Source organism: Lepisma saccharinum, chromosome 4 (genome assembly GCF_977018435.1).
Source record: "Lepisma saccharinum chromosome 4, izLepSacc3.1, whole genome shotgun sequence".
In the NCBI taxonomy this organism is placed as follows: domain Eukaryota; kingdom Metazoa; phylum Arthropoda; class Insecta; order Zygentoma; family Lepismatidae; genus Lepisma; species Lepisma saccharinum.
Genome location: NC_139232.1, coordinates 18,459,667 through 18,748,024, shown reverse-complemented (window position 1 = coordinate 18,748,024; position 288,358 = coordinate 18,459,667). Strand labels below are relative to the sequence as shown.

At 37.2% G+C, this 288,358-nt stretch overlaps 2 protein-coding genes and 1 non-coding gene across 15 annotated transcripts; 1 reads left to right on the top strand and 2 right to left on the bottom strand.

Annotated features, from left to right (window-relative positions):
* Positions 1-92,911: 92,911 nt before the first annotated feature.
* Positions 92,912-141,688, top strand: LOC145986858 (uncharacterized). The gene is made up of 5 exons (XM_083121330.1): positions 92,912-92,990; positions 106,780-106,944; positions 110,681-111,003; positions 139,190-139,347; positions 140,926-141,688. Exons 2-5 carry the CDS (start codon positions 106,791-106,793, stop codon positions 141,050-141,052), a joined length of 762 nt encoding a protein of 253 aa, XP_082977456.1. The 5' UTR covers positions 92,912-92,990; positions 106,780-106,790; the 3' UTR covers positions 141,053-141,688.
* LOC145987367 (U4 spliceosomal RNA) lies at positions 99,753-99,893 on the bottom strand. The gene has a single exon (XR_014441664.1). It is a non-coding gene; the product is annotated as a U4 spliceosomal RNA (small nuclear RNA).
* Positions 141,689-153,162: 11,474 nt separating the features above from the next.
* On the bottom strand, positions 153,163-284,068 carry LOC145986393 (uncharacterized). 13 transcript variants are annotated; one of them, XM_083120358.1, is made up of 7 exons: positions 273,723-273,762; positions 272,117-272,328; positions 270,909-271,094; positions 256,542-257,109; positions 241,240-241,308; positions 182,989-183,273; positions 170,766-170,887 (listed from the first exon to the last, which is right to left on the bottom strand). In XM_083120358.1, exons 1-6 carry the CDS (start codon positions 273,745-273,747, stop codon positions 183,014-183,016), a joined length of 1,320 nt encoding a protein of 439 aa, XP_082976484.1. In that variant the 5' UTR covers positions 273,748-273,762; the 3' UTR covers positions 170,766-170,887; positions 182,989-183,013. The 13 variants fall into 13 exon arrangements, with proteins under 13 accessions (XP_082976477.1, XP_082976476.1, XP_082976484.1 ...); XM_083120351.1 differs by lacking the exons at positions 170,766-170,887; positions 182,989-183,273 and adding an exon at positions 153,163-153,808; XM_083120350.1 differs by lacking the exon at positions 182,989-183,273 and having other exon boundaries at positions 168,737-170,887.
* Positions 284,069-288,358: the final 4,290 nt, after the last annotated feature.

Genomic DNA, 288,358 nt, shown 5'->3' with positions numbered 1-288,358 from the left:
GGGCCTGTGCACATATGTAGGTGTCTTGTTTGACACCGCCTTGTTCTTTGTGTTCCAAATATTACTGTAGCCACGACTATGAATTAGGATGACCATAATATTTTGACTCAAAAACGGGACATCCTAAGAAGGTCAGTTTACCACCCACCCACCCCCTTGAAAAATCAGGTCTAATTATAAAATTAACGTATTATTATTTATAAAAGTATGGGTCACATAAATGATACATAATAAACAATAAATGAAATATGATTTCTCGTTTTCAAAAGGTATTAATTAACATAATCACCGGATGTTTACATTTCTGTGCTTCCTTGGCGCGGGCGGGAACTTCACTTCCGGTTTTGAATAGAATAACATGGAGTTCAAAGGTGTAAAGGCAGTGTCTTTAGAAAAGGCAAAAATCATTGTGTGGCTTTTGGTTACAACACAAGGTTGGGAACAAATATTTGTTCTCGGGTATCTATACATAGTTTTCAGACAGAACCGATACGGAAAAATCAGTGAATTCAGGCAGTAAAGCGAAAAGACTGGACACAAAGACGAAGGAATAGGCTCTATAGTCGACACTACATCACCGGAGTAATTCAAGTGAAAATGTTTTACGTGTTTCGAAAATCACAATCGTCTAACGCACATGTTGACTATATATTAAAAAATTGAAACTGTTTATAATCATCCAGAATTCCAAAAAATATAATTTTATACAAGGTGTACAACTTTGCTTTCGCCGTTTTTCCCAAGAATATGACGCTGTAATGTAAAACATTGCTTACCCAGGCATTATTCAAAGTATTGTCCATCGCTGGCCACTACTTTCTCCCATCTTTCGGGCAGCGTACGAATGCCGCGTCTAAAAAAATGTTCATCTTTGGAGGCGATCCACGAATCGATCCACTTTTTGACTTCTTCATAAGATCGGAAATGTTGGTCAGCCAGTTCATGAGCCATTGATCTAAACAGGTGATAATCAGAGGGAGCGATGTCTGGAGAATAAGGCGGGTGGGGTAGGACGTCCCATCTTAATGTTTTCAAGTACGTTTTCACCACTTTGGCAACGTGGGGTCGTGCGTTGTCATGCTGCAAAATCACTTTGTCGTGCCTCTCGCTGTATTGCGGCCGTTTGTCCTTCGATGCTCGGCTCAAACGCATTAATTGCGTTCGATAACGAGCACCTGTGATTGTTTCACTTGGTTTTAACAGCTCATAGTACACGACGCCGAGCTGGTCCCACCAAATGTAGAGCATGATCTTGGAGCCATGAATATTCGGTTTGGCCGTCGACGTGGAAGCATGACCGGGATATCCCCATGATTTTTTGCGTTTTGGAGAGCATTCGATGAGCCTCAGCCGCAGTTTTCTTCATATTGAAACAAAAAAGTAGATCCTCCCGCAAATGGCGAGAATTTGGCTCGTACACTGACATTTTCAATCGCGAACAACTTCACGATGCACACACCACTCGACTAATGTTTGAATGGGGTTATCTTGACAGAGGTCCAAGCTAACTGCGTGACGTCTGCGATCTGCTTCTTTCGACCACTACTTCCTGTTGTTGCCACCTGTCGGAAAACGGCGGAAGCAAAGTTGTACACCTTGTAATTTAATGTAATCAATGTAAACTTTATTAGAAAAATAAAGTCTTTTCTTGAACGACACTTGCAAAAGGTAATAATAAAATTATAATAATATAATAAAATAATAAAATAATAATAATAAAGTGCATTTCAGTACTGTAACTGTTGTGCTGGATATGCACTCGAATAGCATTCATAAATAAATAATAATAATAAATTTCGAATAAAATTTGTTTATTTCATTAGTTTAATAATTATTTATTTTAACATTTATAACAGTTGTAATTATTATTATTATTATTATTATTATTATTATTAATATTATTATTAATATTTCTACTATTCTACTTTTATTACTGGCCTTTACCCCCTTCAAAAATTTCTGACGACGCTCTCTCTAAGCCATATGATAAAATGAATCCAAAATTAAAAGGGCTGTGTTTGATTACACAATGTCGAAAATTATACATTTTACTGTTGTAAAATTAAAGTATTTCAATGTTTATAATTTATGTAAGCTTTATTTCAACCCGCAGAAGTCTTAACACGAAACTGTTGGTAGAGGATCAACATTGTCTTGGAAAGGACTACTATTTTTCCGTAAACCTTCATCTAAAGGAACTCGCGCTGCGACGCCAAGGGCCCCGGGTTCGAATCCCGCTCGGGCTTGGTTGTTTGTGAATGTCCATTCATCAATTTCATCATTTCATCACTCATCCCCATCTTCGCAAATTAGCCAAGAGGCACAAAACGCGAAGTAAAATAAACTAAATCAATCAATCAATCATACAAAGGATCAGGGAAATTGCCAATCTTTTCTAGGTACCTTTGTTTCTCTATATCACTCAAACATTTCAAGTGATTCATTTTGTGTCCGATCTTTTATAAGAAAACAAGCTCGGTGACGATCTGTATTCCACTTGTTTACATTGGAAAATTGACCAAACCGGAAGTTCTTTCCCCGCCATCTATAATCGAATTGTCTGATCGATTATTTTTTGTTTACTCAGGTATAACCCCCATACTACGTGTCTCTGGTCCTTCTGATCAACCGGTGTTGTTAGTCCTAAGCTAAAGTTGAGGAGTGCAGGAAGTATGTAACTTATATATTTATCAGAAATACCAAACTTCTTGAGACCAACTTTATTCTTCACCAACTGTTCATAAAACTCCCCACATATCTGACACACAATGTGAGATTTGCATTTTGAGTTTGTGTCAAGATGCAACAATTTAAGCAGGTCCATATTCAAACTACTCGTTTCTAGACTCGAACATGTTCGTTTACAATATAACATTTTGATCGTTATGAAGTGTTGGAAATGCAGTCCAGCTGTTTTGCCACGGTGTTGCCATAACAATAGTTAAAATATTCCATCAAGATTCTTTTATTAGAATGAAATGTCTCAAATTTATATTTGGTTTCCAAGATAACCCCTAGACTTCTATAAAACGGCCAAACAGCGTTTTTAATATTTATATATACAGGGTGAACAGAAACTATAGGGACAAACTTCAGGAGGTGATTCCTGACCGGTAAAGGAACAAAAAGTTCATATCAACATATGTCCGGAAATGGACGGTGAGCCTTCAATAAAGCAATTATTACCAGTACACATTACATGCCATGACTTTCATCCATGTTACAACGGGTGTTCAAAGTAACCTCCATGGGTTGCAATGCAAGCGTCCACACGTCGCATCATGGATTGCCTCACTCATTCGAATGTTCAACCTGTACCCGAATAGCGTCACAGGCCACACGGACACGCTCTTCAAGGGTCTGCACATCAGGAATTGGCTCAGCATACACAACACTTTTCAGATACCCCCACAAGTAAAAATCAAGGGGGTTTAAGTCCGGCGATCGAGCGGGCCATGCCACAGGGCCTCCTCGTTGGATGCATCTTCTGGGGAAGATGTTGTTGAGGTGTTGACGAAGAATAATGCATCATCATCATGCATCAGCCACATTACCTGTCGTATTGCCAAAGGCACATTCTAAAGCTAAAGAGGCAGAGTGTTCTGCAGGAATTCCAGATACGTCTGTCTGTTAAGGCGTTGTGGAAGAACAAATGGTCCAAGTAGGTGGTCGCCAATAATCCCTGCCCAAACATTGATGCTGAACCGTTGCTGATGAGACGATTCAACCATTCCCCGAGGAATGGCTGTAGCCCACAGATGACGATTGTGTAGGGTCAATCTCTACCAAAGGTCGCTTCATCGGTGAAGAGGGCTGACGACAGAAAACCCAATATGGTGGTGGCCTGTTGCAAAAACCAGCGACAAAACCGTTCCCTTGAATAAAATCAGCTGGTGATAATCCCTGCACACGTTACAGGTGATAGGGATTGTAGCGGTTTTCATGTAGGATACACAACACCATCACTCGGCTTACACCATGCTGGCGGGCCACTTGCCTGGAGCTTGTACTGGGGTTGTTCTCAATATCGTGTAGCACATGTTCGTCCAGATCTGGTGTACGCACATGCCACGGCCGCCCTCCATGTTCGCCTGTATGAAAGACCCCAGTGGTGCTGTCTGTCCGTGCGGCCTCTCGACCGTTTCCATCTACTTGACCGTATACGAAGACCATCTCGGCTTGTTCCTGGTACGAATAACGGACCATGGTGCTTCGACGTAGCTCTAATCACACAATCTACATCACAAAAAAACACACTGTGAGTGTTGTTATGAGAGGATGATGTCGTTCTTTGGCAAATATGCGTTTCCGGACATATGTTGATATGAACTTTTTTGTTCCTTTTCCTGTCAGGAATCACCTCCTGAAGTTTGAAGTTTGTCCCTATAGTCCTGTTTACTCTGTGTGTGTGTGTGCATATATATATATATATATAATGTCGACGGGACGACCGGGACACACTTCTGAAACAGGACTCAGGGTGAAAACGGGACATATGGTTACCCTACTATGAATTCGTGATTTATTACCGAGGAAGAGATACGTATTGAAGTGATAGGCAAGAAGAAGCAAGCGGTGATGATGGTGGTAGTTCAGGTGACTCAGGTAGTGAAACAGAGGACTTTCTTTTTTCAGATGAACACTACGAAGAGGGTCTCGCTGCCGATGTGGAGCTACCAACTTTTGATGACTCAGATGTCAATTGTAGAATTTATATGGAAGTTGAAGATGATCCAAATTTCACTTTGGGTAGAGATTCGGAAACTGTCTGGGCAGACAGACCAGTGAGTAGCCCAAAATCTAGAACTCCAAGCAGAAGCAGGAATCTAGTGATCTAGTGACCCACTTGCCTAGGCCGAAAGGAAGAGCCAGGGGACGATGATATATTTTGTTTGATCATACCTGACGATATTATTGACGTTTTTTCTTTGGACATTTTGGCATGTGATATTCTTTCTAAAGGTATTCTAACTATATTTGCTAAATTGGAAATAGTTATTGGCATAAAAACCAGAAATACGTTAGGTGTCGTCTGTGACAACTACTTTCTAAGTTTGTTCTATCATACAGCCTTGTTATTCAAAGGTCAAGAAAAGTTGTTTGCCTGATGACCTCTACGCGCTGTGAAAGTTTGTGCATTGGTAATCTGTAAACCTTCTTACACTTCTTGTATTTCGAGACTCGACACAAGATTTGTCGGTTCGGTGTTTGAGCGCGTTAAGTCGTTGGCTTTCGATCTCGCCACAGAGACCCAAGTCTTTGCATGGGTGTTCTTTGTGAGTGCTTCTTCATCAATTTAATGTAATCATCACTCATACTCAGAGGCGGCTCAAGAAAATAAATCGGGCAGGGTGGATTTTTGGCGCCCCTCCCCTACTTTCCATTTCCAATAATAACCTTGATCATGTTACATATTTACGATTTTAATTAAGGAAAAAGTAATAGAATTACCTTATTTTTAAATACTTTAAGTATTACTGTTAATCCATATGTTTATTGTAGGTATGTTTCTATTTAATACCGACATAAAAATATCAAAATAACAGTAATCTCTAGGCTTATATTGCTGCATAACGCAGCAGTAAATTAAAAAATTCCCTCCCTGAAGACATCATGGTAATAGAGACAAATTCTTTATTAAACTGCGCTTTTACTTTGTTGAATACTTCTTTATGCGTGCCTAACAATTGACTAGGCTTGAATGTGTTTAATGATAAAAACCACTTATATTATTTCCATCTATTATCTAATTTTTGTACATAGCTCTCATCTGTTTTACATTTTCTGTCGTATTTTTCTTTCATACTTAATTAATAGCAATTGATGCTATTATAAACTCAACTTATAAGTGTAGAAAAGAAGAGGTTATTTGATTGAACAATCCGATTTGCCTACACTTAAAACAATGCCAAGAGGGGCATATGCCCCAATTCTTCAAGTGTGATATGCTCTTAATTTCAAGAATTCTGAATTCTAGTGTAGAAAAGAAGAAGCCTCAACAGACAGATTTGCCTACACTTAAAACTATGCCAAGTTCCCATATGATCTTATTGTTTACAGTGTGTTTTTCTGTCAAAATCCCAGGAATCTTGAATTCTAGTGTAGAAATGATGAGCCCCCCCCCTCAGATTGATTCTAGAGGGGGCCGACTCAAACCCAGAAGCTTCTTGATTACTAAACCAAAAATGCTTATTTTCTCATGCAAGCAAAACTTCCCGATCAATACAATAGGACAAGGGCAGGCTGTTTCATGTTCTTCTAATCTTTTGATCAGTCCCATGTCTCGGCCAGCAATAAATCATGCACGCCTGGGAGATTATATCTGCTGGCATGCAAGAGATATAATCTACACTGTGCCCTTTCATCTTTCAGAGAAAATTGCCATGCCAGCAGATATAATCTCCAATTTACTGGAACAGCACAGAACTTCACTCTTGCATGCCCGAGCCAATTCAAGTTTTGCCTTCTTCTGATAATATATACCCGAGAGAGACTTACAAGAATATTCATTGCATATTTCAAAGTCCCACTTTGAATTGTATTTGAGCTTTCCTGCAATAAGCAGAAGTGCTGTGTTTGAGCTTTCCTGCAATGCAGAAGTGCTGTATTTGAGCTTTCCTGCAATAAGCAGAAGTGCTGTGTTTGAGCTTTCCTGAAATGCAGAAGTGCTGTATTTGAGCTTTCCTGCAATAAGCAGAAGTGCTGTATTTGAGCTTTCCTGCATTGCAGAAGTGCTGTATTTGAGCTTTCCTGCAATAGGCAGAAGTGCTGTTTTTTTTAGCTTTCCTGCATTAAGCAGAAGTGCTGTGTTTTTTTAGCTTTCCTGCATTAAGCAGAAGTGCTGTGTTTTTTTAGCTTTCCTGCATTAAGCAGAAGTGCTGTGTTTTTTTAGCTTTCCTGCATTAAGCAGAAGTGCTGTGTTTTTTTAGCTTTCCTGCAATAGGCAGAAGTGCTGTGTTTTTTTAGCTTTCCTGCAATAAGCAGAAGTGCTGTGTACATAGTTCCATGGCTTATACGTTTTATAATCAAGAGGCCCCCCCCAGGTTTCAAACCTGGTAGAGTGTGTGGACCTCCCTGACGGCAAAATGTTGGTATTATTGCCTTGTAATCAAGAAGCTTCTGTGTTTGAGTCGGCCCTCTAGAATTGCTCTGTGACTCTCTCATTTCTTACATCATAAACATATGATTTTTCACCTATGAGAATAACACTACATATGGTGTCATCGGGGAGTGTATCGTGGAATTCACAGATAATTTTAATGTTTGTCCTGTCATTAACCACAACTTGTTTCCTTTTTGAAGTGTTGATGACAAACATGGGCCTCTGTGCTTTGAATTCATCTGGTGTGTAATACATGTCAGTATTGCCAGCAGTGACCCTTTTGTATGCTGAAAATGCTTCATATAATTTGAGGAAATCATCCTTGGACATGTCTAAATTATAATTTTCTCTAGGAAATGCCTCATTTCTGCCATTTTTAAGATATATGTTCTTGATGTTGCAGTTATCAAATTTACTTGAATTTTTTTCCTGATTATTGTGTCTTCCAGTCTGAAACAGTACCACCACAAAATCTGGCATGTCATATTGTATACTGGAGAATGAATTTGTAGCATCAAACTCATAATAGGTACCAGATGCAGGCTTCTGTACACATTGATATGTATAAAATTGTAGAGGAATCTGTGGATTTTTTAGGATATCTGCTTTGTATTTAAGAGCATAACTGGCCTCATATTCAACAACTGGAATTCTTAGCTCCATAGTCTGAATAATGCACTTGCCTTCATCAGGTAGGGTATTAGGCATAGCTTCCCCTGTAGAGTTTAATGTACTGTACCTCATCAAAGCATTATTATCATTGGCAGCTCTTCTAAATGTAATTCTTAAACCACCCTTCCACATAATTTCTTTGTAATCTGAGAAGAATCCTGGCAACAGGCGCATGGGGAACAGCACTGTGTGGTTTTTAGATAATATTTTATCACCAGCCTCAAATCCACCTATTTTGTAGTAAGAAGCCTCGGTTTTGGATAATTTTAGTGTAGCCAAAGCTGTGGAGGTAATGCCGGGATAATCTACTCTGTTTATAACAACACCATGTTTTCTGATCTCAATTTCAGAGAATAGATGCGGCACAAAATTGTCTACCAATCTTATATTTGAATTTGTCGGATAATCTGTACCATCGAGCTTTACAACATCAAATTTGATGTATAGATCTGCTCTGTGGGGGTGTATAAAGCCATCCCCCACATCAAGATCAACCTCAATCTCTGTGTTGGGTTGATTTAAATTTGCAAATGTCCTCCTGTTTGGGGGGAATGATTGTAGCTCATAACTCTCAATATTTTCCATTTTTTTGTATGTATTTTTATTTAAATATTAATTTCTATGATTGCAGTTGTTGTGGCTCCAGCAAAATCAACTAATTCTTCTTTTTCATTAGTGACCATCAATTCAATATTATCTATTCTATTATGACACACAGGAAAATATAATGTTGGGGATGGAGTGTAGATGATGGGCTCCATAAATTCAGAATTAGGTTTGAATGTTGCAATGATGCCAGTTTGTTTGTGAGTGCCTATGCCATTTGATTTGGTGATCATACCCTCGGCCACATTACAGTGAATATTCAGAGTTTCTATGGCTAAGAATTTGGGTATATTAATAGCAGTGTGTTTGATGGCCGCTTCAAGTTTTGTGTTGTTCTCAAATCCTAACAGCTCTCCTATATTACCCAGATCCACTGTTTCTGTAGCAGATACAATCTCTACTCTGTGAGTGACAGAATTTTGAGTTAATACTATACCTCTGGGTAACTGAGCATTTAGAGTGGACAGATTATACTGCCCTGGAGTGATGCCAATTTTTTGATCCCCTACTGCAATTGTGTTGTTGTGGTGTAATATTAGGGATCAAGTACATACCATAAAATGCTCTGAGAGCTATTGTTTTGGGATACACTATGTCATCATGTAATTTGAGTTTCAATATTGAATTTTGGCTGGTGAGATGGAATACCCCCATGATGTTTCAGATACCACAGGGCTTTTTGATAATTTTCAATTGATGGTTTATTTATTTGAGACATATATCTAAGAACAGATAAACACAAATGTCCACAATTAACATCTTTGAAGTTTTGAACACGGGCATTATTGTAATAAAGACTAGCTGAATTTAGATATTTTATTAGATTTTCAGGTGGAACACCTCCAAATGAATCAAACACAAATGCCTCATCTTTTAAATATTTAAGATAACAGATCCAGTGAGTGCCCTGATTTTTGTACTTATCCAAATTAACAATGCCACACTCTTTGTTGAGTGGTTGTTCTGGCAAAGAATCAGACATGTACACACCTCTAAAATTTTTGATGCCCAGTGGCTTGATTATAGCTTCAATATCTTGGTTTGTAAGCGGCTCTTGTTTTTTTTAAACTTATTCATGGCTCTCTTAACACCTTTGCCTAGTTTCTCCATGGCCAGGTTATGGCGCCTCTGCTCATCTAATTCTGCCTTATTTTTCTTGGCATCTATTACTGTTTTTGCTATGGCAGCTGATCCCCCAGCCAAGCTCCCAACAGCCCCGAGAGCAGCTAAGATAGCAAGGATAGTAAATATAAATCCCCCTACATGCGATTTTTCCTGGATTGCTGTAATTTTTTTAATTGGGGGGTACTAAGTAACAATTTCATACCATGGCCCTTGGCAATACAAGAATTTTTTTCTTGCGCTGCTTTTTGGTTAAAAAGCTATCAATAGTTTTAAGAGATTTAAGACCTGCATAAGGTATCTGATACATAACACCCTTGGCCTTCATCCTAGGTTTATTATATATATATTCACAACCCCCACCCCAGTTTTTGTTTGGTGCTCATAGCTATGGTGGTTCCCAATGCTGCTATTTTTTCACTTAAAGAAGCATCTTTGCTTACAAATCTACCAAATGCAGCCTCTTCTAATTTCTTGTCTGCAACATGTCTCTTGTCAAGATCAGAATGTGTGTTGTATGCTATGTCATGGTCTTTACAAGCAGCATCTAGGGGATTAACACCAGGATCACCTCTGTTTAATCTATGATCCAATTTTGTGCCTGGACCACAATACTGATAGCCTGGAATGTGTAGTTCAAATGGCAGCTTGTTTATAATGTCATTAACCAGCCCCCGACCCTCAGAAATATTCCAAAATTTAGGTGGTAGAGTATTAATAATTTTTATAAGATATCCAATCCCCTTAGTGTCATTCACTATAAAATTAGACAATTTTGTGCTTATCATGTCCATAATTCCAACCTTTTCATTGTAAAAATTGTGGTTGCCAGCATTTTCCTCCCCAGCTATTACCAGCAACCTATCTACAAGTTTCCTGACATCATCAACCCACACAAATTCTTTAGGCAGGGTGTTGTATTGTTTGATTCCACTGCCAGTCTTGATCTGTGACCATATGGGCTTGATTAAGTTGTTGTATTTTGCTCCACTGCTAGACTTGACTCTTTTTTTGTGTGGGATCATTGTTCTGGTATAGAGCATCTGATTTTATTAATATTTCTTTGTAATACTCATAATCTTGATCTGTATAGCTGCCAGGTCTCTTCCTAGTCATCAGTTCCCACAATCCAGGTGTTCCGGGATACTTAACAAAAGCACCTTTTTCTCCAAGACGAGATTCTGAATATACAATCAGATCATCTCCCATAAATGTTACTCTGAAATTGCCAATTCTATGTATGATGCTACCATCACGCTCTGTGTCAGCATATAAGCCAAACACTTCATCTTTGTTGTCTTTAGGTGTGGTTAAATATTGTTGAGCAAGAAGACCCAATTCAATAGGATCCTGAGTAGCTTCAATTCTTCGAGGAGCAATAGGACTAGGTGTATGAATACTGGAAAGTGGGGTGAATGGATAATCTAATATGTTTCTTGCAGCTACAGGTACAAGCTCTGTGATCAAATTTTGATTTTGCTCTGTAACAGTTTTGATATTTTTACCTAATACACCAATAGCAGCAATAATAGGCTGTTCTGTGCGCTTGTGTTGCTCATAAAAACCTCGGTTCTCTGATTTCCATCCCTTAAATCTTTTTACAAGATAATCTCTTAATTTAAGATCATCAATGATTGGCCTTTTCATGGTTATTTATTTATGTTTCAATGTCTAGAAAATTGTTGATTTTATTTCTATATTTACCACTATTGGGTTTTCTTGTCATATCAATAGTGACAAACCCATAACTGTCCTGGTTCCAGCACCTGCTGCAAAACTTAGAAAAATCATTGTAGCTCAAGTCCCCACCTACATATTCATCATGTATGTGTTTGAGGTTGGTATGGTCTTGATGAAACACACATATAAAATTGCTGTTGTCTCGGATCAGCTGCTTCGGAATTTTAGAAAAAGTCTGTGCCAGGTAGAAGCAATCAATGTTTTTGTGCCGGCCCTGTGTAAAGAAATTTCTAACCTTGTTTTGATTATTCAGTATAATGTCATCAAACACAACAACAGAATTATCGAGACATTCATGGAGTGGCTTAACATCTGGTTCAAAAGTGGCTATATCCAATCCATCATATAGCTTCATCAGCTGTTGATATTTTAATTGTTCCAAGCTCTTAGAGAAGACATACAAGTGCCTGTTTTTCCAGTCTAACCAGTTGGGTGCCAATAAAAAATTATCAATCATTAGTGTAGTTTTACCACAAGCCGATGGCCCAACAATAAGACACCTAATATTATCAGGCAGCAATTTTCCATTTCTCTTATTCTGCTGTTCAGGTTCTGGCAACCTTTTTATAACATCCCAGGTGTTCATATTATCACTTTGTCTGCATCGATCCAGCTGTGTTCTGGAAGTCCTAGCCATTTGACAAATAACTTGTTGCCTTTTCTGCGAATGATTTTTTCTATGAGATATGTGTCAGGCTGTTTAGTTTTGCTGAGCTCTTCTTCATAAAACCTGCCTTTGAGAATTTCTCCTCGGTGATCTTTTATTATATATGTGTTAAGGGTCCCAGGTTTAACTTGAACCACTGTAAATAATTCAGTGCTCCAGTTTCTTGTAAAGTCTCTTTTGAATAAGTGCTTATATTTGCTGATTCTTACTTGATCACCCACCGTGTATTTGGCTTTTCTTGTTGTTGGCTGGTATCTAGGATAATAAACAGTGCTGATCAATTTTTGCTCATCAGATGAAGTTACTTCAGAGGGTTTCATGTTGATTGTGGAATGGACCGAGTTGTTATATTTTTGTAGAAGTTCTGGAAGAATATTAATCCATTTATAATTACCTTGAAGTGTAAATTGTTTATACATATGATTTTTTAGGGTTCTGTTGAATCTCTCTACAATTGAGGCCTTGAGATCACTATAACTCGAGTAATGTTGTATTAACTGGCTTTTAATAAATTGTTGGAACACAGAATTATAAAATACTTTGCCATTATCTGTTTGCAAATAGCGCGGTGATCTTCCACTCTGAGTGATGATTGTCCTGAAGGCTTCTGTAACACATGCTCCAGTCTTGGATTTGAGTGGCACAGCCCAGGCAAATTTTGAAAATGTATCTATGACAGTGAGTAGATACTTGTAGCCCTTGTTGATTTTTTCTAAGTTTTTCAGCTGTCCACTTGCCATCTCAATCAAGTCGCTCTGCCATAAATCATCTATGCCTTTTGTAACTACTGGCAGTCTCTTATAATTATGTCTGGCTTGTTTGTGTAATTCATCAACAATAATTTGTCTAGACATAATATGAAAACAAGAATATTGCAACTATGGGGTGTTCAGCAGCTGATACTACAGGATTTTCTAAATACAGTTTGTCTCCTATTTGTATATGAAATTCCAGAGAGCCATCATCTTCAACATAAGATGTTTCTAATGTATTGGGGTCTGTAAAATCCTCCAATTCTACACTGGTGATTTTTAATTTATTATCAGCATTTGTTATTGATAAGATAGGGTAGTGGTGTGCCTGTGGTTGTATCCAATATTTGATCTTGATTGGTCTAAGTGTGCCCCCAACAAAAAACTGGTAATAAAATTGTGCAGGGGACAGCATATATATTTTGCCTCCTGGTGTAAATGGTGAATCATATTCTTTGTTGGGGATGCTGTACAATTCAAGAATTACTGTATGTTTTGGATTCTCGATTATGCCGGTTATTTCTTTTTCTGCTGTAAGCAATCTACTTGTTACAGATTCAAGGTGCTCATTGATAGTCCTAACAACATCATCATGGCCTGGCTTGATCTTTATGTCCACAACAAGTTTCTTGTATTGTTGCACAATCTCTTGTAGCTGCGTGGCAAAAACAGACAAAGCATTTGCTTGCTTGGATTCCATGGTCCCTAGCTGTTGCTTGATATTAGCTACAATTTGCTGTAAATTTTCAACAACTGCCAATTTTGAATTTTGAGCAGTAAGATCATGGACCTGTCTTCTGATATCCTCAAACAGGGCATGCAGTTCATTAATATGTTGATTAGTTGGTAGAGTGGCCACTGTCTGAGTAAGTTGTTTGATCTCTGCCTGGATATTCTTGATATCTTCTGATTTCAATATGCGATTCACAGCTCTCTTAATATTTTTAAGTTCCTGTGATGTAGGCAGATTTGATACAGTATTTTGCAAAGATTCAAGTGCCAATTTCACATTGTTTAATTCAGAAGCATCAGCCACATTTTGCATAGCATCTTGGAGCAGGGCTATATCTGCCTGAGTGGGTGTTGATTGTTGTAAAATTTCAAGCTTTGTTTGGATATCATCGATCAAGTGATGAAAATGAGATAGCTCAGATTCAGTGTTGAGGTTTTCAAGTTTTGTGATCTGTTGCTGGACACTGACAAGGGTATCTACAATACCGGGCAGGCGGGATTCTAGAGTTTCTTGTACATTTGTCAAATCACTTTGCACTGCTGCTATTGTACCCTCAAGATGGGTTATGGTACTTTGAATTTTTCCAAAATCTTCATATGTTTCAAGTTGCAGCTTAATGTTGGCAAAACTGCGAGTTATTGCACTCAAAGCATCAGAAGATGGCAAGTTGTTCATAAAATTTTCAAGTGTCTCAATTTTTTCTTTAACCTCGGCTATGGCATTGTTCAGAGGGTCCAGATTAGGTATCTCCAGTGACTGAATCTGTTCCTTTATAGTGGAAATCACTAGATCAAAATCTTCTTGTGATTTTATGCTTTTGACAATTGTTTGGAGCTGTGTCTGGACATTATTAATCTGTTCTTCTAATTGTTGTTTCAATTGCTCAGAGTTGTTAGCCTGGGTCTTAAATTTGGCTTGAAGAGCTGCTACAGCTTCTTCTAAACTTTGAAAATTATCCAATGTGGCAAATCAGTATATTTCTCAAGCAGCAATTTGAGTTCAGAATCAATTTTAAGAAGAGGGTCCATGCATTGTGATTGTAAATTTGTAATTTCTAATTGAAGACTGGCATTGAGTGTGGTTTGTAAAGCTTGTAAATCACTTCTTAATTTCTTGACTCTGACATCAAGCATCAAAATCTCATCACTGTGATCTTCATGTCTTGTATGGCCAAATATATCATTAGGCATTTTTGTTTTAGTGGTTATTTATTATTGAATATCTAATTCTTAATTCTATAAAAAAAGGTATAAGCTTGTCATAGGATCCAGGGACCTCAATATATAAGCAGTCACCAGCAGAAACAGTATAAACAGTGCCAGAAATCATGTTTGAGTGCTTAATTCTATAAATATTTCTCCCTACTGAAATCTTGACATCACCCTCAGGGGTTGTAATAAATTGTAATTGACCACCTACAGGTAATTGGTAATGATTTAAATTATTGTTAAATATGTACAATGTTTTACCTGTTTTATCATCAACATCTGTAAGTATGCTGTTCAGATGAATAATTAACAAACCACTCAGTTTAGATATTATATCAGAAGAGGGTACTGGTGTTGGCAGGTCCATAATAGCCTGTTTTTTGAACCCAAATAAGTTCATAGGCATGTTTATTTATTTCAAATCATGCTCTGTAATTGGGCATTGATTCCCACTTTTCAAATCACAATGACCCCATGGTAGAGTATGTATGCCACATGATAAAATACATCTCTTATCATCATGTGGGTCCAGAGCCACTTTTCTTACAATATTTGTAGTCAACAAGTGATCCACACTCTGAATTCTGGATTCTGATGTTCTGATTGTGCTACATGATTTGAGACAATCTTCATAATCTTTAAATTCAAGCTCTTGGTCTACAGTTACTCTGCCAATGCCCTTGGCTTTTTTTGCAACAGCACCACTACATGTTTCAAAACTGTACATCTTGGCCCTTAACCCAGCAAATGCCACAATAACATCACCAAGTGTCTCATCTTTTACCTTGCCAGGCACCTTTTCGTTGTAGGGTTGAATCCTTGTATGTTCACTGGTATCAAAATATTCAAGCAATTCAGGCTGTGATATATCTTGATAAACATCTTCTGTTTGAATATCAAGAACAAAACTATCTGTGTCCATGTACATCAATTTTACACAATCACCATAAAAAGGCTTCAACACATCATAATACAATTTTAACATGTGTAATTTGGCCAATTCCAATATCACAGCCCCTACATAAATAGGCTTATCAAACTTAATTTTTGTTTTTTTCATGTTGAAGAGTGCCATATTTTCATCATAAATTCTTCTATAATTGAAATTAGGCTTTGCAATCAATTTTTTGCTCAGGCTGGGGTCAGTAATTATTTTAACATCGGTATGTTTTCTGACATTTTCTATGGTTTTGCCATACACAGAATTGACCATCAATTTAAACAAAGATTTATCAAATTGGCTCATTGCAGATGTTCGAAGCTCTGTGTTTGTATCAATATATGGCTTCAACCATCTTGAGTGCCTGAACCTCAAAACTTTGCCAATTTTGGTCACTTGAACACCATGATGCATCAGGAACTGGAGGTTTTTGTAATATATGACATAACCCTGTTTTGGCTCTAGAGTCATCATCAATTTCTTCTGTTTAGAGCCAGGTGAGCACTCAACCTCAGGAAATGGGGGCAGATCAGAAAATTTGTTGTGTAAATTATGTGGAATTGTCAGATCAACCTCTAAGAATAGGCCATAGTCACTGTCATCAAAATCCTTAAGATCTTCAATATTGAAATCTTCAACCCACTCAAGCCCTGCATATGGCAGTTTATCCATCATAGCATAACCATAGAGGCTGTTGGCATCTACATACAGTATATAATTTGATGGCAGTGCTGGATCATAATCAGGAATATTCTTGTTATTTGCTCTGGCATATCTCTGAGAGCATTGCACCATGCCTCCTCTTATACATTGCTCCATAAACAAGTACATATCCTGATCTTGGATCAGATCCAATTGCATTTTAGTGTTTAAAAACATTGCAGACCATGCTAGGCCTGGGGCACTGTAGAAATACATTGGATCCAGTTTATAATTTTGCATGGAAGATTTTCTGAATGCCTGAAGTATATCAGCTAAGAGGGTCACATCAAGTTTTAAATATGCCATGTGATAATCACCAAATGTCTGGCATTTTAAATTGTTCCACATCAACTGGGCATGGTGATAATCATCATCAGTGATTCCAGATCCTCTGATTTTGCTGTAAAACTCTTGTTGTGGTGGCAGAGCACACTCATCAAATTTAGAAAAATCTGCAACATAGTCATATGGATATACACCCTTCCGCCTAATTAATTTCAGGTCCTGATTTGGAAACAAAGCACATGTGATTTTGAATTGATCATCAGATAATTGAGTGGCCAGTGTAGCCAGGCTAGCCGATAAAATTCTGTATGAATCAAGAAATCTTAAGTGAATAGGAACACCATTAATTTTAATTATTTTCCTAATGGCAATATATTTCTCATTATTTTCAGCTAAAATATTTAAATTCTGCTTGTCAAACCCCTCGTACCTGATCAAATTACGAAAATCATAATTGGATGCACCATGGCAAAATATAGGGACAAATTTTGGTCTCTGGATCTTAATATTACAACTATTACACAGAGCCATTAAGAATTTACCATCTGTATGAGAATGGTGTTTCACCTTGATATTTGTATCTGAAAATTCAGAATCACATACCGGGCATTTTTCTGCATTGTTGAAATCTTCAATCTGTTTCTCTGTTAAAGGCAACAGGTTTTGATTTTAATAAGACATTAGATGCTATGTCACGGCACTCATTTTCTAATCTATGTGCAAATTTTTTGATGGCATCTGGTCCCATGTATAAGTGTGGTTCACTAGCTACACCATCCCTTATAATTATATAACAAAAGCTAGAAGGTTCATGTAACTGGTATGGTGTAATTGAAGATTCATCAGGATCTGGGCTGCAGAATGCAAGAGGTTTGAGATTTGATTCAAAATCACAGACTATATATGCTGGGTGTTCCAACAAGGCTTCAAACTTTTTGAAATTTGCATTTTCACTTGGCATTGGCATCACCATATGAACAAGTTTATAGTTGCCACAGTATTTCAGATGCTCAATTTACTTGTTTTTAGCAATTTCTGCATTTTTTTCACGAACCCCATTCACCATTTTTTGACCATCAAATACAGTTAAACATCTTCGGCACAACTTGAATATTCTATTGGATTTGCCTTGTTGTTTTCTGACTAAAGCTTCAAGACTATGTATCAGAGTGTAATGATATGTGCCATCCCCTTCAATTAAGAGCAGATCAATCGGAACAGCAGAATCATCATCAAGTGTACTGATTCTGAGAGGTGCTATCAAGCAATTGCCACGGCCAGTGGAACAAATAAATACATTAATAGATAATTGTTTACCATTAATATCCCTGGCCTTTTTTTCAAATTTATCAATATTCTGAACAGACATTGGATATTCTAAGCCCTTCATTGCTTCATCGAAATTGTGTTCATATTGTTTATAATAAGTTATTCTCTCAGGGTTCCTTAAAACTGGAAACAAAGCAGCTAAAATACACCACAAAAAGCATTTCTCATCATTATTTTCTATATTAACCACGGCTCTTTTGTTTTTAATATTGGCAGGTAATGGCAAATATGTAGATCCTTGTAATGGGCTGAATTCAGAAATATTAATATATAACTTGTGTGGAGATCCGCATAGGCTCCATCCTGATTCTTTTGCAGAAAATTCAGAGTGTTTAATATTCAATTGATCTATCAAACTGCTTATTATTTTGTCTGAATTTGCATTTGAATATACAGGTACAGTTTCTGTTATGTGGGGCTGTGTAAATTTTGTGCCATTTGGCTTCTTATATTGTGTAAACAATTTGAGGGACAACTTATAAGAGCCATTTTGTGTATTTAGAATTGCCTGCACATCAGGATTTACACTGTTCAAAAAATTCTTAATACCACATCTTGGCTCTGATACAAACCGATAATCCCTAAGTTGGCCATTAAAACTGCTATGGATAGGTAGTGCATAGCGTGGCTGCTTTGCTGCTCTAGCATTAACAGGTGCTTCATGCTTTCTTTTCAGACCAGATGTAGATGGTTGTGAGGGCAATATTGATGACTGTACATAAGAATTACACTTATGCCTTTTGTAATATGCCTTGCTTAATATTTTATGGCATCTTGGACACATTTTTGTGGCCTTTCTGCATTTCTTAGAGTCACAAATATGCCGGTGCCTAGACCAATTAAAACTAGATATATTTTTATTACAGTGATTGCAATATTTTTGTTTTGGCATTTTTATTGTTTATTTATATCAAATTTCTTGGTCCAAAAAAACAGAACTATGGACAATATGCCAAAACAATTAAAACAGCAGTTAGTGGCTGAGCTGATGCTTTTATACCCAGACAACAGCAATAACTAGGCTCTGGTGATCCCCAATATAAAATAATTTTGCTCTTTTATGCTGTTGTATAACACTCTTTACCAGGTTTCAGATCTGGAAGCTATCAGTTGTATATCAACTAGCAGTAATTATTTTCAAAATCTCACGTGTGGAGATATTATTTTGCCACATGTATTTCAATCTTACACATTTTATCAAGACTCAAACCCGAGCCTCTTGTTTACAAGGCAGCAATATTAACACTTTGCCATCAGGGGAGGCTTCACATTTTACCAGAACTCAAACCCAGAAGCCTCTTGATTGCAAGGCAATAAAAACCATGGGGCTATGCACCACACTCTACTGGGTCTCAGAACCCAGGAGCTATGAGCTTTATATCAATGTACACATGGCAGAATCAATCTGAGGGGGGGCTCATCATTTCTACACTAGAATTCAAGATTCCTGGGATTTTGACAGAAAAACACACTGTAAACAATAAGATCATATGGGAACTTGGCATAGTTTTAAGTGTAGGCAAATCTGTCTGTTGAGGCTTCTTCTTTTCTACACTAGAATTCAGAATTCTTAAAATTAAGAGCATATCACACTTGAAGAATTGGGGCATATGCCCCTCTTGGCATTGTTTTAAGTGTAGGCAAATCGGATTGTTCAATCAAATAACCTCTTCTTTTCTACACTTATAAGTTGAGTTTATAATAGCATCAATTATACTATCCAATAATTTATTTATATATTCTTTCCCCTTGTGTTATTGTTTTCAATATGAAATATCTCGTGCGTAACATTTCTTTTTTAAAACAAATGTCCAAGCTTACATAATAAATATTATGGTTTTGGGGTCACATGCTCATACTCATCGTCGCGATTAGTTAATAGTGCCAGAAGAGCGACGGTATATAACAAAAATACAATTACTTAAAGCGTGACCGAGACGACATCTCACACGAGCCGAACCGAGACGAGATGGCAATTACGCCTCGATTTCATCCCCGAAGTAAGCGCGCAGTGGAAGATTTCCGCCTTATAGGTCTACTTATTTGCTATGGTGCAGCTATGCTATTCGAATGTACAGATACAACACTGTTCCAGATTATGCGAGTTTATTTACATAATGTGCAAGCACAATTAGACTACATAAATAAATAAAGTTTGTTCGACGATAAACTCGCTGAAAGAAAAGCATTGTCTTCTCACTTAGGCCAGTTTGATGGATATTCGTTTAACTAATTAATAATGAACTAAATCTGTCTTTTGACTGTCAAGCCACTTCTTCACGTAATATAGAAGAGAAATATTATGAACAAAATATAATTGAGTGAGTGAGTGCAAGATCGGAACTTAAAACATTACGGCAAGTACTTCCTCTTCTTGGGTCAGAATCCAAAATGCGCTGCCTGAAGGCTTCAAGGTCGCGTCGAGGCTTCCTTATTACGTCATTGCGTAATCGATTATATTGACCTCTGGTGGCAAAATTAATAATGATTCCATCAATCTGGCACAAATGAAACTATAACAAAATGCCGGGTCCGCGCACACTACGGTCCATAGTCCCAAGACGAGGAGGAAGTATGCCTCCAAATGTTTGGGTGTATTATATTTGCAAGTTAAGGACAGGGTTGTTAAAGGTACAGGAATTTTACATAAATTTAATTCTGGTCCGAGAGAGGGACTCAGCAAGCGTAAATGGGTTGTGGACTGTAATGAAACTTTTTATCTGTAAAGTATCTCAATTCCGTCCGATAACCTTTTATGCCGAGTCAATTTTAAAACGGTCCAAGTTCGGTATTGAAATTAAACAATACGCAACTTGGACCGAATTTAAATTGTGAGCGAAAGAAGTTCCGGTCCTGTTGCAAAAACCAAAAGAACACATTAGAATTTATTGGTTCCTGAACCTTTAAAAACCCTGGCTTTTACTTTGTTCATCCTCTGGAACCTGAGGAGCAAAGAAATAAAGATAAAAATTTGTTATTTCGCTAATATATTTATTATCAGTTATTTAGCTAATAATCCTGGAGGCAATTTTTATTGGATGGAACACTTCTCTATTTTAACCCCCCACCCTTAAGTTAGAGCCAAGTTATGCCCATGCTTCTCTGGTGTTAAAGATTTATAGTGACAAGTTGATAAGGTTCAAACGAGCTTGGCAACGAGTTTGATAAGTTGTTTTTTTAATGTTCCGTTTGCGATTTTTCTTCCCAACGGCCCATTTTTATAAGCGAGCTCTCAGCGCTGCTTTCTAATATATAGGAAAACGATGGGGAATATTAAGGAGCAAGGAAAAACCGTGCACTGGAAGATCTGTCGTGCTTCGCCGTACTTTTAGCATTCGTCTCTTTATCATACCCTTTCCGTAATTCCATTGTCCTGTCTCTTTTTTCCTTTGCATTTTAATTTACGTGTCTCATAAAGAAGAGAGAGCAACGCGATAGCATGGCCGAACAAAGCCAGCAGACGACTTGGTTCATAAAAGAATTTAATGCTGGGAAAATGTGGAAATGTCTGTCTCTTTGTTTCGAGCAACGAAGGCGGAAATCGGATTTCGGATGCTCGGTCGCACGGAAGGGAGAGATAGCTTATTGCGGGCGAACGGGAAATATGGAATGCCGTACATGAACACTGGGAAACATTTACTAATACAATCACAAGTGGCAAAGGAGAGAGTCCCATTTTGTCTACTGCATCTAATGCAGCGGATATTATTGTACATTTACTTTCTATATCAAACGTTCTTCACGGGCTATTGCACGAAACAATGAGTACTGAAAGAGGGAAAGGTTCATGGGCGAAACTTGCGACTTAACTTGGGTGGGGGGGAGGCACGAACTTGAAGCTTAACTTTGGGGGGGGGCAGAGTTGAAAAGTTTTTCATCCCATAAAAGTAGTGTCCAGGATTATTTGCTAAATAACGGTTACATTTGCGAAATGATAAATATTATTATTTATTACTTAGCTCCTCAGGTCTTAGGATGTTAACAAAAGTATCATTTTCTTGTCAATTTTAATAAACCTGAAAAGTTTGGGGGCAAGTGACTCCCCTTGATCTCGCTAAGTTACGCTTATGGAAAGGTTCATAGTACAGTAATATCAAATCTGGCCGTGATATGTCCTGACATATCTTTTTTATAGAGTAGGTATTATCCAGTGGTATATTTCTCATCAGGGGTGTAAGGAGTGCCCCTTTCCGAAGATATCCTATTGTCAACCTCCCTTCCACGTAGTACAACCTGGACTGCATTTTGCGGACTAGCGAAGCTCTGGCGTCTGGATTGTGTTGTGTGCCGTCCATACATGTTTGTGATTTTCCCTTCACCCAACTCATCTTCGCGATTAGTCAAAAATGGCAGAAAAACGAAGTAAAATAAACTAAGTTAATCAATCACTATTTCCCATCATTCTGTCTATCAGTGTACTTTTCCTTTACATACGTAGGAAAGCTTCGTCAAAGGGCCATTACAACCCCCCCCCCCTTTCCACACTGAACACCCCTCTAAAAATCTGCAACTTACGGTTTATTCAATTCGCTACTCTCAAACTGGTTTATACATGTATTCAGTGTTACTTTAACGAGAGCTCTCGCTTCCCTGATGGCGTAGTGGTAACGTCATCATCTTGAAATCAAGGGGCTTGGCTTCAATACTCGGGGAAGGTAGATACTGGTTCGGATCTCACTTTAAACTGTAGGTACATCCCCGATTAACCGTCACGGCTAATCAAGAGGTACAAAATGACGTAAAATAGTCTGTAGCCCCGCGAAAATGTGAAATATTGTGGATGTTTTGTGAAGATTACGTTGTTTATGAAAGTTTTCCGTTGTTTCCAGCTCGCAGGGATGTGTTGTTGTGAAGTAAAGTTCATATGTTACCTTAACCTGAAGAAGCCCAGCCACGCAAGTGAATATAGCACCCAACAGCAGCACAGAGCAAGTTATCTACCGCTTTATAAACACAAAATATTAACGACGAAAGTAATTCAATTTACAATAAATATTAAGTATTTTACATTAAAATGTATGATAAAATAAAGTAAATCAAACATGAAGGTCTGAAAATTACTCCAGTTTGTCATAGGTCATCTGAAAAGGATCACGCCTCCCCGACGGTTTTTTACTTAGGCGAGCCATAGTTTTGGATCAAATATGTCTTACTTGTGGTTTCCATGTCCTGAAACACATTTTATGTTACATAAAACTTCGAAATCTAACAATTAAATTAGAATTCTACATAATTCTGGAAGGGGTGCAGTCGGTCAATGCTTAGCAATATCTAGGGGTGTGCGGGATCACGAAAAGTCGATACTGGGATCGGGGGGAAAAAATTCAGACCCGATCCCGACTTCGAAAATTACTTTCGGACTTTTCGGAATCCCAAACAGTCTGGAAATTGAAAATGGTCATTTTTAAAAATGGTTAATTCTTTATGTTTTCTACATTGTAAGCGTCTGGAACTTCTCGAAAATTATTAGTTTTTATTCCACAAAAGCAAAAACAATCACTTAAGGTGAAAATGACGTGTAGAATTCGAGATTTCCAAAGCGTTGGGAAATTGCGAACATTTCGCGTAACGAAAATTTCCCGACTCAGTCGGGAAGTTGCGAATTCTTCCCATCCCGACCAAAAATTGTCTGTCTCGTACACCCATTGCACTGTTCTTCCTTCTCGTGAGGTTCAGTGCGTCATTCGTGGCGTCAAATACAAGAGAAGCTGCAATGCAACGTATTACAAAAGTCACATCACGCGTTCAAATGGCAAACAATATCATCAAGGCTACCTTGCTGGTTTCTTCCGCAATTTCAACCTTCGAAATGGTCACACACACACACACGAAGAGAGAGAGAGAGAGAGAGAGAGAGAGAGAGAAAGAAAGATTCAGTTACTACCATAGGTATGAGGTAATGGCGAAAAGTTTTCCAAAGAAACTCCGATACTAAAACGATCGGTAAACAACCGTGAAAGTCGTAGTCGCGAAATTGATTTCCCCTGGGATCAGGAGTCGAAAGCCTTTCCCTCCCAGCAGAGATCATTATTTCGGTCCCCTGGTCTGGACACGCTGTTCATTTTCGAAATTCTTTCGTGTGCTTATTATAGTTTCAGAAGCAATGAATGTCTGCACTGCATTGAATGACATTTTCAATTACTTCCATCGGCGTGCCGCGAGGAGTTAAAGGGGTTATGAGCCCTGCCCTTTCCCCTGATAAAAGGCAGTAAAATCGGAATAGCGATGACTACGCTTTAAAAAAAAAGTAAAATTTCCACTTACGGCCATATTTATATTTACGAAGTGTCTAGGTAGGCCTTTGATTACTCTATTACTGATTACTGCTCTGTGGCGCCAGTGGCCCCGGGTTCGAATGGTTATGGTTGTTCATTGTGAGTGTCCGTTCATCAATTTCATCATATCACTCACCCTCATCTTCACGATCAGCCAAAGGTGTCAGAAAAGCGAAGTAAGATCAACTGTTCTGTTGCACCATAAGGTGTTTTTTAAATTAAACCTTCCGGAATCTAATAATTCCAAAAATGACCACAAATTAAGAAATTTGCTCTTTTGAAAGGGACTCAGTCATAATTACTTTTCTATCTCCCTTCCCTCCCCCCTCTCTCTCTCTCTCTCTCGCACGCACACACGCGTCTGGTGGTTACAAAGTGCAACACCGAGTCGTTTACTCTTGATTTGGTGCCACGTAGTGTATTTGCTGTCTGAACCATTTGCACTACGTTGGCCCCGTCTAGTTAGCTGCACTTTTTGACACTAGGCGTAGTGCAGGTGTATTCCGGTGTCAGGTTGGTGCAAGGAAATAACCTTCAACAAAGTAGACGGATAGCGGTGTTCAAGTTCAGAAGATTCAAGAAATGCATCTCTGCTGCTTTAAATGTACATGTTCATTTGATTAGTTAGCACGCGCCACGTGATCATACGCCACACACTACACATCTCCAGACGTAGTGTTAACGGTGCACACAACAAATATTTTACTTGACACCAAATCAACGACGTAGTGCATGAGTCGGTGTTGCAACGTTTAACCACCTAGACACGTGAGTGCAGAGAGAATCAAACAGTGTAGCGAACTAGACGTGGTGAAATGTTGTGTTTGATCACGTGGTACGTTCTAACCAATGAAATGAACGTTGAAAGCATGCATTTGTTGAATCTTCTGAACTTGAACACTGTAATTCTTTGTTACAGCGTACTTGCTTGGAAAGAAAATTCCTTGCATCATTCTGACAGGGGAGAATGTACCTTTGCACCTACACTCCACCAAGTGTTAAAAAGTTCAGCGAACCAGCCTGGGCTATAGTATCTTAGTTATAATTAGGTCTCGGAAGTTGAAGACCTATAAATTGAAAAAAAAAAGGCCTATAAAAAGACCTAAAAATATAAAAAATGACCTAAAAACGGAAAAAAGGACATATAAATGTGATCCAAAATTAATAACTTCAGTTTTAATTACATATTTAATTAATAAAACAAATACAAAATTCTGGTGGTATGGAACACAGGGCGAAAAAACTGGAAGCTTCAAAACAAGAGAAAGTTGCCACTTACAGGGCGACCTTCCAGGCAAGTTACGGTTAAAAAACCTTGTACCGTACCTGCTTCAGTCGTCCAAAAATGTTTTTCTAGTTTCAGGGATGGTTCAAATATTTTTTTTTATTTCTTTACTACAGAAAGGATGTTTAAGAGGTGATGAACTGATGATGATTCGAATTGAGAATGGGCAGTAAAAACGTAGTCGAAAGAAGGTGAAGTTGCAAAAAAAGCCGTTAAGACCTAAAAAAAAGGACCAATAAGACAAAAAAGCCGAAAAAGGCACAAATAAAACCCACTTTTTCTGGCCTACAATGACCCAAAATGAACATATATTATGTTGGGCCTCGTCTTCGGACACTAGGGAAAAAAAAGGATTTTTCCTCAACTTCCGAGACCTAGTTATAATTATTCATTTTCGAAGTAAGCTCAATACATTTGCTAATTTTGAAAAAGCAACTCAATCATGTTAAGAAAAACTTACTTACAATTAATCGTTTTGGAAAGTAACTGATACTGTGACATAGTTACTTATTTTCAAAAGTAACTCAGTTCAAAGTGTTAAGATTTCAAAGTGAAATGCACATGCACACACAATAAGAAATACAGCATTTTTCAATCGGGGGCTGGATTACGAACTACAATGATCTAGAACGAGCATTTTAGAGACGACTTGATGGAGAAAGCAGCGTGCAATAAAACTGCATTTAAGGCACCCCAGTAGAAATATTGAATCCATGTTACGTTAGAAGTTATCTTTATCACTATATACTACTCCCTACAGACCGTTTACCTGCAGCTGTTCATGTTCTCCTGAGAGTCGTTAGCTAAATGCAACGAACGGGATGGCATTGAGCTTCAGCAAAATCACACCATGCGGAGCCACCTTACTACCCTCGCTTTCACTTGTTTCGGCCGAATGTAGTACAGCTAACAGCAGCGACTGGAAGTGCAAAAAGTTGTGGAACGCATCAAAGTGCCGTTTACTAATATTACAAGTCCACGCTTATTAAAGCTCTGAAATTTTAAAAAAATATAATATTCAAGTCATTGTTCTCAAAATTCATGCAGAAGTCGAACACAAACGACTTCCTTATTCGACTGTTTCATTCCCTCAAAAAATAAAGCTTTAACCCAGAGAAGATCCTGAAGGAGTGAGGCAAAATGTAGGAATCGCCTAAGGTCCCGCGTTTTAGCAGTCTAGCAGCATATAGGAAAACTAGAGAACATTATTTACAGTGCAATTATCTTTTAGACTTGGAAATTAAATTCTGTGAAAATTGCAAATATAAAAAGAATTACTTTTTTAATTGAGTCCAATATGGTTACTGAGTTCAGTAAAAAACATACATTGACTAAAAATTTGATTCAACAGCAATGCTTGTAAAGTGCATGATCTTATTTTATACATTTTCCTCTTTTTAATGCACATCTTTGTTTTCAAATGGACATTTTTCATTTTCACAATACATTTATGGAAAACAAATGTATGCATTTGTTTAAGTAGGCTCTAAAGTAAAATAAGATTTCAATAGCAACTAAAACCATAAAAAGAAATATCTTGTACCCATCCCCCTTAAAACGTAAGGCACCTGAACCCAATATGGCATACTACCCAATATGGCCTATTTGCTGTTCCCAAGTAGTTACAAGGCTAATTCAACTAATGACGCTAGTATGTCATTTATACTGTCCAAATGACGTGATTGAACCTGTTGGCTGAACCTGCAGTACAGTAACTTGAAGACAAAGAAGCGAAATAACTGAACCTCGTGAATGTGTTCCACGTGATCTAACATTGCATAGTCAAGTTATTACTTACAACATCTTCCAAGTGATATGTGTTTATATCTCTAGTACATATTATGATAGCTTATAATTTGTATTTACTTTAGACTTTAATCTAAAGTACTGTTTATAAGGATGGAAAAAGGAATACTGTTAGGTGTACTCAATAAGGCCTATATATGAATATATCGTGAAAGACATGCGCAAATGTGACATTTGTTATTCCTATGTTCACGTAGAGTGTGTGGACTCTGATACTCCTCTAGTAACAAGTTGTGACATGCCACTCCCTTGTTTATTGGTTTGTAAACAATTCTATTTCTCGTATTTCTCATGTGTCATTATATAAATAAAATATAAGTGTATCAATATACTTATCTACAATGAAAACAACATATTTTCGTTACAATTTCTGATGTATATTTGGATGTAAAAGAATAAAATATGGCCTAAACGTATTTTTTTAATAAAATCTTCCCTTAACCCATGTTATTAATTGGAATTGGCTCCAATTTTCAGTAAACGTCCAGAAATGTTCGCTCTTTTGAATCTTGAAACTAGTTTTATCTTTGTAACTTTGTACACCACTAGACACAATCGCAAACCTTAGGTAGGCCATATTGGGTTCAGGTATTGAGACGTGGCCCTTTGCCTAATCCCAAATAACCTTTTAGTTAAGTTCACGAATTGCACAAATAAGGATGTAGATACATCATAATTTCGAATATATATCTATATTAACACACTTGTACAATCACAATGAAAGATAGTATTCACAGCCATTTCTTAGATGTTCAATTTTTATCAACAACTTTTTAAACAAATGAAATATGTATCAGTGTTGCAAACATCTTTATTTTTTTTTACAATAAGTTCATAATAATTGTGAATGTCAATATTGGACAGTCACAATAAATTCCCCCTCTTCCGGGGAAAATTTTAAAAATTGGAAACTTTAAATTTTTTCTTCATAATGTTCTTCCGTTGAATAATTACAAGTAGCAATTCACAAATAAAATTAAAGTATATCGCTTTTTGTGAAGCCGACAAAATACAAAGATTGAAATACTGCACCAACATTGCTTTCAGTTAAACGTTAACTTCTTCAAATCATAACACAACGTAACATTGTTCAGTCCTATCTTACAATGTGAACTAAATACATATGCTTAAAAAAATCATACAATTAATTCATTTCCATTAATTCATAACTAATTACATTTATCACTTCTACTCAAATAACATATCATTTTTACATTTAAAATAAATCAAGAACAATCTTGCATGGACACACTTCAATTTAAGCTCAACAGCTCCTTTCTTTTCTCAATACTGCCGTTGAACTTCTTAACGTTTCATAAATTTTGCCTGCTTAACATCTTGTTTCCATCAAATGATGTTAATTACACATAGTTATTTTTAACATTGTTAACAACATAAGGACCAAGCCATAGATCGAATAGATTACACTGGGGAACAGTGAAATTGCGGCACAGTGTTTGAGAGCTAATTTAGGGCGATTTCATGCTTCTGAATAATGATGTAATAATATATTTCCTGAATTGGCTCTAATTTATGAAATAAATGCAACTAAATCAAAATGGCGGAAACATAAGACATACATATAAATGAACTTCCAACAACAATTTAATATTTCTTTTTGTGATTACAATAATTATGATAAAAATAAATTTATATAGGCCTATGATCATAATAATTAAGAAAATATGTACACAATGAAGTAACAAACTATGTGAAACGTTTTCTATACGATTTCCTGCTGTATTGCTTTTTAGGACAATCCCTCTGTAAGCTCCATCAATAGTCGGCCATCATGTGGCGATCCCACCGTCCCTGGTACCTTTCTTCCATTATCCTTATATCCTGATGGAACCTTTCTCCTCATTCTTCACTAAAATCACCAAGGTTCTCAGGGAATCTGACAATGTGGCTATGTAGAAAATGTATCTTCACACTCATATTAGCTTCCAATTTCTCAAACTTTTTCAACATATTTCCAACTATATCGGGGTACTTTTCTGCTCTGTGATTCCCCAAAAAGTTTTTGACGACGGACACAAAGCTCAATCAGGCCTCAGAATCGATGTAAGACATGTAAGTTGTAAAATTGGCATCATTTATGAGTACAAATTTGTGGTGGTCCGTCAAAGAATCCTGCCTTCAATTTTTCAATACTTAGTCCTGGAAAAGTGTGGCATATATATATTTGAAACAATCACCACTTGTAGCTAAGGCCTTGATAAACTGTTTTATCAACCCAAGTTTAATATGCAGTGGCGGAAGGATGATTTTGTCCCTATCTATCAGCGGTTCATGAATGATATTAGCTTTTCCCACTAATATTTTCCTGTGGGGGCCGAACTTTTATCGTCCAATGCTTTTCTCTAGCACGACTATCCCACAAACATAGGAAACAGGGATACTTTGTGTACCCACTTTGCTGTCCTAGTAAAAAAATCACCATCTTCAAATCCACACACACGAGCCACTTATGTTCAGCATATTCAATTATTTTCTAAAACCATTTTTATGTTTTGGTATTCTTCCTTAAGGTTTGCTGAGTGTCCGATATATTGCCTAGCAATGCTTCATAAGTTGCCTAGCAACAATTTACAAATAAATAAATAAGTTTATTATGGGAATTTCAGCCCATTATTAAATTTTCATATTACCGAGAAAAGCGTAGAGTAATTTTACCTCCTATATTTTCCATGGTGTTTATTTTTATAACTGGGGTCAATTCAACTGAACCAATCATACAATTGGCAATAACAGCTGTTTTGTGTGCTGAAACTGTTATTAAACTTTATGCCGCAAAATAAAATCTTTTTTTTGTTCCCCAGTGTTATGGATCTGTTTATTTAAGGCACTACTTTGTTGACGGTTTTTAATTAAGACAAAATCACCAGGTATAATAGTAACTTGAATTCCATTTATTTCCTTCGATTTTGACTTATACATTTGCCGCATTCTATCTTTAGCCATTAAACATTTACTCTTCCACGTAACGTTCCGCAAACCTTTAGGCCAATTAATTTTATGTAAAATGGCATCCCTTACTTCGCTATGTAGAAATAATTCACTTGGTGTGTATCCTGTTACTTATGAAATTGAGTTATTTAAAAGTCCTATTACTTCAGATAAATATTTGCACCAATGTTGATGGTTACTGTTCACATACAGTCTTAATAATCTAATTATTTCTTTAGTGTACCTTTCTATTGGGTTTGCAAATGGTGAATAAACAGAAGTTGTTATATGTCTAATGTTATTTTCTTGTATATATAAATTCCACTCTTCAGATCTAAATTGTGATCCATTGTCAGATAGGATAATATAGCCTTGCAAATAGGATAGTGATAAAAAATACTGTAATTTTAACTTGTTGATGATTTCTTTAGCACTTGCTTTTCTGAGTGGATACGCCATTACATATTTTGACATGATGTCGACTATTGAAACTATGTATGTATAACCTTGAGATCTTGGTAATAGTTCAATAAGATCTATCGACAACATGTGGGTTCATGGAATAAACGTGCAATTCTTCTTTGTTTATCTTCATAACTGCTTGTTTATTTCTAGTACAAGTCACACAGTTGTTAAGGTATTGCCTTGTTGTTTGTTTCATTTTTGGCCAATAATATAATCATTTACATTTTCTGTAGACCTTGAAATATCTGAAATAACCTTCTTTATCGTGTAATTTATGCAATATCTTTGCTACTAATGAAAACGGAAGAATTAATTTCCAAGAATCGTCATGAGAATGTTTAAAAAATAAAATATCTTCATGTAAAGTATAAATCCTTTTAGTACATTTTACTGTTTTTCCTTTCTTCAACTTCCTAATAAAATTATTACAATAATTATCTAATCTTTGACTTCTCTTCCAAAATTCGACTGTATCCTCATCTTCCAAGTCTAAATTTATATTCTTAATACACAAATGAGGAACAAAAGAATGTCCTGGATATCTGCGTAAAGTATCAGCTGTTTGATTTAAAATTCCAGACACGTGATTAATATTGAAGTCGAAAATTTGAAGTTTTAACGACCATCTATTTAAACGACAGTTCAATATTTTTTTGGACCCCAACCACGATAACGATTAATGATCAGTGTATATATTTACCTTGGAGCCTGCTACATAAATAAAGCAATGAGGATTGCTAAAGATTCGATTTCATGAATGCTATACGATAGTTCATTACCTCTAAGTACTCTGCTAGCTTTTTGAATTACTTTTGGTTCATCACCACAACCTTCCTCTGGATCTTGCCACGGCACTGCTCCTATACCACGTTTCGAACCATCGGTATTAATATTAAAAGTCTTTGCAAATTAAGGTTGAGATAATGCTTTAGGTGAGACAATTAACTGTTGTAACCTTTTGAATGCATCATTATGAACTTCAATCCAATTCCAAACCTTCTCCTTTTTCAAAAGTTCATGTAACGGTTGAGCAATTTCTGCAAACTTCTCTATAAATTTGCGTCTCCAATTTGCCAAGCCTAAAAATATTCTCAACGCTCTTTTATTCGTAGGAGTAGGAAAATTAGATATAACTGAATTTTTACTAGGATCAGGCATGATATTTGTACCAGATACTATGTGACCAAGGAAAGAAATTTCCTTGCGTGCAAACTTACATTTGGAAATCTTTATAGACATGTTCACATTCTTAAGTTGTAAAACTAATTCTACATGATGAAGATGTTCTGTCCAAGTTTTACTAACTATCAGAACGTCGTCCAAATAATATATCACGAAGTTACTAAAATCCATGGAGAAACTTATGTTCATTCTATCTGGAAATACAGCAACAGCTGATCGAATGCCACGCGAAATATCGAAATAAATATTGCCTTCCCCGATAGGAAAACGCTGTATACTAATACGAATCCTCGGTTAAAGGTATTTGAAAATATCCACACGATAAATCAATAGATCAAAAATAATTTGCTCCCAAAATGCGTTGTAGCGTTTCATTTATGGGTTCGACTCTTACTTCAGGTGTAATTCCATGTTGATTTAATTTCCGAAAGTCTACTACTGGCCTCCATAAACCTCCTTGTTCTGGAACTATGTGTAATGGATTCAAGTACGGAGATGGTTCTTGATAAATAATCCCCCATTTCTGCCATTATTCTAATTCTTCCTCCAAAGCTTGTCTTTTAGACATAGGAATAGGATATGGAACACTAGTAACAGGCACCTGTGTATCTATCTGGATTCTATATGGTTCAGCATTTTTGTATGTCGTGGCTTATCTGAAAACTGAATGTGGTATTTGCTTAAAATTTCAAACATTTAGTCCTTCTGCGAAGCATTCAAAATTTCATTATCAGAAATACTTTCCTTAACCGCTTCCTTTGAGGGAATGTATTCCTTTTCATAATTTAACATAATATAGTTAAATTCACGATTATTTACATCACTGCTATTATTGTTATTCAACGTAATTTCCTTAGTAAAATCGGCACACAGTTCGTTTTCATTAGTGCTTACGAGTTTTAAATTTTGATTTCTAAGGTCCAGAATTGCCTTATATTTTCTCAAGAACGGAATTCCCAAAATTAAATCTGCATTCAGCTCCTTGAGAACAAACATTTCTACAGGAAAATATTTATCAGCAATTTTAAGAGCAATTACCTTCGATCGTACAACCTTACATCTCTTTGATCCAGTAAAACCACAAAGTTTTATGTCATCCACTTTGTCAAGTTTTATGTTCCCAATTAACGTGGATAGTTTACACCAAATATCAAAATTTAACACATTAGCCTGACTTCCTGTATCTATTGTACAAATAATAGGTATTTGAATAATACGACCATGTATAACTGGAACTTCTATAACTGGAATAGGTGTATCGCCTCCAGTAGAAAGCCAGTCTGGTTCTTCCTCAAACCACTCAAGCAAAAAATTAACTTGTAAAACATTTGTAAAATTAGATCTTGTAAAATTTGTGTCCGAACTATTATCATCACCAGAATTCTTCTGCACTTCTTGCCCCTGCGATAAAAAACAGAGACAACGAGGCACATCTGTCTGCCATTTCAATTTAAAGGAAAATTATTCACATTATTTTGAGAGTTTGACGATTGTTGTACCCTGGTTACAGGTATAGGTCCGTTAATAGCTGGTGTCAATCCTGTATTACTTGACATACTAGCTTGAGGTGTAGTCTGGATTTGAGATGTTTGATAACCTTCCCAAGTTGATGAAACTCTTCCAGCTTGAGTAGGATGTTGTGTATTAAAATTATTATTGTACTCAGGTCTATAATTACTCATTGTTCGTGTCACATAAAAATTAGCATTATAAGGCACACCTTGACCAGGTTGTATATAATTAGACTGATATCCATTACAATATCTGTTTCTGAGGAAATTTGTGCCTCTTACATTGGTTCCATTATGAAACCTATTTCCAAAGTTATTAGAATACATTGCAGCATTTTGTTTAAATCTCCTAAACGATTTGTTTCCACTTTCATTATCATTATTGCTAGGATTAAATTGACGATTACCATTATAATACGTTCGTCGACAATTTTGCTGTTCATGACTAGATTCAGATGTTTGAGTAGACGAAGTAGTCATAGATTTGTCCCTTTTAAGATTCACCTGTCGAACATTCAATTTCGTTTTGCTTTGTTCGCTCCTTTTATAAGATTTTGAGACTTTGTCACTGTCAAATTCCTCTTCTGGAAGACACATTTGTCCCCTTCGGCTAGTTTTCACAACGTCTAATTTTCTTAACATACTTGTAAGTTGCTCTACAGATGTTTTTTTCATGGCATGTTATATTATTAGCAACGTAATGTGGCAATTGACTAATAATAAGTTGGATAACAACAGTGTCTTGAGAATAATCTACAAGATTACAGTAACTTGAATATGTTTTCAGAGCAAAAGTTTCTAAATTTCCATGTTCTGACGCATCATACTTTCTATTTCTGAACACTGCTAATTGAGAATGAATAACCTCTGTTGACGCGAATTGGTTCATAAACTTTTGAACGAAATCGTCGTATGAAGAAAATTGCCGTTTATGTGCTCTAAACCAATATCCTGCACGATTTGTAAAGCACCTTTGCACACTTTGTAATCTTAAATGTTTAGGAATGCCAATCAAATCCAAAGTGCTAGTCACTTGTTCTATATATTCTCTAGCAGATTGAACTTGTATTTTGCCGGAAAACTTAGGAAGATGATCTAATTCATTAATTTTTAAACACGTAGTTCTATCACAATCAGATACAAAAGGTGTAGGCGTATTAGATTGATTTCATATACACTGGTGTGCAAAACCTAAGGACGAGATAGATAAAGTAACATAAAATCTTTCGTAGTCGGTGCAAATGAATGAAAGCCCGGCAGCATGTTGCCAGAGGTTGACTACACATGCACAGGGACCAAGAAGTTGCATGGCATGACGCCTGCGTGACCATTGCGCCGAATGGGTCAGCTCCAACAACACGAAGCAGTTGAATGAATGGGACGAGACAGTGTGTGTCAGTCAGAGGGCTGTTAAGGTGCATTGTGGTGGTGTTACTCACAACAACATGGCCCGGAGACAACATTTGGATGCGTTCACACGGGGAAGAATCATCGGGAAACTGGAAGAAGGACGAAGTGTGACGAGTGTGGCCCAGGAGTTTGGGATTGCCCACAGCATTGTTTCACGTGCATGGAGAGCGTTCCGAACCACAGGCACTGCTGTGCAAAGAAGAGGTGGTGGTCGACCACGGTCAACTACAGCAGCGGACGACCGCTACATTGTGCAACAGGCACGCAGGGACCAACGTCAAACAGCGGGTGGAATTGCAAACACATTTAACAGGACCGCGATTCGTCCAATCTCACGATCCACAGTGACACGTCGACTGCATGGGTGTGGTCTCTTTGCCCGACGGCCATTACGTTGTGTTCCGTTGACACCCGCGCATCGGCGACACCGTTTGCAGTGGTGCCAAGAACATCAGGACTGGACTGAGGAGGAGTGGGGTCGCGTTCTCTTCTCAGACGAGAGCAGATTCAGTTCGAGTAGTGATTCTGGACGTACACTCGTCTGGCGAGAGGTGGGAACACGCAATGAACCTAGGAACATTGTCGAGCATGATCGTTTTGGTGGTGCAGGTGTTCTTGTGTGGTGAGGCATAATGTTGCATGCGCGTACCGACCTCCAAATTTTTGAACGCGGTACAGTCACCGGTCAACGTTATTGTGACACTGTTCTCCTTCCCCACGTGCGTCTTTTAAGAGGTGCAGTCGGCCCCGAATTCATCTTTATGGATGATAATGCACGACCGCATAGAACAGCGCAAGTGGCGGAGCTCTTGGAACGAGAGGATATTCGGCGTATGGACTGGCCTGCCCGTTCCCCCGACTTGAATCCCATCGAGCACGTGTGGGATGCAATGGGGAGACGTCTTGCAGCACGTCCATATGCACCAACAACCATCCAACAGTTGACAACAGCGCTGGTGGAGGCATGGACTACTATACCACAAGAACTCATTACCAACCTTGTGAGCAGCATGGGAGCACGTTGCAGAGCATGCATCGCTGTCCGTGGTGATCACACACCCTTCTAAGGACCATTTCATTACTTCTGTAATGTCACGGGGCCATCATGAGTCGCAGTGCCTTCCGTGTAATTTCCGGTCTATGCGTAAAAATGTCATTTTCTGTTCTGATCATCACGTGTTTTTCTCTGTTCTTTCCTGTATCATACTGTAACATTACTTTGTATGTATGGTTCAAGTTTCACCGATCTATGCCGCTTGTAACTGACACAGCATGCGAAACTTACTTTCGTCCTTAGGTTTTGCACACCAGTGTATGACAATTTGCATTTGGATTGAAAATGTGATTTCCCAAGATCTTTCTTGAGGACAAGTGCTATGTGTACTATTACATGTGTTATGTTGATCAACATGACTAGAATGTTCTCCTATTTGTTTCCTAAAATCGTGTACTAACTACGATGATCCTGGTTAGGTTTACGGCAAAGCGGAACATTGATCGAATCAGCAAGCAAGATTACTCTGAACATGTTCGATGAACATTGAGTTTGTCGACGTAACAGATCCAAAATCAAACGGATTTGTATCAAGACCTGTACTTAGGTTGGAAGTACGCCTGTCTAAATCATGAATAAAGCTTTGAGCAACTTGTGAACCATTATTATCTTTACGTTTCCAAGTAACATGTTTACGAGAACGTGAACTTTTTATCAATCGTTTGACATGTGTTGTTTCTGACGAAGCTTCAGGATCGGTATCAGATGAACTCAATCCGGAATCCATACTTCAGTTAGGTTGGCGGGCCTCCACGATGGCGCAGTGGTATCTTTATCGCCTTGCAATCAAGGGGTCCCGGGTTCGATACCCCGTGGAAGTACAAGTGGTTCATATCCCATTTTAAACTGTAGGTCCAGTCCCGATTAGCCTTACTGTGCATAAAGTGGACTTAAAGCACCCAATCAATCAAATCGGTTAGGTTGGCGAGTTTCATTTACACTATTTCGTTGTATTTCACTGTCATTTCTGACATTATTCGTATTTGAATGTCGTTGCAGATTTTGTACCGTAGTTTCCAGGGTCGCCAACCTATCTTTAATGTTGACAAGCTTCGAGGAACATTTAAATTATTTTCAAAAGTGTCTAAACGTTGCTCTTGTGTTTTTCTGTTTTCTTCTAATACAATTAACTTTTCATCAACAGTCTTTAATTCTTCTTTCAATTTGTTCTCTGATCTGTTCGTTACACCTAACACATGCAACGGCAATAGAATCAACTTTTATTGTCACTTCTGAGACAATGTTGTCTAACCTACTATTGACATTCTTTAATCTTCATTAACAGTAGAAAACTTTGTGTCCAGCCCCAGATGGACAGCTTCTAGTTTTGTATTCACATCAGAATTTAATTGTTCCAATTTTGATCTTAGTTGTTCATTAGATTGTTTTAACTCCCCACTTATACGTTCATTGGATTCTTGAAGTTTTTGATTGCGCTGTTCATTGCATTCCTTCATCTCTTGACTGAATTAATAAAGTTTCCTATTTATCTGATCGTTAGATTCCTGCAATTTCGTGCTTAACTGATCATTGGATTCCTGCAGTTTCCTGTTTAGCTGCTCACTGGATTCCTTAACACGCAATATGGCGGTCACAGTTTCACTACCGTACTCGGCATGCAGTGTTTCCACCCCACTGCACCAAAAAATACCTACGTAGCCCCACAAACCATTAACGCATAGCCCCACGAACCATTCATACATAGCCCCACGCACCATTTCCGGTAAGGTTAGGTTAGGTAGGGTCACGTATAGGTTACAATAGTTAAAAATTTGTTTCGAAAAAAATATGCGTAGCCCCACACACCATTCTCGCATAGCCCCACGAACCATTGACACATAGCCCCACGAACCATTGACACATAGCTCCACAAACCATTTGCGGAAACTTACCTTCTTCAGTTACAAAAACACGTGTTTGGAAACACTGACCGGGATTACGTCATCACACACAGGCTACATCCACCTGGAAGTAAATGGATGCAAAAGCTTTCGTGCATCGGTCACACATTTATATAAAAGAATAGATGATTTAGCGGCAAAAATCAATGAACGATGCGAGAAAACACTTCCCCGAACTTCCACAAGTATAAAGAAACTGCATTCGGTAAGTAATTTCTCCTGTAAATTTGCAGAAATCCTTTTGTCCGATACGAGAAATTTACTGAGTAACAGTTTCCAAATAAGATGGCAATTTGAAAGGATCATATTCTGGATTTCATTTAGAAGAATAAAATTCTTCACTGGTGGTAGAGTAAATACGCCAGTGTGTTACCGTTAACCTTAAGCAATTAACATGATACCAACAAAGACAACTTACACACTGTATAGATATTGCATCACTATCAGGATCATTACAACAGACAATATTCACAGATGCACCAGTCTGCTCACATACTTCACTATCTTGCACTTGAGATGTTGAATTACTGTTGTCTTAATGAAAAGTTTCGTTCTGACGATTATGCCGTCTTACATCTTTCCCTGTTTTATCAGACATAATATACACAAGTTTCAAAATTGTACAAGGGCAATCAAATTTAAAAGTTGAGAACTAAATACATTCGTTCCTCACAATCTGAAACTTTTTAAACAATGAAATATGTATTAGTGTTGCAAACACCTTAATTTTTTTACAATAAGTTCATAATAATTGTGAATGTCAATATTGGACAGTCACAGTACCTTATTTTAATATAGCTCTTATATTCATTCATCAAATCATTTTTAGCTGTCAGTTGTTTACTTCTGTCCTAAAGTTGTAGATATGTACAACTTGTAGTTGTTTAATTGTAGTTTAGTTGTTCATTTGGTTATTTTCTTGTCTGTGTTATCTGTTTTAGGGGTTTTTAACTTTTGTTTTTACTATTTATTTATTATTCACGTTTTATCATACCGGTTGGACAACACAGGAAGAAAGCACATTCGTGTTTTTTTTTCAGAAGACACGTTTTCAAAAATGAAGGTTCAAACCACAGCATATAATTAGTAAATAATCTAAACTTTCAGAAGTGTACTAAAAAATCATCTCAGATGTTTGCATTTTATTTGTAATTTGCAAAAAGAAAAAAATATATAGCCTGCCCCATTTTGTTCAACTTTCTCCTAAATAATGGATTCAGTTCTGAACTTTACAACATCACCAAGATACTTTCAATTCATTTTCAATTTTATGATTTGTCTCTCCCCGATCTCTTTCTTCCGCTGTTTATGTTTTGTCTCTCTCTCTCTCTCTCTCTCTCTCTCTCTCTCTCTCTCTCTCTCTCTCTCTCTCTCTCTCTTACACTGTTTCAATCTCCTATCTTTTCTTATTTGTTCCTTCCTTTTCATATCTCTTCCTATTTGTTTTCCTATTTTTTGTGTTTCTTCCCCTCTGTTTCTCTATATCCTATTTCTTTCTTTCTTCTTTCCATCTATCCTACTTTTTCTTTCTTCTTCCCCTTTTTTCTCTATATCCTACTTTCTCTTTCTGCTTTCTTTCTGTTTCTCTAAACCCTACTTTTTCTTTTTCTTTCCATCTGTTTCCCTTTATCCTACTTTATCTTTCTTCTTCTCCTTTTTCTCTACATCTTACTTTGTTTTTCTGCTTTATTTCTGTTTCTCTAAACCCTACTTTTTCTTTCTTCTTCCCTCCATATCATACTTTTTCTTTCTTCTTCCCTCTATATCCTCTATTGTCTTTCTTCTTCCCTTCTGTTTCTCTGTATCCCTTCTTTGTTTCTATCCTTTCTTCCTGTTTCTCTTTATCTTTTCGTCCTTCTCTCTTCGTCTGTTACTTCCTTCCTTTCTGCCTTTCTTTCTCTATTTCTATATTCCTCTGTGTCAATTTCTATCTATAATTTTCGGCTCTTTCTCTCACTTTTAAAACTCTCTGTGTGTGATTCTTCCTATAAACCATTCTGAAGATGTTTGTGTAGGCCATTTACTATCGGATTAAAAATTACACTGGGGAACAGTGAAATTGCGGCACAGTGTTTGAGAGCTAATTTAGGGCGATTTCATGCTTCTGAATAATGATATAATAATATATTTCCTGAATTGGCTCTAATTTATGAAATAAATGCAACTAAATCAAAATGGCGGAAACATAAGACATACATATAAATGAACTTCCAACAACAATTTAATATTTCTTTTTGTGATTACAATAATTATGATAAAAATAAATTTATATAGGCCTATGATCATAATAATTAAGAAAATATGTACACAATGAAGTAACAAACTATGTGAAACGTTTTCTATACGATTTCCTGCTGTATTGCTTTTTAGGACAATCCCTCTGTAAGCTCCATCAATAGTCGGCCATCATGTGGCGATCCCACCGTCCCTGGTACCTTTCTTCCATTATCCTTATATCCTGATGGAACCTTTCTCCCTGTTCTTCACTAAAATCACCAAGGTTCTCAGAGAATCTGTCAATGTGGCTATGTAGAAAATGTTTCTTCACACTCATATTAGCTCCCAATTTCTAAAAAAAATTCAACATATTTCCAACTATATCGCGGTAGTTTTCTGCTCTGTGATTTCCCCAAAAGTTTTTTGACGACGGACACAAAGCTCAGCCAGGCCTCAGATTCGATGTAAGACATGTAAGTTGTAATATTGGCATCATTTATAAGTGTACGAATTTATGGTCCGTCAAAGATTCCTGCCTTCAATGTTTCTATACTTAGTCCTGGAAAAGTGTGGCATATATATTTGAAACAATCAACACTTGTATCTAAGGCCTTGACAAAGTGTTTTATCAACCAAAGTTTAATATGCAGTGGCGGAAGGATGATTTTGTCCCTATCTATCAGCGGTTCATGAACGATATTAGCTTCTCCCACTGTAATATTTTCCCTTGGGGGTCAAACTTTTATCGTCCAATGCTTTCTCTAGCACGACTATCCCACAAACATAGGAGATATGTTGCCTAACAATGCTTCATAAGTTGCCTAGCAACAATTTAAGAATATATTAATAAGTTTCTTAATGGGAATTTCAAATTTTGATATTACCGAGAAAAGCGTGGAGTAATTTTACCTCCTACATTTTCCGTGGTGTGTTTATTTTTTAAACTGGAGTTAATTCAACTGAACCAATCATACAATTGGCAATCACAGCTGTATTGTGTGCTGAAACTGTTTTTAAACTTTATGCCACAAAATAAAATCATTTTTTGTTCCCCAGTGTTACAGATACTCGAGTTTAGACTCCAATTAAAAATTGACCAGTAAACCTACAATCGGTTTCTTAAAGTGAATATAAGGCATACTCGGAAAAAAAAATTGGTTAGCATAGATACACTCAAACTTTAATAAGCTAAATTAATTTACTGGTTAATTTTAAATTGCAGAATAAATTCGAGTATCTCTAGACTACTATTCGAAAATGGTAATCTTAGTTTCAGACACTTCTCAAGACTAGACCAAGGTTTCTCCCGAGTTCCTTGTTTCGAGATCATATAAAGGGGAGAGGGTATCAGGTTCGATTCGTCATGTTGAATGCTTCTTCAGAACAGACTAGCCTTTGTGAATTTCCAGGACTTTAATATAAAATGTCCATATAAATTCTGAATTATCATCAGCTACATTTTCTTTTCATGTGAGCAACCTTACAAGGGTATTTTTTTCCTCACATGCATTGGACGTAGATAATGCACTATGCCTCTAAGCAATTAAGCGTGCTGTTCCATCGTTTAGAAATGAGTTAATCCAAGCCATATCCCACTTTCTGTAAACATCCCTTAATTATCTTCCCAGCTATGTAAAGAAACGTCGTGCTAACCAGTGGCGCAACCACAGGGGGCATTACACACACACCTAACCTTTAAAGGAAACCACAAAAGGGGGGGGGCAAACATTGAAGTAACGGAAAGCAAGGCTAGCGAAATCTAAGAGTAGGAGGACAAAATGATACTCAAGCTGGAATTACTTTTCATATATTTCCTGCATTTTTCTTCCAGACTGCCAAGAACACCTGCAAGGGACATTGCACCCCTCGATTTCAAATTTTATGCAAATAAAAATACGTTTCGTGAAATTTTCTTGCTCTCTTTGCTTGCAATTACTGCTTATCTTATTTTCTTAGTCTCATCAAATTCAGAGCCGTAGGGGCCTGCAGGAGTCGCACCTGAGGACCGAACGATCTAATTTAAAAAGTTGTAAGACAGAGAATGCCATGGCGTCCCATGAAATTATTTGCACCCTCTTAAATTAATATTGTTTTCAGTTTGCAAAAATTGGATATAAAAGTTTTCTTGCTGGCTTCATTCGCAATATGATTCTTCTCTGTAATGAATTGTAAATTGCTAAAGAGAGAAGTAAGACCAGATATGTTCTTCAGACGGTTGCTGTCTGCTTTAAATGTATGAACAATTGTTTTGCGGAAAAGAAGCACACACATGGAGGATACAATATATATCAGTTTTGTTCTTGGTTTGTTATGAGGTGGATGAATTGATTATGTAATGTATTTAATATACATATTAAAGAAACATTGAATACGTGCGCAATTTAGAGTTAACTTGTTGCATAATATTTTCTTATTTTACGTCGCTCCATGTTGTGTATGTGTAAAACGTATGTTCTACATGAAAGTTACACATGCCATATGTACAAAAGAAATAATATTCGTCATTTTTGTCTTTCAAAAATACAATTTATGTGCTTGATTTCCATTATTAGCTAATTTGAAATTGAACGTGTTGAAAATATACCAGGAAAAATGTCAATAATAATAATAATGCCATTATTATTATTATTATTATTATTATTTGCACGTTTATCCTCGCGGTACTTGACCCCAGACAAAAATTCGTGGTTGCGCCTCTGGTGCTAACCAGTGAATTCTCATTCATGTAAGATAAACACAGAGCAGAAGGTGCGTCACTTGGTAAAAATACTCAAATATGCATTCAAATGTTCGAAATTCACTGGAATGAGACCAGAAACATGTAGAAAGTTCTAAATTGCTGAAGCATATACGTTTCATGTTATTCAGTCAATATTGTAATGTAACTACCATATTAATATTTTTGTATTATTTACTCATATATTACTAATATAAAAAAATGATAGTCTAAATTTGTCGTTAGTATTCGCTAAGTAGAGCACTGGTACTAGTCACTATTCACTTCGAACCCAGCCTTAAGCAGGCTCTTGTATTATCACGTTTGCAAGGTAGCCTACATGATCTGTATAACTGGTGGAGGAACATTACACAGTGGTTCGGATGCCACTTTAACCAGTAAGTCCTGTCCCGATTAGCCTATATGTGCATAAAGTGAATTTTAAAAATCAAATATTCAATTCAAACATGAGCTATATTCGATAATACTATACTAAAATTCTCTTATATTTAGTAGTGCATTGCATGTAAACATTTTGCAGAATATGTCCTTCTAAATTGTTAAGTTTTAAGTCTACTTTATGCACAGGTTGGCTAATAGGGACTGAAACTACAGTTTAAAGTGAGATCGGAACCACTATGTTTCTCCACAGGGTATAGAACTCAAGATCCCTTGATTACACGGCGACGACGTGACCACTGCTTCCCATCGGGGAGGCCTCCTTCTAAATGTTGCAGAAACATGTGCTCAAATTCTTGTTATTATGTAGTAAGGTTAGACGGATGTCTGGTGCTTGTAATTGTTTCCTGTGGGAAACAAAACAACAGGTAAAGTGCAATTAACCACTGAACTGTCCTTCGAACTGATAGTTCGAACCTGAGACCTTTGGCATCGTAGCGTGTTACGCTCATCACTACGCGACAGGAACAGGTTTGCCTTGTCACATTTATCTATTGAGATGCAATTAGTTGCAATGTGATGAGATATGTTATATTGTTATGTGATGTGATGTAACGTTTTGAGTGGATATTTAAATGCTTAAAAAAAACGAAAATTAATTATTTCTTATATTCTAAAACACTGGAATTATGAGGCTAAAAGTAAGAAAAAACCATTCAAAATTCAGTCAAACAAACTAGATACTCACAGCAACTCACAGCAGGACTTCAGGACATGTTGTATTCTGTTGATTAAAATGAACAACAAAGCAGATTTCCAAATCGTACATTGAAAACGAACACCAATATATCTGAACAATAACTTTAGTTGTGATTTTTCTTGTGTGTGTGTGTGATTTGATTTGCTTTATTTTGCTTCGCTTTCTGTGCCACTTTTGGATAATTTGCGAAGATGGGGATGAGTGATTTTATGCTCAAATTGATGAATGGACACTCACAAATATCCATGTCCAGGCCAGGATTCGAACCCAGGACCCCTTGGCGATGTAGCGTGATGTGCTAACCACAGGGGCCGGCAACTTCTGTTGTGAAAACGACCTTCGCACATCACACGTAGTCAGACTTACATATTTGTTGAAGTACAGGATCTCATTCGATGTGACACCATCAATGTCACATACATGTTCGGGGCATTGTAATTAGTGGTCCCGTGTTCGATACCCGGTGGAGGCACATAGTGGTTCAAACCCACTTAAAACTGTAGGTCAGTAGGCGCTGTATCAGTAGTGATCGCTGTATTGTGGATTCCAGGATAGGATTTTACTTTACTGCTTTGCCAAGTACTTACTATTTTATGCATCAACTCCAAAATATGTTTTTACACAAAAACATTCGGTAGATTTAATTTTTGTTTGAAATGTCTAAAACATGTTCATTTTATGTTCTTTCCCTGGAAATATGTGTTTTATGTGTTCAAGGTGTGAAATAAGATCCCGCATGTTACATTGCAGCCATGTGGTCGTCACTCCTACCGAGTATGGCTGACTTCCACAGTAACAAAAAAATGTATGTTTTTACTTGGAAATCCTCTGCCTATTGATTAGGCAGACGAGAGAAGTAGCTTACAGTCCGCTTGCCTTAGTCGCGATCAACAGTTCAAGTGAGAGACGCCACCTGGAAGAGTCCTATGGCAAAGTCGGGGGTACGGTTGTAGGTGGAGCGCAGGAGAAGCGAACAGAGATGCAAGTTCCGTGAAAATCGTCTGCACATTGGAGTTTCAAATTTAGGACGTTGTCTTAGATCTTGTCCGAAATGTGCAAGACCGTACTTGAGACGAACATGCTTCAAGAATGGTCTCGCAGTTCAGTCTTGTTAGCATGGACTGGGAGCGTAAATCTTTCAAATTACACTTCGACTGCAGCGCCATAGAATAAAACTCGCGTACTATCGACGTGGCCTTTGGCCACGTCTCGTACGCTCGCCGACGTGCTTCAGTTATTTCGAAAGTTTTGAACGTAACTTTACATATGTACGGGCTCTAATATGGTACAAATATTCAGAATAGTATTGCCAATTTTCTTAATAATAAAGTGAGTAAGCAAGATAGTTTCAAGATAGTTATATTTCTTGTATGAACGAATTCAATAGCGACGTTAAATTGAAAAAGCAATATTTATGTCTTTTGTCATTTTCACATTTGTAAACATAATTGAAAAATAATTGCTTTCCGTCATTCCCATCAAATTTCTACCTCTCCTCTGTAATAAATTATGATGTTCATGTTTCGAAATTCGAAGAGTCTAGCATAATTCCCTTACAGTAGTTTTCGGGGTGAAAATAGCCCGACCCTGTGGCCGAGTGGTTAGCACATCGCGCTGCGACGCCAAGGGTCCCGGGTTCGAATCCCGGTCGGGCTTGGTTGTTTGTGAATGTCCATTCATCAATTTCATCATTTCATCACTCATCCCCATCTTCGCAAATTAGCCAAAAGGCACAAAACGCGAAGTAAAATAAAAGTAAATCAAAATCAAAAAATCAAAATCGGGGTGAAAATAAACATTCTTTAAGTTCCCTAGCAACGTCCGTTTCCATGGACAACAACAGGCACGGCAAGCTCTAAGGAATTGCATGTCATTACACCCCCTTCACATTTAGTTAAAACAAGCACGATGTAGATATTTACGCATTGAGTATAACAATATATACGTAATTGTATCTGGGCTGAAACTTCTTATTATGTAGATGTCACCCTTGTTTCAGGCACCTTTTCAAAGTCATGAGTTCATTCATCTGTGTGCTATTGATCTGTGAGAAATTAGCCAAAAGGCACAAAACGCGAAGTAAAATAAAAGTAAATCAAAATCAAAAAATCAAAATCGGGGTGAAAATAAACATTCTTTAAGTTCCCTAGCAACGTCCGTTTCCATGGACAACAACAGGCACGGCAAGCTCTAAGGAATTGCATGTCATTACACCCCCTTCACATTTAGTTAAAACAAGCACGATGTAGATATTTACGCATTGAGTATAACAATATATACGTAATTGTATCTGGGCTGAAACTTCTTATTATGTAGATGTCACCCTTGTTTCAGGCACCTTTTCAAAGTCATGAGTTCATTCATCTGTGTGCTATTGATCTGTGAGAAATTAGCCAAAAGGCACAAAACGCGAAGTAAAATAAAAGTAAATCAAAATCAAAAAATCAAAATCGGGGTGAAAATAAACATTCTTTAAGTTCCCTAGCAACGTCCGTTTCCATGGACAACAACAGGCACGGCAAGCTCTAAGGAATTGCATGTCATTACACCCCCTTCACATTTAGTTAAAACAAGCACGATGTAGATATTTACGCATTGAGTATAACAATATATACGTAATTGTATCTGGGCTGAAACTTCTTATTATGTAGATGTCACCCTTGTTTCAGGCACCTTTTCAAAGTCATGAGTTCAGTCATCTGTGTGCTATTGATCTGTGAGAAATTAGCCAAAAGGCACAAAACGCGAAGTAAAATAAAAGTAAATCAAAATCAAAAAATCAAAATCGGGGTGAAAATAAACATTCTTTAAGTTCCCTAGCAACGTCCGTTTCCATGGACAACAACAGGCACGGCAAGCTCTAAGGAATTGCATGTCATTACACCCCCTTCACATTTAGTTAAAACAAGCACGATGTAGATATTTACGCATTGAGTATAACAATATATACGTAATTGTATCTGGGCTGAAACTTCTTATTATGTAGATGTCACCCTTGTTTCAGGCACCTTTTCAAAGTCATGAGTTCAGTCATCTGTGTGCTATTGATCTGTGAGAAATTAGCCAAAAGGCACAAAACGCGAAGTAAAATAAAAGTAAATCAAAATCAAAAAATCAAAATCGGGGTGAAAATAAACATTCTTTAAGTTCCCTAGCAACGTCCGTTTCCATGGACAACAACAGGCACGGCAAGCTCTAAGGAATTGCATGTCATTACACCCCCTTCACATTTAGTTAAAACAAGCACGATGTAGATATTTACGCATTGAGTATAACAATATATACGTAATTGTATCTGGGCTGAAACTTCTTATTATGTAGATGTCACCCTTGTTTCAGGCACCTTTTCAAAGTCATGAGTTCATTCATCTGTGTGCTATTGATCTGTGAGAAATTAGCCAAAAGGCACAAAACGCGAAGTAAAATAAAAGTAAATCAAAATCAAAAAATCAAAATCGGGGTGAAAATAAACATTCTTTAAGTTCCCTAGCAACGTCCGTTTCCATGGACAACAACAGGCACGGCAAGCTCTAAGGAATTGCATGTCATTACACCCCCTTCACATTTAGTTAAAACAAGCACGATGTAGATATTTACGCATTGAGTATAACAATATATACGTAATTGTATCTGGGCTGAAACTTCTTATTATGTAGATGTCACCCTTGTTTCAGGCACCTTTTCAAAGTCATGAGTTCAGTCATCTGTGTGCTATTGATCTGTGAGAAATTAGCCAAAAGGCACAAAACGCGAAGTAAAATAAAAGTAAATCAAAATCAAAAAATCAAAATCGGGGTGAAAATAAACATTCTTTAAGTTCCCTAGCAACGTCCGTTTCCATGGACAACAACAGGCACGGCAAGCTCTAAGGAATTGCATGTCATTACACCCCCTTCACATTTAGTTAAAACAAGCACGATGTAGATATTTACGCATTGAGTATAACAATATATACGTAATTGTATCTGGGCTGAAACTTCTTATTATGTAGATGTCACCCTTGTTTCAGGCACCTTTTCAAAGTCATGAGTTCATTCATCTGTGTGCTATTGATCTGTGAGAAATTAGCCAAAAGGCACAAAACGCGAAGTAAAATAAAAGTAAATCAAAATCAAAAAATCAAAATCGGGGTGAAAATAAACATTCTTTAAGTTCCCTAGCAACGTCCGTTTCCATGGACAACAACAGGCACGGCAAGCTCTAAGGAATTGCATGTCATTACACCCCCTTCACATTTAGTTAAAACAAGCACGATGTAGATATTTACGCATTGAGTATAACAATATATACGTAATTGTATCTGGGCTGAAACTTCTTATTATGTAGATGTCACCCTTGTTTCAGGCACCTTTTCAAAGTCATGAGTTCATTCATCTGTGTGCTATTGATCTGTGAGAAATTAGCCAAAAGGCACAAAACGCGAAGTAAAATAAAAGTAAATCAAAATCAAAAAATCAAAATCGGGGTGAAAATAAACATTCTTTAAGTTCCCTAGCAACGTCCGTTTCCATGGACAACAACAGGCACGGCAAGCTCTAAGGAATTGCATGTCATTACACCCCCTTCACATTTAGTTAAAACAAGCACGATGTAGATATTTACGCATTGAGTATAACAATATATACGTAATTGTATCTGGGCTGAAACTTCTTATTATGTAGATGTCACCCTTGTTTCAGGCACCTTTTCAAAGTCATGAGTTCAGTCATCTGTGTGCTATTGATCTGTGAGAAATTAGCCAAAAGGCACAAAACGCGAAGTAAAATAAAAGTAAATCAAAATCAAAAAATCAAAATCGGGGTGAAAATAAACATTCTTTAAGTTCCCTAGCAACGTCCGTTTCCATGGACAACAACAGGCACGGCAAGCTCTAAGGAATTGCATGTCATTACACCCCCTTCACATTTAGTTAAAACAAGCACGATGTAGATATTTACGCATTGAGTATAACAATATATACGTAATTGTATCTGGGCTGAAACTTCTTATTATGTAGATGTCACCCTTGTTTCAGGCACCTTTTCAAAGTCATGAGTTCATTCATCTGTGTGCTATTGATCTGTGAGAAATTAGCCAAAAGGCACAAAACGCGAAGTAAAATAAAAGTAAATCAAAATCAAAAAATCAAAATCGGGGTGAAAATAAACATTCTTTAAGTTCCCTAGCAACGTCCGTTTCCATGGACAACAACAGGCACGGCAAGCTCTAAGGAATTGCATGTCATTACACCCCCTTCACATTTAGTTAAAACAAGCACGATGTAGATATTTACGCATTGAGTATAACAATATATACGTAATTGTATCTGGGCTGAAACTTCTTATTATGTAGATGTCACCCTTGTTTCAGGCACCTTTTCAAAGTCATGAGTTCATTCATCTGTGTGCTATTGATCTGTGAGAAATATAATGTAGCTAGACAATTAAGAATTGAAGGAAACAATGTGTGCTGCAAAAAATGCCCGTGGCAACGGTTGCTAAGGACGTGAAAAAAGGGCATTTTCACCCTTAAGGAAGGGCTGATTGAGCGATTTTTGAATTTTCTCGGTCATTTGGGACGATTTCATGGGGGGTCGTAATCGGGTGTTTTTCGCCTCCGGGGCTTCCTTCATGGAGAACATTTATGTCAGTGAGTGGTGGGATTGGGGCTATATATATATTGGACATACATATATATGAATCTAAAACTCTATGAGTTTTACAACTCTAAGTTGTAACACTTAGCATTTTAAAAAGTTATTATACTTACATTTCCACAAAATAGAAGAACTACAACCAGTAGCTGGACTTTTTCCATGTTTTCAAACAAGAGAACGAAACGCACGGCCATGAAATTAGGCGCGTGGCAAAAGTTCGCGCTGTTGCCAGGTCGAAGCACAACCCGTGTTTTCGGAGGTTTAAGAGAATGAAATATCTCGTCGTAGAATAGCAGAGTTGGTCTTTGTAATCCATGTGGCAGTATTTGCTCGAAAGGTAAAGGATGACAACTGTATGCTCCCGAAAGGAGGTCGGTCTGACGCTCGAACTAGGCAACGCAGCCTCGGTTGACGTTGCCACACAGAGCGCGGGAACCAGCGACTTTTGTCCCGCTCTCGCTTTGCTTTTCCCATATCTGGCACCAGCGCAATTCAGCTCAGCCGCCTATTTTCATGGCCGTAACAATAGCGACAGTAACAAGTGGGGGGGAAAACGCAACGTAGTTTTTACCCACTCTCCCCTTTGCGTTTGCACTCGTCCAGTCGATGCAGACGTGTCTTCCACAATCGTACAATATACAATAATGCGGCAACGTTGCTCTCTTTAATTATTTAAAAAAAGAACGTTCCCTTGTTTGTTTGATCAGACAGAAGGATGGGAGAACCAGTAGCCTACTGGAAATTGTAACCGTTGTGATTATACATATCAACAAAGCTAAACACAGTCTGTGTTCATGTTTGTTTTTCACGTGGACGCAGACAGTTACATTTTTCATTAATAGGTTTAATTATCGGCGACTTCTGCAGTTCAACCCCATCGAATCAAAGGCCTTTTTATAAACCGTGGAGAATACAAACAAGTGCTTCTCTCCGTCAACTGATCCGAGGTTAATAAGCAGGAAATTTGCTTGCCCGATTCAATGTTTTTAACTGTAAAGAAACTTTGATCCGGAAATAATATATAAACAAAACCAGTAATGAAATAATTGAACATTGTAGTATCAAGTTTAACTTCATGTCAATAACGGTGGAGGACATTTTTGTGTCTCTCGAAGTCATTTGCTGGAATTGAAAACAAAAGATTTCTTGCATGTAGGGATTGTTTGGATTCAATCATTGAAAGCGAACGAATTAGCTGAGTGGCTATAAGGTGATGGACAATCATCCGGGAGGTTGTCAGTTGAAGCCCCGTGGACGTTCGTCCTGGCTGAGGGGTTTCCTCTACTTCATTCAAATACTCTTTTGGTATTTTGTTTTCTCACTTCATCTTTTGCGTCGCAATTAGCCTACGATAGAAATTAGAGCGAGCGTAGAGAACCAACAATTAAAATATTACTCCCAGCTAGAATCAGACCCAATGTCTGTTTAAATTGCACCTTGTAAACCCAAAATTGTAAACGCTTATGAAGCACATCCCATACCTTAGACGGGGTATTATTTCCAAAACTCACGGAACCTCGCATTTCGAACCGAGTTCCTGGAACTGCGCTTGTAGGCTTGCCAAACTCTATCTACTACCTCCACCAAATTTGCATTTGCACAGGCAATCTTTCTCCAGAAATTGCGCACACGAATGTACAGGGTGGCTCAATAAGTCACTTAACACCCCCAGTACAAGGCCATTGCGGCATGGAATTTGAAATGGGCGATGACCAATCGTTATCTGGCCAAGGGGGAACCACATTGACGCCACCCACATGGTCGGCGGCCATCTTGATGTCCGCCATCTTGAATTCAACTTCAGAATTTTAAATGGGAAGGGGGTCGTGCGACATATCAAAATGGGTTAGAATTTCACGAGAAATGCAATGGTGAAGGCTTTTCGACGTATCTTTAACCAGTAAAAAGTTATGACTGAATTCTTGTACCAATTTGCTCCTTTTCGAGGTGTTAGAAAAATGCCTTAAAATTTGTTTAGCGCTTCGGTAGTGCATCGAGATCAAAGTGACGTCTATGGAGAGACGTTCGCATGCCATTGTACATTATTTTAATCGGATACATCCATGAAGAGCTGTGCATTATGAATGGTTGTCGTGAACAATTTACAGTGTGACGCTTCCATTGAATTAAAAGTCCTTCACAGTGACAAGGCTAATGTTTATGTTCATAAGGAAGTTTATAAACAGAATATGTGACCCTTGTCATCTGATAACTAACTTTGGATAAAAACTGGTTCATAACGTTCCCATAAGTGTTCTGGTGTTCTTCCCTATTGAAAAAACTCTGAAAAAAGTACCTTCTTCCATAAGCAAGGATGAAAAAACTATTTATTTAACAAATCCAAGTAGCCCTAAGCATTTAAGGTTCCGTTGATGGGAAATTGACTAACCAATCGTGTTCCACACAGCACGCCACACCATTAACTTATCAACACTAACCATTCAGCTTTGATCTGTCGAAAATGGGTTATCAGATAAAATCATCGAATATTATGTTTATGAACTTCCTTCTGAACATAAACATTAGCCTTGTCACTGTGAAGGACTTTTAATTCAATGGAAGCGTCACACTGTAAATTGTTCGCGACAACCATTCATAATGCACAGCTCTTCATGGATGTATCCGATTAAAATAATGTGCAATGGCATGCGAACGTCTCTCCATAGACGTCACTTTGATCTCGATGCATTACCGAAGCGCTAAACAAATTTTAAGGCATTTTTCTAACATCTCGAAAAGGAGCAAATTGGTACAAGAATTCAGTCATAACGTTTTACTGGTTAAAGATACGTCGAAAACACCTTCACCATTGCATTTCTCGTGAAATCCTAGCCCATTTTGATATGTCGCACGACCCCCTTCCCATTTAAAATTCTGAAGTTAAATTCAAGATGGCGGACATCAAGATGGCCGCTGACCGTGTGGGTGGCGTCAATGTGGTTCCCCCTTGGCGTGATAAAGATTGGTCATCACCATTTCCATGTTGCGCGCTGCAGTGGCCTTGTACTGGGGGTGTTAAGTGACTTATTGAGCCACCCTGTAGTTCGTATCAGGCGGATCAAACCAAAACTGGTGCCGAAGTCTGCGCTGAACTGTGATCACAGACTTCGTTTTCACATATTCTACAACACTAAACCCTTTCTGTTGTTTGAACACACCGTTTTGCATAAAGAGTTAGCATGTACACTGCAGGTACTTCAAGGGAAACCTCTTCAGTTTAGTTGTAATCAGAGCTTGTTACAAGTCACTCCAAACGCTGGTCATGTAGAACGAAAGAGAAAAAATGGCTACAATCTCTTTTGGACACCCCGTATTTTGTATGTTGTATTTATGAGACACTATCAGAAACATGAGGAGAAAAGCTTCCTCCTGGTTTTCGCTGTGACATGGTTTTGCTTGACACGCACCTACACTGGCCCTCTAGGGTCTTGGAATGGTCACAACTAAGTTACCCAAATCGGACTTCTCAGTTAACTAATAGGCTAAACAGATGACAGGATCTGACTGGTCGCCGGTGTCGGATTTATACCTTTCTTTTAGTTAGAAATGGAAGGTTATGAAACTTTCTTCCAATGAAGTTTGATTTATTATCTTTTTGTGCACAATTACAATAAAACTTATCCACTGGCAATCCTGGATCGAGTTGACAGATGTAGATTTGCGCGCAAATCTGTAACGGGCAACCCTTCCAAGAGTATTCACGGTTTGATGGTATCGCAAGAACCCAGAGCATAAGCAGCAGGTTATGAGAACTGACCCAAGCATAAGCAGAGCCCGACATAGGGCATAGACAGTTCTCCCTACAAGGTTGACTTGTGATACCAGCCTAACGGCAACCAGGTAAGAAAGCCCAATATACAGAAATCTGGTTCCCTATTATACCGAATGGATGTTGACAAAATACCAAGGAAACTTAGCCGATATTTACACGTATCCATGGATTTCAATAATTACATCATGCAATTTAGACTTTTACAATATTTACATAAAGTTATTAAAGTTGTTAATTACATATCTTCTTAAAATATTTTTTCAATGCCTAAAATATCACATAATAAGTAATTTTGTTATCATAATCTAGCACGCGCAGATGTTGAGCTCCTTCTTTACAAATAGAAGCATGACCAGATTCGACTTTTTTAAGCCAGTAGTGCTATGTTCGAGACAAAGGTAATGTTGTCTTCTCACCCGTTTAGTAAATTTCTCGTTCATCACCACCATTGTGCGAACTAACGAAGGGGGGTCCAGATGATTTCCCCCAATAAATATACGTATGTTTGCACGCAAAACTCGAAATGCATCAAATCAAGGATGATGCATTTTTAGTTCATCAATGAACATATTTTTTCTTTGAAATAGTCCGGTCTTTATCTGCTCAATTGATGAATTTTAGTACATTATACAGAACAGCAACTGATGTATTTCTATCTGCATTGTGATGCACCAAAAGTATGAATATATCATTAGTGGTTTATGCATTTTAATGTGTTACTCGAGTCAAGAAATTATGTGTACATAATTGTAAGTTCAGGAAATACTTGCAAAGATGAAATAGAACTGAACGGTTGGAGATAGGAAACCTAGGATCGGTCCTGCTTCCTTTTTTCACGCTTTAACTGAATCACCCTGTGTATGTGTCATTTGACACATTTTTGGTTCTGTGTGTGGCAATAAAGGTCAAATCCCAATCCTGCCATGACAGTGCTTTCTCCCCCACATAATAATGGAATTATCAAATTTATTTAATACTGTATCACAAAAACATGTATTTCCATTTTAAAAGCAAAGTTGTTCGTGATGTATGTATAATCCTTGTAATTCATGACTTCCTACACGACATTATCCCCAATAAGTACTTGACAATATTTTTAAATATGTGTATTTGATTGTTTTGTTTATAAAAAGCGATATATTCAGAAATTTAATAAAAAGTTCATAGCTATTGCTACAAACGTAATTTTTTTAAAAAAAATCTTCGATTGTTTCACTTACTTTCTTTACTTGGTCTGTTTCGTGTATGAATGTCAGACCTCTTTTCCCTTAATCGCTCCCAGTACTTGAAGGGGAAGGGGTGCGGGGGGTGGTATGCCTTAGCTAGGAAAATTTACACAAAACATCCTCACAACTGACTCATTGTATTCAAGTTAAAAAATAGGAGAATCCTCCAATTAACCCCAAAGCTCAAGCAAATACTCCCCCCCCCCAGCTAGGAAATTTCAATTCTAGCACTGACTTCTTCTGATTCAATACATACTAAAATAAATCATCACTGGAAATCAATAGTAGAGATCCACAATTTCCCGTGTATTAATGTTAATATTTTCTCCTGTTTCTACTTCCATTGCTGACACATTGGTCATTTCACTAAATGAACATCTAACTACTCTCATAATAATCAAACATCTACTTGCTTTTCTAAAATCCAACAACAACGTGACGTCATATCACATCAGCAAATACCCTGACCAATCAGCCACTATGTATTCACCATGATTATATTTACGCGTAAATCTGGCAACATGAACTCCGTTACTGCAATCTGTTATCGAATAGTCGCTGCAAAATTACCTCCAGTGTAGCCTTAATGAAGAAATTCATAGAATAATCATGGAATAATCTACATTATTGTTGCAATGACTGTTTCGTGCTTCTCACATTATATCCTTGCACAAAAGTGCCGCACTGATCAACTATAGTATTAAAAAAATATTTTTTTCTGTGTGAAAAAATTACTAATATATGAGTTCGAAATTGTGTAAGGAAATAAATGTATATAAAAACTTTTGGGGCATTGTAAGAACCAAACTGAGGTTAAACAAAGGCACACTCATCATGACTAGTCGAGAAAGGTAGGAAAAAGAGATACAAATAAAATACATTTGTAAAAATTTGTTTTAAGTCCATTTTGTGCACATAAATGTTAATCGGAAATGCTCCTACAATTTCAATTGGAATCCACAAGTTAAATTAAATAATACAACAACAAGAAACATCCACACTACTTGACTGAAACCTTGGTTGCTTCAAATCCCTAAAAAAAAAAAAACTCAACAAATTTGAGTTGGTGTGAAAGTTTTGTGTTCAATGAATCATGCAAATTTTCAAAATGGCCTCCCTGATTGCATAGAGGTAATATCGTCGCATTGAAATCAAGGGGTCTCAGGTTCGACACCCGGTGGAGACACATATTGGTTCGGATCCAACTTTGAAATATAAGTCCACTCCAGATTAGCCTTTCTGTGCATAAAGTGGGCATAAAACAAAAACTTAGGTTGCACTGTTCCACATTTTTTGCGAATTCAACCTGGCCATATCGACAACCATGGCCTTAAGTGAACTAGATCTTTCAGAGAACGTGTTTCAGAGAAGACAGAACAGACGGGTTCATGTTAAATGGTAAGAACAACGAACTTTCATAATGGTAATGTTTCTATCTTGTAATTTGTTTTACATTTTGTCTTCAGTGCAACACTCTGTAATTAGTGGTATTATTAGAGGAAGCGGTGCAAATGAGGACTACATTTTTTCTTACTTCCAAATCTCGTTCGTAATAACTCCCAAGACAAAGTCCGAAAGAAATCCAAATGGAAAATGAATGTGAGGGAATCGAGTTAGAAAATTTTTCGATTTATTTCATTATAAATTGGCAATAATATATTTTTAATAGTACGCCGATATTGTCACTGGGTTCCGGGACGTTTATTCTTTTCCAATTTTTCTCATTGTTCGTTCGATGCTTAGATGACTGCCTCATACAACCCTAACTATGAGCATAAAGTAGCCAATGCTATTATTCTATACTTGTGTGAGCTTTTAAAGAATTCACGACATTCGCTTAACTCTGTAGTGGAGTTGTTAATACAGCGCGCAGCGATGCCAGGGGCCCCGGGTTCGAATCCCTGCCTAGGCATGAATGTTCATCAAATTCACTCATCCTCATCGTCGCTACGGTAAATGACAAAAATCAAAATCAAACCAAAATCACATTTACATGCCTTAAAATAATTAAATAACAAATGTTTCATTTTTTGCAGGAGATCATTCAATACATAAAAATGATTTGCTTTCGTACGCCCTCATGCTCCAAGAAACGTTCTGTACTGAGTAACTGATTTAAATTCGGATGAGAAATTTTAAGTGCGCCTAATTTGATACTGTTGAAGTAATTTGAGGAAAAACTTTGAAATTGAAAATGTGACACAACTTTTATGGTACCCTATAGGGATAATACACTCTAAAGATAAAATAGCATCACTGTATTCTTATTACGATTACTGAAATGTTTTGGATTTGCTTCTATTCATCTTGCCTGCACAACTTGAAATCGATTGATTGAAACTTTTGTCTAGTATTAGAATGTCGTGGAGTGTTATTATTTTATTTGTCTAGTGATGGGAGTTTCCGCTAGGGATGTTTGTAATCAATTAACGCAGTCTTATTGGCGGGATTTCGAAATGCTCTTGGTACTAATGGAGCTCGTGATGTGTTCAAATTTGCAAACTTTGTTTATTGACAGTTTGGTTATGTTGTTACTATTTGGGAGTGTCCTGGTGGTTAGTAGTGCATCTAGAGCAGGTTTTCTAGAAAAGCATCGGTAGAAAGTGTGTAATTTCCCCACGTAAGCAAGTAATGTTCCTTGCATTACATATAGATGGTCATTCTCAGAGATAGGGCATAAATTGGGTGACAACTTCATGTGCATAAATGTACAGAGTTATCCGTTGCCTGACAACAAGAACAACATGCAAAATCATCACTGAGAAATCACTGTGGCAGAAAGACAAAAGCATATCAAGTGGATTGTAAGATAAAGAACATGGCACTAAAGAGCAGAGGAATTAGTTTACTCCAAATTACAATTAGACTTCAAAAGGAGGCAAGAGTTATCCTTAGCCATACTAGTGTGATGTCTGGACTAAAGGAACAGGGTGTTTCTCAAAAAGTTTCATATAAAAATCCCAGACTAATTGAAGCACATAAGAAAGCTAGGCAGATTTGTCAGATGTTACAGTTTATGGAATGATACAGACTCGGAACATGTGATATTTTCAGACTAAAATGATTTAAATTGCTGGGAAATGAGATCTCAATGAAGTTGTGGAGAAGAACTTAAAAATTCTTGCATTTCAGAGACTCAAAAGTGTTGTGGCAGTGCTATGATACGGGTGTGTTTCTCTTCGAAAAACACTGCCAGATTACATATCTGTGCAAGTACTGTTAACTCTGATGAATAACTGCAAATCCTGAACCGGAAAGTTCCACAAACTGTACAAGTATAGTACTGTACAAACTATCACTCTTCTGGACAGAATTTGCATTACTGTATTTTTTAGATGTCAATGCGACCTTTCACCGTGCACAGCTGCTGAATAATGGTTTGGAGATACTTGAATATTCAAAGACATTGGCAGCCGATTTATTCCCGTTCCATCGCTTCTCGAAAAGTGGGCGTGGTTTGTCTCGATCCATCGCTCCTGATAACGAAAGTTGTTTTTCCGGGTCAGGTGTTCCGATCCATCGCTCCAGAAGCGTCAGTTGTATGCAGGTGTTCACGCCAACCCTACCTTATGTGTGTATGCAGACTTTCTTGAGACCAAAATTTTAGTATCGCTGTGTGGTGTTCTGTTCTCGTTGGAAGCAATTAAGTAAGTAATCTTAATAGGCCATGGCCTATGTACATATATATTTTGCGCGCACGCGTGTGTATATGTTTGTGAGATTATCTCCGGTTTACTGGTTTAATAATAATAATGTTAATGATGATAACAATAATAATAACAATAGCAATATGACCACTATGAGTATGTTTTCTTTCCAGGTTCTCTGACTGGAAAATGGAGGAACTTCAGTTTATTGAAAGTAAGAGCGGGAAACGTTTATTGCTTCACCAAGGATACAGGTTCAATGTGAAAAAAAAAAAAAAAAACAGGAAAAATGGTTCTGGCTATTGGCAATGTGTTCATAAATATCGGAAGGCAAACCCCTGCTCGGGCAGCGTCACTATCAATTTGAAGAATCAGGTTATTAGTATGTAAACACATTCTCGTGCTCCCGATGTTGCAGCCACAGAAGTTGGTAAATAAAAACAAGTGCAGGAAAAGAGCGAGGGGAGAACTTTCATCAGTTACGCTGGTATTTGAGAAGGAATTTCGTAAAGCAAGAGATAGAGGTCTGGAGTATGTCACCAGCAAGTCGTCTCTATCAGGCTTGAAGTCGAGCATTTATAGAGCTCGTGCAACATCCTTAGGAGTTCCGTTGACAGTGAATTCAGTGAACGACATAAAGTTTCCGGGAAACATCTTGAACACATCAGATGGAGAGCAGTTTCTTCAGTTTCATGAGTATTCTGAAAGAGATGCCAGAATTTGGGTTTTGTAGCAAATTGGTCACGTCGGACTTGAATGAAAGTAATCTTATAGTGGGTGATGGAACATTTAAAACATGTCTGAAATACTTTGATCATTTGTACACACTACAGACTGAGGTTGAGGGTTTTTTCAGACCAGCACTATATTGCTTGATGCCAGAGTAAAAGACAGTTACATGAAACTTTTTCCACTAACTAAATCGGTTATGCCTGCGTGGGAACCTAAAGTTATGAAGATAGATTTTGAAAGTGCAATGATAACAGCTGTCCGAGAGATGTTCCCTGCGTGTAAGTTGCAAGGTTGCAACTTTCACTTTAATCAGTGTTTGTGGAGAAAAGTGCAGGATCTCTGAATGGTAACACTCTACAGAGATAATGAGGAGGTAAGGCAACATGTAAGGATGACGGCAGCTTTGGCTTTCTTGCCACCTTCGGATGTCCACGATGGTTGGTTAAAAATAATGGAAACCTCACCGGACATAGAATTACTGCAAAACTTTTATGACTACTTTGTGCAACAGTGGTTTGATAATGACACTGTTAATGACATGTGGAATTGTTATGGACAGAAGCACAGAACCACAAATATGGCAGAAGGGTGGCACAGTAGATTAAGCCGGAAACTTGCAAAATGTCATCCCAATGCTATCGAACTCACCACTGTTCTAAAAGAAGATGCTATATACATTACGATGCACTGAAATTACTAGCGGAATTACAAATGAATGACAAACAGAAGAAAAATAAATATATAGATCTTGATAGAGGACTTGCTGCTGCTGTAAGTGATTATGAACAACATAGAGATTTAGGCGAGTCCTTCGATACCTTGAATATATGGTTAAGCTGGAGCAGCGGCGTAGTGCCCACGTAAGGCTTGTAAGTCCACCTTACAAGTTGAAATTATTGAAGAAAACGTATTTCATTCCCGTATCTATCGCTTGAACACTCACAGAAGTATCAGACTGCAAGTAGAACTTTTAACGAAACAATTGAGGACTTGTTTTGATTCGAGATGTTTCTCTGTAAGGCTTCTTCAGAGGACTTACGTGTGGGTGAATGGAAGAAATGATTTGAACTCGCCCATGGCGGGTGTGTTTCCTTACGTAGTATCTTCTCAACCAATGACAGGGGACTCCTATTCTGAGCCAGATGTAAGGCGCCTTCCTTACCAGTGGGTGCTAACTGGCGAGAATTTCTGTCCCCAGGCAGGCGAAGCTTACGCTGGCATTGTTGCCGCTGCGTCTGACTCATATGCTTGCCACGGTCGGAAGAAAACAAAGAAATTCGACTCCCGCGTTGTTTCAACAATGGTTGACGGGAGGTGTAACAAACGGGTGTCATTTTTAATGTGTAAACTAACTATTAAGTTTAAAAAAAAGAGGTGGTTTAATGTTGTATATTACCTCCATTAGAAGCAGCGAAGTTAACGATAAAAGAGGAATTGAATGTCTGGAAATCCTAGATCCGGCAGGGCCCGCAAAGTTTGGCGCGTGCATCCCAGTTGCCCTAATGTTAAAAGCATACGCGTAATACTTAACGTTATGATTTACAGAAATTTTTTTGACCTTTTCCTTTCACTAAGTTGCTTGATATGTTTTTCAAACTGTGTGCAAATATCGTAACCATGATAATGAGTAATATTTTCGAATGCATTTGCGTTTGCAAATTGAATTCTACGCATTTCCCACAAATGCCTTTTTTAGTGAAAAAAAAAGAATAATAAGAATAAAAGTATAACATGACCTTTCCAGAAGAAGAGTTTGTGTCCTTAACTAAGATGTATGCAAAATATTTCAATTGCTACCAGTTGAAAGTTGAGCTACAGATAATTTATTCTGAAGCCGAATATCGAGTAAAGAGTGTGTTTGAACTTCATGAGTACTTGCGTACTACCCATTTGAATGAAGCTGTTGAACAAGTGTACAAACTAACAGAATTGTTCCTCACTGTTCCTACCTCAAGCTCGTCGGTGGAAAGGTCGTTTTCTGCACTAAAGAGGATTCTTACATTTCATCGCACCACACAGACTCAGGGAAGGAAATCTGACTGATATTCATTGAAAAGGAGCTGCTAAAGAAATTGACCAGAAACTCCCAATTCTACGAAGACGTGATTGAGGTTTTCAGACTAAAGGATCGTCGGATCAAGTTACAGTATAAATGAGAATTTTCATTAAGTAATACATATGCTATTATTCTTAACATAGAGTGCGTGCATTTGTGTTTGAAATTGAGTATGCCCATACATGATTTAGATTCAAATAGATTCTATTTAGTTAAAATGTTTTTGGGTTTTCTTTATCCAATATTCAGGTCAGGTTTATCTAAGAAAGCCTTAACACCTTTCAAGAGTCACGCTACGCCACTGAGCTGGAGTGATATGTGATTAATCCCTATTGCAAATTTGTTTCTATTCTCTAATGACGGTTTGCTAGTTGCAAAAGAAAAACGTGACAAAGTTCCTAATGGAGCCGCCTAGGGGTTTGTCTTGAATGGGATGTACAGTGTCTCTCAAAAGTTTTAGGACAACGACATTTTAAACTAGGCAACCCAATTTATACAAGCCGTTGGTAGGTTGCGTGCAGTGTTAGGCTCAATTTCATGGTTGCCACATGCACAATAGATATTTATAAAATACGCGAAAGAAATATAAACAAGTATTATTGTATAAAATTATTAAAAATATCACTATTATATCGCAAATGACAAAATTCTTTCTGAAAGAAAAAAATAGGTTTCCTAGTATTTCATCGCTGATGAGTCTACAGTAAGGAAAAGAGGTGAGAGGAAACGAAAGGTTACAAAGGAGAGGAGAAAGAGAAAGCGAAAGGAGAAGAGGAAAAGTAGAGGAGAGAAGAAAGATAGGATAGACGAGGAGAGGAGATGTAGTGAGGAGAATGGAAAAAGATTCGAGGAGAGATGAGGAAAAAAAGAACAAAGAAGAGAAAATAGGAGGAAAACGAGAGGAGAGGAGGAGACGAGCAGAGGGAAGTGGAGAGTAGAGTAAAGGAGAGAAAAAGAGAAGATCGAAAAAAGAGAGTGCAGTGGAGTCGGAAATCTAAGACAGGAAAGGAGATAAGAGGAGTGGAGAAGAGTGGGATGGAGATAAGATGCGAGAAAAGTAGGGAAGGCGATATGAGATAAAAGCAGAACAGAAAGAGGGGAGAGAAGAAGGAGAAGGAACTGGAGAGAAGAGATAGTTGCAGAAAATATCGTCTGAGCGTCAAGAATGGATGCATTGGTCAAATTATCGACATGAAACATTCAATAACATTTTGAAATGTATTGGAGAATATATTAGATCGGTGCGAAATGCCTTTTGGTTGAGTTCAGAGCAAATTAAAATCTTTCATGTAAGATCTTTGATTTTACCTGCGATTACACCACTAAAAAAATGAACGTAATTTTTAATATTTATATATAAGAATCATTCAATTTTTCTCCACTTCTCGGTTCGTTGAAATTGAGACTTTGTAATTCAATATTTCCCCTCCCCCCGTCGTTAATTCCAAACTGAATCATTCCGTTTCACACGGCGTGGACAATGAACACAATGGGATATGTCTAAAACTTTCGAAAATTTTCTTCCACCGGAAGGGTTTGAACCTACGACCATCAGATTGACAATCCTGAACGGTAGCCACTACCCTACAAGCTCTTGCTCCTTAAACAAGGTAGAAGAAGGACTACACCACGCCTTTACCTTCGAATGAAACAACAATTTTTTTTAAGCATTCTGTCCCTCCAATATTGTAAATGTCGTTTTGGTATACGTGTAGTTGAACTTTTACCTTAATTTTGATTTGCTTTCTTGTAGTATAACCCATATCTTCGAGAAATAATTTTCGATGTGATTAAAAACGAGAATATTGGTAGTTGTGAAAATGCGAGTTATTTCTTCTAACTTATTATTGTGATTAGACATTACTAATGGAAAATATCTAGAGGCTTGAACATTACAGGACGATGTTCTTTTCCTGTGATACTGTAACAGACAAAATGCTTGTTTACTGATGCAAGTCTTGTGTCCAGAACAGTCTTATGAAATGTATTTGCTGTTGCGTAAGGTAACACGAAATAATTACACCGTGTGCGAACTACCAAATCTGTGCAACGTTATACGTAAACAGGCGGAAAATTTTATTCATAAAATCATGTCACATTTGACAGTATTAGTCAAGAGAGACTCGTGGGACACTGTGTTAAGGTGCTGGACTAAATCCTTCTAATTTTTCTTCCTCGAAGAACAACAATTTCTAAGGAACAGCAACAGTGATGATCTTTCTTATTTCTTTTAAATGCTTACACTTTCCTTTAATTGGGTTAAAAATAAAAAAGAATATTGCTTGCATTTCTGTCACTGACGTAGACTAGAGAGAGAGACAGACAGACAGACAGATATTACAGAATAGTTCAAATAGTGCGAGCGCCATTAAAAAGTCATGATAATTCTATGTTGCGTACTTAGAATTATTCATACAATAAAGAACATGTCTAATTGTGAGTTAACAAAAAAAAACAATAATAAAGAGACATTTTCGCATCACGATTGCAGTTCGAAAAAGTCGGGACAGGGATTGAAAGTAACGCACTGTCCTGACTAAATCGGTGAATCGGACGTCTGGTAGCCTTGCATCAATGATTATAAAACTAAAACCACCCAATATTGCAGCTTGAAGACTTTTGCGCAAGAAAGATTCATTTATGCAAGAGCAAAATTGAAATTTTTACACATTTCAAAAATCGACGATGTTATTTTCGTATTTATTTATTTATAGGTTCACATTTAAATATTTTAGGGTTCGAGGGGGGAGCATGGCCCACATGGCCTCTCCCCTGGGTACTGACCTTACGTAGACAGTGGAAGAGAAATTTTGGAGAACCTTTCTATTAAATTTATTATTTACATTCACCTTATGCTCAGATAGGTTAAACCGTTTATTGACAATCGTAAACTTTTCGTTTAATAGATAATATTTGGTTTTAGACGACGGGAGAACATTGGTCGAATTTCCTTTCTTGCTCTTTTGAGAGAATATATACTTCTACAATAGCAATCGCGTTCGGAAACCGGAAAAAAATGACTTGGTTTTCAAAGGCAGACAAGCTTGGTAGTCTAGCTTGCTCGCGATCAAAGTGACTCACTCACGCTATTCAAGGCCGCTTCTTATCGCAAAACACTGTGCTTCGATGCACAGTGTCTGCACCGAGCACGTTACAAGTGACCGGAGTCGAATTTTAAAGAGAATCTGAACAATGGTAGATTTCATCAGAGGCGGCTAGGTAGGCACCAGCTCAACATGCAATAGTTTAAGTGATAATTCCTGACAAACAAAAAACCGTATTGAATAATTATTGGGATAGTAATACGTGAATCCGCTCCTTTTTAACAATGTAAGCTCGAAGACAATCTGTATTCCATTTATTTATATTGGCAACTTGGTCAACCGGAGGTTATTTTAACGCCTTCGATAATCGAATTGTCTGATCGATTACTTTTTGTTTACCCAGGAACACGCCCCATAGGAGATTTCCGAGACCGGGTTACGCTACTCACTCGTAGCTCCCCAATTTCTTCACGATGGTGGGTTGCTACCGTTCCCATACACAGGCCGAGAAACTAGAGAGTGAGCATAGGCGGACTCGAATCCATGCCGTCCTGCAGTCGGAGTCCAAAGCACAGCTCTTTTGACCGCACGGTCACGGACGAGGACTTTTCTTATTTTACCTTGGGCTAATCGCGACGATGAGGATGAATTATGAATAGAAAAATAAAGAAGATCACGCACAACGTAGAGGACGATCTTCAACCTCTTAGGTGACGAGTTCAAGCCCTAAATATGAGGATTTCAACCTTAGACGACCTCAATTTCAAAATTATAAACAAAATGCCTACTTACACTAAACTTCTCATCAAGGCTGAAATAGTGTGTAACTGTGAAACTACCCCTGAATACAAATTGACATTTTTTTTTCCATGTGAGTAAGAATTAAATGTGTGGCATACAGAGATAGATGATACCTTTTGAGAAACAATTAACTGTACCCTGTCCCAGCATCTCTGGAGCAAAGCCGCGCATAGCGGAAGAGAAGTGGAGAGAGGGGAGAGGGGATCGAGTGGACAGAGCGAGTCAGTGCACGCTGCTGGGAAGGCTGGTAGTGCAGTGGTTTTCCTCCCTCCACGCAATCCCATTCCTCTCACGTGTTCATCGCTGCTCAGATACTTGTTTTCGTTCACCTGCTCCAGAGATAAGTGGGACAGAGTGTAGTTCGCATACATGTAGCAAGTAAAGAAACATATCCCAGAATGAAAATTCTACATAGTTTTAAAACGTTTGTATAAGCAATGAATGACTGGAAATCTTGCCAAAATCTAGTGGTCGAAAATTAATTTCAAGACATTTCATATCTATTCACCATATTCCAAGTTATAAGGAACTATTTCGTAAGTGTTCATGAAACCGTTATAAAATTACAAATAAAATATATTCACAAGCTTAGATATACTAATACGAAGAAATAAATTCAGAGTTAAATTTCAAATGCATGTGTATAAAGTAATTCTAGAAGTACAGAGCTATATCTGAGTATTTAACTTTTTTTGCAGATAACGTTTACAATATTGAGGCGACAGAATAATTAGGAACTGTAGCTCCAAGAAAACAAAGGGCGTAGTGTATTGGTTAGAGTTCTTGAAAGCATTGTGGTCCCATGTTCGATCCTCCATACTAGATGTTCCTTAAAAAAGAATCCCTTCCATTAAACAAGAGCATGGTAACATTATTTGTAATAGCAGTATATAGTGGCTACATTGTTCTGCATATGGAATTTATAAGAAAAAAAGTAAACAAATAAATGAATTGACACACGTTCAACGGGATATTTTTATATATAAGATCGTGAATTATGACACTCTAACGATAATTGTGTACTGCTTCAAAGACATTGACAAATATTAATGAAATAACTATTTATATGTGTGGCAATTCAGGACATGCTAATTTTACCCCTTTTCCCACTTGAGTTCAATGCAAGGATACCTCCGTAAATATCGAATGAAAAGTTCTCACCATGTGCAATTCTCCATTAAATGTTCTCGCCGAGTCGTACTACCTTCGTTTTCTTTGTTACAAACAATACTTGTTTGCACGTTACATGCAGCAGAGTTACATCTACATTTCACATTGGTCAGCTCCTTCTACCTGCCTTATGGAGCGAAAGCTGTTAGGGTAGTGGCTACCGTTCAGGATTGTCAATCTGATGGTCGTAGGTTCAAACCCTTCCGGTGGAAGAAAATTTTCGTAAGTTTTAGTCATATCCCATTGTGTTCATTGTCCACGCCGTGTGAAACGGAATGATTCAGTTTGGAATTAACGACGGGGGGAGGGGAAATATTGAATTACAAAGTCTCAATTTCAACGAACCGAGAAGTGGAGAAAAATTGAATGATTCTTATATATAAATATTAAAAATTACGTTCATTTTTTTAGTGGTGTAATCGCAGGTAAAATCAAAGATCTTACATGAAAGATTTTAATTTGCTCTGAACTCAGCCAAAAGGCATTTCGCACCGATCTAATATATTCTCCAATACATTTCAAAATGTTATTGAATGTTTCATGTCGATAATTTGACCAATGCATCCATTCTTGACGCTCAGACGATATTTTCTGCAACTATCTCTTCTCTCCAGTTCCTTCTCCTTCTTCTCTCCCCTCTTTCTGTTCTGCTTTTATCTCATATCGCCTTCCCTACTTTTCTCGCATCTTATCTCCATCCCACTCTTCTCCACTCCTCTTATCTCCTTTCCTGTCTTAGATTTCCGACTCCACTGCACTCTCTTTTTTCGATCTTCTCTTTTTCTCTCCTTTACTCTACTCTCCACTTCCCTCTGCTCGTCTCCTCCTCTCCTCTCGTTTTCCTCCTATTTTCTCTTCTTTGTTCTTTTTTTCCTCATCTCTCCTCGAATCTTTTTCCATTCTCCTCACTACATCTCCTCTCCTCGTCTATCCTATCTTTCTTCTCTCCTCTACTTTTCCTCTTCTCCTTTCGCTTTCTCTTTCTCCTCTCCTTTGTAACCTTTCGTTTCCTCTCACCTCTTTTCCTTACTGTAGACTCATCAGCGATGAAATACTAGGAAACCTATTTTTTTCTTTCAGAAAGAATTTTGTCATTTGCGATATAATAGTGATATTTTTAATAATTTTATACAATAATACTTGTTTATATTTCTTTCGCGTATTTTATAAATATCTATTGTGCATGTGGCAACCATGAAATTGAGCCTAACACTGCACGCAACCCACCAACGGCTTGTATAAATTGGGTTGCCTAGTTTAAAATGTCGTTGTCCTAAAACTTTTGAGAGACACTGTACAACTATAACAATCTCGTCCATTGCAAACTTCCAGGCGTATTGCACGTCATCGTACAGTAGGGTCGAGATTACTTTCCTAATACTTATTATTTGTTTACTATTTGCATTTGTTATTGCGGAATTCTCAGTTGTTTATTTACATCTTTTTACATATTTATGTGTTTAACAATGTTTGTTTGTTTTGTTTGTGCGTGTGGCACAGATTTTATATACACTCCGCGAGTGTTCATTTCCTTATTTTCGGAAGCGATGCATCGGGAACACCTGACCCGAAAAAAGTACTTTCGTTATCAGGAGCGATGGATCTGGACAAACCACGCCCACTTTTCGAGAAGCGATGGAACGGGAAGACACCTGGCAGCCACCCAACTCTCCAGACATGAACCCCACAGAGAGCTTGTGGGCTATTATGTGCAAAATGCTAGGTAACCAGACATACAAGCCAAAACACTAACTCATGTCAGCAATTGTTTGTACTTGGTTACATGTAATTGGTGCCACATATTGCTAAAATCTCAGTCGTAGAATGCGTCGAAGGTTGGAACTACTTAGGAAGATCAGGGATGGCCACACTTGGTATTAGTCTGTGTAATTACATACTATAATTAGAAATTGCCATATCGTGATACATGTAGAACCTTTGATCAGTCTATATACGTACTTGCAAAATTGTTTTATGCATGTATACATTCCACAAGCATTATTTACTTTAATTAGTTATTAGTTTTGCGAAATGCTCCATACACTTAACCGTGGCTTAAATAATAAATATTTATTGAAAAGATATGGTATTTTATTTAACAGTTAGGAAAGTAAATCGTAAAGTTGAATGTAATCAATAAAATAACTGAAAATACAAAAGCGAAATGCCAGAAACTCTTTTTTCTTTAAAAGGTGTATTTGATACTTGGTCCACTCTGACATCCCACGTGTAACCATAATTTTTCTGTGGTAATGGGTTCTCAAATATGGATCGCGAAGTGAAAGATTGAGAGTTTGAGTTTCGTATTAAGTCCACTTTTATGCACAGATAGGCTAATTGGGACTGGGCCTATAGTTTAAAGTGGGATCCGATTGGGTCCCAAAACCGCGGGGGTAAGCTGCCAAAACTGGGGAGGGGGGGGCAAAGACAGTACATTTCCCTTCGTAGATAAGATTTAGCATAGTGAGGGGGCAAAAGTGGCGAAAACTGGGAGGGCAACTGCGCCCCCTCCCCACCTAATCGTCGACACTGCTCCACAGGGTATCGAATATGGGACCCCTTGATTACAAGATGACAGCGTTGACTCTAAGCCACCGGGAAGGCACTGAAACTTAAGTGAGCATAGTTTTAGTTCCTTTGTATTTCTATAGTTAATTTACTTTCAGTTGAGTGTACACCTTCTTTATTCTTCTCTGAAACTATGTCATCTTCATGTTTCAATCTGGTCAACCTATAAAAGCTTCAGCCAAGGAAGCCAAAAAGATGTACACTGAAATCCAATCTTCAATTCACTCATTCAACAATGAAAGGGGAAAATTCAATCTAGAGATTTTTGGAAACCCCCACCATACCGGAATTCTTAAGAGCTGTGACGTCATAGATACCCGAAAGTAAGGACAAGGCAGAAGCCTTCCCCACTTCTTACGTAATGATTGCTGACTATGGCATCTTTCAAAGCTGTCACACAATGGATATTATATTTAGGGCACCGTAAAATTTCTTGCGTGGAAATTGTCTTTTGTTGAGTCTCTCTCTTGCTTTGATGCCACTTTCTCCCACAAGACAAAGCTCTTCATTTGAGGCTTTGTTTGGCCTAGATGGTCACTTCCCCATCTTCATATTTTTTATCTTGGTGCTATCATCAGGGTATTTTGGAAGTCTTCTTGAAGAGTTCGAGTGTACTGGACGAAGAGGAAAATGTATTATTAGTATTACAATGTTCTCACTCGGTTAACAGTGCGGAATGATATGAGATACAGAGGGTCTAAAAGTTGTCCTGGCCATATTACGGTGATATTCCGACCAAAGCCATCTTTTCACCTTCGCTCATCATACCAGAGATGCATAGTGGAGACTATTTTCCTCTCTTCTGCCCTTTCTTCCTCATCTTCTCTCATTATTTCTCTTCCTTTTTCTTTCCTTTTCTCTCTTCCTATATGCTTCTTCTTCTTTCCTTTATTTTCTTCATTTTATTTTCTTTCCCATCCTCTCTCCTTTTTCTCTTCTCATTCCCCTTATCACTACATTCTCTGTATGTCTTGTTTTTCTTTCTCTTCCTCTCTTTCTTTTCTCGTCCTATTCCCCTTATTACTACATTCTCTGTATGTCTTGTTTTTCTTTCTCTTCCTCTCTTTCTCTTTTCGTCCTATTCCCCTTATTACTACATTCACTGTATGTCTTCTTTTTTCTCTTCCTCTCTTCCTTTTCTCGTCTTATTTCTCTTATTACTACATTCTCTGTAGTCTTGTTTTTCTTTCTCTTCCTCTCTTCCTTTTCTCGTCCTATTCCCCTTATTACTACATTCTCTGTATGTCTTGTCTTGTGGAAGACAGTCTGACATTGGGTTGGTAGATTAGAGTATATTGTTAAATTCATGAGACAATTATTGAAAATATTGATCAAAATCCGTTTTCCCTCCAAAATTCGCTTTCCCTCTGTAATCCACTATTCTTCCAGCACCTGCATTGCCTCCGTAATTCTTCTCGCTCCGAAATCCGGATAGTATATCTTCCGAATCCGGATTTCAAAATGTCCGGAATCCCGAAACCGGATTCCGGATTTTTTTGCCATCCCTAATTACTACATTATCTGTATGTCTTGTTTTTCTTTCTTTTTCTTTATCGTCTTATGTCCCTTATCACTACATTCTCAGCATCACTCCCCTCTACGTGTGTGTGTATGTGGGCGTGTGTGAGGTGTGTGTAGGGGTGTGTCTGTGTGCGAGGCGTGTGTCGGGGTGTGTCTGTGTGTGTCTGCGTGTGTGTGTGTGTGTGTGTGTCTCTTTGTGTGTGTGTGTGTGAATGTCACTCCCTTATCGCTCTTTACTCCCCTTCTCACAATCCCAGTGTTTCCATCTAACTACTACTTCTCTCCCCAAACCTCTCAGCCAGCCATACTAATTGATGGAGATTTCCCTCAGTCAATTCAGGTAAATGCTAGGCCATGAACTCTTTCTTCCATGAGATAATCCAGGCACATCCCACTACCTATAATTATCGTTTTGTTTCAATATCCTCTTTTCAACCTTCGTCTACTCATATGATCTGTGTTGCGGTTGATTTATTTCACAATACCCCTCCTCTCTCTCTCTCTCTCTCTCTCTCTCTCTCTCTCTCTCTCTCTCTCTCTCTCTCTCTCTCTCTCTCTCTCTTCCTCTGTCTATTCCTGTTCATTCGAAAATGGATTGACGAACTCTAATAACGCCAAGGAAAAGTAAATGAGCAGGCGGGGGGGAGCCGGGAACATTTTTACGAGGAGTATTATGGGGTTAAATAATACTGTCTAAGAGAAGTGCATGTTAGGGATAATAAGTCATTATTGTTTTTCTTCTCTTCTGTGGAGAGAGCAAAAAGGGGGACAGATTGTCCAATTTCGTGGGCATAATTCCCTCCTGACCTCACCCAGCCTCATCACTGTTGACTGATACCAAGGAAAATGCTCTCTTACCAATGGGAAACAGATTTCTTTGTTGTTGTAATATTTGAGAGAAGGAGAAGAGAATACTTATTTGCTCAATTTTCCGACAGAAACTGAAGGAAACATATCACATATGCCAATGCTATTCAAATCTCTCCCGTTACGTCGAAACGTTCAATTATTTTTGTCAGTCTGCAGACTAGGATGTCTACGTAAGTCTGAAGAAAAAAACATTAATTTTGTTCTGTAGTATTTTCAGTAATAATCGAGAAGTTTAAATAATTATGTCTGATTGATTTTTTTTTTTTGCTAATTTTAGTCCAATCAAATCCTCACTTTGTAAAATCCGAGAATTAATGTGTCTGATAAGTGTGGCAGTTTTATTGTTGCTAATATTAGTGCATTTAAATCCTCAATTTGTAAGATTCGAGGTGTCTAATTAATGTGGCAGTTTTATTTTTTGCTCATTGTAGTTTTATTTTTGTTAATTGTACGAGTAGTGCAGACAAATCGTCAATTTGTGAAACTCGACAGGTATAAATAATGTGTCTGTTTAGTGTGGCATTTTTTTTATTATTATTTTTATTTATTTGTAGTGAAACTAAATCCTCAAACTGTATGATCAACGATTTGTTTATGTTCTGGAAAGAGGTGCTGTTGAGTCCAGAAAGGTTTTGAAGAGCAACGGAAGAACTATGTCTTGGCTAAACTTGGAGGAAAATAATGCAAGTTACACTCGTCTCCTGCTGTGAGTTACAGTTTCTTGGAGAGGAAAATTTAGTACGAGGGTGTGGCTGGATGGCTGTAAATCCAGAGAAGACAGTCTCTGAAACCCACATTGTTTTCAAGTAAAATAATGATATCTCGGGGAGAGGGAACGTCAAACTTTGTTCTAGCATAGAGAATCGAACTTTGTACCCTCTCGGCCACTGAGATGGGTTCTTCAGAAGATCTAACGAGGGAGATAAAAGATATGGATTTCAATCCCGTTGTTTCTCAGTATCTCTCTCTCTCTCTCTCTCTCTCTCTCTCTCTCTCTCTCTCTCTCTCTCTCTATCTCTATCTCTCTCTCTCTCTATCTCTCTTCTCTCTTTATTCTCCCCTTGTTCTCTATCCTTTCCCTCTGCCTTTTACTCATTCTCCCTCTTTTTCTCTCTTCTCTACACTCACCTCCTTACCTATCTTCTATCCTACCCTCTTTTTGTCTTTGTATGGCTGTGTATGCATAGGCGGATCTAGAATCTTTCTCTTGGAGGGGCTCAGAATGTACTGTAAGCAAATTATAAGATGTAACATTGATTGATTGATTTGCTTTATTTGACTTCGCTTTTTGTGCCAACTTTAGCTAATTTGCGAAGTTGGGGATGAGTGATGATATGATGAAATTGATGAATGGATACTCACAAACATCCATTTTCAGGCCAGAATTCGATGTACCATGTAACATTGGAAATATAATGTGAAGATATCTTGATATATTCACCCCCTCCCTCCCTCCCCCTTCTCGCTCCCTCCTCTCTCTCTCTCTCTCTCTCTCCATTATATATACAGGATGATTCGATGAAAGCGTGCAAAAATTAAACCGGAAATAAATAATGCACCACTGAATAATTTGAGATAGAGAACCTATGGTAGGAGAAGCAACCTTACGAGACATAGGCTGAAACATGTCGAGCTCTAGCATTTACTATGGTTCATAGGAGTGACAAATCAGTGGCATGAATAAACATTACTGACGTGCAATGTGTAGGGACATTCATTGGCATTGATTTACGCATATGGGTTACATGCTTGACGTTTGGAAACTAGTTTCCTAGCTATGACAAGCAGTTGCTAATAACGTACAATTTTGTACCTCACTACAGTTGTTAAAAAATGACGACAACCAACCAGAATGCAAGCATGACAGCAGTGTACAAGACTCTGCCCACACTCCTTAAAATATTCTTGGGTTGCTACGAATCACTTCACAAGAAGGAACAATCCTAAAAATCTAATTCCAAGTTCGTGTCAACTGGGGTCTCATAAACAAGTGATTTGTGATATCCCAAGAAGAGAAATGGAGTAGGTTCAGGTCCTCACAGGCCAGGGAATAGAGCCTCCCAATATAATCCAGCCGACAGAAAGGTAAAATCCAGGTGGTTCCGGACATCCACACTGAAGTGAGGCGGTGCTCCGTTTCTCCGTACGCTGGCTTCTCTGACCATAGGTTCCCTATCTCAAATTGTGCATCGCCTATTTCCTGTTTCATTTTTGCACACTTTCACTGAATCGCCCTGTGTATAAGATATATTTACACCAATACAATTACAAGGATTTTTTTTAGATACAATTTGTTTTCATGTATTGCCTACAAATTGGGACTGGGCCTTCAAAGTGGAATCCGATCCACTACACAATATGCCTGCAACATGAAAAAATCCCAGCACCTTTCAATTATAAGAGGATAGCATAGTAGATATTTGTGAACTACATTACTTGTATTTATTTATTTATTTATTTATTTATTTATTTATGCTTTGCACTTCTACAGAGGATTGGACCTCCAAATACAGAAGGCGTACACTGTGTTTGATTAATACAATAGAAATTACATGGAAATATACAAACACATATTCATTCATTCACGTACAATACATATAACATACAACATACGTAACACATGAGATATATATATACACACTTATCTACATACATTTAGGCAAGAGGTTTATACGTAATTCACAAGTATTGCAGACCGTAAATGGTAACATTTATATTAAGCAATCTATATTCTATCAGAGTTTCGTTTTCTATAGCACTGAATCTATTATTCTTTTATATCTGTCAAATAGAAGTGAAAAATCTACAGATTGGTTGTTTGCAACAAGTATATTGTAACTGTGACACATTCTATTTATTGGTGAGTTTCTACATTTCTGAGTTTTTGAAATTTTAGAAGTTAGAATATTTCTATTACGCAGATTATGTTTTCTTATATTGAATTGTATTTGACCGAGAAAGGAGCTGTTGTCTAAAACACCATTAATTGTTTTATACAAGTACAACTATTCTAATATTTTCCTCCTATTACGAAGACTCTTAAAACCAAATCACAGAAAGAAACAAACTTGAGAAATCACTTTCTAGGGTGAACCTTTCACAAGCATCGGTAAATATCAGTCCTAGGATAAAAAAAAAAAAGCTTTGTGCCTATCAGTTGACCGTTAATGCCTCGTAATCAACAAATCCCGCATTCGATTTCCGGTGTTGACTTATTTATGTGTGTAGCAAATCTAGTCCCCATTAATATATTTGTCCTAAACTTTGTTTCATTCCTTTACTTTTTTTAATACTTAGCTCAAACTTCCGAACGGATATAAAAATGAGGGCAAGTTAATGGGAATAACATTTCTTCCAGTTGCTTCCACGGGAAGCATTTATAAATAAGTAAGGTTTGAAGATTTAAGCTACGAACACAAATAAGAATGACTATACTTTCATAAATTAGTAAAATATAAGAAGCAACTGTCCTGCATTGGTAACGTACATTGTACGTCACTTCAAAAAAATCGAATTATTATCAAAAACACTTACGTGACGTGGAACTAATGACTTATCCTTCAACAGGACTACGCCGACCTTCTTTCCAGAGTGGTTAGCAAACAGCGCCAGAGATCCCGGGATCGAACCCCGGCCCGGGAATGGGTGTTCTTTGTGATCGTCCCTTCAACATTTTCACCACATCATCACTCATCCTCATCTTCACGATTAGCCAAAAGTGGCAGAAAAGCGAAGTAAAATAAACCAACTCAATCAATAAATTTAACAGGAATATGTAAAACACTCGGAACGATGAAAATTCGTCCTAGAAAGCATTGCGATCACAAAATATCACCCTTTTAAATACTTACCAGTTAGCCATCCTTTTTTGAGAGGGTCACGTGCTCCTCCCGTTAAATCCGTCAATGTGTGTATATGTGTATTGTGTTCCTCTGTCTCTCTCTTTTTCTACCTTTCTCCTCTCTTTCTCTCACCTTCCTTCTCTTCTTGTTGTCGATCCACCTCTCTTGTTTCCACTTGCTTGCGCACCCCTTAATTTTCATCTTCACCCCCTTCTTTGAGCACCCCCTACGTTCAACTAAAAACACTAACCCTTAGAGTGTCATATTATGTCATGTCGTCATATTGAGCGCCGAATGTTAAGTACTGAAGTAAGACCGTTATTATTGCAACAGGCAAGCTCTGAAAGAGATGCCGATACACATCCTTTCCTGTACTGGCGGCAGCCTCTGTAAAGGGCAGCGGCCGTTTTTAATTTCGTCAGCATTGTTGTTATGAATATTTCTTCGTTTGTTTCTTCAAGTTGTCTGTTTGGTTTTCGATAATTGCCTAGGCTATAGCTTAATGTGAATTGTTTATTTTCGTCCTGCTTGTTCTTCCTCGCACTGAAGCAAAAATTTCAGCTGCTTTCAAAGGTAAGGTATCGGGTTGTAACGTGAAGGGTAGTTTTCTTGTTAACACGTTCTATGTATTTGTTGTTCCACGTAACATGTCTAGTAAACGTACCATATCAGGCTTTTTTAGAAAAAACTGTTAGGAAGATGCCCAATGTTTACGAAGAAATTTTACAGTTCGTTGTTGGGGATAGTGCGGCAGAAGGGATTTTAACGAAGACGAAGTTGCTGTGCACTTCGAATTTTGTCCTGAAGTAGCAGACGGAAGGTACTATGTATTTTGTAGTACCTCCATTGGTTACATTGAAAAGGTTCAAAAATTGTTTTTAAAGACAAGGGTAATTTCATTTTGTAATTCACTACATGGTTCAATAAGACTATAACCTGTATCTGAATGTTTGCAGTCTATGACCACTATCTTGGAGTATAAGACTTAATACATATCATCATGGACGTTCAGAAGGAGGGCAAGGGGGCACAGTCTCCCTGGAAAATGGATGTCAATCTAAAGTTATATACTTCACACATATAATTTCATTTCAGTCAGTAATTTATGTTAATCAGAGGCGGCGATTAGGGGTGTAGTTGCTCCCCGCTTTTTGCTATTTTTACCCCCGCACTATGCTAAACCTTATCTACCAAGGAAAAGTAAACTGTACTTGAATCCCTTCCCCACTTTTGGCACCTTGCTTCCCCAGTTTTGAAAGGTTGCTTGTGTGTTTTATATTTTCTTTATTTTCAGCATCGCACCCCCTGAATTTCTTCCGCACCCCCTCAGCACCCCTAGATGATTAATCCTGGCGCCGCCGCTGCTTGTCTCATTTTTTCTCTCTCTATTTAATTAGAACATTGTTTCCGGATATATATCTTTTTTAGTTTTAATGTTTTGCGTCTACTATGAGCAAGATTTATCATTAAGAGATTAATTGCCACATCAAACTATATGATATGGATATATAGATAACTAACATATTTAATGTCATAAAATGCATTATCATTTTTAATCTGCTTAAATTTATATCAAATAACAATGTTCATGTTCTGTTAAGAGAAAATATACTGGATATTTGGAAATACAATAAGTAATTATAATGATATGAATTTAAGTAGACATGTATTGACTTTTTACTATTTATTTCTTGTGCTCATTCATTAAAACATGTATATGAATAAAATGTACAATTGTTTTCCTAGTAAGAAGTAAAAACTTAATATTTTGTAGAAAGAAACCAATTAATCGCATATATTGAACCACAGCTTACACAGTACATTTCTATGACGACATAAGAAATGTTAAGTTCTCAGAGTATCACGTGAATAGTAAGCCTTATTACTCTTTCTGCTTTGTTTTTTGATTACTCATTGAAAAATAATATGAGAAGTAGAACGTTGGCGGTGTTTTCAAATTAATGTTTATTTACAAGACAGCATAGATACTAAGACAAACTTTAGTATGAAGTTTCTAATGAAGCTTTTGTCTCTGAATACTGTACCTTGCGAATTTATCTATTATTTCATCATTTGGAATTTGTGCAAGAATATCACTCTCACTACACAAAACAAGCAAACTTGACAATCATGAATCCAGCAAACTGGAACAAAGCCTACTTAATAACCTTTAATCGAACATCACCCCAAGACCGTGGATGCATTTCCTTCCCAAAATCGTTCATCATAATCCCCCCAAATAGTTTTAATAGTTTTAATTCATGTTTATTTGAATACAATATCATGTTAAACTGTCCATATATTTTTAATAGTTCAGTCTTCGAAATTACGGAAAGCTATCACATTGATTGGTTAAGGGTAATAAGCTAAATTATATAAATATGCATTTAAACAATGTTTGTGAATGGAGAACAAGATTTATGAGATTTATAAAACCCACAATTTGAGTATTTAACAGAAATTGTTACACAACTTAAGATAGAAAATTGAACCTGGGCAAACCAAATAACATGCCGCAGCCGTGTGACCGATTTAATTATTGTTTCACAAGACATTACAGAACATTAGCTAGAAATTCCTAAGCTATTGGCCAGAATTTAATACGGTTCCTCCTTCAAAGAATTCGCTCTCTCTGCGTGGGGTAAATATTAGTAATTCATAGCAATAATTACTTGGAATTCTATCTTCAGTGCAAATGTCACTTGATAAAGTAAAATTGTCCTGCGACAAGATGTTAGAAATGCGAAGAAATTTAATATTATTTATTGTTATTTTTCTGTTTTATCGGGTAACGTTCAAGGTGTTACTGTATGAAGTACACTTAGTACAATTATTACAACATACAGGGAATCAATACTACAATAATACTGCTAATAGAAGTACATCATCCAAATGATGCACCTGCTTTAAATTGAGCAGAATCACAACACTATAAGCATTATATTTTAAGAAGTAATGTTATGAATCAAGATCGAGAAAGTAGTTCATTTCTTGTAATGCAGCTATAGTATAAAACTTTAGTAAAATGAGAAACACGCATTTTCGTAACACAATATTGCGAGCGAAGCAAGAAAGAAAATTTTTACATCTATTTCTTTGAATTCTTTCAAGAATATTAATTTAATGGGATGTCAATACTTTCTAATGACCCCGCCATATTTACTCTTATCCAGCTTCTCTTTTCGCACGTTCGGTGCCAAAAACGTGTGGAAACCATATCGCTAAATATAATCCCCTAAATATAATATTCGAACTCTTCCCCAGTATAGTAATCCATTGACAATCTAAGATTTAATTAACACTCAATACTTCTACCAAAATTTCCGTGCCAATTTTAGTCTTACTGTTTATGTTGAAGCGTGGATGTTTGTTGCCTCCTCCAAAACAAATAATTCTCAGTCAGCAGAATTTTCGCAACAGTCTAGACAATAGTAATATACAAGAATTGGATATCCACTCAATTTAACGCTCAATCCCCCCGAAATAAAATACCCTCTATAATCTAAGACTTAACACTGATAATCAAGAGTTGGATATTGTCCCCCCCCCAAACGTTTGTCTCAATCCCCCAAGAATCCTCCACGTGTCAATATGTAAGAGTTGGATATTTCCCTTCACCCCCCCCCTCCCGATAATACTTAGGGCTCGGAAGTTGAGGAAACATCCTTTTTTTCCCTAGTGTCCGAAGACGAGGCCCAACATAATATATGTTCATTTTGGGTCATTGTAGGCCAGAAAAGGTGGCTTTTATTTGTCCTTTTTTAGCTTTTTTTTAGGTCTCAACAGCTTTTTTTTGCAACTTCACCTTCTTTCGACTACGTTTTTACTACCCATTCTCAATTCGAATCATCATCAGTTCATCACCTCTTAAACATCCTTTCTGTAGTAAAGAAATAAAAAAAAGAAAGAAATATATTTGAACCATCCCTGAAACTAGAAAAACATTTTTGGACGACTGAAGCAGGTACGGTACAAGGTCCTTTAACCGTAACTTGTCTGGAAGGTCAAGTGGCAACTTTCTCTTGTTTTGAAACTTTCAATAAAAAACTGTGTGTTCCATACCACCAGAATTATGTATTTTTTTATTCATTAAATATGTAATTAAAACTGAAGTTATTAATTAATTTGGATCACATTTATACGTCTTTTTTCCGTTTTTAGGTCCTTTTTTTGGCAATTTATAGGTCTTCAACTTTCGAGCCCTAGCTATTACCCTTTACAATATCTTGGAAGTCTACAAATTGCTATTTATATAGCAGCAATGGTAACTTGTGTCCAATGCTATATTGTTCACGTCAAATTCCCATCATAAAAATCCCCCCCTCCAAAATTGGTTGGACGCAACGGGCGTCCACAAACTCAACTGTGAGCACCCCTGCCCGTATCTGTTTCTTCATCATCGATTAAATATGGTTCATTTGAGGTGCAAATTTTTTAGATATATTTTAGAAATATATATAAATGTTGAATTTTATGTTATTTGAAAGGGAAAAAATCCCCCAAAAATCTCGATGGCGCAGTCTGCGCCTGTACAGGACATCAGCATTAGCGGTGATGGATGCGAACACTAGAAATTGTGAGGACAGTTTCAATTCTTTTGATAACACTGAACGACCGCACTACGCTGACAAATACAAAAATTCTCGGAGCAATGTAAGATTTGGAAAAAGCACTGTTAAATGTTTTTCACTAATAACACTGATAAACAATGAAATACTCCTTTAAATAAAACTAAGTGATCTTTATGTATTCAGATGTGCTGATAACGAATATTGCACCCGTTTTCCTGTATCACCTAAAGTTTTTGAAAACACCCACATTTTATAGTTTTATGGTTTCAGGTCTGCGCACCCTGCTCCGCATCCGGCTTAACGTTTGGTTCCTAGCAAATGGATAAGAACCTTTCAACGACTTTGTGTGTTTATGACTGGGAGTTAATACTTCGTGGAGGAAACATCTGGCAGTAGAGTAATTTCCTGTTTCTCTGTTAAAATTTATTCTTTTGTGGGTTAGTCGAGTCTTAACCTCCTTTCCGATAACTTCGCGAGTAGCCGTATTTTATGTATGTGTATGTTCGTGAAATTGTGAATGTAATATTGTGTATAGTGAAGTGAAGTGTAAGTTGTATTTTAACAAAACGATCAGAGCATTCATAATTGTTTTGTTAAAGAAATATATTATAACTCAATTAATGAGTTCGCTATGTCACGCAAATGTGTGGATAACCTGAACTTGTTTTGTTCTGTTTGCGGGGAATTTACTCCGAAGTCACAGAGAAATACTATCACTCCTATAGTGAAAAAAAGCATATGAGTTGTATTTTGGAAGTAAAGTAGACGAGGGAAAAAGCTGGGCACCAGGCAAAATTTGTTGTAATTGTTCGCGAACTTTACGTGGTTTGCTTAATGGCACTCACACATCAATGCCCTTCGGAAACCCTGTAATATGGACAGAACAGAAAGATCATACTACGGATTGTTACTTCTGTTTAACAAACATAGTGGGATATAGTTCTAAATCAAATCATTCTATATTTTATCCTGATGTTCCTTCAGTCAAGAAACCTATGTGTCATGTTTTTATACCAATTCCTAAGCCTCCTAAAGAATGGACAGTGGATGAAACAGAACCAAGCAGTGCTTCTCCAGATGATGAACCTGGACCCTCATGTTCAAACACCGATCAAAATTTTCCTGATCCAAATATATCTCACTTTATTTCCCAATCCGAACTAAATGATCTAGTCAGAGACCTAAACCTTTCTAAAGTTCAATCGGAATTATTAGGTTCTCGTCTCCGAGGATGGAATTTATTACACGATGATGTTAAGGTGTCATATCGGAAACGCCAACAATCACTGACACATTTTTTTTCTGTTAGTAATGAGTAAAACCCGAATTTCTATGTAATTACATATTTTTTCCTTTATATGTACAAGCGTGGAATTAAAATATATTGACGAATTACGTCAGTAGAGATGTCACAGTGAAGTTTTATATTACATATTTTTACATATTTTACTAAATGTTACATATTCCTAAGATATGAAATATTTTTTACATAAAACAGTCCTTAAGAGGAAAATCCAATGAACTTTTGCCTTACAAGTTAAAAAAGTATCTTCTCACTTCCCCTCCCCATTTCCAGGTCTAAAAAAATATAGTAACTTAAAAGTGCGATTTGCCTTCGTTATACGTACATAGCAGTTCGTTGATTCGCCGCATCGTAACAATTACATCAAGATTCGACAGTGTTTCAGTTTCCAGTTTGTAACATGGAGCGGCAAGCAACACACAGCGAACGAAGAGAACCAACAATGGAAGGCGGCAAGTACAACGCTGAGAGGCACTTACCTTTCATCCGTTCATTGTTGTGATCGTTTTGATTTTTGCAGCCGCCGGCGACAAATCTTGAATGAAGTATTGTTAACTCAACCGTAGAATTTCGTATATATATTTCGTCGCCTTTCCATTTTAACCATTGGAGTTTTAAGAAGAGCTTGCCTCAGTATTTAAACAGTGTTTTAGCTGTAGAAAGCTGGAATGGCTCCGCCTACCTCCTCGTTATCTGAAAAGTTACGAACTTGGATAGCAGTCGATTTACTACGGATGGTAAAGTTATTTTTTGTCGAGTGTGCGATAAAAAAGTTGGGTGCACTATGAAGTCTCAATTAGATCAACATGTTCGCACTTCACTTCATGTGAAAAACAAACAACTACGGAGTGAATAGAAGCAAGTTTTACTAACCCAGATGCAAGAGGATTCTTCATTCAGTGTGTTTTACAAGGAAATGTGCGAAGCAATGATTGCAGCAAACATCCCTTGGTATAAAATTCAAGTACCGAAGTTCCGGGATTTTCTGGAAACATATTGTGGCCGTGAACTTCCTGACGAGTCAACCCTTCGAAAGCGATATCTTCCACATTCCTACAAAGAAACTTTAGAATCAATTAGGGCAGAAGTAGGCAGTTCCTATGTGTGGATTTCGATCGACGAAACAACTGATGCTTTGGGACGGTATGTAAGTAATTTCATTGTTGGAACGCTAATTGCTGATTCTCCATCTACACCACATCTCATTGCATGCAAAGTTCTAGAGCGTACTAATCATTCCACCATAGCACGATTTGTGAATGACAGTCTTAAATTGTTGTATCCGGATGGCGTACAAGAAGAGATAGTTCTTCTCATGTTCACAGACAGTGCGTCATACATGTTAAAAGCTGCTACGGCACTTAAAGTGTTTTATCCTAACTTGATCCACTTTACTTGCTTGGCACATGCTCTCCAAGGCATTGCTGAGGAGGTGAGAGGCAATTTCCCGGAAGTCAACCAACTTATTTCTTCCACGAAAAAGGTGTTTCTGAAGGCACCACAACGTGTGCAAGTTTACAAGGAACAATTGCCAGGTGTACCACTTCCTCCGGAACCGATTCTTACTAGATGGGGCACTTGGATCCGGGCAAGTAAGTTTTACAACGAACATTTTGAAGAAGTTAAATCTGTGCTTGACTCATTTTCGGCGGACTCAGCTGTATCGGTACGCACTGCTCAAAATCTCTTCAAGGACACCAAACTTGCTTGCGATATGGCATACATAAACAGCAATTTTGGTTGGATTGATACAAGCATAAAAAAACTTGAAACTGTTGGGCTTCCTCTCCTGGAAGCCATGGATATATATGAGGATGCAAGAAAGAAACTGTCTGCTGTTGGAGGAGATGTGGGAGAGAAAGCTCGAAGAAAATTTGACGCAGTGACTGAAAGAAACCCAGGTTACGTCAGCTTATTTACAGTGAGCCGCATTCTCAATGGTGAAACAGTTAACCCTCCCAATGATATTTCTCCTGACCACATTCACCTCCTGAAGTACGCTCCGGTTACTTCTTGTGACGTGGAGAGAAGTTTCTCTGCGTACAAGAACATATTATCTGATCGGCGACAAACATTTACTTCTGAACATTTGGAAATGTACCTGGTAACATATTGTAAGTTAAATAATTAAATACAGTGCCTGCCCCAAGATCAAAGGTAACCTGAATTTTTGTAAGTGCTTTTTGAGTGAAAAATTTGGGCAACGAAAATTTACTACTGAACATTTTGAATGGTACCTGGTGACATTGTATATTAAATATTGAATATATTCAAATTATGGTTAATATTTTTGCTCTATAAGAACATAAAAAATACTTAATGTAAGCATTGTAATATTGTAACTTCAATTTTTGTAAGTCTTTTTGAAATAAACATATCCTTTGTGAGGAAAAAACGTAACAAAAATAGGAAGTAACGTTTGGAATAAATATTTATAGTACACAAGAGGAAATAAAAAGTAGGCTTAATTCAGGAAATGCATGTTACTTCTCTCTTCATAAACTTTTGTCTTCTCGTTTAATATCTAAGAAACTAAAAGTTAAAATATACAAAACAGTAATTTTGCCTGTAGTATTATATGGATGTGAAACTTGGTCCCTTACATTGAGAGAGGAACATAAATTGAGAGTATTTAAAAATAAGATCCTTAGGAAAATCTTTGGACCTAAAAGGGATGAGGAGACAGGTGAGTGGAGAAGGTTACATAATTTAGAACTACATAATTTGTATTCATGTCCAGATATTATTAGAATAATTAAATCAAGAAGACTTAGGTGGGCAGGCCATGTGGTACGAATGGGAGAGGAAAGAGGAGTTTACAGGATTCTTGTTGGGAAACCTGATGGTAAGAGACCTGTAGGAAGGTCAAGACGAAGATGGAGGGACAACGTTGAGATGGATTTAAAGGAAATCGGTAGGGATGGAAAAGAGTATATAGATCTTGCTCAAGATAGGGACAGATGGAAGGCCTGTGTTGCTGCAGCCATGAACCTTCGGGTTTAAGAAGGCTAGGGAGTTAGTTAGTTTGTTTATTTATAGTACATATTTCATTATGAATTTACATATTTTTTACATATTTCAGACATTTTTATTACATATTTATGTACATATTTTAGGGGTTGATATTACATAAAAATCCGGGCTTTAGTAATGAGTTAACTTACTGAAATGATGTAGAAGGCCTTCTGCAAGAACTTGGAAGGAGTCACAACCCAAACGAGTGGAGACTATTTTTAGATTCATCTAAGAATAGTTTAAAAGTAGTATTTTTGTATTGTTGCATAATGGGAATATATACCCATCAGTACCCCTTGCCTATTCTTCCACCATGAAAGAAACGTATGAAAATATGGATACAATATTAAAAGTGATATATTATGAAAAATATGGTTAGCAGATATGCGGAGACCTCAAAATGATTGGTATACTGTTAGGCATGCAGACTGGGATTTTGCTTTCTTTGCGAATGGGACAGCCGGGCAAAAGATAAACATTACAACATTGTGGATTGGCCCATACATAAAAACTTAATTCCTGGAGAGAAGAGTGTTAGGAATCACCCTCTACTTGAGAAAGACACGATTTTGTTACCACCGTTGCATATAAAGTTAGGGCTGATGAAAAATTTTGTTAAGGTTTTGGATAAACACAGTGAGGGTTTTGGGTACTTGAGAAAAACATTTCCTAAACTCAGTGATAGTAAGTTAAAAGAAGGCATATTTATTGGGCCGCAAATCCGTGAGATCATTCATGATGACAACTTTGTAGAATTGCTAACAGAAAAAGAGAAATGCGCATGGTTAGCTTTCAGACAAGTATGCTGTAATTTTCTTGGAAATGTGAAAGCTGACAACTTCAAGGAACTTGTTAAGAACTTGTTGAAGTGTTATCAGCGCATGGGGTGCAATATGTCCTTGAGAATTCACTTTTTACATTCGCATTTGGACTTTTTCCCCCTAACTTGGGCACGGTTAGTGACGAATGCGGCGAGAGATTTCACCAGGATATTTCTGTCATGGAGAAACGATATGCTGGAACATCGGTACAGAACATGTTAGCAGACTACTGTTGGAACCTCAAGGAAGAGGTTTCTTGTGGCAGTTACAAACGGCAGAGTCCAAGAAAGAAATTTTGAAAATGTGAGTAAAAATGTGTTTTTCCCCTTTTTTGCATGAAATTTCTTAATTGAACAGTCAAAATCGGTCCTATATACATATTTTTTTTATATATATATTCATAGTTATCACTTCAATATTAAAATCTTATTTCATGAGCAAACAAACAAAAATAATTTCAAATTTCGTTGTATTATTACAAAGGAAAGTAAATTTTTTATTAAAAATAAAATATGAAAATCCAGGGAAAAACAATAGGTGATACAGCATTTCTACCTTCAGATTTGGATTCAGCGGGGTCGAATTATAAATAATCACCTATTTTCGTTCAAAGGAGCAAGAAAAAGTTTGAATTTGTTCATCAGTGTAAGTTTTAAAATAGTCACCAGCCGAATGCACTTCATACTGTGCTATTACAATTCTTTAAAACGGATGGTCTTTCTCACTTCTGCCCATTCAGTGTTTCATTTTGGCGCGGTCCCCTGGACTTGCGGCCTCGAAACTACAGCCTAGGATAGCCTAGTGGTAAATCACCTGCCCCTCCATCTCCCTGCTCTCATCTTCTTATCTTCTCTCTTTCTAGCTCCCCATTCTGCTCGATTGTCACTCTCTCGCAAGAAATTTACTTACCCGTAGCTACATATTTTGTCGCCCTAGGCAGGGTGATGGTTTAGCACCCTACTGCACTGCCAAGCACAAGCCATTACTTTCCTTCGATATTTTCTTCATACGCCATGGTTTGCGATATTTGCATACCTCAAAATTTGAAATAAGGAAACATAGAAAAACTCATTAAAATAATATAGATTACATTTAAAGATTCATAGCTTGGATTTCTGTTTTCAAAAAAATGTTTTTAGCATATTTAAGAATAATTCAGTTATGTCTTAGTGTTTTAAGAACATATTTGAAAACGTACAATCGCTACTACAGTAAAACTTCCTTAATCCGGACTAATGGGGGATAAGTTGACCGGTTTAACGAAAGACCGGATTAACTGAAATAACCTAAAAGAACAATAGAAAGTGCATTAAAACTCCGTTCATAGCAACAAAACACGTTTATTATGGTATATTTGAAGGGCATAGGCCTAAATACACATACAGTAGAACGTTTGCGTGAAACAGAATTTCATCAGTGGTTGACTGCCTTTTCTTTGGGAAGTTCTCTTGTTGACTTCTAGCCACATTTAAAACTTGCATGATTTTTTTTTTTTTTTTTTTTTTTTGCCTTTTGCCTGTCCGGATTAAGCGAAGTCCGGCTTATCGGGTTCCGGATTAACGAGATGTTACTGTACTTTGAGAAACAGAATATTTCGGTAGTGTCTTAGCACAATATAAGCTTACAAGTTAAAAAAGAAATTAAAGTTATGAATAATAAAAAAAAAAAATAGAAATATTTTTAATAAACTGTGAATTGCACCCTTGCCTTCAGCCCTAAACCTACCTGTCATTGTCACTATCTCACAAGAAATTTACTTAAAAGAGAGAGAGGATGTGTGTGAGATATTGTTTCAACGAACGTCTCAAGTAAAGAAGCAACGGAAAGGGAAGTGGCCCACCTTTCCGCCTTGAAGAACTCCCCCCTCCCCCCCCCACCCTCTTCCGCTTCTCTCTCATTGTTGTTTCCGCAAGGAGAAACCTCGTGGTTGAGGTATGGAGAGGAAGTGGAGGAAATTAAGTTTCTCCATTCCGAGGCAATTTTTCCATGTTTTCGTCCACTTTCTGTTTTGGGAGGGACGCGCGTCCTGCAGGTCTATTTCCCAGAATAATGACGTGAAATTATGTCATTTCGATGCGTTGAGGTTTCTCTTGCAAAAAAGCAATGGTCCGATGCCAGGATATGTGAAAGCAAACTGAAGGATTCAGATGTGCGTTAAACATGCATTTTCGAAATAAATTGCCGAAATAGCATGGCAATTTACGAGCAATTGTTTTCCAGTAAGCTGGCGTGAAATTGCAATGAATGACAATGGGTTTAGTATGGAAATTTATGCGGGGGGAGGGAGGAGGTAGAGGCTGAAGCTATAACCATTCATGGATTGAGATGTTCATTTTAAATCAACCTCCCTCACCAGGGAGGGAACATATAAACATATAAAACCCTATGAAAATAACATTGACGATATTTTTTTTTAATTTTGCAATAATTTCGACTTCGTCCTTTCATAAATGAATGGGTTTGCTGTGGAGAGAAGCAGTTTCTGAAGAAGTCTGCTATATTTGGCAACTTTAGTTTTATAACTTTTTCCCCCCGAAGTAAGCCCGCCTCCACCCGCATACATTGGAGGGTATGTGCTTAGAATCCTGGTATCTTTAAATAAACCAGGACGTCAGTCTCCTGAATTTAAACGGTTCCCTCGCTTATCTTTTCCTCTTTTTCCTGCTTACTTTCAATTTCCATATATAAAATACAAATAAGAATATAGAATAGATGGAGGTTCTTTACATAAATTTAATAATTTTCAGTTTATTTTATTGACCCATTCTGGTGGGCAGAACAAGTTTTGCAATTGCTTGTTTCTTTACTGAGTATTAGTCTGATTGGTAAATTAACTTATTAGTAGTATAAATTAATTTGACTTACTTTTTACTTTGTTTAGAGATTTGTAATAGTTATATAACTATTGATATAAGGCTATCGGACGTCTAGATTTAGTCGAGACAGTCTATTCTTTTTAATCAGTATCCTGACTATTTTCTAACTGCAGCTGTGATGCAAAAATGTATCTTTCTGGTTAACTTACATTTACACATGTTCTTTACTTTAAACACCTATCGTTTAATTTATAAATATATATTTTTTTTAAACATGGATTATCATGGCTGTTCACTGGTCCTGGTGTTGAAATTTGAAAACATTATTACTCTGTAGAACATAGTATCCTATGGGTGTGCACTTCAACAATGCGTCCAGAGGAAGTGTTATAAGTCACCCCATAGGCGTGCCCACGGGGAGAGTCAATTGCCCCCTCTAATCATGGGCGTCCGCAGATTTTTTCCACGGAGGTACAAGTAAGGTATTTTTGCATGAGGAATATTGCCCGATAGTAGTGTTGCCCCCTCAAAAAACACCACTTGAATTTGAAATTATCGCATTAATTAAATTACTATGACTGAAATCAAATTATACGTGTGAAATATATATACTTTTAGGTTGACATTCGATTTCTAAAGGGGAGGTGTGGCCATCCTTGCTCCCCCATCCAGACGTCAATGTCCCTACATTATTATATTTTCACCTAGAAATTTAGTGTAGAGGAATCTTATCGCGGTTATTAAACGCTTCGCTTAAAGAAAATAAAGTATTTTCAAGCCGATTAAAGTTCAAGGCAACTATGGGGGAAGGGGGTGCAGGGGCGCAGCAAGTACAGGGGGAAAATAGGCATTGCCCCTCCCCAACCTTGGACGGAAATCAATTCTAGGGGGGCGGGGCAAACATTGAGGTAAATGAAAGCAAGACTAGTAGAATCTAAGAGTAGCAGGGCAAGATGGTACTCAAGATGGAGTTAGTTTTCACGTCTTTCTTGCATTATTTCTTCCCGGCCAAGAGCACCTGCTGGGGGGCATAAAAAGAAATTGCCCCCTCGATATCAAATTTTATACAAATAAAAAGACATTACCTAAAATTTTCTTGATCGCTCCGCTCGCAATGTCTGCTTTTCTTAGTATTGTCCCCCGTAACTAGGGGGCGGCGGGAGTTAGCCCTGGATGTCGAACTATCTAAATAAAAAAAAATTGTAAAAAAGAATGCCATGGCTCCCCATGAATTTATTTGTGCCATATTAAATCAATATTGTTTTCAGTTTGCAAAAATTTGTATCTATATATTTTTTCTCGCTTCGCTCGTACTTTTATTCATTTCTATAATGCATTGTAAATTAGCAGAGAGATAAGTTATAACTACCAAGTACTTCAGACTCTTGCTGCTAAACAATTATGTCTTAAATGCATGAACACAATTAGCCTATTTGAAGAAAAAAGAGCGCGGCACATTTCAGAGACAATTTATTTATTCGTTATGGTGCCTCCATGTTTCTGCATTATATATATGCAACCCCCCCACACACACATATATATATATATATATATATATATATATATACACCCATCAATGCAATGAAACTAAAACAGTGAGATAAAATGAGTTTTTTTTTATTCCCAACTGAACTTTCATCAAGGCTTTTGCCCCCCCCCCCATCTCCTAATCAGAGGGTCTGCGCACGCCTATGAGTCACCCATCTCAAATACTCGCTCCTGTTTTTGCGTCCATAATGATGCTAAATGTATTGGCAACCAAGTTATGACCACCTTTCACTGAAAATAAGGCTATGGGAGAGTTGTATTTCATGGAAAATCGTATTTGTTTGAGTTTATTTTTTAGGTCCATTTATGCACAGAAAAGCAGAGACGACCTACAGTTCAAAGTGGGATCCGACCCACTATGGGTCTCCACTGGGTGCGTGGTTATTTGTTTTTAAAAAGAATTCGATTTATTGTTGTTAAGAATTAATTGAAGTTACTGTTGAAGAACTTAATAAGCATATTGCAAAAACATGTACGGATTTAAGCAAAAGAGGTTACTGTTATTTTGATGCCATTATGTAAGTATTAAATAAACACATTTTCACCTACAATAAACATTATTTTTAAAATAATAAGGCTATTAATTTTCGTCATAAAAAACCGTAAATATATAACATGGCCATGATGTATATTTAAGCAAGGTGGAAAATAGGAGTTGTAGTGTGGACAAGAGGGAACATCAACTCGCCCAGGTGAAAATTTTATCTAAAGCCGTTTCTGCAGACAAGCGATCCAAAGACCACATGCAGTAAATCAGTTGTAATCCATCTAGCAGTTGTGTATTTCTAATGACCGACAGACCAAACAAATAAAATCTAGCGAAATTAAGAGGCCGAAACACGCCCGCTCTAACAAACACGATTTATTATTATTATTATTATTTTAGTAGTAGTAGTAGTAGTAGTAGTAGTAGTAAAAAAATAACAGTACTCACTCTGTCCACACTGCCCTGCTTCGTATTTCAGATTATTTCCCCTTCCGCCGTATCCGTATTATTACTGCAGTATCTGAGCGTTTTGTAGCTAACTTCCCTCCAAATATTCAACAATGTTAAATATTACGTACGTATATGTTTTCGCTGTGTATAGTTTACCCTTTCATCATGAAATCAAGCACTTTACACTGAAATAGGAACGAGCATTGGACAACAATGTGTGGCATACACTTTGGGAACCACTTAAATAGAGAAAATTAGAAGTTAGGGACAGCGAAAAGGGCAGAGAAAATAAAGATCGGAAAAAGATACAGAGAGAGAAAGAAAGAAAAAAGAAGCATCATACACAGAGAGAGAGAGAGAGAAAGACAAGAATAAGAGGAAGAGATAAAGATTGCAAAGATATAAGTCCACATTATGCGCAGATAGGCTAATCGGGGCCGGCCGGGAGCAGGGGTGCCCACAGGGGGTATTATGGCGCAGGCTGCGCCATTGAGATTTTTTTTTTGGGAGGGGGGGTTCCGCTTCAAATAATATAAAATTCAACATTTATATATTTTCCCAAATATATGTATAAATTTTACACCTTAAATGCACCATATTTAATCCATTAGATGAAGAAAATATAGTATTTAGGCCTAAAGGTGTTATCGAAGGGAGGAGGAATATCCAACTCTTACATATTAGGCCTTAATTGACACGTGGGTTCTAGGGGGGATTCTGAATTAAACGTTGGGAGGGGTGTAGTATCCAACTCTAGGTCTTAGATTATGGCGGGTATTTTTCAGATATTGTAGTTAGAGGGGGGTTGATCATTAAATTGAGCGGATATCCAATTCTTGTGTATTACTATCGTCTTAGATTGTTGCGAAAATTCTGGTGTGGAGACTGAAAATTATTTTTTTGGAGGAGGCAATATCCACTCTTCAACATCAACAGTAAGTCTAAAATTGGCATGGAAATTTTGGTGGTAGGATTCAGTATTAAATTTAAAGGGGGAGATAGGAAGCTCTTCATAACCTGTTAAATCTTAGACTATGAAGGGATTTCTGTAGTGGAGAGAGAGTTCGTACATTATATCGGGATCATAAGAAAGTATTGACATCCCCATTGTATTAATATTCTTGAATGCCAGCAAAGAAATGGACGTAAGTGTAACTTTGTGTTGCGAGAATGCGTGTTTGGCACTTTACTGAGGTGAATGTGAAGTTTTATACTATAGCTTCATTACAAGACATAAGCGATATTCTCTATATTCATTAATAACATCACTTCTTAAAATACAATGCTTAGTGTTGGTATACTGCTTAATTTAAAGCAGGTGCATCATTTGGAACAAAAATATATCGAATCCGCATTTTTAATTTCTTGTCACAGTTAAATTTTACTTTAAGAAGTTAAATTTGCACCGAAGATAAAATCCAGGTAATTATTGTTATGGGTTACTAAAATAATTATATTTACTCCCAAAAAAACGGGGTGGGGTGAGTTTTTTGAAAGCGAAACCGTATTGAATTATCCACCTGAGCTTAAGAATTTCTAGCTAGGTTTCTGTAATATCTCGTAAAACAATAATTGAATCGGTCATACGACTGGAGCATTTTATCTGGTTTGCCAAGGTTGAATTTTCTATCTTTATCTTGCGTTTTGTAACAATTTGTGTTAAGCACTGAAATTGTGAGTTTTATAAACCAACTCACAAACACTATTTACATGCATATTTAGAAATTTAATTTACTACATTTAGACAATCATTGTGCTAGCTTTAATTTTTTTCGAAAATCGAACAATTAAAAAATGAGAACAGTTTAACATGGTATTTCATTCAAATAGACTTAAATTATTAAGTATTCATCCAAACTATTTTGGGGGGATTATCATGAACTATTATTTGGCCGGTCTTGAGTGATGGGCACTCCTGTTTAGGGAGGAGGGGCATATCAAATATAGTGTTTAGTAGAGTACTGCATTGGACCACTTTCGCTCGAAAATACTCGATTAAATCTCCCACGCTCAAATATAATAATTATATTTAGTTCAATGTGACAATAATCGTACAAATATATGTGTAAAAATTCGTCCTGGTAGTTTCAGCCCATCATCTATTCATTTTCATATGTATTGGTAAGATACACTGCGTCTTTCACTTAACGATCCATATTTGAAGGCCCACTACTACAGAAAAAATACGGTTACATGTGAACTACTGGACTTCGAGCGTATACCGATCGTTTGAATGTTCGAGCGTTATTCGCTTGAGCGAAGAAACTTTCCATTCCGTAAGCCATTTAGCGTCATACGTGCGAACTATTAGACGATTGAGCAAAAAGGCACTCTAGTGTTCAGTAAAGCTAAGAAAAAAGTTACTTTCGGTAGACACGCTGTCGTAATTAAATACTTGATGGGGATTACGATATGGTTTGAGGCGCGAAAGTTATGATTTGGGGGAACGCATGACCTGATTTTTGGGGGGATGCGCCATTGGCCTTAGGAGTGATCGGCAGCTGGCCGGGAGAGAGGTCAAGAAACGTGACAGACACACACACACATACACAGAGAGTGCGAGAGGAAAAGTATGAGGAAGTAATGAAAATAAAGAGAGACAATAGATCAGAAATCATGGATGAAGAAATACTGAAGAAAGTAGGAAGTGCGGACGAACAAGTAGGCATTCTTTTTTTGCGGAGGGGGGGAGCAGTAAACCTCTTCCTCTCGGACACCCATGTCCACGAGGCGATCTCTGTGAGGGAAATTGTTTGCTACGATGCCAGGAATCCCGGGTTCGAATCGGGGGGCTAGTCATGGTTGTCCCTTCATCATATCATGACTCATCCTCATTTCGCGATTAACCAAAAATAGTGGCAGGAAAGAGAAGTAAAATTGACCAAACCAATCAATCATTCCACCATATCCATAACTGCCACACTTCAGCCCCAATTCTCGCTCGTCTTTCATAAATAAGCTAGCGCGAAAGGAAGAGTGATTTCCCTGTCGTTGTACCTCAAACGACTTCAGGGCTTACCATGAAGCAAAGCTAACAGAACTCGTGGCAGAATGCAGGGAGCCAGGTCTGATGCCACTCTTGCGTGCCTCCCTGGCATTGTTAGGGGGAGAAGCAGGTCGCGGTCCACAGGAGCATCTTCACGGAGATAGCGTATCTGAAGCGAAACAACCAGGTTGTATAAAATAAAGGGACCGACGTCAACAGTCACGACATTGTTGCCTTTTGTCATTTGTGAAGTACGTGCGAAACTTCGTAGAGATACACGTGGCGTGTGCGTTAGTATCCTCATCGCGAAAAGTGATAAAGGTATGTAAATTCAGAAAGTGCATATATGTGTTTAGTATCTGCGCATGGTTTCGTGTGTGTTTAGAGACTAAAATAAACCGTCTCCGTATATGGAATGAAGACGCTTGCGTGACCAGAAATTCCGTTGTGGGAAACTATTTTTACAGTAATCATGTCATATTTCCTTATCATATCATGTATCCGACGTTGTTTTATTGTTGTTGCTGTTATCATTATTATTATTATTATTAGGAAATCTGAACCAGACGGGAAGTTATAACCATTGAATATGGTAAGGGTCCCGCAGAAGCAGCTGTGTGGAAAAGGTGGGAGGGGGACTTGCAATGGATTCTTCTAATGCTTTGTTCTAAGCATTAGAAATTTTGCTTCTTTTAATGACATGATTTTTCAAAGGATTGGGCCGACCCCCGTGGCGGAGGTTAGGATAGCGCGCTACGACGCCAGGTGTCCCGGGTTCGATTCCCGGTCTGGAATGGGTGTTCATTGTGAGTTGTCCTTCACGAATTTCATCCAGTGCCGGCGATTAGAGGGGCAAGGGGGACAGTTGCTCCCCACTATGCTAAACCTTATCTACGAGCGAAAATAAACTGTCCTTGCGCCCCCAGTTTTGCCACCTTGCCCCCCTAGTTTTGGAACCCAATCGCCGCCACTGCTTTCATCATATCATCGCTCATCTTCGCGATTAGCCGAAAGCGGAAAATCAATCAATCAATGATGAAGTCTTGTACATTTTAGATTCTAAAGGTTCCCTTCCTATGTTGACCACATGATATTTTATTCTTATGAAGTCAGGATAAGCGAGTTGAAACTTGAAACGTATTTATTGCATATAGAGAACGTAACAAGCAATCTTTAAATTTCTTACCATTTTCATCAATAGTTTGAACTCATCATGGCTATTTTCCTTTCTGTTGATATTTTTTTAAAAAATCTTCAAGAAACAATTCCTTATACGGGAATACCGTGTTAGGGAAAGATAATGGAACAGGGAATTCATAAATATTGATCTCAGAATATACATGCGCACAAACACATTAACATAGGTATCGTGCGTGCACAACTGTTCAATTATGTGCGTATTGGTTCTGACAATCTTTCTTGGCAAAAAACTTGCGTCGTTAATTGATATGATTTAATTAACTTATCTTTTCTGACACTTTTGGCATTCGCGAAGATGATGATGAGTGATGAAATTGATGAAGGGATATACATGAAGTTGGCCCCAGCCCAGATCGGGATTTCAACCCGAGACCCTGGCGTTGTGTTAACCATTCTTTTTCCCCCTTCTTTTTGAAAGAACTCCTAAGCTGTAGTTTTCCCCGTCATTCTCTTTCTCAATTTTCCATGCATATAAGTTTCATTACTCGTCTGTTTTTCTCATTGCGGTCAAAGACAAACATCCATGTCTTATCCGGGATTCGAACACGGGATCCCTGGCGTCGTAGTGCCCTGTGCTAACCACTCTACCACGGAGCTCCGCAACTACTTCTTGCAAACATGCGCTTACCGACAGGCGCTCAGCGTGCCTTCATCGTCAGCATCGTACTTCCTTCCCACCCAGGGAACCAACATCAACCAAAAAGCTTTCAGGGTGCCTTATAACAGCAAAAATTATATTTGCATATTTAACGATCTCCGCGTGAGATTACCCTGTTTCATATCTTCCCGGGGGCACTTCGAAGAAGGTGAATTTCCATCATCAAACGCGCGAGAAAGTAGCGAAAGTCACCTACCGCCCCTTGTCGTAATACTTCATAATCACTGTCACAAGACAAAACAAAAAGTCTCACAAAGAGGAGGATGCCGAACAAAGGAAGCTTTCGTGTGCCATAACAATCGCCCACTGCGCGGGTACTTACCACGTCTCCTGTCTCCAGCGATATGGAAAAGTAGAGAGAGTGAAGGGCTTGACGTAAGCACGATAAACCAGATCGTGTCTCACGAACTTGGCTTCTGTTCTTAATTTGTTTCATACAAAGCCAACTCGTTTACGTGGAGATGGTGCAGTATATACATCTGAAACCTTGAACAGAAGCATGGAAGCAAAATGTGAATGATATTCAACAACAGTTTGGAACATAGATATTAACAAGAGAACCTGAACTTAGCAACTTTGGCTAGAAACTTAAAACGCTGTGTGAGCCATAAAATAAAGAAGAAGAAGAAGAAGAAGCAAAAGGTGTCTTCTCTAGACATGGGTGTACGAATTAACGGGAGGGAATGCCGGGGATTTCCCCCTACAAAAAATGTTATTCCCGCCAAAATAAATTTATTTTTATCCCCGCCAGGGATGTTTTTATGCCTTTCACAGAAAATAGAATTGAAAGGATATAGTAAGGTAGTTGAACCAAAGATGGGCAAAGTTAAACTTCCAGGGCAATTTACAAATCTCTAAAACTAAACTCCGTGACCCAACAGCCTATAAAGGGCCAGGGCCTGCCAGAGCCGCTTTTCATTGTGTGACGCGTGGGCAGCGCATCGGATCCCATCGCCGCTGCTTTTCTGGCTTTCGTGAACAGAGCTCGCTACTTCTTGAAGTAGCTTCCCAATTGTCCTGCATTAGTGTAAGAAAAAACACCAGATGGCATTTCGTTTTGCACATTGATAGTAAAATTAAATAGGGTTACAGAAGAGACTCACACAAATGCCAAGTCCGATTATTGCTGTTTTTCTTTCTCTCGAAACGTAAAATATGACAAAATTGGCAAACAAACTACATAGATAAAGTTGAACAAAACTTGCGTTTATTTTTCGATATCGTATGCATGTATAACGATTATAATATAATATTGCACATTGCGTAAACAGTTTCTTGCAAACTAGCAGGTTTTCGAAAGCTGATTGTTAACATTTTGTTCGTAAATACATTCTATATAGATATAAATAACCCGTGGCGCATCAGCCGATGAGAGCCAGAGCCGAACTACCGACTGCAGGGCTCACTCCGTGGGAGATCATCCAACCAGTTACGGGGCGACGTGCGGTCAGCACGACGAACCCCCAATTGTTGTTGGAAGTTTCCATGACCGGGTTACGCTACTCATTCGTAGCTCCCCAATTTCCCAACGATGGTGGGTGGCCATTTGTCCCATAAACATACCGAAATCTCAAGAGAAAAGTTGTAAGCTTCCCCAGGAGATTTGAACCTGCGCGCGTCCCGTAGCCAGACGCCTTGCATCGCACGGGCATGCTGCGGCACTAAGTAAGGGCGATTGTTTTTGCTAATAATGCTGCAGGTGATGCGTATAACAGCTCACAATTACGACATAATAATCCGTGGGCATTCTGAGTCGAATGGTGTGCAGATGGTCTGACAGGTGGCAGCACTTTATGCTGCAAGGTTAAAGGACACAATTGTGCACGTGCGAACGTGTTTGCAGTGTCATGGCGTCAGGCCCCCCAAGATCCCTACCAGCCCGGATTTTTCCTGTGGGATTTACTGAAGGGCAGGGTGTATCCAAACAAACCGCGTACGTTACAAGCTTTAAAGGACAACATTTCGGCTGAAGTCAGGAACATCAGAGACGCAACCACGAATTTTTGTCTGGGGGGTGGGGGGAAGTACCAGGAGGATAAAAGCGCCAATAATAATAATAATATAATAGGAATGATAATGACATTATTATTATTATTATTATTATTATTATTATTGGCAATTTTTCTTGTATTTTTTCAACACGTTCAATTTCACATTAGCTAATAATGGAAAACAAACACACAAACTGTTATTGAAAGACAAAATGACGAATATAATTCCTTTGTACATATGACGTGTAACTTTCATGTAGAACATATGTTTTACACATATGCAACATGGAGCGACGTAAAATAAGAAAATACATATGTAACATCTTAACACAAAATTGTGCACGTATTCAATGTTTCTTTAATACATATATATATATTATTTAAATACATTACATAATCAATTCATCCACCTCATAACAAACCAACAGCAAAAATTATATAAATTGTCTCTCATATGTGTGCTCCTATCCCTCAAAACGATTGTTCCTACATAAAAAAAAAAACAACTGGTTAGCAACAACAGTCTGAAGTACACATTTGGTCTTACTTTTCTCTCTAGTAATTTGCAATACATTGCAGAAAAGAATTATACTACGAGCGAAGCGAGCAAGAAAGTTTTCAGATCCAATTTTTGCAAACTTAAAACAACATTAATTTAATAGGGCGCAAATAATTTCACGGGGAGCCATGGCATTCTCTCTTTTACAACTTTTTTCATTTAGATCGTTCGGAGTTCAGGGGCGACTCCTGCTGCCCCCTAGCTACGGCTCTGAACTTGATGAGATTGTAAAAAAAGGAGGCATTGCGGGCGAAGCGAGCAAGAAAATTTCACAAAATTTTATTCTTTTTTGCATAAAATTCGAAATCGAGTGGGCTATATTCCCTCTGTGCCCACTGAAGGCGTCCTTGGCCGTCAATGTTTAACCAACCTTGTCTCCTCTAGAGTTGATTTCCTTCCAAGATTGTGGGGGCAATGACCCCATGTGGTTGCGCCACTTCACCGGAGAAACACTGCGGCGAGTCACGGCGAATATGCAAACACGGACGGCCACTTTCAACACATGCTCTGATCACAATCAACGGCACACTATCCAACGCACATACGTTCATATCTGTGTGCTATATTTCAAATTAAAGCTCATTTTTTCGGGCCGGTATTATAAGAATCACCCTGTAGTATACTTCAAACTGTTTCACTCGGGTAATAAAATTGATAGGATATTAAATCAAACGTATAAGACGACTTTATTGGAAGCTGAATTTCTCATGATTCAGGGCAAGCAGAGAGCGGGAAATAGGGTCATTTTGTTAAGTGTTTGTTGAAGAGAGAGAGGGAGAGAAACACACAAGTGATAGAAATAGAGAGATTAAAGGAAAAAGTAGAAGAATAGAGAGAATGCCGAAGAGGAAATCAATTAGCGGGATATGAAGAGTGGATCGAGAGAGAGGGGTAACACGATCAAAGAAATAATGCTGTAAATAAATAAATACATAAGAAGGCATAAATATTGATTAATTGATTTGGTTAATTTTACTTCGCATTTCTGCCACATTTGGCTAATCACGAAGATGAGCATGACGGATATGATGAAATTGATGAAAGGACACTCACAAAGAACACCCTTGCCGAGGCCTGGATTCGAACCCGGGACCCCTGGCGTCGTAGCGCGCTGCAACGAAGACAGCAAGAAGGCATAAAGAGAAAGGGATATTGAGTTCCTTCCTTCCCGGTCAAAATTTTCCTGAGCCGCCCCTGATGATGAGAGGCGATTATACAAGTGCTGTGCCATTTTGAAACTGGTTTTAAAATGTGAGAAATACAGGATAGAACTGTAGGTATTCAAGGTGTTCGGTATGCGATATTGATGGGATACATTTTATTTTGTATTTTCAGACATTAGGAATATTCTAACATTTTTCAAATGCATTGTATTTGGAAGCCTGAGCATGGGAATTTTTATTAATTCAATTTTAATTGTATTGCTCTAATGAATTACGGTGCTGTGGACTCTGGTTGAAATTCATTTTGATCTGGAAGCGTTCCTCACTAGTGGAAGCTTCATCATTACATCACAAAGGTGATTGAGAATACATTTCAAGAAGCATGAAGAAACACCTCAGAAGGTAATCCTGCGTGCTGTGAAAAACATCTGTGAGACAGCTAATGCTGGCAAGAAACCTTCACCTGAGCAATCACAAACATATCGTAGTGCAGAGAACATTTAAAGCCTGGCGAATACTATTTTCCCTGTCGCCTCATTTCCAGATTCAGTTATATCAATTGGTCATCCAGATCACAAGATGTAGTCCCACAGGACTACTTCCTGTAGGGTTACCTTACCTAAAAGAAAGGGTGTTCATCAGAAGACCCAGAAACAACTGTTGAACTCAAGGGAAACATCTGGACCATTCCAATCGATTTGCTGCACCATAGTATGGACAGTATGATTTCGAGAGCCCAAGAATGTTCTCCTAAGATGCCCATTTGTGGGATGCTATATTCAAATGATGAACAGTGCTGTAAATTCCTGTATCTTGGTTATGCATTGCACATAGTGCTAAATATATGTGCTTGTTCAATTCCTAGAAATGTGCATTTGAAATGTGTTCCATCAATATGGACCACCCTATATAAGTAGAAAGTCATGATAATTTTGAATGTCCCCATACTTTAAATATGCTTCCTGACATTCTCTACCACAAGCAAAGACCGATAGAGAATACTACATTGAAAAATAGCCAAATGCTAATGAACGTTCCCGAGTGATTGTAGAATGTTTAGGTACCCGTGAAAACACGGATAGACGAAATAAAATACATCCTGTACATAAAAACACAAACGAGGTTTAATAACTTTCAACATGCGTACAACATGGCGCCCGAGGGATATGAAACTAACTCTATCGTAATCAACAACAGACTATCGAACATATTTGTTCTTCTTCTTCGTAGTTACATGATTATACATACTACAGTGCTCAATCACAACAGCTAATTTGGTATAACATCATGTTTCAAGATTGATTGATTGATTTGCTTTATTTTACTTCGCTTTTGTGCCACTATTGGCTAATTGCGAAGATGGAAATTAGTGATGATATGATGAATGGACACTCACAAATATCCATGCCCAGGCTGGGATTCGAACCCGGGACCCCTGGCTTCGTACCGTGATGTGCTAACCACTCCGCCACGGGGCCGGCTCAAGAGAGTTATGTTAAATTTCAATAACAGTTCTCGAAAGAACTTCCAAAAATTGCTATAGCCGACGATGTTTCACGTCGTCTTAGCTGGGTATTGGTATAAGTTTTCAACCAGCAATAATCGCACCTCGGTTAACCCTCATTGGTTACGATATCGCCACTGCGCAAAGCTAATATCCAGGACCCATATTTCGCCTAATGTCTGTCATCTCTAAATGAATACATTGCAAGCTCTTCATTTAAACATATAATTAAAATTTACATTTCAATAATTTTTAGAATAACTCAATGCTTTTAATATAAAATACATATATCTAAGTGATTGATAATCTAAGTTTTAATTGTATTTATTTGTGAAGAACGAGTATAAATGAAATCAATAACACTTCTCAACTGCCATCTGTTGGAGAAAAAGTAAATTATTTGGCATCCATACTTTGATTTCAATATTTGTTAATGTTAAACCTTGTCAGGTTTTCCTAAATATACTCTTGTATTTATACCTACAAGCAAGGGCGTGCTGCCGAGGGGAATTTGAACGGGCTAATCCCCATCCGAAGTAATAAAACACATCGGAAGAGCAAAAATCGTCCACTTATTTAAAATCAAAAAGCTTTATTGGACTGTCTACAGAGTTGTGGGAGGAAAAGCAGAAGCAAATCGAGTTCATTGAGGTGAAAGTAACATGTCCTGGAAAATTAATCAGCAACGTCTACGAAACGAACCTTGTTAGTGGGGGCAGGGAAGAATCTTCCCCTTTTAATTCAGGTAAATATTATGTTATATTTTAGATATTGGTGTACGTCACCCCCGGTAACGACGTTTGTGCACAACACTGAACTGAAGAAACATTTATGTACTTAATCAACAAATTGAATTACGGATAAATTATGGAAACACGGCCTTGGTGTAATGCATTCTCCCAGGATGATAATGGATGATTTTCAAATTGACTTGAGCAGCACAGGCCAGTGTGAGAAATCTGTCCGCAACAACACGAGATCCGGCAAGTTACGGCAAGGGTGCAGCAAAACAAACGCCCCGAGCATGAAAATAGACCCGGTGTTTATAGGAGTAACTTGACAGGGACAAAGATGGCACTTGACCTCCCCACAGATTTTCAGGTTTATTAAAATTTACAAGCTAAGGGTACTTTTAGTGGCCTTACTGAAGTAAGAATTTAAAAATGAGGTTTCTTTGAGGTCAATTAATCCGTTGAGTGTGTGTTCGTTCGCATCAAGACAATTACAAGGGTTGGTTCCAGGCCAAGTTTGTGGGCAGATAAACTAATCGAGACTGGACATTCAAAGTGGAATTCGAGCCACTGCATAACGTACCTCGACAGGGAAACGAACCAGGACCATTTGATAATACAGTGTATTTTTTTTGTGTGAAATAGAAATAATTCTGCATTATTTGTAGCAACACTGATTACGTAAAGATATAAGCTTTCCTCAGGCGAAACTGTAACAAACCCGGGAAATATTGACCTAGAATCAAGGGCACTCGTATGATTTTTTTTCTCAGGAGGAGGGTAAGTAGTAAGATTTCATATCTTGCCCTTCAGTCATAGAAACTTTTATTAATGTTGTTGTTGTTATTATTATTATCATCATTTTACAAATCATAAAATTCAAAGTGAACAAATTGACATTGTACACAAGTTCAGACTGGAGTTTATTATTTAAATAGCAACTGGAATTGCCTTGTTTCCTTTCCAAAAACATCTATCACTTTGTTGATGAACAGTTCTATGTCGCTCTGTACTTTTTCAGAATGCATTATTATCAAACAGAGACCACTTAATCTACTGTCTTTTACGGAACCCCTGGTCCATGTTTCTACATGCCGCAGATTACCACTGGCGTGCAGAGGGAGGCTGAAGACGCCACAACCCCTCCAAAATTTTGAGAAAATCAACTTTTCAAATAAAAGTAGTGAAGAACTCGGGGAAAAAGCAGTGCCTCAGAATGACACCCGAATGCCATTTGGGAGAGTGGAAAGTTTATATTGTAACAAATATTGTATTGTGTATGCCGCGACCTTAGAAAGCAGTTATGCACTATCCACCTTTACAATTCAAGACCCTCCCGAAAAGAAATCCTGCGTACGCCAGCGAAGCGTACTGTAAAACAGGGTGTGAATTATAAAGGACAGATCTAGATTTTTCGTAATCCCAAACAGCTTGAAATTTAACAGTTTTCATTCCAGAACTGCAAACGCAATCACATTTGAAGGAGAAATAGTGTGTATAATTCGAGATTTTCATTGAAAATTTTACGACCTGGTCGTGAAATGGAGAATTTTCTAGTCCAGAACCTCAGAATTATTAATATTTCCTTCCCAACCCCGTCACACACACCCCTACTTACGGCAGTCAGCATCATTCTAATGTCTCCTGTGAAAACGTTCTCTCGTTATTTTCTTGGACATGGCAGTCAATTGCTGTAACTGACAGCCCGTAAATCGCAGAAAACAATATTCTTCGTAATAATTTATCACTACATTTTCACCATTCGAATTACATGAACTTTTTCAGATGTCTTGGGGAGGGGGGGGGGCAAAGTAGCCCTGTCCCTTCCTGCGAGCGCTGTTGCCTAGAATGCTTCTGCTTTGTGTCCCATCAGTTAACGTTCATGCCTTGCAAACAAAAAACTTCTGATTTCATTCCCAGCCTCGGCTAATTTAAGGTGTCTACTAAACCTATCCCGATTAATGTGTTTGTGCCAAACTATGTTGTATTTTTTAGTAAGGAGGGTGAATAAAAATTATGATTTTTATTTAAAGAATCATTTTTGTTGATTTGTTCTATTTATATCGATTTTTTTAAAACGCGCTTAAAATTGATTGTTTGATTCTTGGAACCTAGATTCTTACTTCTAAGTATTAGAAGTGGAGATATGTAACCTGAATCCAATAATGCTCTCCAAACGTGATACGTTAAACAAAGATGAAAATCGCATTTTTGGAGTTAAGTCCCTCTGGTTCTCATACGACGTAATGTCCATTTGCCCAGAACATGCGGGGCAAACGGACACTGCAACACCTTGTGATGGATCGAATTATTTTGAGACAGACACTCCTTATAATAACAATAGTAATAATAATAATATTATAATAATAATAAAGGCAGCCGAGCGAGATGCTGATCACATCATCCCAACTATGTCTGAGATTAAGAATATGTGGAGCTCTATACCTCCACAACATCCCATATGCATTGCATATATCCCTTCATGGCATATGTTGAGACTGTCCCAATTCTCAAACTGTGATCTTCAATGTTGGTTGGTTGGTTGATTTGGTGTTTTAAGTCCACCTTCAGGCACAGTAAGGCTAATTGGGACTGGGCCTACAGTTTAAAGTGGGATCCGAACCACTATGTGCCTCCACCGGGTATCGAACCCGGGACCCCTTGATTACAAGGCGACGACACTACCACTGCGCCATCGGGGAGGCCATGATGTTCAATGTAAATGGTATTTATGTTATTAATGTTACTTTAACTTATGCATGTTTGTTCTGTATATATTGTTATATTGCTCTTATCGCTCTGTATAAAAGACTTTGTATCTAAAAAGGAAAAAGAAGAAAACAAATTGTTATAACCATAGCAACGAAAACCAATAAGAAAAAAATTGGTGATGGAAATTGTGAGATTTCCTGCGCCCGTATTGTATTTGTTATAAATATAATGATTCGTTAATTACCGCAATTTTATTTGCATTGGTAATCGTTCTGCGAGTTTAAGCGCAGCGGCGGTTATCAGTATTCACACGCACAGGGGTATCTTTATATTTAATAATAATAATAATAATAATAATAATTTCTTTATTTTTCAGCTAAAAAGTTTTTTAAAGTTATTTTTAAAAGTATGCTTAGGGTGTCTGTTTTCCCCGTCCTTATATATATTTTTAAAAAATATGGATTATGTACAAATTTAATTTAGAATTCAAAATTTTGTGAATATTATTTTTTTATTGGTACTACAGGTTATGTAAATTTTAATTAAAAAGAAGGGATTTGTTTCTCTTAGTGACCTGTCTTGATATACCGGGTGAGTTTTTTAGCTTGACACAACGAAATATCTCGAAAAGTACGCATCTGATCAAAAAAGTTCTGAATGAAATTTGTTCGTCTCAAAGGGGCTCATCCAATGATGTCAAACTCCACCCCCACCCCACCTCCTGGGGGTGGGGCAAGGGGCAACTTTCAAATCGCAAATGGGAACCCCCATTTCTTATTGCAGATTCGGATATTCCAGAAAAAAATACGTAGGTTTTGTCTGAAACTTTTTTTTTTTTTGGATTTGTGATAGATGGCGCTGTAATCGCAAAAATGAAATATTGCGGAATTCGTTAAAAATGCACTTTTAATTTCAAAATGACGTGAGACATGATGAATTTTTATAAGAAACTGCATTTAGCATAACCCAGGAACAACGACGTGGACGTAGCAGTATTTTGTTCCCATCGGAGTCCCGTCGCCTCTCACCATTGGGGTGCTTGTAGTAGGTGAGTCCCCTCGCCTCTCACCATCGGGGTGCTTGATTGTAATAATCATTTTACAATAAGTGCTCGAAAATGCCACCATCCACTTCGATACACTAATTTATCCGCACTTGGAATGATTGGACACAACTGAGATGCGTGCCCGGTGGAATCTTTCGACATGCATTGGTGATTCGCTCAATCATGTTCTCACGCGTTGTTGGCAGTTCATTATAAACTTCAGTCTTCACGTAGCTCCACAAACAAAAGTCAGGCGAAGTAAGATCTGGCGATCTTGCAGGCCAAAACACTGGACCACCTCTTCCGATCCACCGACGGTTGTACACGCGATCTAATACTTCCCGTGCTGCAACGGAATAATGTGCTGGACAACCGTCATGTTGCAACCACATTGTTTGTCGCACGTCTAAGGGAAGGTCTGCAAGCAATACTGGAAGTTCGTTCTGCAAGAAGTTTTGATATTTCTCACCATTTAAGTTGCCATCGATAAAATATGGACCAATAAGTTTATCGCCAATTATTCCACACCAAACATTTACATTCCAAGGGCGCTGATGTTCAACTTGGCGTAACCAATGCGGGTTTTAGACACTCCAATAATGCATGTTGCGTCGATCAATCGTACCGTGGATTGTAAAAGTCGACTCGTCAGAGAACAAAACTCGGATAAAGAAATTGGGGTCTCCTTGTATTTGCTGAAGCGCCCATTGACAGAATGTCACTCGGTTCTGAAAATCGTCGCCGTGAAGTTCTTGATGCAAAGAAACATGAAACGGATGATATTTTCTATTCTTCAGTATTTGGCACACAGTAGTCTGCGAAATTCCCGATTCACGACTTATTTGTCGAGTACTAACGTGGGGGTTATGAGCCACTGCAGCTAATACCGCAAATTCATTATTTTCTCCAGCAATTGTTCTTCGGCGATTCCTTTTTCTTTGGTTGTACAGTTCTCTCAGTGGAGAACTGTTGAACAACTCTGCGAAAAGAAGCGTGCGATCGCACCTGGACTGGAAAACGTTGAGCATAAAGAATCACAGCATCAATGATATTCCTGCCACTCTCTCCATAAATGTACACCATTTCAATTTTCTCTTGCACCGTTATAGCCTGCATTATAACCACTAATGGAGTCAAGGAAGAAAAACACTACTTCCGTCCTCTTCTTCAGGCTTCGTGGCAGATTATGCCGTGTCTGTTTGACTAGGAAACAAGGTCAAATGGTTTTTAGGAGGAAACATGCGGTCTTGAAACATGCTCGGCAGTCTGTTCAAAACGTTGTTAACCACTTAAAAACTGTAAAACGTAGAAGATTTCACAGTTCCGTAAAAACCTTTGACCATGTGAAAATAAACAATCTCACTTGCGCGGAATGGATCGTCGAGTTAGTCGTCTTCAGAGCTAATGTTGTGCTGCTTATGTGCTGCTGATGTGCTGCCGATTGTTGGTACTGGCCCCGCTCACTTGCTTCTTCCCTCCCCCTACTTTTCCCCGCTACTCCCTCCGCCTTGGAACTCCTCTATCATCATGAACGTTCGTGTCATTTCTCTCGTTACATTAAAGCCTATTTGTTTTTATCTTCTTCCATTTTGTTTAACATCTTTACCCATCTTTCCTTTACATTCCCTTTATTCAACGTTTTGCAGTTTTATAATTGGTTAACCTCGTTTTTAACAGTTTGCCGAGCATGTTTCAGGACCGCATGTTTTATCTTATAAACCATTTCACCTTATTTTCTGGTCAAACAGACACGGCATAATCTGCCACGAAGCCTGACGAAGAGGACAGTGTATTTCTCGAGAATTGCGCAAAATCTTACTTTTTGCGATTACAGCGCCATCTATCACAAATCCAAAAAACGTTTTAGACAAAACCTACGTATTTTTGTCTGGAGAAAACGAATCTGCAATAAGAAGATGGGGGTTCGCATTTGAGATTTGTAAGTTGCCCATCGGCCCACCTCCAGGAGGTGGGGTGGGGGTGGAGTTTGGTATCATTGGATGAGCCCCTTCGAGATGAATAAATTTCATTCAGAACTTTTTTTTTATCAGATGCGTACTTTTTGAGATATTTCGTTGTGTCAAGCTAAAAAACTCACCCGGTATAGTAATATCATCGTGTGTTTAATGAGATTAAAATTGGTACACCCACAAATCAAAGCCCTTATGCAGTAGGGGTTGGAATTTTTGCACTAGTCCAAGGGCTGCAACACTAAATACGGTCATGCGAAGGGAGGGTGGTGTTTAGGATATTGTTAACTCCGGGTCTCGACATATTAATCCGGGCCTGTCACATGAAAATTCAAAAAAATAAATAGTTCCTTACTCTTCGAAATCCCAAACACGAAGGGATTTTATGCAAGAGGTCTCAGAGCATAACCTCTGACACTAAGTATTGATGGCAGTGTGGGAGGGGAGTATAAACAATTTACAAAACACTTCTCAAATACTTGAGTGTTCAGTTTTTTTTCCTTTGTATCTATTACCCAAATTGTTTACTAAGCCAAAAGTTCAATGTGCTGAATGACAACAAAATTTATTTTCTTAGGTGGAACGTCGATGGCCTCCTTCTCGTCCGGGACTATATTCCTGTTGCTAGCGTGGGTCACGGCGTGCGCTGCTGTCACAGGCAGGCCAATGATGACCGACGTGTACTATCAGGATGACCAATCGGACAGGGAGAACATGTTCCCCGCCAGCGCTCAGCACTACAGTAAGTTAATCTTGCGATTGGATGATTTAATCAACACTCACTATTTATAATTCATACTATTAGGCAAGGTGCTGTATTTCGGGAGTGTTGCCTACGTTTTTCTCCTTAGGTGTAGATTTGTGTATGGTCCTATTTCGTAAACCCGATAGATGCAATCTATTTATGATTTGGCACACACAGGAAGTGTACTATGTAGAAATCCTATCGGTATGCCAGAGACCCTGGTTCGAGTCCTTGTCGAGTCTGAACTTTTTCGCTGGAATTTTTACATAGCTGCAATATAGTTTTAAATTTTAGGGTAGTGCTTTAGAAACAAGGTTGTTAAAGGTCCAGGAATATTAAATAAATTGAATTCCGGTCCAGGAGAAATATAAGCAAGCGTAAATGGGTTCTGGACCGTAAAGAACCTTTATATCTGTAAAGTATTTCAATTCGGTCCAGGAAACTTTTTTCCGGATCAATTTAAATACGGTCCAGAAACCTGTTATTTCCGAATCAATTTAGGTACGGTCCAGGAACTATTCTTGCGAATAAATTTAAATACGGTTCAGGAATCTTTTGTCCGGATCAATTTAAATATTGTTCAAGGACCTTTTTTCCAGATCAATTTAAATACGGTTCAGGGACCTTTTTTCCGGATTAATCCCATTAGAATTTATGGGTTCCTGGACCTTCAACAACCCTTTTTAGAATATCAGAGCTTGTAAGGATGAATTATTAAAATTGCGGGCATTTCTGAGAGGTTTGAGTAGCTGCATTAGGTTAGGAGAAGGAGTCGTCATTAGCAGTAGCATAGGGGAGGGATACATTATACAATATTAGGTATTTACCAATTTTCACCTTCGTTTTAAAGGATTTTTTCAAAAACAAAAATTGTAATCGGGTGTCATTTTATGCTGAGATTGGTTTACCCGAATTCACTACCTTCATTTGAAAATTTTGATTTTTTAGACATTTCGGGAGGGGCTGTAGTCCTATATGCTTCCTCTGCGCACGCCAATTACTAAGATTATCTCTTTTTTCCATTTTTTCCTTCCTTTCTATATCTTTCTCTTTTCTTTCTTCCCCTATTTCTATATCTTTCTCTTTTCTTTCTTCCCCTATATCTTTATCTTTCTCTTTTTTCTTCCCCTATTTCTTTATCTTTCTCTTTTTTCTTCCCCTATTTCTTTATATTTCTCTTTTCTTTCTTCCCCTTTTTCTTTACCTTTCTCTTTTCTTTCTTAACTTATTTATTTATCTTTTTCTTTTCTTTCTTCACCTATTTCTTTTTCTTTTCTTTCTTCACCTATTTCTTTATCTTTCTCTTTTCTTTCTTCCCCTATTTCTTTATATTTCTCTTTTCTTTCTTGTTGCAACCTTATCTTATTTTTCTCTATCATTGTTTGTTCTATTTCCGCTCTCTTATTTTCCTTTATATGTCTCTTTCCTTCTACCTCTGTCTATCTTTTTTATTTCTGTGTCCCAATCTTTCTTTTCCTTTTATCCTACTGTGTGTGTATGCAGTGGCGGCGATTATTGGGGGCGAGGGCGGCAGTTGCCCTTCCATTTTTGCCACTTTTGCCCTCACACTATGCTAAATCTATCTACGAGGGAAAGTAAACTGTCTTTACCCCCCAGTTTTGGCATCTTGCCCCCCAGTTTTTGTATCCCAATCGCCGCCACTGTGTGTGAGGATATTCCTGTATTCGTGCATAGGTTATTTGGATAGTTTAGGGTCCGGCCTTTCCCACCCTGTGAAGATACCCTTGGGTGAGACGATGAGGGGAAAATTGACATGAAAATTGAGGAAATTGTCCTCCGCTTGAGATACTGGTGTACACTCATCGGCAATAAAAACGGGATACCTATATACTGAAATACTCGCTTCCCTGCAAGGCGTTATGTGTGTTGCCTAAATCTACGACGTTGGTAGAAGTTGCCGTTGAAAATTTGCTATTAAAATCCACTTATTGCCGTATAGGTAGGCAACACACATAGCGCCTCGCAGGGAAGCAAGCATTTCAGGATTTCATTTTTATTGCCGTTAACTTTACGTAGGGCGCCACGTGTCCCACCCGTGGGAAGTGAAAGACAGGTGAGAATTATGGCAATTCAAGCAGGTTTTTGGGAGGGGAGAGGGGGGAGGAGCAAGTCCTGGTTTCACCTGATTTACATCAATTGGTATAGCACTGGCACGGTATGCCAGTGACCAGAATTCGAGCCCTGGTCAAGTTTGAATATTTTTTCTCTTAAATTTCTGCATAGTACATCTGTGTAAAACTGTCCATTTACGATCAAATGAAGCACGAACAGCAGATTGGATTCCACGCTTAAAAGAAGTGACGTCAGAGCACACGTCATATTTCTTCTCGAATTCGTGGTTAACGTTGAACGGTTCCAATTTAAGCGTTTCAAGAGATATTGTGGACCAATCATAGCACATGTTATTGAAATCGGTTATGAAAAAAGCATCAACGTACAGAATAGTATTTATTTCTATTCTACGGTGAAGAGAGAAAGACGCGGTGTGGTGTATTCACGTGATTGTGACTTGCAAGAAAAGGAGGAAGGACTGGTGGAAATTTTTTGCCTACATTTATTTAATGGCAATTATACTACAAAGAATAATGTATATTTCTACAGAAGTGAGTGATGTTATAAATAAATTATATGTGACATCCAACCGCAAAATATTATTTATTGTGTTGACCTTAAATTGTAGTTCACACAAACAAAATGGAGAGAAATTACCTATAGTGTATGGGTGTAAAATTATATTTTATGAAACTATTTTATTTCACCATGATGGTGTCTTAAATTGCATTTAGACTATAATACCGAGAAAATACATCACACTTTAAAGACATTTAATTACAAAACTGGATGTGTTCTGGAATACATCTTCCTTTGGAAAGAAAATTGTTATCTTTGGTACGGCTAATCTATTTATGTATTTTTCTTGTTGTATATACTGCCACCAGATGTAATATTGTCAGATTTTTCATTGATCGTGTACGGGCACAATTTCAGACCTATCTAGATTGCCAATAAAAACTATTCAACACATTTTATTTGTCGATTTTGTTTTGTCATGAATGCTCTGTTTTGATGACAATTGAATCCTGTACGCATATCCGGCCGTAGGTGGGTGTGGGGCGTATAACCAAAATTATACAGAGATTTTGGTTCCTTAAATCCTTAGTCTGAAGAACAAGTGCTCTATATAATCACAATATAAACATTATTGAAATTAATAAACAACTTGTATATTTCGTATTATTACTTAAGAGGAATAAGCAGAACATGTTGAAGGTTAAATCCAAGGATTGTGCAAGTCTAATAAAATATTCTAAATTTGTATTTATTTTCATTTCCGATGTGCCAGCCTGTGGAGGCATTTATATTAAATCTGGATGTGTTCAATATCAAACTATTATTTTGCCTATCAAAGTGGTAATTTTTAATGATCCAACAACATTCTCTATCATAATTCAGAGGTCCCGGGTTCGAATTCCGGTTAGGACATGGATGTTTGTGTTTGTCCAAAATGAGAAAATATAAAATTTACTAAAAAATTATATGTGTGAAAACTGAAAAAAGTTAATAACGGGGGATACTACCGCTTAGGGGTATTCCTTTATGTAAAAAAAATTAGGGCTCTCCCTAGGACCGGCTTTGACTGTACGGACGACTTAAGGTAACCCCATTGCTATCTTCTGGAAATGATTAACTCTGAATTATTCCTACCCTGCAGGCTACTGGGACGGAGACTACGGCTATCCCGGACACATCGGAGGAGGAGGGGGACTCGGAGGGGGGCACGGAGGGGGGTACGGAGGGGGCGATGGCTTCGGGGGCATCAAGCCCAACCACAAGGCCCTGGCGTTGAAGGCGCTGCTGGTTCCGCTCGCAGGGGTGGCTCTGCTGGGGGCTGCGGCCACCTTCATCTCCAACCCCATCCTGCTGCAGCTCGGCGTCGTCACGGGGAAGAGGAGGCGCCGGAGCTCCAACGATCTCGACCCTCAGGCTCAAGAGAAATTGCACGAAATAACGCTACTGGAGAAATTCATGGCCAACGTGAGTATACTTTTAACAAGCATATTTTTTTCATGTTTAGGCATGTATTTCGGTGGTGGTTACTTTTTAAAACTGTTCTGTAACTGAGTTACAGTTACAGTCACAGGCAGTGGCGTGCTCGAGGGGGATTGGTGGGTCATAATCCCCCCGCTTTGGTCCAGTATTTCTAAAAAGAGAAACACCAAACCAAAGGTAGGAAAGGATGGGAAAATGAGGGCTGAACTACTAAAAAAAAAGTACACATAATATCCCCTTTTAAAAATCTTGGGCACGCCACTGATCACATGCCCCAGCTTTCTGCTTCCCCCTATAATTCCTCAAAAAGTGTATGTGTGGGTGTGTATTATGGTTGAGCCGATACCTATAACGATAACGATACCCTTACCGATTACCATGGATACGCACCAAAATTGTACATATTGAAAGTTGTTCAAAATACTGATTAACACCATTTATAAGCATCAATTTACCAGAATTTTGCTTTAAAATGTTCAAAACTTACGTCATAATAAAAAAATACCTGTTTTGTAATCACAAAATACAGTTTTTTTTGTTGTTTTTTTGTTTGTTTTTTACATAATATTGGTATAAAATTAATGGAAACTTCAAATTTTTGCACAACTTCCAACATTTAGACCCCGAAAAAATGTCACTTGACACTCTTTTGGACCCCACGAACAATCAAAAAGCCGGTATCGGTAAATAATATCCAACCGATATTTTCTGATACTGCTACCACTAGTATCGGCCGATATCGATGCATCGGTATCGACTCAGCCCTAATAAATATGTAAAATATCGCTTGTGTCAATCTTGTTCCCTAATAATTTAATGAAGTTTTCGAAGGATAATTCCCAAATACTGTTATTTTATAAGTAACTCTGAATTACTTTTATGGATACTATTATTTTAGATAGATACAACATTACAGATTTACAACTAGTTTACCAGTACATGAAAAATTTCCGTCGTTTACCTGAGCTTTAATCAGAGATGAATGCGAGTGCCTTGTATTGATTGTAGAAATTTAATCTTCTGTTTTCACTGCAAATAGTGGTACTTAATGTATTTTGTCAACTGTATTTGTACGAGGTATTACAAGATTGAAACATAATACTTGAAAATAATATAAAGAAAAATATACAAAAGGGTCAGTCCACGGCCACTATTTAATGGCCAAATCACACGGAACTGGATTTCGAGAGGAATGCCCCAGTTGGCGCTGAACTAAACTGGCTATCTGTGTGGAAATCATGGCCGCCATGCTGACTGTTTGACTGGTTTTGACTATTAGGCCATGTTCTAATTGCAACTCGCTTTCTCTGCTGGATTCTGTGGAACAGCCCTCAGAGCGAAGTTTGGCTATGTGAAGATAATCTGTGAGTTTGCCAAAGGAAATTTTTGGTTTGTGGATTCCGAGTGGTAGTTGATTTTCTGCATTCGGGTTCAGTTCTTTAATATTTACGAATTTATGCAAAGCGATGAGATTTGTACGTGACAAATATGATTAACCAATAATGAAAATCCTTATTATTACAAGTGTATTAAATGTCTGACATATTTAGCTGAACAATTTTTTTTTTTTTTATGAATGAATCTTGCGAATCTCATGTATGAATAATAAATATGCATACCAGCAGTGGCGTACGCAAGGGGGGGGGTTACGGGGTTTAACCCCCCCCCTTGAGCTTGTGAAATATTATGAAAAATGCTGAAAAAAATTAAATGACCAATTTTTCACAGTCAAAGATCTGGGACAATAATATTACTATTACTACTTCTAGTACTACTACTGCTACTACTACTACTAATAATAATAATAATAATATAATAATAATTTGAATTATTATTTCCATGCAGCATGGAGAAAAGCACAGCATTCCAAACACACGCGTCTTTCAGAGTGATGTCTTGAAAATAACCACGAGTTTATGAGGTTAGGTTAGGGTAACTATGATTTAAAAGAGAAAAAGTTTTTTTCTATCTCAGTTGCAACAATGTTCAACACACTGGCGTACGCAGGATTATTTTTTCGGGAGGGCTGGAATAGTAAATGTGGATAGCAAATGGCTTCGATTTGGAGGGCAGTATGCATAATAAAATATTTCGTATTTTTGGAGCTTTTCAGTCTATTAAAATTGTATTCAAAGACAAAAATGGTAATCGGGATTCACTTTAAAAGAGGTTTCGCATTTACACATTTTGATTTTCTTAAAGTTCTTAACGGATTTTTATTTGAAAATTCTGATTTTATCAAAATTTCGGTAGGGGCTGGAACACCGTCGGCCACCCCTCTACGTACGCCAGTGTTCAACGAACATGTATTTTTTTGTGTGTGAACAATGAGAATTAACTAAATAAAGTTATTGGTACGTTGTAAGAGGCTAATGAATAGACAAAGGCTAGGCGGACAAGAATACAGTCACCAATTCATCTTCCCATTATATTGTTTACCACAGCTCGTTCGAATGTCTCTCTTTAAAATGGCTCACCTTGTTGACTAGACAATTATTAAAACGACAATAAGCTTAACTATTGTAAAATGTTTTGTTGGTAAGAACAGCGAGATAATCCAGATGTGAATTATCGAGGACCTTTATTCGGGGAAAAAGCCGGAAAAAATTCAACCAATTTCGGGAATCGAATCCGGATCTCCCGTGTGATTGTCACTTGTCAGACGCTCTACCGACCAGATCACCGCAGCTCCTTGGATGAGTTCCATACTTTGATTATTTCAATTTATTTTAATATATTTTCTTGTATTTATGGCTCTTCTTCACCATTGAAATGTCTCACCTCGTTGACCAGACAATTATTTCGTAACAAATAAACAAAACAATGCTCCCAGGATTTGATAAAAATCGAATGACTAGAAAGTAATTTCGTTCTATTGTTTTCATAAATACTATATTTATGTAGATCTCTACTACTTAATAGTAGTAGTAGTGGTATTTGTAGTATTATTAGTATTAATTCAGCTAATTAATTAATTATAAGTATTATTAATTAATTGTGATTATTATTATTTAATTAAAGTATAATAAAACAATGGTAATGTGAATTTGGAAAAAGTTTTAGAAATAACACCCCCCTTGATGAAATCCTGCGTACGCTACTGCATACCAGAGTTAATTAAAAAGCTTGTTCAGAACGCATTGATTATCATATTCTCTTTCGAGCCAATTTCTAGTCCATTCTTACCTTTTTTTTAATTTTTAATAACAGCAGTAATTCGCCTACAACGTTCTTCAAATCGCTCGTCCATCTCTACAGATTGTCTGCTCTGCGCAATGTCTTATGGGAACAAAAGTATACCGACAAGTACGGTAACAAGTAGCGTGTGAGGCGAAAACTAGCAAATGGGTAGCCAGTCCAGCGCCAACTAGGGCATTCCTACTGGAAATCCAGTTCCGTGTGATTCAACCTTTACTCCTGGTCTTGCTACGCAATTGTTGAATTCTGCCCCTGTTCACTGGAACTAAACAACCCGTCATGAACACGTACAATGGCATTATTTCTTTCCAAATAGCAAAACCTATTGACACTTCCATGCCAGAAAATGAAATGTAACAGATTTAAACGTTTTTGAGAGACTTCCATCGTCCAATTCGTGCACGAGTCAGATAAATGAATTTTAGAGAAGAGTTTGCAACACTTACCCACAGTGAGGAAGGCAAACGCGATTTCTGGACAGAGCCCTGCGTCAACTTGCCAGACGAAACTTGCAAGAACAACATAAGTCAACGAGAGACATGCAGCAAGCTTAGACAAGGAGAAAACGCGAACAGAAAATTGCGTCTTGGTTGGAGAACAGGCACCGTCGACAAGGAAGCACGATAACATTCTAAGTAAAGCGGAATCATCACTTCAGATTTTGACAACACTTTATCCTTTCATGGCTCATGCAGAAAGGAATAAATACACGAAATATATTTTGAGAACTTCTGAAAAATCTACGCAAACGGCGTTTGCCCCACCTCTCCTTAGCGGACCATTGACTACGTTACTCCCAAACGCTGGGAGAGGATTGATTTCATGCTGTTACATGTGAATGTCTTTATTCAAGAATGCGTATAGCAGTTGCGCTCTGAGTTAGGGCAGTTGGGATAGTTACATAAAACTTCCTCGATGTTTTAAGAAGGATGTTTTTTGATTGGATGTATTTCATGGAATGTTAATTCCATTTCATATATTGCACGTAACCACCTTACCGGAAAAAAATATTCAAATCTTGCTTTAGTTATGTGTACAACTAGTCTTTGTCAAGGCTGCACACAGGATTTTTTTTCTCAGGGGAGGCGGCAGTGCTTAAAAGTAGGGGAATGGTTTGTTGATTTCGTGCTTTAAGCCCACTATGTGCACAGTAGGGCTAATTGGTACTGGACCTACAGTTTAAAGTGGGATCCGAACCACTATGTGCCTCCACCGGGTATCGAACCCGGGACCCCTTGATTACAAGGCGACGACGATACCACTACGCCATCGGGGATGCTATTTAAAGTGGGGAAACGTGGCTAATGCTTGCCACCAGTTAAGAGAATTCTCATAAAGCATACCCGGTACCAGGATAATTTGTATAGATATAGTCACGGCTATAAAAATGGGCGTGTCCTCCCATTTCGCCATATTGCGTTATCACCTTCTCCAAAACAATTTCAAATGATTTATGTGACACGAACTTTCTAAGGCGAAACGGGACATCCCATTTTGCCTTATCCTGTTTTGCCTTACACACAAAAAAATTCCCACCTGGAAATATTATCGACTTGATGGGGAATTCATAATGGGAGCTCAGAGCTTGTGTTGTTGCCTAACTTGGCTCCCATTGTCCTGTCGGTTAGGTTAGGTTAGGTTAATAATACATTAATAATAATAACCCTTCATGTCGATAATATTCCCTGGTGGGAAATCTTTTGTGTGTAAGGCGAAACAGGATAAGGCGAAATGGGATGTCCCGTTTCGCCTTAGAAAGTTAGTGTCACATAAATCACGCGAAATTGTATTGGGGGAGGTGAAAACGCAATAAGGCGTAAAGGGCCAGATCCTGAAACACTGGTTTTCCTGTAATGCGTTATGTGTGTTGCATAACTCCCCGGCGATATCAGAACTTGGAATTTAATATTTGCTATTACAGTTAGCATTTCGCCGTAGTGTTAGGCAACACACTTAACGCATGCAGAGAAGGCAGTATTTCAGGATCTAGATGTTCTATTTTTATTGCCGGTGACTGTACATAATCTGCTGTCTTTCGCGGCACCCGTCGTCAATGTATTCACGTTACAATTTCAAAATTTAAATTATATCTCGTATTTCCAGACATCTCAGGGGGGCAAGTGCCACCCCTATCCCCATCTGCAGGCGCCCTTGGTCATTATGAAGCATTCAAATAATTATATTAATGAAGAATGACATTTAACAATTTTATCCTACGGAAAGAGGCTTAAGAATAACAATCGTCGCTGCGAGAAAGAATATTCAATTCCTCCTGATTTTTAATATTTTTTTTTTACAAAATGCTCGGCTCCTACTCAGACTTTGGTTGAATACATCTTTATTAACATTTAATAAAAAAAACCTGTGCTGTCGCAAAATTTATTCAGTAGGCTCTTAAATAATACAGATTAAGGCAGGGATCTTCAACTCGTCAGGCAGTGCGGGCCACATTAACAATTTCAATCACGCTCGCGAGCCACGAAGCTGTACTACGGTATTGAGAATTGTGAGATGCTTCCATCTACCATTTACTTCATCCGGTTTCTATGTTAAATACTTAATTTTTCGAACGGGCACGGGCCACGGGAAACGGCTCTGTGGGTCATTGGTTGAAGGCCCCAGGATTAAGGTCTCACCCAAGAATCAATCATTTTCCGAAACCAGCACAGAATACCTGAAGTGACCTACTTATGCACGCATACACGTACATCAAGCACGTATCTTGAAATATATTTCGGGGGGGAGGAGTTCGAACCAAATCTCAGAAATATTATTTTATATAAATGATTATTAAAATAATCACATTAAATTAAATTAATGACATTAATTAAATGTAATGAGATACAACAAAATATATTCATTATCTAGCTTAGATGTAAATATCGCAAAATAGTGTATAAAAAGAACTGCCCAGGCTAGGAATTTCTGTCAAATAGATAAAGAATTGAATATTTATTGAATAACAAAAAACAAAAAAAAAAGAATGTTAGATCTAAAAGTAAAGTTCCTGATTAATATTTTATGCATATTATTATATACAGGGTGGGCACAAAGTCGCTTTCCCCAAAACAATGGGGGTGTAAGGGGTATCTTCCACGTAGGCGCCCAAAAGTCAACCTCACTTCCACGTAGTACACCCTGGACTGACGACTGGCACTATGGCCAGTATAATTTTTTGTGTTGTCCTGTTTTTTGTCCTTGTGTGTGCTGAGTGCCCGTTTACAGCTTCAGCTTTTAACAGAAGTCAGAAGATTTTAAGATTTTTAATTATGCAACGTTAGAGTTGTTATTTGTAATGATAAGGGGCTGGCCCCCGTGTAATGTGAAGGGTGCAAAATAGCCTCAGTGCTGACGCACCCAAAATTTTAAATTCAATTTCAATTCAATTCAATCCCCAAAACAATGATTTCTTCATTTATTGGGGAAACCGACTTTGTGCCCACCCTGTCTAAGTACAGTATGTAACATTCTTATTCGTACACATGGATTTTCAAAGAAAATGCTTTAATATCTGAAAGGAAATACACTCTTTTAAAATTGTTTCTTTACAATTCAATAACTAATATCATTAGGAACATAAAACCTTATCCAAAATTCTGTATAACAAATGACAATAATAAATTGAATTAAACTGAAAGAGAAACATGCCAATTTTTTGAACAACTTTTCTATTCGTACACATAATAATATAAAAGAAAAAAGTATATTCAGAGCAAATTGACTGACGGTTCTAATACTTTGATGCGTATCCTTTGGCTTTAATTACTGCTTGACACCTGTTCTTCATAGAATTAACCAGTTGCCGACATGTTTCAGAGCTTATTTTATTCCATTCGGTTTGCACAACAGTTTTCAACTCTTGTTTGGTCTTGACGCCTGTTTTATGGACTCGCCTCTTCAAAATTGCCCACAAATGCTCAATGGGATTTAAGTCTGGACTTTGAGCTTGTGTTTGTAGTAGTTTGGGCACATTCCATATTAGCCAATTCATGTTAACTCGCGCCTTATGCTTACTGTCGTTGTCTTGTTGGAATCTGTAGATAGGCAGCATGTCCATTTTTTGGGCACTCTGCATTACATTGTTCTTCAATATGTCCAAATAGACATATGCATCCATGATACCATCAATAAATTGAATGGTACCAACACCTTTGGACGACATACAACCCCAAATTATTAATGATCCACCACCGTGTTTAACTGTTGGAACTGCGTTAATGTGATCATTGTCTTTATTTGATTTTCTCCAGACCCTATTTATCCCATCTGGACTCGTCTGACCATATGACACTATCCCAAACTTCCTGGTCCTTGTGGATGTGCTCTCTCGCGAATGAAAGTATATTCCTGCGATTTACCTTATTTACATACGGCCTCTTTCGTGGTATTCTGCCATGATATCCATGCTTCCACAAGGCACGTCGAACAGTTTGATCGGACATCATCTTGCTGCCAGCAACATTTTCTACTAACGGTTGTAACTGAGGAACACTTAGTCTGGGGTTATCTCCCACTCTTTTTAAAATAAAGCGTTCATCACGTTTATTCAACCGTCTCTCTTTTGGTTTTCTCAGCACATTCTGTGTTGAACCTTCCTCTCTAAATATGTTTACTATGTATTGAACTGTGGAATGTGATTTATTGACTATGTGTCCAATTTTTCTTAACGAATAATCTCTAAGAGCCAATTTATAATAGCATCCTTCAGATCGGAACTAAGTTCCTTCACCTTACCCATTTCGAACACGCTGATAGTTAGACGATAGGCCTACAACAATACCTACGCCAGCATTCCGCTTGACGGGGAGCGCGCCTGCATGTTCAAACTTGTTACGAAGTTGCAAACTGCACGAAATCGCCCGAATAGCGGTGGCGCTGTATGCGAAGAAGATTGAAACTCTTGCCTGTACGAATAACAATCAATGTTGCATGAAACAGCGTGTTTTTCTCTTTTCACACAAATTATATGCTCTGTTTATACACTTTGAACATACATTTTTATTGACATTTGTTGGTGAAACCTTCATTAACATTAATTTCCAAGTACATATGAAAATGATTATATTTACTAGTAGATATGACATTTTTTCCTCGGAAATTCTATGTGTACGAATAACAATGTTAGCTACATACTGTAGCAGGGTGCAAAAATCTTCTTTGATACTGTCCTTGACAACCGTATGATCCCAATATAATTCTTGCCTTCCAATAAGTTCGGCGGAATTAAATAACCTTCGATTAATCAACAAATATTAAAAAGACTTGGTAAGTCTTACCTGCTTCATGAATAAGATCGGCGATGATATGTTTCATGTTCCACCTGCTAGAGCTCTATATGTTCACGTATGTCATTTCGAACACTTACGGTTATAACACAACGTACGAACAACAGTAACACTATCTTACAATGTTAAAGTATATTCACCCTTAACTGTGACTGGGTTTTCTCTTTCTGCTCACAGACGTACGTAAAAACTGTGAACTAATTATGCTTCCAACATCTTTACACCTCTCGGAGTTCACACTGGATTCGCAACACACGAAAACATTACGAAAACTCTGTCTCTTCTATTCTGAACAAAGCCCGTTACCACACATCACTTGTACGTACAGACGAATGTAACAAACGCAGTACCTCAGATCCAGTGCACATAGTGACAGCGACACTAGCGCCTCCACAGCGGTAATTTGAATCGCGAATACAGTTAAAACAAGACATCTGGCAACCCTACATGATAATGTTTCGCGCCTCGTGTTAAGCCTGGACACTTTAACAAAACCACACAAGTAACATGAAACACCTTCCACGCAGTGGCGTAGCGTGATTGTATGAAAGGTGTAACACTTCCTTAGATAAACCTGACCTGAATATTGGATAAAGAAAACCCAAAGATATTTTAACTAAATAGAATCTATTTGAATCTAAGTCATGCATGGGCATACTCAATTTCAAACACAAAATGCACATACACTATGTTAACAATAATAGCATATGTATTACTTAATGAAAATTCTCATTTATTCTGTAACTTGATCCGACAAATTTCGCATTCAGCTTAGTTAAGGACACAAACCCTTCTTCTGGAAAGGTCATGTGATATTTTTATTCTTATTATTATTTTTCTTTCACTAAAAAAACATTTGTGCGAAATGCGTAGGATACAATTTGCAAATGCAAATGCATTCGAGAATATTACTCATTATCATGGTTACGATATTTGCGCACATTTTGGAAAGCATATCAAGAAACTTAGTGAAAGGAAAAGGTAAAAAAAAGTATCTGTAAATCATAACGCTAAATATTACGCGTATGCTTCTAACATTACGGGCAACTGGGATGCACGCGCCTAACTTTGCGGGCGCTGCCGGATCTAGGATTGCCAGACATTCCTCTTTTATCTTTAACTTCGCTGCTTCTAATGAAGGTAATATCCAACATTATACCATCTCTTTGTTAACTTAATAGTTAGTTTACACATTTAAAATAACACCCGTTTTGTTAGCTACACCTCCCGTCAAGCATTGTTGAAACAACGCGGGAGTCGATTTTCTTGGTTCTCTTCGGACCGTGGCAAACATGAGTCAGACGCAGCGGGGACAGAAATTCTCGCCAGTTCGCACTCACTGTAATGCGCCTTACAGTTTGCTTACAGTGCCTGAGAATCGGGGCGCCCTGTCATTGTTGAGAAGATACTACGTAAGCAAACACACCCTCTATGAACGAGTCCAAATCATTTCTTCCATTCACCCGCACGTAAGTCCTCTCAAGAAGCCTTACAGAGGAACAACTCGAATCAAAGCAAGTCCTCAATTGTTTCGTTAAAAGTTCTACTTGCAGTCTGATATTGTTATGTGCGTTCAAGCGATAAATACGGGAATGAAATACGTTTTCTTCAATAATTTCAACTTGTAAGGTGGACTTACAAGCCTTACGTGGGCACTACGCCGCTGCTTCCACGCATAAGTATTCCGTTTGAAAGAAACCATCCAGCGGGCGGTGATTAAACCTCTATTGTTACGAGGCGAGTGGCGAAAGAAGCAGACACTAAGGACGTATCGAACGAAGTAAGAACGGTAACAAAAATATGGGGTGGATGATCAAGGGGATAGGATGTAAGCGCAAATAAATCAGATACTAAGACTAAGAAAAGAAGAAGCAAAGCTAGAAAGAGGATTGCAAGAAAAGAAAAACAGAATACAGATACAAGTGAAAAAAATATATAGGAAGATTATATACGCCATTTTTCATATCTCCTTGGCCCTCCTGTCGACCGTCGTGGACCCCCGTGAACAGAGGCACAGAAACATATCCAGAAATGAAATACTGTTCAATGTGGTGGAAGCCTGATATTCTTAGATGATATAATATGTAGTTGTATATACCAGTTCAACGTAGTGTTAATCACTAATAACTAGTGCACAGAATGAGGAAAGACGGATATAGTTGGAACTGACAACACTGCAGTGCTTTACAGCGCAATTGAAAGTAAAATTAGCGTTCAAGGCAGGGTTGAGGAGTAGAGGTTTCACCTCGAGCTGTTTGGCTGTTTTGGTTTATTTTACTTCGCTTTTCTGCCACTTTTGGCTAATCGTAAATATGAGGATGAGTGATGATATGATGCAATTGACGGAGTTCGCGATAGGAAGTGATAGGATCAAGACCTGTAGTTCAAGCGGTCCTGAGTAACTACCACCGTCTACCTGTTAGAGCTGTCTTTGTATCCTTTTCCTGTACAAATAATTATTTGTGAACTAGTGATAGTGTTGTGAAGTGATCTAGTGATTGCGTACCGAATTATTTACGGGACCGTGAAATAGGCCCGTTATACCATGGCCGGGAATCATACTCCGGACTCCCAATCCGACATGGACGCTGAGAAAGATTCTAATAAACGTTCTCGCGACGACGTGGACGATGTTCACCCCGATAAAATCTCCAGAAGTGATACAAATAACGTGTCCCCCCAGATTCCACCTACCTATTGGTATGGCACGGATATGCCGGGTCCCTACATAGTCCTATTTGACGGTATAGACACTAACGAGAAATTTCTTGCCGCTGGAAGTGTTGGTAACTACCTCCGTAAGAAAGCAGTCCGAGTACAGTTAGTGGAACAATGCGGTCGTAATCGCGTCCGGGTGACTTTCCCCACCGCTAAAGCTGCTAATGAGTTTCTCACGCGTAGTGCAATGCATCGTGATATGGGAGTCAAAACGAGAATTCCCTTATCGTTAATTCAACGGGAAGGACTCATATTTGGAATCGCTCATGACGTGTCAGAACAGGACGTACTCGATGGTTTCGAGAGCCCTATCCCGGCCCTTTCGGCCAAACGCATGAACAAAAAACTGTGGAAAGAGGATGGATCTTTCCAGTTAGTTCCCACTAAACTATTTTGCATCACATTTCGCGGTAATAGTTTGCCGGAGAAAGTTCTCATTAACAGTGAAATATTCGAGGTTCGACCACGTATACGATCAGTCCAACAATGCTCCAAATGTTTCCGATACGGCCATTTACATTTAGTTTGTAAATCAAAATCCAAGTGTGCTAAGTGTGGATTGGACTCCCACCCAGAGGACTGTGACAGTACTTTGAGTTGCATCAATTGCAAGTTACCACATTCAGCCTTAGACCGCAACTGTGCGAGCTGGCGTTTGGAATCCGCTGTCCAAACCAGCATGGCTGAAAACAATTTATCATATCGGGAGGCGAAACTCAAGTTGCAAGGCATATTCCTCCCCACTCCCACTCGCGATGATGTTTATCGACCCCGAGTGACAAAAGCGGCATTCCCTGACTTGCAGACCTCCCGCACAAAACCTTTCTTTCCTAATCACACATGGCACTCCTCAAACAGGACATATGCCAATATGTTTTCCCCGTTACGTAATCAATCTGACAGAGACTTTCCTGAAAATAAGGATTCTCAAACATCATTGGATTCGTATCGCTTTAAGGTGCCATCCTTTAAGACTACTTCTCAACCACGAAACACTAAGAAATCCAAAATCCGCCCTTCTCCGAGGAAAGAACCACATCGCCGTCCGCGATGGGAAGACGAGGACGTCGTAATAGAGTCCGCGGCTAGTTCATCGACCCTTACTGACCCAGAGGAAGCGACGTCCCAATCCATCGGAAACAACGCCTACCCGATAAATAACACTCCTTCCCATTCTAAGAATTTCCATCGCCAATCATATGTGCACCCGAACAAGAGGCATAATAATCCCCAAACGCACATTACTGACCGCCCTACCGAACACAGTGAGGTGTATCAGGCTCTTTTAGAAATGATTCCCAGCATGTGGGAAACTGTTAGACACATACGGGACAATGCTCATCGAATTCGTCTTATCCAACACATACAATTTTTGACAGACAAACTTTTAACGTTACTCGAAGACACCGCTTAAGGTAATATCGGAAATGGGTACCATCTTACAATGGAATGTAAATAGCTTCTCCGCACGGAAACTCGAACTATTAGACCTAATTGCAGAACACCACCCGCTTATTCTTTGCTTGCAGGAGGTTAAAGGAACGAAGCACGAGAAGTATAGACTTGCTCATTATCACTTGTACGGCAACCCTACGCATCAGCGTGGTACTGTCATCTATGTGCATGAAACCCTTTCCCATGCCGAAATACCAATTCCACATACCCTTTCCCTCGTTCAGACCTTCCAACTAGAGATAGTGGCTATCAGAGTCAACATTAATGACCACTATATAGTTATCATTTCCTTATACATTCCCTCCTCAAACAACTCACAACGAATCCGTTTTCCCGAGTTACAAGAGATCATAACCCTTGCTCCGGGCCCCTACCTCATCCTCGGAGATTTTAATGGCCATCACCCCTCTTGGGGACATCCGTACGCGGACCGTTTAGGGAAAAATCTAGATGAATGGATCACACACAACCGGTTTATACTTTTAAACGATGGCAGCCCTACTCATTATCCATTAAATAGCAACCGCCCCTCCTGTATTGACCTCACAATTACTTCCTCCCGATTGTACAATAGTTTTCATTGGGTAAAGGAACAAGATCTCCGTGGCAGTGATCATTCCCCCATTTTACTCATAGCCCGCAGATCGTTTTCCACATACTTGTTGCGTGACAATAGGGAGTCGGTCCCAGTGAAACGTTGGACCAAAGCTTCCATTAAATGGGACGCTTTTACAACACAATTTAAAAGCATTTATGATCAAACAACTCCCCACACTGATGGAAAAATAACATATCCACGTTTCCTCAGTATGATTACCATTGCAATAGACAATAGTGCCCATCGAAGCCAATATCGTAGCCCAGTTAAATTTCCTTCCCTCAGTTGGTGGACCCGAGACTGTGCATTAATAAAATGTCAAAAAAAAATTCAATTAAAACGATACGAACGAAACCCCTCGCCGGGGAAGAAAATCGAACTTCGGCGACTACAAGCTAAGGCGAAGAAAACATATTTAAACGCGAAAAGAGACGCATGGCATTCATTTTGCAATTCCCTCGATTGCACAGATAGCCTCAGCTCCATATGGAATAAATTTCATTCAATTAGGAACCCGGCCCAGCCACAACGGAAAAATCTCGATAGACAGTGGGAAGCAGAATTCATGAACATACTCACGCCACCCTCTGTATGCGCGCGAGAGGCTAAATCCTTTGCACAGAATTTCGAATTCACTGCCGATTTCCCGGCAGTTACTACTACCGAAATACAACAAATCTTAGAAATCGTGCCGAACACTTCCCCGGGATATGACGGTCTCACCTATGACATGCTCAAACATCTGCCACAGCAAGGTATACAATTACTTGCTCACATATTCAATACCGTCTATCGCACAGGACGAATCCCTATCGAGTGGCGTCACCACATAGTTCTCCCCATATTAAAACCTAACAAACCTCCCGCGGAGGCAAAGTCATACCGACCCATAGTATTAATACCAGTAATTGCCAAACTTTTCGAACGAACATTTCAACAACGCATTAATTGGGCGTTGGAAAAGAATAAACTCTTTTCGCCAACACAAATGGGTTTCCGCATGCAACATGGAAGCCAAGATGCCATAGCTACCCTAACGGTTGAAATCCAAAATAGCCAGATTACTCATGATTATTGCTTTGGCCTCTTCACTGACATAGAACATGCTTATGATGCAGTTCACATCCCGATCTTATATAACATGATGGTCCAACTAAACATACACCCCATAGTAGGGACCATCATCTGGAATTTATATCACGAACGAAATTTACAATTCTGGTTTGAAGATAGATTGGAAGGCCCCCGTATAGCTCGCACGGGAATCCCTCAGGGTTCGCCCCTTAGCCCCCTACTATTTAATATCTATACCCACCAAATACATCACCTCAATATGCACGGCTTTAAATTGTTACAATATGCCGACGATTTGTGCTGCTATAAATGCACCCCTGACGCCACGCAAGGTTTACTCGCTCTAAAGAAAACAGTTCCAATTCTCATACATCACTTAGATACCTTAGGCCTCAATATTTCCATTCCGAAATCCAAAATCATAATTTTTAACTCGAGAAAAATGAGCAGTTACCCTAACAATATCACAGAAATACAGCACATTCCAGTAGTCGACAATGTCAAATACCTGGGTGTATACTTTGATAGGAAACTGAATTGGACAAGGCATCTACTATATCTCAAGGAAAAGGGTCTAAAAATTGTTAATTTACTCCGCTGTATTTCCACGACCAGGTGGGGAGGACACCCCCATACAATGCTCTTATTTTATAAAAATTGTTTTCGTGCATTATTTGATTATGCAGCACCAGCCTATGGTGGAGCCAATTCAAAACTTCTTACGTCTATCGACGTATTACAACGACGAGCCTTACGTACATGTCTAGGACTCATGCCGTCTAGTCCCAATGTTAGTGTATATTTAGAAAGCAACGAATCTTCTTTGTCCCACAGACGCATCAAACTCACTGTGCAATATTTGTTTAAAACGTGGGCGCGACACGATCACCCGTTTAATAAAACATTTGCGTTTCAACGACAATGGTTTGGCCTCCCGACCCCCCCTCCCCCCACTAAACGTTTTTTTTTCTTACAATGCTATAATTTTGACCCTGACGCTTACCAACAAACTTTTACCCATCCGGACCCGCTTATCTATCAACTGAATATTCCCACAGAACCCCGAGTAGAGATACAATATGAAGATCATGGCCGACATGAAAATTATAGAGACTTGTGGCCCACATCAACCTTTATTTATACTGACGGATCGAAGTCTGCAGACGGTGTGGGATGTGCTTTTTACGTACCATCTCATAACATCACCCGACAATTTTCCCTCCCATCCGATATGTCGATATTCTCGGCGGAATGTTATGCTATCTTTAAAGCATTACAATTCGCCCTGCAGTTCCGAATCGATCATTCGTTAATTCTTACGGACGCATTGAGCGTACTTCAAACGTTAGCACGAACAGGTCGGGCAGCATATAAATTAACGGTATTTCCTTATCTTATTCTCCGAATCATGTTAGAACTTCAACAGCAGGGTCTGTCAGCGACCTTCACATATATTCGTGCCCACAGTGACCTCAATAAATATCAAGATCGCGTTGATGTAATGGCCAAACAAGCAAGAACGAAAGAAACTGTTACCCCGATGCGCCTGCCGTACACTGACCTCCTCCCACGGGTAAAAATCAAACTAGAACAACAATGGGACGATTGGTGTACCCAGCAACTCCTCAATACCAATACATATAGATGGCATGCACAAGTCGGCAATAAACGCCCTTGGTTTCAACACATTAACCTACCCCGTGCAGTTTTAGTGTTTGCCATGCGAATGCGTACAGGTCACGTCGTTATACATCCCAGTTCATATATCGTGCCTGCAACTTCCTGTCCGTGTGGAGAACCTATTCAATCAATCACACATTTGTTCTTACAATGCCCAATTCGACAACAACATCGTAATACATTATACAAACAGTTACACCGTGTGGGTATTCCATTTCCAATGTCCCTTTCGACTCTACTCTACGAGCCGCGGTCTGATGTCATGTGGATACTGTACAGCTTTGCACGAAAAAACAACATTGTAACATAAACAAACAGACATTTGGAATGTAAACAAACTTTCTCATAACAAACCAAATAGGACCCCTGGCAAGAAATCGCTCATAGGCGGTGTGTGCCACTCAAAGAAGAAGGAAGGAAGGATGCAATTGACGAGGGAACACTCACCCATGGGAGGGTTGTTTCACTCTTTGCTCATTTCATTGGTCTCCGACAGGGACGGCGCTACGGGGGGCAAGTCTCAGCCCCCCTTTAGCCCCCTAGATTTTTGTAGTACGACAGATGCATTTCGACTGAAAACTTTAAAAGTAGAAGTTTATGTTTTCCATTGAAAACTTCCATTGAAGCAAGTACAAGTACGTTTTCGAGTTCGGTTAGATGGCAAGATTGCTTTATTACGATGTGTTGTAAAATCAAGGAGAGGATGACAGATGAAGAAATGCCTGGATAGCAGTGACCTCTGATCGTTTGATACTAAGTAATTGGCCAATCATGAGCCCCCAAACTTGCTACGTAATCTGCTGGTTGCCTGCCGTAGGTGGACGTATTCAGTGGCTGTGATTTTGTTCTTGGATTGTTGGCATATACAGCTCATGTTATTAACAGCTATATTAGCCTCTGTAAATCGTGTCACTATATTTGGGAATAGGTCTAACAGTCGTGACAAATATTTTTTTATAAAAGTAGGACGACATTCAAAATCTAAAGAGCAGTCATGCTTCTTTATTAGTTTCTCATTCGAATGAGTGTAAGCGATGTTCTCTTATTGGTCTCCTTTCATCCATCCTTATCGCTACAAATATTCGACAGGGAGAAATACGATGTTAAAGAATTAAAAAGTACACAAACTGCCTAATTATAATTCTACCACATGCTAAGAATTGGAAATATTAAAATTAGGCTCCCAACCTAGATAATAGTGATGGCTTGATATCAAGAGGTCCCGAGTTCGATCCCCGGTGGAGGTAACATTTCAATAAGTGAAATAATTCTTGAAGCTTTCCTGGCGGCGAATATTGAAGAGGTTCGGATTCGACTAGCTCTGTAGCTCTCGTTCCGATTAGCCTCTGTGCATATTGTGGGCATTGATTTGATACAATCTATCAGCAGTTATTTTCACTAATCAAATTGCCCATCTATATTCGTTACTTTTATGTCACTATATTTGTCTCCTAGAGCAAGTTAATTTGTATTGAAAATATGTTTGTTCCTTGAGAGTGGCACCTCCTAGGACGGTATTTCTCTCATCCTCCCCGTGTTTTGCCCTAAGTTCTGAACTCCAGTCGATGAACCAGAAAACGTAAGATATTTCGTCATGGCAGAGAAAATGGTACCATGAACACTTTCTATTGAAGGGTGGTATCGTTTATGTGATGCCCACTTTATTAAGTGAGTGTCGCTTTTCTGAAGCACAAAAAGCTACAATCTTCCGCTGCTCCCTATACTGTTATGGTTTTGACAGCTTAGTTAACGTGTTTATTTCACACTAACTCTTAACGTTAACTTTTGGCACACTTTGAGTCGGAAAGGAAACTCAAAATATAGACTCTTCAGCAGCTGCTTGCAATGGTTGAAACATCCAAATTGCATTTTACGAACTTTATAAGTTTTGTGTTATTGAAATGTGCATACTCCCATTAACGGCTGCTTGTAGCAAATCTAGAGTTACCTCCGTAATCGAATTGGTAACGAGAGGTTGAGTGCTCATAATTTTAGTTTTTATAGTGTATTTTGTATTGTTCATATGAATAGTAAGTCTGTGGTATTATTCCACTCAATAATAGCTTAGGAAAAGAAAACAATTGTATTTTACATAAAAGATTCGTGTCTGGAACAAAATGCAGTGACTTATCTTCGAATTCGACTGTAAAATATGTCACTGGTAAAATTTTACCGTAGTAAAGTATTAAGTAAATACCTTTTAGCCGGTATAAGTTAGCCCCAAGAATTTGACTCCGAAATCGGTAGCCCCCCACTTATTTCAGGCTGGCGCCGTCACTGGTCTCCGAATCGTACAGGTAGACCAAAGATTCATCCATAGTCATGAAGCGTGCAAAGAAATTATCATCCTCCTCCAACAGAGCCAACATCCGTTGCGATTTTCACGTCGAGTTTGATCCTGAATTTGGGTAAGCCAGCGGGGAATCCATCGTGGCAATACTTTAGACATGTGCAGTTGTTCGTGAATAATTTCACGCAATCTCACGACTAAGACAAACTTCAATCTTGATCATTTCAATTCGCCTGCCTTCGAGGACAAGAGCCTCCACCTTGTTCATGGTGTCAGGAGCATCCGTGATTGGGTGTCTCCAGGATCAAGGCTCATGCGAGAGGGACATGGGTCCGGTTTGAAAGTTCCTTTCTAACCTCACAACAGTCCTCATACGATGGACTATCATCACCGTGCATATGGTTTTGGTGGGCTCTGTTTAAAATATGGCGAAACTTGATAACACTACCAGCTTCAGTTAGGTCTATCACGCAGATTACTGGTATCTACCCGCTCCAGAAATGAAACAAGTTGGCATAAGTAGTTGCAATTTATATCATGCACATAAGAATCAATGATAATAAAATAACGTCATGGCGATAATTAAAACTTTACGGTCCTCCTAGTAGATCTAAAACTTACATTTCTTGCAATACTGCGTTACAATAAAAAGAGATGAGTGTTTCGCGTTTTGATGAAATTATAGTGAAGGATTATAATTTAGCTGCATTATGAGTGCTCCAAGTAAGATTTGGAAGATGCTATTGTCCAGCTAAAAACATTTTCAAAAAGCATCCTTTCAGCTCGGACACTTTGCATAAGCATCCCCTACCTACTGCATTGTCTCCAGTTTGATCCACACAAACATCCCTCCCCACATATTTTGAAACTCGAGGAAGCATACCCCCCAGCTAGAAATTTCTACATCGAGAACTGTGTATTAACAATTCTAGGCATGGATAAATTATATCAGTTCTAAAAATATAATGCTTAGTGTTATTAGTAATAGGCCATCAAGTCATTATTTGTATTGATATTGTTCTAAATGAAATGTTGTATGATTTAATTACTGGGATAATAATAAATAAATAAAATATTATACATATTATAGATATATGTATATTTAAAGCAGGGTTACCATTTTAACAATGTTGATCTATTATAAATACTATTGTAGTATGGATTCCATGCATCCTGAAATAATTGTACTCATACCTTGTAATTTATCCGATGAAAGAAAAACAACAAATCATGTCAAAGGTGCATTTCTTAACTTCTTGTCGCAGTACAATGTTAATTTAGCAAGCGAATTTTGCATTTGAGATATACTCCATGTGATTTCTGGTATGAATTACTAGAGGAAGAACACTCCTCCCAAGAGGCACCTAATTCATTTTTTCTCTTCAATCTTTGAAATTTCCAGCTACGGCTCTGTACGTTCGTGACACATGAAACAGTAATTGAATCGGTCCAGGGAACATTTGGCTTTTAAAATTTCAAGGTTTCAACAAGGTTTATTTCAAACGTAATCTCCAAATTTACACAATCACTTGTCCCAGTTTCACCAAGTGGTAAATACTCTGTTCGTAGGACTCCTTTGGCTGAGATCGGAACCAGTTGCGAACATTGTCCATGACTTCATTGTCCCAGTGGAAGCGCCGACACTTCAATGGCTTCTTCAACGGACCAAAGATATGGAAGTCGCATGGCGATAGATCGGGGCTATACGGTGGGTGTTCTAACACTGTCCGCCCAAACGTCGTCTTCAACGTGCTTTTTGTAACAGCTGACGTATGTGGCCGCGCGTTGTCATGCAGCAAAACCATTCCAGAGGACAACAGGCTGGACCGTTTGGCCTTGATTGCTGCTCGGACGATACTGCTGCCCGACCGCCTATGCATATCACGTGATCAAGCGCGACTATCTAGGGCGAGTTCATTATGCAGTAGGAGTTTCCTTCCTTACCTCTCGCTCTACCTCTACGCAGGGTTGTCGTCGTCACACACAATAAATATAACCTAATACATCCACTGTTCCGTTTACATTTGATCCACCCTCATATAGACACACGCATAAAATTGTATGTCCTTACAAATCAACTTAAGAACAGATGATTTGTGATCTTTGTGTTTGTGATTCCATGAGAGTTTTGATAATTGGTGCTCTATCAATATAATTAACGACAATGAAGCATTATTTCCCCGATGGGATTGTTGCATTTCCTCGCTTGGTAACTAGATGCCATCAGCCTAGGTAGGATTTGATCGTTTGTTACTTCACAAGTGAAATGATTGTGAGCCTATGAAAGTTGTCGGCTTCGCTGTTGCAGACAGATTCGTGTCTGGTACTTTTTCTTATTTCTGCTCTGGCGATACTCGATCCTTCGGTGTTTCGCTTGTTAAGGCTGGCAACAGGGTGTCACAGAAGAGGCCAAGATGAGGAACGAAGCAAGCTGAAGGTCCACGTGGACAACTTCGCAGCGGCCCTGTTCCTCCCAGGGGAACTCCACCACGCAGCTATGACTCACAGGACCAAGATGCGTGTTGGATGACACCTGCCTAAGCTTCTTATAATTAAATTGTTTGCCAACCCTAAGATATTTTGAGTTCACAGGCACCTCAGGGGTTCCAGTTGTTTTCGTTTTGGTTAACAGAATCGTCAGTGACGTCACAGAAGCAATCTACTTCCTCCAAGATAGTTCTTTATAGCCACGCCATCATCTTCAATTACAGCCAGGCTTCTACTACAGTTTGTTGCTTCTCGAGCGAGGAAGGCCCTTGCCAGACATTTTGACTATTGCGTCCCGTTCTATCTCCCAGACCTGGAAAAAAGGGTCAAGAATCCCGCTCTTGGAAGCCACCACGCAGACACTGTGCTCCATCAAGAAGCATTGTGTTCAGGAATTGGAGAAGGTTCTGCAGTAGTTACAGAATGAAATTGGAGACGTGGTGGACGGATGGAAAGAATATATGAAGAAGAGAAAATTCACAAAATCGAATTGGACAACAGGAAACACTACATGAACGCAATGTATGAACTCAACAAATTACACATAAGTGACTAACAGAGTCAGAAGTCAGATCCTGCATCTTCGTGTTTCCTTTGTTTCGAGGACTGTTTCACTATTTTGGCCACAATATCAGCAATAACCTCTTAGTATAATTTTGCAGGAAGGGTGCAAAATTGGAACATTTATTTTACATTTTGAACTGTAGTTTTTGTAAAACTTTGCAACATTGATAGTTGATAATAGTTCAGTGTCGAAAAATGTCAGTGTAAATTGTTGAACCTATCTATAGTAGTGTAGAAAAATTATTAATCTATTCGCCAATAAAGTCATAATGATAAGAAATTAATCATTCAACACTTCAAGACTTCCAGTTTAGATTTTAAAACATATAATGTATGTATGTATAGTATATGCCACAGACCAATTTAATTTCTGAACTAAACTTACAAAATGACTAACCAAGTTCACCAGTTACACAACTTAATAATTAAAGACCACCTTCTTTTTTTTGCAAATTTCAATGCAAAGGATGTTATAACCACACTACACTACTTTTGAATTTGCATTTAATTTTCGAAGTGAAACTTCATAGATGGTTCAAGTATTTGCTGATGCATGTACAGATAAATACAATTCAGGTATCATGCTAAATTTTCACTTCCATTGAAATTGCCAAATTATTTTGTCTGTATTGAAGCAACACTGCAATGCAATCTGTGCATTGTGTGTTTATATGTGTGTGTGTGGGGAGGGGAGGTGTAGGATGCTTTAAAGATTACTCATAATTAGATGCTACTACCACGTTCTTGGTTTCCTTAAAACGTTTTTTAAGAGCACAGATCAAGTGAACTTAACTAGTAGCACAATGCAGTAGAATAGGTTTACAATATTTTGAATTCATTTGGAAAGGAAGAAAATGCTTGTAAATAATATCAACTGTCACATTATTTGAGGGGGTATAATGGGTAGGTCTTGCATCTATGGATTTAGGGGTGCTGTACGCCCCTCCAAAAATTGGGGGTATAAATTACCACTGTACTCCCAATTGCTATGCCACTGTTGAAGGATGGGCACTCCCTGCTCAGCTCTTCGAGCACCAGTCCACATGTGGCATTGACAAGTGTCTTCGTCGACCATCAGTGCCTTTGCTTTCTAGACGTTTCCAGAAGAATCTGATATTTTCTTTTTTGTGTATGCACTATGCGAATATTATGGTAGCTTCGGTTGCAATATAAAAATAGTTTTACCAAGTCAGTTGAAGAGTTAAAACAGACAAAGGAGGAGGTCCATTGTTTTGTATTAAGCAGACATTGTGAATTTTTTGAAAGTGAAGTTCATTAGAATCTATTCTAACTTTTGTAAAAAAAACAATGAAATCTAAGTGGAGCTGAAAGGTAGAAGGGCATCTGAACTTGCCATGTTGTATCACGATGGTGGATCAAGTTCAAATGTGTCACTGAAGGAGATCAAGTGGAGTATGATGAGGTAAAGGACTAGAAGTTTGTGCAAAAACTACAGCTGTGATATTCATGGGCATCACCTTTATGAAGGAATTTTGGAAACATACCATGCTTTCAACCCACACTGTGGAAATTTGAAGATGAAGGGCTTCTCCATTTCATAGTGCCATTTGGAATTGAGTTTCAATATGTGCATTGCGACACAAATAATGTTTAACCAACTCGTCTTCCATTGACCACTGTGAGAGATCATTCAGTAAATTAAAACTGATCATTTCCTACTTATGAGCATATGTGGGAGACTGGTGATCTTGCCCTATTAAATATGGAGAGAGAAGAAGTGGAAAAAGCCAACTATGACATCACAGATAGGTTTTCAGTAATAAAGGCCAGAAAACTAATATTGTCATTTATTTGTGCCAAGTAAAAAGTAGTAACCAGAGAGAAGGAATTGTCCCTCACCCCTTCAAATACCACCCTCCTTCTATCCTCTATCTTGATTGAGATACTAGGTACTGTATTTTCTAAATTCTGCAGTGAAGAAATGTTCTACCAGTTCTACTGGCTTCTGACCTCGGGAACCATTTCTCTCTGCCAGTCGTCTTCGGTGCTGGAGTGGATGGCAATTTCATTTGCAAAGTGGACTTTGTACAATGAGCATCAGTTGTTGCATATAAAAGCCATGTCATGAAGGTATGGAGGATGGCTCTTGTTATTCTCGATCTCATCCATAGTGGACCAGCCATGGAAATGCTTCCAAGCCATGAGAGAACAGGTATTTATGCAGGGATCACAACAGAAAGCTTCCTACCTGAGATGATTCCACACTGGAAATCAAATCCGTGTCTCAAGCAAGGCAGTCAGATGCCATACGACAGAATCGCAATGCCATGATTATTTCATTCTTAATATACATGTGATTAAAAATACACTCTCACGTGAGTAGAGACATACATGCCTAAAAACTGTAACGTACATCATTCTGTTCCGGTGGTGGCGCATAGTGGTTCAGATCCCACTTTAAAGTGTAGGTTCAGTCCCAATTAGCCTTACTGTGCATAAACTGGACTTAAAACACCAAATCAACAACAACAACATCATCATCATTCTGTGAGAAAAATAAAACTTGAAAAATTATCTCCTCATTAATCAAAATACATAACTCCAACACTATTCTACTTCCCATTACTTCATGCAGTTTATTTTTACATCAAATACTAAAAGAAATACAAGGATGTGGAGATTCACCTCTTCCCCAACCCATACTTTTAAAACTAACAATTAGCATAAATTGATATCTACAATTAAGCAAAATGCATAAAACTAAAAAATGAATCTTCAGGAAACACAACGGGTGAAAGGTAAACAAAATCACCCCACCTCCTGACCTGCAACAGAAGGTTATTTACTTATCCATCAGTGCGTTAGTGTATCACATTTAGAATACATATTCGGCATTTAATTACCATATTTTTCTTGGTTAATGGGAGAGTGAAAAACAGGAAGGGTAAATTGTGTGCCTACTAAAACAAATTATAATCAGACATCTGATTTCATCTTTGCACATGTCTAATGTTTTTAGGACATTAGATGTCCTAAAATAGGATGACCAGACGTCCTCTTTTATCCGGACATGTCCTCCTTTTTAGGTGTCTGTCCGGTGTCTGGGCGGATTTTTTAGAAATCGCTAAATGTCCTCCTTTTTTGAAAAGAGTATAGAATTGACCATAGCATGTGCTGCATTGCAGGGGCGGCCGCTCATAAGGACGATACGGACGCCGCACTGCCGTGTGTAACCACAAGTGAACAAACATTACATTGACATTTATATATTAGCTTTTACATTGTCTTAATTGCAAATATTCCATTGCTTTTAGATCGTTGGTTAGTCGGTTCTGTATTCATTCTTCCGCGACAATTGCGAAGTTTGCACGCCACCGTGCGGGGGAATACGGAACTTCGAGAGAAATGTGGCGGAGCGCCGTCCTCCCACCTTACGAGACGTAGAGCATTCTCAGGCGCGGCCGCGAGGGGTAAGAGGCGAGGGAACTGGCGGAATAACACGCGCGGGATCTGTGGCTGGGAGGACGGAGGGCACAGATTAGAAATAGACGGAGGGTTTGTCGTCCGAAACCAACCCCCTAGGCGAAACTGGCCCTCTCTCCGGAGAATGAACAATGAAGAGTTGCCAGAAGCAATGAAGTTAACACAAGAAGGAAAATTACCAACCGTCGACAGAAATCATTCTGTATTCCATAGAGCAATAAATAATGCAATTTCCAATGAGGAAAGAAAATATCGGTAACTGAAAAAAGTACAGACAGGTGCTTGATATTTGTTATTTACCGTCGCTTTCTGCTACTTTTCGGTAATCACGACGATGAGGATAAGTGATAATTAAATGATGGAAGGGCACTCACAAAGAACACTCATGTCCAGGCCGGGATTCGAACCCAGGATCCATGGCTTTGCAATGCTGTATGCTAGCCACGGAAGTCGGCTACAGCTTCGTGTTACTCACAAAATTAGATTTAATTACATGTTTTGATTAGCACGTTTTGAAAAAAACCCTGATAGTGTGACAAAGTTTCACAATTTCTTTTCGAGCCGGCTGTTAAATAAATTAGAAACTAGTCATCTAAACTCACCAAAAGCCGCTACAGAAACCTGTGTACTACGAATTTCTGAAAATTTGGCAAAATTGTCTGGCAACCCTGAGACAATAAAATGACTGCATGGGTAGACGATAGCATTGACACTTGTTGCAAAGAGAATACTTGATTCTCTTTGCTTGTTGTTTCTTCGTTTTCCATGGAAAAGTGAAGCTTTTTCGGTAGTGTGCTGTAGTTGTTCGTTTGTTGCGATGAGCTATGTGGAGAACTTGTTGGTGCGAAGTTTTTCTACCAGAAGTCTGGATGAATAAAATAAACATAAAAAACCTAGGCCGGCCTAGACCGAATTTGAATCTAGAACAAGCATGTCTGAAGAAGATTTCTGGTAAGTTTTTACTTGAGCTTCTGGTAACGCAGATATCACCTTTCCAGTGAGATTACTTTGCTGCCCTATTTCATATATCAATTAGTCATGTTGGACAGGAAACGTTTTTGGTGTAACATTTTTACTAGTAATTTTCACGTTCAATGCACGTAAATATTCGTCATTGTGCTTATCAATTTTCCCCTCTGTTAAGTTAAAAAACAAACAACTAAATCTGTTAGAACTCTCTTCTTTCATCTTTCGTAATCTTCGCATTAGTGTTAAATAATTATTAATTTATCATAATATGTGCAAACGTGCAAAACATGATATTCGGTAAAGACGAATATATCAATTTCTTATCATGTTGGCTGTTATATACGAAATTAATCAATGAAACTCACAGTACAAGTAGAGCAAATTTGTGAGCTATCGCCCCTCCACTTTGGTTCACCACGAGCCGCCACTGCTGCATTGACAATCCTTCGATACATAACGATCATGATTTAAGGCATAGCCTATGACTTGGGGCACGTTAGTATTCGATTTATAGGCACTAAAAACCTCGACAGTCAATTAGGCACCAAAATGATGAAAAAAGGCACTGAAAAGGCACCCTAAAATAAAAAAGAACGACATTAAAATAGGCACTGAATGTGAACTTATTTCAATTTTCTTCTTACAATGAACAGTTATACAGTGTTAGCACTTCAGTTTATACATAAAAGTGTGCTAACGGTTAACAAACCGTTTTTCTTTTGATCGAAATTCACATTTGCGGGAATCGTCAGTTAAAGTAATTCTCATAAAAAGAGCTTGTGCTAACGACTGTGCGAATTTGAACAAATGATGAAAAAAACAATTTGTACCATTATAACAAAAAAAAATTATCTAAAACAATGTTACAATTGAGACCCTCAAATCTGGCGAATACCAGATTTCAGTCAATACAACATCAACAAAGCCTTACATCTTTCAATGTGAGGAAAGCCAAAAACACGTAAAGAAAGCTGAAGTATGCAAAAATTGCAGAATATAAATTTTTTGACACCATTAAGCAAAATAGGCACCTCAAAATAGATATTTATAGGCACTATAAAAATGTGTTTTCGGACTAGAAACACCACGAAACGAACCTTAAACTTTAGACCCTCTGTTTTACTACAAAGGCATAAAAATGGCAAATAGGCAAAATTCCGCACCCAAGTCATTAGTATTATTCTAACTCATTGCTTCGCCTTCTGAGACTGCTGGAACACATGTAGTCTGTGCAGTTCCTTTTCGATTGATTGATTTGGTTTATTTTACTTCGCTTTTCTGCCACTTCTGGCTAATTGCAAAGATGGGTATGAGCGATGACATGATGATTTTGATGAAGAGATACTCAGAAAGAACACCCATGACCAGGCCGGGATCCGAATCCGGGATCGCTGGCATTGTGGCACGGTGCACTAACCACTCCACCACAGGGGTCGGTCAGTTCCTCTTCGAGTTATACATCCGCGATACAGAAACGCATAGTGAGAATTTTGATTGTTAAGTAATATTTACTTTCATGAAATAACGAAGCAAAAGTGTAAATTCAACAATGATCTTGTAAGAAAATATCCAGCTTTTAAAGGATAGTATGGAAAAAATGAATATGATGTAAAGTGTAAGGTGGCTGTCACTTTCCCCTGCTGTTGAAAGAGTGCTAGGAATGTTCGTGCCATTAAAATCATATTTCTCTACCCAATCTAAATTACCTAAAATTTTAATTTGGTTTTTGGAAATAAGTTAAAGCGAATCTTACTTGTTACATTGGTATTAACTTGTGGGGAGATTTCATTCTAATATCCAAGACTTAGGAAAGGAGTAATACTCTGTGCTTCAAATTGTAGATATTCTTTGTCGTTTGTTAAATAACAGATTAGGAGATTGCTTTCTTTGCTTAAAGGTAAAAGGAAATTATTGAAAGACATCACCTGAAAAATATCTGAGAGTAATGTTGGTAAGATTTTATTTATATTGATTAAATTATGAGTAATGGCAAATGTGTTGCCATTTTTGCGTCGTCCTCTTTTTCATGACTTTGTCCTCCTTTTTCGCCATGTTCTGTCCTCTTTTTTGAATGTATGTGTCTGGTCACCCTATCCTAAAAGCTCCTTGTTGGGAAGGAAATACATCCCTAGCCCTCTGGCATTCTGCAGATCATCAAACATACCACAACTTTGTCTCAAAATCCCAAGACTGTACAAGAACATCCAGCATATGATTATTTTGGTCAAAAATTTTACTTCCTCTTTTAAAACTTACATTACACTTTACAATTACATCAAAAACCACCTAGCTTAAATATTCTGAATAAATTTACGATGCTTAGCATCAGTGACATGGATAAAAGAACACATAATGCACTGTTATTATGATAAAAAATTTCACATCAAACTACATTTCATTTCAATGCAGCTCCCTGATGAACAACTACAGCAGGAGAAGTTAATGGCCAGCTACCTTTCATGTACCGGAATGACAAGTGGCAACAACACTTGCCTTGAACGACTGACGTGCGAATTGAATGACCCAAAATCAGGAGCTTCCCAATTGGAGAAGGAGGTTATGGGCATGTAAGTAAACTGACTTCAGACGCCATTATTTTTGCTGTACTGACTTAAATCTTAGCACTCACAGGCATGTTTCGTAAGACAATATTTATGTTAGCATTAAATATTAGTTGTAACTAGTCCACTCTCTCTTTTCTTTCCCACATGTCTTACTCACATAGTAATCTATGGGATTTAGATTATAATAATTGAATTATTACCTCATGTATTCTACATACATCGATATCATGCACATGATTACTGCATTGTTTCTGATGCCCATGGTGAAAATAGCACAGTAATTTGAGTGTTACACATGGCCAACCCTAAAAGGTGCAGTATTTGGGATATAAATAATGTATGGTGGCCCGAAAACCAAAATATCCATATGAATTCAAGAGATCTAGTTGATGCTGATTGGCTCGTTCCCAGTAGTATGTGCCGGCCTCTGTGTCGGAGTGGTTAGCACACTGCGATTCAACATCAGGGGTAATGGATTCCAATCCCAGCATGGGCATCAGTGGCATATTCTCCCATATATGGTTTACCACCCGTAAACCAACTTTTAGACATATATTGAAATTCCCGGAAAATTTGAAGTTGTTGGACTTTTGTTTTTTGTTTTACTTGCATGCATTGGTGTTTTATTTTCCATTATATCTAATATATGTATAAAAAATATATATAATAAATAAGAATTGTTGCAGTACACCAGATCAAATTTTCACTGCTGGGCATGGGTGTTCTTTGTGAGTGATACATAATCAATTACATCATATCGAGCCTACCCAATGGCATATAGTAACATTGTCACATCAAGGAGTCCTGAGTTCTATACCCAGTAAAGGAACATTGCACAGTGGTTCAGATCGCACTTTATACTGTAGGTCCAGCCCAATTAGCCTATATGTGTGTAGACTTAAAACAACAATTCAATTTATTTCAAATCAATTTCATCATCAACTCATCCTCATCTTCGCAATAACCTAAGTGGCAGAAAAGCAAAGAAAAATAAACCAAATCAATATCAATCAAACTAAGCAGCATGTATCACAAGTAACTTCTTGCTTCGATCTGAAATCTCCCTAAGATTACCATCACAGTAGAATTGTTTACAGTTCAGACATAACTGACTGACTGACTGACTGACTTCTATTTTAGATAAACTATGAATGCAATGAAGAAAGGAAGGAAGATTAAATAGAACATTTCAATATACTTATCTTTTCATTCATTTTTTTTTTTTTGAAAATGTGGTGTATTGTAATCATAAATACATAATGTATAAATTATTATACGTTATGTATAATACTAAACATACCTGTTTGATAAATCTAGTTTGTCTAATTATCACTGTTTCTGCAGATACCACATTAGATCATATTCACCTCACTGAATCTGTTTTTCTTGCATTTAGTATTGTGTAAATATTTAACGCAGCATGTACTGTTGTATTATTTACATTTGAACTTGATACTTGATTTTCATCATGACAAGGTATACTGTCATAAATGGAGACAATCGTAGCTAATAAAAAAGTATATTCACACAAGCACACAAACAAAATAGTTTGTAATAACTCGCCTTTCTGTTTCATTGCAGTGTTACCTACAACATACTAAACAACAAATTTGTCCCAGAAAGAGTAAAGCAACGAGTTCACAGTGCTGCACAGGTAGGAGCTGAAAAAGGAAACTGCAAACGTTATCACTGCCAAGATTTGCAATAACAAGAGAAAAATATATCCAATAAACAGCATAATTTAAGAAAGTACATAAAAGTAAACAAGAGCAAAAAGCAAATTCTGCACATGTGTTTATTTTTAAAATAATAACATTCAAACTAGAAATATGTTTCCTGATGACAATGTTGCCTCATGAAAAAGTACAAGTATTAGGACCTGAAATTATTATGAGTAAGTATACTCCAAGTAACCAGAACCATTGGGCCAACCACAGTTTTTATGTGATTTTACGTTGGTTGACAAATTGAAGTTGTTCTTACTTTGGGCCAATAGTTGTTGCCAACACTTGCCCAACCATGGAAAGTGAGTCAAAATCAGTTTTAAAAATTACTTCCTCCTGTTAAAATAACTTTCAACATATCCTGTAAATGCTAGTGTGTAAATTAAATGATGTGTGATGTCTTTCCGAACATTTCAGTAACAGCACATACTGAAAATATAATATTATGTTAATGAAAGTAAAAGCTATTCTTAACTTGTGTCACTTATCACTCCTTTGTCAGCCACCATGGATGAAAGATGTGTTGGGAATTGCATATGGTTTGTCTGTCTAGATGTAGCAGATCAAGAACATTCTTATATGCATTCTTGTGAAGCTGGTTCATGATATATATTCATGTTATATATATATATAATAATAAACAATGTTATGTGTACGCTAAATGCCATGAAAGATGGGAATCTAAGTAAACTCTAGAAAGTGTTTTGTGCACCACTTGAAGGTACCTTGAAAACAATGATACCATATGAATGAGAAAGTGCTGCGTAATTTATTTTCGTTTTGATTTACACAAATAATTTGCATTAAAGTTTATATTTGGCCTCAAAATAAATCATAACACAAACCTATCTATACTTTAGATTTCAGTATGTTGGTCCAACGTAAAAACCACACGTTGAGCCAATGTTGAAAACACAGCTAAAATTACCGTTCCCAAAGGTATGTTCTTATGTTTGGATAACCATTTTTAGAACGGTTGACCCAACATTGTGCCAACTTCATTTGGTTACCTGGGACCTGACCGTCCTTCATTGCTTCACCCTGTGTTTAAGAAGTCACCCAAAAAAACAAATAATTCAAGACTGGCATGCTTCAATAAAAATTTTCAAGAACTTTTTTCACTTGGTGAACATGTTTCAATTAATAAAATTTGAACAAGTTCCTCTTAGTCGCAGTTAAAATATATTTCCATCAAATAATACAAGAAAAAGTCCCTTTTTTATTTTCATAATGCTTGTACCTGCTTAGAATGCCTGTGAAGTAAGTTATCACCAATTATTCTACCTCAGAGAAAATAAGCTTGTTGCTAGCCCCCCCCCCCCCCAAAAAAAAGTAGACAGAAAGAAAGCAATAATACAACATTACTGATTTCACACCAAAGCAACAAGCAACATGCGCTTGAGGATTTCACCAATCGAACACAGGCTTGTGCAGCTTGTCATGCCACACCAGTGTGAAATATTGCTGTTGATTGGCTTGTTCCAGAGCAACATGTGTTGAATGTCGCTTGTAGCTTCAGTGTGAAATTCCCTCAAGTCCATAGCAGATTTTAAAGTCTTATAACATGCATATAAAGAAACATATGCATGGGTACTCTAAAAAAATTACACATATATTTTCTTTCAATTGTAGGCTGTAGATGTAAATGCTACTTGTTTTGTGAAAGCAATTATATACTTGTATTTTTTTTTTTAATTTACAAATAAACTTTTATAAGATTCTGGCTGAGCATTTTATTAATATTTATGTAAATTGTCTTGATTTCATGCTTGTACCTTTGCAACTTGAAGGTGATTAGTTTTGAAAAGCTAAAAATAAATACTTTAATCAAGAAATGTGCGTCATGCTTATCAGGCCAAATATGTCTCATAGTCAATCAGCCTGTTTTGTGGTAAATACCTAGATCACTTAAAAGTTACTCTGTTCACTAATGACCAGGACTTGAAATGGACCAGAGCGAACTGGAACAGCATTCCGATTTGTGAAAATCTGGAACCTTCCCTTCTCGGCTCATCAGAAATGGCAATGGACCATTCCGGTTCATTATTTTTTATATATATATATTTCACTAAATTTTAATTTTCAGTGTGAATTAAATTGTTAATACTCTTTGATACTATATATATTGTAGCATTTGTAAGCTATAAGCTTCTGTAAGCTTCTACGTGAAGATATGTTGTTGCTGCGAGGGGACTTAGCAGAGTATGAAGGTGTGTATGTTGCCTTGTGGTTCTCTTTTTATTTGTTAATTATTATTATTATTATTGATGTGTCTTGCAGATTCGATTGTTCCGACAACACAAGATCTTTACATAAATTTGGCTTCTCTTTTCATGGTGATTAATTTTTCTTAAGCTGAGCAAATATATTGTTGACATTCTGTAAATAAATCCAATCCTTGATCATACACAAAATAACAATATGGAACTATCTTTCACTTGCACAAATTGATTCTTTTAATAAGCATTATTAAGACAAAATATTGAGGATACATACATTAAATTGAATAAAATCCAGGTTGCGGGAAGGCTACTACCATTCATTATTTCCATTTGTATAAATTTTATAAAGGGAAGAAAATTCCAGATCAATATAGTGTCCAATGTATTTTATATAATTTGATATTTATGAAAATACCTTATTATTAACTATTATTAATTGTAATACAGCAATGTCACTTCACTAATCGTCAATCTTGTTGCTACAGACAAAAGAAGAAAAGGAAAGAAAGATAACATCATGTTAATGAAGGTAAAGTGTTCCGTTTTGTGAAAATTTCCATTTCGAGCCCTGCTGATGACGCAAGTATTATTGTGACAAGAGCAAACACACAGCTTTTAAAAACAACATAGAGAATACAATCACACATATTTCAAACTGGATAGAAAGAAATGGTCTAATAATAAGCACAGAGAAAACAAATGCAATTAGATTTTAAATCAGCAACTATAGTAATGAAAGCCCAAAAACTTACTTTCAAAATTAAAGCATGGAATATACACATAGCATCAATTTTCTTGGTATACAACTATCCAAAAATTTAAAGTGGGACACACACACACTGAAGCCATGGCAAAGAAGGTTAGCAGTAGTAAACTTAAATGCAGAAGAAAGACATTACTATGGAATCTTCTATTCTGTACTGCAGTACAGAGTGATGGACAAAAGTAATACCCTATTTAGATTGCAGAAAAGAACAATTAGAATAATGGTGAATGCTCCAACAAATGGTCCACGTAAACCAATATTTAACATGCTATCAAACAAGCTCAAAGAAATAAATTATCTGCCAATAGAATAGAACAGTCTTTCTATTTTCTACTGAGCGAGGTTCAGCCTAGGGCTGCTCTACCACCCAACTCAGCCAATGTGCAAGGCACATTTGAAAATAATCCTAAATGTATTCTATGCAGTACAGGAATACGTTGATGCTGTAGGTGGCAGAAATAATAAAACAACAATTTTAGTTTGTTACATGCAAAACTGAAACTGTCCTAGTTCTAGATAACCATTTATGCGTCATTCAGCCAAATATAAATAGGGAGTGATTATTCCATATACAATATACACTGTATTGTCAATAATGACCAGACACCCATAGGACTGTGCTTACCTGGAACTGGTCTGGTGTCAGTAAGGGGTAGGTCCACCATTCACTGCTACCACAGACTCAACTTTTGAATGAAGACTTGCCATCAGTAGTCACTTCCATTCCTCCTGCAAAATGGCGAACAGCTCAGTGATAGTGTTTGGATAGTTTGGCCTGGATTGCAACAGGCACTCTAACTCATCACATATAGGGATGCCAACAGGGAAGATTATGGTGCAGGCTGCTCCATCAATGTTTTTTTTTTTGGGGGGGGGGTTTCCCCTTCAAATAATATAAAATTCAACATTTATATATTTTTCCAAAATATTTAAAAATTTTACACCTTAAATGCACCATATTTAATCCATTAGATGAAGAAAAGAAAGTGTTTAAGGGTATTATCGAAGGGAGGGGGTGGAAGAAATATCCACCTCCAAAATATGGGACCTTATTTTACACGTGGGTTCTGGGGGGGAATTCTGAATTAAAAGTTGGGGGGACAGTATCCAGCTCTAGGTCTTAGATTATGGCTAGTACTTTAGTTAGAGGGGGATTCAGCATTAAATTGAAGGGGGTATCCAATTCTTGTGTACTACTATTCTCTTAGACTGTTGCGGAAATTCTTGTGTTGAGGAGACAATATCCTCTTCTATGGTGGTAGGATTGAGTATTAAATTTAAAGGGGGAGATAGCAAGCTTTTGATAAAGTGTTAAATCTTAGGTTGTCAAGGAATTTCTGTAGTGAAGAGAGAGTTCGAACATTAAAGTTTGGAGACTGTATTTAGTGATGTTTCGACCCCGAACGTGCCAAAAGAGAAGCTGGAAAAGACTAATTATCTCGGAATCCTAAGCAAGTATTGACACCCCAATAAATTAATATTCTTGAAAGCCTGCAAAGAGATGGATATAAAAATTTTCTTGCTCGCTTTGCTCGCAATCATGTGTTACAAGAATTCGTGTTTGTTTGGCACTTTACTTAGGTGGATGTGAAGTTTTATACTATAGGTGCATTACAAGACATAATCGATATTCATTAATAACTGCTTAATTTAAAGCAGGTGCATCGTTTGGAACAAAAATATATTGAATCCGCAATTCTAACTTCTTGTCGCAGGAAAATTTTACTTTAACAAGTTAAATTTGCACTGAAGATAAAATCCACGTAATTAATGTTATGGGTTACTAAAATAATTATATTTACCCCAAGAAAACGGAGGGAAGCAGGAGGTGAGTTCTTTGAAAGAGGAACCGCATTATATTATTGCCCTGAGATTTACTTTCTGGGGATTACTATATGGTTTGAGAGAGCGAATAATATCATGGGGGGGGGGGGTGCATGACATGGTTTTGGGGGGGATTGCACCATTGGCCTTGGGGGGCATGGGCACCCCTGATCCCATACATGTTCAAAGAGATGAGATCAGGGCTCCGAGATAGTCAGTCGAGTTCATTCACTTCCATGTCATCAAATCACTCGGTTGTGGCCTTTGCTTTATGGATGGGCATGTTGCCATGCTGGAAATGAAAAGAGCCACGTTCGAACCATTTTGACAAGATGGGAAGCAGACTTGTCTAGTGTTGTGTGACAGGCATTGGCAATCAGGGTTCCAGGCACTAAAACTGCAGGACCAACATCATGCCACGAAAAGCAGACCCATACCATGATTCCTCCTCTGCCAATTTTTATGGTGGGAACAATACACTCTGGCAAGAACCACTCTCCAGGCATTCACCATGTCCACACACGTCCATCAGATTCGTCACTCCACAGGATGTTTTTCCATTGTTCTTCAGACCACTGGTGACATTCTTTGTACCATTGTAATCGACATGATGCATTCTGGGTAGTAATCATTGGTTTATGTGCTGCAGCTCTTCCATGGAATCCTCGCCAAATGATAAGAGTACTGGCATCACTTCCCAATGCCATTCAAAAGTCTGTGGTTACAGTGTCCAATGAAGCCTACCAGTTTGAGTTTGACTTAACCACATGTCGGCCAGAGAACTCGCCGATTCCTATTGGTAATTTTTTTGATTTCCCGGGTTGTGGTTTTATAATACCCTCACATTTCCATTGCACCACTACATCACCGACTGTTGCACGTGGTATCTGGAACCTGTCCGAAATGTCACAGATGGAATGCCAGAATCAGTGGGAGCCAATATTCATATCCCATTCAGTCTCACTCAGTTTGTGTTATCACCTCATTTTGATTGCTGGCAGTGGGATACACATCTACAGCACACTCACTGATCTTCATGAGTCATTCTAGTGGCTCATAAGGTGTATTGATGACGTATGCGTGATTCTCCTTACACTTCAGGAGGGGGAGTCTGGTCATTATTGGCAACATAGTGAATAACATACCATACCAACTATAAAATTTAGACTAACCATATCAGTAATTATTAACAATGATGCAAATCACAGTAAATGATATTGAGTACTACAATTAATCTTGTTTCTTTATATTATATGTAATATGTACGTAAGTCAATGGATGTATGCTGCATGTAATTGTACATGAAGAATATCCAAAGTTGTACAAAGTTGAAAAGATGCTAATGAATGCAATAAATACAATACAGTGTCATTTACACATGATGTGTTAAGTGTGATATTTGCAAAATATACAATGAGGGAAGAAAATTCTATTTGCTAGTCTTGAGGTACTATATAAATTATGTATAGAGTCCTCACCCTCCCAAGAGCCAAACATTGCCAAATTGGATGAAGAAACCAGAGGGGTTAATTCCCCACCAACCACCTTCTAATACCACCCTGGATGTGTGTATGTGCATTTTATTCAGATTTTATCAGTGCTAATGATATGTTTCTGTATTGAAAAGATGTATGAAATGTTCTTTTTAGTTAATGACATTCCCAAAACCAGAGTTTTTGAAACCACAAAACAGTAATAACTAAATATTCGATAGTATTTACAATATATATATACCAATGAAACTTGATCAACAGACGAGGATTTGCTTAAGTTTAGATACTTACTATTTCCCTTAAAATTGAATTATGAGTTCAAGCACCCCATTATCTCAAAACAATGGTAACCTGTGCATGTGGAATTTCTGTTTCTGCTTACATACAAAACCTGCCCATACACATATGCAAACAAAATTGTCAGGATTTCATACAATCTAATGACCAACATAAATTCTAAATGGTTTAAACTCAAAAAGCAACACAAGAGTTTTAATAAGATTATTATAATTTATTTATAGCAGGAAGAATACAATTATCATAACCTTTATTTTTCAAATGGTATAGTAGTTCACATCTTTGCACATATAAAAATCATAAAAAAACAATGCCATACGTATAAGTAATACATTTTAAAATTCTTTATGTTTTAAAACTTCTATGACTAAAGGCTGTGTAAAGGTACATTAAATGATAAAAATCACAGTTTATAGAATACTTTCAATATCAGTTGAATTGCACGAACAAAAGACTTATCAATAATGAGGGAAAAAAAATGCTCATACATGTTACACTAATATTTATATATCTTAAAAATGATGAAATGTTAAAGAATAAGCACATAAAGCTACAGTCCACAATGATTGTATGTGTTCATTTCATAAATAAATATATCATTCACATACATATTGTTAATCAATAAAATAAATATCACAGCCAACAAATGTTCTTATATTCTAATTGCATAAACATTTAAAAATCACAACTTTTTTATATCTCTTTTGATGGAAATATACATTTCATTAGAATCAGCTAAAATATATATTTATCTTTTTCAAACACTAATAATATAAATAATGCAACTGCAATTTGTATGTATGTTGTTTGAATCAAAAGTTTAATCATACTTGTGTATAAATGTTGAAATTTTATCTAACTATTCCACACATACACACAAAAACACACTCAAATTAACAACTTGGTGGTTGGAGCACGTTAAGTGGTTGATTTTTAATCTCACCACTGATGTATTCCAGGTTCGAGTCCACACTGGGCATGGGTATTAGTATGAGTGTCCCTTCATCAATTTCATTGAATTATCAATCATTCTCATTGATGTATTCAGCAAAAGGTGGCAGAAAAATGACACAAAATACCAACAGTACAAAGTAAAAACTTAAATCCACTTTAAATTTCAAAATAACTTTTAAATGCTGCAATATTTTACTGCAAAAATCTATCACAATATAATAATTTCATGTTGTGTCACAATAACAGTGACAGTATTCCAAAGGTATTACTAATCCTTATTAAAATGATATATCATATAATGTTTCTAACAAATAGGTGGAAGCATTTCTTTTTCATTACATCACTTTCAGTGTCAAAATACCTAACCACCACATGAAAGAACATGTATATTGTGTTTACGTTATAGAACCTTAATAATATAACAAATTCCATGTTTCTCTCTATAAAGGAAGTTGCAATAATTAATTAAAAAGAATGCATTAAAAATGTGATTACTGCTTACACCTACCATCACAAAATTTCATCTATTCATCACATAAGCAACAAGATATGATAGTTTTTAATGATATTTTAAAGGCTTTTGACTTCTTGTATTTACAGAACTGTAATACATAAGATTCATTATATTTTATCAAATCTTGTTCAAAGCGTCAAGAAAGCAGAACATAACCTCTGTTTGTAAACTTTATTACAGTATTGTCATACTGTTTTACGTTGTGTCTTAGAAACTTTGAAGTTGATTATACTGCATAAAAATTGATCTCTGTTTTGTTAAAATTCTAACAATAATGACATGTAGGCATTTATTCATTTTTGCCAAAAAAAATAAAATATACAAAAATTCAGACTTCCACATATCTCTGTTCATATTTACTGCTATGTTTTCTAGTTCTTCTAGCCTACTGCAAAGGCTAGAAAGGAAAATTACATTGTTCAAAATAAATAATGATGAATTCTCTACCATGAATCTGTGGATACCATACACTATATGATCAAAAGTAATTGGACATTTATCTCCAACTCGTAAACTGACATCTAGAGGTTGCTATGACCTGACCAACAGGTATAAAAGGAGCAGGAGTTATACGTTGTTGAGTCAAAGGAGCTCAGCGACTTTAAACGTTGTCCAGTTATCGGTTGCCACATGAGCAGGAAATTGATCACTCATTTCAGCGCTTCTCAATGTGCTCAATGTGTTAGTGATATGATCATAAAATGGAAACGTGAAGGCACAACCACAACTATACCGCTGCTGTCATGTGACTCCCAGCAGCCTCAGCAGCAGCAACGTCTCAATTTGGTTCCATCGGTGACCCAGGAAAGATGCTTGCTTCAGAGCTAATGTACAATCCTGAGGACTCTAGACCATTTTGATGGGAAACTCCAGTGATGTTAACGTATCCAGAAGTAGTTCAACTCGTTTGGAGGCTCAGTTTGCTACAAACAAAGCTACCAGAGTATCACCTAAACTAGCTCCCACAGACGAGGCAGCCATGGCAACAGTACAAGAGCTTCATGCGACCATGAGTCAATGTCAAACCCAAATCACGAGCAGCTAAAAACCCAGAACACAGAGGCCACCCCACAATTCAATGTGGAAGATGCGATTCAGCTGCTTAACACCAAGGTGTGGGATCCAGCTATCACTACACCACGAAATTTGGTGGAGGCAAAGCACTTGCTCTTGGAATATAAGTTTGTGGGACAAATGGTGCCAGAGAATAAGACCATGTGTAATGACAGAAAGGGACCACCATGAATTGAAGAAAGTGGTTCACGAAAATCGCGAGTCATCATATGAAAACGTCACCCAGGAATTCCACAGTGCTACTGATTGTCCAGCAAGCACCATAACTGTACATCGAGAAGTGGGGTTATGGGGTTCCATAATCAAGGAGCAAGCCACAAGCCAAACATTACTGCTGTGAATACTAAGTGTTGCCTGCACGGTGTAAAGAATAATGCCACTGGATTGATTGATTGATTTGCTTTATTTTACTTCACTTTTTGTGCCACTTTTGGCTAATTTGCGAAGATGGGGATGAGTGATGATGACATGATGAAATTGATGAATGGACACTCACAAACATCCAAGCCCAGGCCAGGATTCGAACCCAGGACACATGGCATTGTAGCATGACGTGCTAACCACTCTGCCACGGAGGCCGGAAATCCACTGGACTGTGGATGACTGGAAACTTGTGGTTTGGAGCGATGAATCATGGTTTACCATGTAGCAGTCTATTGTGAGGTTTTGGGTGTGGTGAATGCCTGGACAAGGATACCTGCCAGAATGTGTAGTGCCAACAGTGAAATTTGGAGAAGGTGGCTTTATAGAGTGGGGGTGTTCTCATGGAATGGAATGGAATGGGACCTCTCGTAAAACTGAATGAAAATATAAATATGAAAGGGTACAAAGATATTTTGACCAGTTTCATCCTGTCTACAATGGAAACACAATTCAGTGATGATGATTGGCTGTATCAGCATGCCAACGCTCCCTGAAACTGCAACTGCCCCCCCCCCCCCCCAAATTGCTGCAACTGTTCCCTGTCATAAAGTGGGGCCTATGAGGGAATGGTTTGCAGACAATACCATTACAGAAATTTATCGGTTGGCCCAGAGCCCTGACTTGAATCCCATTCAACACATTTGGGATGAATTAGAAAGCAGGCTTCGCTCCAGACAAAAATGGCCTACATCATGACCTGCTCTGGCTACAGCTCTTCAGTAGGAATGGTATGCCATTTCTCTGGATACGTGCATTCCGTGGCACACCTAACTGAAAGTCTCCTCTGCAGAGTTAAGGCTGCCATCGCAGCAAAGGGTGGACCTACTCCGTATGAATTCCAATTACTGGAACTTGTGGCATACAGTACGTTTGATGACAGTTTCGAGTAGATGTCCAGATACTTCTGATCAGATAGTATGTGTGTATATATATATATATACATATTTCTAATTTATGAGAATAAAAATACTAATGTATAACAAACCTGTTTCAATGACGATTAAGGAAGATGCAACAGATATTTTGGCACAAAAACAATGACTAAGCTTAAATATACACAGGCTTACATAAAGCTAAAAATACATTTATAAAACCATAAAAAATAATTTTAAAAAGCTTCTTTTGTAAGAATTGCGACAAAAATCATGATAACATTAAATTCATAAATTACAATGCAAAAAGTTTCATGTTCTAGCTTTCTGATATAAAGTAGCACCATTTTCACATTATACACAGGTTATCTGAAAAGTCATGTAACCATAAGTTTGAAGATACGTAACTTTTGTACTACAAGTGATAGAGACATGAAATTTACATTGGGTATTAACTTTGTCTATACAGATATTTTTAAAGCATCAACAAGAAAATCAAACTGTACATAAACATTCAGTATACGGAATAAGTTTCTAAGGTGCAAAAAAAAGTTTTTGTATGAAGTAAAAACAAACACGGAAAATACATCTCTGGAGTTGTTTGGAAAAACTTTTGATGTGTATCGATTGTCTGTTTGGGTATTTATCGATCTTTAATCAGAACGATAATTGACTGATGTGTACCCACACATATCATCAATACACATAAAAAAAACTTGTAACTCAACAGCTGTATTTTATCCACGTTTGTTTTTATTTCGCACCAAAACTGTTTCACGCCTTAGTACCTTATTCCACATTCTGAATGCTCATATAGAGCATGAGCCTCTTGTTTAATGTTTTAAAAATATCTGCATTAGCAAAGTGGAAGATTCATGTCTCTATTGATTTTTGTACAAAAATTACGTGGGTTCGAAATCACGCTTGCTTTATTCAAACAATGTTAAGAATATATTCAGTATTTTATATTCCAAAATAAATTAATCAGAACCTAAAATCAAATCAAAACAGAGACTGAAAATATATTAAATAAAATCAGTCATAAAAAAGGAATAAATATCCAAGTTGTTCAAAGATTACCATTAAGTGGAATACAGATAAGAGAATACTTGTAAAGCAACGTGTATATATTTGTAGAGATTTCTTCATGCATATTAAATGATACATGGTAGCAGCAAAACAGAGTAATCTTCAATTGAATTGGTCACATGAACGATGTTGTATCCAATAAAAAAAAAACAAATGCCACAACAACAGCAAAACAATCAATCATGTTGCTTTCTCGAACACGTTCTCCTCAAACAGAAAGTTCCATGGTGCAGAAAACTCTTCCGTCTGTTCATAAAATATGTCACTACTATATTTTAGAAGTCAAAAACAATTTTCTCCATAATAAGGACTCTGCCCTCTCTGCCAACAAAACTGTTGGTTACCTTATTCATGTAACCGATTCAATTGAAAACTGTAACTAGTCACACAAACAGGAGCATTTAAAAGTTTTTACTATTGCGTTTATTCTGTGTAACATTGTATGCATGTTTGCCAAACATAATGTTCTTCATAATTGTGGACATATACAACAGGAATTCTGGAAATTAAATATGTAGAAGATTATCAATTTATCGGTTTTTATGAAGTGTAAAATATAAAACGAAGACTTAACCCTTGAAAATGCTCATAAATTTCTACAATAAAAACTGAATTTTAAATTTAAGGTGTCTACCTCTTTTCTCCCACAAAATTGCTTTTTTATTATTATTATTATTTGGAACATTTACACCACCACAATAATAGAATATAATTTGTCTCAATAATAATGTTACACAATCATTTTCATGAAATGCTTGGCAGAATAAAACAAAATGTGAAAAAAAATGCATTCATATTTTTAGTAGCAGTTGAACAGAACATCCCCATGACCTATTCTGTGTTCAATGTTACGTGATCACCACCAAAGTGACCGAGATGTTCTTGCTAAAGGAAATAGGTCACAAAATGGGGGAAGAAAAGATCACATCTGTTGATCACTTGCTTGCTGCAAAGGTGGTTCCATGTACTGAATCTGATCTGGGATTCCGCTTTGAAGAGATGCTGAATCCTGGCCTTTGTGGTATGTGTACCGATGCTTCATTAAGCTATTCCGTGTGCTATACATTCGATTGCATAGAAGACACCTGAACTCCTCCTCTGGAACCATGTGCTTGTCAACAATATGCCTCCGAAGACTGGCACGTGAACTTAAAGTTTTGTTACAATACTGACACATTAACTGGACAACATTTTCTCCAAGAAATAATCCACCTGGAAAAACAAATAACAATAAATAATATGTCAACAATTTATCTGTAAAATGTTATTTTACATAAGGCATAACTTACACCACATGCCATCATTTCACTAAATAATACAGTCACTTTTGGCATGTAGTTACTTTTTCCTCTAGCTTTCATTACATCATGTGGCTTCCTTAGGAGATAAGATAGGAATAGTTAAATTTTAAAACATGGAAAGGTAAGGTTAAAAAATGTTAGAAAGATAAAAGACAATGCAGTGCCATGATACTCCTACTTACTCCATCTCTGACTGGCAACTGGCTGTTGTGTCAAAACTTTAACTATTCTTGCCTTAGCTCCTGAGGAAACCACATGATGTGGTGAAAGACATAGGAAAAAGTAACTACTTGCCAAGGACTTTATTACATAATGTTATTTTAAGTTTAAGATACTGTAACATACAAATATTACTTAAAAGTTACAAGAGGTTTGCTTTTTTGGCAATTTCAGAGACAAGCTTATTGTTATGTCTATCCAATAAGTCCTTATACATCCAGGTCAGTGTTTCTCAGCTTTCTTGAGATTGCCACCTGGTATATTATGATGTTAAAACTCAATGGTGTGATCCCAACAATTTTAATCCTAAACACCTTTCCATTTTTTTTTTAAACTTTATACATTAATTAATAGGTACTCTTGAAATTAAGCATGAATGGACTATGGCATAAACATAGAGAGTAATAATTTTATTATAGGAATTGTATCTTTCCTGGCAATGTGCACCTGCACCGGTCTCCATTTCTCTATTCTCTGATGATGAGAGCAATGTATGCGCTCGAAACATTGGAAGCCAAGTTGAGTTAAACTGGCTGGTAACCCGAGAACACTTGTTCAAATCACGTCGCCAGGAAAGCTACAATTCCTATTTTCGATTCCTTTACGGGGAGGAGAGACTTTGCAGGATTCACCACCTACAAGACCTGCGACAGAAGAAGGCACGCCTACTTACCAATTTGGCCTTTTTACCGAGATGCAGAGACCAGGACACGACACCGAACTTTACAACATTACGTTATCATCTTCACTCTCCAGCCATCAACAAGATTCTACAGCGCACCAGTCTTTCCTTGGTAAAGGAAAGGATCCACTACATTCGTCAGCAGCTGGATCGTGTAGACAGCTCTCTACTTTCACTGCATCTTGAAATCTCCTTACAGATTTCACCTTCTGACTGGGAATGGGCAGACGCCATGACATCAAGCCAAGCAGAATGACTCCAACTGAAGCTGACCACCAAACAAGCCAAGAAGTTTGCAACACTACACACTTCAAGACCCAGTAGACCAGAGCTGGATACCAACAAGGTCCAGGAACCTTTTTTTCCGATAGGGTCCAAGTTCCGTATTGAAATGAAACAATACACAACTTGGATCGATTACGGACCTGACGATAAACAATTATCCACTTGTGAGCATGAAAGACTAATTCAGGTGCTGGCTGTAGAGATGGATTGATATCTCTACGCTGGGAGGAACCAGGCAACGTCGACGTCTATAGTGTTTCAAAGGCAACAGATCCCGTTGCAGTAGCACTTGCGGAGACGATTTCACACAGGTAAAACAGCGCCAGCGAAAATGCGGGGGAAGCCAGGCCGGCTCGGTAGCTCAACGGTAGAGCAATGGCACGGATTGCAAGAGACCCGGGTTCGAGTCCTGGTCGAGCCTGCATTTTTCGCTGAAAATCTACATAGTACATCTCCTGTGTATGCCTAATTTAATGGATTGATATCTCTACGCTGGGAGGAACCAGGAAACGTTGACGTCTATAGTGTTTCAAAGGCAACAGATCCCGTTGCAGTAGCACTTGCAGAGACGATTTCACACAGGTAAAACAGCGCCAGCGAAAATGCGGGGGAAGCCAGGCCGGCTCGGTAGCTCAGCGGTAGAGCAATGGCACGGATTGCCAGAGACCCGGGTTCGAGTCCTGGTCGAGCCTGCATTTTTCGCTGAAAATCTACACATATAGTCCATTGCGTTATGTACAGTAACTCTTTAACAAAGGAGTTTTTGAATCTGGCCCACGAGAGAACAACAGCGTTTTGATTTATTCCCTGTGCTACGTTTTCTACAACCGCAATATGACATTTCAATGTAAAACACACTCGCGGACATTTTTAGAAGGCAACTTTTAATCGGTTAAGCCTTGTCTGTAATTGTAAATAAATTCAATCCCGGACGGGGAGAGAAAGCAAACGTAAATGAGTTCTAGACAGTGTATAACCTTTTCATATTTAAATCAATTCGGTCCTTTTTTCCAGATCAATTTAAATTTGGTCCAGGAACCTTTTTTCCAGAATGAATTTCAATTCGGTCCAGGGACCTTTTTTACGGAAAAATTTCAATTCTGTCCAGGAACCTTTTTTCCCCGCATCAATTTAAATACGGTCCAGGAACCTTTTTTCAGGAACAATTAAAATACAGTCCAGGAACCTTTCTTCAATGTGACAATACGTAACTTGGACCGAATTTTAATTGTGCGAGAACAAAGTTCGGGTCCTACAGCAGAACCCAATAGAACACATTAGAATTTATGGGATCCTGGACCTTTAACAACCCTGGTTTTTAGTTTAATAATTCACTGCATAGAAACTGTAAGAAAAATATTTAACTATTAGTAGAGTAGTTACTTTAATGTCAAAAAATGCAGTCTGCATGTCCTACCCGTGACAATGTAATAGCTCATAACTATGTTGTTATTTTGATTTTGACAGTATTGGTTGGAGAAAAACTGTCATGAGAAAATATTTATGAACTCTAACTGCAATGTTGAACACTAAGTGTGGTAGATCTTTTATTCAGGCAACCTGCATTTGGGCTTTCCACACATTCAAGAATATTATTGTCCTTAGTATATTTCCACAGCATATTTGTTAATGAAAATTGCTGCGCAAACTAAAGTGATAAATTTCAGCAGTTGAGAACACTGATCTAGATAATAAGTGAAGCAGAAAGTGCACCAGAGCAGATAAAGCTTGGATCTACAACTAGAACTAGAGCATCCTGTTGGCACTGGATTTGGCAGCAGTGAAAAGTTTGTCTAAATATTGCTCTATACACTGTATTGTCCTTATTAATATTTTAATGTTTACTCTTAAAGTTCATCCTTTTCTGGTTCTTCCATTTCTTCACAAATTCAAATGATTTCCAGGGACTTTCGAATTTAAGATTACTACTCTGATTTTACATTCAAAATTAAACAGGCTAAGTACAGGAAATAATCGACTAGCAAATATGACTGATGTTTCACTCTCAAATAACAGCCAAGGGGAAAACGATAGTTTATGGGCACCTTTACTTTAAGCTATCACCAGGCTTCTTCTTTTAGATTCTTCCCCAGCCAGCACCTGGAGGCGACCCATGATGTATTTGTGATGATTTTAGCCCAAGCGCTGGACAGGGAAATCTTCATTTTACCAGGAGATAAAACCTTACAGAGATGATAATTCACTAACCAGCATGGGATTTTTCCAAGGAAAGGTAAATTTTGAAACGAAACTACAATCACAGGAATGGAAAAAGGGTGGCATGTGACAGGGAAATTTCCTCTGGGCCAAGAACAACACTGTCCCATTGAACATATGCAGAAGCGAGAGGCTGCTGGCTGACCTTTATTCCAACCAACCACGCAGTTTTGAACCCCTCGGCTGCTATATTTATGACTGGGGATGACCAACTGGGGAATCAAGAACAAGCCGAGGAAACTCGGGAACTTCCACACAACGGTGTAGAAACCATGCACAGTAATTGGCATGTGGTACAAAATCTGCCAAACTCATTGCCTGTACCCTCTGGGGGTGGTACGGGTGAAGCTGCTGGTCATGAAGAATATGCCAGACGCTGCTCTGAGACACATTCATGTGACGTGCAATAATGCGAGTACTCGTTGACGGGTTCTCGTCAGTTTGATGTAGGGCCTCCTCTTCAACGTCGAGAGTGCAGCATGTCAGTGGAGCACCACAGTCGGCCCTGTTAACTTTGAAGTTACCCGTTTCTCACAACCATTGCTCTAATCGGCAAAAATGGTATGTGATGGAGTGACGCGATGCTGAAAATGCTCTGCATACAGACGTTGTGCAGCTCTACCATTACGTCCAGCTTCGCCGTAAATTAACATCATGTTGGTGTTCTTGGCAAACATGTATTCAACCATACTGTACTGCCTTTCACAACAACTGAATAGCAACTCAAGTGATAGGTTGAAGCACACCGGATTGTAAACAGCGAACTGTCTGCAGCCACGCCGCCCTCCGTCAATGTGGGTTGCCTACCGTGAAGCGGGAGATGTGAAATTATGTAATCTTGTCATCTGTATAGTACCAAAAGGTACATTTCCAGACATGGGTTCCTTATCGAAACTTGATCTACAAGACCCCTCTACAACCCCTAGAAGTGTGCAATAGGAATTCTGAATCACCCTGTATATTGGCTTTGTGTATATATATATATTTTTTTTTTAGAAGAGCTTTTTAGTCAACTTATATGATGTTATTTTTGGATATCAACTGAATTTCTTTATAACCACAACATTTACTGGGGGCAACAGTTTATTCACTGGCGAACCCAAAAATTTACATGGACATGGCTAGTATTTATATTTATTTAAAGTGATGAATTTTAAGCTTTAACACACATTGTATTAACAAAGTAGTTTCATGAATACATTTGTTTTCAAAGGCACTGTGTATAGGAACTATACACATTGCCTGCAAGTCGTGTATTGATTTGATACACATGGCCTGTGAGAGGAGATGCTTTGTGTATCAATTTGATGTAAAAAAAATTGAAAATGTTCCATGAATATGAATGGTTCATTTACCACCTTTATTAATATAATATTGCCAAGTGAGCCAAGCAAGTGTTGCTCTGAAAAAGAAAGTGTATATTTAAACATTCATTTTACAAAACCATGGTGCATGAATTATACTTTTATATTAATAAAAAAATAAAATTTTACAGTTACATGTTGTTTATAAAAATGGAAAACAATTACAAAACTTTTCGTAACATACCTATACCTATACCAGATGAACCCGACAGAGTACTAATGAATCTATTCCATTCCTGCACATTGTGTATTCCATATTTGAATACATTAAACAGATTCTCCATATAAGACAAATGTGGCTTCAGATAATGCTAGCTGGATGAACCAATTGAAGAATGACAATATTTTTGTGGTGTATTGGCGATTTTATTGTAATATGCCAGAAGTTTTCAATAGAAGCAGAATCACAAGGAAAAAATCCATGAACAGTTTTATTGGAAATTCTCTGCGCTAGGTGCATTATTTTCTGTAATATGCATAGGCACATAGAATACATCTGTCCCTAACACTAATCTATCTTTAAGGCATGAAATACATTGAATTACAGGAGATGGACAAAAATATGGAAACACCACGACATTGGAAAGGGTGATATAGACAAAAAATATGGAAACACCACATCGGAACTGGTGATATCGATGCAATTTTTCCACTTGAAACCGGATGAGGTGTGACATTCTTTTGTTTTGTGCCGTGAGATAGGACCCTGTCGGACTGGTAGGAGTCGACAGTTGCACTGTAGATACGAGGACCACTATTTATATTTTGAGCCTTGGCAACACTGATTGAAGTTAGGCACGATTTGACGTTTGCACAGAATCATCTGGCATTATTGACCATAACGTACTTCAAATGTTTTGTCAATAGCTTTATTTGTGTTGTTTATGTTGCCTTGGAGATTGCGCGACAACAATAAAATGGAATTAACTTGTGAACATTTTCGTGCGATGATTTTTTACGATTTTCGACGTGGATTATCAAGACAAGAGTGCATCGATGAAGCCCCATTCTTTGCCACTGTGAAACGCTGGTATAACGAATTTAATCGTGGCTGCCATTCGCTCACCGACGAGATTCGCGAAGGTCGTCCAAAATCAGTTGTTGTTCAAGAAAACATTGATGCTGTGCAAAACCTAATACTGCAAGATCGTCATGTGACATACTGTGAGATTGAGGCAACCATAGGCATTAGTTCCACCAGTATATACAAAATATTACATGATCATTTACCTGTGAGAAAGGTATGTTCTCGTTGGATCCCACACAATTTGACAAAAACTCAAAAAGACGCTTGCGTCAATTGGTGCAAACAAATGCTCAATAAATACAATTGTGGTGCTTCAAAAGACGTATATAAGATTGTAACAGGTGACGAATCATGGATATATGCATATGAGCCGGAACGTAAACAGCAGTCGACTGTATGGGTGTTTCAAGATGAACCCAATCCAACAAAAGTTGTTTGCGCTCGAAGCACATCGGAACAAATGGTCGCCTGCTTTTTCGGGAAAACTGGTAATGTGGCAACTGTGCCTTTAGAGGAACGTAGAACGGTCAACTCTGAATGGTACACAACAATTTGTTTGCCAGAGGTCTTCGGTCAAATACGGAAAACAAACAAACGCTGTCGGATCATTCTTCATCAAGACAATGCCAGCTGTCACACATCTCGTCTAACAACCGACTTTATGAACAGTCAAAAAATCGAATTGATAGGTCATCCGCCGTACAGTCCTGATTTGGCACCCAATGACTTCTTCTTGTTCCCGAATGCCAAGAATACATTGCGTGGACAACGATTTTCGTCGGCGGAAGATGCCGTTGATGCGTTCAAAAACCATATTATGGAGGTGTCTCAAGAAGATTGGAAAAACTGCTTTGACAAATGGTTCGAACGAGTGCAAAAGTGTATTGACCATAAAGGAGAATACTTCGAAAAACAATAAAGCAGTTTTCAATGCCAAATTCCTGTTTTTTCATTGTTAGGCTCAAAATATAAATAGTGACCCTCGTAGCATGCAGTGCAGTTGATACTGAATCATGTGTGAGCTGACAGTGTTTCAAAGAGGGCCAATTGTTGGTGCCCACCTAGCAGGCACCTCTGTTACCAAAGTAGCCATTATTTGGCGTATCGAGAGGGACTCTATCCAAGATCATGATGATATAATAATATGTCCAGAAAGACATCAGATAAACACCTGCGTGGATGAAAATGTACACTGAGTGACAGAGACAGAGACAGAGATAGACACTGAGGAGGATTGTGACCATGTTTTGCATGAAGAATGGTGCAAGATCCCATTATCCACCATCCAGGACTTGTATTTGTCCATTCCTTGGAGACTGCAGGCTGTTTTGGAAGCTAAAGACGGTCCTGCACTTTATTAGCTACAGCATTCCTGCTTTTCTTCGCAGGTGTTTCCATATTTTTGTCAATCCCCTGTATACTGCACTACAGGTTGAACATTCTCTCTCGGAATTTCTTCTAAGATCAGTTTCAATTTTCTGCTGCAATTTCTAAATAACATATTATGAAGTTAACGTCAGCTGCATGCTTAGGAAACAGTCATCCTCCAGGTGTCTAAATATGTAACAACCGAAGCAATGTTATGTTCACTTTTGTCACTAACACATACCTACCTGTGCTCCCCTTCCTCACCAACTCACTTCTGTATAACATATTAATCTACTGTGTGCTGTGTCTTTCTCTTTTTGATATTTTTCTTGTTGTGTATTTAGTCCCCCCCAAACATGCAACAACTGCAACAACTGACATTAAGTTTGTAACTACGTGGCTTAGAAGTGCAACAGAACACCACAGCCGAGCTAACAACAAAGAAACACTGTCCACCTACACGGACCATGTGCAGTATAGTTCACAGTGTTGCAATCTTGCAATATTGATGGGGGACACCTGTACCCCACATGCTAAGGGTTAAGGAACTTAGCAAATATATTATTTTCAAGTTGATGTACAAACCATGCCAGATGAAGCAATGATGTATCACAATTATTCAAAGACTCACCAAGAAAAAGATTCAGCATCATGAAAGCAAAATTCAGATTCCAGTGAATAAATTACCATGATGAGAAATTCGATATATTGTCACAAAAAAATTAATCATCTCTCAAATCACACAAGTGACCTACTTTTTTCCAATAATTTTCTGCAAAACTGACAGAATACATTCCAACTATTGGCTATGCTAAAGGAAAGGAGCTAAGGATGGGTACAAGGCTCCACCCTTCACAAGTTGCTGCCCTCATGTAGCCTAAACCAGTTTTTAGAAGTTATGTTTTGACTATCAGTATATACTATAATGGAATCATTACAGGGGAAGCCTGTTTATATGTAGTTGGATTATACATTTTTCTTTTCAATTCACTAGCTTCAGTCAAAAACATATAATTGAGGTCTCACAGTATTACCATACAATATTTTGAACTAACAACGTGTCTACAATATTATAAAATCAAAATTCCCTGGTTTTTCTGAGTTTTCATGACCAAGAACCTAAATTTTTCCCATTAGGGCAGTTCATATATTTAAACGTGTGTGTAAGATCGCTATATTTTAGCCAACACCACACTTCCCAATTAGCAAAGTTTTTAGGCTGACCTCTGTGGCCAAGTGGTTAGGACAGCATGCTATGATGCCAAGGGTCCCAGATTTGAATTATAGTCTGGGCATGGGTATTATTTGTGAGTGTTCCTACATAAAATTCTTCCTTTTATCACTCATCCTCAGCAACACGATTAGTCAAAAGGCGGCAGAGGAGTGACACAAAACAACCTAATTCAATAAAGAAAAACAAGATTTTAGAATACAGTCATTCCATATGAAATCAACACAGCCCACAACCTGACCAACTCCAATTTTCATGAAATTTGGGGAGTTTAAGCTATGCACGGAACTTAGTAACAATGAAAATTTTAAGTCTCATCTGTCTTGTAATTGTTAAATTATTTAAGGTGAAAGTTTGCATAAATTGCCCTTTTTGAGCTTCATTTCTCGTGAAATTCTAGCCTGATTTGATATATCACATCACCCCCTTTCCCTTGAAATTTTTGCGTTGAATTCAATATGGCGGTCAACAATATGCTGGACCTGCGCTTGGCACACACAGCTAGGGATCTCCCTGTGCCTAACCTATTTCTTTCGTGACCAGGATAACTCCTTTACATTTTGTAGGGGGTGTTAAGGGACTTTTCAGTCGTCATAGTTCATGTAATGAGGCTTTTATCAGTCACATAGTTACACATATTATTTTGTATTTTCTGATCCCATTGCAGTCCCAGAATGATTTTTTGATATGTTTTAGAGTATGGCATGAGGGACCAAATATATTTTTTTCACGATTTTTGGTGATGACATGTTTAGAGATATTTAAGGTCTAGGTCACGTGACAAAATTATATTTTTATCCAAAGGCAGGCTTGTTTTATATTGCTGGAAAGCTTGTTCAATTCCCTGTACAATAAGCTTTATTTGAGCTTCCTAGGCAAAATAGGGGTGGAGTTACAGCACATTTAGTATAGCTAAGTGGGCTCAAAAAGGGCAATTTATGCGAACTTGGACCTTGAATAATTTAACAATTACAAGATGCACGAGACTTAAAATTTTCACTGTTCCGTGCATAGTTTCAAGTCCCCAAATTTCATGAAAATCGGAGATGGTCAGGTTGGAAATTGCACATATCCATGTTGATTTGGCATGGAATGACTCATTATTCACTTCACATGTAAAAGTGATAATGGCAGCATTGACTTATAGTTAACAAAGAATTATTTTGTTCATAAAAAAACATAACAATTATAGCATAAATAATACATAATTATAGTAAATTTCGGTAATAAAATGTGTATTAATTCTAATATCTACAAAATACAACTAAAAAATACAGCAAGATGGAAAATTCCAATAACCACTTCCTGTACATTCCTACATGAAAACAGTAAAATAGACCATTTAATATAGAATTTCAACTGTAACTACCAGTAATACTTGGTGTACCGAATTGCAGCATAGTTTGTCTACATCAAATTTAAAATTTAAAATTTCTTTGTCTTTTTCCTTTTTTTGTTCCAAATCCTATTTTTAATAATCTACTACAAATATGTTGATTTTATCAGAATTTAGATTTCCGTCATTTCCAGAAAAATTAAATTCCATGACTTTTCTAGGATTTTCAGGTTATCCAGAGTGGTAGACACCCTGATCCTCCGAAAACTTTGTTTACCCCTCATTGACTACTTTGGCCTGATATTTTATTTTTTAAAGCACTGCTACTGATATGACCATGTTTACCTGAACTGCATCTGGTAGAATTATAAAAATCTTTCAATACAGGGGAAAAAATGAAACCACAATATGGTATTATTAAGATTGATAAGTTTATTGTACTGTCTATAAAGCTGTAATACAGTCAGTCCTAACAGAAGTATGTCTTTACCATATATCCATCCTGAACAGCAAGATAAGTACGCCCACATCACATGAGAGAATTTTTTTGGAAGACATCGTGTGCCTGCCTTCCAAACTAAAAGAGGTAAATTATAATCTCTAATTAAATCACCTTGACGATTCAATTCTTCCAACATGCAAACAAAACTTATTTATCACCTATGTCAAATGTGAAAAATAAACATCACTCTACATAAAAAAAGATGCTAGTTTCTGCTGGAATACAATGAATAAATATACCAACTTTATACTCTTACCAAATATAAATAAATAACAAATACTAAAAACTATCACAAAACTGTATCCTTTCAACCACCTTCTTCTATCAAAAAAAAAAATGTATACTTTTCATGTTTTTAAAAAAGTTTGATACCTATGCTAGTACTCTTGTTTATGTTAATGAGATATATGAATATATGTTTCTGCAAATATGATGTGTCTAATGTACACTGTCAAATAAATGTGGGCAAACGTGATTTATATACAAAGGTTAAACTACAAAAATAAAAATTTATAATACTTGATCACGGAAATTTGTTCAAGTTGTTATAAAGCCTCAGAAAGCTACCTTCAATTTTGTAATACAATATCTACCAGAGTAAAAATTTATTCAGACTACACTTTGTCAAATGCATCGGAGATATTGCATTTTCTTGTCACTAAAAGAAACACATACACTGATCTACTTAAGGAAGTAAACAGCAAAGGTACATACAATAATGAATTTATAAAACTTATTGTGTACTAAAACTGGAAGATTCATTATCATGAAACTACATCCAAACAGCAGAATAACTTTCACAAGTATGCTCAAATGTGTTGTTGCTTTAAAATGATGCTATGTATTTGGGTAGAATTCAAAATAAATGCAACAACACAACAAGTAGTGTCAAGAGTTTCACGGTATGAAATTTCGAAGATGTAACAATGCTATAGGAAGTAAACAAAACAGTTTTCTTGCTACCATCTCCATCTTAGATGCCATAACTTGTGTTAATGAAAGCAATGGTCTTAAAAATTAATTGGAATTGAATTGTTGTTTTAAGTCCACTTTATGAACAGAAAGGCTAATCAGGACTGGACCTACAGTTTATAGTGGGATCCGAACCACTGTGCCATGTGCCTCCACCGGGTATCAACCCTGGGACCCCTTGATTACAAGGTGACAACATTACCACTACGCCATCGAGGAGACAAAAAATAATAATAATTGGACAATCAACAAAAACAGCACCATGGAAATATGAAGCTTTATCTACCTACACAATACTTTAACTGTGTTTATTGTGCCAAACCATGAAATAATGAATTATAGAATTTGTTTGTTTTGAAATTGTACTTTGAAAGGAAGATGTAAATCATGGTGCTTTCATATTAAAATGAAACGATGTGTAACAGATTGCATTTCAAATCTTACCTCTGGATATATGTGCATTTCACTTTGGTAATCTAACAACCAAATAACATCCCATGATAAAGAGTATATATTCAAATAAATAATTTTTGCAGCACTGACATTTTGAAAAATCAAAATTTTCTTTATCATCTTATGATTTGGGACACACAGCAAATGTACATATCATGCAGGTTAAACGGCAACAGTGAAAAATCAGGCACAAGCAGGGCAGGCTCGGTAGGTTTGTTGGTAAAGCAGTGGCACGGCATGCCAGAGACCCAGGTTTGAGTCTAGTTTGAGGCTGCATTTTTTACTGAAATTTCTACATGCCCAAAATTTTGTTTCTAAAAAAAATTAAAAATGAAAGCATTTCTTTATTACAACCCAACGCCAGTACAAGAAAGCAGATGTCCAAAAATTATTGTTAAAGCGACTGTCTTCAATTTGTTTGGAATTATTCCTTATAGATGATTGTGATCAAAGCCTTCTTATGATTCTTGTATATTTGTACACTTAATGACATGTTAGCTGTTAGTCTCATTAATTACTGATAAAGGTAAAAACACTATTCTCCAAAAGAAGCACTGAGGAAGTGCTCCTGAAATTATTCTTATTTAATTTCTAATTTTCTCTAGCTGGTCATGCTGTGCAATAAATAAATAAATAAATAAAAATAACAAATAGCTACCTACATGAAATGAACCAAACACATTTTATTTTGCATATTTTTGAAAAGATTAATTTTGTTTCGCAAAATATTTAAACATTCTTTTGTACAAAAAAGAAAGGAGCAAATGGTTCTTCTGGCTCTATATTACCACTGTTTAATAGAATGTTGTTGTGCTATACATTTGAGAACAATAAATATAGGACAATATGTTCTGAGAAATGACTGTACGAACTTCATGAACACAATAAATTAATGATAAAATTTTAAAATCAGTCTATGACAGTGACATACATTACGAGAAGCCATGATACACTACAGTGATGAAGTATTCTTCAAAATGTTAGGAGAGTTCTTGGCAATTAGCGATTGTAAGTAAAAGCCAACTTCAGTAACCTCCTCAAATGGTGGAATTGGGGGTACAAAATTGGTTTGTTTCTTCATGTTCTTTCAACATTCATAAGTGGCTTTGCATGTCGCACACGATCTCTAACCCACACATTTTACAAGCTGCAAATGCTCCTACAAATATATACCTACCAGTGTCCTTGAAAAATGAAATTTATGTACCTAAAATATACAACAAAATGTGGGAGCTTCACACAGGGTCTGGCAATATATATCTACCACTTTCAAAAGTTGGTATTCCCTACGGCCCCACAGTAGGGATGAAACCCAGCATGCTAGGTAAGAGCACGAGGGATGCCATTTCTGCAGCAATAGAGCATTGGGCCCCTGAACACCCTTATTTTGTGGTACAAGCGTATTTTTAAAAGTAATGAACGATACATTGTGTGGTAGCTGCACAGCACACATTGACTGCCTGCGATTTCTTTCTCTGGGGAGGAGGGGATACCTCAAGAGCCAAGTTTTTGAACACATATCCTAACTTGGAGACCCTGAAGAGAAAAACTAGGGAACACGTTGAGCCAATTCCACCCGCAGTGCTGGTGTCTGTAATGGATAAATTTGTTCATCAACTCCAAGAGTGTACAACACAGAATGGTGTCTATCTAAGGATGTGATTTTCAAAATAATACACAAAGTGAACAATGTTGTGTTATTGTTTTACAAATGGCATTATGTTAACTATCAATACGCACTATCTTGCTTTAGATTAGCTGTATTGTGTTACTATAGGGAATATGTTAAAATGGTAAGATATATATATTGTGGACCCTATACATAAGGCTTAGCAAACTTTGGTTGTAGATATGCACAGGGAAGCAAAAATCTGATCTTGACAATTCTCAGGGAAACTTCCACTTGCAGAAAAGTGTTTTCCATTTGCAGAAATATGTTATCTACTCAGTCTTTACCTACATTACTGTCCATATTCAACATTTCTCACATGCTGCAAGGTACCATGAAACAGTAGCAAACTGTAGTAGCTGCCAAAATATAAGAACTCTTCCACCATAACAACTAGACAGAAATTTCTAGAACGAGGCGAGATGTTGCTTGAATTTTGCGCTACAACACATTTGAAGCATTCTTGATCACATGAGATGAAATATTACACTACTCCAGCAACTGCATCATAAAAGATGTACCTATGCTAAAACCTTATGCAACTTTATGCATTAACAAACATGGAAAATATGTTTATTTCTTTACAAGAAACAAACAAATGTACACTGATATGTTGTTTGGAAAAAACAATACTACTTTACCATTGGCAAACCAGTAGCCATTTTTATTTTCATAACAGGCTACCTCCATCAAGTGAATAGCAATATTTATTGCATTTCTCCACCTCCTCCTAACAATGTTATATGTATGTAACTCTTTACTTCATTCTACCAACTCCTCAAGTACAAGAGAACAAGCTCAAATCCATACTCGATAAATTGTATTTACATACAAATACACACTAATGCATCTCTGACAGCAATACTTCTTCAAAATATTTATACATAACATTACTTTCAACAACTGTGCCAAGTTTTAATTTTTTTTGTAAAAAACACTAACAAGTCATCATTTTCTGTACATTTAAACTTACAAAGTCATTAATGACAATCATGCACCAAACATTACATGCCACACTTTATTTTTACAATAAAGATTTCTTTGCCACCGATGAGAGATTGAAAATGCACGCACATAACATTATTTGTATTCCATCTTGTGTACACAACACAATACCTAATAAACTTTGTAGTGTAAATATTACTACTATCCAAAACAATTCTGCTTCTTCCAAAAACGTCATCGACTCCCACTTAATGAACGGACACAGCTCAAGTAAAGCAGTATCTTTGGCATATATGTTTATATACTTTTATATATATATAATCAATATAAAGAAAGAAAGGGTAAAAAAATTACGGTAGGATAAAAATTCAGTTTCTTGAGAAACTACATTCAACTTACATACATAAATAAATTACACTTAAGACATGTACTGGTACTTGATTCTTTCTCTTACACATGCAACACTGGGAATTTTTTAAGTCACCACTGGAAACAAATAAAACATCTGATTTGTTCACTCACATGGTGGACATGCCTTCCTCATGGTAGTTTCAGAGGCAGGGGCGAGCAATAAGAGCAGCGGTTCATTTCAGTGCAAACAAAGAAGAAATTAATGTACCGCAAGATCAAATTAAATACAGTTTTGGCTTCAACTTCACATACAGGCAATGTTTGTTTTCATCAGTATAATTAAATTCAACTTGAAAAGTAGGGAATGTAGAAATAAGTACAGCTGAACTGATACTGATGATGATGTATCAGTATCGGAAAGTATCAGTTGGAATTTATTTACTGATACCGACTGATACCTTTCGGCATTTTGGTCTTTCGAGGACTCTGCAAAGAAGCTGTAGGACACTTTCGCAGCATCTAGTTTATTTTTATTTTGCACTAGTTTTGAATAAAAAATTATAACATAACATGTAATTTGATATTCTGGTGTAATTCTTGAATAATTTAATAAATTGATTTATATAATTTGAGTGGAATGTTTACACACAAAATGTTAAATCAATATTTTGAACAACTTTTAATTATTACAATTTTCAAGTATCAATATCAGTGTGAATAGGTGAGAGTATCAGTATATGTTCAGAGTGGTATCGGTTGGTTGATTTGGTATTTTACATTCACTTTATGCACATTAAGGCTAATTGGGACTGGACCTACAGTTTAAAGTGGGATCCGAACCACTATGTGCCTCCACCAGGTATCGAACCCGGAACCCCTTGATTACAAGGCGATGACACAACCACTGTGCCATTGGAGTGGTATCAGCTCAGCACTAGAAATAATCCAACATTTCTGTTTTATTGTCATAGAATGGGATTCAAGATAAAACTGCTATCTAATTGGCATATATAGTTTCTCTTCTTTAACAAATCTAATACTAGCTTTTCTCCAAATTCTTATGAAGAGCCTGAATATGTGAAGCAAAATTTTAGAAGTAAAACTTGCAATCAAGTTAGTGAACAAATCAGGGTTTCCAAAAGTGACTGATAATGACAACATATGGTGAGAAGGTCTAAATGTTATGCTCTTAAAACTTGAGAATATAATCACAATAAATTATAATGAATCGATGCCTTATGAAATGTGATAACAATCTCCCTCTCACTCACAGACACACACATACAACACCTCTCACAAGTATACACGTGCTTAACCATACATGTGAACATGCCTTTGGTGAGGTTATGAGTTTACCTGATATATATATAAACTGCCATTAATACATAAATCTTGCAGGCAGAAACAGACAGCCACAGAAAACATACTGTTTCTGTTTTATGTTAACATTGTTATATGATGACATACATGAAGTAAATATTTAACTTGTGAGGAAAACTGATGAATACTTGAAGTTAATATACACATGAGAAAAAACTGCTACAAATCTGTCATTTTAGAGACTAAAATACAATATACTGTTAAAAAGGGATTCAATACTTTATCATATGAAATTGCATATTGTACATTCTTCAAACAGACCATCATTACGAACAGTGAACAGTAGCAGCTCCAAAAAACCAAACCCATACTACAACCTACACAGTAATGTTGGAAGTAATATATACACACACACACAATTACTTACAAAAAATAATACAAGCATCAGGTAGAAGTCATAATGAATTCTGATTTCATGTAACTTCATTTCACTTATATTTAAAAAACATATACAAAAAATGAGTGGTGATGAGCATGAATTAACTTCTTTATTCATTCAACTCAAATACTATGAAAGAGACCCTTTTTTACGGTTTACCAGTCTCATCGCACTATAAAATTAATCTTTAATACAAATTTGTACTTTTGCTTCACTTATAAAAAACGTATATCAAATTCTGTTGATGCCAGTGCTAAGTATATCAATAAAAAATAAGCCTACACGTGGAGCTACATATGAAGAAGTTTGTTTTTTTACTGATTGGGCATAGTTTGAGTCAGTTCTTTCATATTGGTCATACTGTTTTTCAAAAGACGTCTTAACATGACATTGGTCCCTCTGTGTTGTAAACTCTTGTGTGTGGTGAGGCTATTCTTAGTTCTGTAGCTTCGATTGCAAAACTCACATAAATATAAAGTATTTGATTGTTCGTGTCGATCCTGAAAATGTCGTTTTAACGAATAATAACAGCTGAACATCCTTTTGCAATATGGGCACTCCTGGGGTTCGTTCATGTTACTTGTTGGCGGAGGCATCTTGCAAACAGTGCCTGAAAATACAAAAATTGATGTTGCAAAATAAGTCCGACAGAATTGTTTTTCATTTCTTTTTCCCCCAGACTACATCAAATAACCATCTCTAAAAATTAATAGATGCAACCTATTCCTTTTGTTTTAAAGAAACCAGTTGACATGGGAGAGGAGAGGGTTATAAAACATGTATTTTAAATACAGTAAAAACCTTGTTAATATGGACCCCGATAAGCCGGACTTCGCTTAATATGAACAGGCAAAAAAAACAAAAAAAAACACAGAATGCAAGGTTTTAAATGTTGCTAGAAGTCAACAAGAGAACTTCCCATAAAAGGCAGTCAACCACTGATGAAATTATGTTTCCCGCACACTTTGTACTGTACTGTAGTGTATGTAGGCCTATGCCCTTTAAATACACCATAATAAACATGTTTTGTTGCTATAAAAGGAGTTTTAATGCATTTTCTACTGTTCTTTTAGGTTATTTCAGTTAATCTGGACTTTCGTTAAACCCGTCAACTTATCCCCCCCCCATTAGTTCAGATTAACAAGGTTTTACTGTATTTCAAATGCATGTGACTACACTATGGAAAATCTAATACACCTAAATATCAAATGGCCTGAAACCTGAGAAAGGATATAAATATATTCATATATTTTACACCTTTTACAGCTTTTCAATGTATGGAATGATAAAAAGGCTGTTGCTGTACAACACAGACAACACAGTGGGTAGAGGACATTAAGATGAACAACCTTTTCTGAGTAATGCTTTGCTCATTTTGGTGCTACGAGCCATTGAAATGGCATTTTCTAGCCTGCATGTATGCAGCCATGCAGTACAGATACACAGTTACCACTGACAGTTATATTTTCTGTTAGGTAACAATAAAATTTATAGTTATACTAAGGATATTTATTTAATGAGGAACAGCAAAGATCATCCTCTGAAGTGTGAATATCACCCAAGGAAAATTTCGGAAAACAGTGCAAGTTCACATGATAATATTTGTAAAAATTGTTCTTGATTTTTAATGTTTTAGAAAAAAAAATTACAGTTGTAACCATGAAACTGTTCTGCATGGCACTAGATCTTGTAGCATCAAAATGGGGCCATAATGAGAAAAACATTACTGAGTAAAATTGTTTGCTTTGATGTCCTCTACACATTAAGCTATTCATGAAATTAAAAGATCATTAAAATGACTGGTGTTGTTAGCAATAAACCAATAAAAACACTTATCACATGTTACAATAAATATTAGGGATGTATCAGTAAGAAATGTTTACCTATACAGATAAAAATTTACCAATACTGAAACTGATAGTGTATCATATATTCACATCCTCAACCTTTAAAGGATAAGTGGTATAGCATGGTTTCCAGCATATGTATTCCACAAAGGACAAGTGGTATACCTATCATACCACCTCCACATGGTAGCAATGAATGCAACATTTCTTCAAAACTACACATAATATTTCAGTTCTGACATCTTATTAACAAACATAATTTGAAAATTTCAATTATTCCCTACCAACATTATGGGACAGAATTTATGAACTGGATACTTCTATTTAACTTCCGCTCTTTGAAGGTATATTTTACTTTTACATCTAATAATGAAAACAAAAAAAAACAAAAACTTGTTCACAATGTACAATAATTTTGGGTCCGGCAGGTAATGTCCCTATTTCAAAATTTCTCGAAAATTATTCTACAACTTCTAAAAAAATTTCTAAAACTGCATATTTTCCTTTACTTTTCAAAATTGGGGGATGGACATTACATGTTCTCCAAGAGCAGTCTTTTGTTGTGCTTCCCTGCAAATTTGGTCCATCCAATATCCATAGGACCAGCGCTAAAAGGGATTATATGGATTTTTTCCATATGGTGGCAACACTGCTTTCCTAATACATTGTTATTTTTCATTTTTTCACAGCAAACTTGTCGACATAAATTACTAATGGTTATATAAATATGAGATTGGTAAAATATTCGACAAACTTTAGGAGGTGATTTCTGACATAACAAAAAACAAAAAAATTAATGTGAACATATATTTAAGTATATATATATATACCGGGTGGTCCATTTATAATGATAGTATGGAATATCGCATGCAGAAGGCATCCAATCAAAAAATTGCACAGAAAAAAGTTTGATACTATTGAGGGGGTAAGTCAATGCTGCAAAAATTTCGTCTCCACCACCCACCCCTTAGGCAGGGTGGGGGATAAATGTGAAATTTCAAATGGAACACCCCCATTCGTTTTACATATTTGGATTCCGTGTTGAAAAAGAAGTATTTTTTGTTTGAAAAATTTTGTAAAAAAATTGCAACCTTCGAACATTTATAAACATTTGGTAGTTTCAGTTTCATTTTTTTCCCTTTATGTAATAACAGTTTTGGTTTTAGTTGAGAACATTGCAAAAACTAATTTTATTCAAAAAAATGTGTGCAAAGAATTCGACAAAAGAAAATTTTTGCAATTTATGTTTTTGTGTAACAATAAATAATATTAATTTGTTTCAACTCTTTGGTTTCAAGAAACAATTTCATATGAACAACAAAATTAAATATGTTACTACAAATTAGTTATCATTTGAGGTACACAAATAAATGTTTAAAGGAGCAAATGTTCAAAATGATGACCGTTCTCTTCAATGCATTTCAAAACACGGTGTCTGAAGCTCCACACTGTTCGTCCCAAAATGTCAGGAGTGATAGAGGCAATTTTTTTACAAAATTTTTCGAACAAAAAATACTTCTTTTTTCACACGGAATCCAAATATGTAAAATGAATGGGGGTGTTCCATTTGAAATTTCACATTTACCCCCACCCCACCCAAGGGATGGGTGGCGGCGACGAAATTTTTGCAGCATTGACTTACCCCCTCAATAGTATCAAACTTTTTTTCTGTGCAATTTTTCGATTGGATGCCTTCTGCATGCGATATTCCATACTATCATTATAAATGGACCACCCGATATATATTCCTTTTTTGTATTAATTGGTTTATTTCACTTTGCTTCTTTGCCACTTTTGGTTGATTGCAAAGATGAGGATGAGTGATGATATAATGAAATTGATGAAGGGACACTCACAAAGAACACCAATGCCCAGGCCACAATTCAAACCCAGGATCACTGACGTTGTAGTGTGACCCACTCTGCAATGGAGTTTGTCTCATATATATATATACAAATAATGAAGGAGACAGTAAACACTTACCACACGAATAGAAATAATTCAATATTTCGCGATCTGAGTCGCATTTTCGAGACGGTAGATAAAAGATAGACGACACTTTGAGTAGAGGCACAGAATACTGACCATAGCGTCTCTACGGTCAGTGTTGCCAGAAACAGTTGAAAGGAAACACGAAATACTTTAGCCAGTGTTTACTGTCAGGTGGGTGGGTAGTTTCGGGGAGGAGAGGAAAGAGTTACTGGTTGGCTAGGTTGAGTCCGGGGGGTATAGTGGCGTGCATGCCTGCTATATAGGCCCTTTCCCATCGCCTGCGGAAAGATGTGTCAGAGCGGGGGGGTAAAAGGTGGATGATGGCAACACGGAAGCAGTTATTGAAGGTGGTGTTATGGCTGTTGGTGTGGATGGCAACTGTGAAATCGGAGTTTTGGGTGGAGGAACGGTGATTATTTATCCTTAGATTCAAGGGGGTGGAGGTTTCGCCTAGGTAGAAGTTGCCGCAGATTTGACAGATGAGGGTGTAAATTAGGTTAGATGAGTGGCAGGTGCCCTTAGGGTGAAGGGTGAACTCACCTGCCGCTGTAGGGATCAGGAGGGTGGGGGAGGTGATGAGTATGGGGCAGGTCTTGCATCTGGGTTTATTGCACCTGTGGGCTGGGGGAAGGGGTGCGGAAGGGGTGGGGGTGTTTCGGACCAAGATGTTTTGGAGGTTGGGGGGGCGACGGAAGACGACCCTGGGTTTTTCCCGAAAGATGTCTCTGGTCTCGGGATCGCTGTGCAGGATGGGGAGGAGGGAGTGGAGGGTATGTCAGATTTTCGTAATGTGAGGGTGGTATTGGGTGATCAGAGTTGGAGGGTTGGTTTTGGGTTGTTTGGTGCGGTTGTGGGAGTTAGCTCTAGTGATTTGTTTGTTGATGAGGGTGGAGGGGTAGCCACGGTTGGTTAGGGCTTGGTGCAGGCGTAGGTTGTAGTTTTGGCGGGATGAGGGGGATGAGTTGAGGCGCTGGCCTCTGAGGGCTAGGGAAAATGGGATGGCTTTTTTGGTGTGGTAGGGGTGTGAGCTGGAGTAGTGGAGATACTGGAGGTGGTTGGTTGGTTTGATATGTATGGATGTTTCCAAGTGGTCTCCCACAATGTGGATGTCCACATCGAGGAAGGTCACTTGGTCTTTGGAGTGGAACCAGGTGAATTTGAGGGTGCTGAACTCATTGAGTCGGTTTAGGAATGTTGTGAGGGAGGGTTCGCCATGTGTCCAGAGGAGAAAAATGTCATCAATGAATCTAAGCCAGAGGAGTGGTTTCAGTTGCTGGGAGTCAAGGAATTCCTGTTCCAGCCTGCCCATGAACAGGTTGGCATAAGAGGGGGCCATGCGGGTACCCATAGCTGTGCCACGTATCTGCAGGTAATGTTGGTCACCGAAGCAGAAGTTGTTGCAGGTAAGTACAAGGTTGGCTAGTTGAATCAGGAAGTGAGTGCTGGGATTGTGGGGTTTGGGTCGGCTGTTAAGGAATGATTCCGTGGCACGGAGGCCATGGGCATGGGGAATATTGGTGTAAAGGGATGTGACATCAACTGTTGTGAGGATGGTGTTGGGTGGTAGGGATGGTAAGTTTTGGATGATGTTGAGGAGGTGGTTGGTGTCACGGAGGTAGGAGGGCAGGGCTTGGACGAGGGGTTGGAGGTGAGAGTCTAGGAAGGCTGAAATGCGTTCAGTGGGTGAATTGTAGCTGGACACAATGGGTCTCCCGGGGTTGTTAGGTTTGTGAATTTTCGGGAGGAGGTAGAAAGTGGGGGTGCGGGGGTTGTCAGGTATGAGTGAGGAGATGGTGGAATTGGATAGGCCTTCAGGGGGTCCTCGGGAGAGGACAAAATCCCGAATTTTGTCTAGGTGTGTGGTAGAAGAATCAACCGTGGTGGGCTTGTAGGTCGATGAATCAGAGAGTTGACGGGAGGCTTCCGCCACGTAGTCAGAGGAGTTCATGACTACTGTGGTGGACCCTTTATCAGCGGGGAGGATTTTGATGTCTGGGTTGTTGCGGAGGGACCGGAGGGCTTGGTGCTGGGCTGGGGTTAGATTGTGGTGGGAAGAGGGGTTTTGGAGGTATGTACTGTCGGAAACATTGTTGACAACAGAGGTGATGTATCTTTCGAGGGGGTGGTTGTTGGGGAGGGAGGGGGGATCATGGGGGGAAGGGGGGCAGAATTGGAGGAGACTGGGATGTATGTCAGAAGGATTAGCTTTGGAGGGGGGATTCTTGGCCCAAAAGTATGTCCACCTAAGTCTGCGGGCGAAAGTTTGTATGTCAAATAATAGCCGGAAATTGTTAGGGGTGGAGGCTGGGGAGAAGGTAAGACCTTTGGAAAGTACGTCAATTTCGGTGGTGGTGTGTGTTTGTGTGTGTGCATGCACACATATATATGCGAGGGACAGATAACACTGGCTGTAAATACTGGCTGTCCCTCTTTGCTCAGATAATATGACTAGGGATGACTAGACAATACATGTGTGGCAAGCACTTTTGCAAGCTAAAATCAAAGCTTACACAGGCTGATACTGAAGTCTGGTTGTAATCTTTTGAGCTGAACTTATAGAATGTTTAAGAATTTTGCCATATTATTACATTTTACTGAAAATACTTAAGTGTAAGCCCAGCTTAAAAAGATTACATTGGTGCTCCATGCCTGTATGGCATTTATTAAGGATATGAATAAATCATAGACTATCAGTTTCCAGTATCAGTAATTTTTAACCATACAGGTGAAAATTGATAATGATACATCCCTAATATATGTAACATATGATAAGTGTTTCTATTGCTTTGTCACTGACATTGATGATAATCTCTTATTAACCTCTTTAACACTTCCATTTCCTCACACTGCAATGTGGTTATTTGAAAAACTGAAACTGATATTTCAAATGTGTGTGTGTGTACTTACTCGCAGCACGAACTGAAACAATATTAAATACTGAGAAACTAGTACTCACTTTATCCCCGAAACTGTTTTTTTCTTCTTTGTTCTATTAATTTCAGTGGCCACTGCCACCATCCTCATTTGAACCTGTTGTACTGTTGCTTGGCGTGCTTCAATTGTTCATAGTTCTCAGGCCGCCACTAGGTGTGCTATTGTTAACTGTACATCTGTGTACGTGTCATCTGCTATTTCCAGGCACTAACTGCTGTAGTAGAGGAATCCATGTGTGGTGTGCCTGTCTGCTATCAATGTTTAGCTCATGTGGGAAGTGCATTATGGCATGTGTTTCTTTGACTTTGGTGTCTACGAGTGTGTGGTTAGTGTGCTTTTGAATTTTATGTAAAATACAAAAGATACAAGTCAAGCACACCGCCAACACACTCGTAGACACCAAAATCAAGGAGAAACATGCCACAATGCACTTCTCACATGAGCTAAACATCGATAGCGGACAGGCACACCACACATGGATTCCCCTACTACAACAGTTAGTGCCGGGAAATAGCAGACGACATGGACGCAGACGTACAGTTAACAACGCAGAACTACGAACAATAGAAGCACACCAAGCAACAGTACAACAAGTTCCAATGAGGATGGTGGCAGTGGCCACTGAAATTAATAGAACAAAGAGAAAACAGTTTCACAGATAAAGTGAGTACTAGTTTGCCAGTGTTTATCTACTACTGCATGCGTCTCTCTTCTCCTAATTATGAAAGGATATATATTTATTTCAGATTATCATTATACATTACAAAGATTTCTTATTATTTTCATTTAATGATTATGTAAAAAGAATATAAAGAGAAAATTTCCATATATACTAAAATTTTGTAACCTAAAAATGGGTTGGATATCAACTTACTGGAATGTGCAATTTGATGGGAAAATCACATGCAAAGTGCAATATTATTTAACACCTACGACTTGTAAATTCTCATTAGAATTAGTGGAATGGTAAAACAATATTGTTTGAATACGAAAGTGAAGAAAACAAATATATCATTTAAAAAGCACTAATGAATATAAAATTGATAAAGCTCTTAATGATAATATCATCTAACTACTTCCTTAAAAAAATAGTTATACTTGAGATATGAAAAAAATATACGTAGCATTTTCACAATGATCTTGAAAACTTTTGGCAGAATATTATTATTTTAATATTTATTTATTAATTTATTATTCTATTATTAAACCCATCACTGCAGTTCTGAACTTCATCTAATTGAAATTAATTGGATTTTTTTTTTTAATATGACTGACTGACATATTAAACCAACAATTTTCTTTCATTAGTCCACTTATAATTTTACCTAAAAAACTATTCAAATGTCCATCGAAAACACCCGAGACTTGAAACTGTAGAGACTATTCTCTACAGGAAAGAAAACAGTGAAAGGATAGTCCAACGTGGTATTCACACACCTTTAAAAACTGTCTTGGGCTAGCCCTTACACCTGATACAATTGATTTAGACACAGGAAAGTTAGCAGCATATATTGTAGATCCGGGGTCACCTCACAACCACCTATTTGCCTACTTATTTTCTGATCATAAGAAAGAGTATTGGAGCAGGACATGAAATTCTCTCAATGTAGGGATTATGGAAGAATTCATCTTGCAAAATGCTTCTGGATGCCTACAGTAACCAAGGGCCACTTATTTACATCAATTTTGTTCTAAAAAAAATCCTGAATTTCAGAGCTCAAACTACCTAGACTATTATCACTACATGGTGTATTTTCTTCTTAGCTCGACCAGTTCCTTAGTTGGAAATGAAATCAGCAAACAACCAAGCCTGAACATGAAAATATCATTGGAATTCCCACTACCTTCCTCTTGAATAACTTTGTTAACACTTGTCATGATTACTGATTCAAAGACCACAACATTATCCAGTTTCTTTGTTATTAAGATTCAATATGTGAATGCATCCTCATACAAGTTACTCCCTCACCCTTCAAACAAATGCACAACTGAAAAGGAATTCGGACTTGGTAGTTTGCTGAACACATAAGTATGGCCAATGATAGCATATTTTGAAATATCATAATCCGATGATTCCAGCTACTTTGATGTCACAAAAGTTTCTGGGTTGGGGACCAACCATATGCTATATTCCATCTGTTCCTTCATCTATTTCAATTAATTATCATTCATTCTCACTTGCAATTTGCTTAACCCCAGTCTCTACTTCTGGGTTTGGGGTTTTAACGTAGTCATTTATCAAATATTGTCTTTTTTGTCAACACCCTTCCTCTGTCTAGCTGAGTTTCTAACCTTCGTCTTTTACACCATAGTTTTCTATCAGTGTTAGTCAGATCTTCGAACCTCTAGGGGAGGGGGGGTTCGTTGAAGCACCTTGCTGTCCTAGTCGATGCACTAGTATACTAGGTGTACCTAGTTTTTAATGAAAAACCAGTCTTCCATTCCATGCCCGACTAACGAAGAATAGAAAATATAATTTCAATTTTTATAGTTTTATAGAATCTCAACTGTCAAAAGAAAAGATCTAATAGTAATAATTGAGGATTCGGCATTTTAGACCATTAATTTAGCATATTTTAAAAACCCGGTCTTTGGTACCGTGCACGACCATCGACACAACTTTTCTCGTGCGACCCATGAAGAGTTAATGGAGTAGAAAAGTGACCAATATACAAAGTGATGATGCAAGATTCTTGATGAAATTTTGAGAAATGGAAACAAAATAACATTACCCACAGAATAATGAATGGGTAACGCCAAAAGTTATTATTTGGAGGTTTTGCTTTACTTGCCACATTGATGTCTTGGATATTACAATGTACAAACTCTACATGTCTCACTTCCAGATAGCAACTGTTCAAGAGTAGCAATGTGCTTGGTTTCTAGGAACAAAAGCCCAATATCACAATGCTATTATGGAATTCAGTATGGAAAAGATCCACCTTCAGATAATGCTATCCAGTGTTGGCTAAAGCATTTAAAAGAGGCTGACAGCACCAAAAAGGAGTAGAAAGACCACAAGTGTTGCTATGATAGAAACAGTTACAGCACATAGAACACTTGGATGGAAAACTATTATCATCTGGACTCTTACGTGCAATGGAATGAAGCTTGAATTTTTTTGGCATTCTCCATTGTTGATTCTGTAGGTAATAAAACTTCTTGAGTCATCCTTTCATATTCTGCAAGCAGCCCCACTAACTATAGGCAAAGGAAACTCTGATAACAATTCTGAATCACCTTGTATAACAGAATACTTCATAATTAAATGCTTTATTCCGTATGAATGGAATAACATTACACCTTACTACATCCATACTTCTCCGCAAAGTTTAACTATGCACTGCCAGAAATACACATCAGCTTGCCAGAGCAGCAACAAGGTAGGACGTCAAATATTTTATCCTGAGCACGTCACACAGTAATGATCAGTTAAATTAAATCATTTAGATATTTTCACTTCACTTTTTTTAACAACTAAAACAAGGAACATCAACGTAATGCTATTGCTTAGAACGATCACATTCAACCATGACCATTTCAATAAGTTACTGTTTTAAAAAATGAAATAATGGAAATATGTTAGAGAGAACAAAAACAAAACTGCATCATTAATTTTCATACAAAGAAGTGTTTACAGGCCAGGTGCGTGAATTGAAAAGGATGGTTAATGTAACACTGTGTACTTATACTTTCTTACTTTGAGTTGTCTTTTTACCATTTTGGCTACTCATGACGATGAGGATGAATGGTCATGATGAGGTCAAATTGATGAGCGGACTTTCACAAAGGAACACTCATGCTCAGGGCAGGACAATGAACAGTAAGTGACAATGCCTGTGAAAGGATCACTGAAGATGGCAATGCGACACTGTGACAAGATATAACTTTCTGAAGAAAATCCTTACATTTTTAAACAAATGTCACAACCAAGGAAGAGACATTGTTCTTATGTTTTATCAGACACGAAAATTACATTCAATAATTTTCCATTGAAAACTATACTAATGAACATCCCTTTCACACATGCTGGCCAATACAACCTCAATAACATCTTCTATTAAAGTGTAACACTGATAATTTTAATTGTGCCCAGGAGTGAAGACTCAGAATGAACAACAAATGTGTAAGCGCAATGTAGTTTGTAAATATACTAAGACATGAACATTAAATTCCTTTTTCAGTAATTAAAAAATTATATTAATTCTTATTACTTGCATTTCTTTTACTGTAACTGATGTAATGATACATTTGCACTACTGCATTTTCCTTTACACTACACTATCATTAAGTAAATAATTTATCATCACTCAGCAATTTCAGAACATTCATATCTGCCTCGAAATTGTAAATACCACAAACTAGCAATAGATCGAGACACCACAACTACTAAAGATTACTCATTGACTGGTGGTGTGCATATATCGAAATGACGATGAGCGCTCACATTCAATGTACTGGGAGGTCCGAATGTCCTGTTACCCCCAGGTGGTCATCACAGTGGAACTAATTTGTTCCTGTCTTAAGATGGCTAAAGCAAGTAAATATAGTGTGGACATACGTAAGCAGCATGTGCATGGACACGTGAGCGTCCACAGACCAGTAAAACAATAAGAGAAGCGCAATGTGACTTAAATTGAAGATGTAACAAAGAGGCCCCCAAGACAGATAATAATCTCACAGGACAGGAGGCCAAATTATTTGTGTCAAGAAAATTGTGTAAGTCATCTGGATCGGTAAATTTGTAAATTGTTCTGCAGGGAGTAACAAGACATTCAGACCACACTGAACAATTAAGAAATGACGCATCAAAATAATAATGATGGATGCTCATGGTGGAAGAATTGCACTGTGTCCATAACGAACAATGTTTTTCAATGGATTGTTAAAATGACTGCATGTGTGAAAAAGGTGTTACACAACAAAGAATATATGAGCATTGAAATTTTACCAAAACTATGTACAAACATACATAATAGCCTCAGTAAATTCCGTTAGATGTGCTATGTTTCAATAACATACAATACAATTTATCTTGTGAAAAATATAGTTGAGTAAATATATATTGTAAAAAGTTAATATTTCACAATAATATTTCTGATTCAGGGAATTAACAACCCAGTCCAAAGAAAAACTGACCTATTTTAAACTATATTGCACAAATGAACAAACTATTTAAAGTTACATCCATTATGTAAAAATAAAAAAATGTGTGTATATGACCAGATTTAGTTCCGATAGCATTTTCAGCTATAGGAAAAACACAATAATTGAACTCAAAATTTACACAATGTCAGAATGGGAAAAGTTGCAGTAAACAATAACATGTACTGCTACCCGACTAAGAACAAAATGCAATACCCCAAATCACAAAATAGTAAATGCAGAACAAATAGTTCTCTTAATAATGTAACATGCTTTATTCACTCATGCAGTCAGTACATCTTATAGTAATAATTGTTACAAAACCCAGGAATCTTAACATTTCACACCTTAAAATAATACTTATTATTGTGAAGACCCACAATTATTTAAAGTACTTTATTTTACTGTCAAAGTCCTCATTATTTAATGTTCTTTAACATAATATATATTATTATTTTAACTGGAAAAAAGACAGGTTAATATAATTTAATTCTAAGGTGCTTCTACAACACACAAATACTACAAACTTTAAAAAAATGTTAAAAATAAGGATTTAGTAAAAAAAAAAAAGCAAATAATTGTGCTAAAGCATCAGCATTAAAAAAAGGAACCTGACCACCATGCTTGTACCAAAGAAAGAGGAGAAACTGTAATTCTACTAGAGGAAATAATCTCTGCTTTGTTACAAAAATAAAGAAGGAAAGAACTTCCACCAAACTACTGTACCCAAAGCAAAACGACTGTGTTAAAAAAGAGAGAGCAGTGGAGAAATGCATAAAACAAAGTCACCAACCAACGACGATTACAGCCAGGCATTTTCATTGAGTTTCTTGCTTGAATGGTTCAAAAACTGGTGCTTTCGCTTCCAAATCCCCAGGCCTGCTTTTATGGTAGGTATAGATGTGTGTCATTAAACTGTTCCTTGAGCAATAAACCCTTTCGCATATCACACAGCGGAATTCCTGCTGTGTTTCCTGATGCTTGTCTGCTACGTGCCTTTTCAGACTGGCTTTCGAGCACAATATTTTACCGCAGAGTTGACAGAAAAATTTTTTCTTGAAGAGATTGGCTGGGGACCCTGCAAGCAGAAAATGGAAAAAAATCGAGCTGACTTGTTGGTTGATAGACGCTGCACATATTGTTTACAGAAATAAAATCTGCTAATTTAGTCCACTTAGTAATTATGTTCATTCTCTCTTCACGTTCTTCCTGGCAGTGAAATGATTACAATCATAATGTTACAATGTTATCACTGCTAAATTTAAGGAAACTTCAGTGCTCTTTCTTAACAATTCATTAAAACAAATTAATAAGAAATTCTGCAAAAGGTAACAAAATAAATGTAGCTAAATGCATGCATGAAACAAAACAATTGATTAGCAAAACAGCAACCAAAATAAGATTTTAAACTCAACGTCAAAAGTTATGCTTAGTACAAGTGTTAGAACTTCCACAAAGAATTACAAAGATCACACACACAGTTGCCATACCTGACAAGCCAAAAGTTTACACTAGATTATATTACATCAGTGGTATACACAACTACTTATATTCTAACTACTTATAGGAAATAGCTGCAGACTCTCCTAGGTAAAAATTATTTAAAATTTTTAATTATCTACTTGGCGATTACCTTGAAGTCATGACAATATGCAAAAGTGGAAGGACTAGGAAGATATTAAGGCATAATCTAGTACCTGAACAGTTACTCTGATACTATATGGGACATTTGCAGGCAAATGTAACTACATCAGTGGCACAAGTTTTCAACTTAATGCTGTATGAACTGTACGGTCACAGACATTTCTGGGTTGACTTTCAATGGGGTTCTTACAACCCAGAAATGTCCGTACAGGTGCACTTACAACAGACACAGTTTAATACAATGTGCTATTCTGAATCCATCAAAGAGAAGGTGTGATTCAATTCTTAATTCTCTTGTCAAATATCTACTTTTCAAGTCATTCTAAATTAAAGTGCCTGTAAGCTGGTATGCACATAATATTTTTATTTCTATTTCAGGGTGAATCTTGTTCATTTCTATTAAAATATAAACCAAATACAAACTTCTCCCCTGCACCAAGACTTGGCAGCGAATACATGGTGTGAACAGTAATATGGTATGATCACTTTTAACCCTACCCCTGGTACCAAAAATAAAGTAGTCTCCAAAGCAATTTGGGCCTAGACAATTGAAAGAAATATACCTACCTATATCATTCAAGACTTTAACAATTAAGTGGGGAACACTTGTTAATAAGAATAAAACTGAAAAATAATAGTTTTGAACCAAGAGCACTATACTGCTCTGTAGTGCATTACATGAACTTAGTCACATAGCTCAGCCACTAAAAGGCTCTTTTCCATTGAATTTCATTCAGTTGTAGTCTTAGAAAGTTGCTCAAGTTTGAATTTTTGAGCATTAGAAGAGAGACAGGCAAAAAAGATCAATAATTTGAATCCTTGAACACTACAAACAGTGGATGTCCAGATGATCTACGTTTCATTCTGAAACAAACAATGCCCTTTGCATGACCCTTTCAACCACACATCACAGATGAACTTACATCAGAATGTGGATCATCAAGAAATAATGAACAACGTCTGGATAAAACACTTTGATCCATGGATCCATGTTTATGGCAGCTTATGGTGCCAACTAAAAAAAAATGCAATAAATCTCTTACAGTGCAAGAAAAAAAATAATACAATTCAAATTTGTAATTCCTTTTGGTAAAACTGTGATCCCCCCAAGAAATTGCTAATCGATGTAAAGTAGTACAAGTACTCTCATCAGAGTAATGCACAGAAAAACTCATGGAAAACAACATACAAAGGGTGTACATAAAACTTACAAATATCCAATCTCACTATGCTAATAATTATCGACACACATATTTGTGGCGAATAAAATTCTACTTATTTCAAGTTCAAATTTGGTATAAAAAATTATGGTGAATACAATTGTAAATCTGAATTTATGCACGTCCTCGGAGATGTCAAAATTTTCAAGTTTCTTTCATCTTGTTTGGAAAAAAATGAACAACATTAATATTGGCTCTGGTTTCAACACTCAAGGCATCTATTCTACCACTTAAATATTTTATTTGTTCATTTGCATGTACACTTTTACTCTCAAAGAACGTAAAGATAAGCATTTCTTTAGCAAAGTGAGCCTCCCTAATAACATTTGTAATGGTGTCACCTATTAATCCAACAGTTGTGGGTTTAATACCCAGTGGAGACATAGCATGATTCAGATCTCACTTTAGTCTGTAGGTCCAGTCCCAATTAGCCTATCTGTGCATAAAGTGGACAAACAAAGCATTTCTGTAATAGTAATTTAAAAGAAGTCATAAAAAGCATTTTGTCCATAATTTACTTCCCTTGTTATAATATATAATGAAGATAGTGTAGAAATATTTCCTTTTATAAAAAAAATCTTATTGTAGTCAGTTCAATTTCTTACTACATTATTTTGCAAATACCAGACACATTGTGCCTAAAAATAAACACCACTCACTGGTTCCTTACTTAAGTAAAAAAAAATATATTAGAAAAAACTTTCCAAAGTGTTGTAGTCTCAATGTTCATATTCTGATAACAGCAATCAGTTTACAGTGCATTATCATGCGCTTTCAGTGCATAAATATAAAAACTCTTCGATCATAGGAAGATGGAAAGTCACATTTTATCTTCACAATAAACTTGTGTGAAAAAAGCATGTCAAAACTCACAAATCAGCACTGGTTTGAATCAAGAAATAGTTTAAAAGAGAGTGGTAGGTCTAAATGTTTGTTTTATAAAATGAGTGGACAACATAAAAACCAATACATTCAGGATGAACTGTACATTAACAATGAAAATTAGCCACTACACAAAACAAAATAAAAAAAAAATAAGCTGCTGGGAAAACAAAGGAGAAACACTGTTGGTATAATAACAGTTCGGCTGAAAAGTTCGTAGGCTAACATAGTAAAAAATATTTTTTTGACAAAATTCGATTTTATTATTCAATATAGTTGCCTTTGAGGGCGATACAACGATTATAGCGGTCATACAATTTTTCGATGCCATTTTTATAGTACGATTTCTCTTTAGCCTCAAAATAGGCCTCAGTTTCGGCGATTACCTCTTCATCAGTGCTAAATTTCTTTCCAGCGAGCATTCTTTTAAGGTCTGCAAACACGAAAAAGTCACTGGGGGCCAGATCTAGAGAATATGGTGGATGCGGGAAGCAATTCGTAGTCTAATTCATATAATTTTGCCATCATTTTCATTGATTTGTGACACGGTGCATTGTCTTGATGAAACAGCACTTTTTTCTTCTTCAAATGGGGCCGTTTTTCGTGATTTCATCCTTTAAACGCTCCAACAATGCTATGTAATAATCGCTGTTGATGGTCTGGCCCTTTTTGAGGTAATCGATGAATATAATACCATGCGCATCCCAGAATACTGATGCCATAACCTTGCCAGCCGACTGTTGCGTCTTTCCACGCTTTGGATTCGGTTCATCACGTGCAGTCCACTCGGCTGACTGTCGATTGGACTCTGGAGTGTAGTTATGGAGCCATGTTTCATCCATTGTAATATATCGACGGAAAAATTCGTGTTTATTACGGTTGAATATCGCTAAACATTGCTCCGAATCATCAAAACGTTGTTGCTTTTGATCGATTGTGAGCACGCTCGGCACCCATTTTGCACACAGCTTTCGCATGTTCAAATATTCATGCACAATATGTCCAACACGTTCCTTTGATATTTTTAAAGTCTCAGCTATCTCGATCAACTTCACTTTACGATCATTTAAAATTATTTTGTGGACTTTTTTGATGTTTTCGTCGGTAACAGCCTCTTTGGGGCGTCCACTGCGTGCATAGTCTTCGATGCTCATTTCGCCTCCTTTGAATTTAGCAAACCACTTCTCAACAGTTGATTTTCCTGGTGCAGAGTCCGAATAATGTTTATCAAGCCAAGCCTTGGCTTCAACAGTATTTTTTTTTTTGCCAAAAAGCAATGCTTTATTAACACACGAAATTCTTTTTTATCCATTTTTTCACAATAACAAAAGCTGCTTCACTCACAATGCTATATCTCACGAACTAATTATCCGGCAGCTGTGAAATTTATACACGTATCTTTTGAAGGTTAGTACTAAGTAAAAATCACATGGATTTAATTCTAGTAACGCCATCTATGAGTCAGCCTATGAACTTTCCAGCCCAACTGTTATGCCATATAATTACAGAATTTTGCATATTTTATCTCGGCAAAAGTAATTTACAAGTGTTTTGTTGGCACATAAAAGTGGTGAAACCTGATGCACTTACCATGTACTATCCAAGAAAAAAAGCCACGTTTCAGGCCTTGACCATGCAACTAAACTCCTGAGTTTAATATAGTTCATTGTTATTATTATTATTATTATTATTATCTAAAAAGATAACTATGTGCACAAGCAAACTGTAATCATTCATCAACAAAAATTTGCTTGAAATCACCTGGAATTTCCAAGTTCAATCCCAATTGGATACATTATTATTAGGTCTGAATTCCAAGTAAAAACTGTAGATCCACTCCTGATTATCATGTGCCATAATAACGTATGTAAAACAAATTCTGTTGAATGCTTGCTTTATGCCAAAGGCAATAACCTTCATATATGTACTTTATTGCTGCATTTTGTATTATCAACAGAGTGCAATGTAGCACACACTGCACATGCATACGTGCCTGTGTGTGTCTTGTGTGCACTGGCTTTCACTTTAATCTCTCTCTCTTATAAAAAAACTTAAAATATGAGAAAGGATTACAATAGTTTGTAGATGTAGGGCCAGGAAGATTAAGTGAATTATGTAAAAAAAATATATAAAATCGGGGTTCCACTGTACATGGAATTTATAATTTTCATTCTTTAGAATTCTGATATCTCACTTTAACTTATAAGTTTTTACCTCCCACTTCCCAATACGAACATAAACATTGATGGTTTCTAAAGGTTGTGAAGGGAAGAGGGGAACATCTCTATCACAGTAATACATAATTGGGTCTCATGAATAAACTAATTTTCTTTCATCAACTGACAAGTGTGACACACATGATTTATGGCACAAATGAACAGTTATAATTCAACTCTTGTATGAAGTAACAATAATTACACGTTACTTGCTAAAAACAAGATCCAGAATCGAGGCTTCAAGATGTACCATCACCAGCATTAACATTACACAAATGCAACAGTAAGCTCGAAGGTGTTATTAAAAATCTCACGAGATCTTCCAGAATTCCAACTTTCAATGCAGACGAAAGACAAGCCCATTAACTTAGAAATCCAATTTTAAATCAAATAAAAAACTTGATAATAAAGGACAGGTGACAGATCAACTAGCTTAAAATTAAATGCACCATGTCCAAATTTGCCATACATATGTGGATAGATTGTAATCTAGGCCCAAAATAAGGAGCAGTTTGTATATGGTGATGTCTCACTTATTGGATGTAGTTTGGGATGTTCTCAATTCTTTTTGCAATATCCTTTGATGCAAAAATGTGACAAAATAGAACCCCACGAGAACCAAACCAGACCTGCCTAACGTACTCACATAACAATATTGAAGCAGGATTGCAACACCAAGTACTATTTCACACAAAATACAATTTTACTGCTGTGATGTAATGCATCAGATGGTAACGTTTAACTGAATGGATGCTGACAAGTTGAGCAATGAGTATTACCTATGAAGAATGACGGTGAGTCACTGAAATTGACAGGCAATTATCAACGTAACAACGTTCTTACGTAAGATTTTTTCTTCATGCTTTTTTCCCCATTGCCTCAATATTAATTTTTGGTCCTACTACATTGGTACCATATTTGCCGTAAAAGGAGGAGTTGGGGTTCTTCTTATTATTTTATGCAAGAATTGTTTTTATGTAGTGACAACTTTGTCACAGTAACACATCCAACTACAGAAGAGCGCAGTCCATTTATAGGCATTAAAATATGTACATCTCATTCACTATTAACAAATAATGTATGCAATGCAGAGTATGGGATATGTATCATGGAGATTCAATGGCTGCATTCAGCAGACTGTACAGTTCCAAAATTGCTCACTAAATGTGAATGTCGGGATATTGCTAGTTTTTCAAGCACTTTGGTTCAGGGTTCTGTCAACAAATGGCAATGGGCAGATGTCACGAACATGATAAAGAAGCCTTCATTATAATTAGTACGATTTTATACTATAAAATATGTATAGTACATGATATAATTATTATATTATTCATAGAATGATGTAATGATGATTGACGGATACCAACCGCCTGCTCTTGTTGAAGGAAAGAGCATTAAGTACATAAAATATTCCCGTGGTACATCTAGCAGAAACAGTCCTCTCGTATATTAAAGCACTTTGAATTCTGTAGTGGACTTTGAATCCATTGTTGGTATTAGCTTTAAATGCAGGCATTTTCATGTTGTATTTACGTGAGATTGCGTTGACAGCATAATTTTTATCTGCCTTCATGATGAACAGGGTTGCTACATCAAGGATGTTTTACATGAGCTCAAAACAATGGCTGTCGTTTTTGAACAAATCACACATGCTGTGTACCAGGGTGGTGGTGTTTTCCTCCACATTGCCAAACTTGCAGCAGGAAAAGGTCTTCAAACAATGGCCGCACTTGGATACTTTCTTCTTTTAAGTCTAAACTTACATCGTGGTACAGATGGATTAGAAAAGTTCTTGTATGTTAGGAGCAAAGTGGTATTGGCTCTTAAAGAAGTCACCTAACAAAAGTGATACGAATTCTAGCACAATTACAGTGTAATTTGGTTGTCTGCCCAAAAGCATCTAGCCTGATGGCAGTGTTCTACGTTGGACGAACTACAATTATTTTTTACATCAACTATACAATATTGGTTTCATTATCACTTTCTAAAAAATCCACTCCTCTTAGGCTACTTGAAGTATATTCTCATGTTGAAGAAGGGTTGAATGTTACAGGAAATAAGAGAAAGGCAAGTTATGTAGAATCTGCAAGAAAATTACTGTACATCACATGTTTCTTTTTAAATATGAATGCCCTAAATCAAAGTAACCAGTAAAACTTCATCATATGTAGCAAAATTCAATGGTATACATCATCATAAATTAACAGAAGTTGTTTTTTATCCACAACAAATACTCATAATCTCATATGGGATTTATAATTATATTTACTTCTGTGTACACACTACAAAATTGTATTTTGATTTGGAAAGATTTATTTACACTAAAATCGTACAATGTGTAGTTCTTGCTTCAACCAATACATGCAATACTGCAGAATCAAACCATCACCATTTTACAAATTGAGAAATACACACTCCTTATCCATGGAAACAATATTATACATCATGTTACAAGGTATAAGTGTTAGAAACAAACTGCCCACTTCTTGGCTATTTGAATATTGTTACCAAGAAATATATATCTCCCATTCACTTCACTTCACTGAGCTGCTTCATTGTCACTCATATTACCATTTCTCTAAATGATGTGTAAATATCTACATTTTGCATGTGCAGGGACATAAAACTGCATTTTCTAGAGCTTTTTAGTTGCATTTTGTAGTAATTTTCTGCAAATAGTTCCACAATTCCTCCCAAATCCGAAAAATAAAACACCACACTCGATCACTTCTGCGAGTTCCGTAATACGTCAACTTTAAATATGCATGAAAAAATGTACACTGTATTACTTAGCTTTATTCTCCAATTGTAAAAACTTCACTGATTGATAATTTTGGCCTCCGGTGGTAAACACTTCTGTGATTGTTAAGGCTGTTCATGGTTCTGAACACTTTATTACATATCTGGCACACAGCATTGTGCAAAGGCTGGAAGTGTTGTTGTTCTTTATGTCGTTTAAGAGTGAGTTTGGTACTCAAAGCCTTCCCACAAATATCACACCTGTGCTTCTCCGACTGAGATAGAAGGTCATGGATCGTGAGGGAGTCTGAGAGACCACCTAGGGCAGGAAAAAAGGGTCAAGCATTAGGAGCTTGCAACAGACAATTCACAACTTTTCTTTCCTGCCTCTATCTAGCATACAAACTACTAAGTACCTGGGCTACAAGTATCAACATTTTTGCAAAGAGACATCCACGAACTCTCAGATTGTTAATTTCAAAATGGAAAGTCTTCAGAATATGCATTAGTATGTGGAACGTTATTTGTATACATGGCTTGTTTCTTCAAAAATATACAATCATACAAAATATAAAACACTAAAAACCAACAAAATGTAACTTACAAGTTGATTAAAATGTTTTATAATACATATTTTTTTTATATAAATACAGATCTAGGAGACTTATTTTGAGAATAATTCACTACACAATTGAAAAACTTGTAGCACAAGTTTAAAGAAAAATGGTAAAATGCTCTAAACATAATGATTAAATAACAAAAGAAATCTTAAAATGCTGTAGTCTCAGATTTTAACTAATCAAACTGCAATTTTTCAATTTCTATGTGCGCAAAGTTATTGAAGGATAGTCTTATGTAGCACAAAACACAGTCTATGTTCACTAGAATCTTAATAATCCCTTACCATGGTGATATTACGATATCTTACTTATGTTGCACAAATATTATAATAATAACCTGTGGCATGGCGTAACAGCCCATGAGGGCCAGGTCCTACCTACCAACAGGTGGCTTCACTCTCAAATGCTGAGGTAGAAGATCATCCAACCAGTTAAGGTGCGACGTGTGGTCAGCACGACAAACCCCCAGTTTCCATGACCAGGTTACGTTTCTCATTCATATCTTCCCAATTTCCTCACAATGGTCCCATGCACAAGCTGAAATCTCAGGAGAAATGTTGTTATGCTTTTCTGCATGCATCCCGTAGCCAGAGCCAAAAACATTGTGCCTTAGACCAGACAGCTACAATGCAGGACTACAAATATTACAATTCTTCTCCAATAAAGCTTACGTTCATCAAGCCATTCATGTATTTCTTCCTCTTAAAGGTAAATTTAACATTTAAAATGTGATCAATATGAAAAATAAATTTTTGACAATGATGGCTTGAAATTCAGAGCAACGTAAAGTTCATGTAAATAATAAATATAGTGTAGGTGAATTAACAGAATTTAGTTTTGCAGTTAATTAAACATGTTAATATTCACCAACATGGTTCCGCTCCATGGCCATGCAGTCTAAGGCATCAGGCTTTTGGCTCTGGCTATAGAACGTGTACTGGTTCAAGTCTCCTCGGGAGGAAGCATAGCAACCTGTCCTTGAGATTTCGGACAGTGTGTGGGAAAGGTGGCCACCCACCATCGTGAGGAAATTAGGGAGCTATGAATGAGTAATATAACCTGGTAATGGAAAACCAACGACGACGACTGGGGGGTTCACTGTGCTGACCAAACATCACATCCTAACTGGATGGATGATCGCCCACCTCTGCTGAGACATGTAGGAGTGAGGTTGGTAGTTGGTAGGTAGGCCCTCTATCCTCAAGGGGTGTCGTGCCATGGGTTATGTTATGTTATCCGCTAACATGATCATTTTGCTTTTTATAGCCTGTGCATTCATTATAAACAGGACCGAAAGTTGGCCTACAAAGTGAACAATGAACTTGAAAGAAGCCTGCCTGATAAATAGCACTTCAGAAGAATGCAGGGGTGAAACAGCCTTTGCACAACAGAAATTGGGCTTTGCTTGGGCTTTACATTGAGAAAACATATTAGACAGCAATATTTTGAATAAAACTTAAATGATACATCCTGTTGATGAAGCCTAAACACAGAAGGAAGCAGATGGAAGTTTATGAATGAAGAACCATAATCCTGTAATATATTCTAAACATACAAATATGTCAATTACCTATTTTGATATGACCATTGTATGCACTGCATAATTCAACATTCCTTTTATGTGTTTGCCATCCTACAAATGTATGCAAAATGAAGAATGGGATGTATGTCCAAAAAAGCTAGCATAAGAGTATTCAAGTGAACTTATTTCACATAAAATGCTGCCTTGTGCTATAAAATATACAAAGGCTGTCAGAGAAGGTGAGACAGATTTTATCCTGGCTTGGCAACACTGCCTATGGTTTCAGCACTAGTCGCGTAGTGTAGGATGACTCATTCTGTTTCCGTACCAAGTTGTCACATGTTGCGAAACCACGTTAGTGAGCAGCTGTGTTGATTTACGTGGAACGTGTTTCACTTACCCCTCCAAGTTTTTGTGTATAACATAGTTTCTCGCGATGATGTCGCAAGATAAACAGCGACATGCCATAAAATATTGTTGGCGTTTCAGGAAAAGTGCTGCGAAAACATATGCAATGTTTCAATAGGCATAGGCCGATCAAGACAGACTGAGTAGAGCCACAGTATTACCAAGGAGTCATTGAGACTCTGCCCCAGCACGTATCAAAAAAAGAGGCCGCATTTGAAGAACTCCTTCATATTGTACCACAATAACGCACGCCTGCATACCGCGCGGGTTTTTCAGAATAATGCAACGAAGAGAAAAATATAAATTTTTCCACATCCAGCATACAGCCCGGACCTTGCACACTGCGACTTTTGGCTATTTCCACTTTTAAAGGCCGCTTTACGTGGTCGTCATTTCATGACGAACAAAGAAGTGATCACCGCAGCGCAAGTTTTCTTCAGTTCGCTACCTGACGACGAATTTTCAGACATTCACAAAGTGGCAGGAGCGTATGGTCGCTTGCTTAGCTGTCAATGGTGCCTATTTTGAAAAAGATGTACGTCTACTCAATATGGCTGATTCTGAATAAAAATTTTGTGGTTTGTAATTCTTTTGTTTCATTTTAATGATTCTTGGAGGGGTCCATGTACATGCTTGTCTTTTAACTGCTACGCAATCACGACGTTTTGACCTATTGCGCTCATTTTGGTCTTAATCGGCAGCTAATGAACCAAATTTTCACCCTAGTACATTTGCTAGCCAATGGAGGTCGCTGTTTTTCCTATACAGGAATTAGTCTCACCTTCTCTGCGACAGCCTTCGTAATTCATTCACTATTTTAACATCACAGCACATACATTCATATTGCAACTGGTGACATTTCACAACTTTTTATTTGTATCAAACTCGAAAGAAGAAACTAATATAATATGCAATGAAATTCAAGATGGCTCATTCTAAACATTACTTTTAAAATTTAAAACCATACAAAAATTCAAACCTAGCATCTGCTATAATCCAGTCGTACGTGCTAATCATTACAGCTCTTGATCAATTTCTTGAACTTCTAACAATAGGCAGGAACAACTCTCATTGTTTTATTAAATTTTATCCAAGTTAGATATGATAGAATAATATTGTATAATGCGGCAATCAGATGACTGTTTAGAATATTTCCCTGGCTATTGCCGTTCCTAAGGAAATAATAGCCAGCACACTGATGTTCTAAAAGACTGAACTGAAAATATCCATGTAAATGTATTGTCAATACTTGAACATACGAGGGGTGTCCAAGCCAAATTTAGAATACCATATAAGATCACCAGGTAGATGTGTCATATTGTGAGAGAATAAGGTTTACACCTTTATACATATACTCCCTTTTTGTACTCTGCTATCTCATTCCACCTGGGTGCCGTGGCTTTGTAAAGTGAGTAAATCATGGCTGAACAGCCAGTGAAGTATCGAGCAGTGATAAGACTTCTTGATGCTGAAAGAACTACCACACAAGGACATCCACGCCCATTTGGTTAATGTGTACAAGGACTTTTCACCTTCCCTTGCCACCTTATACAATTGGGCTGATGGGTTCAAGAGGGGGAAAAAATCCATTCAAGATGAACCATCCTCATCACAGCCCAGAACTGTCCGAACTCCAGAAAGCTTTAAAAAGTTAGAAGAACTAGTGATGTCAGACAGAAGATTGAAACTGACTGTAATAGTGAAGATAATAGGCTTCCCGAAACCAACAATTCATCTGATGTTGACTACACACTTGATGATGGTAAAAGTGTCTATGTGATGGCTGCCAAAGTTGTTCACACCACTTCAAAAGCACAACAATGTTGACATTTCAATTGAACAATTTGGAATTAATGGAAAGTCACCAAAAAATTATGCCTAACCAAATAACAGGGGACTAGACATGGAGATTGTTATTATCCCAAAACGAAGTAAAGCTTCTATGCAGTGGAAGCATAAGGACTCTCATACACCCAAGAAGGCAAAGTTCAAAAATCAACACAGAAGCTGTTGTAGACTGTTTTTTGGTACTGCAAAGGCCCACTGCTTACCAAGTTCCATCCCAGAAATACCATGATTAATGGTTCATAGTGTGCAGAAACTTTGACTGAACTTCGTCAAGACATTCACCAGAAAGGGGGGGGGGGAGGACTAACGACATGTACTGGGTGAATGTGTTACATGATAAAGCACCACCACGCACCATACACGTCTCACATTGCCAGGGCTGCTGCAGATGAACAGAAGTTTAAAATAATGAGCCACCCACCTTATTCACCAGACCTATCCCCCAGTCTGTTATCTGTTTCAACATTTGAAGTTCGAGTTAAAGGGACAGCAATTTGATGACAAGAAGACCATCTGTGGTGTGAACTCAGTTTTTAGTTTTTGAGTCTTGGAATGAATCCTTCTACAATACTAGAATTATAAGCTTGCCATCCAAATGGAAAGTGTTTTAATAGAGGAGGGGACTATGTTGAAAATAAAACCAGATGATTTTTTGACCACATGTTTTTTTGTGTCTCTTTCTGAATTCAGCTTGGACACCCCTCGTATGTTGGCAAAATTCTGCCAACCAATATTACATGTGCTTAAAATGTTACTTCTTTCACTCATCCCACATAACAGTTAGTGTTCCTCCATCAGGCACAAGACCAATACCAACCAGTAGCAAACCACTGGTTATTATGGCATTGGTCACAAAACTTAGTATTTAGTGAGGAAAAAAATCATCTCTTCTCCCTAGAATTAGTTTTCTAGATGGAAATTTCTCTCTCAATTTCTGGAGTAGAATAAGTTGACAACGTGAAGTATTAAAATATATCCTAAAGGACGAAACGTCAACATGCAGAAAAACTTCAAGTTATCGTACAAGTTTCCACTCCGTGCACTCTGCACTTGTCACCTGAAGCTTGGAAGTATAAATAAAGCCTTATACACTGATAACTGGAATATCACTAAATTTAAGGATGTAACAATGATCTCAGAATAAATTGAAGTGAGGAAATAAAAAAACAACACTGGTGTTGAAAAAGACATTAAAATATTTTACAGTATGCAATGGTGTAAAAAGATTCGTAAGTGGATAAAGTACACAAGAGTCGTTCAAGGGTGATGGGCTTTGTGCATTAAAAAAATGATCAAATAACTGTAGCGTGATATATTTGGTGCATGTGCAGCAGTTGCAGCAGACATGTCAGGGAACAGTGTGTCTGTAGATGTGGAACAACGGTGCATTTCTTGTGAAGAAGAATGTTAAACCAGCTGAGATTTTCAGGACATTGCAAGCTCAGTATAAGGAACAAGTGATGCCATGGGCACGGGCATGCATGAACATGTTAGTCCAACTGCAGTCATGTCAGTGAATATAACATGTCGAGCAAGTGATCAATGAGAACTGTCAAATAACAGTATGGGACATCATGGCTGAGGTGAATTTTTTGGAGAAAGGGGTCACAATTCATGTCCCGTATTTACTGCACATTCATGAAGGGTGGCATTTGAAATGTCATTTGCAAGACAAAACCTCGGAAGTTGTCTCTTTTCCATGACAATACCTGGCCCATTTGACAGCAACAACTCGTCAAAATGTGCTGGAAGGTTTTAACCTATTCCCTTTATAGTCCAGACTTACCCCCAGTGATAATTTGTATGGGCCTCCTAAATGAGCATTTGGGAGGGAAGAAATTCAAGACAGATGAAGCACTGAAGAAAGATATCCTGCAGGGACTACGACAGCAGCAGAGTTTTTTTTTTTAAGCCAAATCAAATTGAGGAGCATCCACAACGAAACCTGCACACAAGAAATACTTTGAAAATTTGACATAGTTTGGCACTTCTCAGACTTTCCACTTTCTCTGTAGATTTAAACTTGATTCACCTTGAATGTTCTTTGTATGTGCAAGTGCAAGATAAATTGCACCTCTCTCAATGTTTTGATTACACAGATTCAGTGCTTTGGGTGTAGTAGGTAGAGTAAGTATAAATGAAATAAAGAACATTACAACTTACTGTTAAGACAGCAACAGATAAATCAATCATTTTTGCAAAGTTTCTATTGTCATGAATCATTTTTTTACACAATAAAAGCATCCTTAGAGATATACACTTTCCAAATAAAATATATGTGCAATCTTTCACACATATTAAATAATTATTGTTTTGGTTTAATAAATCAGTTGATTTCTGAATGACCTCTGCTGTTGATTGTAACAGTAGACTTCACATAAGATACATTCTGGAAATGGGGTGAAATCTGACCCTAGTCAGCACTCAAGGCTAATTGGGAAATACGATGGAAACAAAGCTGAAATGTATTTTACTCCTTTTGTACTAATGAGAGTTTAACACAATAATTATGTTAGTACACAGCCATCAAAATAGGTGGCTGGGAAGAATTGCACTGGTGCCACATATGGGAAAGCAAAGCGGGACAAAACTCACTAGTTCCCACGCACTGTGTGGCAACGTCAACCAGGCTGCGTTACCTAGTTCGATTGTCAGACTGACCTCTCTCTGGGGCACTTTTGTGTCATCCCCGAACTTTCGAGCAAATACTGTCAGTTTGTATAACATGGATTACAAAGACCAATTCTACAAGATCTTTCATTCTCTTAAACCCCCCGCACATGGGGTTGTGGTAACAGCGCGAGCTTCTGCCACCGGCCTAATTTCATGGCCGTGCATTTAGTTAAAACTCACTACCATTATATCATAGTTGCATGTGTTGCTATTATCACTTGGAAAAAAAATTGTTTAGCTGGTCAAATGTCATACCAAATGTTCCAGGTTAAAAGCATTTTTAACTTGAAAATTACACAAAATTGATCAAATTTCCTAATATGCAGATATGTCACACTGTTAATGGCTGAGCATTCCCACAATGAATATAAATGATTCCAAGTCATTTGATAGTGTTGCCTTGTTTTGCAAATTACTGCAATTTCAGTGTTGTCAAAGTACTATGCTGAGCTTTTCTTTGTTCAATACTGACAACACAGTCCATCATTAAACATCCCAATCTCAAATGTGCTGAGAACTGACGGAAGTCACAGAACATTTCCAAAATAATTCTATTTTACATGTCAGTACAGGCTATATACCCTCAAAACGTTTCCCCCAACAATGCTGCAAATATGTAACTATTACCATTATACTACTTTCAAGCAAGCAAATAGTACAAAACCAAACGCCCACACCATTATTCCAAACTATTAATCACACAAGGTATACTAAAATTATACATGTCTAAAGAATCCTGCACAGAACACAGGAAGTATATAATGATCATAAATGTGCCAAAAGAAATCAAAATAAACCCTTATGATAGAAATAGCCAAAAATCTCTTCAACCCCAAGAAGACTACAAGATCCCTATCCACTTCAATTCAAATCCTCCTCTTCGATCACACTTAAAAATTTATTTTCATCTGGGCATTACAATGAATGCAAAGTTTATATTGTCCTCATTGTTTAAATATACATTACTTAATTTTGACTGTCTACATGTATCTAGAAAGCACTATCTTCAAAAAGAAGCAGAACACCACACTCGTTAATGATGATGATTGTTTCTACTATGGTTGGGTTGGCAGTACACTTCCTGTGTTTCTTCTGTGTTTCATCACTCTGTGATAGATGCTTTTATGATTCCGAAGGCTGTTAAGGGTACTGTATACCTTGTTGCAAATGTTGCAAACGGGTGCTTTTGGAGGCTGTGAATGTACATTCTGAATGTGACGCTTCAACCTCTGAGGTGAGGACAGATTTTTTCCGCATGGCTCACAACGAAAATCTCCGCTCTGGTTTGGAGAAAGTTGTAGTGTGAAACCTGACGAAGAAAGAGAGTTCTCTCATTAGGATCCTATATCAGATTTCCTGTCATTTATAAAATAAACTTTCCACACAAATTCTTTAAACCACTTGCAGACTTTTCGTTATAGAGAAAAACCATTGCTTCTTACGGGACTATTGATTTCATACATACACCTCCAAACAAGCTCCATGTAAAAGCATGCACCCTTGGATTTGAAAATAACTGTTAGATGCCACTACTACAGCCAGTGTTACTCGTTTATTATGTTAATCATACTTGCACACAAGTTTTGTTTCTATAACAAGTGAAAAGCACCATTACTTCTTGAACTGAATTAATTGAATTCTTGCAACTCTTCAAAAAGGTACAAGACAGTAGGGAGATTTGTCAATTCACCTGCAGAAGTTTGAAGGAATTAAAAATAGCTTTGCAGCAGGAAACGAATGTACTGCCTGTAACTTGAATTCATTTACTTAAATACAAGTATACGCAGCCATCATCATTAATTTTGATACAATATTGGGTTAGAACAATCTAGTTAGTAAGGAATGTCATTATTAATATTTTCAGTCATATTTTCCCCATTTTCATGTGATAAAAACTGAAAAATGCAGTTACTTTTCCTGTTATTTTATTTTGAATTCAGAAAAATCATCAATACAAAATAAAGTTTTAGAACACAGAACAATTAGTACAATGTCACATAGCTAACGAGTATATTACTTAGGCAATTAGCATGAAACAAATGCTACATCTCTCTGTGATTAAGAATAGGCAGCTGATGCAAACCTGATCACTGGAAGTTCTACCTCTTTCCTTAAAGACATAGTGAAAAGATGGGGACTTTATGTGGCAACAGCAACATTGCAAAGGGTACAAGTGAGATCGCTACTGCCTTCATCTATCACACTGATAATTTACATAAATACTGCATGTTATGAGCTTGTACATACGAGAGACAAACAAGCAAGCATCTGTTGTTTTCGTCAAAGATCTTGCTCCTTTTCAACTTTCACATTTACAGAATAGATACAGTGATTAACACTGCTTTGCACAAGTGTCTCATACAAATTGTTGCGGTCTCTTTTCCTTCCTGTGATACCGACTCTGATGAACCCAGAGGCTATTTTTCGTGCGGTACACTTTATTGCAAATTCTACACCAAGCAGCATTCAAGGGCTGTATGTGCATTTGCCGAACATGCCTCCAAAGAGTTTCACTATTACGGAGCCTTTTTCCACATTTATTACAAACGCACGACCCCTGCATGGCCGAACTCTCTTCTCTTGACGCATAGCATGATTGTTTTATGGATTCTCTTGTTAGTGAAACTGTTTCTTCCATCAGGAAAGACTGGTCAACTTGCTGAGTCATAGCCAGTGACTCTCCTCCACCTAATGAAAGAAACAGTCACATTAGGGGATTGCTTTCAAGTAATGAACCAAGTGTTATTTATTACAGAATATTCACATTTCCTTCTCCAGAGTATATTTTCCATCACAGGTATGAATAACAACAATTGCCACTGCATTATGGTCCATGGCTCACACACAAAAAAAATGTTTTATAGGAAATGCACCTTTTCATAAATACAAACGATGCTATCCACATTTGCCTTGGTGATCTTTCTGACCTTTTCAACAGTTACAATACTATCTAATTATAACGAAAGTAAGTGTTCCAAAATGTCTATTTTACAAGAAAGTTTCATGCTCTTTAAGATTCCAGTTTCAGGAACATGCAATGAGATGTAGAATAACTTCAGCACCACTAAACATAAATCAATATTTTTAACAAATGGCATCATAGCATGCTGCGGTAACCACTCTGCCACAGAGGTTGGCTCAAAGAAGTTTGCAATTATGTATATGAAAGGTAAGCACCTGCTAATCAGATGGAAATGATGATGGACAAGAACTTTAAAATTCAAAGCAATCTTGTAAAAAACGTCAATTCATCAAGTTTCATATCAGCAGAATGATAAAGAAATTTCAGCAACTACTAGAAAAAGCAGAATACACTTGCAAAGTGAGATTTCCATAACAATTCAGTTTTTCATCTTTTATTAATTTTTCCAGTTATTTAAAACAAGAGAGATGGTGACCATTTACCCAAACAAGCCAACAAACCTTTCCTACTGCTGCTTGTACATTATCCGACAAATAACAGCATAAATGCTTAGGGAACTTCATACTGCAGTGAAGTGAAAGGCGACATGGGCCCCTTTGTGACAAGAGTTGGTTGTAAGAATGGCCCATGAGGCCGAAACATGCCTGCTTAAATACCCATTAAATAGTATTATCCAGTCTATTAATAAAAAAAAACGCTGTGCATGCATGACCAACAAAGCCAAGATGATTCACACTATTAAGAAAATGGCCCAGTCCAAGTGACACGCAACACATGACATGCAGATAGCAGGGTCACTATGGTATGAAAGGCTGAATTTATTTCTATAGGTTCATTTCCAAGTGACAAAGTGTCGCTTGTGGCTTGTCACTTCAATCTGAAACATGCCTTAGACTTACCGGAAAGAAGCTGCAAAATTAATACCAATAAAATACAAAATATCAATATATTTCCTGACTATGTAACACAGAATTCCATAAACTGTTGTTTCAATCAACTTTTGCAAGGTTTCAGTTCTTTCCGAGATTAAAAACACAAAGTGATGCAGAATATTGCACATTCACATATATTCTATTTATTTTAGGAAAAATAATCCAGGGTTCCCACATGAACTTGAAACGTATTTTTCCTGAGATTTCCCAGAGTTTTCCAGAATCTTCAAGTTTTTCCAGACTGTCCACAGTGTAGGGTCATTCCAGGCCAAATCAACCAATTTTAAAATAATTGGTTGCATGACAATTTTAGAAAAAAAATCATTTTTAGTACATATGTTTGTAGATGTTTCTAGATATCAGAAACAATGTTCAAAAAAAATTTCTGGCCTTAATTCTCCTGGGGTGGTCATTTTTCCAACATGGTGGATGGCTTCTTTTGTTCATGTAACAATTTACAGAAACCTTAATATCTCAAAAATCATTAGAGCTAGAGACCTGGGAAAAAAATATTTTGTAGATAATGACATATTTTCTACGATATTCAAGTATGTTTTGCTCAAAATTACATCCTAAGTACGAAAGTTATGAAGAGCATTTGGGTAACAATAGTTTAAAAAATTGGATTTTTAGGACGACTTATTCTCGGGGGGGGGGGGGGGGAGGGAGGGAACAAGAAGTGGACAAAAAGGTCGCCATCTGCATCAGCAGACTTAGCGGTAGCATCAGCTCCTTGATGCCTACATGACTGCAGAAACACCACAAGCAAACTAATTGTTACTCTATTGGTATGGGCATATCTGTATATCAGTAACTGACAATTTTAGCCATTTTTTATTACTTTTATGATTAAAAAATACAATTTGTATGTCATGGTTTTATGAAGTAAAAGTCTCAATAAGCAGTTCATTATTAAAGTAAATTATATTGAATCACTTGGTTACATACATTGAGTAGGTGAATGAATGTTCTGCAAGAATCACTTGCAATTTTGCACTGGCTCCATTATCGGAATCAGTAAATTTTATATCAGTAGTTTATCAGTACCGGGAAATACTTCGTATCAGTTCACTTTCTGAAATCAAACTAAATGAAATTTCTCTATGCACATATAATTAAAGACTCCAGTTACATATATTTGTTTGAGTTAACCCCTTTTCCAACTGTATTGCAGTGCACAAAATCACATTCCAAACATACCACATATATGTAGAACAAATATTTTCACACTTTTGAGAAACTTAAATTTACAAATGGACACAATATCAATTAATCTGTAATGGAAAATAAACATATGTCACAGGCCTATGTCTTCAAAGCAGCTCTTGTGCAGAAAATCAACAGGTAAAGTCTGCCCCGCCAAAGAACGGACTTGAGGAAACCCAGACTTTCCGCCTCCAGTTCAAGGGGGGAAAAGTGGTGGTGCTACCGGTTGCTACACGCCTGATTTTTGTCCAGTCGTACAGGACACCTCTTCCTGTCAACAACCCCCCTTCGCTCGCATTTCAGGAAGAGGCAGGGAATCTGAGACCCATTCGCTTGCTACGTGGCGGCAACCATTAGGATTCGCCGTGCTAGGCTTTGATGAGGGTGCCACCTGTTTCGAAAATGACCCAAAAGGAAAAATTTGGCAACGCAGAATACCACGAGAATACCCCCCTCACCACGGCAACTGGACAAAGCCGATTGGTTACCCGGTGCATGTGACCCTCCACGGCTTTCGACAGAAAAGACAAAAATATAATTTCCAAAGTCCGTTCTTTGGCCGGAACCACTGTAGGTACATATTCTAGTCCTTCAGATGTACTTCAATCAATTACATGATTTTCCCTGAGAATTTTACTCTTTTCAAATTCCCTGAGATTTCCCGGTTTTCCCAGGTCTGTGGGAACCCATTATAGTGATCACTCCACGAGATATGTAAAAGCTTCATTCCATATTTCTTAGTATATTACACACAGCACTTAAAATTCATCCAATTAATCAAATCCTCTGTACTTATCACAATGGACCAAAACCCCACAGAAATCTGCTGTGACATCAGTATGAAGACTAGACAGCACCTGCCAGGCATTTATGTGGAAATCGGTAAATTTTACTACTGGCAACATACACACACTTATCTTTGAGCACATAAATGTGAATCCTCAGAAGAATATAATTTCAAGCTTGAAAAAAATTTAAGACAAAGAAACAATATCCACTGATATGCATCAGAAGAAAAGATTTAGTATTATGGTAGAAATATATTTCTGTAGTACCCGTAGTACTTCAGCAAATTGTCCATTGTACCTTCAGTGCATATTCTGTCAGGCATGAAAAACTAATTTACCACCGTTAAAAGACCTATGTTGAAATTTAAGTTAACATGTACAGTTCTTTCCAACACACTAGTAATAAAATTGTAAAAATAATTTCCTGTCTTCTTCAAATTCCCATTGCCCGAAAGACCATAAAAAGGTATAGCCACTACTCATTATTTCGACCATAAGTCATCATCATGCAAGTGCTGCAAATAGAAATACTATCTTTGTCAAAAAAGATTCAGGACTGAGTCTATATTTCAGAAACAGTTATGTTACAGTTCTTCTGGTAGATTGACATGGATTGTAGATTCTGCACATAGCAACACTATTTTGGTTATTCTACAGCAACAGCATTTGTCATGGACATTCAACTTTCTCCTAGTACAAAAGGTTTATTAAAGGTAGTGTGTCAGTGGAATATGATCCAAGGTCTGGGCTGCTGTTAACACTGTGTACAATGTGGATCAAACTAGGAACAGGGTATGTGATGTCATGTTGAAGAACTTGGTATCAATATGTACCACAACTGAACAATGGTTCTTATTGCATAACAATGCGAGATCACACACTCCTCGGTCAGACCAGGAATGTCTTGCTACACAGCAAATCAATACAAACTTGCATATGACATAAGCAGGTTACAAAATTATTTCGGGCAAATATCCTATATATTTATTTTGTTCACATGCCGGTCAAAATATTCCAATGCTCACTGATGGTAAAACAAATATTTTCAATACAGACATACACTTGTTCAAACCATGAACAGCTTGACATTAGGATGTAAATGACAGGATCCACCAGCAAACGAGGTTTACAAAACACTACAAATCTCATATACTGAAATTAGAGGAAGAACATCCTATACTCGTCAAAATAAAGCAAAATTATTTTTTAAAGTACATTTTTAAAAAAATAAGCTTGGAACTAATTTCCAATGTAGATTCTTTACAAGGATACGACAAACTTGAACAATTAATATGATGACAGGTAAATTGCAATAATCCAGTATTTCACTTAAATCACTTTGTTGATGGTGTCCAATTTTATGCTACAACTTCTGAAATTTTACTAAGAGACACACTTGTTTTAAGCATATGAACATTCCTAATTATTTCATTGGAAGCAATGTAAGAAAACTGAACAGTTGTCACAAAAAAAAATACAAATTGCCTTCTAATTCAGTTTTTTGTGAACAGGTAAACACACGATTCTTATATTGCAATATAAAAGGAAAACAGAATTCTAAATGAACACCACACTTTCTACACATGAAAAACATACCCACTTCTTGTATTAATCACATTACATTGCTTAACTATCATTTCAGAAGACTGTATGCTTCCTTTATCGGACATTTACCATGAAAACTAAAAACATTTAAATATTTGAAATAATCCAAATTCAATGCAAACAGAATTTGTGTGCTTTTTCTACACCACGAATTTTACTTTTCAAGATTCAAAACATCAAGTAAACAATCAAACAACTGCAATTAACCTTGTGCACAAACTGAAGTATGCACAACAGTACAGGAAGCATTTTGTCTCATTCACACTGTACATCAAGAAACTCTACTTAGTGTATGCACAGAACATTTATTTTATCTTTTCACAGCTCTACTAGTAAATATTTCCATTAAATTCTTAGTTAACTAATTTAATCAATTTATTTTGCAATGCATTTGGGGGGGATTAATCCTGAGATGGATGAAGGAACAGCCACAAACACTAACTTGAAGGACTACATAAACTACATACGTAAAAAAGTGTAAACTAAAGGGGAAAGAGTTTTGTGAAATTAAACATTAAAAACAGGATAAGATCCACATATTCTTAGCAAACACAATTTTCTCTATATAAATATAAATTTATGTATAATCTTGTTCCTAATTGTATAAATAATGTTCAATTTTAATGTGTGAAAAGTAACAATGGTTAATAAAATTTACACTGCGCAGCTCCACACAATACCTAGATACAACCAGTGTACCAATTTGAAAGCACCTTTCAGTAATACTTCAAAAATACAATAATTTTTCAAAATAAATACTTTTATAAATATTTTAATTTGTTAATAAATAACTACTTCACTCTCCAAAAAAACACTTTCAAGATAGGAACATAAATATATGATAACTCTGAGCTTTACATTAAACCAGATTAATAAAACATGAAAAGTTGATACTGTCTCTGTTATTTTATTAAACCACCAAATGTCATTCCTTCTGGTAAATATACTTTAGGTTTTTGGCGATTTCCATGGAATTGTGACTTATGCGACACCAGACTGCTCCTTGAACCATATACTCTGTGACATATATCACAAGAGAAACTTCTTCCAAAATTACTGTGTACGTCCTCCAGGTGGCGCTGAAGGGACCAAATACGAGAGAAAGACTTTTGGCAGAGTTTGCAGAAGGGTACTTCTATAGACTGTCCCTCTGCAAGGAAACATAAATCTATACTAGTTTCTGCTGTCATCACCAACAAACACTTAATATGTAATCTTTGGTACTACTAACAACAAATTACCTCCACATTTGAATCTACTTCTTACTGAATGTGTCTATTTTTAAATTTTGTAAACAAAAAAAAAATACTGCATTGTTATGCTCTCGGCTGCTTGTTTTGTAGAGGTCAATGATGTGGTACCAAAAATTTTACAAATTATATACAATTTTCTTACAAGGTGACAAAAGAAAAAAATGTACAAATAAAATACACCAAATTTGTTGTGGGCAGACTGGACATTGAATACAACAAAACAGAACATATAACATGCAATAACTTTTGGTTTATCTCATTTAAAAACATCACTAAAAAAAAATCACTCACGCATACCATTTCTGACCTAAATGCACGGTCATGAAAATAGGCAGCTGGCCAGAATTGCACTGGCGTCACATTTGGAAAAAGCAAAGAGAGATTGCTGGTTTTCATACACTGTGGCAACGTCAACCGGGTTGCAATGCCTAGTTCGAGCGTCAGACCGACCTTCTCTCTCCAGGGCACTTTCGAGTCCCATTCGATATAGAGCTGGTGATCATGTAAACTGAAAGTTAGTTACACGCCCCAGAAATGGAGTCCTATATCTATATGTCTACAACACGATCTTTCATTCTCTTAAACCGCAAAACACACGGGATTGTGCTGTGACGTGACAAAGAGCGCAAACTTCTGCCACCTAATTTCATGGCCGTGCATTTAGGTATTACATGTATTGAAAAAATACTGGCATGAATAAAATCAACCATGCTTCCACATTTGTTCACTAAATCCATCAATGTTCCTTATATTACACATTTTTGCCGCTTGGTTAATATACAGTAGACAAACTTATCTTAATCAAATCAGCAGCCATAACAATATACAAACATTCCCACTCATCAAACAATTCATTTTCCACACACCATTTCAAGTTACAGTACACTGTGCAGAATATACTTTGGAAAACTTTCTACTTCCAAAAACATATGAATACAGAAGATAGGTCATTAAGTTCAAAATTTACTGCACTATCTGAAAAACAGCATCTGACAATTGGTAAATCTCTCTTTAATATTGCAGGGCAATTTATTGTATTCAAGCTCATATCATACAGAATACCATAAAAACTAGTTTTTCAAAAAGTTAATGGTACAGGGGTGTATGATGATAATTCACTATGCCTACAGACGGTCATGGTAAATTCAACAATTATAGTGTACTTGCTATAATGTCTCTTCACCAAACACACACAGATACTTCTTGGCAGCATGTAGCTGAAGAAAACAACTGTGTGCAATGGTGAAATGTCCACAAGAAAAAGATACAATTAGGTATACAACAATTGATTAATTATAAAATGTTGTGTTCTCAGAATACTGGCAAAAGTTAACATAGTACAATTGTGTCAGCACAGGCCATTAAAACCTAGAGTTCACTGAAATTACGCTGTGGCCAACTTCCCAAAACAAAAATTTTGAAGAGCTGGTAAGTTTCTTTGCCCCCTCGCCCTTTTGTATCAACTTTTAATATTTCTTATTCACAAAAATGATTGGAAATAATTAGGAGACTAGACCTCATGCTCAATTTCTAGAATCTGTTTCTTACAGTAATTACAAAACATACTGCAAAGGTTCAAAATATAATTAGGTATTTACTGATATGGCAATTCTTTATCAATAGCAATAGCGTGCTAATACTAACAACTGATAGCACACGGACCCAAAATAAAATAGCAAACACTTCATGAAGAATCTGAATGCCTTCTCTTGTGTAAGCACAACTATGATGGGATTTGCCTGAGGAAAATATTGTAATTGCAAACATATTTTGCATAAACATGAATTATATTTCTGTACTCATAAGAACAATTACAAATAGAAGAAATATGCACTCATTTGTGGATTAATTTCCAGAAATATCAAATAGTAAAATTTCTAATGAACTAGCATGTCAATATCTGCTAATACTGACTAAGTAACAATCAAAGAATAATGGTGCATGCAAAAACTAATTATACAATTTACACATTCAGTATCTTTTGGGGTTAAAAGGTATCATTTGATATATTTTTGATATTTCAATGTCAGTATATAATAAAAAGGGTACATGATTTTGCATATTGACCTTTGAGTACAAGTAAGTTATATATTTCAAGAGCTCCCTAAACCTTATTGATAGATGTTTAAAATTTAAATCATGGAGATCCAATGTTCAATTCCTGTACAAGGTTTTTCTTTTTCTCCACAGAGATCTAGTCCCAATTGGTCTATACAAATCAGCTGCATCTAAAATTGTAACAAAAATCTGGCATAATTTTTGTCAATTCTAGAATTTATACTGTTCTTGTACACAATTCTAAACATGATTACTCTAATTAAACCTGTCGGACTAATCTACTTTGTTATCCACTAGATATTAATTATTTCAATCAGGACTGTAAACACTTAAATAAAAGTATTACCCAAAGACTTAATTGGATTTATCCAAAAACAAATTGAATTCTGCCAACACTACTGTCAGATTAAAAATTATAGGTACTCGAGTTTGGAATCCAATTAAAAATTAACCAGTAGACCTACATAAAAACTAGTTACATAAAAATGTAGCTTATTCAATTCTGCGTTAATCTATCCTAACCATTTTTTTTTCCGAATATGCCTTCTATTTTTTATATCGTGAATTTGCAAACGATAGCGCTCTTTGAAATTGTTTAAATAAAAAACGGGTGGTACGATGTTGGCAGAAAGGTTTTAAAACACAATTATTAATTTTCAGATTTTAAAAATTAGTCAAAAAACAGTTACTTTGAATTTTGCGAAACAACGTTTTCTTAGTATTGGGTAGTCTTACAAATACAATATTGGTTTTATTTTGAAGCTCTGCATGTTTTTAAAATCCATAATCGTTGTCAATTCATATTGTTAAACCGATTTTATATAGAATTTTATTCAACAGAGTAAAGATGTACTTGTAAAGTGGCCACACCGCTCACAGCGACAGCCCGTAGTTTCCACGGTTCAACGTTCATCGCTGCGTGATTGCTTCATCAAAATTGCTTATTCCAATCAAGTTAGTACAATCAAAGAAAATTACTTTGAAATAAAAGTAGAATAATCATAGAGCTCAATTAACTTGTGGTTAAGTTTGTTTTAACAAGACATTTAAGGGGGACAGTAAAAACAGTTAGCTTTATGAGTACTGTTTCAGAAAACATTATGCCTATGGTTTCCAAAGTACACAAAACAATAATTGTAATAAAGTATTCTTGAATTCTTCACCAGTTCTACTGATTTCTAATAAAACTTTGGTAAACCATATTATTGACACACTAAACATATGTGATTCAAATAGAGTAAAAACTGATTAATCATGTGTAATATCTGATTACACCTTAAGTATAAAGTGAACTGTTGCTGCAACTTGTTGAATGTAAAAGTTTAATACTGTTGATCTTAGAATTCTAATTTTCAGCTTCACAATACATCTAGCAACTTGTAAAATGTAAATGAAGTAAATCTTCACGAGATGCGTTAAGTGTTAAAGCGTTGCAAGACCTCCATTTCTCAGTAGCAACAATAAATTTAAAAATTAAGTACTTTGATATAATTATTTTAAAAATAAATTTTGCTTCTTGGCTGGCTAAAATTCTTTAATATGCTCAACATTTCGACATACTACAAATACATCTTTCTTAAGAGAAAATAATATAGGAAGTTGAATTACCATTACTAAAAACTAATTAGAAGATGGATGTGGCTACATGAATCATTTGCAAAGATTTGAAGTAGTTTGCTGTTATGCACATGTTTTATGAGACCGAGAAATGAAAACATGCATGCACACTCTCAATGATGTACATATAGGCATGTGAATAAGAATAGTTCATTTTTAAAAATTTGGGACAATTATTTCATTAAATTCTTCTTTCTTTCGGTAAATAAACTGATATAATGTTATTTCAAATCTTTGAAATAATTAGCAAAAAGTATTTGTAGTCATAAACAGCTTCAACAAATGGAATATCCAATAACATTGAACAAAAAAAAAAAAATATGACCTGAAACTGTTGTTAATATCCATGCTTCACTTTTATTTTTCATGTTAAACAACAGTGTGTGTGTATGTTTATGCAGTAATGTTCCCATGTAAATCCTTGTCCATTTCTATTGAAAGCAAACCTGTTCAATACAGTCACAGAAAAATATACGGTAAATGTTTGTGTACGGAATGAATAAATACTGAAGAATGCACAAGTAGTAGTTTTGCTGTTAGAGGTATCGATTAGCATACAATATTCAAAAGCATATTGAAGACGGATTTTTACTTTACAAATACTTTGGCTTGATAATCATGAAAACTTGAGAGTTTCAATGGAAGGAAACTATTGTTGGTGGTTTACTAAGAACATTAATTATTTAACCTGATGTACACAAATTTCAGTAATTTGTCCACCCACATTGATTGAAATTAAAAGTTATATCAGCAGGACACAGTTTTTCTGAATGTGCAATACACTGTGTCAAAAGATTAAACTGTATTTCAATCTTCTTGTGCAGGTATTTAAGCCTTTCATTCTATAACAGTGTTTTCCAAAGTGTGCGCCGCAAAATGTTCCAATATTTTCACTGAAATGACAAATATGTGCTTATTTAGTACTTTCTACATGTAAAATGTTTCTGAATTTAAAATATGTTTATTTCTTTAACTTAAGGCAAGAAACTTACCCACACTAACAGAGCGTTGCAAGTGTTAGATAGGCTTACATTCTGACTTGGACACGGTGGAAAAATCTTGAAACACTAAGGGCACCGTGAAACTAAAAAGTTTGGAAACCCGTTCTGTAATATCTTACTCTTTCACATGCAAAAATTATACTAAAAAATGCGAACCTTTCATAGTTATTAGATTCCTATCAAATGCCTTATATCTTGCAATATCAGAAGTAAAGAATTCCATCTCCTTAGTAAGAGAATGGTCACAGCTCAGACCATTCAATTAAGTATCATAACTACCAATACATGATCAAAACTATGATAGCAATATTCAACATAGATTTGAATTTTCTGTAGCAGCTATTCAACTCTTGATGAACATAAGTTTAGTTCACGCAAATCACTTTTAAAGTCGAAATTTTCAAAAATATTTGTGTGATGGATTGTTGAGATAAGGAAAGATGTGTGTGTTCTTTCAATACTTTGCTTAAACCATACATATTAATTAGAAAAATGTTCTGCAAAGTTTGTTTTAAGTACTCTGCAGTATTCAGTTGCAATGAAACATTTTCTGATTTTTACTTTCCCAATAAATTTCATCTCTATTCAGTAGACTCTCGAAAATAGATGTTAAAGCAGCTAAGAGGATGCATGATACCTTTGCTGTCAAAGTATGCCACTTTTCATTATACAGTTATATTATCAGGACTACAAAAAGCAAGTTTCATTTCTAGAATTTTTATTTTATTTCAGAAGCTTTGAACATCTTAGTTACATGAAATTATACATGGTGATTATTACTTGTAGCTTACACAAGAAAATTCACTACATACAGAGTTCTCAACTGCTGTGGTTAGAAAGAAAACTACACATTCACCAATCATACATGCAAACATGCATTTTTAAGGAAGCTCTCAATCACACAGCTAATTTTGCAACTTCATTTACATGTGCTAGTCACATTAACACCTACATATTTTTAAAATGAATTTGCTTGCTCTTTTATTTCTTTTTAATAGATGCTACTATTATGTTTAATCTTCCACATACATCAACATCCAGCAAAATATGAAACCACACTAACGAGTTCCATGTATACAAAACCTGGTGTTGACATCGGGCACATACTACTGCACAGAATCTGGTGTGGACATCACATTACTCCACTTCTCCTCATGGATTTCTTTGAGTGCCTCCTTCACACGATTTGTGATTCTGTGATATTGTGACTTGTGACTGATTAGGCTGTTTTGAGATCTGTACACCCTGTGGCATATATCACACATATAACTTCTCATGAAATTAAAGTGGGTGTCTGATACGTGACGATGAAGAGACCAAACACGAGTGAATGTCTTCCGGCACAGTGTGCAGTACGGAATGTCACTGGGTTGTCCCTCTGCAAGGAGATACAAAGGGGGTTGGTACTAACTGTGCCTGATTATACATCAACAACTTCTTTCTTCTAGTTTTGACTACTTACACCACAAAAACACTACTTTTAACACATAAAGAAAACAACAGCATTCAATAAAGAAACAAAACCAAGATAAAGAATGGAATACAACAGTTGAGAACTAATGTAATGTTCAAGGAAATCATTGTAATTTTAAGAACAATAATTTTCCATGTTGGATACGTTTGTCTTGTGTATTTTGGGAGGGCGATCCAAATATCATTCATGTGGAAACTAGCTGCACACATATTTCATAATATATGCAGATCAAGGAGACTTTCTATTTGCAGGTTCCTACAGGTTTAGTAAATTTTCAATTTTAAGTTCTTGCTTAAGGGTTCTGAGATTTAGTTCCTTTGAAGTTTTGTAATCTAGTTATTTTACTTCTTTGAGCAAAATAATACTAAAGTTTATTTTTCATGTAATCTTTATGGTACATGCTAGTATCAAGATGCATGATCATTTCAGTTATTCGGGTAATATACTGCTAATCTCTGAACCCTTATGCACGATAATTCAAATACTAAATTTCTTTCATTATCAAACTTTAGCAAGACCCTAATGCAAAGAAAATAAGTTACTCTATGGAAATGTAGGATAAAAATTTACAATCGACATTAATTGCTGCAACAGGCAACTGATATAGCAATGGACTATGTAAACCACAATAGTAAGTTGACAGTCACTTAAGTGCTAGTGTTAGTGCAGTTGGTGAGTGCTCTTCCCTCTCCCTGTATTTCAACATAATCCTTTAAGGATTAAAAGCATCACAAAAGTAAATTATGACCTAGCATTGTGTATCACTCTGAATCTTAATGAACTGGTGTAGGTATCAATTTGTATATACAGTATTGGGTCCTTTCAGTATACGCATATGCAATATAAGTGTTACTGTAATGATAGCCTAGGAGAAACTAACAGCTGAAGATAAGAAGAGAGTCAGTCAGCCATATTCACTTCCAGAACCAGACCCTTGATAAAGTGTTCAATGTTTTTAATATCATAGCACAACAACCTACTGTATTCCTTCAAACATGAAGTGTTGATGTCTATACAGTATTCCCTTTATGGAGTACGGCAAGACTGTGCAACATGTACAGTCACGGACACTTCCATTAATTTTCAATGGAATCGTTACAATGCAGAAGTATCCATGACTGTACAATACAAATAAAACCTGACAGCAAATTCGTTGTGTACAGTCATGGGCATTTCTTGGTTGTAACAATCCCATTGGAAGTCAATTTGTTCATTACAACCAAGAAGTGTCCGGGTGAGAATATACACATAGGATATGGAGTATGAGTTCTCCAATCAGGCTTCTAAACCCATGGTAGCAAGTTGCAGAATGTAATCTTTGGTCTGGTGCGAATTTCGATCTGTAGGTCACTGCTTTTGGTGACTTCAATTGTTCTGCTTATAAATGCAAGGAAACTTTGTATCTTGAATCAAGAAACCTGGAATGCAGGAAGTTTCCAGAAAGGAACTAAGTATGCCTTATCTTAACTCCAGATTGCATAGGCATTCCATTTTAAAATTCTGTGCTGTTATTGAGTAATAGTGAATATACGACAGTTCAGGCCAGTTCAAATACTGTAACAATCACTTCCATAGGTGTCCTGATTGCCGAAACATTGCAATTTGAAGTTAAGATGATGTTTATAAAATGGTCAAAATTAGGGCTGAGCCAATACCACTTTGAACCGATGCCGAAACTCTCACCGATCTCCACCGATACCGATACAGATACTTGTATAATTCCAAATTTAAAATAACAACGGTTATATTACATTATATATACATATATATATATATATATATATATATATATATATATACAAATGATGAGGGAGAAAGTAAACACTTACACTAAAAACTAAACCCACAGCGCTACAGCCCTTTGTAGGGCCTTGGCTTACCTACCGACTGCTGGTCTCCCTCCCACACTGTTCCTCCGTCACCTGTTATAGCGTGGAGGTCTTAGACCAGTATTGGGGTGACGGGTGATCAGCCCGACGAACCCCCAGCCGTTATTGTAGGTCTTCTTGACCGGGTTACGCTCATTCACTCGGAGCTTCCCAATTTCCTCACGATGGTGGGTTGCCACCGGCCCTATACGTAGGCCGAATAAATTCCGACCAGAGCCGGATTCGAACCTACGCCTTAACCCACTCGACTACGGAGGACAAACACTTACACACGAAGACAAATAATTCTATATTTTGCGATCTGTGTCGCATTTTCAAGGTAGAAGAAAGATCAGCGTCACATGGAGTAGAGGCACAGGCACAGAATACTCAGATCCCGAAATATAGAATTATTTCTCTTCGTGTGTAAGTCTTTACTTTCTCCATCATTTGTATTTATCCGCCCTTCTTTTTTTCTTTTTTTTTTTAAACAAAAGAGGCACCTTTTCTGATCCTATTTCCTGTATATATATATATCATGTGTGTGTGTTACTTATTATTACATTTTATACGTATGCATTTTTGATGAGGGGCGATGAACGATGGATGCTCTTTTGCAACGATGCATCTCAACTTAACATTTTTTTTTCTTTTTAAGTGACAATCGGTCAGATGTTTCAAATATTAGAGAAATATTAAGTGAAGCTAAAAGCAAGGCAATCGTGTGGTCGGCATCCTCCTCTCCCCAATGTTGAAAAAGGAGATCATGCCTCTTCAACCTCCTCTACAACTAAAGGATCAATCACTCTTCCCAAACTGACATTAAATCAATCATCAGTGAACATAAGAATAATTGGCGATTTACCCGCTCTGGACACGACGTCTAAAACTAACATTAAAGCTGTAATGTAAAACAAATCTTGTCTCTTTTTTGTCCTTTAACAAAGAAAATAAAAATTAGTAAATGAAACTTAAGGGGAGAATGAAAACTTACCAGTCTCTGGCTTCTATGTCAGGCAATTGAGTTCAGTACAGTGATATTCCGAAGTGACTTTGCTTTCGATATACTTTCAGCAAATGATTTCTAAGAAAAATTAAATTCATAGTTCTATCGCTTGGCGTGGGAGGTAATCCAAACCCATCACTACACTTTCCGAAACTAACTGCCATCATCTGTCGTTCAAAGAAAATTATTTCCCTGCAGCATTCCTTGTGCCGAAACATGCCTGCTGAAACACAGTTATCCAGGTCGGGGCAAACAAAAGTCTAAAGTTGGAAAGGAAAAGGGGGATTAGCCCAGGTATTTGAATTTCCAGGAAAGTGCTATGTACTATGTCCAAGACAAGTCCACCACTATCATGAGCGATGACCTTTTTGACTGTGGGAGGTCACTGAAGAGAGGGATATCCGCAAACACCAAAGAAAGTGGAAGGATTACCAACAAGTGTCTCGTTGGCTTTTAGGACCTCATTGGGGTTATTGTTACACAAGACCGCATCTGTACGAACAAAGCCTGGCAGACTTTGGAGAGAACTAAACAGAAGCAGCAAACTCCTATGAGGATAATTTCACGTTGCTTCATTTGCTTCATGCTTCATTTGCAAGATACTTTACCGACAGTCTTATCTACGTACAGATCTTTGTATCACGCACTTGCTGTCCCCGGAAACTTGAGTACAGGTTCATTTAACTAATGCACAACTATTTTTAATTTTCTTTTTTCAAAACCAAAGGTAAGTTGGAAAAGGTGAACGAAACAACTGGTTTTGGCTGGGCCTCTAGCGACTCAAAAACAATGGTATCTGGAAGTATCGGTGCAAAAATATTAACCGATATCGGCTCAGCTCTAGTCAAAATCACACATTTTGCACCCCTGTAATTTTGGAAATACAAAAGATATTGATCTGCAACTTTGCATAGGTTCCTACCTCAGGTGGCCCTTTTATTTAAGCCAAACTTCAAAATTAATTATAAAATGAAAAGTGTTTCTTCATTGGTCAACTTAACATGGATTGACCCATATGTGATGTAGAGATTTAAGTTTCAACCATATCGCATATGTAATATTATGAATCTGGCATCAAAACAGTTAGTAAATTACTAGAGAATGTGGACAAACCTTAACTGCTGTATGTTGTGTGAGCATAGCCCTCAGACAGCTTTTTCTTCAATATGCCACTAAAGTAATTTTATGTGATAAGCAGATGAAGGCAGATGGGAGGTTAGATACAGTACAAAATGCCACAAAGGGTTGTGAAGTGGTTGCAATGTGCACTTTTAGGCAGACATCTTCCTGAGGTAGTGTTTCTTCCCTCTACAGACGTTTCAGCAGAAACTCAAAGTGGAATCAACAATACTGGATCATCCATTAATGGTGTGCAAAAACAGTCAAATGTACCACACATGTCAGCTAAAACTCAAGGTAAGCAGCTTTCAGCAAGTGGAATCAGAGATACCAACTCATATGGGTGAAACTAACTTAAGCCATTATTTCATCTAAATTTGAAAAATTTGAAACTACCAAAAAAAATTTTAAAAAAATGGAAGGTTGCCACACAAACCAAAGTGAATGAAGCAATATTGTATGTAGCACTTATGTGCATGAGAAGTTTATGACCGTCCCTCAATTTCAGTCATTGCAATTCCTCCTGAGTAATTAGAAACAGCCTGTTCAACAGTCAACCATTGCGACAGCTTTGTTCCTGCGGGAAATTTGCACCCTTCAAACATCTGCTGAGACGACTGAAGATCAACAGAAGCATTGTTCCCATGACTGGCCAGCATGGCCATGGTAACAGATGTAAACAGACCTAACAAAATTGCATTCCCATGACAGCTGAGAGATGTGAAGGACTTCACCAGGGGATCTTCTCTCCTATAAACTTAAACCACAGACGTTTGGGCAACTTGCATCGCAGTCCAGTGACAAGCATGTTAAATAAAAGTTGGGGTGAACCAACACACAGCAGGAACTCATAATTCCCAGCGATACTGACATGATAGCGACCATGGCCGATGGAAATTTAGTGCATCGTAGTGTAAAGTTGTGTGAGGATAAATAATGATAATTTCAGCCCATGTAAAGAACAGTGAAACCTGCATAGAATTCCAAAACTTTCCGAAGAGACCCTCAAGGGGCGCAGACCTTCTGCTGAACTGATCAATAAGGGAAGGACAGTAACCCTCTATGAGAAAGATATCAGCGGACTTTGTGGTGCATTAACAGAGTGTGATGGACTTCTCGAAAGGATCAACATGTAAAACAGTGCGAGGCAAATTTTCATTTGATAAATTTCTGAACACTGTGTTCGGAAAACCTTCTTTTAATTAACTTTTACAGAGGCAGTGAACTTCTCAAAAGGATCAACATGTATGTCAGTGTGTGGAACGGTCAACTTGTAGAGACAGTGTGAAATGTATATTTGGTAGTATAAACATGTAAGACATACCAGTTGGGCTGAAAAGTTCGTAGGCTAACATAGTAAAAAATATTTTTTTGACAAAATTCGATTTCATTATTCAATATAGTTGCCTTTGAGGGCGATACAACGATTATAGCGGTCATACAATTTTCGATGCCATTTTTATAGTACGATTTCTCTTTAGCCTCAAAATAGGCCTCAGTTTCGGCGATTACCTCTTCATCAGTGCTAAATTTCTTTCCAGCGAGCATTCTTTTAAGGTCTGCAAACAGGAAAAAGTCACTAGGGGCCAGATCTGGAGAATATGGTGGATGGGGAAGCAATTCGTAATCTAATTCATATAATTTTGCCATCGTTTTCATTGATTTGTGACACGGTGCATTGTCTTGATGAAACAGCACTTTTTTCTTCTTCAAATGGGGCCGTTTTTTCGTGATTTCATCCTTTAAACGCTCCAACAACGCTATGTAATAATCGCTGTTGATGGTCTGGCCCTTTTTGAGGTAATCGATGAATATAATACCATGCGCATCCCAGAATACTGATGCCATAACCTTGCCAGCCGACTGTTGCAACACCATTAAGCCTTGTTTCCATTATTATGAAAAAATATAAATATGCTGACCAAGGCAGTAATTTATTTTATTAAAAACATAAACTAAACGTAACGTTTCAACCTTCTAGCAAGGTCTTCATCAGACTCTTTTGTACTTGATACAGAGTCTGATGAAGACCTTGCTAGAAGGTTGAAACGTTACGTTTAGTTTATGTTTTTAATAAAATAAATTACTGCCTTGGTCAGCATATTTATATTTTTTCCGACTGTTGCGTCTTTCCACGCTTTGGATTCGGTTCATCACGTGCAGTCCACTCGGCTGACTGTCGATTGGACTCTGGAGTGTATAGTTATGGAGCCATGTTTCATCCATTGTAATATATCGATGGAAAAATTTGTGTTTATTATGGTTGAATATCGCTAAACATTGCTCCGAATCATCAAAACGTTGTTGCTTTTGATCGATTGTGAGCACGCGCGGCACCCATTTTGCACACAGCTTTCACATGTTCAAATATTCATGCACAATATGTCCAACACGTTCCTTTGATATTTTTAAAGTCTCAGCTATCTCTTGATATTTTTAAAGTCTCAGCTATCTCGATCAACTTCACTTTACGATCATTTAAAATTATTTTGTGGACTTTTTTGATGTTTTCGTCGGTAACAGCCTCTTTGGGGCGTCCACTGCGTGCATCGTCTTCGATGCTCATTTCGCCTTGTTTAAATTTAGCAAACCACTTCTCAACGGTTGATTTTCCTGGTGCAGAGTCCGAATAATGTTTATCAAGCCAAGCCTTGGCTTCAACAGTATTTTTTTTCGCCAAAAAGCAATGCTTTATTAACACATGAAATTCTTTTTTTATCCATTTTTTCACAATAACAAAAGCTGCTTCACTCACAATGCTATATCTCACGAACTAATTATCCGGCAGCTGTGAAATTTATACACGTATCTTTTGAAGGTTAGTACTAAGTAAAAATCACATGGATTTAATTCTAGTAACGCCATCTATGAGTCAGCCTACGAACTTTTCAGCCCAACTGTTACTATGGTGTTCCATTAATCGACCACATTAGTTTATAAAGTCTTATGGAGGTCCCTATGATAATAAACTGTACATTAAAATTTTTCGACAGTGGTCCGGCTAAGTGACCATAGGTTGAAAGGACTTTTGTTTCTTTTTACTCACTCGCTTCAGTTCTGCGAGAACCTAATAAAGATTTTCTTTACATCTATTTACTTGGGTCACACGGTCACTCTTCACTTGTTCAAGGCGACTATCACTGTATGTCACGAGACTGTCACTTGTCTCATACTTTATATACATATAAATATGAAATGTAATAAAAAATATTATGTTCTTTTAAATATGTGTATAGTGTGCTGATTTCTATCATATAATTTACAGCTTGTCACGTAAGACCAAGGGTACTAAGATTTGATCGATTACTCTCATTGGCCAGATTCAAGACTGTACAATTCAACAGTAATAATATCAAAAGATATCACTCCTACATTCCCAGTTCTTCAAACCCCAAAATCTAAATGTAACCCTCCTAAATTTAATCTCTTATAAGTTGTGTTGGAAATAGTTTAAAACTTTTTGGCAAAAATATTAAAAATGAAGGCACTTATCGAAAAGTATTCAGGGTGGTCACACTAGGACCATGATAAAATTCAAGTATAATTCCCAGTTTTCAGGTTTCCAAAAATTTAAGGGTCCATGCAGATGTTTTCTGTTTCAATCTTATGTACAAGGTCTGTCCCAAAAGTAATGAGACTTATTCTGGAAAAATAGTTTTATTGAAACTACGTTCAAATACACTTGATATTCTTCAAAGTAAGATCCTTGAGCGTCAATACAGCAAGTTCCAGCATTGCTGCCCCTCTTCATAGCAGCGCAGGAAGACTTGAACTGGAGTGCCTTTGCAGAGCACTCGTCACGGCTGCTTGGACCTTTTCCAACATCCCAAAACTGTTTCTTTTCACGCCAAATTAAGCCTCGGGAACGATAAGAAGTAAGCCGGGGCCAGGTCTGTTATGTACGGTGGGTGGGGAATCGTTTCCATATTTTTTGTGGCCAGAAATTCACTCACTTGCAGCGATGAGTGAGATGCACGTTGTCCTGGTGGAGAAACCAGTTTCGAATAAATTCTTCGTATGTTCAAATCTTCTCAAATGATAGGATGCACAACTGATTTTGGCAGTCTCATCTTTTTTGCGATTACAGTCACACTAAAACGTCGGTCGGAGTCCAAAACAGACTTCACTTGAGATGGATGGTTCTGGACGTTGATGGGCATCCTGAGCGTTGTTCGTCCTCCGCATCTTCTTCCTTCTTTGAACACCTTGTGCCATCTTCACACTAGTGCTGTCAAGAACGTCTCATCCCCATAGGCTTCTCTTAACATTTCAAGCAGGTCGGTAGAGGATTTACCGGGTTTGACACAAAATATTATCGCGACACTCAAACAGCTTCTCACTTTGCTGGCGATCCGAACGCTGAAACGGCTCAGAGGCAACTGAGTTGCATCAGACTGTATACCTGACATTCCCACCAACCACCCTGCCAATAGATCCATCCCCCAACCCTTCTGACTAGCCTGCCACAAATAGTCTCATTACTTTTGGGACAGACCTTGTATTAATGCCTCTCACCACCCACACTCACGAATATATTAATAATATAAAAGGTCCAATGTATCCAGAAATTCTAATTTAATTAAATGGTATATACATTTAAAATATTGAATTTAAGGTTTGGAGTTTACATTTGCAATTTCACATACTCAGACTCAATATATCTACAAACAGTAGTCACAAATGTTACGGAATGCTCTAATCTAAGAAAAATTGTTAACTGTATAAAAATTTCAACTTAAATTTAACTAATCAACTTTCTGATATCTTATCTTGCAATAATCTCTTAGATAGATTGTTCTGCAAGGACAATAAACTAAATGGATTGAGAGAATTATATTTTAATTTCCATGCAGCTTTATTTTCTTTACCTTCCTTGATAAAAATAAATGCTAAACTGTGAAAAACTTGCCTCAGGGCATTTGTAAATGTACAAATTCATTTGTATTGATACAAGTTGCAATTTTTCACATCTATAAGGGAAAATTCCCATAGAATTCACGCATAATTCTCGGAGCCAATAACTCGCACACAATTCCCGGAATTCAAGAAATTCCCAGTGAGTAGCCACCCTGGTATTGCTTCAAATTTTCTGCAAATTCAGTTCTTAGAGCAGTTCTATGAATTCTAATCACTTGAGATTTGGATGGAATTGCCAGAAAAGGCCAACCTTCAATGCCATGTGGTCCCTGTTCCAATACTATTTTTAAAAAAAACAACAAAAAATAACTTTCCTAAAAAAATATTAATTTGAGAAACTTTCGAATTTCAGAGGCTTAGCAGGATAGACCCAAATTCCAAAGTTTCCTTAAAGTTTAAGATTTATTTTTAAAAATTCATGTTTTATTTACAGTATTTATTTTCTAATATTGGGATGGGGCCACACAACATATGTGATGGATCTTTCCTGGTGATTCCCTGCATATTTTAAACGAATAGTGTCCATTTGACCCATATGATAACAATAACCCATGGTGGAGCAGCCAATGAGGGGCCAGGCCCTCCCTACCTACAGACTGCATGGTGGGAGATTATCCAACAAATTATAGGGTGACATGTGGTCAGCACAACGAACCCCCAATCGTCGTAAGTTTTCATGACCAGATTATACTACTCATTTGTAGCTAGTGTTGGGCGATATGTCGTCTATATTGCGATATTGAAAAAATATCATCCCAGCGATATCAACTAGACAATATATCATCACAATATTTTGGCAATATACATCATGTCAGCGATATATCATCACAATACTTTGGCAATATACATCATGTCAGCGATATATCATCACGATATTTTAGTGATATATATCATGGTAGTGATATATCATGATATTTTAGCGAAATATATCATGGTGGCGATATACCGCCAATATCACAATATGGAAAAAATATTGTATTGCGTTAGGACATTGTCACCATATGTTTCCACAAGGATACGATGGCTTTCACTCTCGTTTTTCTTTTGATTGAACAAGAAAAGCAGGACGTGCCGCACCTGCTCCTTATTTGGTTTGAAGGTCAACATGTTTCCCACCCAAACCCAATATCACGATCACTCGCACTCGGTTGCACATCCACGGCATTTTGACAGGTACTGTCCTGGCAACACACTGACGTTAACAGTCGAGACTGTGCACCAACCCTTGCTTCCAGCGCCATCCAGTGACGAAATTAAGAATTATTAACTGGCACACCTGGTATATGTATATTATTAATATTTTTTTAGGCTTTTATTAAATAATTTCAGTGCTGATGTATTTTATTATTCTGAAATTCTCATTATTTCATTGAGCTATGTGTAAAATTTCAGAGAGATTTGATAATTGATTAAAGAGAAAAATATATATAATGAAAGCAAGGGTATCTTGTGCCGAGGGTCTCAAGAGTGACACACAATGCAGATTGAATGACATTTCAAAGTGCTGTAAAATTAAAACTGTTTGAGATAAGAGTGAAAAAATTCCACGTGGTTTCTTTAAACCATAAGAGATGGGTACACTAACTTCAATTGAAATCTGAGATAGTGGGTGACAAAATCGTTGCTTTCTTGCGTTGATTTAATGTGGAATGATACTTTGGTTTATTCTGGGTGGCTACTCTAGGACCATAATAAAATTCCAAGTAGCTATAATTCCCAGTTTTCAAGGATACAAGCACATGCTTTCTCTATTTCAACCTTACGTATTATGCTTCTTACCACTCACACATGCATATATAAGGTGCCATCAAATTAAAAGGTCCATTTCCACGTACAGAGTTTATTACTGACATTGAGTACACATATTCGCCATATGAGGTTAAGGCACTTATCCCACTTGGGTACCAACTGATGAATGCCTTGCTAGAAGTAGTCCTTGGGTTGTGAGGCAAACCATTCTGTCACTGCCACCTGCAGATCTGCGTCCGACACATAGTAGCGTCCTCTGAGGTGTTTCTTCATTGGGCTGAAAATGTGGAAATCACATTGGCTCAAGTCAGGACTGTAAGCAGGGTGGTTGAGCATTTCCCAACCGAAAGCATTCAACAGGTCCTGTTTGAATGGCACCATGGGGATGAGCATTGTCGTGGAGTATAGTGATGCCTGTGCTGAGCTTGCCAGGTCACTTATGCTTTATTGCTGTCTGCAGACGATGCAGTGTTTCGCAGTACGTGTTGGCATTAGGTGTGTCCTTTTGGAACTCCACTAGCAGGGGACCACCCACGGTCATTGAAGAATACCGTCACCATGATCTTGCTGGCTGATGTTGCTGCCCGACATTTCTCAGCTCAGCACAGGCATCATTTTACTGCACGATAATGCTCGTTCCCATGTCGCCATTCAAACACAGGACCTGTTGAATTCCTTCGGTTGGGAAGAGCTCAACCACGCTGCTTACAGTCCTGACTTGAGTTCATGTGATTTCCACATTTTCAGCCCGATGAAGAAACACCTCAGAGGATGTCGCTATGCCTCGGACGCAGATCTGCAGGTGGCAGTCACCTCTTCTACCAAGGCATTTATCAGTTGGTACCCAAGTGGGATAAGTGTCTTAATTACCTCATATGGCGAATATGTGTAGTCAAAGTCAGTAATAAACTCTGTACATGGAAATGGACCTTTTCATTTGATGGCACCTTACATAAAGGGTCTATGTGATTCCAATGTATCCAAAAATTCTAATTCAATTACAGGGGACACATACTTAAAATTTTAAGGTTCTGCCACTCAGACTCTAAATACATCTATAAAGACATCACAAAAGTTACGGAATATACTAATCTACAAAAAAATGTTAATTGTCTGTATATGGATTTCAAGCTCAAATTTAACTAATAAAAAGATAACTTATCTTGCAATAATCTTCCGTCTGTCAGATAGATTGTTCTGCAAAGGACACTAACAAATTAAATGGATCGAGAGAATTCTGCTTTATTTTCCAGGCAACTTTATTTCCCTTCCTAGATAAAAATAAAACTTCAACTGTGAAAAACTTGCCTCGGGGCATTTTTAAATATGGGTAAATTCAATGCGATTTGGATTAATAAAAGTTGAAATTTTTCACGTCTGCAGAGAAAAATTCATGCAGAATTCATGTATAATTCCCAGAGCCAATAATTCATGTACAATTCCCAGTCAGTAGACACAAGGACATGCCAAATATGAGTTTTTGCATAAAATTTCAAGTTAAAATGTATAAATTTCACCTCTGTTAAAAGTTCTCTCATTTTCGGAGGGAAAAAACTATTTCTTCTATTTCTCTCAGGGCTCCCACATGAACTCAAAATGTAATTTCCCTGAGATATCCCAATGTTTTCCAGAATCCTTAATTTTTTCCACAGTACTCAATAACACTTTAAATTTATTTTACAATAGATTACATTTCCACCTGTAATCTCTCTTTTTTAAAAATTATTATAATCAGCTTTGATTTTTGTTATTTAGCATATCTTTTCTGCTACATCAAGACGATGAGGACAAGTGATGATATGATAAAAACTGACGGAAGAGACATTCACAAAGAACACCCACACTCAGGCCGGGACCTCTGGAAGTTATTATTAGAGATGGGACAGCTTAATTATTACTTTATTGGTATCAGTAATACTAGTGATAATTTTTCCAATCTGATAAATTTATAAGTAGTGTGTATTTTAGTGTAATATTCTGCCAAGTTTTGTTATTATTCTTATCATACAATTATTATGTCATGGTTTTGTAAAGTAAATGAGCCAATCCATGACAAAGTGATCCTACAACTCAAAAAGTACTATTTAAACAGCATTAAACTTAAAACTTTAGCTTTAACTTCGTGCAGAACACTAAATAGTTACTAATTTGATATTCATATGTCCTTGAAAGGCTATAAGAATTCAGATTAACAAAGAGAAGACAAAAAGGTAAAGGTCAAAAGGTAAAGGTGTTAGCACCACGCCATGAAGGCATATAGGGGGTGTGGGGGTAACACAACCAGTCATAATTTTTACGATCTCAATTGTCAGACCTTACTCTTTTGACTACATATATTTTGCTCCTGCGATCTATGGGCTTTTGTTATTGCTGAGAGCCCAGGAACCAGGCTAACGAGGCAAAAGAGCTCACTGCCAACAAAATCCTCTGTGGTAGATTATTTTATGTATGTATTTTATTTTATGTATTATTGTCCTTTAAGTCATCTCATCACCATTCATTCATCCCTATCATTGCAATTAGTCCTATGTTGAACCAAAATCAGTCAATGAATCAATAATGGTTGGGTAGGTCCCCGTGACAATGCAAGGACAATAAAGACTTATAAAAATTGTAATTAAAAACATATAGGTAAATGAGAAACTAACAAAATTACATTTTTAGACTCGCAATACCATGTATGAATGAGAAAAAAATATTCAGTTTTCAAAAACACGAATGCTTTTAGACATAAAAAATAAAGTACAGTCATAAAAGTTACGAGGATTTAGTGTTCATCCCAGTAAGGGATTAGTGTTCTAGGTTTAAGACAAAACCCCTTGAATCATTTAGTCACAAGCACTAATTGAGGAGGTGAAAGAACCAGTTGATTTTTGCTTCTCTCAAAAAATTCATATCAGTTCATTTTCTGATACTACTAACAAAACAGAATAAAATGGCAATTTGCGAATATAATTTAAGGACTAAGGTTGATTTTATTTTTGGGGTAACTGTTCTGAATGTTTAATGATATTTTGCACATTTTATAAAAGTATTTGGAAGTACTTCAGAATACTGGAAATGGTTCTAGGAGAAAGTTTCAAAGTTGGACAAGCTAATTAGCACAGTTAAAAGTTTCACTAAGTAGTATTTACCAGAGAAATTATGATTTGAAAAGTAGCTTATGCGAGCATCGGCAATTTGCATCAAGTCCCATGCACTCTTGGTGTCCGGTTGTCTCAGACATGGAGTTTCAGCAAATTTTATTCGAAACTCAAAGGGGATTTTGTGTTTGGAACTAAATTTGTTACGTGATCAGGTGCTGAAAGCATTTAGAGATGTTTGACTAATGACAAAGACTAAACCTTAATCTGCCTAACCTAACACCGAAAGCATTTAGCGACATAAATCTTCTTCGCACCCGATGCACATGAAGTGGATGACAGCAGCAGCCTGTACACAAGACAAGAGTGAACAAACGGCTGCTCGCAAACAAAAAAAACCATATGCGAATGTATGGAAGGGAAAAACTGTTGTCAAGATGCAGGAAGTATTCACTAAAACTCTTAAGTATGTGTTAACAGGTATAAATAGAACCATGTAAAAAATGACTGTGTACCATGATTAATTCTGAATTAAACAATTTGAACTTGGATGCAAATATTTTCACTTTTGAGAAACAGAAGTTTGCAAGTAATGCAAAATAAACATATATCTAAAGTTTATACCTTCAAAGCAGCTTGTGCAAAGCAAATTACTGAAGTTGTAGGTAGCTATTGATGTATATGGTAATCGTTATTATAAGCAGGCAGGAGCATATTCTAGCCCTTCGAAAGTACTTCATTAGGGACTCATTGATCAATTAGATGATTTTCCCTGAAATTTCCATGAGTATTTTATATTTTTAGAATTCCCTGAGATTTCCAGGTTCTCCAGGTTTTGTAGGTGCATGGTACCTACAATTAGTTCTCTCGCTATGTGTTTTTATATTATTATTTCCTTTGTGGCAAGTTTGCAAAAAAAAAAAAAAAATATGGGGCTGGAAGGTTCTCATCTGTAGAGCCTAGCACACGGGAGAGGCTTCAGTCCACTAGAGGTTACCTTTCCTGAATTCTTCCCTCACTTTATTACTTCATGGTGTCAAGGTTTTATAGTCTTGCTTAAATTTCAAAGACCATGGCATGTGCTAACCTGAGAGAGGTGGCATAGGAGTGGACTGGACTTATTACTAGAATATAGAATCACATGTGATTTCTTCATGAACTTTCTTCATGCAACTCTGATTAATGAGTGAAGATCTGACTGACTAAACACACGTAAAACCCAATTAAATGACAATGTGGATCCACAAGCTTATTGATCCACTCTCTCATAGATTAAAAAAGGGTCAGACTCAATATGTTTGTTGCTGTCATCTCTGTGATGACCTTTAAGGGAATGAGTGAAAATTCCACACGATTTGTACATTTATTTCAATATCATCGGAATGGGCACTGCTAATAAAAACAGGCTGGACAAGAGAGTATGAATTTCTCTTCATGTTGCCAGTGAAAGCAGTTATAAGTTCATTATTAAGCTAAGCCCTGCAACAGGTTAAGTTTGCAGCCGATTTTATATTAATTTGTACAGGCTAGTTGAGTTGTTGTTAAAGTCCAATGCATGCACATATAGGCTAATTGGGAGTGGACCTACAGATTAAAGTGGGATCCAAACCACTATGAGCCTCCACCGGGTATCGAACCTGGGACCCCTGATTGCAAAGCAATGATGCCACTGCTACATCATCGGAGAAGCCAGGATGCACAGACTACTGGCAATAAATAAGAGCCCAAATATTTCTAATATGGCCAGTAACACTCTATGGGGCCGCGGTGGCTCAGTCGGTAACGCGTCTAACTACCATGCTAAAGGTCCCGGGTTCGATCCCCGGCCGGTTCAAATCCCGGGAACTTTTCTAACGGTGGAAGCAGCCCCGGCGCCCACCCAGCGTCGAATAACATGGGTACCTGGGGGAAACCCTGGGGGGTAAAGGCAGTCAGGGGCGTGATGCTGATCACATCACCCCCACTCACGACCGGATAAAGAAAGTGTGGGGCGTTACCCCCACCCCCCCTATATGCCTTCATGGCGTGGTGCTATGCACAGGGGAACACTACCTTTTACCTTTTTTTTTTTTTTTACCTTTACCAGTAACACTCTAATCAGTCATTGTTAGAAAATGACTAATTGATATCATAAAATAACTGAATTTGTTCCTCAAATATAATGTCAGATTTTGGTTTTTAATCTTAAATATGAAACCACTATATAACTTTACTCTATGAAAAATTCTTAATATACTATCCATCTGGTAGCTTTTAAGTGGCTTGCTTAATTCACATTCTGGGGCCTACTGTCCACCAGTATTGAATCATCTTTCAGATATTCTTAATTAATTTAGATTGGTGCAAATTTCATTGAAAATGGTTAAGCAAGGAAACAGTTTAATTTAATGATCTCACAACATACAAATATCTTAATTTCTCCTTTCTACATGTATTGTAAATGAAGTAGTGGCAAAACTGGGCGATTATGTGCATGTGCGTACGTGAGAAGGTTCTAGTTGTTTGTAGGTGGAAACAATGTCGATGAGTGGAGTACCAAAAGCAGTCAGTTAAGCAAGTAGTTTTGGTGCTGTTCGTGGTTGTAGTGCAGAGCATTGTGCTCTAAAGCATAGGCTACATGGAACATGAACAGCATTCATGGATAAAAATCCAAGTGGCCTGCGGCAATGATGCACTACCATATTGAACAGTTGAATGATGGTAAATGAGTTTTGTGGCCTGACCGGTTGTCCGTCTGTTATGGAGGAGCAGGTGAAGTTAGTGTGAGTTTTCCTTGCAACTGATCATTGCTGGACTGTCAGGGAATTAATTATGTAGAAGTTGGACTGATCAAACCATGTGACACATCCTGAAGAAGAAACTGCATGAGGAAAATTGTGGCATGCTGGGTTCCCCATCCTTATGGTAGTGCAGAACTGGCACCGGTATGCAGTAGCTTACCACATCAAAAGGGATGCATTTCTGCAGCGTATTGTTGTAATTGCAGAGACCTGGCCAACAGCATACAAGCCCAAATTGAAGCCTCAATCAAATGAATGGCACCACCAAGGATAGTCACGACCAAAAAAATGGTACAAGAACCCAGTAGGGTAAAAATGATGCTGATAGCGGCATATGACCATGAGGGTGTCATCCTTAAATTCTTAATCATGGTGTACATGCAGGTGAAAACTCAACGCTGCGAACTACCAACGATCCCTTGGGCAGTACCTGCTTCCGGCTATGCGGCACCAGTCTTTCATGACAACGCTCTTTTTCATGTGGCAGGAACAGTGACCGGCTTGTTCAATAGGTGGCATTGGGAGGTCTTGGAAAATCCTCCCTATTCTCCTGGCATGAACCCATGTGACTTTAATCTGTTTCCAGGGTTGAAGGTAACCTCAGAGGCATCAGGTATCTAGATATTCCATCTCTGCTACATGCGGTAGGGTGCTCCATCACCAAGATTAATAGAAACAATCTTGCTAACAGCATACAACGGCTACCATAGATTTGGGAACAGGTATTGGACTATGTGGGGGATTACATCAAAGGGTTGTAATGTGCTTATGCATGTGGCTTCAATAAAATGTCTGTACTGCCTATGTTGTCACTACTATATTTACAACCCATGTATTTATGTAAAATAGATACTGTATGATACATTGTCCCAAATCCAATCTTACATGAAGAAACTTGTTTTTCTTAATAATGCAAGAGCAGTTTGTAGTAGAATGATTTCAATATATTTTAAGCTGGTAACCCAACATAATTTTTTAATGTTTTTGAAAATCAATCAGTGTATTTGAAACTGAATTGTATTAGCATTCTAAGAACATATTTTTCACTCTTATTTGTTTACTAGTTGTATACATACATCCATATGAACTTCAACATCCCACAAATTTTCCAACACAGTATATAACTCTGGACCTCATATATATCTGACCTTTCAGTGGTACAGATTAGAAATTTTACATATAGTTACAACTTGCCAACTACTACAGGTAAAACAAAACACAAACTTCATGCACAGATTCAAAATGACCGTATCCCTGGTTAGTTTCATGATATTACCAACATTTTATTCTATAAAAGTTCTATAAATTCGTATTATTCATGTTTAAATTGGTGAAATCGTGCTGTAAATCTGAAGTAATGCTAGAAGAATGACAACCAAAATTTAGACACATCTCATTATTTCTTGCAAAAAATGAAATTACATGTTCTTAAGATTAAAAGTTTTCAACTCTCTAAAATTTAATGAACTGTTGCTTTACATTTTTACAATCAGTGGAAATACAGTAAAAATTGGGAACTTCTGATGTTGCAAAATACTACCCTAGTTAAATATTGTATTCACTTACACCTGGCCACTGTTATTCTTGGGTGCAACAAGGGCAAAAAATTATGAAAAGGCCATCCAAATTTGAGACTATAATATTGCAATTTACCAAGGTATGGTACGTACACCAAATGGTAGTAGCATATAGTGTCACAGTTTTCAGAAATTACACATATAAGACACAAACACTTCACCAATTAGAGTTTCAGATATTTTTTTTTATAAAACGTGGATGACAAAATGATAACTACATTGGTTGTACAGTTAGTAAACAAACTTATAACCAATGAATGCCAAGGTGCAAACAACTCTCCAACTTTAGGAATAACTATACTATAAAAATAAACTTAATTATGGATTTTCAGCAAATAAGGTAACTACACCAAATGCTAAAAAGCATGACCATCACCACTATTTCTAAAAAATGACATCAGAATTTTAAGAACACACTGTACTCTTATTTAGTACATGAAAAAGTAACACACTCTCTCCATAGATGATAATTATATACATTTACTGGCATGTCATTACCGTTTAAAGATGCAACTTGAAGCTTCAAATGCTGCCTTTCAAACATGTTTAAATATTTTGAACTTCAATTGCACAAAGTTTGTACTCATAATATAAAATTCAAACATGACACATTCAATGACCTCTTCTGCACATGAAGCAGCCAATCTATTCATCATCACACTAAAGAACTATTTCAGCAAATTCTGTAAGAGCATATTCATTGGTGGAGGAGGTGATAAACGAAACTGCCCAAAACTAAGTAAAGTTATAACTTAGAAGCTTACAAAAGTGGAGTGTTTCCAAATGAAGAACACAAAAGAACATGCTTTGTCCATTTTTAGCCAAATTGAGGTCAAGATGTTATCAGATAGCTCTGTGAAGTGTCTTTCAAACTACAAATTGTACAATAGAATATACTTTTTCCATCTATTACAAAGAGGTTTTGAATGTGTATAGAGAGAAACAACATGCTCATGACCATGTAAACAGAGAAATAAAGTGCTCTCCTGTAAAATCAATACAATGGACAAAGCATGTTCATTCCTTCAAATATTCTGTTAGTAAATCGCAATCAAATGCCTAGTATAATGCTAACAAATTGGACAAGGCCGGTAAAATTCTAAAAAAAAAAAATGCATTTTCTTCTGCTGAACATTAAAATAAAGACCTCAAAATAAGCTGTTATACCAATTAATTTTATTCTGCTCCTATTCCACAGAAAAAGGTACGTAAAATACAATGACCAAAAAGTTTCTACATCCAAGCTGTGGACATGGTTAAGATAGAATTTGGCGGAATGTTGCTGCAACATGACTATTTTTACAATGCATCCACGCAGGAGAGAAAATGCAAAAGACTTCAAACTATGCCATACAAATAATAGTATCAATACGTATTAATGAAATTGTACAGATATGATAAATTGTGAATTGAAAAATTCTGGAAGATGTTGGGACACACTGCTGAAGGTAACATATAGTAACAATTATAACCATTGTTGACTACATATGTATATTAAGAATCACCTTTTCTAAATATTTAGAAGATAGAGAAATGTCATTAGAAATAAATCGTAGAACAACGAAATGTGAACAAAAATATCAGGAAGAATGTACTAACCAGAATTACAGAAACCAGTGAAACCTGAAGATTTTCCAGCAAAATGGCTCGACAAAGAAAAATATGAAGTAGTGGAAGTGAACATTGGATTAAAAAATGTTAACGGATCAAGTGGACACAGTACACAAATGCCTGTCAATGGTTTCTTGTAGGTGTTTGGTAATCTGTGACTTGTGACAGTTTTGGAATTTTAACCATAGGCTCAAACCATGTATACCATAGAGGCTACCCATAATCAAATAATCATGCTACAAGCTCATTTTGAAATGACTGATGACATTTGCTGCAAATACCACATTGGCTCAAATGGAATTTGGAAGCTTCATGAGTTAGTGCAAAAACACACCATAGAAATCAATAAATATGGGCATACATAGAATTAGCAATCACTCCCCCTTTTTCCCCATCAACAGAAAGCATCAAATTTTAAAAAAACAGTGGTTAACTTAAAAGTCCAGAACTACAATATGTGTCATTATGTAAAAAAAAATCATTGAACACGATGGAAAGCTCTCTACACCAATGTACAAGCTTTTCAAGTGTTCAGTTTAAAACTGGTAGGATGAAATGCTCTGCGTGGCTAAAGAGCCAAAAATCAATATCAAAGGAGAAAGAAAGAAAAGATCCTTCGCCTGCTACAGTAGAAATGGAAATCTGTAACTTCATGCTGAGGACATGAAAATATTTTCCAGTATCGATTCCAGGGTATGAAACCTTATGCTGAGATCATTTAAGATTTCTACCATGAAATTGCTCTACTTGAGCAATTATTTCATGTTCTATTCCATTCCAAAAAGAAATGTTTGCAATTCAAAATTATGCACATATTTCATGTCTGTTGTCTAATGAAGAACTAAGAGCTCAGAACCCTTGATCAAAGAAACATTTTAATTCATTCAACCATACACATTATTGCTCCCATTATTGTCCACACTGAATGAGAACAACACTTCCTTTTATGCAGGCCATTTCCAATCTCACTCTGGTAGAACAAGTAATTTTTTTTTTTAAAGTTATGATGTGTATGAAACAAACTTAAACTTTTTATACTTCTTCATGGTGCTTTTCTCAGTAATATAATGCGATATGAAATCAAATAGCACCGCTGTCTTCTTTGCAAGCACAGCAAAATATATCATATACTATTCACAAGAACTTACACAGAACCGCTTTTAAATATCCACTCATTTTCATATCTCACAACTCCAATGTTAAAATACATACATACAAATAACACAGAAGCAAGAACTACAGATCAAATCTACACTACAATGTTCAATTTGGATACCATTTTCAATGGAAGGAAAACAATTTCTAAATATTTTTGTAACATTCCTCATTTTTACCAGCTGTTTGTTATCAATGATTGATCTTCGAACGTAAAAAAAAATGCATAAAGTTTTATTATATTAATTTACGATTCAAGTGTGTGTGTAGAAAGCAAGAAATTAGACAAGCAATTTGGGGAAAAGAAATAGCAACTACGTCTAAAATACGATGGGCCTATAAAAGTAGCCACAAACAGTTTTGACTTCCTCATATTAATTTACTTAATGGAAATATATTTATTTATTTATTTATTTATTTATTTATTTAATGCAAAGATCCACTATTTGCTAGCTCTTGCAGATTAGATACACACTTTCCTTCCATTTGTAAACTAATAAATAACTATTTTCCAATGACATTTTGGTACTTTCAGTAATTCACATTCCAATTGTACCCAAGATTTTTGGTAAGGGGAGATACGACTGATGTTAAAGGAAACATGTGAGACCTCCGCACTGTGTACTATAGAGCGACCACAAGGAAAAGAACCTTCGATGAAAAGTCTCCGCAAACCTTTCCCTTCCTCCGTTCAGCTATGGCCATAAAGCATGCTCCAATCTGTCCCTCCCCTCCATGTGGGAGTACGTTGTACAGGAGTCGCGGGTTTGCGCAGGTTTTTTTTGCTTGTGGTTCCACTAGGTCAAGGACTACTGCCGGCTGTCACGTATTGTTCAAATTCAATTGTAACGTATTTTCACACACTGTAGGGAACAATAGTTCTACTTTGGATTGATTGAAATAAAAAATATGCTTTTTTTTTAAATTTTCTCCCACTTTTGGTTAACTGTGAAGATGGGATGAGTGATGATGATATGATGAAATTGATGAATGGACACTCATAAACACCCAAGCACAGGCCAGGATTCGAACCCAGGACCTCTGGCATCACAGTACGATGTGATAACCACTACACCGTGGAGGCCGGTAGATGTAAAGTTTTATGGGGGGTTACTATTTTACAGACAGGCTGATATATCTATATCACGTAATACCTATACAGTACACACTGACATGTCCAATTTCTATTATATACATACATACATAGGAATATCAGATATAGGCAAATCAGAATTATCCTATTTTAGATTTAAGTCTGCTTTGTGCACACGTAGCCTAATCAGGCACTGGATTTACAGTATAAAATTAGTTCCGAACCACTATGAACCTCCACTAGATATCAAACCTGGGACCACTTGATTATGTGTTCGATATAGGAATATCACATTACACTGAAACTCTCCCATACTGATTTGATACACTATTTGTCTTTACAACATTTAAAAATTCATTTATGTTGTTACTGCATTCAAAGAGGTTTGTTTTCCCTCACATTTTGACATTGGATTGCTGAGTATCCTGGGATTTTGCATAACTTGTAGGATATGGGTATTCCAGACAGTACCATTTATAAAATTAAGCTCAAAATTTCATTTGATTTAATACTATTTCATAACAGAATATGAACATTATAGTGTCATAATTTTGCATTTTATGTTTCTTCTATTCATTAAACTAATGAATCCACTGTGCAGTTAGGTACATTTATATTGCCAGGATTTGTATCAGTGATTAAGCCAAGTAATGCCAAGTAACGTAAGATTCTGTGTAAAGAGCACAGAACTTTATGCCAATTTGCCTGTGTCCTGCTGCTTTGTTGTTCTTAGTTTATACATGTTAATTTTTGTTCTGGTCACCTGCCTTCCTTGCAATGTAGCAATCTACAGTCGCAAACACTGAACAAAACATTCAAACCTTTACTGTCACAACTCTAAATACTTGCACATTAACAACAGACTGAAACTATATCACATTGATATTGTGTTCCTTCCATTGACTATGTATCCAAATCAAAGTAAAAAGGATGAGAAAAACCAAATGTAGTTGTGGAAGGTGCAAATAACATGGATATATTCCATGTGGTGTGAACCACATACATATGATTATAATTATTATTACAACAGAACTGAATGCTTAATCTTATAATACTGAAACAGGTAATAAAATTAAATCAACATTAATGAACTTATAAAAACGTTGAATCTGCAATAGTACGTGGATCATTTTCTGTCATTCCATACTATCACAATGAAGATACAGGTATGACAAAGTTTTCAGACTGAAATTATGTTGAGTTTTGAGGTTGACAGTAAAATTGGGGGTATATCGATCACTTCACATATCTTACTGAGTATGTGAAATAGATGTTTTTCAAATCTAATTTGTTTTTGTTCATTACAAGTTTAGAATGGAGCAATGTGTGCAAGCCGTAAAAACGTGGGAAAATTGCAAAAGAAATGTATGAAATATTAACCTTTAGCAGATGGGAGCCTCACGTGCCTTTATTTCCATTGAAGCCCTCGCCTTTTCAAGCGTGCACTTTTCAAACTTGCTGCGAAGTACAAAAAAAATCATAGCTTGATGAACTAACTGTCATAGAGAGATGAAACTGGTTTTGTTTTCTTTCTGCAAGATGGCTTTTAGCGGAGGTAAAATATTTATACATTGTGCCCCCAACAATTAGTGTTACAGGAAGAAGAAAACTAATTTCCTTTTTCAAAATTGTGTCCCCTCAATAGAACGAAAAACTGTAGTATGGCAGTATAAATTATATAAAGCAGCAGTGTTGCCATCTTCGGGGCAATGTCCGGAATTTCGCATTTAGCATCGACCCTATGGAAGCTGGATGGACCAAATTTGGAGGGAAGCACGACAAAAGACCACTATATGAGGATATGTAATGCTCATGCCACAACTTACGGCATAATTATGGAAAATTAACTTTGGCCCTTTACCCTCACTTACCCCCTGGACCCCTAATTGTCAGATATTACTTAAAATGTTGATTTCTACTCATTCTTACATTTAGAATTTAATTTTTTCAAAAACATGTAGTGTTTGAACAGTTATAGCTTTTTATCATTAATTTATCATATAGTAACAGATAAACAAAGGGCTTTTTCAAACAGCACTTGTTAATGATAGTAACAATGGATATATTGTTTTGTAATTCAGTACGCAATACCTTTGGAAGTATACTGATGAACAAAAAAGACATAACTGAAATATAGTGTATAGTTTTCAAGAAATGGCATGTTAATTGCTGCCATGTGCTACCACGTGGTCTGGGCAAACTTTGACAATCGGGCCTTTCTCCCACATCCATCCTGAATCCTTAATTGTTGGACATTGCTTAAAATGTTGTTTTTTTACTCATTCTTGATTATAGAATTTAAACATTTTCAAATTCCGCTAGTTAATAAGAGTGACAATGGATATATTGTTTTGTAATTTGAGTATGTCATACCTTCATATATATCTTAAAGATCAAAAAAGACAGAACTGAAATATCATGTGTAATTTTCAACAAATGGCAGGTTAATAATTGCTGCGGTGCATTGCTGCTCAAAATATTGACCATCCGTCCTCAACGGAAATACAGGCGTTGTTCAAATTTGACCATCCGGATGCTAAAGGTTAAAAACTACCTATGGTGTTACCAATATGAACCTGAGAACAAATGTCAGAAGAGTACGCAGTAGTGCTCAAAAAAAGAAAAAGTTTGTGTGCAAAATTCAAAAGTGAAGACAATGTTAATCATGTTATTTTTTAATCAGTAGGCATTTGGGCCTCTAGACCCTTTCAACAATGTGTATTACACAGAAGTTCTTAAACTATCTGTACACAATCAAATGAAAGCCAAACAAATCTTTAAATGGCATGCTTACAGAAAGTGATGCCAGAGTACACATCATGTTTCTTCTTGCATTCATGGTTTCTGTCCAAGAATTTCTAAATAGGAATGGTTCTACTTAAAGCCTTCCGTGACCAACTGTCAACCAATCAGAGCACATGCTATTGAAATATATTATCGAAAAGAAGGATTGAGGTATAGAATGCTATTTATTCATTTTCTGTGGTGAAGAGTAAGTGACGCGAAAAGTACAAATGCATGTTATTACTTGCAAAAAAGAATAGGAAGGGGTGGGGGTGGAACATTCTCATCTGTATTTATTTATGCAACAAAGAAAGATATACAGATGGAGGACAAAATAATACGAACACCTGTGAAAAAGTATGCCACATGTCACACCGGCAGTACAGCAGCACCACCTGGCACTGATGTCTGCCACCTAGTGGCCGAGCAGGGGAAGGAATTAGTCTGTCAACCGCATTCGTCTGTCGTATGCTCTCAAGAGACGCTGCAATGCCAGACCTGACAGAGTTCCAAAGAGGCACAATTGTTGGAGCACGTTCAGCTGGAGCCACGGTGACAGAAACCGCAAACCTTTTGGGTGTGCAAGGAGCACAGTATCAGCCGTTATGACAGCGTACACAACACAAGGTAAGATGGCATCTTCAAAGCACAACAGTGGACGAAAGACAAAGCTTGCTGCTCGGGATAGGAGGATGTTGAAGTGCATAGTGGCCCGAAAGCACAAGCAATCGTTATCAGGGATAACATCTTAAATGAACAGGCATCTCCTGGACCCCATTTCAACCAACACTGTCAAAAGGGAACTCCATGCTACAAACATTCATGGCAGAGTGACAATTCGTAAGCCGTTGGTGACATCACGTAATGCTTTCAAGCGACGACAAAGTTGCAAAGCTCACAGAAGTTGGTCCCCACAGCAGTGGCAACAAGTCATCTGGTCTGATGAATCAACATTCACGTTATATATCAGACCACCGGGCACGTTTATATGTGGAGAACGGCCCGAGATGCATTCCATCCTGACTGCCTCTTGCCGACTGTGAAGCATAGAGGTGGGTCCATTATGGTATGGGGTGTGATATCTTGGCACCACTTGTTTTTCTGCATGGGAAGATCAACACCAATCATTATCAGAGCATTCTGGGGGATCATCTCTCTCTAGCCCGACCCTGTGGCCGAGTGGTTAGTACATCGCGCTGCGACGCCAAGGGTCCCGGGTTCGAATCCCGGTCGGGCTTGGTTGTTTGTGAATGTCCATTCATCAATTTCATCACTCATCCCCATCTTCGCAAATTAGCCAAGAGGCACAAAACGCGAAGTAAAATAAACTAAATCAATCAATCAATCAATGGGGGATCATCTCCATCCTTTTGTGCAGACTTTATTTCCTGGGGAGCGGCCGCTTTTTCAAGACTAAAACACTCCTATCCACACTGCTGGGTCTGTCCAAACATGGTTCGAAGAACATGACGAAGTAGAACATCTTGAATGGGCCCCACATTTGTGGGGATATTTGGAGTCTGCCTCCAGCCACACTTTCGGAATTGGAGACTGCAGTGGAGGAAGAATGGCTCCATATTCCCTTAAACATTGTGCATGACCTCTATGCGTCCATCCCAAGTCGCATACAAAGTGCATTTCAGTCATAGGGTGGTCCAACCCCATATTAATAGATTTTCTCTAATTTCACAGGTGTTCGTATTATTTTGTCCCCCATCTGTATATATCTACAGCAGTGAGTGATGTAATAATAAAATATATTCGATAAAAAATGTTACATTTTACAGTTAGTTATCTTAAACTGTAGTTTAGATAAACAAAATGAAAAACAACTATATAAATATCTGTGGAAATGAGATTTGACGAAATTATTTTGTCATTGTGTTTACATTGGTTTTATGGTCTCAGATTACATTTAGACTAGAATACTGAGAAAATTCATCAATATCACACTTCTTTCGAGTTTCTAATATACCCTACATCTTCCTTTGGAAAAAAAATCCATTATCTTTGTTACGACTAATCATTAGTCTGTCTATTTCTTTCACGCAATTTGATCGTGTACGGATGGCTTTACTTGCCTTTTCAAACTAATCCGATGGGTTAGACTAGACCCCAGTACAGCTGGAACCTTTTCACAAAACAATGGTCCATGTCACAAGACGATCATTGTTAAGCAGCTTCTGGCTACAAAAGAGGTTGTTACTACTAATCCCCTACTTTATCATTTTCACATATCACTGTATTGGTAAGATTGACTCAATTACATTTTAACATGAGTACGTCCACTTAGGTTTCAATTTCACAATTTATTTAATTTTTATTTTTTTTCACTTTACAATCCATTATTTTAGGCCCCAATACCACAGACAAATGACAGTTATATGTGTACTACAAGGCTTGTTTTGCCAGGTTGAGCATCATCCATGCAAACTATTGGGCATTTGAGTGAAAAACTCTTGCAGCAGCAGCACTCTAGTAACAAAAGCTGTACATCAAAAATATATGAGTTGCATGAAGGATCATTTTGTGGAATAAAAACTAAAATTTCCCTCTCTCTGTTGGCTGTGGGTATTTATAGCACCAGTCCGTAAACTTTATTGTCACACCTTGTATGCATTCTCTGTTTTATATTCTTTGCTCTAATTTTAAAACAGTTTTCATCAAATAGACCTGGACACTTAGCTGCCTTTTAGCTCCTAATGATTAAACTTAGTTGCCAAAGTTGAAACCTAATATCAAAATGAAAACTTACTCACCAAATTATATCTCAATTAAAAAATAAAATACCAATGTGTGAAATGTGTAAACATTATTTTGAAATTTGATAATGATTACATAAAATTAACAGAATTTGCAGTTCATTGCAAATTCTTCAAGTCTATAAACCACATTGTCAAAAAAAACTGTCCATCACTTTTTTATGTTCATAAAATTGAGTGATACAATGCCATTTCTGTCAAAAGATTGGGGACATTTGTTAGATATAAAATATTTTAATCTCTACTTATCCTATCCCTTCAATGTTAGGCAAGTGCATTTTTTGTACAAAAAATAAATGAGTAGGAACTTTGCAATAACTTTTCAGAAGTCAAATATCAGAGTACTTTACCATACTCTACTTTATATTTTGAATGTTAAAATTACAAAAGGTGGCCAGAGCATGGTGCTGATCACATCACCTCCAAAATGGCAAAGGTGAAGAATATGTGGGACCCTATCCCCAGATCCCCTAAATGTGCCTTCATGACAACAGTGCTATGTGCAAGGGGGAGCTTTACCATTTAAAATTATATATATTCATGGCCAGTAAAACACCAAGTAAGAAATTAGCAAACTACTTTATGATTTCCTCTCACCATCAAAGAAGATCGCTTTCCAGTCAATGAAAGTGGCAACTTGAAATATTTACATAGAGGAGTATTTACATGATACATTCTACTTCCTTGCAATATCAAGTACTGCATTCTTACAGTTATTCTCAAGGTTTTAATCGTCCTCATTCTTGTGTTAAACAAAAGAAAGAGCTATTCAGAATTTTATCATAAATTCTTTTAAAATTTGTAATATATGCTAGAACAGTATTTGAAATTAATCCATGATGCGAACGCTGCAACTTCCACAACTATGATTTTCCTCATCGCAACAATTAAAAACAAAATGTATTTCTTACCTTGCCCGGAAGTCCCAGCAGAGCCATCTGGACCTGAAGAGTTCCCTAGTATATTCTGATTATTGATCCCTGAAAGAAAGACAAAAATTATGAGCAATAATCGTTCCTATATAGTCTGTATTTTACATAAGTAGTATTATTCGTTTATTGTAATAAGAAAATATGAGAGAGACACCGAGATGTTTGTTGCATGGACAAAAGTACCATAAATTCTGAGACTTTTTTAGCATTAAAATAATCGCACCATGCATGAAATTGGATCTTCATTTATTAAATTTTAGATGCTGAATGGTAGCTATGTTTACCACTTGGGCTGAGCCAATACCACCATTTGCCGATACAAATACCCTGACTGATTCCAACCAATACTGGTGCCGATACTTGTATAATTGCAGTATATAACAAAGGCTAGTTACTGATCACATTCAATTAATGCCATTAAGTAGATCCCAAATTTCATGTAGCATTATAGCACTTTAAAATGTCTTGTGACATTTTATGTGAACTTCTTTCTGGAACCAGAGGATGCAGAAGAAAAAAAAAAGTAGTTTTTAAAGTAATTTGCAAATCAGCCCAGCATGATAATAATGCTGGTTTTGAAAACTTCCACATTCTTGCTCCACTAGTTTGGCAATGAATGGTTTATTTCCACATATCGTTGACCAAGAGGCAGTTACATGCCTCCAATGTCACATTTGGGCACAGTACTTTCACGTTAGTCCTGTCTTTGATCTTGTTGTATGCTTCCCAGAAGGGTACAGCATTTCTCGGAAATCTACACGGAATCCCTGTGTTGGACCCCTCAGTCACAAGGAAGGGTGAACGAAACTTTGAAAAGGACAAAACTTGACAAATGAGTTGTTTCTCTTGGGTGCTCTTCTAGCCATTAAAGATCATTGGTATCGGCAAAGAAAATTAAACCGATACTTACAGATACCCTACTTACCACCTCAACGTGGCAGCATTTCTACATTCTTCAAAACTACATATATATTTCGGTTGTCTTTTTTGTTCATTTGTATACATACGAAGGTATGACACACTCAAATTACAAAACAATATATCCATTGTTACTATTATTAACAAACACAATATGGAAATATCTGTTTTCCAACACAGTATTGTGAGATAGATCTTATAAAATTGGGTATAACTCGGCAACGCCTCTTTTTGCTGATGTATATAACTTACATGTAATAATGAGAACGAAAGAACATTTCACAACATGAGAAAATTCAGGGTCAAGTGGGAAATGCCGAATTACCAAAATTTCCCAAAAATTATGGCTCTCGAAAATGTTGTGGAATTTCCAGTTCTTCAAAATTGGGGAACGGGTATGCTAGAAGCGAACTTCTGGAATCTTTCCACAAGCTGGCAGCACTGATGCTCTTATAAATCATTACTTTTTTATTTCTTCCCCCAAGAAGTATCAGTCTGATTTCAAAATAAACTTTGCATGGTTGTAAGAATGTACTGCTACATTCTTCTTCTACTACTTCTTCCATTAACTTTTGTTTTTGGGACATAAAATGTACAAATTTTATCTCCATTAAAAACCCTGTCATTCCCAAAAAACACATTTCATGTTTCTACAACAATTAGGTCTGGTTCTAATATGAGGGTAGTTTTGGATGAAACTTCGTGTAGTAGTAATATATCCTGTAGGTACTAGCACACACTAGCCAGCCATCTCACGAAAAAGCACTCCAACCTATCAAAGATTTCTAACTGTGCCTCATGAGGCAAATATATTATCCAACTGCCAAGTACACGGTGGCCAGGTGGTAGCTTATGAACCACCTTATGAATTTCATGTGCTGAAGGTTCTGGGTTCAATTCCTGTTGGGTTACACTTACTTTTATTATTAACTCAAGCAATTGTTTATTACATTTTATTTAATAACATTGAAATAAACATGAAAAAAAATGGGGGAAATGCTCAGTTTAATTTTCTCATCATTTTACAAACATTTGCATGTTAAATTACCCACATGTTACTTTCAACAAAATACTATGCATAGCAAAAGGCATGCATTTTCTTTTTTGATAAAATGTTCAAGAAACAAAACACAGGAAAACTATTCACATGTCATACCCTATTTGTTGCTAGTTTTCATAGAATAAAGAATACAAATTTTCCTCCTCACTTCCCTCACAATAAAAGCCATTTTTTTTGAATGGCCAGTTCTTTCAGAGTGTTATCTATGTATATCCGTAGGTTTATTAAATATATATATGTAGTATAAACATATTCACATAACTAGAGTAGTTTTGCATACATTTTTAGAGTTTTCGAAATTTCACGCAAATTGGACAAAAATTGTAAGAGAATTTGAAAAAAAATCCAATATCGTGGATCCGCGATTTTCTTTTTTTATGCTATCAAAAGATGAAGTCGACCCTGTCTTGCAATGGACGTAGAGAATAGATGTGCAGAATTTCGTCTAATTTACTCAAAAATCGTAAGAGGTATGACGAATCGATAATTACCAACGAAATGGAAGTTCAGCCACTATATTTCTTCCATTTTTCAAAAATTTGAAAATCTAGCATCATATTTGCAAACAGCGACATAGAGAACGTTCGAATAGGAACATCTGCAACAATACCACAAGGATTAACACTGCTGTTAAAAGAAAATAAATAAACAAACGAAAAATTGGTCACTTCCGTGTCTATTTTTGAATGAAGTCAAATAAGTATGATACTACTGTGCAAATATCTGAAAGCCATTACTGTCACCAATGCAGGGCCAGAAAGTTCAAAACAGCTAATTTTAGCAAAAGAATAGGCTGATTGGCAACACTTCTCGTTGAGTCTGCTTGAACAACAGACCCTGCCACATGCAACAAAATATAGTCCACTTTCTAACTTGCAAAAATAGAACATTCCTTCAACACAATTGTAATTATCGTACTCTAGAATTATCATAACCAATATTTAGTATGTAAATGAATTCCAGGTTGTCATAAATACACAAGACGTGACAATTTTTACTCTGGGTACAACATGCATGCGTAAAGGCTGGGCAGGTGGGAGGGAATTACAGTTTGTGCAAGATGGATGTTTGCGTTGGCTACGTTAAACTTTGCAGCGGGAAACCGTTGAAAAGCACCGAGAAACAAATTGTATTGAATGTGTTCGCAAAGTTTTGCGAGAAATATCCAACTATGGTTATCCAGGATGTGATGAAATTTACATCTGAGTTTACTGGTGTGTCTGTTAAGAGTATAAAATCTGCTCGCAGTGAGGTTCTAAATAAGGGCATTTTAACATCACCAGGTAAAAAGCGTCAACGTCAAAAGCCTGTGTTACAAGTTCAGTGCGATGAGTTTGCGAGAAGTGCCATCCGTCGTAAGATTCATCACTTTTTTGAGAGGAACGAAACGCCAACAATAAATAAAGTGTTGGTGAGTATGAATAGTGATCCGGATCTGCCGAACCTTAAGAAAACAAGTTTCCACACACTTCTGAAAGAAATCGGCTTCGAGTTTGTGCAACGCAACAGAAAAAATAATATTGTTGACCGAGAAGACATATTGTTGTGGCGCTGGAACTACCTGAGGAAAATACGCGAATACAGGTGGGAGGGGCGAAAGTTGTATTTCCTTGAAACGTGGGTGAATGAAGGTCATACTGTTTCTAAGGTGTGGGTAGATTCTGCCGTAAAATCTAATAAACAGGCTTACCTCTCAGGATTAACCACAGGGCTAAGAAACCCGACCGGCAAAGGCAGACGCCTTATTGTGTTGCATATATTGGAAGTGAAGATAGATTTTTAGAGGGTGGGGAATTCATTATGGAATCTAAAAAACCTGTAGATTACCATGAAGAAATGACGGGTGACATTTTTAGAAACTGGTTAAAGAAAATTTTACCTTTCCTTTCACAGAACAGTGTGATCATATTAGATAATGCATCCTATCACCGTGTTAAGTTGGAACGTATTCCTAACAAGCAGTGGCTTAAAAATGATATTATTGAATGGATGGATGCAAAAGGTATCGAACGCCGGCCAAACATGGTGAAAGATGAACTCATAAACGAGATAAAAGAGGCTAACATTCACCATGTTTATGATAAGTTTGTTGTGGATTCAATGGCTGAGCAGGAAGGCTCTCCCCTTATCATTGTGTCCTGAATCCTATAGAGCATGTTTAGAGCCAGGTAAAGGGTCATGTTGCTCGGAACAATAAAACATTCAAATTGAGTGACGTCAGAACTTTGCTTCATGATGGTATTAGGCTGGTAACTGCTGAAATGTGGAAATCGTTTATACGCCATGTGGAGAAAGAAGAGGAACGCTTCTGGGAATCAGATTACATGTGCGACACGGTTGTGGACCGACTTGTTATCAATCCAGCTGATAGCAGTAGCGGCGGCATCAGCAGTGAAGGGGAGGAATCTATGGAAGGAATTGACTTTCTGTCTCTGCTTAGGCAAGTAAAACACTTTTATATCTTCAAATTAAATTCTTAAGTACAGAAGTTCAGCTTATCTTGTGAATAGTTATAGTTTTCCTTTTTATTTAATTTCTCGTAGCTTGTAACATTGCTTAGCGCCAACTTTCTCTCACACGTGGTGGAAGCAGCAGAAGCTTTGCGATCATCCAATCGCTGAAGCCTGGCGGAGTAATACCTTTGCTCTTGTGTTTACAGTGCAGTCCCTTCTAAGCACGGAAAACGTATAGCAGATTTTTGTGCAGAGGGTATACAAAAATTCTGTACCAAAGTGTATCGGAAATAAAGGTGATTACATAGACATAAATTTGGTGTGTAGAGTAACCAACACTTCTGGATTGTAACAATACCATTGACCTTCAAAATAATTGTTACAACACAGAAGTGCATGTGGTTGTATAATATGTGTACAAGCAATAACCATTTATTATTTTCTTCCTTAACGTTAGCAGACAAGAGCCTCTCCCATGCATAAGCATCTCAGGATGGAAACTTTTCACATGTGAGTTATTCCATGCCAAATCAACACAGATATGTGCACTTTTCAACCCGAACATCTCAAGATTTTCATGAAATTTGGGGAGTTGAAACTATGCATGGAACTTAGTAACTGAAAAATTTTGAGTCTCGTTTGTCTTGTACTTGTAAAATTATTCAAGGTCGAAGTTTGTAGAAATTGTTTCATCCTGAGCTCGTTTAGCTGTACTAAATGTGCTGTAACTCCACTCCAATTAATTTTACAGTTACAAGACAAATGAGAATCAAAATTTTCACGGTTGCTAAGTTCAATGCATACCCAATTTCATTAAAATCGGAGATGGTCAGGTTGTGGGCTGTGTTGATTTTGTATGTAATGACTGATGCACACTTTTTAAACTTGTCATGATGTATAAAAACAATCTTAACAGGAGAACTAATTTCCATAGAGATGAAACTGTTTTTTTTTTAGTGTCTTTAATAAAATGCCTCTTGGTGGTTGTGAAGTTTATACAATTTACCTCCCAATAACTATAGTTAAAAAACAAAGAAGAGAATCAAAAGTTTACACAAAAATAAATTTATTTCAGTACGCCTATGTGGCCACCACAATACATCAAAGCCAACGAAAAATGTATAGCAGGGTGGCTACTCTAGGACCATGATAAAATTCAAGTATAATTCCCGGTTTTCAAGGAGAACTTTCCAAAAATTCAAACAGATGTTTTCTTTATTTCAACCTTACATATTACCAGCTCTCAACATCCACACTCAAATATATTAATAATATAAAGGGTCTATGTGATTCGAACATCCAAAATTTCTGACTCCATTAAACGGTATATGTAATATAATTAAAATATTTAATTTAAGGTGCTGAGTTTCTATTTACAATCAGAGGTGCAACCACGAATTATTGTCTGGGGGGAGGGGCAAGTACCAGAATAAACGTACTAATAATAATAGTGTTAATAATATTATTATAACATTATGATTATTATTATTGATTTACTTTATTTTGCTTCGCTTCTTGTGCCACTTTTGGCTAATTTGCAAAGATGGGGATGAGTGATGATATGAAATTGATGAATTGAACAAACATCCATGTCCAAGCAAGGATTCGAACCCAGAACCAACATTATTATTATTATTATTATTGGTGGTAGTGGTGGTTGTAGTAGTAGTAGTAGTAGTAGTAGTGGTGGTAGTAGTAGTAGTAGTGGTGGTAGTAGTAGTAGTGGTGGTAGTAGTAGTGGTGGTGGTGGTGGTTGTAGTAGTGGTAGTAGTGGTGGTAGTAGTAGTAGTGGTGGTAGTAGTAGTAGTGGTGGTGGTGGTTGTTGTTGTTGTTGGTGGTGGTGGTAGTAGTAGTAGTGGTGGTAGTAGTAGTGGTGGTTGTAGTAGTAGTGGTGGTTGTAGTAGTGGTGGTGGTGGTTGTTGTAGTAGTAGTAGTGGTGGTTGTTGTAGTAGTAGTAGTGGTGGTTGTTGTTGTAGTAGTAGTAGTAGTGGTGGTGGTGGTTGTTGTAGTAGTAGTAGTAGTAGTGGTGGTGGTTGTAGTAGTAGTGGTGGTGGTGGTGGTTGTAGTAGTAGTAGTGGTGTTGTTGTTGTTGTTGTTGTGGTGGTGGTGGTGGTGGTAGTAGTAGTAGTAGTAGTAGTAGTAGTAGTAGTAGTAGTAGTATCAAGACCTTATTATCCTTGTAAATTAAGCAAAAAGTGGGAGGAGAAGTTGGTGCTAAAGCATTTGTGTTCGAACAAACTATTTGAATTATTTTTTCAACACGTTCAATTTCACATTAATAATGGAAAACAAGCACGTAAACTATTTTTGAGACAGAATATGCTTGATAAATGCATTCCAAATATAATTCTTTTTTTACATTATCATGTATATCTTTCATGAGCGATATATGTATATGCTCATGTACAACATATATGCAACATGGAGCGATGTGGACACTAAATTGTTTACGTATTCAAAGTTTCTTTAATACATATTATATACAGAATATATTATTTAAATACATTACACAACCAATTCATCCAGCTCGCAATAAACCAACAGCAAAAATTACATAAATTGTCTCTCAAATGTGCAAGCTCCCTTTCCTCAAAAAAATTGTTTATATATTTAAAAGAAAATCAATTAAGACAAGTCTTATTTCTCTGTCTGGTAATTTACAATACAATACATTACAGAAAACAACCATAGGTTGCGAGCGAAGGGAGCAACAAAATTTTTGGATCCAATTCTTTGCAGGCTGAAATCAATATTGATTTAATAGAGTGCAAATAATTTAATGGCATGCCAATGCATTCTCTCTTTTACAACTTTTGTGCCTCCCCGATGGTGTAGTGGTAACATCGTTGCCTTTTGACCAATGGGTCCAGGGTTCGATACCCGGTGGAGAGACATGGCACATTTCTTTTTCGGATCCCACTTTAAACTGTAGGTCCAGTCCCGATTAACCTTTCTGTGCATAAGTGGACTTAAAACCACAAATTAATCAAAAAAATTTAAAACTTTTTTCATTTAGATCGTTGAGCGCCCAAGGCCGACTCCCGACAACCCCTAGCTATGGTTATGAACTTGATAAGACTAAGAAAAGTAGGAATCGTGAGCGATGCAAGCAAGAAAATTTTACAAAAGTATTTTTATTTGCATAAAATGTGAAGTTGTGGGTGGTAGTTGCCCCCCTGCAGATTCACTTGGCTGTCAATGTTTGCCCCTAGAACTCATTTCCGTCCAAGGTTGGGAGGCAATGCCCCCTGTCCCCTGTGGTTGCGCCACTGTTTAAAATTCCACATAATCAGTCTCGAAATACATCTACAAACACAAGTCACAGATATTACGAGATGTACTAATCTACAAAAAATTGTTAATTGTCAAACTCAAATTTACCTAATCAACCTCAAGATATCTTGCAATAATCTTTCATATGTCAGATTGTTCTGGAAAGGACAGTAACAAAGTAAACGGGTTGAGAGAATGGTTTTATTTTTCACACAGCTTTCGTTGCCTACCTAGATAAAAATTAAAGCTCAACTTTGAAAAACTTGCCTCAGAGCATTTATAAATACATGTATAATTTGAATATGATTTGGATTAATAAAAGTTGTAATTCTTCACGTCTGCGGACAAAAATTCAAGTAGAATTCATGCATAATTCCCAGAATTCAAGGAATTCCCGGTGAGTAGCCACCCTGTATAGGGTGCTCCATAAGTATGGAGATAACCGAATTAAATGTGAATGGCATACTGGTCTGCAGAACTAACACTGTAGGTTTGTAATAGGGGGGAGGGGTACTATAGGGTATATATGAAGACGATGACCGCAATCTTGAATTCAAGTTCAAAATTTTAAATGGAAACCATAGCTTGCGACACTTCAAATGAATATGAAATTTTCTCATGAGTTCGATGGTATGCTTATTCTTGCTCTAGCGCAAACCGTGATGAAGTTATTAATGTCTCTGTTTGCTTTATCGTTGCAGGTGATGTAACACAGCATGGCTTTGATGCAGCCAGAATGCATTGAGATCATGCTGACCTCAGGCAAGCGCAGCACGAGGGTAATTGCAAATGATTTCAACAGCAATCCAAATAGGCCACGTTTGTGGATGATAAACCCAAATCAGCCAGGCCTCCCACATCGACGGATGAAGCTACATCCACAGCAGTGTTGGCTGCATTCTGCAAGAGTCCGAAATGAAGCACTCGTGGAAAGGAAAGTGGCGTCAGATGCATGTCTATTATGTGCAGTGGCGCAACCACAAGGGAAATTAGATGAATCGAATAAGAATTTTTTGGGACAGTAGAATTCTCACAGACCCCTTATAGGACTGAAATGAGTTCTAGGGTGGGCAAACATTGAAAGCCAGGTGTACCTGCAGGGGACAACTTGCTTGTTTCGCTCGAAATTCCTCCTTTTCTTAGTCTTACCAAGTTCAGAACCGTAGCTAGGGAGCCGAGGGAGTCAGTCAGCCCTGGGCACCGAACAATTAAAATGAAAATAAGTAGTAAGATTGATTGATTGGTTTGAGTCCACTTTACGCACAGAAAGGCTAATCGGGACCGGTCCTACAGTTTAAAGTTTGATCCAAACCAACGTGTCTCCACCAGGTATTGAATGTGGCACCCCTTGATCACAAGGCGACAATGTTACTACTACACCATCGGGGAGGCACAAAAGATGTAAAAGAGAGAATGCATTGGCGTCCCTTGAAATTATTTGCGCCCTATTAAATCAATATTGATTACAGCCTGCAAACTTTCATTGTTCTCTACAATGCATTGTAAATTTTCAGACAGAGAAATAAGATTTTTCTTAATTGATTTAGTTTTAAATGTATGAACAATTGTTTTGAGGAAAGGGAGGGAACGTGCACATTTGAGAGACAATTTATGTATTTTTTGCTGTTGGTTTATTGTGAGATGGATGAATAGGTTGTGTAAGGTAATTAAATAATATATGTACGTTATATATAATATGTATTAAAGAAAACTTGAATATGTACACAATTTAGTGTCCATGTCGGTCAATGTTGCCTATAATACATGTGAAACATACGTATATCATGCATGAAAGTTATACAAGTTAATGTAAAAAAAATATATATATTTGGAATGCATTCATTAAGCATTTTCTGTCTTTCAAAAATATGTAGTTTGTGTGCTTGTTTACCATTATTATTGTGAAATTGAACGATTTCAAAAAAATAATTCAAATTGTTTGTACAAACACAAATGCTTTAGCACCAACTTCTACACCCTATTTGCATAATTTACGAATGTAATAACGTCTTTGATACTACTACTAATAATAATAATAACGTTGGTCCCTGGTTCAAATCCCAGCTTGGGCATGGATGTTTGTGAGTGTCTGTTCATCAATATCATCACTCATCCCTATCTTCACAAAAATATCCAAAAGTGGCACAAGAAGCAAAGTAAAATAAAGCAAATCAATAATAATAATAATGTTATAATATTATTATTAACATTATTATTATTGGTACGTTTATCCTGGTAATTTCCCCCTGCCCAGATAAAATTTTGTGGTTGATCCTCTGATTATGTGGATTTTGAATGTGCCTAAGTGGCACCCCTATAAGCTGCAACATATTCATCACCTATCAGAAGATTCTCATGATCGGTGTGGAATTTGTGGAATGGGCCATAGAGAGAATAAGGCAAAATCCCATTTCCCCTTAGAAGTGTGCTTCACTGATAAGGCAATCTTTATGTGTCGGGCAAGATGAATAAGCAGAATGTCAGATATTGGTCAGACAGAAACCTACACTGGTATGATTCCTCTGCAGGTGTTCACGGAAAGATGGTGGTGTGGTGGACTCATTTTGTGGGCCCTTTCTTCATCAAAGGGGCCTTAATGGCAGTGGAGTATCGCAAAACGCTGGAAGAGGAAATCTTGCCTTCTCTGTTGTCCGAGACTTGGGTCATTCCCTGTATTTTACCAACATGACGGTGCTCCTCCTCATTACGGAAATTGTGTTCATCAGTACCTGGATGTCCAGTTTTGCAACAATTGGATTGGTCGGTGAGGTGCTGTGGAGTGGCCACCCCGTTCCCTAGACCTCACTCCACTCGATTTCTACCTGTCGGGACATGTCAAGACCATCGTGTATTCAGTGAAAATTTGGGATGTGGAACATCTTAAGCAACAAATCATTGACGCATGTGCCAGCATTACCGCAGACACTTTAAGCAGGGTTTTGCCCAAATGGGGATCGAGACTGGCTTTAACAGCTCATCAGGACATCATTTAAATGTCAGTGGGCTTGGGTTCCTGACTAGCCTTCTTTGGGGTAACAACAACAAAAAAACTATAAGAACTTCATCACAGTTGGTGTTAGAGCAACAATAAGCATAGCATTGAACTCATGAGAAAATTTCCTATTCAATTCAGGTGTCGGAAGCTATGGATCCATTTAAAATTTTTGAAGTTGAATTCAGTATGGCAGCCATCATTGTCATATGCCCTATAACATTGCTCCGCACCCCTATTACAAACCTACAGTGTTAGTTTTGCAGAACAGTATGTCATTCAACATTTATTCTGGCATCTCCATACTTTTGGACCAGCCTGTAGTATTTAGCAGTGGTATATCCTTACAACCATGCCAAGTTGGGTTGAAAATAAGTAGATGCATCTTGGAGAAAAAATATTTAAAAAGTATAAGAAAAACTGTGTAGCCATCTCATGGAAGAGATATTTAGAAAATCACTTCTAGCATTGACCCTATTAATGGTGGGTGCACCAAATTTGCAGGGAAGCATAACAAAAGACCACTCCTCCAGAGCATGTAATCCCCATCCTCAAACTTTGATAATGTATAAATTACGGATTAATTCTTAAAAACTGTAATAATTGGAGATCTCCTGTTGTGGCCCAAAATGCCACATTCCAAAATAAAATATATAAAAAAACCAGTCAAGTTTCATGGTATGTATGTATACCTGTATACAATCAACCAAAGTTTTGTCAGGAACCCATAAATAATAAAGCACACAAAAAAATTCAATTACAGAAAAACAGTCACTTTCACCAAAGAAGCACCTGAACTTTGCCTCTGGCATCAAACCTACGGATGCTGGATGCACAAAATTTGCAAGAAAGCTCTGCACGTAATGACGATCCCCTAATTTTGAATAAAAAAAAAAGAAATTATGCAAGTAATTTTAAAAACCATAGGATTCTGACAATTTTGAAAAACAGGGGTCTCCTGCTGGACCCCTAATTGACATATCCCGGGGGAGGGGGGAAGATTCTTGTAGTACACATACGAATATTCAACAGCATTTTTCAATTCCAACGGTGGCAAAGATGCCCTGAACTCATATTTTCACATGATAGGTGTGGGCCAAGCTTCCTTTGTGAACAATACCTCCTCAACAAACTAGATTAAACTGGAACCCCATCTCACCAACCATCTGACTTTGTATTTCATTAATGGGTGAAATTGTCTACATGTTTGTTTTAAGTGTGTGGTGTGTTGATTGCTATCTAATTATTTTCCTCTGCCAGATGTGACCATCTACTTTCCAAGGGCCACAAGTTACGAGTACATTCACAAGAATTGGCAGAAAAAATGGAAAGTGTGTTTTTCTCATGTGATTTTTCATTTTCTTTTCTTTTTATGTTTTATTAAAATATTTTTAGTTCTGACATATATCTCAAACTCATGTATTATCATCAATTTGTACAATCTCAAGTAGAGATGGTTAAGTGGAAGAAAAGGCTTGTGCCATAACTTCACCATCCAAAAGTAGAAACAAATAAATATTAACACAAGAAACTGTATTTGCAATACACAATACAGTGTGTACTGAATGTAAACATAAAACACATCAGCAAAGGAGGTTGTTCAGAATGAAAACAAACAACTTAGCAGGAATGTTTACGAGGTTGCATACATCGGCAAAGATAGGACCAAAAAATTAAATAGGGACAATGGGAATGTCGATGAGATTTGGATTAGGATATTCAAAAGATAGGAGAAGTGCGAGTATAAAAAAATAGGTTTTCATGTCACCCCTGACATAATTCGCGAGGCTTGGGAAACCCATGACTTGAGTAGGAAGTGACGTAAGCTGGTGGGAGGAGAGAAGGGTAAATTTGTGGGCGGGGAGTGGTATCCGACAACTTCCTGCATTCTGCGAGAAGGCAATCCGGATCCCTCACGGGCGAAAGTGTATTGACGTGAGCCTTTTAATTTTTCAAGTCTTAATGTTCTTTTAAGAATGTCTTTTTAACTTTTGTGGTTTTACCTAGGGATAGTAGTGGGTATGGAAGTTTTAACAGGATTGGGCAAGCTTTGGATCTCGCTAGTCAAGAAGGAACCTGATGAAGGGAACAGTTGGTTCCTGAAACGTTGTTTGGAAATTTTACATACTCACTAATTGTTAAGTAAAATAAGTTCAGTATTTTTTTTAAATTTTCTTTTTAAATATTTTTTAGAATGCTTATTATTCTGTAATTGTGTGTAATTCACACACACACAAGATGTGACATCAGCAAGAACCACATTCATATACAGTGGATTTTTTAAATTCAAACTCCCAAGGGGAGACAAAAAAAATTAATTACACAAGTCTGTATTAAAACAGATCCACTGCATTATGTTTGACATACTGCAAATTATTTTCTTGGACAAAGTTTATATTTTTTAAAATATGTGTGATAAAAATAGTAATAATAAATATATTATTTTGTCATTCAAGTATGTCATCTCTTCATATGTATGTAAATAGAAAAAAAAAACGAATACAGCGGAACCTCAATTTTACGTTCTCAGATTTTACATTTTCCCGCAGTATGCATTCGGTTTTCATGGTCCAAACATAGCAAAATGTTATAAAATTTTCCTTCAATTTACATATTTCCGCATTTTAAGATTTTCAAACTTGGTCACCTGAAAAACATAAAATCGAGGTTCCATTGTATCTGTAGTTTTGAAGAAATGTCATGTTAACTGCTGTCATGCAGTGATGGTTTTCTTTGCAACCAGCTGTCCGTAAGTGCAAAATTTGGGTGGCTAGCCATCCACTAAAGGTTAATGACAAATGAACACTTACTTTGAAAATTTACATCTAGTTTACGTAATTTCCAACAAAAGTTTTTTTATTTAGATTTATTCATTCTCTCATGAAGCTGTGGAAAAGTATGGTGTGTCTTAGCACTGAAATATTGTAACAGGGTGGCTGGCCACTCATGCTAAAATTGAAGTAAAATTCCCAGTTTTCAAGGCTACTTTCCAAAATTTCAGGGGTACAAGCAGATATTTTCTCTATTTGAATCTTACATATTACCACCTCTTACTACCCCCCCCAAAAAAACACAAATATATTCGCAATATAAAGGGTCTGTGAGAATTCCAATGTCCCAAAAAATTCTAATTCGATTCAATTAAACCGTGAATATATTTAAAATATTTAAGGCACAGAGTTTTGCCATTTCACATCCTCAAGACCTTTCCATCATCCATAAAAATAAAAGCTAAACTGAGAGAAACTTGCCTCACGGCATTTATAAATATGTATAAATTTAATAGGATTTGGATTAATAAAAGTTGCAATTTTTCACGTTTACAGAGAGAAATTCTTACAGAAATCATAAAATTTCCGGAGCAAATAAATCTTGCATAACTCCCAGTGAGTAGCCACCCTGTATAATCATCTTACAAATACTGTTGTATATACAGCATATGGAAACGACAACTGACATGACAAAACATCCTGAAATTAGATATGCGTGAAATGATATAATTTGAATTATAAGGGTGCAAAATGTATTTCAATTTCATGTTTAATTTAGATCACTTTTGACTAATTATGGCAATGAAAATAAATGAAGGATTCAGAGTACAAGTTGGAGTTGCACCAAAACCCAGAATGCGCAAATTCTGTCTTTTTCATCTAGTGCAGTTTCTGACTAACAATCATTCATAAGTACAGCTCACTGCTCATGAGAAGATCCCAGATGAAAATGAAGTGATGTAGGAAAGGATACTCCACTATTAGGGTTGGGGGAGTACACCTTGAGTCACCAACACATGCCAGCCATGTTACAACTTACAACAGATGCAGTGATGCAAGTAGTCGTATATTTTCGCTACTTTGAAATACAGGCTAAATAATGTACAGGATAAGCAATACAAAAATATTCTGTATACTGGAAAAAAAAACTTGCCGCAGACATACGTTTAGTGCTTTGTGTAACTTGACACAAATAAACTCCCACGCACTTCCACAAGGACATTGACTGCAACGTAAGGCTTCCTGCTACCCCTAAAATCTACAACTAAACCAGTCTTTTCCTTAACCCCATCTCCTTTCGTTTTGAGATCTTCTTGTGAACTGACTACTGTAAGTACACATGTTACCAGTGACAACATTTATCCAAATATTTAATCTGCTTTTTCCCAGGACATTGAATATTACAATGCTTTAATTCAATGTAGACTTAGCACATTAGAAGTTTTGGCATTGGTGTGAGGATATATATATTTGGAAGTGAGAAATAAAAACTTTCAAGCATTAAATAAAACTACTCTAAAATTTACAAATTTGTTCCACAAAAGAAAGCATCTTGTTGGTGCAGTAAATGCTGTCCTGTTTTGTCCAGAGCATGTTTGTACCTTTTAACCAAACATGCCCTCAGTGGAGTTACGGCACTTCTGCTGTGAACACTAAATAAAAATTTGATGAAGGAATAACCATACAAGGACTAAAGCCCAGTACTGTTTGTGGTGAGTCAACCAAAAACAGGTTTGCCCATGGATGCAATGACACAAATTATTACTTACACATTATTGCAATGCTTAGTTTAAGAACACAAGAAACATTCTCACCTGATAAATTTCCTGGTTCAGAGATGCTGGTTCTATTTGCTGCCATACTGAAATTAAACGATGAGGAAGCTGCTATAGAGTTGCTTACAGAGGTAAACACTGGTTGAATTGTAGTGTCCTGAGACACTGGCAGGTACGGATGACTTTGAACACTGTCACCATCGTCAGATGTTGGCACTTGTGCTGATGCGATGTCAGTAGCTTCCACTGAATTGCTGTTGTCAATGTCAGCTGAGCTACTAAGTTCAACAGGTTCAGATTTCACACCTTCAAGGGAAGGTGTGCCAAGTTCAGATTTATTTTCGCCTTCTTTGTTACCTGAAGCCGGCGTAGAAGATTTGGAAGTAAAATCAGATTGAGAAGTTGCGGAAGAATCTTCACATTTTAGCCTCTTGGACATCACAGCCATATCATACTTATCGTAATCTGTCTGATCTGATTCCCGACGATTTGTAACCCTTCGGACTTGGTTTGCAGGTGTCAACGGAGGTGGTGTGGGAGGGGTGAACATGGGCTCTTCCATCTTCTCTGGAAAACCCTGGTGAGAGCGTGGAATTCCAGGAGACATCTGCAAGAAATTTCATTATGCAGCTTAGAAACAGCATTAACCTTCTCAAAAACTAATCTAATCATTAGGGCTAAACATTCTATCACCTAAAAATCACCATAATATGAAAAGCTTTGAAAGCACTTATGACATTTTTTAAACACATTGGGGCCTCACGACGGGCATAGCCCACAGGGCACTTAAAAGTCGATGTGGACAAATGACTGGCATAGCCGTCCTGCAGTATGCAATCGCTTTGCCGATTAACTACGGGCTATGATCGTACTTCGTCTCATGCGTGTTCATTCAAGCCGCTCTGTTGAAATTCAGACTGCTAGGTGACTCATGTGCTATTTTTATCTCGCACCTGGGACTGTTTGTGTTAGGGTTGTTGTACGTTGCATTGTTTAGAATGGCGTCGTTACATCCAGACTGCATAGCGGAAATTCAGAGTTTGAAGTTAGCGACGATTTTGATGATGCAGATGAATTTGAAGATTTGGAAGGTAGGTTATATTCGTAATAATTAACCTTTTGGAACCCAAGGCCATTTTCACATGTGCCCTTGGTGCCCAAGCCGATTTTGAACAAAGTGCAGAGTTTCAATTAAATGAGTGTAGATCGGAGACTAATTGCCCTAGAGAGATGAGTGATATACCGTTGTACGCGGAATGAACCAGAGATTCAGACTATATGAAATTTATGCAAATTCGGTGTATATGTGGTGGTGGGGAGTGGGCTAACTCTCAAAATTCCAAAATTTCAGGAAAAAAAAATTGGTTCCCCCACCCTCCCCTCAAGAAAAAAGTACAGTGTCGACATGCACATGGAAATGATCGCTGACATGTAAGGAACACAAAAATATTTGCATTATTATCATATGACCAATGTAACTTGAGTTGTACCTCCAAAAGGAATGGTTGGCACGCCACTGATTCAAGCTTCAAAATGCAGCGGTACCTTGAAATGATTTTAGCTCAGATACTATTTGCTCTGGAGATATGAACGATATACCGTTGTACGCAGAATGAATCAGATTCAGAAGATATATAATTTATGCACATTCGGCGTATATATGGAGGGGGAAATCTCCTGTAATATTTTTTTTTTTAAAAAAATGGGGTTTCTCCCCCCGGCCTCCCAAAAAAAGCATATTAAAAGTTCAAAATGCACATAGAAATTATCGCTGACATGTAAGGAACACAAAAATATTTGCATTATTATCATATGACCAATGTAACTTGAGTTGTACACCCAAAAGGAATGGTCGGCATGCCACTGATTCAAGCTTCAAAATGCAGTTACATTGAAATGACTATAGCACAGAAACTAAATGCCCTAGAGATATGAAAGATATAACGTTGTACGCAGAATGAATCACAGATTCAGACGGTATATAATTTATGCATATTCGGCGTACATATGGAGGGGGAAAGGGGGGAAATCCCTTCAAAAATAATTTTCTTAAAAAAATGGTGTTTCCCCCGCCCTTCGAAAAAAAAATGTCAAAATGCAAAATTTATGCAAATTTGGCATATATATGGAGGGGGAAGGGAGAAAACCCCCAAAAATTATTTTAAAAATTTGTCACTTCACCCAAAAAAAATGTCCTCGCACTTGGGCACAAAAACGACACCTACGCACAACATTCACGGATGAAAAGCTAGAACGCAGTAAAAAATGAGCGCCAATTCTTGCAGCTGCTTGAAATTCTATTTTTAGACAATGCAGGGTAACCTCTGTTGCAACTTGTGGACACTTGTGCTAAAAAAACAAAGATTTCCTTCAGCGTGCTTCGAAATTCCATTTTCACAACACAGATTCAACAACCAGTCTTCCCCCTCCCCACCAGCCCCTGCTTGCGCGCTCAAGGAAAAATTTCATTTTGACATCGGATACTGATAAACAAGCTTCCTTCGAATGCAGTCAACAGGAGGGAGTGAAAAGCATTGCTATAGAACAACAAAGCCGGTCTTCCTTTGTCGGCAAAAATTTGACCTTGAAAAGAGACGCAAAAGGGAAGTCCCTTTTCCCACCTTTCCTCCTCCATTTTCATGAGACAAAAAATAATGCAAAAAAAAAAACATTTCTGTTAAATACATGTGTTAGGAACAATATTAAAAAAAAAATAGAAATTCTAGCCAAAAATAGAAAAGTTATAATGTAAAAACTACGACCTTGACACAGCGTCTCGATCGAGACACTTGGGACACAAAAGGTTAATTGTTGACAATATAAAGTGTTGCAAACTCTAGTATTTTATGAATGAAGTGAGAAGAGGTAATTTTTTTGGGTCTATTCATCTTGCCTCTTGCTTGATTCTCCTACATGCACTGATGTATTTTTAGTTTTTCCATTTATTATTTTGTATAGTGTATGTCAAATGAAAATTTATTTTATTTATTTATTTATTTGTTTAATTTGTACAGATGACGCAGAACCAACTGATACATCGTCTGGTCCTGTCCTGCAGCCACTTTTTTCATACAAAAGCTAATTACCTGTAATTTGTAATTATTTTTTGCTATGTGCACATAAGAAGTATTCTTATGCAAGATTCAAAAGATGTATTGATAGTTTATGTAGTTAATTATTGAAATTTCCAGATTACGAACTTAAAATATCTCTATATTAACATTTGTTACAATGTTGTACTTTTCTTTTCTTCACAAAACATTGCTGAAAAAATATGCAAAAATGTCTGAAAATGAAAATAAAATTTAACACATTTTTGTTAATTGAAAAGAGTAAGTTTTGTAGATTTAAGAAATGTGTGGTAGATTAAAACAAATTAAAAATATTTTTTCTATGATTTTTTGAAAAACAACGAAAAACTGCAGTCCAGAGGTAAAAATGCTGTATTATGAGGCCAGACCCGAATGTGTTAAACATGCTCAGGGTGGTCACTCTACAATCATCATAAAATTCAAGTATAATTCCAGGTTTTCAAGCCGAACTTTCCAAAAATTAAATAGTAAAAGAAGATGTTCTCTCTATTTCAACCTTATGTAATAGTAATATCGCCACTCACCACCCACACACAAATGTATTAACAATATAAAAGGTCTGAACGTTTCCAATGTATCCAAATTCTATTCAATTGAGCAGTATATATTTAAAATATTTAATTTAGTGTGTGTAGTTTACATTTGCATTTCAGATACTCAGACTCGAAATACCTAGGTACATCAACAAACATGAGTCACAAATTTTACGGGATATATTAATCTACAAAAAATTGTTACTTCTATAAGAATTTCAAACTCAAATTTACCTAATCAGCTTCAAGATTTCTTATCCTGCAATAATTTTCCGTCTGTCAGATAGATTATTCTGTAAAGGGCATTAACAAAGTAAACGGATTCAGAGAATTCAGTTTCATTTTCCACACCGATTTCCTTGCCTTCCTCCAGGAAAATAAAAGCTGAACTGTGAAAAACTTGCAATGAATGCAAATAGGGCATGGAGGTAAGGTTCCAGATAGTCTTCATCCTGGTTGCAATGTGGTGATTTGATCAGCAAGACACACTGACTACTGTCAGATTAAAAATTATAGATACTAGAGTTTAGACTCCAATTAAAAATTAACCAGTAGACCTACATATAAAAACGAGTTATACCAAAATTTAGCTTATTCAATTCTGCATTAATCAATGCTAACCACATTTTCTTTCTTCTATTTTTTATTGTCGTGAGCACAAAATAAGTGGTTTTATAATAATTTCGCAAATTATCACTCTGAACTTCTATAAATAAAAAATGGGTGGTCCCATCGTGATGAAATTTTAGTACAGTGCAGGCAGAAAAGTTTTAAACACATTTCTAAATTTTCAGATTTTTAAAATTTGTCAAAAAACTGTTCTTATCAATTTTGCAAAACAACTTTGTCTTAATATTGGGTAGTCCTACAAATACAATATTCATCTTGTTTTGAAGCTCTTTGCATCAATTTTTAAAATTCATTATCTTTGTCAATTCACATTGCAAAACCCATTTTATACACATTTTTATTCAATGGAGTAAAGATGTACATCGAACGTGACAACACCACACACAGTGATGTCCATTGAACTGTGGAAACTGCAGGCTGTCACTGCATAAAGCATAAATTGTCATCACTTTAAAGTTAACTGTACTAGCAGTGCCAGACCCCCTCTTTTAACACCTAAAATTAATCTAGGAGGTACTTTATCCAGCCTTCGTAAATTTAGCTCCTTGAAAGTCAACTTTAGCTCAATTTAACTCTTTTATGCACAACAGATTCGGCAACACTGCCAGGATCGCCGTAGGAGGCAAGGAGAAATGCATTACACTTATGGGAGCATTATTTTATTGTTCTCTCTGGAATATAAAACATCCAATGATGTAGAAAAGTACATGGATGGAAAAAGAACAAACAATTTCTTAGTCATCGGAAAAGTCGAAACTCCCATTTGATTAGCCGTAGCTTGAAGTTGATTCCCCATAAGGTATATATGGGATTCTATAATTACTTATTCATCATACTTTTCAAACATCGAGTATAGCTTAATAATCAACTTTAAAAATCCACTTCCACTTGTAACACGGAGAGAATTTCATACTCTCTTGTCCAGTCAAGGTTTCTTTAGTAGCAGTGCTCATTCCGACCATATTGAAATAAATGCACAACTGGTGCAAAACTGTCACTCTTTCCCTTAACCTTTAGTGGAAGAGAGCCTCTTCCAACCAGCACTTTGCAGGTGCATGCTTTTCAAACTTGGCACGAAGTACAAAAAAAAAAAAAGTAGCTTGTGATGAAATTTATACATTGTACCTCCAAAGTGACAGGAGTGATTGGTGTGCAGTGGCTGTACAAAGTGATGAAAACAGTGTGGCAAGAAAGAGAGAATTACCAAGAGATAGGTACAAGGGAATACCGTATTTATGTGTGTATAGTGTGCATACGTGTATAATGCGCACCCTGGTTTTTGATGGATAAAAGTTACAAAAAATTATATCTTGTATATAATGCGCAGTACAATCCAGTTTCAAGAAATGGCTTCCTTAGTTGTACATCGTAAAGCTGTTGCTATGGTGATCAAGAATGAATAACATCGTACCTATTCAATGAGTCACCTGTTGCTATGTGGACCAAGAGGAGAATATCCTCTTTTGTAAACAATAAGTCTCCAACCCATGGCACCTCCCCCTTCTAACCACCGTATTTATTCTGTAATAGTAGAAAGCGAGATCAGGAAGTTATTTTCTATTATTTCTTGCCCAATAAATACTGCTGATATGCATCCCATGTGACAGAAGGTGCATGCTCGAATTCCGCCCCGAGTTCCACTGCTTTTCTTGGTGTCGCAGAACATTACATTACAAAGTGAAAAATCGTGTGAAATGGCCTTCAAACTTTTATATGTGGTTTTGCTCATTCCTTCTTCTAAGAGAACTTCAAATCACATTAGTGTCGTTATCTTCAATGGAATACTGTTGCCATATTCAGAAACTGCAGGATTTAAGCTTTACACCGATATATAACGTGATAGGGTTCCGTAAACATGAAAAATCAATGCAAGTGTCCCAAAATCATGGAATGACCTTGTACGGTTTCATGTTGGCTTCTGAATTATTCCGTGCATAATATTAGAGAAAAGAATAAAGGAAGTAACAGAGCTGAACATGAGAGGAACAGTATGGATTTAGAAGAGGTAGATCAACAGCAATCTGATATTCACTAAGGCAATCACAGGAAAGGCATTACAAGTATGGAAATTATTTGATTATGGCATTCAGATAGTGTGCACATACTGCCAACCAGAACTGTGTGAAGATGCCAGTGCGAGGAACGGAGTGCTTCAGTACAAGTAATGGACTAAAACAGGGAAGTGTTCTCCTCCCACTGCTCCATAATTACAATGGTTGCAATTAACAAAGAGGTGGAGAAGAAGATAGGAGAGGAAGGGTGAAGGTCCTGTTGTTCGCTGATGACCTAGTAACATGGGGAAACAGTGAAGAAGAAGTACAGAGACAGCTTGATAGTTGGAATGAGGAAATCAGAAGAGCAGGAATGAAATGCAGCAAAAAAAAAGAGTGAGGTGATAATAACAACAGAGCCAAGAAATGTAACAAGAATAAAGATGGACACGGAGGAGATAGTGGAGAGTTTCAAATATCTAGGAAGCATAATTGAGAGAAGTGGAACAATAGGTGAGGAGGTAAACAGAAGAGGACAAATAGGAGGTGGACTCTATCGAAGTGTTCGAAGATTAATATGAAACAGGGATGTACCTATGAAATGCAAGAAGGTAATATATAATGCATACTATGTACCAATAATTCTGTATGGTGCAGAGACTTGGACAATGACAGAAAGAGACAAAACAAAGATGCAGGCAGTGGAGATGAAATTTTCAAGGAGTATATCGGGGAAGACTAGAAGAGATAGAATAGATCAGGCACATGAGATGGTTCGGACACACGAAGAGGATGGATGCAGAAAGCCTACCAGTAAGAGCTTACAATGCACAAGGAGTGGGAATAAGGCCACGGGTTAGACCAAGATGTCCGTGGAAGGAGCGGACAGCGGAGTGTGTTAGGAGAAGAGGACAAGGTTGGAATACCGTGGAAAAGAGGAGTGGTGGAAGACCAAGAAAAGATTAAGAGGCTTCGACTTCTATAGTTTTTCTTGTATGTACGCATTGCTTGCATTATAGAATTATTTTCCTGTAGTTTACGGTTATTACAAGCATAAGAAAACAGTTTTTCTTTGTGACGTTTCAGGAGAACACACGCTCCTTTCATCAGACATTTATTTTCATTTTGACTAAAGATACAGTTGTAACAATGGTTAGTAATTTTTTAAACAAAAAGAATCTGTTATATAATGGATGTTGTCAATGTTACATTGTTGTAATATAGCAACTTAACATGATGAAAGGAGCGTGTGTTCTCCTGAAACGTCACAAAGAAAAACTGTTTTCTTATGCTTGTAATAACAGTAAACTACAGGAAAATAATTCGACTTCTATGCCGACCCAGCCAGAGGCAGGAAACTGCGAAGGATGATGATGACCTCCCAATAATGGAAGTTCAAGAAAGATGTAAATTCTACAAAAAGAAAATTGTATTTTTGCATGCCTCTGTGGTCAACACAATAGACCAAAGAGAATGAAACTAAGGTAGTATGTATTAGCAGTGGAACATTTAAACAACCATGCAAAGTTGCATTGAAAAATTGGCAGATTCTTCTGGGGAAGGAACAATAAATAAATAAATACAGGAATAAAATAAAATCTAAATAAAAAGCTCGCGGAAAATCACTTCTAGCATCAGCCCTGTGGATGCTGGATGAAGAAAATTAGCATGGAAGCACAACAAATAACTACTCATTGAGGACATGCAAAGCCCAGTCTCCAGTTTTGTAAAACAAATATGCAAAATTTTAGAAAAGTGTAGTTTTGAGGAAATGATTATTTCTAAATTCTATCCCATAATGTTGTTAGGAGTTCGATCCCGGCCGGTTCAAATCTGGGAACTTTTCTAACGTTGGAAGCGGTCCCAGCACCCACCCAGCATCGAATGACATGGGTACCTGGGGAAATACCCTGGGGGGAAAAGGCAGTTAGGGGTGTGATGCAGATCACATCACCCCCACTCATGACTGGATCAAGAAAGTGTGGGGCGTTACCCCCCCGCACCCCCTATATGCCTTCATGGCATGGTGCTTAGCAAAGAGGAGCACTTTAATTTTCTTTTCTTCAGGAGAAAATCAAATTGAGTGCTTGAAAATTCTTTTTCAGAGCCAGGCGGCAGGAAAAAAAATCAATGGCTAATGAAAATATGGAAATATTACCAGCAAGACATCACAGTTGTCAGGCTGAAATTTTAATTCGCCATGACAACCAGGATTTTTCGAGCCCTGTTCATATGTATACAAATGAACATAAAAGACTGAACTGAAATATCACGTTTTTTAAGAAATGACGCATTAATTGCTGTTGCATGAATGTGGTAAATATGTTAATCACTTTTTTTTTTTTAGAATTCACTTGCTGGTAGACATATAGTTAACACTCACCTGCTAAAGGTTAAATCTCCTTCAATGTACTTTGTTGGCATTTTATCACAGATGTGCTTTTCAGTTGTTTTCTTGCAGGTTTCAAATGTATATCCTCTGTGTATCGACTGGGTCAAATTAAAGTCCACCATACTAAACTGTCTTTGATGATTTCATCTAACTATAATACTAGACTTGTCCTCCAAATTACTTGCTACTTTCAGAATTTAAAACTGCCTCAACATATGAAAAATCAATTTTTCTTGTCTACCATCTTGGAATGCTTTGAGGAATTTCACTCAAATGAAAAACTTCTTCATTCACCAAACGTATCCAGTTGCTACATGAATTTGAGCTTAAAACCTCTAAATTTTCTACATTGTCACAAGATTGGTGATTTACCCCAACCCTTAAAAAACCAAGCACTATATTATTAAAAACTCAAAAGTCTAGTGATGCCCTAATTCTGAGACTTTTTTTAATCAGCAAAAATTATGAGTAGTCAAAAATGAGCATAACTTAAAGTTCTCTCAAGTTACAGAAAATCACTCTTTCGTTGACAACATTCAAACGTAGTGACCATTTTGTTTTTTAAAATGCAATGCGAGTTAAATTCTCCAAGGTATCTTTATGGAAGTTATCATAGTTACAATGTTTGTGATTTTGATACCAGTTCCCTACTAAACTATGAAATATAATTTTAAATGTCTTATTGCAAAATTGTTGACCAGTGAATTTTGTAAAATGACAAAGTTTAGTTCCCATAGACTCACAAATTTTATTCTGAAACTTTAAAAAAAAAATAATTGTGCAGCGAAGTATAGTGTGTGCAAAATGGAGAAAATCAGTTCTTCATCTCCCATCTTGAAACATGTCTGATTTCACTCACATTGCTAATGCATTTTACCTAAATTGTACGAATTTTACAGCAGTCACTAAATAGTTGACTTTTCCCCCTCTTAAATCATGCACTATACTGTATTTAAATAATTTATTGCAAAATTATAGTGCAAGTAATGTCGTAAAACTCCTTCAAGTTTCATCTACTAAGCTCCAAGCTGTAGACTACACAAAGGTTTGAAAATGTCAAAATATATGTACACACATATTTACTAGAGCACTCACTTTTTTTTTACTAAAATTGTGGTAGAATATAGAATATGCAAGTGCATGACTTGCATGGATCAGAGCTCCTAACCAGACAAGCACCATTTATCCTGCATAGGAAAAAGCAACACGTTATACTCAATCAGTGTGCTCATAAGTTTCCACTGGAATGGAGTGGAGTGGAGTGGAGGGCAGGGCAGGGGCACAGACACACTCTAGAAAATTCTCAATTTACCCTTGAATACTTTATACCAGGGGGTTCCCAAACTTTTTCGTTTCACGGCACCCATAGCATTTCAGGATTTTTCCATGGTGCCCCAGTCAGAATGTAGGCCTATCTAACACTTGCAACGCTCAGTGTGGTTAGGTTGCTTGCCACGTTAAAAAATAAACACACATTTGAAATTCAGAAACATTTTACATGTAAAAAGTACTAAAGAAGCACATTTTTGGGACAATCATATCATTTCAGTGTAAATATTGGAACATTTCGCGATGGCCGTGCAAGCCAGCCATGGCACCCCGAGGTTCCTCGATTTTTACATTTTCCCATATTATACATTCAACATAGCGTAGTACTGTAAAATTTTCCTCAATTCTATGCTTTCCACTTTTGTAAATTTTTTCAGGTTGGTCCCCTGAAGAGTAAAATAAGGTCTACTAAGCATTTTTTTAACAAGCTTTCTCAAACTGTTGAAAATAGTTTATTCTAAATTTTCTGATAAAAATAAAAACACTTTTGACATACCTAAACTCTCATTCCCCGGTGTCTACAAGACTACATGTTAATGTCTCAACTACATTGGCAGAATTATCTATACTGCACAAGAACAAATCAAGGAACACGTAAAAGATGCCAAAAAAAGACACACCAAAATCATGCTTTTCACAACACCTCCATCTCCTCAACATCATACTTCACGCAACTGGCTCCTTCATGGAAAACATCTTGACAATCGACAAGCATATTCAACCTGGTACCCCATACTTCAAAAACTCACAGACTGCAAGAAGAAAAAATGTGGTCCGCTAGCTAAACCCCCTTCCAAATACCCAAGGTATATGAATCACCCCAGCATAACACCAGATGATGGAAACCAACACAACTACCAGCAGAAAGCAAAGCACACAAATGAAAACAAGAAAAACAAACCAGCGCTGCCGGAAGTAGAAAATGGAACTACTGCTACCTGGGAACAAACAAAGCAATGGCGCACTACCACATGTCCCAGATGTTGTATGTAAGTTAATGAAGTCAGTGGTCCTTTGAAACTAATCTGAGACTGAGAAGTCCTCTTCTAACTCCGTAATGTTAAGGGATAGATTTATAAAAATGGCTATTAACTTCTGCATTCTTAAAAAATTTAATTTTTACACATAATAATGAGTAAAAAGCAGCACTTTAAGCAATGTGTGACAATTTTCCTCTTCTTCCTAAAAAACTGATTATTGGGAAGCACAATGTATAAATTTTACCTCCGCTAAAAGCCCTGTCTCTGTCTTCAAGTAGAAAAAATCATTTCATCTCTCTACAACGTTTAGTTCTCGAGCTATGATTTTTTTGTACTTTGCGACAAGTTTAAAAAGGACCCGACCTCAAAAACTTCACCCTTCTGAAGGTTTAAAATTCCAAAGACACTGTTTGAATTTTAAGGGGCAAAACACCTTTTCAATTTTTTCTTTTTTAAAAAAATAGCCTTTTGTAATTGTACATCTGTAAAAGTATGTAGTTACATTATTATTGTTGCTTAGGTTCATTTGGAGGGAGAAAAAGTGACGTAACAGGGTGCCTACCAAAATAACAAATCTAAAATTCTTGCCTATTTCTTGATCTTTCTTTCATTGTTCTTAACTGTTATTTATTCGACCCCTATGTAGGTAAAGTTGAAAATTAACAATTTAGAAAATAAATAGCTATTTATTTAATGAAAACTCCCTACCAAAAGGCTGTTTAAGATGAATTTGGTGTTTTAAGGCCACTTTATGCACAGTAAGGCTAATCGGGACTGGATCTACAGTTTAAAGTGGGATCCGAACCACTATGTGCCTCCACCGGGTATCGAACCTACTGTTTAAGATGAAATCTGAAGCTGTATGTAAGAAGAGAAGTAGACTGCATTTGGAAGACTAGCATCTGGACTCACAGCCAGTATAATCTTATGTGGGACTCCTATTGTCATTCCTATATATTTGTGATTGCCCCTTTATCCATCTTATCTTACCACCATTCCTCATCTTCGCAATTAGCCACGAGAGGCAGAAAAATTAGTTAAGTAAAACAAACAAAATCAATCCCGTCAGTCAATGTGATAGTAAAAATTTTTGACCACAAGTATAAGTTATGGACTTTCATGTTTGTAAAGGTGTACATTTAGTAGAAGTTTTCTTTATCAGATCATTTGCAAACTGCTAAAGTATGATTTGTTAATGATTCTGCATTATAAAAGGTGCCCACAATGATGGCAAATAGCTAGAGGCACATACTTTTGGTAAAAAAGCAAAATTTCGGTACAAAAACAGTCTATTTCGGGTTCAAAAGCGGTAAATAAAATGAAATTTCGCTGTTATAGCATGAAAACATGGTATATAAAATGACTTTTGGTTTTAAAAATGTGAATATAATCCTAAATTTGATTTAAAAACTGCACTATTACAAAAAAAACATATCCCTTCTAATAGCACATTAAATCATTACCAGAATATTAAGTTAAGAGAGTCCATTTTTGCTTCTCAAATGTTTGTAGAAAAATTAGTCAATTTTCCGTGAATTGCATAACTCACAGGATAATTCAGACTTCAGAAAGTGTCACATCGGTATATAAACGGTAAATTTCGTGTTTAAGAGCCTATTTCGCATTTTGCAGTTAATTTCGCATCATTTCGTGATAAAACAGGGTAGGAAAATGCACCTCACACCTTTCAGAAACATGAAAAATTAACATTACAATGTGTTATTTCACATTTAGTGTTTTCGTCAAAAAAGAAATATGCATGCCTCTACAAATAGCATGTGCTAAAAAATAGGAAAGTCAAATTTTAAAATAAGTTGCATGCATTTTATTTTTTTTTTATATTGCATATCCTGCCACTTTTGACTAATAATGATGAGGATGCATTGTGGATAGATGAAATTGGTGAAGTGACATTTACATCCCCAAGTCACGATTCAAACCCGGAGATCGTGAGGCAGCCACCTCACACTCTGTGCTTCGGAGTTCTGTGGTTGTGAAGATATAATACTACAAAATTATTTTCAGAATTAATTTTCTTAATTATAAAACCAAATAATACTTCATTCTGGGGTTACATTAAAAGTATATGTTGTTCTAAAAATGGCCGATTAGCCTTACTGTGCATAAAATGAAGTTAAAACACCAAATCAATAAATCAAACAAAATCAGTGACATGATATGTTGCAAGTAGACAGCCATGTCAGAATAAAACCTGAGTCAGCGAAACAATTTGTGTTTGGGTCTCGATATACACTCTCTCAGTGATTTGACCAATGAACATCAGTCTTCATCAGGAGAGACTTAAATTTTTTAGACATATCTAGCTTTTTCCAAGTCATGTGATTTTATGTAAAAAGAAATTTTAATTGTTTCCTGACTGGCTAAAAAGTATGACCCTTGCATTAAATTATGTGAACCCTATGTTATGAAGTTCCCAATACATGAACAAACTGTCTTAAGTGAGAATGTAAAAATATTGGAATAATCCTTAAAAAACACACAAACAGAATATATACTTCTGGCTCAAACAACATTCATTTCCTGGCGAGTAGAAGGAAAATATGAGAAGACAACAAAAATACAGAAATCATTTAAAATAGAAATCTTAATGTTAAAAAAAAGGGCTGTGGTACTTTAGTATTATTATACGGACTCCCTCATTTGTCTACGTAAAATGATATTCCCCTCGCAAGCATGAGTCATTTACTGTACTATGCAAAACCCCTGCTTTTGCTCAAGGTCAGGTGTTCAATTCAATGCATCTTTCATTTAACCTAACCTAAAATGTACCAGACAAATGAGGTAGTCTGTATATTACGAAAGTACCAGGGCTGTTGCTGTCTAGGAGTTGAGCATCTGCAAGCTAGGTGAAACACTTGGGTTCAATAACCTCTGGTGGAATTTTTTCCAATAATGTTTTGGCATAAAGGTTGATTGAGTTGGTGTTTTAAGTCCACTTTATAAAGTAAGGCTAATCGGGACTGGACGTACATTTTAAAGTGGGATCCAAACCACAGTGTGCCTCCACCGGGTATCAAACCCGGGACCCCTTGATTACAAGGTGACGATGCTACCACTGTGCTATTGGGAAGGCTTTGGCACAAAGGGGTCCTCCAATGGGTATCTGAAGGCAACTTGGTGGCTGGAGTATGTTGCTGATCACAATCTAAACTATGGCCAAAATCAAGAATGAGTGCCTACATGATTTAAAGGCATGGTTAACAGCACAGGAACAGTTTTAATTTTAAAGAAAAAAATAATACATCACCAGTTGGAGCTGGTAAGCACATGATCATCCAGTGATATCATAGGTTGCAACATCCAGTTCCACTCTCCTAACGATGCTGATAAGAAATTCAAATCTCAAATTTCCACATGCAACTTTATTGGCTGTTGTTTCATTTGTTGTAAGTAAAATAATATCATTACAATGAACATAGAAAATTTCCAAATACTTACATCTTCTTTGTCTTCTGCCTGCTGTGTAAGACCACTAACTCTCAAAACCTCGGCTGTTTTTAAGAAAGATGTGAGACTTCGTTGGTGAACATTCACCTCCCCATGATAAATGAATTCCACCAAGGCATGTAGGTCAGCAAATGCAACATCCTGCAATACTATTACTGGATGTTTGCATGGAGTGCTCTGAAAGACAAAATATGATTATGAGAATGGGGGGGGGAAAAAAATACCACAGCTACTTCAACAGAGTGAAGGTTACACTATATGGTTAAAATCTGGTAATTAAGATTTGTTCATATTTCAGTTATTTTACATATGTTTTTTCTTCATTTCAACTTGGACTAATTGTGGAGATGAAGAATTCATGTTACACCACAGAAGCTGGCTTAATTACATTATGTAACAAGAACATTGTTTTTTTTTCTCTTTTCCTAGGAAACAAGTGTTATTTTCTAAAGACTTATGCCTCAAAACTAAATAAAATGGCTAGTATACCTTTATGACCAGTACCTTCATATTTTGAAATAAACCGTATGATACAATGATGAGTAACCTTGAGGTAACTTTAGACCTAAGTGATTACACAGAACAAAAATCACGTTACAAATTAATTTTACTCTATACATTCATCAAAATAATACGTTCATCAAATTGAAGGAAAAAATCATCATAAATTTCCAGCCATGTATACTTCAGAGCTAAACCAATACTGTACACTTTAATGACTTGGAAGTTGTTCAGAATATATATAAATGTTAATAATATTTCTGTTGCAATTACACAATATTTAGCAATGCTTTGCTTTAAAATAATCAGTGTCCATGAAAATTTACTTCCAAAAACAACATCTTAATTTTACCTGTCCAAAATGCAATGTGTTACCTTGCCTCAATACAGAAAGCTAAACAGATTTTAAAAAAATTATATATATATATATATATATATATATATATATATACACACACACATACTCTACAATCTCATAAAGTTAATCAGGATATGTTCTAGTAAATACAATAGCCAGTTTTGAATTTAGCAAGGTAAAGCTACGCAAAGTAACCATAACCATCACTATTAAAAAAAATGCATTACCATTACAGTTACATACATAATAACAATGTAATCACCAGATGAATCACATGTGATTCCTTGCATGATTTTATACTCCTATCATAATTGTCAAAATATTAATGATTTGAACTTACCTTTAAAAGTTCCCTGAAATAAGGACTACATGCTGATAACACTACTCTGTGGGCTTTCAAACTCCTGCCTTCACATGCAAGAGTAACATCTACAAAATCTTCATCGTCCCTAAGATTTTCAAAGGCAGATGTAATACTGCTCTGGTAATTGTTCCAACGTAAACAAAAATGTTGGGTGTCTACCATTGCTTCTCTAAAAAACCTGCCAGTACCTGCAAGACAAAGAAAAACTGGTCAATACTTAACATAGATGAGGAGTACTTCACTTTCAATCAATAGTGAATTAGTTTTATAATTGAACAAAACAGTCCCTTTGGCTATTTGCAACGAGAAAAAAAATAGTTACAACATAACTGTTACATATTATATCCATAATTTGCAAAATTGAGCACAAAATTGTAAAAAAAAAACTAACCTAGCATTCTCACCACATTTGTGTACTCGAAATTAAAATAAAAAACAGAAAAGCATTTTTTAAACAAAAATCAAAAGACTTACAAACATATACATATCAAGGTAATGCTAGAAATAACTAAGTAAACACAAACAAAACATGTGTAATATAATTCATTCCATTACGCTCAATGTGTTGACAAAAAAAATACCGATCAACACTACAACGAAATCTCTAACTATTTTATCCTGTACCAGATTACCTACGCACATTCATTTAAAAACCATACGATGTAAAGATAAATAAAATTTACCACTTATTCTTCTTTGGTACTCCATGTCAGTATTGACACGTACCTGAAACACTTGTCAAAAAATTAAGTTCTTAAACAATAAAAAAAAACACCATAGTGCACGACAGCAGTAATTCAAGTTCAATGTTCCCGTTTGGATTGTGTGTATGTGTGTGTGCATTAAACACAAATACAGTGTAATTTTTTTGTAAGCACGTCCTAAAACCAAAATGTTGCGAATGAGAATTATTTGTCATTTTCAATGGTAACACACTTGTCTACACTCATTTTACGACCACAGATCACAATTACTTACCCCAAGTATTTATTTGACACTGCCGGTATTCTACACAAAGCCGGTATGTTCAAATTAATTGCATTCACACTCGCGTCAGATTGTCATCATCTATATTAAAAGACTTTAAACACTATAAAGTCATTTTGACACATATGAAACAAAAAAAAGATCTTGACAACAATGGCAGGTTTCACCATCTTACAAACCTACACCCACATTCTCGTTACACGACGCTGCTGCTCTCCAGCTTCACCAATGACCGTCTTACAAAGAAGGGTTAATGCACCGGCGGTTTATGAATTTTTAATACATGCCAAGATATGCTATGCAATGTTACGTCTAGCACGCTGTGTTTCATCACATTTTACAATGACGGGCCAGTATCTTTCATTTCAGACATAAGTTATGTCATTTACTATTAATGCAGAAATAGAAACCGTCTATTATTTCTTATTTCTATCTTAGTAAACCTACATAAAAACAAAGATGGCGGAAAATGGCGTGGCTGTATCAAAAAGATCGCCATAGTTTACTATGCTTCGAATTTTTAACTGCATATAACTTACTTTATCACAACAATGATCACTTAAGCACTCATTCTACAATTACAAACTTGCATTACCTTCAACGATGCTGCCTGAAAACATGGGTATTTCTCGTATTCTGATTCATGAACTATCGTAGCTACCCTACTTCTCTAGTAATTGACATTGTCTAATGTCACATACGATGTTTCGTGTAAAAACACACAACTTCCGCTATTACTCCGCGTGAGTGATAATGAATGAAACTCCACTACATTTTTAATAAAAAACGAAATGTATTACATAATTCTTACGGAAAACACTATTTACCGAAGAAATTTTATTTTATTTCATCGGTCATAAGAAAGGGTAGTTCGTAGAGCTTCAGGCAAAACGCGGTTACCGAAATGATTCTAAGAGAACTTACAACTCACTGAAAAATTAAAATTCAATAAATATGTATAACATAAGAAAAATAAATAAACATTCATAAGTACCTACCAGCTTTGCTTTGTTAACTACACTCCGCACCACTAAGCAAAAATACCACAAAAGACAAAAGCCAACAATCTGTAAAAAAGACGCACAACGGATAATGCTTGCTTATCAACACAGGCGGGACATCTGTCGGAGTAAATTTGTACTAACCAAAAGCGTACCCCCGCAAAGCGAGTGCGCAATGGCATAAAACAAGCGGGTTTTAATAAACCGTGTACATTGAAGCCGTCATATTCGTTTCTTTTTAAAACGTTTCTATCAATTCTTGCCTATGAAATATTCGCTGAAGCTAATAATGCATTGCTTTTATCATGCAGCTTTCCGTTCGTATGCGTCAAAAAGAAAATAAAAGTATCTTTTTTTACGTTTGGAAAAGGAAAACAATTGTAAATTGTAGTGGTAAAAAATCATTAGATAGGTACATTTTCAAGCTCGAGGTCAACTTTCTGCGCATGAACACTAACATTCATTTGCTGCGTCAGGGGTGCGTAATTCCTGTGTTTTATTGGCCAATCTCCCACTCTCGTTTCCATCGATCCACTGAGATCTAACACTTCCCAAATGGATGAAACATGAGAGGAAAAAATTTAATATTACTAATATCTGTAATGTAACATTTCCGTGTTCCTTGTTTTTCCTACGCACCTACGTGCACAAAGACAAAAAGATGTAGCAATACATTTTACTATGAATTTTCTCTTTTTCTACCTGCGTAATTTTGTAACTTTTCCTTTTCTCACAAAGGATTTTTTTTAAAAAAAAAGTAAACATCAAAATGTTTTATTCCTCTTTTTCCTTTTTTCAGCAGTTTGATCGAGAGCTAAATTAGAAATCACTGTAGTGTAATCTTGTGGGCGAATATGTGAATGTGTGCTGTGCAAATGTATAAATAAAGTATTCCTTTTCAGGAGATTTTCCTTCTCGCTCGTACACTACAATTAATTTAACTGCGTGTTTTTGTTCCACGTTCCTTGCTGTATAATCAAGTTGAGAGGAAAGAAATAGAATATGGAGCAATAGCATGCAATTCTCATCAATGAAAGATAATCTTTGTTCTACTTTTATACCGATACTTTAATTATCTTATTTATTCTTATTTTATGTTGCTTTTTGTCACATTAGGCTAACTGTGACGATGATAACCAAAATGATTCGACTAAATTCATGAACGGATATTCCCATTACAAAGAAACACCAAAACTGGAACCGGGAAATTTCGGTTCGTGCTCGTTTTTTTTAGGTGTTTGTTTTAGCAGCCAGTTCTAAGTTTTGCCATCTGTTCCTGCATCCGCCATCCTTTTTAAAAAATAAAACAGCAGAGTCCGTGATGTGCGACTACGCGTAGACAAGGTAGACTTTGTACACAACATGGTGACCAGTGGCGTAACTACAGGTTTGGAGCCCCTTGCCATGTAGGGCGTATTTAGGGGAGTTCGGGGGGTCTGTACCCCTCCGAAATACTACCGAAGTTCTAAAATTAAATAATCTTGTTGAATGATCGAGAGTTTTTTAAGTCTGCCGACCTTACAGGAAAGCAAGGATTACACTGGGAAGATACGGCTTTGAATTTACAATGCCTAAGATTTATAATAATAATAAGCATATAGTATATTAATCAGAAAACTTTACTGTTCATCAACTGGACTTGACATCCTTTTTTTATTCAGTAAATGATATTCTATTCCAAATAAATACTATTGTATTCAATTTCTTTTTTTATGTTAATTTCCTTGCTTGGACAGTTTTCGTACACCAATTTTGCGATCTAACTACCCGTAATCTAAATAATGAATATGTGCTGTTATATCTCAACCTTAATAAGGTATTTTTACCTATTCATGTAATAATAACAACAGCAATATTAATTATTTTCCTATTTTAATTTTTATTATTTTGAATAGAAGTGGCCGCGGTGGCTCAATGCCGGACCCTGTCGCCGAGTGATTAGCTGATCCCACTGCAACGCTAGGGGTTCCGGGTTCGAATCCCGTTCGGGCTTGGATGTTTGTGTAGTCCAGTTTGATAAGTAACGAAGAAAATTTAACAATTGAGAAAGTGTTAAAGTGAGAAAATGTGTGAATGGTGGGGGATACCTCTGTGTATTGGTATTTCCTTTTTTTTTAAAAAAAAAAAAAAAGTCGGTAACGCGTCTGACTATCATGCTAAAGGTCCCGGGTTCGATCCCCGGCCGGTTCAAATGCGGGAACTTTTGTAACGTTGGAAGCGGCCCCGGCGCTCACCCAGCGTCGAATGGCATGAGTACCTGGGGGGGGGGGTTAAGGCGGTCAGGGGCGTGATGCTGATCAAATCACCCTCACTCACGACCGGATCAAGAAAGTGTGGGGCGTTACCCCCACACTCCCTATACGCCTTCATGGCGTGGTGGTAAGCACAGGGGAGCACTTTACCTTTTTTATTATTATGAATAGATATATTAATCGTGTTAATTATAAACATTTATATTATTATTATTATCAGTAGCCCCGATTGGGTGCCAAAACTAGGGGGAAAAGGACAGCAGTACTCGAAAAATCTTCATCAGAGCTAGCCGCCAGCTCTGAAATTCAGGCGCCAGGAAACCACCTGCTGGCAATTGTGCATACTACTTGTATAAGAAGTTGAGCATCACCGTATTCAAAACATTGCTAAATCATGTGAGAAAGCAGAAAATTAGGGGTTGGGGAACAAAGAGTAAGGAATAGTTACTGATTCTATGAAATGTTCACAACCTTGATAAAAAAAATCATAACACCATTAAGCCTTGTTTGCATGATAAGAAAAACTCAATATGCTGATCAAGGCAGAAATTTATTTTATTTTAAAACATAAACTAAACGTAATGTTTCAACCTTCTAGCAAGGTATTTTGCATTCAGTACAGAGTCTGAAGTAGACCTTGCTAGAAGGTTGAAACCTTACGTTTAGTTTATGTTTTAAAATAAAATAAATTTCTGCCTTGGTCAGCATATTGAGTTTTTCATAAAAATCATTTGCTAACTTACGCTGTACTGCAATTTGAACTTAAACTCTTCAAAATTTCGTACATGCAAACTTAAAAGAACGGCAATATTACAGCAAAAGATCACAGTCGCCAGGCTGAAACTCTTAGTCGCCATGGCGACCTGGCGACTGGGATTTTTCGAGCCCTGAAGGACAGTTTACTTTCTATTGGTAGACAAGAACATCATTAAGAGGCCATACTGCGGGAGCAGACAGTGAGGATGCAACTGCCTCCTAATCGCCACCACTAAATGCAATTATTAATTGTGAGACAGAGTGTTTGAAGGTGGGCCCCTATTTGATTACGCGTACTATCATTTGTCACCCTCGTCTTTCTGTTCGGAAATTATTACATCGTAGAATAAAAGTGTCTAAAAAAGCAACATGCATTAAAAATACACGTTCTGAATTTATTTGTATACTATGCATATTAAAATTGCTTAATTAGCAAGAAATTAAGTGGATAGATAGAAAACGGGTGGGCCAACTTCACCTCATGGGCCTCTGGACTTATGCCAACCCGCCCACCCTGAAGTTACGTCCCTGATGGCGACGAATATGGGCTCGTGCCAGGCACGTATCCAATGGGCTCGAGCTCCCCGAAAGTTTTCGGTTTACACTAGATAAAATGAGGTTTTTGGTTTCTTGTGGTGTGAAATAAGATAATGTGACGATAATTTAAGGAGAGAAATAATTATCGAGGTAATACGGAGAATGTTCTGTAACCCTGTTATTGTTAATAGCGTGTATCTAAGGTGCGAGTCAGGGGGCTCGAGCCCCCCCCCCCCTTCAGTATTTTTTATGTTTACACTAGATAAAATTAGGATTTAGGCTTCTTGAATAATGTGATGATAATTTGAGAGAAATGATTATCGAGAAAAGACGGAGAGTGTTCTATAACCCTGTTATTGTTACTAGCACGTATCCAAGGTGGGAACAGGTGGCTCGAGCTCTCACCCCAGGAATTTTTTTAATTTACACTAGATAAAATTAGGTTCTTGTCTTATTGAATAATGTGACGATAATTTAAGGAGAAGTAAATATCAATGCAAAACGGAGAATGTTCTATAACCCTGTTATTGTAAAGAGCACGTATCCAAGGTGGAGATCAGGTGGCTCGAGCCCATCCCCCGGGATTTTTTTCCCGTTTACACTACATGGAATTAGTTTTTTGTCTTGTTGAATAATGTGACGATATTTTAAGGAGAGAAATAATTATCAAGGCATGACGGAGAATGTTCTATAGCCCTGTTTTTTATAATATTGCACGTAAACTTTTCTTGAGCTTTCAGTGTTGTCGCAGCAAACTTGAGTACTATGTATGTACTATGTATGTAGAGAGTTGTCAGCATTTGGAAGCTGCACAGCAAAGGTATCGCCACACGTAGGGCAATTCGTTGTAATGTTTAATCTCTGGAAGGCGCGAGAGGGGATGTTCTTGAATAAGAGGAGTTGAACTACTGGCAATATTTATAAATCGTTAATCTGCGCAACGTTCTAGAATATAATGAGGATATAAATACGCGTCCATTCCTAAATATAAATTTTTTGACCGAACCTTGGATCGAATGAGAAAAATGGCGTTGTCTCTGACATCATTTCCTTTTAAGCGTTCAATTCAAGGACTTATTCATGATTTATTTGATCGTGTGCAATGCGCTTTACTTCAGTCTGCAATACGAAATTATAAAAACTTCTGGTGAGTTGATTTTAAAAAATGTGTCCGAGATAAAGAGTGGCGTGCCCATGATTTTCGGAAGGGAGAGGGGTTCCGCGTACTATTTTCGGTGGTCAGTCCTCATTTTGCCATCTTCTCCTGTCTTTAACGTTCTTTTTTTTTTTTTTAAATGAGGTTATGACACCACCAACCCTCCCTTGGGCACGTCACTGGAGATAAATGAGTAAGCATTTGATCATATTGGGAGAAGAAGCATTAGATGTGTTTGGAACGGAAGGGTTTTCACTGTGCATTAATTGTTTCGCGATCCAGCTATATTCTAAGACTTCCTTTGTTTCGTGCCGATATATGACAAAGACTGCGGAAACTGTGACACAGACAATTTTGAACACTTGCGAGTGCTTAGGCCTGAATATGAACAATCTACAATTTGGTGGGTTTCGGCTTTTATAAGAGCTGCAAACATGGGAGGACAAGACTATAGTGGTGTTCAGGCTCGAATCAGAGCAGTTTTGGCCTCAGTGTTCGGAATCTCATAAAAGCCCACGAATTCCTCAAAAATATCATTTTTTAAATTCACAGTTCGAATGCAGAATATTAATTGTCCACGGATGGATATGTCACAAGTTTCGTTAACCATAATAGCAAAATATTCCCGACTTTTAATATCTGTTACCACGGAGCGCAAAACAGATCTCCGTAATATATCAATTATCTCGTTCTGAATGTCATGTGAGAGCCATTTGTAGCCCGAACGTCCCATCCACTACCCTAGTTCATGCACATCGTCTTTTGAAACTCTTTTTAGTAAAAAATTTAACAATACTCATAATTACATATTTAGTATATAGTAATAAGTCATGTGTTTTGCTGTCTTTGCTCATAGCCCCCCCAAAGTTGATGGTTTAGCGGTCTCAGCCCCCCAAAGTTGATGGTCTAGAACATTTCAAATGTGTATTTAAACTTAAGTTCATGTGGCACAATTCAGAGTAAACATTACAAGAGAAGCAAGATAATACATTAGATCCTCCTAAGCAAAATTATTGGGGGGCTCTGCTCCCACATCGTTAACATTGGGGGGCTCGATTTCCCCCAAGCCCCATGTAGTCGGCGCCTATGAATCAGAGATAAATATTCGAGAACTGTCTGCGGCTAGTTCGCAGCCCACAGTTTGAATTCGCATTGTCGATTGGATTGTTTCGGCAGACAAAGTTCATGGAAACAGAGGAGTCGAGTGGTAAAAACATGTTCCGATTTCACGTTCTGATTAAAATGACAGCCTTAAACAGTGGCGATGAGTTAGGGGATAATTGCTCCCCATTTTTTGCCTCCATATTATGGTTAATGCTAAGCCTTGTCTACTGGGAGAAAGTAAACTTTCCTTGTACTCCCCCGCCCCCTCCCGGTTTTGGAACCAAATTGCCACCACTGACCTAAAACATACAATTGAAAGGTTCTATCTATACCCTTTAAAAATGGTGTTCAGCCCCCCCGAAAGGAATTCCTGGATACCTGCCTGGCTCGTGCAATACTCGTGATTGACAAGAAAATCTACTATACCCTACGATTGCCACGTGTATATTGTCCAAATGCTTGAAAGATTGATTGATTGATTGAGTTTGTGTTTTAAGTCCACTTTATGCACGGTAAAGCTAATTGGGACCGGACCTACAGTTTAAAATTGGATCCGAACCATTATGTGCCTCCACTGGGTATCGAACTCAGGACCCCTTCATTACAAGGCGACAACGCTACTACTACGCTATCGAGGAGGCACACATGCTTGAAAGAGATTGTGATAATTTTATATTGTAAAGGGGGATATTCTCAGCTGATGCGAAGCAGCATGATTGAAACATGCCACTTTTCATTGAGAAAATAGTGTAAATTATATTTTACCACAGTTTTCAGTGCTTGGGTAGACTGTACACTATAAGCCAATGTCATCTACACGTTGATTACGTCATCAAGACAATGGAGCCTCCCAGGTGATGTAGTGGTAACGTCGTAAATAAAGGGTTCTGGGTTCGATTCTGGGAGGAAGCACATAGTGGTTTGGATCCAACTTTAAACTGTATTCCCAGTTCTGATTAGCCTTTCTGTGCATAAAGTGGACTTCAACTAATTTCCTTATGTCTAGACAATGTACGTAGACCTACGTAGGCCTACTATAGTACAGTCATGGACACTTCTGGGGGTTATAATAATCCCATTGAAGCAAATAGTATCGATACAACTCAGAAGTGTCCGTGACTGTACACGGCGCATCTCTGGTAGGTTGAATTGATTGGATATTTGTTTTGAGTCTACTTTATGCACATATTGGCTAATCGCGACTGGACCTACAGTTTAAAGTTGAATTCGAACCACTGTGTAATCTGCCTCCACCGGGTATCGAACCCGGGAACCCTTGGTTACAAGGTAACTAAGCTACCATTACGCCATAGGAGAGGTACAGATCAAAAATGAAGGAATATTCGCGGGAATAATTGTGACGTAACCCAGCCGCTTGGGCACGCCACTACATATAATTAAATACAGTGGCGGTGATTAGGGGTGTCAGTTGCTCCACCACTTTTTGCCATTTTGCTCCCGCACTATGCTAAACCTTATCTACCAAGGGAAAGTTAACTGTACTTTCCCCCCAGTTTTGGAACCCAATCGCCGCCAGTGATTAAATATCACGTTGATGATAGGGCAATTACCGAAAAGGAAGTATCTCTTCTTAAGTGCGCTCTACGCTCAGGTATGCTAAACGGAACTAGAGCTACAGTTTAAAGTGGGATCCGAACCACTGTACATATTACCTCCACTCGGGATCGAATCTGCGATCCTTTGATTACAATACAGGGCAATTATAAATTCAGGTGTTTGAAGTTAAATATTTCGGGTACGTCAGCATTTTAGGTTATTCGCATACATCGCGATTCATGGATTCGTGACTCTCTTCAAGATTGAAACTTTGTACTTAAAAAAAAAAACAGCTCTGTGGGATGTCACCACCCAAGTATTTTCTCATATAATTTAGATTTGGATTGTACCACTAGTCCTCTACAATTATATATACTGCGGGCTGACAATTTGACTACCTTTACTTATTGAAATATTTAGCCGAATCAGAGACCTTTGTGGGAAGTACAAAAATTAAAAAGTAAATTTAACAATTTATTGATGAAATAACTACTAGAAATTGGTCATATGTAACAGTAGTAACGTTAACAATAGAAATCTTCCAATAACAAATTTAGTATAATATACATACAGTCATGGACATAAGTATTCATACAAAGGCATTGTCTGAATGAAACATGTTATTGTACAAAAAAGACCGTAAAGGCAAGTCAAGTCTATAGCACATATGCTCCATTGGAATGGCAAGAATAGAAACGCAAAGCAATTGTGCGCATACAATTGAAATTGTCATGAGAAATGTGGGTAATCCTTAGATATACTGCTTTCTGGATGGTCATAAGTATTCATACGCCAGGTTATAAACCCCAAAAAAAGTTCGTGAAACAACCGTTTCCATCATTCAGTGCCAGTTATTTGTTTACTGCACTTGCACCTGTGTAAGGAAGTGGTTTGGTTTGGTGTTGGCGTGCTGCAGGAAGACAAATGGGCCGCAAAGGGAAGGACACCACGATCGAAGAGAGGAAAATTATGATATCATTATACCACAATAAGAAATCATATTCTGATATCGCAGACATAGTTGGGAGAAGTCGTGCGACTGTGCAAAGTGTCATCAAACGATATAATGACACAAAAGTGCTGATAAATAGGGAAAGGGTTGGGCGTCCTCAGAAACTTACTTCGAGAGAGAAACAAGGACTGTTGAGAATGATAAAGAAAAACCCAAAATTAACATCGTCAGCAGTGCCGGCACATGTTCACGAACACCTGGGAAAACAAGTGTCCTCAAGAAGTATTAGAAGGCTTTTCAACCGAGCAGGGTACAGAGCTAGGGTACCTAGAAGGAAGCCATACATCAGTAAGAAGAACAAGAAGGCCAGATTAACATTTGCAAAGAAGTATGTGAGTAAAAGTTTGGACTTCTGGGATAAAGTGTTGTTTACGGACGAGAGTAAATGTAATATTATCCATAGTGATGGTAGAATTTTGGTGTGGAGAAAGCCCAATACTGAGCTTGAGCCTCGAAATCTCTTGGCCACAGTTAAACATGGAGATGGTGGCGTTATGGTCTGGGGCTGTATGTCAGCCTCATGTGTTCGAGAACTCGTCTTTATTGAGGGAACTATGGATAGATTTGTCTATTTGGATATTCTGAAGAATAATTTGCAGCAGAGTATCAATCATTTGGGTCTTGGGAACGACCCTAAACATACAGCTGAGATTGCCCGCCTTTGGTTGTTATATAATACTCCCCACACACTCAAAACTTCACTCAGTCCCCAGACCTTAACCCGATTGAACATCTTTGGAGCCATTTGGAAACCAGACTCCGAAAAAATGACATAACAAGCAAGAATAGACTGAAAGAGGTCATTTTGCATGAGTGGCACAATATTACATCTGAAATAACCACGCCTCTTGTTCATTATATGCAAAAGAGACTGACAGCTGTTCTCCATAACAGAGGAATGCATACTAAATTCTGACGACATAGTATTTGTTCCTTTCTTGTCTTCAAAGTGAACTTTTATGTTGGTGTATGAATACTTTTGTCCAGCCAAAGAAGCGGGTATTGAGAATGTATTGTATTTTATTTTTCTACAAGCAGCATCTGATATTTATTGATGTTGTCAATATATCATTTGGTGCATACATGGTCAAGCATTAACAGTTTTGGCTTCCTTATTGTTTTCCTAGCTGCTGCAATTCGTCCTTTCTTCCTTTCAGCTCCACTGTATGATTACTTTTGTCCATCACTGTATGTCCGAATTACATTAATTCAAATTACAAATATAACCAACCACATTTCATACAAGACCAAATAGATGTACCGGAATTAGATTGTGTTCAACATTCGGTATTATTCTTCCGTATATAATATATTAGTCAGCAATTTTGAAGGGGAAATTGTAAATCTAATTGGATACAAAATGAACAAGACTAGTAAATATCGGCCAAATCTGAAATGACCATCTGCGTAATGGTAGCATTAAACATCGAATAACTAAATAGTGCACAAATGAAACTAATTAACTAAATGAAGTAATATAATTCTTAGATTAAACTTAAATCTATTATAATTATACTACCAGTACACAGACGATAACTTCAGCTAACCGATTCTACCAGTCCAAGGTAGAGCTACGACAGGTAACCCCAATCGCTGCCAGAGTAAGAGAGAGAGAGAACTCCGCAAGCCACGCGAGAGCCCTCCCTTTCCATATTCACACGATTTGTGACGTATTACTTCTTCGAACAAGGGAAACAAATGAATATCGAATTGCACACAATCTGACTTATGTTCCTTTGCGAGCGAGGAATAGCGTTACAGGGACAAGACCTGCTGAGTGGCTTTTCATTGGATGATGATTGGTCGTATCGAATCACTGCTGTTGCTGGCTTTCTATACCGGAGTTTGATACTCATGCTTGCTACCAATGGCGTATACTGGGGCCAAGATCTGGGCTATGTCACGTGGTCCTAGGCTATGAATAGAAATACATTTACCAACTCCTAAGAAATCAGGTTGCCAACTCATAGGAAATCAGGTTACAACTCGTAGGAAATCAGGTTGCCAACTCGTATGAAATCAGGTTGCCAACTCATATGAAATCAGGTTGCCAACTCATAAGAAATCAGGTTGCCAACTCCAGAATCAGCATCGGTAATCTCACTGATATGAATAATAATATTTATTCTGATCGATTTTTCTCCTGAATTTTATTCTCTAGACTTCAGGCTTCACAGACAGCCTAGCTAGCCTTGAATATACGCTTCTGCTTGTACCCTTGTTCTCACAATGCTGCGTCGACAATAAGGGCGTCGGGAGGAAGGGAGAGGGGATCGAACCGGTACGTCGACACCCCTGGAAATTTGCATCTTTCATTTCAAGTTACAAAAAAGAAAGAGAGAGAGAGAGTGAGAGAATGCTTCTTGCTTTTATTGTTAATAACATAAATAAAGTTCAATTAGTCAGTGTTAGAACAGAATAACGAAGGAAAATGCTTTGGATCGAAAAAATTTAGTGTAATTTGCAAGATCCAGTTTATATTTTCATATTCTACGGTTAACGCCAAAGAATAAATTGTTTCACAGTTTTAAAAATTCAATGAATTGGAGTTACATATGAGAGGTCACACAACATAAATCATGTGACTAAAATTTCATCCTAACTTTTAAAGCTGATTCTTGAATGAGATGTGTAAAAGTTAACAAAATGAAATAACTATAGTGCGCTCAGTCGGTAACGCGTCTGACTACCATGCTAAAGGTCCCGGGTTCGATCCCCGGCCGGTTCAAATCCGGGAAGTTTTCTAACGATGGAAGCGGCCCCGGCGCCCACCCAGCGTCGAATAACATGGGTACCTGGGGGAAACCCTGGGGGGTAAAGGCGGTCAGGGGCGTGATGCTGATCACATCACCCCCATTCACGACCGGATCAAGAAAGTGTGGGGCGTTGACCCCACACCCTCTATACGCCTTCATGGCGTGGTGCTATGCACAGGGGAGCACTTTTTTAGTGCAGTGCAGTAACAATGTAAAAAAAATTTAAAAAAAACAGTTGTGCTGAATATACACTCACCTGGTGCATCGAGTAGAAAAGTATGTCAGTCCCCTCAGTATATAGTAACAATAATAATGACAACAGTCCTCCTCCGTAGTCGAGCGGGTTAAGGCGTTCACTCGTCTTGAGATCGTTCGCTGCGGGACGGCGTAGGTTCGAATCCGGCTCTGGTCGGAATTTATTCGGCCTGCGTATAGGGTCAGTGGCAACCCACCATCGTGAGGAAATTTGGGAGCTCCGAGTGAGTGAGCGTAACCCGGTCAAGAAGACCTACAACAACGGCTGGGGGTTCGTCGGGCTGATCACCCGTCACCCCAATACTGGTCTAAGACCTCCACGCTATAACAGGTGACGGCGGAACAGTGTGGGAGGGAGACCAGCAGTCGGTAGGTAAGCCAAGGTGCTGTAGAGCTGTAGGGTTATGGTTAATAATGACAACAAGCAAATTGTATTCCAAATTTATTTGTTTTTATGTGTTCATAATTATATTTTATAGTAATAATCATAAGAGTGATGATAATAATAATAATAACTGTTATTATTACTTCTACCATTCAAGTTTTATCAATGGTCTGGACCCCCCTACGAAAATTTCTGGCGATGCCCATGGTCGACAGTCAACACCAACACTTTGGAACACCCACCGCTCGCACCAAGGACAAGAACAGAGGGCTGCACAACGGCCAGAATCGCTTACTAGGCCCGCCTGGCTGGTCGGGCGGGCGAGTAAAACTATATACCTGGGTTTTGACCCGTCAAGCATCGAAAGCCCACGGGTAACTGGAAGGCCTTGCAAGACGAAGCTCGCTTATCTTCAGCGTACGCTCATTCCGGTTTTGCACCGTCTCCAGATACATGAGTCACGCAGTCACCGTTGCCAACTTTTAGATTCTAAACTGTTCTAGGAGCACTTAAAATGTTCATCACTTTTATCAATTTGAAATTGCAGACATTTATTCCTTGGTAGAAAACATTTGTATCGCTCACACCCAGTGGCGGCGATTAGGTTCCAAAACTAGAGGGCCAAAGTGCAAATGTACGGGGGGGGGGGGAAGGATAATTTAATTTCCCTTGGTACATGAGGTTAGCGTGGTGCAAAAGTAGCAGAAAGTAGGGGGGGTCAACTTCACTCTCTCGGCCCCGCCCCTAATTGCTGCCACTGCTGACACCTGTACAGGAGTACGAACCAAGTTTCGCAAAAAGTGTCATCGTAAATACTTTGGAACTTTGGGTGACTGGTGGTTGTTCTACATTATACTTTTTTGGGGCTGCTCCTCTATGGCGCAGTGGTAGTGTCGTCGCCTTGTAATCAAAGGGTACCAGGTTCGATACCCGGTGGAAGCACATGATGGTTCGGATCCCACTTTAAACTATAGGTCCAGTCCCGATTAGCCTTATTGTGCATAAATTGACCAAATAAATGAATCAATCAATCAAACAGATTTTCTCTCTGGTGTAATTTTGCCAATTCAATATCCGAATTAGTTGCTCAAGATCCCTCCCCCTGAACACTAAGGCACGATGGTCCATAAAATGGAACATGAAATCAGAATTTGCATTATAAAAGGTTTTTGAATATTGTCATCTCTTTCAACAAATCGTCGTTCGCTAGTGTTGTTGCTAGTTATCTTGTTCTCAGACCGCATTGATAGTAATACGATACAAAATATAATTGTTAGCTTGTATTTTCACACGGGTGCAAATAACAGGCAATGTTATTTACACATTTCAACAAACAAACAACGTAAAAATGAAACCGACAGAAGATTTACGATTTCAAGACCAGAAAGGTGACATAAAATGAACAAGACACACAAACCTATTTCAAGACCATCGAAACAAATTTAGAAAATATGTGGTAGTTGGTTTGACATAATAATGACACTAATTTGAGAAGTTACAAAATCTTAGGTGCAGTGGCTTAGCAACATATCGCGAGGTCCTGGGCGAGATTTGAATGCAAGGCCCCATCGTTCTTTAAGTTTGAAATATCAATGTAAATCGATACACAGTCATCAAGGAAACGTCAGCAAATTATCATATTTATATAATAGCCTACAATAATAATTAATTTCTGACGAAAATTATATTTAATAATACGCGACAGAGAAATTTACACTTGGCAGAGCTACAGTAACACGCTGCTGGAATTTTCATTAACCAAAGTAGTAGTAATAGCACGTTTTTTAAGATGTTCTTTAGGCAGTAAGATAACTGAAATATCCTTAAGTGTGCTAAACTTTTTTTTTAAAAAAATCAGAAATACAAAGTAAGAATCTTGAAATATAACCTATATATTATTTAATGAGTCGTTCTTTGTTTCCTCATTTCGAAGTTTGTAGGATGTAAATGTCACAAACCATGGCTTAAGTAGAAAATATGGAAGGACGCACATAAAATGTCAGTGCTTGATAGAGCGGGGGGAAGGGAGTGCGCTAAATCACAATCCTGTCTAGGGGCCCAATGTATCTACCTACAAGCTCTTCTACACAATCGGTTCAACATCAGCAAATCTTAAAACGATAGTCATTTGCATAATAAATGTGAAATGTTTGGTGTAATCAACTGATACAGCTAATTTGACTTTTTTTAAAATTAGCAATTTTGACTTTTTTTAATTAGCAATTTTGACTTTGTTGCACATAAATTGTACCAGTTAACTTTGAATTTTAGGACTTAGATGATAATAATAACTGTGAATCTCATTTTGTTGTTACGTCTTAATGTTCTTGTAATATTAAATATTTGACGCAGTGGCGTAACAAAATCGTAAAGTACGCGTCCGCAACAAATAAACTTGGGTCCCTCAAGTACAGTCAGCTTCTTCCAGGAAATTTACGTAATTACTTAGAATGGCTGGTT

Coding starts and splice junctions, on each gene's coding strand:
- LOC145986858 (XM_083121330.1), top strand. CDS start 106,791: ATGGCCTCCTTCTCGTCCGGGACTATATTCCTGTTGCTAGCGTGGGTC. Junction 111,004..139,189: donor TGGAGAAATTCATGGCCAAC/GTGAGTATACTT, acceptor ATTTCAATGCAG/CTCCCTGATGAACAACTACA. Junction 139,348..140,925: donor GAGAAGGAGGTTATGGGCAT/GTAAGTAAACTG, acceptor GTTTCATTGCAG/TGTTACCTACAACATACTAA.
- LOC145986393 (XM_083120348.1), bottom strand. CDS start 273,747: ATGTTTTCAGGCAGCATCGTTGAAG. Junction 257,110..270,908: donor AGGCAGAAGACAAAGAAGAT/GTAAGTATTTGG, acceptor AATTTCTTGCAG/ATGTCTCCTGGAATTCCACG. Junction 241,309..256,541: donor TGAACCAGGAAATTTATCAG/GTGAGAATGTTT, acceptor TCTTTCTTTCAG/GGATCAATAATCAGAATATA.